At 39.7% G+C, this 288358-nt stretch overlaps 1 protein-coding gene and 1 long non-coding RNA gene across 5 annotated transcripts; one reads left to right on the top strand and one right to left on the bottom strand.

The window, feature by feature from the left end:
* Nucleotides 1-71139: 71139 nt before the first annotated feature.
* On the bottom strand, nt 71140-181176 carry PNPLA4 (patatin like domain 4, phospholipase and triacylglycerol lipase). 4 transcript variants are annotated; one of them, XR_015550386.1, is made up of 9 exons: nt 181036-181176; nt 179542-179734; nt 174663-174757; nt 174365-174500; nt 162640-162705; nt 152355-152507; nt 84346-84462; nt 79408-79716; nt 71140-72133 (listed from the first exon to the last, which is right to left on the bottom strand). XR_015550386.1 is itself a non-coding variant. In XM_087426627.1 (8 exons), exons 2-7 carry the CDS (start codon nt 179719-179721, stop codon nt 84349-84351), a joined length of 744 nt encoding a protein of 247 aa, XP_087282753.1. In that variant the 5' UTR covers nt 179722-179734; nt 181036-181176; the 3' UTR covers nt 75962-79716; nt 84346-84348. The 4 variants fall into 4 exon arrangements, 3 of the variants coding, with proteins under 3 accessions (XP_087282753.1, XP_087282754.1, XP_087282752.1); XM_087426627.1 differs by lacking the exon at nt 71140-72133 and having other exon boundaries at nt 75962-79716; XM_087426628.1 differs by lacking the exons at nt 71140-72133; nt 79408-79716; nt 84346-84462 and adding an exon at nt 98248-98324.
* A 116-nt stretch (nt 181177-181292) lies between these two features.
* Nucleotides 181293-279934, top strand: LOC147912026 (uncharacterized). Its single transcript, XR_015550387.1, has 4 exons — nt 181293-182618; nt 196040-196121; nt 253411-253608; nt 270697-279934. It is a non-coding gene; the product is annotated as an uncharacterized LOC147912026 (long non-coding RNA).
* The last annotated feature ends 8424 nt before the right edge of the window (nt 279935-288358 follow it).

Below are 288358 nucleotides of genomic sequence, written 5' to 3'. Positions count from 1 at the left end.
TATTTATCATCTCCATCACTGCGCCTTGCAGAGACAACCAAACCACTGAAGAGAATCTTGCAACACGTGTGCCAAAGACATGATTTTCCCTTTGGATTCTCCGTAGAGTTAATTTCCAAAGATAGAGCAGAATATAACAGAGTGATGAATCAGTGCCTGGCAGATCCATAAGTCTTAACACAGAGGCACGACTAGTCTGCCAGAGGACAGAGGAATTCCTCTTCAAATTATTGCCTTAATTCGGATTTACAAACAGATACTAAAAATACAGACGGGAGGTCCCAGATCACCAGCTTTCTAAGTTAACATCCAAAGAACTCATAATCATTAAAAATTATTTTCTAGCTAATACACCCTTTTCACTATGTATTAATTAAGCAGTTACTTGAGTCCCTCTTTGTCTTTGCTATCAACACATCGTGATTTTGGCACTTCCTAACCAATAAACTTAAATCTTGCTCACTTGAGTCAGCTAGATAACTGACCTGTTATACAAAAATATAAAAACACATTAAAACTGTGAATGAGCAGCAATGGCTTAATGAGATTTCTCCCACCACATTTCAGTGTTTCACTGAGGAAGCCCATGTTTTATTTCCAAGGTATGCTAGTTTCTAAATGCAGGTACATGAGTGAAAAAGAAATTTGGCCACTTCCCTGCTCAGAAATTACACGGCCTCAGTGGCTGGCTCCTCTATTTCTTTGTTGGGTTCACCCTAAAGGAAAGATTTTAGTGTGAGCGGAAGTCTGGACCTGGGCTCCGACAAAGTATGTGGAGGAAGAAGGTAAAAGATGTGTTCACAGTAGCACGAGCATCGTAGGTCATCAGCACTCGAGCTTCTGTCCTTTACGGATACAAAATCTCAAATGTATTCATGTTAGACCCTTTTTGGAGTTTTCAGTTCCTTTCTTTGCCCCACAATTTAAAAGTAATCATGATTAAATAGGGATATCTGGGAAACTCCCATCCCTTAGGTAAGGTGATTAGGATCTGTTACTGGGCAGCATTAGAACAGGTGGCGATGATTAATCTAGAAAAGACATGATCTTGCTGTTGAAGTATTTGAAAGCCACATGGTGGAGGGCACAAACTCACCCTGTTGGATTCCAGAGGGCAGATCTAAATCGCATGGATGAAAGTCACCAGGAGGCAGAGAAAAGAAAAGCATAAAAATATGCTAAATATGAGAATTCTAAATATAATACTATTTCAGAAATAATAGTGATTAATATAATTATAATTTATATTCAGGCAGTTTTCCAAAAATATTGGAGTTTTTTTCATAATTGTATTTCTAATGCCTTTCAAAGTGTCTACCACTTAGGAAATATTCAATAAATACTGTTATAATTATTTTTGATGTTATTACTATTATTTTGTTATTAATTCAGAGTTTTCCCAGATATTAATAAAGTTTTTGCAGACACAGATCATATATCACTTGCTCACTTCATTATCACCAGTACCAAGTATACTCCTGACATAGTAGAAACTCAATTAATGTTAGTTAATAAGTATCTAATTAACTAGTTAGGTAATAACTAGTTAAATAATAAGTTAAAAAGAAACAATGAAAGCAATGCGCTCATTATTGCCTGATGGTTAAAAAAAAATAAAAAGACATTGGAAAGCATGTAGAGAAAGCAGAATATAATTATATTAGGAGCCACTGTGAAACAGTCACTAGTATTGAGCAATATATTTAGTCATGACAGAGCTTTCTAATCAAAGGATGCATGTTGCCAACTTGCACTGTGTGCTGGAAAATGGAGGCATTGGCAAAGATGTCAGCTGGTCCCTCAAGAGAGGCTGAGGTGCTTCTACACAGATGATGGACACCAAGAAACACCCAAATGACTTGAGGAAGAACAGAGTCTTAGGGCCACGGATGTGTGTCATTTTAATCTATGGAAAGATTAGTTATGGAAATCCTTTCTTCCTTTAATAAAATTACTTATCATGTAGAAAGAGTTTCCTTAAATAACCGGATGCCCTAGACCAATGACTATTTGATAAACATTTGGGTAAACTAGTTTATAAACTATATCGGGTATGAGTAAGCTAGTTTTTATACTTTGCTAGGTATGAGTAAGCCAGTCCATAGACTCCACTGGGTGTGAGTAAACTAGTCTATAGATTTCACTGGATATGGATAAGCTAGTCTATAGACTCACTAGGTATGGGTAAGCTAGTTTACACACTGCTCCATATGAGTAAGCTAGTCTATAGATTTCATTGGATATGGACAAGCTAGTTTATAGACTCATTGGGCATGAGTAAGCTAGTTTATATACCTCACTGAGTATGAGTAAGCTAGTCTATAGATTTCACTGGATATGGATAAGCTCGTCTATAGACTCACTGGATATGGGTAAGCTACTTTATATACTTTGCTGGGTGTGAGAAAGCTAGTCTATAGATTTCACTGGATATGGATAAGCTAGTCTATAGACTCACTGGATATGGGTAAGCTAGTTTATATACTTTGCTGGGTGTGAGAAAGCTAGTCTATAGATTTCACTGGATATGGATAAGCTCGTCTATAGACTCACTGGATATGGGTAAGCTAGTTTATATACTTTGTGGGGTATGAGAAAGCTAGTGTACAGACTTCACTGGGCATGAGTAAGCTAGTGTATAGACTCCATTGGGTACAGGTCAGCTAGTTTATAGACCTCACTGGATATGGATAAGCTAGTCTATAGACTCCATTGAATTTGGGTAAGCTGATCTGTGGACTTCTTTCATGGAAATGGACCCATCCATGTGGGGAAAAGCACACAGGAACATGAGCAAGCGTCAGGATGAGTCAACATTGTTGGAGACAAGCACCTGAAGAGGAGGGTCATTAATGTCTGCTGAGAACGACCTTGAATCTGTTAAGCATTCTCATCCTCACCAGGCACAAAATAAAGCAAAACAGAACAACCTTATAACTGATGCTTGCTCATGGTTAGGTAATCAGAGCCACTAGCAATTTCCCAACTCTGCTTCTAGTTGCAAATAGTACTAATAACAACAATAGCATTAAGTCATTATAAGAAGTCCTTCAGCAGATGGAGTCTTGGATAAATTTTTCTCAATAACGGGTGACTGGGTGGAGAACGATTCTTAGGACTTGGAATGATGAATATTGTTGGAGGTTTAGGAAGATCTAAAGGATTCTGGCAAATCAAACTAGATGGTTCAAATTAAACGTACTGTTAATTCAAAGGTTTTAATAGAGGACAAAAGCAAATTTTAAAAATTGGCTACCTCTTTAAACGACCAATTTAGTTTTTATAATATATAGAATATCTTGATTAATACATTTATAATATTGGTCATTACAACTAAACAACAAGTAATGAAGTCAGACATTTAAAAGTCACAGATTTAAAAAATTTTCTTACATGGGTCAATAATGAAAAATTACAATAGGTTGGAATTAGCCTTTCATGATACATGTCAGTGATGCTTCTTAGCTGAGATTTTTTCTTTTTTTTTTTTTTGCTTTTCAATAGATAATTTTTTTCTCTGACCAACTGACTGAAGAATATTAGACACAGTAAATGTGAAGAAACTATATTTGGATCATTGTCAGGGTCTCAAGAAAAGTCAGGAAATTTATTTATTTCCTATCTTCGAAAATACTTCTTAGTAATTAGTGTGATCCTTGGCAAAGGCTCGTTGAAATGACAAGTTATTTACACCCTGGTTTAGATGGGTGTCATCAATGGCATTTTAGGCTCCCCAGTTTGTATGCTTTGAGATGCTCTAATTGTGTAAGAAACCAAGCCTGCCCAGTCTGTAACAATAGGCAGGGGTAATTCAGCTGGGAGAGAGTTTACAATGGAGCTGCATGAGTGCCTTGTTTTAAATAGTACTTCATACTGGACTCTTTACTAAACTAGAAATTATTATTCCATTTACCTGCTGCAGAAAGATGGAAGTTGTTTAAAATGCAGTATACCTATTACATGTTGCAATTAGGAGTATTTTATGGCATTAAAGTATCCCAGGGAGGAAGAGAGTCCAAATTACTAGACTCGTTTCATGGCTTCACTGAGCCCTGACAGATCAATTTAATATTTGAACATCATTAACGTGAATATTTCTCATGCAATTTAAGGCTCCCACTGTATAACACAGGGACACAGGATTTGGAAGTGGAAAGATAGTTAAGAAAAACCATTAAGGTTTAGGAATAGAAGAAATTACAGTGGTTACTCAAGTAAAATGGAATATTCTAGAACATTCTCCATTTTTAAGGCTACCAGATCCTGAAGACGGAGTGAAAGTGGCTACAAACGTGGTGGACAGGTTTAGATAATTGTTTCAGAGCTCATATTGGTATATTTTATCCAATATGTATACAGAAGCTAGAGACATAGTTCATTTCTTTTTCTGACCTTTCTCCCAACTTGTTTCTTGGGAAGAATAGAGGTTATCACAACAACATGGAAATCCACCAGAGATGGATTGACCCTAATACCTAAGTATTAGGTACTTAATCCTTAAATAATCTTCCCTTTTCTCTCTTTTCCTTTTAATTTGGAATAGGAACAAAACTTACAGCTATTTAGAACCATATAAGCTTTCTCAAATACAAAGACATGAAAGGCGTTCATTTTATGCAAATGATCATGACCATCGCCATAAAGTAAATAAATCTCATGATCATTTTGATCTCCAATATTTTCTACTGCAAAGAATAGATTTCTTAATCATGTTCCAGATCTTTGGTCTTGTACTAATAAGTCATTAAAAAAATCCGTTCACAAAGGATTTGACTCAAGGCTCTCTTGACCAATCCTATTAAAAAAAAAAAAAAAGTTCTGTACTACCCAGAGATGGGTGCATACAGCGTTGTTCTGGGTTCCCATCGTAACTTACAGGAAAACTCGCACAATGTCCGTAGCCCTTGATGTCCTGCAAATGAAGGAGGAGGATGTCCTCAAATTCCGTGCAGCAGGAACCCACTTTGGTGGGACCAATCTTGACTTCCAAATGGAATAGTACCTCTACAAAAGGAGATGTGATGGCATCTACGTCATAAATCTGAAGAGAACATGGGAGACGCTTCTGCTAGCAATTCGTCAGCTGTTTCAGATAAGCACCTGCTCTTACAGGTGTGAAATGGTGTCGGCTCATGGGCATTATCGAATAATGACTGAGGACTGAGCAATCGGGTTAGTTGCTTAAACCTTGTAGCAAGAGCCTTAGATGACATTTTATTGTGAAAAGGGCTGAAGATGCTCAGAGCAGATCCACGAACTGTTCTTCTCGTTGGTCTCATGTGTGATTATAACATCCTAAACTCTATTTAGACAACAAAGGATTCTTATAAAGCGCATTGTTTATCTAAAAGACTTATAAAGACAAGCAAAAAATGGAAAAATCCTCTAAATCATTGATACTATATTTAGCTAATTTGTATTGTGGTATAGAGAATAGAGGTGTGGTCTAAACCTTATAATATTTATGCCCAATGTGAAAAAAATGATCTACTCAGATTAAAAAGATAATTGTGCATTCAAGAAATTTACATCATCCATTTTCTATTTTTCCTTCCCCAAGTGCTAATAAAAGTTTAGGTGAATTTTTAGAATATAGATTTTTTTCCCATTATTATTATTATCATCTTTGGTAGCAGGGGTATTTCAAACCATTTTGAGATTTTTATTATACCTATGGGGGCTATGAAGGAAAAAAATAACAATGCTATTTTGTCTCTTTCTGAAAAATTCAACTGGTGGCTCGTGAAGGGGCCGTTTAGTTGTAATAACATTTTACTGTGGAACGTTATTCGTTGATGGCTGCAGGAGGAGTTCATTTCTGTCACAGTGAGGGAACTTGTCTCCTCGCTGTGCTCTCAATTTAACTTAAATCTCCTGATTTCATGTTTTGAACAAACACCTACTTAATTTCTGGCACTTACTCCCCCCCACTGGCGGCCGCTGCCTGGCGGCTGTGATTATTAATACCTCCAGTGATGGCCAGAGGAAGGTATTAAGTGAAATCTTGACTTGAGGATGGCGGAAATTACTGGCAGTACGCCAACATTCCCCCTTTACTCCTAAAATATTTATAAAATTAAATAAATAATGTCACAGAGCCAGATACTTTTTTTTTAAATCATAACAGCACAGGTTCTTTTTATTGCTTTCAGCGTATACACAAGAATCAATCCTTTGGGGAAGACTTAGCTTTTGACTTATTACTAAACTCATTAACAAAAGAGGAATTGAGGTGTGCAGTTACCTAACAACTCGTACCTGAAATGCTCATGAATCCTGAGAGCCCTTTGAGTTTTTCCTCCTGTGACGATGGGAAGAAATGGCCAAATTAGGTAACACATCTGGGTGAGTTGTTAGCAAAAAGGCTAATTTGTGCACAAATACATTCTTGGAACATGTGATCGAACTGATGGGGACAAAGGTAACAGATGCTGGTTCTGAAAGAGAAGAGAATGGGAGCATCTCATGGTAGCACATCCATACCAGGTGGTTCTCGTCAACAAGTTGGCAGATCCTTTGTTGTGAAGAAAGCCCGCTGCATTAAAGGTGTTGTTTACATCCACTTCCAATAAATGGCTTATGACAAGTTTGCTGATATATATTTAACGTCACATTTGTGTTGGAATCTGCTGTATATATGGTTCAGCTTTGAGCTTCACGAGAAAAAGCATGTTAAAAGAATGTTTTGTGCCCGTGCAGAGCTTGTGTCTACACTCAGAGTATGAACTGGCATTCTGGCTGGGATCTCCTGCATACGCTGCCCTTCCTGAACCCTCCTTCCACCACCACGGGCTTCTGTGAGGCTGGCTGAGGCTAACACCAAACATCACTTATCCATAAGGGTGAGAAGACTTTGGCTCTTGGGTCTTTGTGACTTGACCTCACTTATTCCCTTTTCTTCTTGGTGCATGTAATTTCCTCCATCTGTCAGCAAGTCAGGCATCCTCCGGTTCAGTCTCCGGGCTGCCTGAGACCTTGCCAGCACACACAGCTCTGCAGCCAGGCTCTCAGAATTGCTGCTCCTGCAGCGTTTCCCCTCGAAACACAGCTCCACTTGAAAACCAATATGTGGAGCTCTGCATCCACGAATGTTCTTCAGGCTGGACTTCAGCCCACATGCTCACATGTCCTCATGCAAGTAAGTTATCCAAATAGCCCGTGTTCATCTTTAAGCCGATGACCCTAAAGAGGGAGCACATCTTCACCGTAATACAGGAGATGAAACCCAACTCTACAGAGCTTGGGGATTCAAAGTTTAAAGGGCTAATGTTGGGCATGACATGAAGGACGCTTCTTTAGTCCTACAAAGATAATTGTCAATAAATAAAGGGATTGAAAGCTCATTGAAACATATGTGGGAAACAATTTTATTTAAAAGAATCTTTTTAAGCTAGAAACAACCTAAAAACAGAGTGCCCCAAATAAACACACACACATGCATGCATACACACACACACACACACTTTGTTAATGTAACATAAACGTGTACTATTAAATTAAACAATAATTAAGAAATTATTTGATAATTATGAGCAGAAAATAATTTCTAAAGTCACAGATGTCCAAAATGTGTGGCAGTGAGTAGCTTTTGCATTGTTAACATCTGAAAAGCATACATTGAAGTAACGGTGTCTACTGCAGTGGTGTGATGCACAGAGAGTTCTACAGGCCATCCGTTTACAGATGCTTTCTCACACGTGATTCTGCTGAGAAGTCATACGATAGCATGCGAGGAGGGTAGAATCACTGCTCAGCGTTACTGGGGGCTTGGCCAAGGCCGCAGAGCCAGGAACAGTCAGAGCCAGGCCCCAGTGGAGCTCCCTTTCTTCCTCCAGAACTCTTTCCTTCATCACCGAGCCTCACAAGGCCAATATTCTGGTCCTGTGTATGCATCACTCCAGCTCTCAACATATCTTTACACACTTGTTCAACGCTGGTGACACACCTCAGCAAGGACGCATTATTGAAAGGATATTAAAGCAGTGAATCATTCCCAAACCTAGCAGGGCATCCCAGTCAGCAGGGGATCTTTAGAAAAACTCTGATTCCATAGCTCTACTCCAGGGGTAATGCAGTCAGATCACCTAGCAGAATCACAGACCTAAACATGGGGACAAAGACCAGTGTCACATTTGGGAGCCGGCTTTGGTTTAACTCATCCTATTGTTTAACAACCTCCTCCATCCATAATAGCTGTTATTCCTTATCTAATCAATCTCCATAATCAATACATTGGTTGAAATTATTAGAAGACTATTCCAGGTTTCCAGTCACTTTGTGCATTAGAATGTGGTAGGGCAGCCATCTCCTGGAAAAGATCGAGGAATATCCCCGGTGACAGGAAAGAGCTGGACGTGTTGCAAGACCCTGGGCTTTGGGTTCAGACCTAAGTTCCAATCCTGACTGTGTGTCCTTCTGCAAGGACGTTAACTTCTCATTTTTTTCATCTAAAAATTACATCTGACCTCAGTGTGTTTCTGTGAAGATGAAATGTGCAATAAATGTAAAATGTTTCTCACAGAACCTGCTCAATAAATATTAGGGCCTCACAAATCTCCATCAGAGACCCGGGGAAAGTTAGCAGGTACCCTCTACTCATTTATTTTTACAAGAAAAAATCAAATTCTGCATATAATTTATTTCTTAAGCACAAAAAAAATAGGGGATACTTCAAAGTCTGTATTTGTTTTACACACAGACTATTTCTAGAAGTATTTAAATATGCTCACTTGGAGTCTGAGTCTCTGTAATGACCCGCCTAACACCTTTGAATATTTAGGAATCAGTGCTGATTATTGGTTGATCAATTCAACTACTGGGAATGATGGTCAAAAAGGCAGACATACTGTTCATGATACCCTCTCTCTTGAACTACTCTTAAAAGCATATTTGCATCAAAAATCCCACCCCAACCTCTGCATTTATAAGTCCGTCCTTCAAGGTATGTTTGTACACACACACACACACACACATATACACACATATCAAAAGTTGATGGTCACTGGTATATTCACACATTTTTTACTCATGTAGAGCTATGAGTAAACAGTTTGAATCAGCACTGAAGGGTCTTTTATAAAATTCTAAAAGATGACATTAATGAAGCTTCCTGATAATTACTAGTTTCCGGTCTTCTGATTTTAGCTCATATAGTTGTGGATGACAAATATGCTTTCCCTTCATTTGTTTTATACATTATTCTGGTTTCTGCGCGTCAGTAAAAATGCCAACTGAGTTTATTTTTTTTTTCCTTCTGTGAAGAATTTTTGCAGAGCTACGAAGGAAATATAGAAAATAAAAGATAAGCTACTGCATGGGGTAAAAATCATAAAAAGCCCTTTCCTAGTATTTCTCCAACTAACATCAGCTGCATGTTTCTGCAGAGTGTTAAGTTTATCTCTTTGGTGATCCAGTGGTACGAGCCACCCTCCAGTTTCATCCTGCAGATTTAGGGTAGTTTACTTTTCAAGTAGGTCATAAAACACGCCATTTATAAAGCACTTAGCTATACTGCACTACGCAAAGAATAACATGCTAAAACACAGAGAAGCCTTTCTTAAGGAGTTTGACATTTAAAGCATCACACTGCCATGATTCATTCTCGAAAATGTGCCTTGCAGAATTCATGGTTTAAATCAAACAACAGTCTCAAGGAGCAGTGCTCCACAGTTTGCCGAATTTGGGGGACTTCTGCTGTCACATTCAATCTGATAATAGAACTAAATGCAGAGTTGGCTATTTGCTATTCAATGTCGCAGTTAAACGAAGCCATTATCAACAGTGTGCTCAGCAAACGTGTTTCCACATCCATTAATATTGTATACGTCATTATATATTATGTAGTATTTTTACATACAATAATTACATAATAATTACTCATCAGTCAAGTATTGCACAGGGTATTTTATAATGTAACAGTAAACAGCAGATGTAGCAGGCATGATTTGGAGTAACAGCCTCCCTGAGGATTTCTCAGCTTTTTCCACTGACGTTTGGGGCTGAATACTGCTTTCTTGTGGGGCTGTTCTGTTTTACAAGATGTTGAGCAGCATCCCCGGCCTCTCCCTTTTCTATGCCTGTAACCTCTCACCCTTGCCTACATTGTAATAACCAAAAAGATCTCCAGACTTTGCCAAACATCCACCAGGGAACAAAATTGCCATCATTAAAAATCACCGTCAGCCTCAATTTGCTGATTTTTAAATTAATATGTGAAAGCATCCCAGGTGATTCCAATCTGCAGCCACGTTTGAGAATCAGTGGTCTATTCCTTTGCGGCTCAGAGTCTGGTCCACAAACCAGGAGCGTCGGCATCACCGGGAAGCTTGTTAGAAATGTAGACTCTCAGACCAACAGAATCAGAATGTGCATTTCACCAAGACCCCCAGGGATTCCTATGCACACCAAGTGTTAGAAGCGCCACCCTCTCTTCTCTGAGAAGTCTCCATAACTCCCAAGTCCTGCTGAAGGGGCAGCGCAAGCCAACTACCCTCACAGCAGGTGGGATTGGGAAGACACCTGGCCTGGGGGTGGGTGGTGGGGGAGAATCCAATTGCTAGATCAAGAGCAAGTCATATTTTGTCTAGAGTTTATGTTACTGTAAAGGACTCAAGAGGTTGTGTTGGTTCTTGTTGGAAGACAACAAGGAGAGGATACTCTGGGCAAAGCTGGGTGGATGACATGGCAGATGACAATGGAGGAGCCCCTTCTGCTCAGCCCTGGAGATCTCTCAGGCCCTCTCTCTTTTATTCCTAGCTCTCCTTTACAGACCTTCCTCTGCCTCCAGCTGTGGGTATACAATGAGTCAGCAGTTCTTGAGTTAGTCTGAGAGGGTTTCTCTCCTGGCAACCGGTTATACCCAAGAAAAGAATGAGAATCTGTTTTATTTTAATAAAGTTGGGTGGGAGGGATATAAAATAATGGTAATACACTATGCCATCAAGTTTATAATGAAAATTCTACCATCACACATTGTCTATTGGTTGAACTCTTCTGAAGGGCATTTGATAAAGACGACCAGAGAAGCATAAAAATGCACACCTACTTTATGCCCTAATGGTGTTTTTAAAGATATATATTTGGGAATAATCCAAAGGAAGGAAAAGGAGAATTCAAAATAACTCCAGTGTTAGTAGGTAAATGAGGAAAAAAAAAATGTTTCGTAAACTGATAGAAATACCAGCCATTAAAATGATAATTCCTAATTTGCATAACAACATTGAAAATGTGTGTGCCAATTAAATGACAAAGACAAAACCAAAATTGCACTCATGGGAAGATTGCAGCTGTAAAACCTGTGTGGTTGCACAAGGAGGAGATGCGAATGAAACACAAAGAGTAAGCTTCATTGATTTAAAAAGATTGTGTGCATTTTTAGATTTTTGTTTTCATAAACTTAGACTACAGATAAAAATGTACTTGTGTTTCTATCATTTCTATGTAGGTTGAAAAATCCAGGAGACCATCGATACACTGTCATGTTAAACACAGATTAGATGGCACAAATTTTAGCTGTTATATTCTCTTTAATTATTTTTTAGTCCATCCTAAAGAAAAATACAAAGAGTTGGTTTCAAGTGCACCCAGGTACAAGAAATATGAAACAATTACCTTGTCTATGGAATTAGAAGTGTTTGGGGGCTGTTTTTAAGCTTTTGTTTATTTATTTTTAATTAGTTTAATTAAAATTAATTAATTTTAGCTTATTAATTAGCAAAAGTATGGATGTGGATAACTTGGTTGTAGCTGCCTTCAGAACGTGGCTGCAGTGACTGTGACTTTTGTGAACTCCATAAACTCTCTAAGCGTCTACTTCTTTATCCATAAAATAGGAATGGCTATAATATTGTGGGCGTGAAGGTTTTTTTTTTAAATTAAAGGGGCCATTTATATACAAAGCTCAGTGCAGTGTCTGGCAAGTCATTACCACTAATGGATATCAGTTGTCATTTTTACTGTTGTTTCCATGTTATGTCAACAGCAGGTCCATGTGTGGGAAGATCATTATATGATCAATGCCTTGTATTTTATTATATTTTCAATTTAAGTATTTTATTATGATATATAATCATTAATATTTGACTATTATTTATGAATATATTAAGTGTCAGTGCATACTTAATAAACTTCAATTTATAAAGATGATTTAATGGAAATAATGGAAGAAAGTCCATGGATACTTGAATTTATATCTAAAATTCTGGCTTGATTGCACACACTCAGACAAAACTGATTGTTAAGAAGACCTAAGTGAAAAGTGCATCTGTACAACCCACTTTTCATTAATTTAGACTGAATGTTTTTCTCTGTGAATTTTTTTTTACTCTTATTACATTTTGATGATCTAAACTGCTGAAATTACTTATTAACTCCAGTGATCCATATCCTTCATAACTTTTGGATGCTATTTTTCTTTACCCTAGAAATGTGTTACTGGGAAGATAAAGCCACCACGCTAGTGCTCAAAATCACAGCACATCTTGGTCTCTGGTCAGCTAGAATTTTTCAATCAGCATTTTAGCAGTAACTTCGCCATCTCAGTCAAAATCTATTTTGAACATTGTTAATATATTGTTGATAAAGTTACTGAGAAAGTTACCTTTCTTTCTTTAAAGATTTGATTTTAAACAAAGCTTCTGTAAAAAGTGATTCAATCAGATAAAAGTGTTAACTTTTCTTGTATTTGAGTGTACCCCTGAGGTTTCTGCTGAAGTCAGCAAGGAAACCATGCTCAGCTAACTGAAATTTGAGTTAGCAGCACTCGGTGGAAATGCCATCACATTCGTTAACGAACAATTCTTGTGCTACTTTTTGGGCAACAGTTCCCACTGAGTCTGTCTCATTTTGGTGTGCCTTGTGGGTGAGGTGCTAACTAGTGTTTGTTCCAGACCATCTTTTCAAAGGTGTTTTTACAGTGGACACTTTTGGAAAGGCAGAGAATAATGTCTTCTTCCAGAGCAAAGGGCAAGAATGTCTATTGCCCATGATAAAAGATGGAGGTCCCTTCAGCTCAGGATTCCTCTTCCGAAACACAATCCATAGCACATGTAGGCACCCATCTGAGACTACCTGCTTCACTCCATGGGACGTGGGGCAAGTGGAATTGATGAAAATATAGTGATGCTCCTGCTCCTTGCTGTGTCATGAATAATAATCTGTCCTTCATCTCTGATCCAGGATATCATGTCTTCTGCCAACATCCATGACACTATTGCAAGCTAGCTTGTTGACTTGCAAGTAGGAAAAATCTCAGATTCTTCTGAGTTCTTAATGTGTACAGGTGTCAGCATCCTTAGATACTGAGTATGAGATGCTTGTGTGGCACTTGTGGGTAAAAATTCTTAGAATTTACAAGTTACACCTTGTCACAATAGTGTCTATGTTCTCTTTGCAAAGACTTTCAAATCCATTCAATCCATGTAGTTTCATGTTACAGTCATGCGTTGTTTAACAATGGGGACACGTTCTGAGAAATGTGTTGTTAGGCGATTTCATCATTGTGCGAACATCATAGATTGTACTTACAGAAACCTAGATGGTATAGCCTACTACATATCTACACTATATGGTACTAATCTTATGAGACCACTGTCATATATGCAGCCAGTTGTTGACTGAAACGTCATTATGTGATGCATGACTGTAGCTGAAGTTTTAGTTCTAATCATCCATGATCAGTTTGGTTCCCTGAAAAAAATTATGTGGGTGTGTAAATAAATATGTATGTGTGTGTACATATATACATACATATAAATTTTATAGTTTGTATTTTGCAAAGGCTAGGAATTTCTTTTATTTTCTTGTGCATACTAATTAAAACATTGGTTCTTAATCTTGGCTGTACATTAGCCTGGAAAAGGGAGACTTTTAAAAAATCCCATTGCCTCCCTAGACCAACTGCATCCAAATCTCTTATTAAATCTCCTAATGCAATTTTTAATGTGCAGCAAAATATGAGAAGCATTGGACTAAATTTGCAAAGTGGGATGTCCTTGCCATGCCTCAGTTCAGTGCTTCTCAAACTTTAAGACACATACAAATCACCTGGAGATCTTGTTAGAATTCAGACTTTTATTTGGTCGATTGGGATTGGGGGCTGGAAATCTCCATTTACAACAGGCTTACGGTGGCAGCCATTGCTTCTGCTCCAAGGTCAAAACTTTGAGAAGCAAAGTCACAGTGGTCATTCCTGCCAAAGAAAGCAAAACAAAACAAAACTTAACCCAAGCATCAAGTATTTCCCATATTGAAATGTAGAACATGCTCTTGAAAATGACCTTTTCTGATAAGAGTTGTGGGCTAAAAGACTGAGGTCTAAGAAAAGGAGAGATGGGGCCAAGCCAGGGAATCAGCAAACTCTGTTGCTCTGTTTCGAATGCACTGATTTTTGCACCTAAATCAGTGTCTGCTACGGACTAAATCCCACACCATTAGAAAGTTTTAACCAACTGATGCCCCCATGCCTTGCCTTGGCATTTATGTAGCTGAAGGGGGCCATCACTCTAGGAAAATGCTTTCTTTCTGCGGCGAGTTCTTCACTAGGACCACATTTTTGCTCCACTCATATTCCTTTAGTACAGCATCCTGGAGTGACAAACTCCAATGAATTGTACCATGACACTCTCACCATGTGAGTCATTACAAACTGCCTTATCATGGTTTAAAAGCAGAACAATTGAAACAGAAGAACAGTATGAGCTCTAGAAGTCCCTTCTCCATGGATTTTGACCCTCAACAGTGAGAAAAGTTACAAAGGCAATGAAAGCATTGAGCACAGAAATGAGACTACTGTATGTTGTGGCTTAAATCCTACACACACACACTCATGTTCACATCTGTTTCCCTTTCTGGCTAGGGGTGAAAATTGGGATGCTATTGTTAGATGAAGGTAACTGAGAAATCAGGCAAATACAGCCTCATTCTTTTTCCACGAGCTGACAGGGTGTGTGCAATATGAAACGAAGGATGAGACAGTATCTCTCCTGCAGAGCAGAGAGGTCATGGGGAACTGAGGGCAGTGGAGGAAAGACTCAATAGTTTTCAGACAAAAAACCCACAGGAAATAGAGACGGAAGCACAATTGTAGCCTTAGGTATGGATATGCCACAGCACAGGGAGTAAATAATAAAGTAAGCATATTAACACAAAGACATGCATGCATGTGTCCCCGGGGATGGGGATGTGACCCAAGCTTTGGATATAGCAGTGGCAGAGGATGTGCTGATCAAAAGATCGATAGATGTGATGTAAAATGTTGATGTACATTCAGAAGGCCTAAAAGTTATATAAATCTGTGAACCTGAGATGGAAAGTACAACGCAACCCATTATAACAGAAATAATTGGAGAACTGGGCAACTCGGTGTGATGGGAGCACATGTCCAGGGAGGAAATTTGGAAAACGTTTTCCACACAAAAAATCACAAGAGAACTTCACCACAATCATCAGCAATAGAAGGCTACTTCCTGTGACTGATGGAGCATAAGAAAGTTTGACTTGCTGAAAACTTGACAGAAGAAAATGAAATGAATTAATATTACTGGAATATGTATATATGTGTGTGTATGTATGTAAATATATGTATGCATATGTAAATATGTATGTATATGGATATATGTCTGTATATGCATTTATATGCATATATACACATATATATCTGTGTGTGTGTTTGTCTATCTGTCTATCTGTATAGATGTATCAGGTATATACATACCAGGTATGGTATGTATATATGCATCAGGAGTTTTTACACGTGCAACCTTTGAATTTTCACGAAACCCTGTGAAACACTCCTTTTATAGAGCTGAGACAATGGAGACTCTCAGAGCTTAAATAATTTATAAGGCGTCACCCAGCTAGTAAGTGACAGAGCTGGAAATCAATCCCAGAGTTGTTTTAAAAAGCATATTAAGTGAATTTACCCATAGATACTCACTACTTCATTAGACCAAGAATGGGTTCCTAACCGCCTAAATCGCCAGTTATATGCTACTAATTAATGTGCAAAAGAGAACTATATAGTTAAAAAAGGAAGAAGAAAAAGGAAACACCAGTCTCTGGAACTCACAGCAAATGAGCAGAGCTGCCCTTATGGATAAACTGCCTCTTGTCTGGAAGTGGATCTGTGATGAGGACGTGTCTCTACTCATACAGACAATGCTGAAAGTTAGGTATGACTGTTCTCAGTTTGCACATGAGGAAACTGAGGCTGGGAGAGGTTAAGTTGCCCCTGGTCACACAGCTAGCAAGTGGCAGAGCCACCTGCCCCACTGCCACCCAGAGGGTTTGTGTCCTGCCCTCTCTCGCGCTCTGCAGTTTGAGTGCCATGAAGTCACCCTCCTCCCTCTCCACCTGTGCACCTTTCCTCCAGAGAACACACCTCTCCCATCATCCATTGGCCTTGCCCCTGCCCTAGTTTATTCCTCGTCTCCATTCCATTTCCAGCTCTGCACGTGGATTCAGGTGTGAGTTTCTCTGTCTGCTACAGCTATCACTTTCCTTCCCCTTTAGTTGCCCTAACTAAGTTTGCAAGAAAACGATTGCTCTGGGACCATGCGGTCATCCATCCTCTCCGAAGGGCTGAGATCCAGAGCCTCAGCTGTAATCAGAGTGAAATGCCTGGGCTCAGCATCCTCTTTTTTGTCTGGCCACATGGTGCCGCTCACAGGGGTTATCCATAAGAAGGAAGATACGATGCCTGTGGCAGGTTGGAGCCTTTAAACCGTTTAGATGCTCTTAAGTGGACAATTCATCTGGCCGGGAGCCACACGCCTCGCTGTGCCACCCTCTGCTCGACAGACTCATAACGGAACCCTTACTTCCTATCGGGCAGCTTTATCTTTCATTTTTCTTTTTATCAGACTGTAATATTGGGCTGACTTGGAAAGTGGTCTATAATTCTGTTAGTGATCCTTCTGTGCTTCTAGACAAAACATCCATGCCCAGCAGCCTCTGCATTGAGATATTGTGGCTGATCAGAACAGAAGAATCCCCAGAGGCCTGAAAATGGAGCAGATAATCAGTTCCCAAGCTTGGTCCTATATCAGATACTCTGACCTTGTCAGGGAGGGGGAAATGCTCCCCTTCTATCCTTCTGGTGTTCTAATGGCTAGACTAATAATAAAATTGACACAAGACCAGATTAACAGGAGAAAAACACAGTGTAATACATACGTATTGGGGATCACAGACAAATGATGCTTGGAAAGTGAACAAAGCAGGCAGTATGTGTATCTTTTACACAAAGAAATAAATTTGTGAGGAATGACAGGACAAAGGAACTTAGGTTTAGGGTATGTAATTGGAGAGGAATTTAAGCAGAGTTTAGGCTTGAGGTAGTAAATTAGCAAGTAAATTGTTTATTTAGGCTTCTCGGCCCTGAATTCCCTGGCCCTGGTGATAAGGATGCAGGGAGAGCACCTTTCACAGGGGAGATTTATGTCCTGCTTCTAGGGGGAACAGAGACAGAGGGTCAGAATGCCCTGTTTGCTTCTCAAGTAACTTTAATGCACAATAATCAATATGCCATTGTGGAATATTTTGGGGTGGTCTGCCCTGGGTCCCAACAACCTCAACTAGCCTATAATGCAACCCTATTTGAGTGTTGTCATTAGAAATGTTTCTTCTGCAGGTGTGAGGAACAGCATGGAATAACATTTTACTGCCCCAGCTGGTATATATTGCTTAGACATGGCTCAGTTATTAAATATAAAAAGGAGTGGAGAGGGAATGAAGATGAAATTGGTTAGAAACTCTAGAAGTGTTCTTCTACCCAGTGATTTCTTTGCACTCTTGCTAAGTAAAATGTGAGTAACAAGGACATTATTTTTGTGTTCAACAATCTTCACTCCCCAGATGACTTGAATAAAAAATGACAATAGTAATGCCTGGCCAAATGGTGTGGTGAGGACTTTTTCCCTCTTCTTGGTCCCTTTGGGCTGCTGTAACAGAATACCATAGACTGGGTGGCTTATAAACAACAGAAATTCATTTCTCACAGTTCTGGAGGCAGGAAGACCAAGATCAAGACGCTGGCAGATTTGGTGTCTGGTGAGAGCCCACTTCCTGATACGTAGATGGTCATCTTCTGTTATACTCATGTGGGATGTACTCATGAAGGGGTGAGGGAGCTCTCTGAGGTCTCTTTTATAAGGGTACTAATCCCACTCTGAGGGTTCCCCTCTCATAACCTGATCACCTCCCAAAGGCCCCACCTCTAAATACCATCACATTGGAGAAAATATTTCAAAATAAGAATGTTGGGGGGGTCACAAACATTTAGTCTATATCAATACTTTAGGCTGAGTTAGCTTCCTGGCGCCATCTTGAAGGAGGATATGATGGAGTGTAAGTCAATGCCAGACAGGAAATGAAATGTAAAGCCAGCCCCTTCTGTCTTGATGGAGTGTGAGCAAGAGCAGGGGGACAGGAGAGAATATAGTGATCAGAAACCAGGATCCTCATTTCCTCCCAACTGTTTTAGGATGGAGCTACATAAACATTGAGATAGTATGGAAATGCCCTGGAACGTTAGAACCTGTCTCCTTGGTCTCTGCTGGGGACATGACAAGGCTCTCAAAGAAAGCCAATTCTTGCAATGGCTCATGGTCTCACATGGCTTGAGAAGGATAGGGAGATATTGTCTGAGGGATGTGTCTTGATATGCTGGGGGTTAGGCTTGTGGGTCACCTGAGCCTTTTGTCACATGCAGGGGATCTGGAATTTCACATACATATACTTTAATGAGGAGATATGGGGTGCTGAGAAGGCTTGGGAATCCACAGAGGCTGGGGAGAGGAGGGAAATGTTGCCATGTACACACTTGGAGACCAGGTCCACATGGCAGGGACCATGATCTCCAGGGTACACCCTCCCAGCAGGATAGATTGCACAGATCTAACTGAGTCCAGGAACTGGACCACACAGATCCTTCTACAGCAGGGAAGAGTGAGGATTCGGGGCACCCATGAGGATCTAAGTCTCCCTTCTCCCCAGCACCATGAGGTCATGGTAGTTTGCCTATACACATGGATGTCATCTTGGAGAGAAGCATGGGGCAGTGGAAATATGAAACCATTTACCCAGCAGACCAAGCCATTCATGAAACTAAACAGAAGAAACTGTCATACTCTGAATTGATGGGTTGAAAGTTTGTGATTTTCTCCCATCCTTAATGAGGTGAGAAAGATTAGATCTACTTTCCAACAAATAAAGAAAAAGACATAAAATTTCTTTGCATATCTGAGTATAGAAAGAGAATATTTTCAAGTGGAGAAGAGCAAAATGGGATGCAAGTTCCTAATCTCAGTCTCTGACATTATGCAAGTATGCAAAATATGAATCAACAAATTGCTTTTCAATATAGCCCACAAAGTAACATTGACGTTTAGGTCATTTTCAGTGACAGGTTGAAAAGAATTCAAAGTTTAGTCATACACTGCGGTTCCAGGGGAAGAAGCGGACCCTCAAGATGCCAACAGGAATATTTCTTTCTAGGCTGAGAAGTGAGTTGTAGGCTTCCGTTAGGGATGTTTACCAGTGCACTTATGTCTTCCAGCTAGCTCTGGGCAATGCGGCTCCCAGGAGTCTTTATGACAGAAACACCGCAGTGCTAAGTATCAGAGTGAACGCTTAGGGTTGCATTATTAAAAACATATTTTTGCTGGAGAGTTTTACCACAATAAAATGTCTTGCTCCCATTGGTTTTCGGCGAGATCTGGCTAGTTTAAAACATCACGATTACAGAACTTTGGAAACACAGTCCTTTATGTACGCAGATCAGTGGAGCTTGCACACAGATTTCTTTCCTAGGGTGTCCTTTAAAAATGCATACCTTGTAATCAAAAATAATCTTTTGCAAGACTTCTCCAAGTATTTGGCTTAATCATATGATGATTTGGAAGCTGTTTTTCATTTCCCTAATGGTTTAATTGCTAAGAGAATCTGTGTCATACCCCCCATCATAATTAGAAACACGGGCCCTTTGTCTTCTCAGAGCCGTGCTGGGGAAATATTCCATTTTAACCACATCCCATTGAGAGGGGGAGTCATAAAGGCCGTGGGCAATTTTAAGATTTAATAATTTTAGATGAACACAGGACTGATGCAAACGTCTTAATATTATTGTTCATTCATCAAAACCCAATTCTTTGGAGGAACTCAGGGTCAAGTTCACAAACTCAATTTACAAAATTGTTTAGCAGCACCCAGAGAGCATTTTCACTAAAATATAAATTTGTAAACCTGAAACTTGGAAATTTCAGAAGAATGAGTAAGGTATCCGCTCTTAATGGAAGATGCTTTCATGTGCAGAATGAGACTCTTTCAATCATATGCACACAGGAACTTATTAAAGCTAAAGGTAACCCAATAACCCAGTAAATACCACAGGCAGAACAATCTACCCATATAATATTTGGGGATTTTTTGAAGGACCAGGTCCAAAAGGCATGTGGCAAGTAGTTTTTGATGGGAATGGAGCAAAGAGGGGCTTACTATAAAGTTTTGAGTATTTTGAGTAAAGTTATATGTGGTCAGTCTATATTGACATAATAAATTGTTGATAGATATAATACGTAATTGATATAAACTAATAAATTATTGCAATAAGTGGTTGAATAAATAAATAAATGGGGGAGAAAATCAAATTCTGTGCAGAAAAATTCCAAATAATTTCTGTAGATACTATGCCCTCACTCCAAAAATAACTCCCCACTCCTTACATGTGACTTTCTTCCAAAGAATACAGCACGGAAAGCGAGGGGAGGGGAGGAGTAACATTACAGTGGTGAAACCTGACAAACACGACCTCAGCCGGGTGCTCAAGGTCAACACCAACAGTGATAAGTCATGTTGGTAGTATGTACCTTTGATGTGCTGTGACAAAAATGGCACTTCGCCCCTGTAGTCTTCCTCTCCAAAACCTGTAACCCTGACTAATCATGAGAAAAACATCAGACAAACCCAAATTATCAAACGTTCTTCAAAATACCTGCCTAGTGCTTCTCAAAATTGTCAAGTGTGAAAAACAAAAAGAGATGGAGAAAACTGTCACAGCCAAAGAGACACGACAACTAAATTTCATGTGGCATCCTGGATGGGGCATTAGGTAAAGACTAGGAAATCTGAATAAAGTATGGACTTGAGTTAATAATAATGTCTCTACGTTGGTTTATCGATTGTGACGAATGTACTAGACTAGTACAAGTTGTTAATAACAGGCGAAATTGATGAGGGGTTCATGGGAACTCTCTGTACTATCTTTGGAATTTTTCCGTAAATCTAAAACCATTCTAAAATAAAAAGTGTATTAAAAAGATAAAAAATATTTTAAAGTTGTGTGTTGTCATATGATAAAATAAAAATAAATGTTTCCTGCAAAGAGCAGCTCAGTTTGATGGCCTCCATTTCACAATGTTCTCCCTCTCTTCCAGAATAGATCACAAACATCCTGCACCATCTCTTGCATTACTGCCCGGAGCTTTGATTTATTTAACTGCTGTATTGTTAGCTGCTTGTTGTGGGTAGTTTCTGTCTCCTGCACCACATGAGATACTACTCTTGTGCATCTTTTATGAACACCTTCTTCGTTTGAGTTTCTTTAGCATTTTATCGGCACCTCTGTTTTGTACTCTAAGCTTTTGCCTTAAATCACACTCCGTATGTACATAAATCCCCCTCCCACCACTTTTGTAAGGATGGAGAGAGACGCAGTGATGCTCATCTTTCTTATTTCCACAGTGCATCGCATAATGTGTAACGCACAGCCCATAGTGGGCACTCTAAAAATATTTGATAAATGAATGTGCACAATTAACTTGAAGATCTTAAAAACTGCACCAAAAACATGGCAGTTCTGAACCCTCCAATATTGCTTAGTTTGTCTTTATTTTTCCAGGTTATACTTCTAGAGCTCTTTCAGGGAGCTAGATAACCGTTAACTCATTCTTAAATATTCCCAGGGAGGACAGTTCTACAAGATTCTGCAGGACTTCTTTTCAGAATACTAAAACCGAAACATATCCAAAGAAACTTTTCTTCCTCCCTAGTGCATTTCGGAGGCTTTTGATTCATGGGCCCATAGATACAGCAGCAGGAGATGGTAACGAGGAAAACCAAAGACCTGTTCTTGAGCGCACCTGAGCCAGCATCTGGGCACCTCACAGAACCAGCTGGGGGACTCTTGGAGAGAGGCTGATTTCTAGCAGCTGAGCTCGTGCAAAACTATCATGATCAAGGCATTAGAAATACAGTTAGCTTTGTTGTCACGGGCTAATGCTTCTTGTAGCACATTTATCAAGATGTATTCTTAGTCTTGCCATCTGTGGTACATTTATTAAGATGTCTTCTTGCCATCTTTTCAGCATTTCAATGATTTTTATTTTTGTATAATATTCAATATATATATATATACATGTGTGTTAAACACAAAGATAAAATGTGCCTATTTGATCCTACTAACCCGCCAACAAGAGAAATACCACTGCTACGTAGTGTTGCATCTCCCAGGCCAGTCCTTCACTAGACCATCCCTCTGCCTCTTCTACCCATCTCCAGAAATCAGCATGCACACTAAGTTCTGTATTTATCCTTTACTTAATTATCCTTAGTGGTTTCATCAGGATACATAGGTAAAACTAAACAAGCTATTGGTTTTCTTTCTCTTGAACTTTGTGAAAATGTCATATTGTATGCACTCTTCTATGATTTTCTTTTTGCACTTGGTGGTCTTCAGTTCCTCTATTTTGTTCATGCAGTGATAGTTCATTTATTTTCATTGCTGTAAAATATTCCATTGTATGCATATATAATAATTTGTTTTTCTTAGTCCTGTAGATGGCCATTTGGGTTTTTCCATATTTTTGATACTATAAATAATACTGATGTAAACATTCTTGCTCATGTCTCCTGGTGTGCATGTGCAAACAATTATATGAGGTGAGTTCCTCTTAGGAGGGGAATTGCTGAGTCACCAGTGTATGACTGTTAAGGAGCTCTTTATATGTCTCAGTTACTTACCTGGTATAAGTTATTTGAGCTGTGAATAACTTTCAGTTTGTGGCTTTCCTCTCCTCTGCACTTTCTTTATGGTGACTTTAATGACCAGAAGTTCTTAATTTTAATGTGGTTGAATTTATGAATCCTTTTATTTATAGTTTTTGCATCCTTAAAACATATTATCCCTACCCAGGGAAAGGTTATAGCATATTTTCTTATAAAAGTTTCTTACAGGTTTCTCTTGCACTCTCACATGCTTAATCTATCAGTAATGAATTTTATTTAAGGTGTAGGTCCAAGTTCTTTATTGTTTCTATTGATCACCAATCATTCCATTACATTAACTGATGAGTCCATCCATTAGCGAAGGATCTGTAATGCCACCTCTGTATTATACCAACTTTCTATACATATCTTGTTGTGTTTCTGGATCAATCTGTTCATTCTGTTCCAACGATGAATTTGTCCATTTTTGAACCAACAATTTTAATTGACCACAGAATGTATTTAATGTTTCTCCATACACATTTTGCATGTTTAACTTTATTTATTACTAGATAGCATATATTTCATGATAAATCATAATTTTTAAAAATATTTTTTTCTAAGTTGTTTCTAATAAGTCCAAAAGCAATATATTGACCTTGTGATAGACCAACTTGCTAAATTCTCATATTTGTTCAGTAACTAGTCTGTGGATTACTTTGGGTTTTCCATGTAGCAATCATTTCAACCACAAACCATGATATTTGTTTTTCTTTCCAATACCTATCCTTTTAACTTACGCATGCATTTATTTTTTATTACATAGGCTATGGCCTACAGTACAGTAGAAACGGTTCTTGTCTTGTACCTGCTATGAACTGTAAGTTTGTAGTAGTTTATTAGATAAAGATGTTTACTTCTATTCCTCTCTCACCAAGGGTCTGTATCATGAATAAGTGTTGAGTGAAATGTTTAATAAATTTTCTTTAAAGGACTTTGACTTTTTTCCTTAAAACCGTATCAAATTGGTAGCATCTTACCAATAATAAGATAGATGTGTAACATTGTGAGATCATTCCAGTCCTTGTGAAGACTAAAAAATTAGCCTGTTAGTAAGAAGATACCATCAAATAGATAGAAAAGCAATTTGGCAATAAATCCTTATAAAGTATGGTGCACTTCATACTTTATCAGGACATATTATTGATAACAATATTGAATCATGAGACATAATGTTTCCATTTTACAGTTCATAATACTGAAATAGATTGGCTCTTAGTGATAGGATTAAGATCACACTATATATAACAATTTATCTAATATCTTGAATGATATATATTTAATATCAGTTGGTAGAATCAAAACTTTTTGAAAAAGGGGTTTTTAATATAAATTTGCTAAAATATAATGTCACTGCAGTGTTCACACAAACAAGTTGGCTTTCCCAAGAGGCACCTGTTCCATAAAGTTGGTGAGCACCCCAAGACGTTACTCCAGAGGGACAGATTGGACAGGGCACACACCAGAATGTCTGCCTCCGGACTGAATCCTGAGCCATAGGATAAATAAGCTTGACCTTCAAGGCTGGGGACCAGACGTGGGCTCTGGTTGAGCCTGCTAGATGCTTTCTAGTTTACCTTGGGGCCAGTAGTCCATATTTATTCTCTAGCACTTACAGTCCTGCTGCAACATGCTTTGGTGGCTACTGTGAAAGGATATAATCATTTGTGTGTGAGAAGCCCTCAAGGCAACTTTCAAAAAAGAACACACACGAATTCAGATTAGATGGGCAGGCATCACTTCCCAGCATGCCCTCTGTTTCACGAGATGTATCACATTTAAGATGAATGGCACGAGTACCTTTTGATCTTCACAGTGAGAATGTGATCTCCAAATGGGTTTTCAGTAATCATGGTCTGCAATCCTCAGTAATGAAATGGTTAGCATGTCTCTCATCGGGGTACCCATTCAAGTATTATATTTACTGGACATTTTAATATCTTTGTGTTTTGTTCGACTCAAAAATAGCCAAGTCTTCTCCAGAATGACATGAGAACTTTGAATGAGAATCCATTTGTGCAATATCTTTCTCTCTACTAATTAGCAATGAGAACTCTCTGTTCATTTATAGTAGTAAATTATTTATTTCCAAGAATCGAGGTCATGTTCTTTCCAATTTGTGTCATCTTGTGACAGGGAATGGAAGTTTGGCATTTAGACAGGGGTAATGCACCCAGTCTTCTCATGCCTTTTTGCATCCTGAAAGATGTCACGGTAGTGTATATTTCAGGGAAAAGGTGTGTATAACCATTCCCTCAGGAAGAGAAATGTCCATTTATTTCATGCAAAAAGAGGCTGAAATATAGACTCCATAACTCTCCTTTGCCAATGTAAGGCCCTTGTTTTATAATAAAATAATGTATTCAAGAAAAGAAGAATTGAGTTAAAAACTAATTCTGCTCTGGATTTCCTGAGGTTCTGAATTTAAAATCTTCCAAAGAATAGCGGTGGGGTCAGGTCCTCATATTTTCCTTTAGATCGTATAGTTTAAAATGAGAACCTCCACTTCCCGTGAGAACGGATGCTTACCTCTCCTCACTCCTCATTTTCAAAGCCTTTCTTTATAAAATATTTTGGTTTCATGAATTTGTGTCCTGGAAATCCTGCACTGAAAATAACAGAAGCCATGGATGGAGAAACTATTCCTATTGATCATGGCGCAAATATTTTCTACAGTAAATTAGGGTTTAGGGGCTAAAACATCACATGTGGATAATTTCCTCCAAAGACTTTTCTAAGGAGAAACAGAAAAAAGACAGAAAACACCTTAGATTTATGTCCCAAGAGCTTTAAACGTGAGGAAGTTGGATTTACCTTAATTAGCAGCACCTCCTCTTCTTCGACCATGAACCCAAGCTTTGGGACCATTTGTATGTGTACAATTTCCTACTAAAGCTTCTTTCATTGGGCTTACCAGTAGGCACAGTTTTTTCTAATCCCATAAGTTATAAGAAGTGGTGATAGAAATCCACATAAGAAATCACTTTCAGATCTGAGAGAGAGAGAGAGAGAGAGACGGAGAGACAGACAGAGGGAGAGACAGACAGAGAGAGAGACAGAGAGAAAAAGTTTTCTCTTTTTTTCCCAGTGCACCAGGAGCTCAGTGCCAAGTTTTGTACGTAATTGTAGATTCCTTAGCTTCACTTTTTTAATTCTCCTCTCTTATTTTAACTCCTTGGCTTTTGTCTTCTCAGTCAATTCTTAGCAGTTTGGGATTTCCAAATCATTCCAAATCATAAATCAAATGATTTATCCAAATCATTTATTATTGAGCGTGGTCAAATATTTGTATCACAAAATATCAAAGAGTGAAATGAGATCATTTTACAGTTTTTTAAACTTAATCTAACCTTCAAGCATTCAAGAGCTCTAGACCAGGCACCAGCAAATATTTTCTGTAGAGGACCAGAGAGTAAATATTTTCGACTTTGGGGGCCTTATGGTACCTCTTGCAATGACTCAACTCGGCTGTTGTAAAGTGAAATTAGCCACAGGCAACATGTGAACAAACAGGCACGGCTGTGTTCAATGAAACTTGATGTATAGAAACTGAAATTGGAATTTCATATAATTGTCACATGCCATGATACGTTACTCTTCTTTTAATTTTTTTCCCCAACGACTTAAAAATGCAAAACCCATTCTTAGCTTGTGGGTGGTACAAAGACAGGCGGTGGGCAGGGAGCCGTGGTTGCCAACACCCATTCTAGATCAGACCCAGTACCCAACTCGAAGAGGTGCCCCCACAATCCTGCAGCAGCAACTGGAGTTTTGCAGGGTTCTAAACAAATCAGAGAGATACATCTACATTGTCCCGCGTATTTAGATTGATAGGCTATTTCTGTTTGTTTGTATGAGGTGGAGAGCATGGGGGTTATTTATACTAGTATTCAACAACAGGTTTGGGAAGGATAAATCACGTATGAAATAACACAGGCAGATGCGTTATATTGAGTATGAATTGCTAAACTTGTATTCAGGAACACCAAAGGGCAGCCTGGCGATTTATTAGGGTGATGAGTTTTCTTATAAAACCAACTAAGAAATCGTTTACGTTTACTTAATGAGAGGCTCATTCTGCCTTTTTTTGATTTTTAAATGTATAAGGTTTGTCACAAATACATTGATGTTGCGTAATTTTCTGGAAATTTTTCAACAGTCTTGGTATAAACGTTGAATTCCACCAGACTCCAAATGCTAAAGTTCCCAACTTAACATTTACTCTGCCGTCACCAGAAATCTACCTTCTTTTCCTAGCACTACCATGAAACTCTTAACAAAGACTTCCTAAAGACAAAATTCCACAGTATCTTCTCAATTCCTAACATATATGATGGAATAATCTAGGTGGACCCATGGTTGTAATGAGGAGTTGAGTTTAGGGATACTGTCACTCCAAGTCCTTATTGGAAAGGCTGGTACAACTTTCTCAAATAATTGCCTTTGATCATCAAATTCATTGTTGAAAGATTGCACTGAGCCTCATTTATCTACTTAATGAACATGTATTGATTAATCATTGCATGCTAGACATTGTGCCTGGCCCTATAGAAACAAATATTTCTCCTGTTCTCTCACACGTAAATAATTAATATGGAAAATACTCTCTCCATTTATTTGGATTTCACTTTAAAAAGTGTTGGGTAAGCTACTAACTCCCATTTTTCTATTATAATAAAATTGTTTAAATCAATAGGAATCCAGATCTGCCACATTCAGGTGCCACCGTGAACACCTGGATTTAAATGTCAAGGTTTTGGAAACTCTCCAAATTATATGTTCAACATTGCTTTAGCAAAAATGCATTTTAAAGTTCTGTCTTACCATACATATCCAAATTGTGAAATATGTTAACTGCACACGCTTTCAATTAACTTACCGCTTAAAAGTGTGACTATAAGATGAAATAAATGAAAGCTGATTATTTCAGTATGCATTTTTCAATGTGACTGTAACTCTGGGATTTAGACCCAGGTAACACACAATTAAATACCAAAACATCATGACTACCGCATGCATTTAAACCTTAAAATTAACTCACAGAGGATAGCTTCCAACGATGATTGCATCATCTGTAAATGACTGTAATCCAACTCCATAAATATTGATGAACTTCCCAAGTTTGAAATCATACTGCTGATTTTTACTACGTTCCATTTGCATTTCTAAAATTGCAATTCTTCTCTGGGACTTGGGAAAGTTCCATTATTAAAGGGCCCCAAACAGATCACATTCGATAATCTAGGTGATAGAAAGAGCAGACTTGTGAATAGAATTCTCTTCTGTGCATTCAGCTTGGGCTGTCACTCAAGTATGCCTGAAAAAGCTGTCTTTTGGCAGAGCCCACAGACATAGCCTGGTACAATTATTTCCCATGAGGACACACTCAGCAATCAGAATGAATGTTTGGTGATATTAAAATAGCAATCTACTTTTCACAGAATATCAGAACTGCTCCCAAGAAAGTTTATCTTGAGGGATGATTTGGCCACAAATTCCAGGAGCCTGTAGAGCAGGGACCATAATTAGCATGGCACCTAAGTCAAAACAAACAAGATGTGACTTTCATAGGCAGCAGAGCTATGTGAAGAAGATAATTTTCCTCTCCCGTGACTTGACTTGTAAAGTCACGCTTGGGGCTGTGAAGGGTTTTGGTTGGTTGGCTTGTGCGCATGGGATGGAACGTTTGATGGAGTCTGCACTTCATTTATAGATGTATTCCGAAGCTGAAGAGCTGTCACTCAGGTGTCGCTGAAATTTTTGGGGGGGACTTCTAAAGGTGGGCAAGTGTCACTTGCTTAACGACTTCAGTTCTGCAGATAATAGATAATTACCACGTATTGCCATTTTTCTCAGAAGAATTACTCCAGGAGCAGGGAAGTGTAACAGAATGCTTTTTTTTTTTTAAGTTGACAGAAGGGCTTGGGGGTTTTTAATATTGTTCTTAGATGGACCTCCCATGGGCATCCATTTATGTATATAGATGTGCCATGAATTTACATAGCCCTAAAAAAAAAAAAGAGCTTCAGATTCACATCTTTTCCCTTTGAGCCTTAAAGCTATTATGGATTTTGTAGAGACTTGAGCATAAACTAAACATTACAATCTAAGTTGGATGAATTCAGCCCAGTGGACGTCCATGGCCATTTGGTGCCCAATGTGGGGTCCTGCTCCCACCCAGCCATCTGAGCCAGACTTGCCCTGAAAAGAGGCAGCTCTCTGAGTGACTAGAAAGAATAATACCCATTGAAAGATGTAACAGAAGAAACTCAAGCCAGTTTAAGCCAAATGCTTAATTCTGGGAGAAAGAATGTGGTACCTGACACCCAGTAGCAACAAGCAGGAGGCCTGGGTCCATGAAGGTCCAGGCTAGGGAAGATACCATTTGATTGTGAAAGCTCCCCTAACAATTTTGGACAAAGTCTTGGATGGATCCTGGGAGGGGAAATTGGCAAGGCTGGACCACCTGCTGATCCAGATGTGGAGCTCCAATTGTACTTGGGACATCAGTGTGGAGCATAGCAGATGCTGCTGTCACCCAACCCATATATACCCCGGGAAGGAGCAGACTGGAAGCACTGGGCAATTACTTTGCCAGTGACCCTCATCCAGTGAGGGCTGCAGTTGGTGTAAAATATCCCAGCTTCTTGCTGGGAACTGTGAAGGCTACAAAGTTCGATAACTTTGAGGCATGTTCTACAGTCTCTTGAGGGGTATCCACTTGTTAACTCATCCTTTATTGGCTTTTCTCTTTCCTGTCTCACCTCTCCACATCCTCCTTGGGAAGAATCACCTCCCAAATAAATGATGCACATCCTACGCCTTGTCTCAGAGGAGAGAGTCTGCTATGAGTGGAGTCAAAACTAAGACAGCGCCCACGATGGAGCAGCAGGACCTTTTGGATTCACTGAACTTGGTGATCACATCTACCAGGTGCTAATTACGCCATCTGGTAACTTTCAAATTAACACCCAGCTGATAAATGCCTTTGATTAATTGAGTCCCAGGTTTTTGTCCATTAAACTGGTGATTCTACACAATACGTAGAATTATGCCCCTTTGGGCCCTGAATTTTATGAGTTTCGATTCAAACCTCTGCATTATCACTTAACATACACACATTATCCACTGCTTTGCTCCATTGAGTAGCAGCTGTGTTATCTAACTTCAGGTTCCAGGTGTCTGCTGCTGAAAGAATACATTGCACACTTCTGGTGGAAATATTTATTGTATCATGTTCTGATTCTGTGGACCAAACAAAGGAGATCAATAATTTTCTATCTGGGTTTCAAAGATACTACTTTGGACTATAGTCTCTAAAAGTCGACTGTGCTTATTTACTTATCAAGAAAACACTCAAAATCCTCTGCGATTCTGCCTTCCTGGGCGAATTTAAGTCTTGCCAGACCTGGGGGAAATGTTCACAATAGCTCTTAGGGTCTATGAGTCAGCTAGCTGGACTGGGGAAAGGCTCTGCCCATTGTTCTAATGCTGAACTGTGAAGGCTACACAGCCAAAGTCGAGGGGTCCCAAAGTTCCCTTGGGTCTTAAGCTAAAGTTCTTGGTAAAATGAGATTTAAAAATAAAAAACAAGTCAACAGCTACAATAATGATAAAGAAAATTACTTGGGCATTGAGAGAATAAGGGAAAATGCCTCTCAGACTCAATTTCACACAGAGCCTAGCAGGACAATGTTCTGGATCTGACATGACCCCAGAAGGAAATCGGGGAAAACCATTTCCTGGGTATAATTAGGGAACACACTCCGTGCAGCAGTCAGGGCTATCAAGAAACAGGTGACACACAAATTGGGGCCCTGTTTTACAAGTTTGGGTTTTAACATCACACTGAACTTTATCTGATTAAAAAAAAAAGACTTACATTATATTTTAATTGCCTCTTTGCTTGTAGCTGTCACTTGCAAAGCTCCTAGTACACTGGAGTCAGTCAATGAATAGATAGTTCTTGAATGAAAGAATACTGTGTGTGTGTGTTATATTCATTTGGTAACTTTTTGCTAATCCCTGATTCTTCCGTTGTACATACACTTCCTTTTACTTGGTTCTAGTGATAAAACACAAAAGAACTTATCCTCTTTGCCCAACAACAACACAACAATAGCACCACCACCACCAACAAAACACTAAAAGCAATGAACATGTGATTTGTGCTTTGTTGGAGGGGGAGTATTTAAGGATGCCTTGTCATGTAGAGATCTATATATAAAGAACACAATTTGGAAACTCATGGATTCATTTGGACACTTCCCAATACTGCCTCCAGGTTTCATCTAAACAAATGTCATAAAGAATAACACACGGTATCCCAAGCAATGCCCTCTTCAAGAGGTGAAACTGAACTTTTACTAAATAAAGTTAACAATTGACGGCTGTAAAGGTTTATGAGTGATAAAAAGGTTTATGAGTGATGAATCATTATCACTCATAAATATGGATACCCAGTGCTGTTATGGAAAGGAGTCTGATGACAATACACTGAAAAATCTGGATGCGTAAACTCAAGCATTTACATATTCTGTCATCACTGATACTTAACTGGTATGTGACACTACTTCATTTGTACTTTTCCTTTAGTTTTTCATCAAGAATTTCCCATATTTCTGATTCTCTAAAACTTCCATGGATGCTTTCATTTCTATAGTTTGTTGGAAGAAAACAAAAATGCCTTTCCAGTAAACTTCAATGACAGCTCTGATGACACTATATGTTGCCATTGGTGCTTGAAGTCAGCTAAAACACCAATATTCAGGGTCTTCTGATAAATACACAGTATTTGAATATGGCATATCTGACTTGAAATTCCTCCAAATGATTTTGATTACTCAGGGCACTTTATTAAAATGACATTCTTTTCTAGGGCAGCCCCATGACACAGAATCCGAGACATAAAGGGATAACCTTTAGTGAACTTCATTATTGTTCAAGTCTATCTATTAAAAAAATAGCTGACTTAAAAACTGATCTTATCAATTATTTGTCATTCTTTTGGTGCGCTGAGATTGCCTAATTCCCAAGCTCTCAAATATGATTGTAAAAATTGTTTGTTTCTTCTGGTAATTCTTTTTCCATCCCAAAGCCTTCTTATAACAATCAATTTTATATAAAAGAAATGATGACTTAAGTGATTTTTAAAATGAACTATTGGATCTCTTTTACTACCTTTTATGACCAAGAATCCTTGGTTAATGCTTAATAACTTTTACTGTCAAGACATTCTTTTTAATCTCTAACCTAACCTCCCCTTCTTGGCATTTAAAGTCCCTTATTCTTGCTCTGTGAAGATTAAGAAGAGTTGGCCTGAGTTCTCTCCATGGTGACCCCTCGGGTACTTGGTGACAATTACTGAGACACCCTTCGGAGTAGATGTCTCCAACCTTCTTTGCCTTTCCTCATTCCCACGTCTACTATTCCTCATATGTGTTATCCCAGATGCAGTAATGTTATAAAAGCAGGGGGCGAATTGGCTGTAACATCTCGTTAGAGGGCTCCCTGCCACTTCCCTGGACATGGCATCCTAGAGAGGTTAGCTCCAGTGGCCATGCCCAAATTGCATGAGCACTTGCTCCGTTGGTTGTAGACAGATCCAGGGGCACACAGCTAATTCAGGTTGGACCCTCATCAGATTCCTCAGGAGACTGAAATTGGGACTGAGATTCAGAGGCTGGGACTTTTGGAGCGTGAGCTGTGTTCGTGGCTACCCTGTAGGCCATGTGCAGTCTTCCTCAGCTGAGGTCTCTGGAGGAGATGTCCTTGTTCCTGGGCTTCTGGGTTTCTTTTCTTTTCTTTTTTCTGTTCAGCTCTTTCAGTTAGTGAGAAACCTAATAATCCTAATAAACTCCCATTTGAGATTTCAAGTAGCAGAAATGGATGTCTGCTTCTTGATCCTAATACATCTTTCAATGACCCACCTGTCATAGATAATCAATTCTGCCCAGGGTTCTCATGGAGGGATTAGGTGACCACACAAAATACTTCACATTACATGTCTTTCTGTTCTTCTGGATGAAGAGATGGGACTATTCACCTCACTTTGTTTGAATCAGAGGTGGCACAGATGACAAGTTATTTAAATGACTTGTTGCACACTGGTCTCCCATGTCCTGTGAGGTCTCTGAAGGAAAGACTAGGGGTTTATGTGGTTCTGTTTTCCATCACTCTCCACTGGGATGGGGTGACAGCAGGTTTCCAACACTTGTTTATTAAATAAAAGCTTTAAGAAGTAAAAGTAAATGAGCCCCTTTCTAGTGCCATCCAGGGGGACCTGTCCTTTACAAAGAAAAGAGAACTCTAGGCACTTTGACTGAAACCCTATAACCAAAAGAAGAAATAACCTACTGTGTGCAGTGTGAAAAATATTCTGAGTTCTCAATAACACATATTGAGAACCTACAATAAGGAATGAACTATGCTAGATGCATTTTATGCATTATCACTTTAGTAATGAGAAAAAAATACAAATATGACCCAAACAAATAATCCATCTGGATGTGTTTGTATGGGGGAAGGAGAGGAAAAGTTTTGGTCAAGAATCATCATGAAAGAGAGGAGAGCATGTGGTCTTTTTATTCCCCTCCTCATACTTCTTATCCCTCCTGCTTTATTATTATTATTATTATTTTTTAGCATGTATCACAAGCTAACACACCACGATTTGTACTCATTCATCTGGTTTATTTTCTGTCTCTCCACACCTCGGATGACTCAGGAGGCCTGGCATCTTGTCTATTTTGTTCCCTCTTGTATCCACGGAACCTGAATGGCACATGGTGGGACCTGATAGTACTTCTTGAGTTTTATGTTGAATGAAAGGGCACTGCAGAAGGCATAAGGATGCAGTCCTGGGAGCTTTGTCTACTCACAGACTCTTGCAAGAAAGGAGTGAGATTCATGTCGTGGATGAAGTCCCTGAACTGGGGGAATAGGCTTCTTAGTCTGTAATTTCTTGTGGTCTTTCAGCAGCTTCAGCAAAACCACCTTTTCCTCCCCTTGGCCAACTGGGAAGGAATAAGAGAAAAACTCCTTGGGTACCTTTGTCTTATTAACCCAATCCCCTTGGAAGAAGCAAAACAGGTTCACCTTCAGGGCCATTGCAAAGACCTAGAGAACTAGAAGGATCCCTCTAGCCCTCAGGACATTTTGCACCTGCTTTGGGGTATCTGATGTTCCCTTAACAAGGAGTTTTGCTTGCTAAGGTTTGGATAGAACTTCTCTTTTGCCATAGGACATAATAACCTTAAATAAAAATGTCTCCATGAGATAAGACCTGCATGTGTGTATTGTGATTAAGTTGTAATCAGGTCAGTCACGAATAATAAAAAGATATCAGAACATTCACCGCTTTGACTACATGCAGGAAATAAAGAAAGAAAGAAGGCCAGCTTCGGGAGCTGTGGGAGGGGACACCTCCAAGGTGGGGAATGCTGCAGAAACTCCACAAGTCTGGGAGTGAACCTTGCAGCTGTCGAATACACAGCCGTGAGTAGGATTGTGCAATCACAGGAGACAAACAATGGAGCAGTGCTGTTAGCCTAAGACTCATACAGGCATCTCCATTTCAGATCATTGGGGAGGATAATTTTTTTTTTTCAAATAACTGATTCCTATTGGGAACTTTATTCCCAAAGGATGGTTAATTGGAGCATCTTTGTACTCAAAGGGAATAATATTTAGGAGTTGACTTTATCACAGGAGTGTCACAATTCATAAGCTTTTGCTAATGAAGAGGTAACTCAGAAGATCAAGTTGGCAGAGAATGAGGTGGAATTGAAGGTACACTATCAAGGGTGACAGATATTTTAAAAATAAAATCGTTCAACTTAGCCATTTCTCTTCAGGCAAGATATGTTCACTGTAAAGAAAACAGAAAGTAGTATATGAATAAAAAATATTTTCAAAACATAAAAAGATGATGGATATTAGCTGGACCTATTGTGGTAAACATGTCACAATATATGGAAATCAAACCACCATCCTATATGCCTTAAACTTATACAGTGATGTATGTCAATTATTTCTCAATAAAACTGGAAAAAATTGAAAAAAAAATTTTTATTTCTGCATTTTGGACAGCTAAGCATGGGATAGGAAGACAAAAGAGTGAAAAGTAGGGAAAATGTGAGGGAAGAAAATAGTGATGGAACAAGTAGATGAATGAAGATGGGGAGAGGAAAACAGGACTAGACAGATGCAGGGTGGAGACCACTCAGATATAGCAATGACGGACAAGCAGACACACACAGCTACACCCACATCCCTAAGAGAGAGAGGTCCAGATGTCGGGAAAGAACAGTCGTGGACAGAGCAAGACCAGCCACACAGAGGCACGAATGTAGCTGAACCCACTCAGCGTTAGTCAGTATTTTGGCGGGAAGGCAAAGCAGCATAGAGGTTAAGAGTTTCAGCTGTGAGGGCAAATAGACCTAAGTTCAAATCCTGGCTGGGCCAACTGGGGTGACTTTGAGTGACATTCATCAGATCTCCTTAAGCTTTAGTTTTCCCGTGTATAAATGTTTATTTAAAAGGCATCTATTTATAGGACGTCATGGATTGAGTGCAATAATGAATGTGAAGCCCTCATTCTGATGGTGGACATATCCCAACACAAGAGACAGAATCTCAGATGCGTACAGGAATGACTTAAAATAGCAGAACTGAGGGAGCTTTTGGTGAACCAGAAAGTGAACGCTCCTTCAGGGAGGAGCTGCTGTCAGCTCCAATGGTTGACCCCCACACAGGAGATATCCAGGTATTGCCAAACCTTCAAATGATTTTCCAAGAGAGGCTGCAGCATATTCTGACTGTTATTTCAATGTTTAAATGCTTGCAACTGATGCAGTTTTTAAAAACACTGTGCAGGGCAGGTGAACACATCTAGGGAATGTGAACATCCATCTGGCCACCAGCTGAGGACCTCTGTATTACAAAATATTTTCTCCTATGATCCTTGTTACCCTGCCAGCCCACTACAATGATGAATATAGTTATGATTATTTTGCCTTTCTTTTGGGTGCAAGTCACTGTTTTTGATGCTACAAAAACTATGAAAGGAAATATAATATACGCTATCATAGAAACTTTAATCTAGAAAATAAGTTAATATGCACAAATATGTACAATTAAATACTCCACCAGAGACAAATATTTTAAAAATTACTGTGACTGAAGGTTATTTCCTTTTTATTTTAAACACAACTATGGTATGTGTTTTGTGAAGAGCTGTGCCTTCATGGCGGTCGCATCCGAAATGGATTTCAGACTGAATCAGGTAATGCCTCCAGAAAGTTTGATGTATGCTCTGATGTATCAATATCATTATCATCATCATTCTTTTACATGTAATCAGACAGCTACCCTAGCTGTGTGCATCCAGTCTTAAAACCTGCTTTAAATATTTCACATTTCCTTAAGGTTAATGAACTTGACACCAGATATGCAAATTAAAACTTGTCAGGCATTTGAACAAATGAACACAGATATAATGTCTCAGGAAGCTTGTTGCAAGGAGGGAACAAAGGAAAGATGCTAAATGTCCATCAATAGCGCAGCTGTTCAGTGACACCTATAAAATATGGCACTGTTGTTAAAAAGACTAACTTAATGACAGTTACCAGTTACATAGCATTGCGTGGTAACCCTCTTCCACTTTCTACATGGTTTAAGGCATACAATCCTTATGCTCACCTTATAAGGCCAGTGATATTGAGTGCTCATTTTACACAAAATGAACTGAGACATAGAGAAGTTACGGAATTTACCCAAAGCCTCAGAGATTACAAGTGGGAGGAGTTAGAATTTGAACCTAAGTAGTCAAGTCTCAGGGTCAATGCTATTAACCATGCTCATAAATTGGTTTTCTAGAGCTTTCCATACTGGTACGTCACCGACTCTTCAAGCATAGTAGTCAAAGTTGCAAGATGAAGAATGATATGCATAGCACAATTTACCTTATTTAAATCATATGGCAATTCCTCCTGCATATTTATGTGCATGTTATGTGTATCGAAGGATGCCCAGCAGACTCAACTGCAGGAACTATCTTCCACGTCTCTTACCTTCTCACTTTTGATTTTTATTTCCTTTTTTTCCTGTTAAGAAAATTTCTTTAGCATGGTTATTCAGTTCTCAGCAGTTCTCTTTCCGAGCCCACTTGTTTATTTCTATAGGAACTCATTATTTTAGACCTAGGCAGCCCAGGTCATTTTCTAATTATAATTTCTTTAAAAATATTATAACTCTTCTGAAATTTTTCTCCCGTATCTCCCATTATTTCAACTTGCCTCTGGCCATGGGGCTCAGCCTCATTCCTATGGATTACACCATCTCCCTAAAGGAAACGTACTTCGTTTTTGCCTGCCCATGAAAGGGGACATCTTGGCCCCTATTTGTGGTGGCCTGTTGGTAGCTCAGGTGGCTGCGAATGGCCAGGAAGGCTTTCATTTTCTTATGGCCTAGCTCTGAGCGAGGTGAAGACTGTGGTGTACCTCCTCCGCTTGTGTGCTGGGAGATGTTTCCTCTGCTTCTTTGGACATGAGAAGGTCAGGGGTCTATTCACATTCACAACTGGCCTGAGTGGCTCCTCATGGCTCCAGTACAGAAGGGAGACTATGCAGAAACGTCCTATCTGAGAAGAGAATCTGACGTCTTTGCCCCGAATTTCAAAGATGTATTATTTTCTTCTAATTCCCTGGTTACAGGCTTTTGCCCAGAAGCACAGATAATAAAACTCCAGCATCCACCAGTCCCAACCCTAGAGACCTCAGGACAATGAGAGTTCTAGGGCACATTCTGCATACTTCTCCAACATGCTCCACAGGCATGATGTTACTAAAGGGGAAAGATGGGGAAGGCTGCCTTCCTTCCTTAATCCTACGCACAACATTGTCAAGTAATAGTCCACCAGATTAATGTACCATGATTTGTTTATGCTGACAATTTTCACCACATGAACATCTTTACCCAACAGTTTCTATTATGTACCCAACAGTTTCTATTATGTTTTGGATATGCTTAGGATGAGTTCATACCAATATGAACACTGAATCAAAGGAAATAGGATTTTATACATTTGGATACATATTTCCAAATCGGTTTCAGAGGGCTGTACTAATTTACAGGGCCTCCAGCCATGCTCAATTTCTGCAGCCGTTAATCTCACCCATTATAGCTTACGATTCCTTGTAAGCCTCAATAAAAAAAAGAATTACAGCTGGGGCCTTTTTCCTCTTTTACTTTGTAAAATCCCCTACTGTTCCTCATAAAGTTTGATGGATGCTTATAATAAAATAAGGTTAAAGTGGGGAAAATGCACGAGCAATTCTCTTCAGGCAAAGACTTCTCTTTTGATCTCTTTCATTTGCCTCAAGATCTTTAAAGACTTCGCATCCCGCGGGCTTCTCTGGGTTCTGTTTTCGCCTGGAGATTTCTAGATTCCTTAGGGTACAGTTATTTCTCCAAGCACAGAGCCAATAGGCAATTGGTCTCTCCAGGGAACTGGCCCGATTCTCCAGTACCTTTCAGAAGTGTGAAGGCACTTCAAGTCTTGAGACCTGGTTTGGAAAAAAGTGGCCCCATTTTCATTTTTAGCACACTTTCAGAAGAAATTAGAAGAGTAGTGTTTTACTCTAGGAGGTTTCATTAGCAGCTGAGTTTACAGCTGAAAGTGATTACATATTGCCTGAAATTGAATGAAGTTTTGACACTGCATTTGACTGCTCTAATCATATTGACGATCCTTAGGATGTTGAAAAGGAAAACCTAATCAGGAGATCCATGCCAACAGGTGAAAATATGTTCCCTCTGGAAACATTGAACTATCTTTGTTTCTGATTTAAATTATATTTGTAGTTAGTCTTGTTCCCAGGCCGCTAAATTTCAATGACAAGAAGGAATTTGACGCTAATTTGAGCCCCGTGTAAATCTTCTGAGATTCCTCCGTGGCATGAAAAAGCACCAACCTCCCCCCTGCCCATATCCTCTGTGTATGTAAGATTCCTCTATCAGAGACCCAAACTTCTGTATAATCGCTTTCTTTTGTCTGTGGTATTTCCTCTCTCTATTGCTTCTCCTGAAATATTGTATGCCATGCATTTTTTTTCACAGTGGCAAAGAATAACACAAACACAGTATAGAGATGGAGACACTAACAGAATCACAGAATTATTGCAAAATGGTCATTTGTAATTTAATCAGTGACATAGGCATCCGTCTGTATTAGGATGTATAGGTTTTGCTTTGCTACTTCAAGAAATCCTAGACCCCTTTGCCTTCCCCCTGCAGGGTTTCTCTTGGCCTGGAATATAAATATTCCTGACTGTGCCCTGTCAAATTTCCCTACACAGTTGGCCTCACCCAAAGCCTAAGTAGAAAATGTAGATTTTACTTGCACAGTTCCAGATGGTTTCTTACCAGAAATGCGCATCTTCTGAGCCAATTCTCCAAATTGGTGTAAAAATAATATTTATGAGGGCCGGCCCGGTGCCTTAGCGGTTAAGTGCACGCGCTCCGCTGCTGGCGGCCCGGGTTCGGATCGCGGGCGTGCACCGACGCACCGCTTCTCCAGCCATGCTGAGGCTGCGTCCCACATACAGCAACTAGACGGATGTGCAGCTATGACATACAACTATCTGCTGGGGCTTTGGGGGAACAAATAAATAAATAAAATCTTTAAAAAAAAAATAATATTTATGATATTCTTAATCTTCAACCAAGCTGAATAGACTACTGTGGCACTACTCCCAGCATTAGCAGAACGATTAGTGCCCCTCAATCTGATGGGCATGCATCGGTAGATTTTATTTATATCCGTCATTTTATCATCTGTTGTCCACACTTTAAGGGAAAGGGTAAGTAAACATTCCATCTGAGGCGCTCGTTATATTCTTGCTAGATAGAATTCCAAACATCCCAAGAGGCAGACTTAATATATACGTTGGTTGAGCACAGCGGTTTCTTTCTCTTTTTCAGAAATCATGACAGCAAGTGAGGCTCTCAGCCCTGCTGCTCTCCATAACACAAGGAGAGGTTTGGAGAGGCTGAAACCCCAAGCTTCGGTTTCAGCTCGTCTACCTATAGGGCAGGGGTTCTCAGCCTTGACACTATTCACACTGGGGGCTGGATATGTCTTTGTGGGGGTTAGGGAGACAGCTGCCTTGTGCATTATATTGTGTTGACCAGCATCCATGGCTTCTACCCAATGAATGCTATTAGCACCTTAGCACCCTCTCCCACTTGTGACAAACCAACATGTCTTTAGACATTGCCAAATGTGCCCTGAGTGGGGGGCGGGGTGGAGTAAAGTTGCCCCTGTTGAGAAGTATATGCTTCTTCAAGAACCTCACTAGCCACCCATTGAGACTTTACAGGAGAGCCGTCTTTGTATACTTGTATTTAATCATTTTCTTCTTACGTACCTAGAACTATGGTATCCAGTATGGTGGCCACCAGCCATGTGTAGCTATACAAATTAATTAAAATTAATTACAATTAAAATTCCATTCCCCAGCCACATGTGGCTACTGGTTATCATATATTATGGAAGATTTCCTTTGTCACAGCAAGTTCTATTGGACAGTGCTCACCTAGAGCAAATATCTCAGTGGCAGATCTCACGTCCAAGGGAGAAAACAAGGATTCTTGGGGAGAAAGGAATCTCATTCTTTATTTATAAAGCACAGATAGACACACAACACATAAACATGTAGACGTTAAATGTACATACAGCACATCTGTGGTATTAAAACACACAAAAGGTGGGTGAGATTAGGAAAAAGGAAGTCTAAAAAGTCTCCATAGGTTAAGACAATATCCAAAAGAAAAGGGGGGGTGGGGTGAGAAACACTGATCTAGAGTGTTCTTTTTTCTCTTTTGAGGTACCATTTGGAATCTGAAGTGGTAGATTTGAGAATGCAGAAGAGCAGCTTTAAGGTAATTCCAGGATGAAGACTCTTCTCTTATTTGCTCTTGTACTTAACGGCTTTCAAATAATTCAAGGTAAGTGAACATACGGTTTTCACTTAAAAACAAGCAAAGAAGCCAGTGAAATTCTGCAGAAGAGAATTTGGCTAAGTTATTAGAATTCCTCTAACTGCACGGTTATTAAACAAAGGGACCCTATTTGAAAACTTCAGATGTATTTTATGTGACATTAATACAGTATTTTAACATTTTTAATTTAATTGGAAGAAAAGAATGTTATAAATGAAGTAATGTTTCAATAATGGATTAATTAATACATCTGATTTAAACAGAAAAGAAAGTACCCAGCTCTATCACCAGAGCAGGTTACTGTAATGGACACGTGTACTTATTTGCCCCCTTGACACCGGAAGCCCTTTGTGGGTTTGGGGAGACTATTAGTTGGGAGTCTTAAGGGGAGGCAGAGCTCTGCTATTTGCTACCAAGTAACAGGGTCATCTTCTGGCTCTCCCTGGCCTGACCAACCCCAGACCCATGACCTAATATTCGCCACTCAGATGTTCCCGCCCACAACTTTATATCTGGAGCAAGCAACACAAAGTGTATCAGGCAGTTTAGAATTTTGGTCAGCTACACCATTTCTTTTAATAAATCTCCTTGCTTCTTCTGTTCACCAGCATTGATACCTATATTTTGCATCCAAGATTCTTGTCTGAATGATAGAAGTATTTTCCATAAGACACATCTCCAGTAGGAGTTTTAGAGCTTTTACTATGGAGCTTCATGCTTTCTGGAACTCTGCCCTGCAACTTCTTGCCACCACAGCCTCTCTGAATTTTGCCTCTGTCTTCTCAATTCAGCAAGAGTGCCTTCCTCTGCTTTTACAGCCTGGAATGTTCTTCCTCTGGGCACAAAGTTAGGGTAACTGTCATACTGCCCTTATTTGTTTTCTTAGAGGTCACATTTCTATCCCCACCATTGTGCAATATCTGAATGCAATTGTTTCATCTATTTTGTCCTGTTTTCTGGTTGTTTACTGTTTATTTCTTTTTGACCTAAAGTATAAATCCACCAATTCTCACATACTTTCTGATGTAAAGATATACATACTCAATATCAGGATTGATGTGTCTGAGTGTCACCTCATTTTTTCCTATCGTACCTGAAGTTGCCACACCAATTTCTCTCTAACTAACTCTTCACTCTGTCCACTTTCTTCTTATAAAATTTCACAATATAAATAACGTCTTGCTTACTTATTGGTTCGCTTGTTTATTAGATGTCTTCCCCTTAGGGCACTTTACTTTGTACATAGTAGGTGCCCTAAAAATGTGGTAATTATCTACCTGAAATAATTTAATCTCACTAATTTGTGGAATAATCATTCCACAATTAAATTTGTAAATTTAACCCTATATTTTTTAAGAATATCATCTCTTTAAGGATTTTCCCAGCTGTAATTTTGACAAGAGGATAATTCCATATTATTTAGTTGAAAATAACAAAATACAAAAAGTTCACTGGATAGGGGCCGGCCCGGTGGCGCAGGCGGTTGAGTGTGCGCGCTCCGCTGCGGCGGCCCGGGGTTCGCTGGTTGGTAAGCCATGCTGTGGCGGCGTCCCATATAAAGTGGAGGAAGATAGGCACAGATGTTAGCCCAGGGCCGTCTTCCTCAGCAAAAAAAAAAAAAAAAAAAAAAAAAAAAGTTCACTGGATAAAGATTTGCCTCATAAAACATTTATCAGATTATATTACAGTTATTGCAATAATATCACAGATAGCCAATTGACTATTCAGCAAATGCTCTATGTTGTTTTTTTGCACATGCATAGTACCATAGGTGCTAAGCGGAAGTGGATAGGAAAGTACTGGTCCCATTCTTTGCTCACAATGAGCAAACAATCCAGAGGCATGGAATATTATACGGAGAGAATCCATGGAGATCGAGATTTTTTTCTCAAAACTGGGAATTATTTTAAATCATAATAATATAATAACATGTTGATTTTGAGTTAGGTAGAAAGAGATACCAGAAAAATAGGCTGAGTCCAGATGATCAAAGTCTTTAACTGTCTTGGTAATAAATGTTACAGTTATTTTAAAGGCAGAGAATCTACTGGTAGTGTTAAGTAGGAAAAGAGTAAAATGAGAAGAATCTCCTTTGGAACTGTAGCATGGAAAAGACTGTAAGGGGAAAATAAGTTAGGAGCGTGATGACAGATAACCATGGCTTAGTTTTGGTTGGTGTTGGTAGGATGGTGATTAACAGAGGGAAGGCTGAAAAATAGAATGAAAAGGAACAAGAAATGCACTTGGTTACAAGTCAGATATACAGAACCAGAGAAAGGATCTTTAGTTCAAGTTCCTAGTTCAAGACATTGAAAATTAATGACGTCATTAAAAGAAATAGAAAAGTCAGACCCAGGGACAGTTTGGGGAAAAGAGAGAAGTTCAGTATTCAACACACTAAGATGTCAATAATAGCAAGACATTCAAGTGTAACTAGCAGAAGACAGCTGGGGATACGTTTCTGGATCGCAAGGGAGTTTGGTTAGGACTAGAATCATAGATTTGAGAGCAATCTCATAGAGGTCACAAAGATCACGTATAAATTCTTCGTCTTCATAACATAGTAAGCCGATCCTCAGTGGGATGGAAGAGATAAGACACAGACGTTCAAGGCACAACACCTATATGAAAGTGAATTAAGATGTATATGTCTGGGCCGGCCCCGTGGCTTAGCGGTTAAGTGCGCGCGCTCAGCTGCTGGCAGCCCGGGGTTCGGATCCCGGGCGCGCACCGACGCACCGCTTCTCCGGCCATGCTGAGGCCCCGTCCGACATACAGCAACTAGAAGGATGTGCAGCTATGACATACAACTATCTACTGGGGCTTTGGGGTATAAATAAATAAATAAGTAAATAAAATTATAAAAAAAAAAAAGATGTATATGTCTGAAATTGTTGGCCTGCTGAATTATGTACCACCTTTCCGGCTTTATGATCAGGGTGTTATCATTAACTTACATGTACTCTCCTTGCTTATTCATTGCACTATAGCAGTGTTTACCTTGTCCTGAGACCCATCAATATGCTACATTTCCCAACACGGCATCTTAGAGCAATGACTGGACACTTTTACTTCTATCACGATTCTTGACATTTTTGCTTATTCTTATTCAGTAGCCACAGTTCAACCTCATAAAGTAGTAGGTTATCCCGGAGGGACGGACAGAGTGGGCTGTTCATCAACATTTGATCCCAAACATAACTGAAGTATATTCTTAAATGACTTTTAAAACCTACTTGGAGTTCAGGGCCACAAAACATATTTATTTTTGTTGCAGTTTGAAATAAGAAAGCCTATGGAAAATGAAAAGATTACTGCAGCTATTTCTCAAATCCTAAAACTTTAGATTATCCAATAAATTTTGCATTCAAGAAAAAGCTGCGAACTAGGTTACAAAAATAAGTCTCATGTCTAGAATTTCCTTTTGAAATACTGTGCTAAGAAAATATTATGGATGTCATTGTTATTTCTTTTGCATGGGCATGCTTATGTTTTAGATATATTCCTCTCTTGAAATGCATGGAAGTCTTCCTGAAATAGATACAGCACAGCAGAAAGAAAGATGCATCTAAAACTTATGGTTTTATGATTTGGGCACAGGATGGTGCCAGCTCAATTTCTTTTTGGCAAATTAGACTGAGGGTAAGGGATGCCCCCCACACTTGCTCCTCATTTGGGTCACACTAAGTTTTAGCAGGGAGGGGGCAACACGTTGCTCTTTCAGGATAACTGGCAGGAAAGCACTGGGAGTATAGACTACAAATCTTGGGAATAAGGATGGACGACAGAGGTGAACAAAGGCTTGGACGCCATTGAGTAGGAGATCTTGAGGATCTGATACCAAAAATTTATATGCTCCAGTGAGGACCCTTCTGGGAATTCTCCTGGGTATTGACAGTATCCACTTTGTACGGTCCCCTTTCACCAAGCAGACCCACCAACTTCCTGCATTGCGTAGGCTGGCTCTTCAGCTGGTAGACCCTCAGTCCTTCTTCCTCCAGGCACGTCTTGATATCAGAACTGGCACAGAACAGTAAGTTTCCATACTTGACCAGTCCCATCAGCTGTTCTCTGTAGGCATGGAAGACTGAGAAAATAATTTGAATGAAATGATTTTGTAACTCCATAGCTGGGACTAATTAGAGTTACTCAACTGAAGGTCCAGCCAAGAGAATTTACTGTATTTTAACAGAATTAATTTAGTTGTTTGATGAACTATCAGTGGTTTGTAAAAAGAAAGTTCTCGGTTAGACACTGGAATCAGACGTAAAGAGAACTTAAAAGGGGCAATCTGTGAAAATCTTTTTTAAGGACTGGCACACATTTTTCTTAGAGTATCAAGATGGACATGAGAGCAATGCTTCTCAGCTGGAGGCTGTTTTCCTTCCAGGTGACATTTGGCAGTGTAGGGAGACATTTCTGCCTGTGATAACTGGAGGCTTCCAGTGGGTAGAGGCCAGGGATGTGGGTAAACACCACACAATGCACTGGACAGCCCCACCACAAGGATTATCCAATTGACAAAATGTAAATAATGCCAAGTTTGGGAAAGCACTGCATTAGACAATTCAGTGGCAAAAAAATGAAACTATAAATTACCTCCATTCCCTTCTAGAAAACCATGGCTTATCATTATAGTTGCTCACTAAAGCATAATTAACATAGCAAAGCTGAGTTTAAATATTCCTAATATTTAATCGAGATTCTCCCTATACTCACTTCTCACTTTCTATAATTTATTAATTTAAGTGACTTTCATAGTCTCTAACTTCTCTGGACCAAGCTTTCTTGAAAAGCCTTTTCTTCTGAGAGAATCTTATTATATATTTTTAATCCTTGGCACCCTGCGTTAAAAAATATCCCATTGATTTCTAGTTGCAAGGTGAATATTTCCATTTGTATTCCTCTGAACATGCTATAGCTCACACCACGTGATCCTCAGAGAAATTCTGGCCCCTCTTCCACTTAGCCAAATGGCATCCAAGTCTGTCTCTTCTTGAGAATTCCATGAGACTTCAAGCCTTTCCCTCCCCCTGAACTCCCCAGGGTTTTTTCTACTCTATGTAATGGACATGTCTTGTGTGGCACCTTGGACTATCTAACTCATCAATTACATACCTCCCTAATTAGACTTGACGTACCTTCACCACCTTTCCTTCTAACCAACTGAGTTTCTGCCATGTGTGAGTCAAGGAGCTTTGAGAAAAGGGATCACAGATGGTCATCATTTGCTTCTCCCACAGAAACTAGCACAAGTTTAGGCACGCGGTAGGAGTCTCAGTCAAGGCACACTTGTGGGCAAGTAAGAGATACTGCTCCAAGCATTCTTTGGCCAAAGTTTTACTCTATGGTACATAATACACATATCATATACATATTATAGGTATATATATATCATAGATATAAAATATGTATGTTTAGTATCTATCTTTATACCATATGTATAGTATATATGTATATATATAAGATATATATGTATGCCATATATCTTTTTTTTTTACATTCTTCCTTTTTTTTCTTTTGTGAGGAAGATCAGCCCTGAGCTAACATCCATGCCAATCCTCCTCTTTTTGCTGAGGAAGACCGGCCTTGAGCTAACATCTATTGCCAATCCTCCTCCTTTTTTTTTTCTCCCCAAAGCCTCAGTAGATAGTTGTTTGTCATAGTTGCACATCCTTTCTAGTTGCTGTATGTGGGACGCCACCTCAGCATGGCCTAACAAGTGGTGCCTTGGTGCGCGTCTGGGATCTGAACCTGGGCCGCCAGTAGCAGAGCACGCGCACTTAACCGCTAAGCCACGGGGCAGTCCCCTGCCATATATTTTTATATATATACCTGGTAGTTATCATAGGTGTGTGTATGTATATATTCTATATATATGTGTATATATATAGAGAGAGACCTATGATATATAAGTGTATATATCTAGACAGATGACATACATATACCTATATATGTGTGTGTGTGTATATATATATATAAGATATATATGTATCTATGATATATAGGTATTTGAGGACAGAAATTGCAACAGAACCTCAGGGGAGGATGAAACCTTGAAACTGTACGCTCTCAGGAAGAGTGGAGCAGGTAGTTTTGTCCGTGATCCTGGTTTGCTTTAAGGGGCCTGTGAAGTTTTACCTTTCCTTTTCTCTTCACTTTGCCTCATTTTTCTCTCTCTGTGGATGTTCTCTGCTTCTCCATTGTTACAGTCCACATATGGCTGTCCAGATTCCACATATGTCCTGGCAGCTCTGACCCACCGAGTAGTGTCCCAGGCGAGCTAGCGTACCTGGTGTTGTCCATTTCTGTTGCTCAGCATTCACAAATGAGGAGCAGTAACTGTGGGCTGATGGCATGGTAAAAGAGTATATTGAAGAGCTACTGAGCACGTCACATAATCACCAGGAAAACTAGAGAACCATGCTTGGAATGTGGGTGGGAATATCGAGAATCCTTGGAAGATAGGTCCAGTGGATGTGGCCGCTGACGAAGTCACACCCGAGTCTGATGAGGATACCACTGTCTTCCACACTGGAGGCTGATGATGCAGCTGTACCTCCATCCGAGAAGCACGGACATGGTCCTCTGGCCCCTGGAAACTGGATGTTGTGGCCACCCCTTCTAGCAGGAATTCTCCAACATCTCTGACTTTTTGTATCACTATTGACAAACTCGACATCCTCATGGGAGGTGTCTGATCACAGACCCATACCTAACTATTTGAGAGGCTGAGACAAAAAACATGTGGTCTTTTGTTTTCTGCAGTAAGAGATGGACTCTGCTACCATGATGACAAGCATGATGGGTGTGTCCCATATGGGAAAGGGGTTTCATGACAAGTAATGCCATTTGTCCCACCCAGATAATTCAGAGTAATCTTCCTGTCTCAGAGTCATCTGGTTATTACCTTAACTCCATGTGCAATCTTAATTGTCCTATGCCAGGTAATGTAACATAGTCATAGGTGCTGGGGATTAGGATGTGGACATCTTTTGGGGGCATTCTTTTGCCCACCACAGTGACTTATCTAGCCAGTGTGGATATGAAATGACATTTTGTTTAAGGGTCCTAGATTTGGAGTCAGAAGAATGGTCTTGTATGCTGACTCCAATATTTATTAGGCATGATCCTGCGCAATGACTAACCTTCTCAATTTCTTCAATTATAAGATGAGAATTGCAGCACCTCCTCCAAAGTTGTCTTCTTAATCTTAATCGTAAACAAGGTAGTTTCTGCAGAAGGAATGCAAAGCTTGTGTGGAGGTTATACACGATGCTACAGGAACAAGATAGATCTTGCTTTGAATCGTGGCTCTCCCTCTCTCTAGTTCTTATCATCCTGCATTTTCTCATCTGAAAAAAAATGAGCACAACTTTATAGAAAAGTTGTGAGAATTAAATGAGGCAATTTAAATAAAGAGTCTATGTGTTGTGCCTGGTTCATAGTGAATACCTAACACCAGATGATATCTAAGTTTTTTTAGACCAGGATTTCTCAAACTTTGCACTATGGATATTTGAAGCTAGGTAATTATTTTTGTTGGGGGTTGAGGGGACAGTCCTATGCATTGTGGAATGTTTAGCAGCATCCCTGGTCTCTTCACATTAGATGCCAGTAGCCTCCTTCCCCATCAGGTGTGACAATCAAAATATCTCCAGATGTTGCCAAATGTCCCTTGGGGAGAATATCGCCCCTCTTTTGAGGATCAATTATCTAAACAAATATCTATTGGATGACTATATGTTCTTTACAATATTTAATTGTAAGTTATATCTTTAACTCATATATAAAAACAAAAGCACTCACGTAAATACCTGCTGTCTCATATAATATGCGGCAACCTCCTCTCCACCCTGGAGTAGGGAGAAAGAGTGAGTGTGCCTTTTTTTTTTAACTTTGTTGTTGGCAGCAGATAAATATCTGATTTATTCAACACAAAAGAGCCTATGTTTAACATCCCATTTAGTTTGAGATGTTCTTCCTTTTTTAACTCCTCTACATTTATTTTGAGGCAATTACCACAATACACTTATCAGTTTAACTTAATCAAATGTGTAGCTCCTATTTTGTTAGAACACAAATCCAAAATAACAAGTGAATGGGGAAAGCTTATCTTTTTCACTAAAACCTATTACTTCTGCTATTGGAAAGAAGCCCCAAGCAGTCCAAATGCAAAACACATGGGAAAGCTAGAGCAGGCTCAATATTTTAATTAGAGTTAAGCCCAGGGAATGTGGTGATAATGACCCCAGCTTTCCCCTTTGACCTGAAGGATGATGCAAATTAAGTGCTCCAGCAGGAGAGAAAGTGTCAGCATAGGGAGTGCCTGGATTAAATTTCACAAAATTATACGGATTATTGATTAGGTTCTCAGTATGAAATATTGCAGAAAATTCACCTTCTAGATGGGGAAATTTTTTCAACAGTGAGGCAGACACTGAAATCACCACTTTGCTGACTGTCCATTTACACTGATCAAGGAAGTCTTTCCCCGTAACCCAGAGTCCAATGGATTAAAAGGCAGAGAGACAATGTAGACCCCACTGAAACTTATGGCACAATCATCAGAGTTAAGAAATGGCCAGCTGCCTATACGATGTCCATACGTTGGCTGGGAGGCTGGGACACGTCCCACGTCAAAGTTGGGTGGGCCAATTAACTGCAGAAGTATGGAGAGCTTCCAGAAAATGCTAGAATCTTCAAGGTTTCTCCAGAAGCTTGTTTGATAACTAGGCCAGGGTCATAGGGCAATATGAAATGGATAAAGCTGAGCAGGGAGCTTCAAGGACGTCCAACCCAGAGTATAAAAGGTGACCCAACAGGTGGGTGGACTGTGGGCTCAGGGCACTGAGAGACAGGTCATAACTGATAGAGTAAGCTGAGAAACTTCTCCACTGGTAAAGGATCTCAACAACTGGGTCATGATCCAGGAAAATTACATCCGTTTCCGGGGAATGTGATCAGGAGGCTCTGAGAGGAAAGCCATATCCTAGGAGAAAAGAGATTGGACCCTGGGAAGGTTACCAAAAATGGATACAAGCCCAGGGGAACATGAAGGAGCCACCTATGAGAACAAGGGCACCGGGGGGTCAGCTGGACTCAGGAGTCAGAAGTCTAATTTTGAGACTTGGATCACAAGATCAGAGATGGAGTAGCATCCAGAATTCAGGGACTCTCTCAGTTTACCCTCAAGATGGCGCTCGGCCAACTTCCAGAATTTTGTCTTGGAGCTGTCCTGGGGTCTTAGTCACTGTATGGACAGCATGAACTGGCTGTGCGTTTTGATCACAACCCAGAGACCTGAAAATCAGCTAAAAACACCAGCCTGCTAATGGTTCCATATTTACTGAAAGGTCTGGTATTACCTTCAGAAGATGGAGCCATTGCTTTCCCACCTAATTTGTATGAGTATTTATTTTCCAAAACACACATAGCCTAGGGTAAGGTTCTATTTTTAGTATCATCTAGACTGAGGATAAAGCATCCCTCTGAGCAGGAATATAAAAATAGAGAAATCCATATCGGTGTGGGATTTTTTGTCACTTAAATTATTGGTATTATTTTCATCTCTCAAATACGGAAGTCAGGAACTGTAAATAGGCCAGAGTCACTGAACCACAAAATACGTGCTGAATGAAAATAACCTTTATTATCTTGCCAGAGGAAAGTAACAATAATTAGTATATGGGTATTTGTCTGAAAAGGATCTCTAGACCAGCCTAATAATAACAGTGCAGAAAATTAGAAATGAAGAGGTTAAAATGATAATCAACAGGGGAGGAAAACAGTGAAAAATCCATTAGCTTGGAACAAAGGAAGATAACTACATGTTGTCCCAAATACATTTACTTGGTGGGCTAACCCTGCATTTTATCCGCTGAAGATTATTTTGTGACCCAGCAGCTCCAATCTTTAGCAGTTGTGGGCTTCAAAGAGGAAAGAAAAATGCTCCAAATCTCCAGCTTCTCCTAGTGGCTAAATAAAAATGAGGGCTGCTGGCAGCCGACGGGAAAAGTTGAAAGGCAATGAAGAGAGGCGACTTTTGCAGGACAAATAAAATTAGGTCAGATTTGATATCTGCCTGACCCTTGACTAAGCCTGGGTGAGTGAATTTCTGAAGGATGAAGCTGGTGATGTAATCTTTATAGGGTCATTCTCACTCACTCCCGTGGTGGCAGGGAGGGTACTCACTGGAGTAGTTTCTCAAGGTCAAGGCAGTTTTTCCAGAAAGGCAACATTTTTAAACCTACGTTCATACGTTTATCAAGGCAACAGTTTTCTTGGGCAGTGGAAAACCATGCAAGATTTAAGTTGAATGCAGAGGGCAAGAGAGAGCAGTAAACGTTAGCTCGCCAACCCTGTGACATTCCAGGCTGCGTCAGGGGTTCCCAATCCTCTTCAGGTCATGGAGTCCTTAGTGTCTTGGCAATTTCTTCATGAGGCCTCTAGGGCAAAAGAAAGACCTAATGGTTTTGGTCCAAACAATTTAAGAAGAATATGTACAGTAACATTTTAATAAACACTCTTAAAAATAATACATATGAAATGGAAAGAAAAAAAGTATACTTTTATTTCATTCTTTAATGACCATGACTACTTACTAATGGGATGTGTATGCCCGTTGGGCACTGCATGACTTCACAAACCTGGAATCAGATTGCACTCACCCACTCTCATGTCCTGTTCCATGTTAACTTTTCACACAGAAAGATCCCAACACTCAGCTTTGCAAAGCTCTGACACAACTGAAAGCAAGTTAGCACGATTTAATGTTGAAACTCGGAACAACTGCCAGCAAGGAGTTTGCTGACGTCTATCAGAAGTCAAGTATTTCTGTGTTTCCCTCAAAAATATAAAATATCTTATGATGCCTCTGTGGATTATATAGTCTCTGTTGATGCAACACTTGACTCTGTTGCAGTGTGAAAGTGCTATAAACAATACATAAACCAGTAGACGTGGCTGTGTTCCAATAAAATGGTATTTGTAAATATGCCCACATTTTGTTAAAACAGGTGGTAAGTGTAATTAATTTGGCTCACAGGCCATAGTTTGCCAACCTTTGTGCAAACACTTTCTATACTATATTGTATATGACTATTTCGAAGGTGGACATAGCTATAAATCTGCATTGTTTCATTTAACTTCCATAATAATCCATGTGTTATAATATCTCTGTTCTAGATGAAGGATTTGGGCTCAGGGATGTAACTTGCTGAAGGTCAAATGGTTAGTCATGCAATGGGGCTGACTGGTTCAAACCAACTTCTACAAATCGACAAAGCCCCAGTGCTTTCCACATCACCATATTGAAATGGAGTCTGGACTCAGTTTCTCAACAATTTTCTCTTAAACTTTGTCATGTACATTAGCTTCCTTGGGATATGTTGAGTTAATAATTTAAGCAAAGCTATAATTATATCCTATAGGATATATTTATATATGCTATATCCTTCCAGGAACTATCCAGCTACAACAGGGTCACGGATGTGAAAGATTCTAGAAAACAAAAGGTTATCTAAATTTTAAGTTTCTTACTCTCAACAATGACACCGTCATTCCTTTTTGCTTACCCTTGCAGGTTTTTGCACAGTACTGTCCATGCCCAATACGTTTTGCAAACTCCTATTGAAGGAATACTCAGTTATTCATATTCACATCTCGATGTCTCTTCTTTCTCCACAGCACCAAAGTTTATTGATTCCTTGTTATGTCTAAATTCTTCATACCACAAATTCTTCTCCTGGGCCCTTTAACTTCTCTGATCATGGCTTGACACACAGAGATTGTGTAAGCGATTGCTTTTTGGATAGATAAAACAATTTTCTAGTTCAGAAAATATTCCTTTTGCTTTAGTCTGCTCTCAGAATCATTTTTTTTTAATTGCTCGGAATCCTAAAGGCATAGAACTGAAAGGAAATGCCAAAGATGGTCAATTCCAGGATAAGAAAGCCAAAAGAAACCACACAAAAATCCAATTAACATTTTGGTTTTATACCATAACAAAATGGTTGGAGAGACTACTATAATATTTTTTATTTATTATACTCTTTTCAACTTGGGATATATATATAAAATATATAAAATGAATATAGTTGTAAGCATATACCAGATACAATAAGAGAGGTTTCAATGTTTTGTTTTCAAATGTCTTGATTTCTGTCTACACTCATTAATGGCAACCGTTGAATTCACATCCTTGTCTAGTTTCCTTTCCAACTCCTGTCTAAGTATAAAAGAATGAATATCAGTGTTCTTAGCAGTGATACAAGCATTTAGAGCTCCTCCCCAAAGACAACAAGAATAAGAATACGGAGGAGGAGAGGAAGAGGAATAACAGAAAACAACCTCTGGAGAAAACAGGAACAAGGGGAATATAATGGTAAATTCACATCCACTTTGATCCAGTCTCATTTCTATTGGATACATTGCCCCCAATTTATTAAAAATGACTTGATTTCTTCAAAATATTGTGGGCATAGGCCAGAGCCAACGTTCATTGCTAAATTAAAATCTGACCTTGGTCACATTTCCACCACACAAGGCATGCTAAGAAACCCAGAGTTTGGTATAAGCGCTACAGGGGCGCTGGGCAACTTGGACACCATTGGTCCTCAGCAGTCTCACCCACAGCAGTCTTTGAAGACTGAACTTGTGTCAGTCAAAAGGATACTCAGAAATGAAACGCCCTTTGAAAGTATCTCCTTTTGTGGGGATGAAAAAACCTGGTATAGAGAAATGAACCTTCACGCTGATGCCACCCATCATTACATTTGGATTAAGAAATCTAAAAACAAATCAACTTTTCCTTAACGTTACTTGTCGGAGATCATGCCAATAGAAGAGGTAAGCATAAATGATAAATCTCAAAATTGGTTTGGGGTTTGAGAAGAAATTTATAAACGGCAGTGTAGGAGGTAAAGTTACTTCATCATAAAAGAACATTCGTTGACCAGCTTTTCTGGAAAATTTGAGGGATGGAAAAAAAGAGGAAATATACTTCTCCATTATGCAGACAAGTGAGTGATGTGACAGGTACGTTCCTTCTACAGACTTGTACTAAATGTGTACGGCGTGCCAGCCTCTGCACACAGACAGACGTGGAAGACCCACTTCTGGTCTTCAAAGAGCTCTGTCTGGTTAAGAAATAGACAAGAAAATAGGAAAACATAATAAATCCTGGGAAGAACTACGATAAATATTTTCACAGGGCTACTATGAGAACATGATGGAAGGGCACGAAGAGAGGTAGTCTGGAAATTTTCCAGGGGAGGGTCCATTGGACTGAGGCTTGAAAGAGCACAGTTTAGCCAGTAAAGCAGAATTAGAAGAGGATCACAGAGTAGTAAAAACAAATAGAAGAGGTCTTCTTTTTAGGGAAAAGAAGGGTTTGGATTCATGAAAATTTCCAAACATACAGAAAAAATTAGAGCATTGTATACTAAAGCCCCATTATTAAATAATAAACCCCCATGTAGTGGTGGCTCACAACGCCACCCCTCCCAGTGTCCATGCTCCTTACCATATGATTTTGTAGTTTTTTCCACTACAGTCAAAGTCTATTTCGCCATTCCACTGACCTTGAGCTTGGTCATGTAACCTGTCTTGGCCAATGGGATACAAGAGAGGCTTCTGATGTGTTTGTAGGATGAGGCGAGCCTGTTTCAGCTTCTGCCATAGTTGTGGGAAGAAAGTGGCCCAGCTGACTGTCCCATTCAAAGACTGTGTGACATATATAGAGTCATGGCAAGGGAGTGCAGTCTAGACCAGCTGACCACCAGATGACCCACAGGTGTCTGAGAATAAACAATTCGTCTCTCAAGTCACTCAGTGTTGGGGAGGTTTGTTACACAGCAAAAGCTGACTCATACAACCAGGTGTGCACCACCTAGATTTAACCAATGTTAGCACTTTTTACATATTGTGTTGGAGTTTCTAATTAATTTTTGAATTACAGACATCATGACATTTCCTTCCAAAAATATCTTTAAAAAATTATGGGTATCTTGACAAAAATCACTTACTATTTTCATATCTAATGGTGAAATAGTTTCCTGAATATCATCTAGTACACAGGCCATATTCAGATTTTCCCAATTGTCCTCCAAGTAGAGGGTTCAAACTAGGATCTATTCAAGGTCATCTCTTTAGTTCTACATCAGTACCCCCAACCTCACCATTTTTTTAAATGATACTGACTTGTTGGTGAAAAAACAAATCAGTTGTTTGCTAGAGTGTTTTGGATTTATCTGATTGTTTTCTTATGGTGTGTTAACTTGCTGTCTGTCTCCCATATCTCCTGTCACCTGGAAGTAGTTTTAAAGGCTTTATAGATTTAGTGTAAATATTTCTGTTATGAAACCTGTCTATTGTTGTGTCATTCATTACATTAAGTGGTCCATGGTCTTTGGGTGTCTCCCATAGAGATGCAGACCACTAAATTAAGATGGTGGGAGCCTGATGTCTCCATTATATGCTTATATTCCCCACACCTGAAACCAGCAATTTTAAATGGTGACATTTTGGCACCATGTGAATATCCAGTTCCCTTTAACCACTTTTTAAAAAATAAGCTTTCATATTTCAGAATACTTTTAAATTTACAGAAAAATTACAAAGATAGTACAGACAGTTCCCATATATGCTACATCCCATTTCCCATATTATTAACAACTTACATTAGTAGGGCACATTTCTCACAATTAATGAACCAACATCAATAAAGTCCACACATTATTCAGATTTCCTTAGTTTTTCCCTAATGTCCTTTTTCTGTTCCAGGATTCCGTCCAAATACTACATTACATTTAGTTGTCACGTCTCCTTAGGCTCCTTTTGGCTGTGACAGTTTTTCAGACTTTCCTTGTTTTTGATGGCCTTGACAGCTATGGGGAGTGCCAGCCAGGCATTTTGTAAAACGTGTGCCAATTTGAATTTGTCTGATGTCTTTCTCTTGTTTAGGCTGGGGTCATGGGTTTGGGGGATCTGTGTGCCATACCACCACATCATGTCAAGGGTACAGACATGACCTATCACTGTTGATGTTGACCCTGATCACTTGGCTGAGTTAATGTCTGCCAGGTTTCTCCACTGTAAAGTTACTTTTTTTTTTTTTTAAATGTGTACCCACACTGTATTCTCTGGAAGGAAGTCACACTTGGGAGTGGGGAGTTAGTCTTCACCTCCTTGAGGATGGAGTAAGACAAATTATTTGGAATTCTTCCTCATGGGATATTTGTCTGTTCTTATTTATTTATCAAACATTTCATTCATACTACATATGGACTCACGGATATTTATTTAATAATTTCGGTTATAATTCAATACTACTTTACTCAATCTGTCCATTAAATTTTTACATAATCGTTTACCATCCATTGATCTTTGCTTGATATATATCTTTTATTAGGAATGTACAAAATAGCTATCTGTTTTAACTCAATCATTGCTCATACATTTATTAGTTTGCACATGTTAGTAAAGAAGAGCTTTGCTTCCTTACCTAGGGTGACCCAGTACCCTGAAAAACACCGCCTCCTGGAAAGGCAGAAAGTGTCTTAACTGTAGCCCTTTAATCACTAATTTTCAGAGTAAGGAGTTGGTGTAGCAGTCTACGAATAACATATTGATAATTTATTTTTTCAAAGTTTAATTTTTTGAGCAATTATGACATGGAAGTCACTGGACCTTGTTTCAAATACTCTTCACAAGAGTCCTATGAAGAAACAGAGTGCCTGGAAGATTAAATTAATTTGCCTAAGATTACCAAGTTCAGAAGTCCTGGCGCCATGGTGGAAACAAGTCTGCTGGTTCCAGAACCTATGATCTTAGCAGCCATCTATCGTGCACCCAAACACACCTTCCTTTCTTTATGACCCCTTGTTCTTTCTCACTCTTCTGAAGCTAACGAACGACAGCCTTCAGAGTCCCTGCATGGCTCCCCTCCAAGGCTTTGTAATAGCACACTCTTTTTCTTCCTAAGTCCCCCAAATTTTCTATGCATTAGGCTCCACCTAGATCTGCCCCTGCTCACATCTTAAAACATCTGTAAAATGTTGTTCTTTTATTAAAGAAAATCAATATTCCCCCTCATCTTCTCTTCCAGCCTTTAGCAAATATCAAACCCTTATCCATCCTGCTCACTTCTCACCAGCACTTCTACTTTCCAGCACACACAGAAACAAGAATTTGCACAGAATTGTGTGTGCATCATCTTTTCTTTTATACAACTAGTTCTGCATGCTTAGTGGGGCTGGGAGAGGGTGATTACTCCCAGCTGCCTTAGCTGCAGATACACGATGTGTGCATATAATAAAATGCAGACTGCAGCAGACTCTTTGCCCCCAAATCTGTGTGTCTGTCCCACGTTTTGTTATGAAATAAAAGAACAACATAGTATTGGCTTGAAATAGTTGTCAACTGTCCTTGGCAAGTAGTTGCTTTGGGTGCACAGAGGGAAGTGATAATAATGCCTTTGAGAGCTTTAAGATGGAAGTAATGTTAACACAATTCCTTTCCACGGGAGAAAAGGGAATGACGGAAAGAATAAGAAAATTGCTATTCTGATTCTGTATAAATGTGCACAGATCCTGCAGCATCTAGTTTTGTACAAAGCTATTAGAAAGCAAAGGCAACCACAGGTGTGTTTACCAGACTGCAGTCTTGACCTGCTCTTTCTAATGCCCATTTTTTATAGGCAGACACATGTTCCCAAAATTGGCTTTTCCTGGAGATTTACCTATTTCTCAGTGTTTTGCAGTCTTTTGATAGCACATACATTTGTTAAAGCCTGACAAAGAAAAAATTCTCTCACATAGCTAGAAAAAATTAAAATTCCTTTCCTCTCTCTTGAAAAAGAGTTCCCCTGAGAAATGTTAACACTGTGTCTGGACCTTTCCAGAAGTCAAGGGGGAGATATTGAGCAGAGTGACTGGTAGTTAAGAGAAGGACTTAGTTCAGCTAAATTTAGGCTTTCTGAATCATATCCCTTGTAGATGACAAATTTATTGACTCATATCTTTTTCTCACTTTTATAGATATTGTCTCATATTTCTTCATTTTTGAAATGATATAGAAAACTCTTTATGATGCATAAATGTTAGTAGGGCGGTGAGTGCTGCATTAATGAGGGCTTAACAATCAGGTGCAACCAGATATTTCAGTTTCCTACACTTGCTATTCAAAGTGTGGCTTAGCAGCATCAGCGTCACCTGGGAGCCTGTTGGAAATGAAAAATCTTGGGTGGCACCCCAGACCTGTTGAATGACAGTCTGCAGTTTCACAAGATCTTCAAGTGATGTGCATGGACTTGAAAGATCCAGAGGAACTGATTTAGCCCAGCATTTCCCAAGCTGGCTGCATATTAGAATCACTTGGCAAACTTTCAAAAAATACTGATGCCTGCAGGATAAGTCCTGGAGATCTGATGTACAGCATGGTGACTATAGTCACTATAGTACACCAACACTGTAGTGCATACTTGATATGCACTAAGAGAACAGATCTTAATTGTTCTCACACACACACACACACACACAAAAGGTAACAATGTGAGGTGATGGATATATTAATTAGCTTGAGGTAAAAATTTCACAATGTATCATTGTGTATCAACGCAGTATAGTATAACATGAACTAGGTGTAGTGGACAGGGTGGAACCTAAGAAGGCCCATTTGATCAAAGTCCTCCCCGTGTCCCATTGTCTTTGGAAGGCATGGCAAACATTTGTTTACCAAACATTTGCTTTTCTGTCTCCATGTGAATTGCCTTCCTCCCCTTTGAGGTCCCGAACCACTACCCCCAACATCCTCCTTTGTCTTTAGCTGAAGATATTATTTAAAGTGGTGACTTCAGCTATTTTGGTGAGTTACTTAGTTTTCCTGTGTTTCTCCCACGTATACATGTTAATAAACTTGTTTTATTTCCTCCTGTTATTCTGTCTCATGTCAATTTAATTCTTAGACCAGCTAGCAGAACCTAGAGGGTAGAGGAATATTTCTTCTTCCCCTTCAGTTTCTTACCTCATCTGGAAAAATGAGCCTTGTGTTTCCTTAGTAGGTGCTTTGGTTGGATGGACTGGGAGCTTTAACCAATAACTGAGCTCCAGGGAACACCAGCTTGCTACAGCAGCACAGCAGGAGAGACCTGAATCCCCAGACAACATGATAATTCAGACAACTTTTTGGAATTTGGGATGCTTTAAGAACATGAATCAGTAAGACATTCTTCCCCAGCGATGTTGAGATAACAGATTAACATTGCAGCTGACTAACTGTCCTTGGTGGAGAAGAAAGTAAAGGAGAAAGTGCAACATCAACTTGCCCTTGCTTGGCTGCTTCCACTTACACGTCATACACTATTTCTCCTATAAAAATGTAGTAAAATGTGGATTTCCAATTTACAACAGAAAGGTAGACTCAGTAAAATTTAACGTGTTTCCCATTTCCTGATGGATTAGATAGGGAATGGAATAGGTTTAACTTATGAATGAACTAATATGCCCTTTTTATTTTTCCTGGTCATTGATTCCATCCTAAGAGTGCCTTGGGTTTATATGGTAATGGATTATTCCATTTAATGGAAACACGCAGAATTGGGCACACAAAACTATCTTGTTTAATATTTCCACTGCTCCTTTCCTTTCCCCCAAATTTATGCCCATCACCCACTCCAGCTGACCATTTAACTGAATTATTTATTGGGGTAGAAAGGGAACGTGCCCTCGGTTCTTGTGAACTTTCTTCCTACTGTGGTTTTCACAGGACAATGAAGTCCACCTACATACACTGTTAAGATGCAGTTTAGGATGGAATGTAGATTAAGTTGTCTCCTCGCCAATTGCTGCCATATTCATCTGGAAACACTTCATCAGACTGGAGATTGTCCCAGTGGTTGAGAAACCCAGGTACTTTAGAAACTCTGTATTTATCACCAGTGGATCTTTGAACTCAAAGAAGTCATCTGACCTCTTCCTGCATTGTCCATCCTACTACCAATACGTGGACCTCACAGTTTGTGAGAAGGCTGTTCATTCTAGGTACATCTGTGCATCTTCTTAGACACTCTCCTCCACTCCCTCTCAATATTAGAGCATCATAGACAATGATCCACATAGTAAATGTATATTTGAAAATGTGAGCCACCATTCTATGGTAGCTGAGCTAGTAAAACTGTCATTCAATTAATATAATTCAATATCAATGGAACTATGGATAGACGTCTTTTTCAGAAATGGAGGAGAAAATCTAGTACTTAAATATTCACTAATGAACTGATCACCCTGATGCAAAATCACAACTAGTTTGATTCAATGCCTAAAATAAAATTTTTCCACGGTATATTACAAATATTGGGATGCAAGATGTTGAAATCACTTCCCAGCATTATTTTAACACATCGTGTTTTTACTAGAAAAATTTAAAAATGTAAAATCTGTGATAATTCTCACTGGACATTATGTAATGCTCCTCACTATATATAATATTACTGTGGGAGGCTGGAGATGGGTCAGAAATGAGAAGGAAGATGGTATAAAGTAATTTTCCTAGGAACTGTCTTCAAAGAATACTCTGGTGGCTAAGGAGAGATAATGGAATATTTCCCATTAGACAAGCAAATACTTGCCCAGTTAGGAGCAAAATATCCTTTCATTGCTCATTTTCAGTGAAAACTCGTTAATTCTAATTTGCTAATCTAGATGCTTGATAGTGTTCATAACAAACCTGGGGGTTTTACCTAGGTTTCAACAGAGCTTCAATAGACCTTGAGTCTGAATTCACGTTTACAATAATCAGCAGTTTTTCAATGTATTCTACAGGAGAGTTTTTAGAACAGTATGAAACTTCAGTTTGAATGACTGGATAAAATGACATTCATAAAAAATAGATGAATCAAGAACAATATTACTGAACAAGAAGAGTTTGTGTTTGTTTCTTTTTCACAGAAATTGTCAATACTATAATACACAGGAGTTCTCTCATTTGCAGAACGTACTCATGGAATTGTTTATTTATTCTCCACTCAATTCATTGCCTAAGTCCATCTTGACTTTACATAATATATACCCACATACAGCATAATGTGGTATGGGTGGGGAATGTAGACAGTAAAGGAAGGTTTTATCATTTTGAACCCATATTTCAGGCTTCAACACAGTTTTCTTTTAATCTGAATTATTTGGCTTATTAAGTATATGTACCAGAGAATTTACTCCATGACACAGAATCTTTGCTAATATCATCAACTCTTTGCTGAGTGGATTGTCACAAAAGTGAGGAAGCCACATTCACAGCAATAATAGCAGTATTTGTCTTTGGTGATTGACTTATTTCACTTAGCCTAATGTCCTCAAGGTTCATCCATGTTGTAGCATGTGTCAGAATCTCCTTCCGTTTTAAGGCTGAATAATAGTCTTTGATGCTCTCCCTTAATTTTTTACAGAAGAGGCACATGCTGAGATCAGTACTTTAAAATGGAGAGATTTTGTCAGAATTCCACCTAATGTAAGGTTTTCCTTAATCAGCTACCCTTGATTTAACAAACCTCCAATCCACACCATGTAATTCTTTTGCATGTCGCTTTTCTCTATTCTCCCAGCTTTTGTCTAAATCAATTTCTGTAACCTAACATGTTCTTCCAATAACTTGACCATTTTACTTGATCACTTTTGGCTTGCCACGAATCTTGGGTAAATAAATCTCTGGTTCCTTTTATTTGCTGCTGGTTCCCATATCTATGATTTGCAGAATTCCTGGACTTCTGAACACACAGTGTTGTTACTCACTTTTGTTCCACTGTGGGAACCATATCTGGTAGAGAACACTGCAACATGATTTTCCCCTTGCTCACTTCATGTGAGTCCAGTACTGTGTGACACATATCCTGAAGCAGGATTGCAAATTCGGAGGATAACAGGTCAAGTACAAAAATAATCTCTGTTAGAATTAATTAACAGAAACTGAATTCTCAACACACTGCATCCACTCTATTGATGTTTTTACGCACAATTTTTATCCTTCCCTATGGTGACTAAACAAATGGATTCCAAGTAACTATTGATACATTCCTCTAAACTTCTGGTATATTTTACCTGTATGTACAATGTTATCTGTCACAGATGAAATAAATAGTCTGATAAGATCATAGAATGGTGGCAGAAATAATTTTAGATTTGTTCTGCACTCTTCATTTTCTCATCAGAGAAGGAAGAGACCAGAGAACGGAAACAACTGGCCAAGCCACCCAGGATCCTGTGATTCCCAATATTAAATCCTGTGCTCATGCCCCAATGACTATTTCCTTGGTGGCTGTTCCCAGGCACGTGTGTGCTGTAATATAATGAGTCTACTGAGTAAGTGGCTCACTAGGTGTGGGCAACAGTGGTGTCTTACTTGAAGAAGGACAATCCAAACACAAAAAAAATCACTAAAAAGGAATTCCATTCTTTGTCTCTCCAAGAATATTAAAAAGAATCCAATTCATGGTCTTTAGGAACACTTTTACTTCCTCAATTCTGCCTAATTCCATATTCTAGACCCTCTGTTTCACCAACCTTCTCCCCAAACCATTCCTTATTTCTCCCATAACACTTAAATACTACTCTCTTCTCCCAGTTCAAAAATCTACTGATGCAGAAGAGATGGACACATCTCTTGACCTTTTTATTGGAACCCTAATGGATCATTTTTGGCTTAGTTTTACTTGTGTTAGATCCCTGTGCTTTAGGATGGAGTTTAAAATCTGCTTCCCTGAAGTTACTGATCTGCCGCTGCTCTTCTATTGCAAATTGTCAGAGGCAAGATGAGAAGAGATGAGCTAAATTAAGCAAAGTAGTGGCTCTCTAAACAATTAGCCTAAAGGGTGTCTATGAATGGACCAACACACCGGTAGGGGAAGTCTTGGATTTCAGGGTCTCTAGTCTTGACATTATTAGCAATTTGTCAAATGCAAGGACATGAGGCATGATCAAGAGCTTTCACATGATCTGAGACTTAGAGGGGTCACAGATATCCTAGTGAATTGAATCAGGATTGCAAATAGCTTCCTACCAGCTGGAATCATTACCAGGTCATAAGGTCCATTAGGAAAGAGTCAAAGACAAATTCAAAACAAGTACAAGATGGCCTGAAACCCAGGAAGGAAACTTTGCAGTCCAATGAGAAGTGCCTTTTGATCACAGGGACCTCAGGGACAGAACACCGGAGGCCAAGCAGTGATGCTGGGCAGAGGTTGTCCTGGGGCTGCAGAGAAGAGAGGAAGCACATCTGGAAGGCACAGAGCTTGAACAAATATAGAAGCAGTGTCAAGTCAAGCTGACCTCAGAAAAGGTTATGCCTTTGTTTAGAGGCAAAACAAAAGCACCCAGGGCTAGATGCTTGCAAACGTCGCCGACCAAAGTACATTTTAGCTCAATGTCACTTGGAGTTAGGATCAGAAACAGGAACTATGTTACTCTGTCAACATTTTTTATTTCTAGCTCTCTGTGGAGAATTTCATGTTTACCCTTAGTTGTCTGATAAAAGCTCTGTTTGAACATTTCCAATCTCTTCTCCCATCAACTCGTCAAAATCCAAAAGATATTGACAGATAAACTATGAACCTACTCTTCCAAGATGAATGTTGAAGGCATGACCCACGTTGCTCAGGTGACCCAAAGAGAACTTTAAAAGAAAATAGATTGTGGATCCGTAGCACAGAATAAGGAAAAAAAAAAAAAAAAAACCCTCCAGTATCTTATTATTTCATAAGTTGAAGATATAAAGTGACTACAAAGATAGCTGAGATAGGCTCTCAGGCGTCATTCCTAGAGAAGTGTCTGGAATGAAGGAGGTAATGACCAGATTGCACTCTGTGCAGGCTGGAACACAACTGTGGGGCTGGAGTCAATCACTCAGACAAGGATTGAGACACACTTGAATGCACTCGAGAGACATTGACTCCACGGTATATTGGAGTAGCTAACTATGGTGATGTTGAAAGACCTGAGAGTCTTGATCTCAGAGAAGAAACAGCCTGTGGGAGATGTGATTCCACATCTGAAGACCCACTGTGTGGAAGAGAACTGTACAACCTGATGAGGTGGAAAAGATCTTCCCTACTAGGCTCTGAGGTAACAGAGCAGCTCTTAGACGGAAGAGGGATGTGTCCCCAAGACCATCCCTCGGTTCAGGGATTCACTAGAAGAACTCACAAGACTCAGAACTAGTTATATTCATGGTTACACTTTATCACAGTGAAAGGATGCAAAGCAAAATCAGTAGAGGAAAAGATGCATGGGGCAAAGTCCAGAGGAAACCAGCTTCCACAAGTCCTCTGTCAACAGAGTAGCACAGGATGCACTTAATTCCTCCAGCCATGAGTTGTAAAGATATGTGCAAAGTGTTATCTACCAGGAAGGCTCACTGGAGCCTTGGAACCCAGCGTTTTTATCAAGGGTCAGTCACATAGGCACATGGGAACACAATTTCTAAAGCCCAGACCCCTAGAGGGAGAGGAGATGTTCACCGGAAATCACATCACTTACACTACGTAGACGATCTTGTAAGTATCAAGGTTCCAAGTGTGAACAGCACTCTTATCAGTTGGAACTCTCCAAGAGCTTAATTCACAGGAGCCAGCCAAGGGCCAGCCACCAAAATGGGCATTTCTTGGGAACGCGCAAGGTTTGAACAGCCCAGGCCTGCTGAGTTAACTGTTTCCTGCACAGGGTGTCACGTTGGTGAGTCCACTGCAGGGTTTTCGTGTATAAAAACTGGCTCTCCTTGACTGCAGTCTCCTTTGGTCTGGCTCATTGTGGGACAGTCAGGGTAAATGCAGTGAGATTCACTTGGAGTTAAAAATCCTTGCTCTGTCCCTTATAAACTCTATTAATTTAAACAAATTATTCAACCTTAATTGGAGCAAATTTCTCAACCTAAGATATTTCAGTGAACCTTGAAAGAAATAACTTGCATGGTTTATAAAGTGTGCCCAGTAAACCAATGGCATAGAGTAGATGCTATGTGAATATGTGTTTCCTTCTCCCCTGGGTTGGGAAAGATGGGACTCCAGGTGAATGATTATGGTTAGGCCCTGTTCCTCTATTCCCCCAGCCCTTCTCAAACTTCACTGTACATATGAATCAACCAGGGATGTTGATAGCATGCAGATTAGGACTCACTAGGTTTGGAGATGGATCTGAAATTCTGCATTTTAAATGAGCTCCTGGGTGATGCTGGCGTGGCTGGTTCATGGACCACATCTTGGGTAAGGAGATGCCACACCACGCTCCATCCTCAGGTTGTGGACCTCATGTTGATGCCACACCACACTCCATCTCTCAGGTCCATGGACCACATATTTAGTAGAGAGGCCACAACACTCTCCATCCCTCCAGTGGTGGCAGTGTTAAATCATGGAGAAAAATGGATAATATATTTATTATAGACTCTTTATATTTCCACCCCTAAACATCCTCTTCCTTTCCAGCCACCTCACATCGATCTGGTAGAACCTAGAATGGTACGGAACAGTATTGTTCAAAGAACTACCTGGCTTTCCAATTAAAAGTGTGGATTCTGGGGCCCCACCCCAATGTGGTTTAGTTCTGAGAAGAAGCTCAGGAATTTGCTTTTTTGTTGTTTTTAAAGGAGAACTCTGTGTCATCTGATTTAGGGAGTGGAGACTCCAGGATTTCTATATGAAGGAGCTTAGGAGCGTCAATCTGACGGAAGTGAGGATGTGGAGGCTGTTTAGAAACTGGGTTTGTACAGGAAGCACCTAGCTTTGGATGGCTAAGAGTGTGTATTTGTTGGGGTGACACTGAGGGAAGTGATGGAGGTTTTTGGGTCTTGAAAACCCTTCCAAGCCACTCCGCAGTGCAGCCTTTGGAGGGACACAATTGTGAACCACACATGAAGAAGAAGTAAGGGCCCCTAGTCAAGTTCTTTAACTTCTGAAAGCCAGGTTTGTCTCATCAGTTGCAAGGAGATACCAATGCTTACCTCAAATGGAATTTTATAATCACAGAGCTCAGAGGACATGTCCAGGAAATTCTGTTTGTCCTTTCGATCGGTTCTCTTATAGCTGATTTGAGTAGGGACTTTCTCAGCACTCAGTTTCTTCTCTTTATCTCCTTCAAAAATGGCCCAGGGAGGGTTTAACAGTGAACCTGAGGAGAAAATGGAAGCTCTGGCCTCATGATTACATCGGACCTTCTCCTAGCAGCTCACACAGTGTAGCCATCAAAATGGACGAAAAGGAGACTGCACCAGAGCCATGCAGGGGCTGGAATGGCGCTGGAGTGGCTTCCATTCCATGCTGGGATGGAAAATTCCTGTCTAGACTTCTAGTTACAGGGCCCCCTGCCTCTCACACACTAAGAGGAGCACTTTGGCCCTGGATCCTGAAGTGGAAGGGATCTTGGAAGTCCCAATCCCAGCCCTTTGCTTGCACAGTCCAGGAGACTGAGATAAGGAAAGCTTTGACGGTTGCCCTGATGGCAGTATTAGGACTGCAAACTCTACCCCTTATCTCCCAGGCAATTGTTTTGGTCACCACACCATCTGCTTCCCTACAAATAGGAGCAAATTAGTGTCTTCCAAAACAGGACACCATATGGGAAATGGACCTGAGGGTCAATAATACGTATTTGTATTGACTTAAGGCATAGTCGAGCTGCCGAGAGGGACGATGCTAGTTTTCCACCCTTGACATATTTATTAATAATTTAGGCAATAGGGAAAACAGATGCTTTCTGGAATTGATATTAGTTGTAAAGTGTCATATATCAGCAAGAAAACTGAAATTAAGCCAGCAGAGCAAAATGCTAGATTGTGACATTAAAATAGTGCTAGATACAACTTAGATGGGCAAATAATGCAAGATGTGAGTATAATGAGATACCTGTATGGTTGATTTATGGTGGTTATGTTTTAATTGTTTTTAAAAAATGATACCAAAACTCCTCTATCCAAATGAACATTTCCTTTCAAAGCAGTCAACCTGTAAGGCCACATACTTATTCCAGTGAGGTTGACGCTACTTAAAAGGTTTTAAAAAATGCCTCCTTCGGAGTCTGAGGTGTTTTCTTTAAATATTCCTATTAACAGCAGATTTTCCCATGGAGCCTAGGTTGATGTTTGGGATGATGCAAAAAAATGTTTATTTAGGAAAAAAATGTGTGCTTTTATAAAGGATGTGGAAGGTTGAGAAAATCATTTGGAGTCCAAAGGAAAAAGGAGTGGATGCACCCAAATAGGGCTGATGTCTTCTAAATCGATCCGTGTGTTCTGAAGGTACAGTGGGATAATGAATGCGAAGGAAGGACTCGCCCTGCAGATGTGATCTATCCAGAGGACCTGACCTTAGTTTGAACGCAAAGCAGTTCTGAAGGTGCTCTGGGCTGCATTAGTCAAACATTTAGCCAGCATTCTCCAGGAAATGATATCTTTGTTTTCTGTCTCAGTCAAAGTTACTTCATTCCAGTGACTCAATAAATTTTTACGTATATATAAACTCAGGTAGGAGCTGAGTCATTCCAATGTTCTTGTGATGATCAATTCTGGAAAGCAGTGGTAGATGTGTTGGGCCAACATGAAGACAGGCAGAGGATGTCTGATGATCTGTCCATTACACATGGCACTCTCCTCTATAGTTGACGCAAAGAAGATGAAAAGAAGAGACTTTAGACCCAAAGTCAAGACAGAGAGACAGATAGAGGCTTCCTGCGTTTTCTTTGACTCAGGCTGATGTCACTGAGTCCTAACCCTGGTCTTCTATGATTCACTCAACACAAGAAACTACGGGGATGGGGAAGGGATTCATAGCAGCAGCTGTATGTTCAGAGTAAGCCCAGAAGAGAGCATTTTTGAAACATCTACTCCTTTCTGTATTTGAAAAACTCAACCCTTTGGTGCCTTTGGTGCTGAAAAGCATGTTCTGTCCCAAGGACTGAGGGGCTGCATCCTTTTCCAGGAAGCCATTGGCATCAGCCCCATCAAGAGACTCTGGGTCAAGACCAGGTTTAAAAAAAGCTTAGTTTGATGGTCTTCACGCAGGATAGAAAGAAAAGAGAAGCCTGAGCAAGTGTTGAGAGCAATAAGCATGTTGTTGTTCTTTGCATTCACCAGTGACTTATTCCTAAGGGGGTCACTCATTAAGGACGACAATTGACAAAGCAGAAATCTAAAAAATATATTGAGTCACTGGAACGAAGCATAGATTCCTAAGGTGGGAATAAATTTGAAAGGCAGTACTGATATACAACATACAATTCTTATTATTTTTGTAGGTGTGTTTCACATAGTTTTTAAAATGTAGGTGCATTTCATATAGTTTAAAAATACAAATGTGGGCAAAACACCAAAAAGAAAAATCCTATTTTACCCTGGTAGAAGGGCACGGGGTGTGAGATGGAGGAGCTGAGAAGTAGGAAGATGCAGCCTCATCCATTTCCATGGAGTCAGTGCTGTCTGTTGGCCAGGGTGTCTCAGTGTCTATCTTATATGGCCTCTCGTTCTCTAAGAGTCTGCACTTAGCTTCCTCAACATAAGATGGTCTCAGAGTTCCCTTCCCAGGATGTGAGAGTGGAAGCTGCAAGGTTTCTTGAGGTTTAGTCTCCAGACCTCACATGGCATCACACCTGCCACAGTCTACTGGTCAAAGCACATCACAAAGTTACCTCCGGTTCAAAGTGCATGGAAAGTGATGCTGCCTGTTTATGGTGGGAGTAGAAACATGACATGGGTGGGCACTGGGAGGCGGTGAAGCATCGGACGTCATTGTGGAAGCAACCTGTAGCATTTCTTTCTGAATCGACTCTGAAAGAGGACACGACCAGCATCTTGATTTCTGAAACTAGTATCTTCAACCCATGAGTGGCTCCTTTCATTACACAGTTTATAGCTACTGGAAAACTAAATCTGGAAGAAGGAGAATATAAAGGAAGATCTACAGAAAACATTTAGTCTTGACTATATTTTTTTTATAAAAACTACAGGTTTTGTTATCCTGCAGTTACATTTATTTATTTGATTGTTCACTTACATTAATTTACTTAGTTAACATATTTCAATACGTAATGCATGCATTTGGTACAAAATGGCACATAGTGAAAATTAAGCCCCCTTGCTGTATCATCTTCCTCTGTCACCCATTTCCACTCCCAGAAACAGCTATGTTGCTGTATTTGTGGAAAATTTACATTTACCTGATTTTATTCTATTCAGACGAAATATTCAAGACTAAATGAAAAGGAGACCCATAGAGTCAGGGAGGGGGATGTTATTTATTTGAAGTTAGCAACTGACTGTACCACTTTCTGCTGCTTCGCATATTAGAAGCATAAATGGCATGGGAGAGAGAAAAAACATGGAGATTAATACATACAAAAATCCAGGAACCCCACTACACCCCATCGTCCCGAGCTGCAAAACGCCCCACACGGCGACAGTGTGGAGGATGATAAATTGTCAGTCTGCTCTCCCAAAGCACTTGAAAAGGCAGTTTTTTAAGGACATATAAAATATTAATAAGGTCCATACATTTCTTTAGCCGACACATAATACTGATGCATCACGTCACCATTAGTACTACATCAACACTTGTCTGGGACGTTACAAAGTGACAAAAGAAGGTTCAGGAAATGGACTTGACCTTGTCGGGAGGCAGGAAGAATTACTGAGAAGTGTATAGTGTTCGTGATTCATTTCAGAAGCGTACTTGGGGCAGACGCCAGGCTGCAGTGGGTTGAGGAGTAATAGACAAAAGACAAGTCATGGACAACTCTGTTAGTAAATCTGCCTATGAAGCAGAAAGAAATATCTAGAGTAGGTTGTATGATCACAGGAGTGATTTTTTTTTTAACAGAAAAGACTTGAACATCAGCCTTATCTATTGCTACAAGCCAACTTATTGTTGGAGTAGAGCAAATTTTCTAGAGAGTCACACATACCCCATCCCATCTACAGTAGACACCCCACCTCCTACAACTATAGAGACACCTCAGCCCCCCCAAGATCTGGGGCAGGGATGACTGAGGAGGAGGTAATAACCACAGCCAGCATTGACTGGATACACTCTGTCCTGTCTAATTTATATAAGTTATGTCATTTCATCACCACAGCAATCCAATTGGGTACTTACTAGCTGTACAGCAGGTACAACAAGATGGGGAAACTGAGGTCTAGAGAGAGAAGCTAGTTTTCTTCAGGTCACCCAGCTAATAAGCAAGGCTGATGTATAATAGATAAATCTATTATCTTTGATACGAGCAGCCCGATTACAGAAACCACCATGCTGTCTCACCACCTCTGTCTGAGACACACACAAGAATGTCAGGAACTAGGTGAAAGCTTGCAAAGATATTTGATCATATAGATGGAGCTCGTTGTAACCACAAAATCCATGAATGCAGAGGTTGGGTCTAAGTGTTGTCTTTGTCTCTCCAGTTCCCTCTCATTTCCATATTTCATTGTAAACACAATTAACTTTCTTATCATCAGATGCAGCTCTAAAGATTCCAGTGACTAACCAGTGAGAGAGCTAACTCTGAAGATAACATAGACTTATCTAGTCTATGGTAACTGAAAAGACTCAACACAGATAAATCTATTATCTTTGATACGAGAGGCATGTCTGGAGCTGATGAGGGGAGGGGTTGGGTCAGTGTAATGACTGAATTTTATATGTCAACTTGGCCAAGCTATGGTGCCCAGATGTCCGGCCAAAACTAGTCTAGATGTTGCTATGAAAGTATTTTGTAGATGTGATTAACACTGGCCATCAGTTGACTTTAAGGAGGTTAACCTCGATAATATGGGTGGCCCTCATCCAATCCCCTGAAGACCTTGAGCGCAAACACTGAGATTTCCTTGAGTAAAAGAAATTCAGCCTCAAGACTGTAACATAGAAATCCTGAGTTTCTAGCCTGCTGGCCTGCCCTCCTGATTTCAGACTTGCCAGCCCCTACAATAATGCGAGCCAATTTCTCAAATGTAAATCTCTTAATATGTAGATAGATGGATAGATAGATAGAGACAGATAGAGATACCTATCAATAGGTAGGAAAGATAGAGATATCTATCTCTCTCTACCTATCTTATCTATCTATCCATCCATCCATCCATCCATCCATCCATCCAACCATCCATCCATCCATCCATCCATCCATCCATCCATCCATCCATCCATCCATCTATCTATCCTATTGGTTTTATTTCTCTGGAAAACCCTGCCTGATACAATCAGTGTGAAGAGACGACCAAGATCCTTGAGAGCTCACAGGTAAAACTCCTATTTGCCACACCAGCTTTCTTTCAAGTTGACTATGGCTAGATGACTCACGTCCAGGGCATCCATCTGGGTAAGTTCACAGTATTTCATCTTTTATTTCCAACTGCTCTTCTCTGTGTTCAGTGTTATCCATCTTCACCATCATATATTTCTTCTTCTCTCCTGGTCTGTTTGCTTTCTTCTGTAATATTTCATTGGCAATCTGACGTTCTTTTAATTATTTCAACAGGCTTCTCCAATATAACATCCCTACAAAGAATCACTATTTACAAGCCACCTTAATATGTCAATTAAGAAGCACGATTTCCTGTGACCCCAGGAGGTGAGCACATGCTTTGGCGATAATAGATTCAGGTGAAAATCATGTTCAGTGAAATTAATTAATTGTGCAATTAATATTTGAGCATGGTTTGTATGTCTATCAATCTACTACCTATCTCGCAACCCAGCTGGCCAGGCATCAATACTAATGGACTTGTCTTATTTACAACAGTAATGCTTAATCATTGTTTTATTCTAAATTTCACTTGAAACTCAACTGTTAACTCAAAAAAGTTATTGTTTACAAAGGCAACACAGCTCTATTATTTCGTTAAGGTCACTGAATAAAATTTAAGAGGTTTGGTGCCAGAAAATCTCCTTACACAAACATAGCTCTTGCAACTTATGCCGTGAAAGCAAAACCAATAAACTGTTTTAATCTCTACAAAAGTCTTACCTTATTTCTATGGGATATTCCATAGCTAAGAAAACCTTTACCTTTTTCCTGTTCAGTTTGTGTGTGCACTTTAAGTATTAAATGGAAGAAACAGATTCCTAGGAGAGAAAGAACATATACAAAAGATATGTGAATATTTAATAATAAAAGTAGAAAATATATTACAAAATAAAGTACGAAATTTTATTGCTTCCTAGAGTGTCCTGTTTCTTTTAAAATCTCTTTTGTAAATTATTTTTCTTGGTTCCTCGTGCTGCTTAAATTTTCTCTGATGTCTTTGCAATGATATTGCTCTAGATAGCTGAATTATGTCAGATCTACAGATCACATGAGTATGTAGCCATAGCAACGGACAGGCCAGGTAATGGTTCTGATTTTATATAGATTCATGAGCCCTTAAAATTAGACATTTTCTATTACAAGAAAAAAAAAAGAAACATCTCTACCTTTAAGAATTAGGTATACTGAATATTTTTATCTGTTACAATCATATGTACAAATGATTGCTTCAAAATTAATGTAAGAGTAAATGAGATACAGTGAATAAAATATAGATTCTATTTTGAAAATGTGAGAACTGTAAATTGTACACTGAAATAGAAAATCCATAAACCTCACTACTTCACATTAGTAGAAAGAATAGTCTAAATTACACTATGATTTGAAAGTATATACATGTTTACTACTTTAAGAACTTCCACAATATATGAAGGAGAGCTTTGCTTTGCAAAGATAACATTTGCTAGGTGATGTCTAAATATTCATGAATTCTCAATTAATGAATGCAGCTTAATCTGGTATTTGTAGAAGTGGCTTTTCATCAGGTGTAGAACCTGGATTAACAGCTGATTTTCCTCTACCTACACCATACTTTCTGACACTCAAGAAACTCTCCCAGTATGGTAGATGAAAATTATAAGGAGCTGATGTAAACTTTTGAGGTGATATATTATGGGGCACATTTTCCAAGGTAATAGTTAAAAATATTAACATCAATAAACTCTCTTCTTGCTGTGACCAACTCATTTTCCTCCTTAAAAATTGTCAATTAATCTTCATAATAAATGACATTTAATTTTGAAATCCTCCACCAGTTCATTCCAGCCTAAATTATTTTCATCACACCCTCCTCTTGATCATCCATTATTTTTAAGAATCAATATTCATGGAGGAAACTTAAGTGCATATTACTAAGTGAAAGAAGCCAATCTGAAAAGGCTACTACTGTATGATTCCAACTATATGATATTCTGGTAAAAGCAAAACTATGGAGACAGTAAAAAGATCAGTGTTTGCCAGGGATGGGGAGGGTGGATGAATAGGCGGAGCACAGAGGATTATAGGGGCAGCAAAAATACTTTGTATGATACTGTAACGGTGGACATATGTCATTATACATTTGCCCAAACCCATAGAATGTACAACACCCAGAGGGAACCATAAGGTAAACTGTAGACTTTGAGTGATGATGATAGGTCAATGTAGGTTCATTCTTGGTAACAAATGTACTGTTCTGGTGGGTGATGTTGATAATGGGGAGGATATGCATGCATGTGTGGGGGCAGGGAGTATATGGGAAATCTCTATACCTTCTTCTCAATTTTGTTGTAAACCTAAAATGGCTCTAAAAAAATTAAGTCAAAAAAAAAAATTTCAAATCTTCCTGCTGCCTCATTGTTCTGTATATTCCAAGGACACTTCCCAGTTCCTGTGCCCCTAGGTCTCCTCAAAGCACATGGACAGGAGAACTCTGTCAAATCTCTCAGCAGATAGTCCACCCACTTCTTTCCTTTCTCCTTTTCTGTCACTTACAATGTGAGATCTGTTAAGGATGATGTGACATATTGGTTGCAGCTCTTGTGTGGGAAGGTCTACGGTCTGTATGTGTTTCTTCCCCATGTAGCCCTTTCTGTAAATTCTCTAGGCAGTGTTCCGTACTGTATTCTGGCCTCTTGGATACAGTAAGAGTGACTGCACTCACTTGCTGAGTGTGTTCCATGGACCAGCCATGTCACTAGGTCTTTGAAAATGCATTTCATCTACGTGTCACAAACATACTGCAAGGGCAGTATTTCCATCTTCCCCATTTTAAAGATGATGGAGCTGAGGATTGTTGACGTTTGGTGGCCAGAGAAGGTCCTTCAGCAGGAATTTTAGAACTTTATTCTAAGTAATGTCTTAGGGTCCTTCCAGCTCTGAAGTTTGATATCCAAATTTGTCATGGAAGTAAAGTAAAACAATTCTCAATGAAAGACTCGGGGAACGGCTTTTCCTGGGTGAAGAAAGACATGTCTCTGTGTTCCCAGCTGACCTTACAGATGGAGGGATCCAAGATTTTCTAGGAAGGAAGTGAGGAATGTCTGAGGAAAGGCTCTGGATTCGCTCCTGAATTTCCTCCCCACAAGTGTGCGTTGGGGCCCAAGTTCTACTATTAAAGAGGAACCCCACTGTGTTAGCCTTTTCCCAGGGGATGAATCACGGAGTCTCATTTTCACAGGATGCTGATTTTGATGCTCTGGAAAATAATTGTTTAGTGAGTAAATAAATTTGGGAGTCTTGGGTTACATAAATTTAAAAGGGCTTTATTTTTTCTGTATTTGTTTTGCTGGTATGTTTTTAAAAGCATGACTTCCTAGAGTATTTGGCCTACTCAGTTCCATGTCTGAGAGAGTGGCATAATATGTGTCAATTCACAAATTTGTTGGACTGCAGAACCCTGCTTTGCTTGACTCACCCAACACCTATTAATAAATCTCAAGAGAGTGTTCTTCTAAGGAACTGCTGTGTTGTCATTATTTTTTTTTGAGTGCCCTGATATAAGTGTAAATATCCCCGAAATGCTAATAGAATGAGCCAATGGCCATCTCTTGGACCAGAGTTGTTGGCTGCTCAGGAAAATCACAGAGGAATTTAAATAACATTCTTGCCAGATTCAGATTTAATTGGTCTGGGGAGACACTGGAATTTTTGAAAGCTGCCCTGGTTATTCTAATGTGCAGCCAAGGCTGAGAACCAAGGGCTTAGGACTTAGTACAAAATCGGGTTATCCAATTGCTTTGCAATAGTGCTTCCGACTTGTGGGTAGGTTCTTGGGAGTGACACTTGGGTAAAGGCAAATAGTGATGGGTAAATGGGCGAAGGGTATATGCCCAGAGCATATACCCAGAGCATATACCCTCATCCATATACATCACGGATGAGAAGCAGCCAACAGGGAAAACTTAAAACCCTACATGGGTTTTAGGGTGATCTGATACTTCTAAGATTGGTGTGGGCAGTGACATATGAGAGAAACTAAAAAAATATAAGGGAATACACTTTTCTCCCTCATTTTATACTTTTTCTTTCTGCCAGTCCTGGCTACTTGGGGACATGTAGTGAGGTGGATATTTACCTTCAAGTGGGAAGAGCTGGTGAGCAGAGTGATGGATTCTTTTTGTGTGTGCCTTATATTGTGCCTATCACATGTCGGTATCAATAAATGCTCATCAAGGTAAACAGGAAGCCCTGATTTTTAAATTCTAAATTAACACTTGACATAAAACCCATTCATCAAGAATCAGCAGTGTGCTAGTCATGGTAATTGTTGAACCAATTCCAAATTATAGATTTTACTCCTATGATATTGCCTATCTCTAGCGGTGTGTGCAAGCTACAAATAATACGTTCTTTCTCTGCGTGTGCAGAGTTACATTCATTAAAATGCATTCAATTTCTCTTTAATTTGTAAACTGAAGCAAGCAGTCAATAAGTTTGTCTATTACCTGTTTATTCACTTGCCTTTGTAGCTGGTATGCAATGCCACCTCTCTACAGGAAGTGGATATTTCTTTTCCAATCTTAAATAATTAACCAGTGTGATTTTCCACCCTCTTCTAGCTGCCTGAGCACATCCCAACTGTGAGCATCCATTTTGTTCTCTATTATTTCACTTCCATCCCCTATTTCCTCATATGATGAAAATCCCAAGTGCAAATACATTTCAAAAGTATATGGTAAGATTTATTTTAAAACCCTGTCTACTTTCAGAGAAAAAGCTTCAGACTATAAATACATTTCAGGGAGGGAGAAAATGCAAAACCACTTTTTTTTTCTTTTGGCTTTTATGCTTCAAATCTCAAAGTCATTCATTTTTAATTTTCATCCTGAAAGCATTTTCTTTTCCATCTATACAATGCTCAAGCATATCAGGGAAGTTTAAACAATAAAGACAGAAAGTGTTTTGTTTCTTTTTTATTCTTTCAATAACACTGACTTGAAAATATCTGGTCAAAGAAAGGCTTTGGGAAATATCACATCGTGTACTGTGCTCATGGCTCTGCGTGCTATGTATTATTTAGCGTATGCTATATGGGAAAATGCACTCTGCACTTGGGCTTTTGAAAGAAAAGTTTTCAAAAGGATGTTTTGAGACCGAGTCCTGCTTTTACCAAATCAGATTTGCAACAACGCGTGTTCACAGGTCCGCCACACACAGCTTCCATCTGATGCTCACAACTGCTCTTGGTTTGATGATCCGAGCATGCCCCACTTGTTAGTGCCGAGTCCTGTAACTTCAGGGGGCTCTGCATCTCCCTAACCTCTCTGTCCTGCCAATCCCACAAAACGACCAGTGATAGAGAAGGAGAGCAGTGACTGGATCTGGGTACAGACAGCTTAGCAGAAAGGAGGGCAGAGGCGAGCTCCAAACAAAATGAGCAAGTAGCTGCCCTGCTTCTGGTATTCACCGTGTCTCCATTCATCTGCTCTCTCCCCTGCCCTGTTCCTGGCAAGCTCCTCAGGGTCCAGGGTGCTGGAGGCCAAGGCTGTACTACAGCTGTCCCAATCTGAGATGCCATGCCTGAGCTTCCTGCGTCCAGTGTACATTTCCCCCCCAAATCACTTCTGCTTCACTTCTCTCCCTTTCCCATCATAATGCTTCCATCGGGCTAAACTTGAACCAATTAAGATGACCGAAATAATGTAAAAGAGACTAGTCTCACAAATTAGAATAAAAGCACATAGCATAAAAATTGACTTAATGGTGTTACTTCAGACCATTTTCTTGCCATTTGACTATCTCTTCTTGCCAGGCTTGGCTCCAAGGCCACTCCACCAACATCCCCGCTGCCTTGCATCCCATCTTCATGGCCCACCCTTGTGGAATGAATCTCTTCTTATTTAGCATGATCACGGTTTGTGTGTGTGTGTGTACCTAAGTTTTCTTTTTTTTAATTTGGGTAACATTGGCTTATAACATTATATAAATTTCAGGTGTACATCATTATATTTCAATTTCTGTGTAGATTACATCATGTTCACCACCCAAAGACTAATTACAATCCATCACCACACACATGTGCCTAATCACCCCTGTCACCCTCCTTCCTCCCCACTTCCCCTCTGGTAACCACCAATCCAATCTCCGTCTCCTTGTGCTTGTTTGTTGTTTTTATCTTCTACTTATGAGTGAGATCATATGGTATTTGACTTTCTCCCTCTGACTTATTTCACTTAGTGTAATACTCTCAAGGCCCATCCATGTTGTATGGCCACATTTCATTGTCTTTTATGGCTGAGTCGTATTCCATTGTGTATATATACCACATATTCTTTATCCATTCAGCCCTTGATGGGCACCTAGGTTGCTTCCAAGTCTTGGCTATTGTGAATAATGCTGCAATAAACATAGAGGTGGATGTATCTTCATGCATTCATGTTTTCATGTTCTTTGGATAAATATCCAGCAGTGGAATAGCTGGATCGTATGGTAGTTCTATTCTTAATTTTTTGAGGCATCTCCATACTGCTTTCCATAATGGCTGCACCAGTTTGCACTCCCACCAGCAGCATATGATATTAAACTTCCATTGTGCATTTTATTCTGCCTAGTAGAGTTAGTTGTTTGCATGTCCTGATTTAAACAAGCTACTTGAGGTCAGGGGTACAGTTGCACATTATCTTATCATTTTCTGACAATTCTGGTAGAAACAACTCCCTTCTTTGGGCAGAGATTTCTATTTTAAAACTCATAATGTTCACCCACACCATACCTCAATCCTTCGCTCCCCCCACTGAGGTAAAAGACTGGATTTTGTTAATGTTTGCATCCCCAGATATATGGACCTGAATGAAAAATATGGTGATGTTGTGCATTTGTGTGTGCATTGACTTTCTTTAATGCACGTTTCTTTAATTAAACATTTGCAGTTTAAAGAAACTGTGAAGTCTGTAAAGTCATTTTCATCCATCTGGTGGCATATAATACTCAAAGCCAAAAACAAAAATGTCTACTTAAAACTCATGGTTATCTAAAAATTATATTTGGGGCCAATATATGATATAAATAGTCTGAAATAGGATAGCATACTTCTGCAAAAACAAGGATTTTTATTCTTTACAGCAACTGTAATAGATTTTTCTTAATCAGTTGACTTATTTACCCTGTTTTCTATTTTTTTGTTGTTGTTAACTGAGTCATATTTGGCTAATTTTAACTTCTTTTAAGTTTATCCAGAAACCCTAAAAATGGGAAAGAGAAGCATTATATTAGCTATGTCTATTTTCCCAGAATGAAGGGAAACTTTTGCTTGTAGAATTTTAATTTGCAAGGCACAATTTATAACACCATAAAGAGACATTTCTCTTGAAACCAAGAGCTCTATCATTTCTTTTCTCATCCGACATCTGCAGAGTGAGAGTAAATATTTCTTAATTTAGAGGAAGGTAAGGCTATTTTTCAAGTGAATCTCCTAAATTAATCCACTGGAGTAGGCGTTATTTCCTCCATCACATGTCTGCCTTAAATATAGTACCTGCACAGATGAAGCAAATGCAAAAATAGCTGTGCATTTAAATAGGTGATATTGTCTCATGTAGAAAAGATGAGTCTCGTAGATGACATAAAAGTTGTTGTTTTTTATACTTCTAGATTTTCAGTGGCTTCATTTTTTCATATAGTTCCTATATTTGGGATGTAATTTATGGAAAGGTTTAGCTTTGTCTCTCAAAAGCTTTTCATTTTTCTCGTAAGATTGAATCACTTGCTAATAAGGGCCTAGTGCTATATTTTTGGCTACCTATCCATCTATTTTCTACCTAAATCATTGATATCTCTACAGCCCGTCTTGCTCCAGAAGCTTCTAAGGTGATAACATGTATCAGGAAATCTTATCCTTATCATGTATTATCCTCAATTTGAAGATATTAGACCTCTGGCATATGAAGGTTAAAAGGTCAAGGAATGACTCCAGATTAGAAATCTGATTCTGGTAATATATGCAGCAAAATATCGAGCATCCAAAATATTTCAATTAAATTTACATGTTATCATGTGCACAATTGATACCAGGTCCTCAGATCCAGACTAAATTGGCTCACTCAGATGCAGTTACCTGGCCCATTTGGTAGACAGATCATGCCTCTTGTTGCTTTCTGTCTTAACAAAATACCATAGACTTGAACGATAGAAACTTGTTTTCTCACAGTGCTGGAGGCTGGAAGTCCGAGATCGGGGTGCCACCATGGTTGAAGTCTTAGTCCATTCAGGTTGTCACAACAAAATACTATAGATTGGGTGGCTGACAAACTACAGAAATTTATTCCTCATGATTCTAGAGGCTGGGAAGTCCAAGATCAAGGTGCTGGCAGATTCGGTGTTTGGTGAGAGTCTGCTTCCGGGTTCATAGAAGGCTGTCTTCTCCCTGTGTCCTCACATGGCAGAAAGGAAGAGGGAGGTCTGTGAGGTCTCTTTTATAAGGGCACTAATCCCAGCCATGAAGGCTCCACCCTCATGACCTAATCACCTCCCAAAGGCCACACCTCCAAATACAATCATATTGGGAATCAGGATTTAACATATAAACAGTCTATGGCAGTTGAGTTCTGGCGAGGGCTCTCTTCCTGGCTTGCAGACTGCCCCCTCCTTGCTATGTCCTCATGTGGTGGAGAGAGGAAGCTCGGGCACCTCTTCCTCTTCTAAGGACATTAATCCAGTCATGAAGACCCCGTCCTCATGACCTCCTCTAAACCTTATCATGCCCCAATGGCCCCACTTCCAAATACCATCACATTGGGAGTTAGAGCTGCAAACTGCGAATTTGGGGAGCACACAATTCAGTCCATAGCACCTCCCATTCTAGATGAAATTTTAAACTCACACTTTGAGGTCTCTTCTTTGCTTCTAACATGGACTGAGAGATAAAACATAAAAGGTAAAAATTGAAGAGTGATAGCCAAACTCTCAAACCAGGAAACCATCTCCTTGGAACAGAGACCAAACAGGAACTCCAAGCAGCAAGTGACCAGGGATCCTGCACTCTAGGTCCAGAAGCAGGGAGACACTAGGAGCTTAATTCCTGTGAAATAATGGAAGGTGTCCCCGTGACTGTGAAACAGAGCCTGTCCTTTCCTGAAACAAGAATATTTGTGTCCAATATTTCTAGTCTCAATTGTTTTGGAACTTCATCCTCTCCTTTAATATTTTATTGATATTCATCTGTGTACCAATTTATTTTACCTTTATTCAGGACAGCTTTTGATAATTAAACAAAAGAAGTTGTAGGAAAAATTTACACGACATCAACTATTCAAAACTATTTACCCCTTCAAAAGTAATTATCTACACAAGCAGAATTAAAGTGCGATTTCCCGCAATAATAAAATCTTCTTTTATTGGGAAGGAAGTCTATTGGGTCTTTTTTCCAGCTCTTACTGATGTTTGCAGATGAACGCTATCTAGCTTGCAGCCTCCCCTGATAATGTAGGCAAGTGAGACAGGGAAAGAACATAGACAAGCCTTCCTTTTAATCCTGGACTCTAAAGGCCTCTGCTGATAGAGATATTTTGTCTTGTATTCCATTCTGCTGTGTCTGGGAGCAATTTCTTTACTTGACCTCCTCTCCCAGTGACAGGAGTGGTTCTGGTTCCCAGCTGCAGCACGTGAAGTGTCTGTCCGCGTAACGGCCGCACTCCGACACGGGGGCGGCAGTTCAGGTCACTCACATTGTGTGCAATGCTCTTACTCAGATGCATCTGATTCTCTTATTTCTTTTTGTACTGTCGCTCTTGAGCTGAGTATTATAGCCCTATGTTAAAAATTTAACTGAGGACTCTAATGTTGAGATAAAATATTTAGAAATATACTATTCTAATTTTTCATAGAAAACACAACATCACACATTCAGTTAATAAACAAAACAACCAGACCATAGAAGGAAGGACTAGAGGAAGACTGGAAAGGGATGAAGTACATTCAATTCTCCAATCATGGGGCTCAAAACCAGCGAATGTTCTTTCATTATTTTGCCAGCATATCCTCTTTATGAACATAGCAATACATGAATTGAATAAGTGCAGTCATAAGAGAATGACAAGGATGAAATGCTTTAAAAAAAAAATAAACAAACTAAGGGCATTTCTTAGGGAAATCCATGCCCACCCTGCATGTTGAGAGCTTCTTCTAGCTGTCAGCCCAGCTGAATAACACATGAATTTGTAATTCATGATACTCAAAAAGGAAAATAAGCAAAATAATATTATTGTGCATGAACCTTGCCTTTCGGAGGGGCAAATGCACCTATGCTCGTTTTATCATTTGGACAGAGTAATAAAAATTACCACCACTGCACAAGATATCACTCAGTCAAAATGACTTAGAAGGGAGAATACCGGCATGTTTTGGGACCAGAGAAGCTGCATGACATTGCAAAGGAGAAAGATGCATATGTAATGAAAGGCACAGGTATAGGAGTTTGCATTAAAAACCACTAGCCCAACAGTTAGGACAGCCATTCACTGACACTCCCCTGAGAGTGCCTGTCAGTGCAGACTCATTTGAATTTGGAACTGAAGAAATGCTAGTGAATCTTGGCTTAACCAAGGGTATCCTTTTGCAGAATGACAGGTATGATTCCTAATCCAATTATCTGCCCTGTCCTTCAAATAAATGTTATTGCCCCATGTCACTGCCTTTGAAGCACCATACACAGTCAATGGCATTCATCAGAAAAGAGCAAAAACATTAACCATTATATTGCTTATTCATCTAACATAAATAAGGACACTGCCTCAAACGTCTCCATCTTGATTTAAAATCCACGGCAATGTCCATTTCTAGGAGAAATAAAGGGTGCTTATGCCACCAGCTCATGGTCCTGAGATGGGGTGAGAAGTTTATTCCTACTCCTTTTAGCCCAGTAGCATATGTCACCATACAGCACAGCACACCTCCAGGACAGCACATCAGGCACCTAACAGAGCAGAGAAAACCAGAGCTAGACCCCTCTCTCTGGCTCTCTCACTCCCTTCCTTTCCCACCTACCGAGGCCAGCTACGTGTTGAAATGCAAGAGCGTTAAGTTTCCACGTCAGACAGACTTGGTTTTATTCTTGGTTCCACCTCTTATAACTGTGGCGACGGACTCAACCTCTCGGGTTCGGTGTTCTCCTACGTAAAATGGATGTGTTAATGCCCACCTCAAAGGCTAACTCTGAAGATTCGCCAGTGGACATGCATAAATAGCTGAGCAGAATGTCTGGCATTTAAAAGGTCTGATACAATCAGAAGTGCTTTTTCTCTACGGATCTCCCACTGGGGCCTGGCCACCTTGTCAAGCCTTCCCCAATAAGCACCAGGTAAGTCAAACCTCCCAGACCCCAGATGGTCTGGAATCAGAACTGTGTTGGCAGAGCGTACAGCAGTGGCACTTGGCTCTGTTATCTGACTGCACAGAGGAGCTTGGAAACATAACTGCTTCAAACGAAGAGGACATATATTTTATTTTGACATTGCTCCAAAGCCCCCTCATTCCAACAAGCACCAAATCTTCAAATGCATGAGTTGCCCACAGGTATACAATTACTGGTCTCTTACCCCTTCTTCCCAAAAGCTTTCCTTCAAAGGAAAATCCTCCAGCAATGGATTGTCCCTCTGGAGGAAAAAAGCAAACCTGAGGCCTGCATCTGTATAGACCTGAGAAACGATGGCAGATCTCTGCTCAGCTGACCTCTGTCTCTGTGGCCGAGTGTCTTTGCAGTGTATTACGTGTGCGTTAGCTGTCTATTGTGTCAAAATCGTATGAAAACTGCAAGAGGAATAGGATGTGGGTTTGAGCCTGTCAGCAGGGGGCCTCGAAAAGAAAGTGCCCATTTTCACTGTCTGGTTTCTAGCCTGTCGTCAGGAGGTGATTTTATTCTCGCTAATCTAGTGACCAGGTGAGATCGTGATGGCTTCATTAGCATCTGCAGCCCCATATGCCACCCTAAGTGTGACAAGCATAAGCATGCTAATTTTCTTAAAGAAAGCAAGATTAAACTCTATTTCCTGTTGAAGGTGGGAAACAGGTGGTCTCACGAAACCTTATGGTTTCCAAATTTAAACCACCTTGTGAGGTTCGTGAAGGGCTGTGGAACGTGGACCCTGTTTAGTCAACACAGAATTCACTCTCTTATTTTGTCCCCAGTGATTAAAGCAAAAGTCAAGCTTTTCTGGGATTTTTGAGCCAAGGGTGAAAGAGAGGGACGGTGGAGGAGCACCTGTACTTTCTGGAAGGAATACCAGCCAGACTTCAGATGGCTCTTCTCTAAATCCAGCTCTTTCTTTTCTCCACAGGCAAATTTTATTCCTTGCCTGTTCCTGTCTCCTACCTCAAGATCCAGAACACTTTACGGTTCTTCTATGAGCTAGATTTATAAAGCTGCACACGTCTCTTAATCACATTTCCCCAACTGAAATTTCTGAATCGATACAATTGGAATGGTTTTATTTAGCAAACACTCATAGCCCTTTCTGACTGCTGGGCCCTGGGTTAAATGCTTAAAACGCATTAATTCTTTCCATCTGTATGACAACCACATGTTGTAGGCACTCATGTTGGCCATCTCTGTAAAAGAAGAAATGGAGCACAGGTTGGGTAAGTCACTTGTCAGGAATACTGCTTGGATGGTCATAGTCAGGTGTGTCTTCCCAAATCCAGATCCTGAACACTTACTCCCTTCTCACCCCCTGCATAAAAGTGTTAGGACCATTAAGCAAAACAATGGGTGCACAGTATCCAGCAATCACAAAATGGAAGTTACCGATTTTCCTGAAAATGTATTATTTCTGTGACCTAGTCTCTGTCTCCCACGATTCATTCCTTTCACTATAGGACTTGCATGTTTTTTAAATTCCGTTTAGAGAATCACATTACCATCTCCTACAGTGACCGGCAAGCCTTATTCCTCATCATTCCCTTCCTCAAGGCTTGTAAGCTGCTTGGAGGAAGGAGCTCACTACCCGAAGGGTTACACTGGGTGTATTGACCCAACATTGATTATGGATTGAGCGCTTACCGTTTATAAGGAAGATTCAGGTACCGAGAGGTGCTGAGCCTTCCACAGGCTTTGTGTAGATGTGATGCTGCCTTCAACCCAACCCTCTTCTTTCTCTTCTTCACAGCACGGGTTAATCTGGTAGGAGATACAAAACTATTTCAAGGCAGAGGCAAATATAGTCCTGCAAAATGTTTTTCTAATTTTGTATGAGTTATCTGTAGAAGTGTAAGTGGTTCATAGGAAGGAATTGCTTTTCAGAAAAGTACATATAAGATACAGAAATCTGTAGGTTTACCTGTACCCTAACTTTGAAAAACAGAAACATTTAAAAGGTAAGTGAATTGCTTCCTTAAGAGAAATTTTTATCATTTTATCACTTGTAAATCTTATCATTGTGGATAATGTTCTAGATCTTCCTGGTACACAATCAGCTTTTTAAGGAATTGGGATTATTTTGAAATTAGAATTTTAGGATTTATTTTATTCTTCAAGTATTGCAAAAACAAAGGTACTCATGGAGTATAAGAAGAAAACAGGATATGACGAATATAGACATGACTTTAAAAAGAAGAAAAAACCAGAAACCCAAAACTCAATGACTAAATTTGCATTGAAATTATTATAGAACTGACAGGAAAAAATAATCAATTTTCGGGCATGTAAAAACATGGGACACATTCCCAGAATGTAGAAAAATAGATTTAAATGGAAAGAGATTAAAATTATAAATGACAAAGAAAAGAATCAACTTATAATTAGTGTTCTTGAAGATGATTTGAAAGCAAGTGGAGCAGAAATCATAGCCAAGGTTTGTGACAAAAGAAAACTTTACTAAAGTGAGAAAACAACATGATTCCAGTTTGAATGGGTTCACTGGGGTTTCAGGCAAAGTTAATAAAAATAGAACCAAACTGAGACACGCTGTGCCATCATAATTTAAATAAAAGTGAAATAACATCTATAACTACCCAGGCAAACAAAGCAGGTGACACAAAAAGAAAGGAAGACTGGGCTGGTCCCAAGCTTCTCCGGAAAACCAAATGGTGAAAGATGAAGTGACAAGTATGCTATGTTGGGGGGTTAGTATTATTGACCCAAGAATTCTACCAAACGAGATTTTCCTCAACTATGAAGGCAACAGGAAGATATTCTCAGGCATGCAATGGTAGATGCACAGTATATACAATATAAGCAGCTTTTCCGAAAAAAAATTGCTTGAAAATATATTCCAGTTTACCAAGATATAGATTAAAATAATGAATAGAAAATTGTTTCTGATGATGAGGCTGACTGAATTATTGATTCAGCTTTTAGACAATTATTGAAAATGTGATTGTAATGGAAATAATGAAATCAATGTAATTTTTGAAAAGGATTAAGTGGGAAAAAGAATAATTATTGTAGTAACTACTGTTGATTATGCACCTTCTAGATGCTAGTCATTGTATCTTGCAATTCATATAAGTCATCTCTTTTCAGTCTTGTGATGATCATATGAGTTACATATTATACCCCAAATACATAGAGAAAGGAAAACAGAGTTAGATGACATTATGTACCCAAGATGATGTGGGAATCTTGTAAGAACTAGATTCAGGATTACAACCACAAATGTGATGGTTGTAATTAATTACAATATATTAGTCCTCCAATTTAGCAAAAATCTAGAGCATCAGTTTCCAAATGCGTCTGCACATTGGAATTACCTAGGGAACGCCAAAAATTAGTGATACCTATGTGTCACCCTCAGAGATTCTGATTTTATTTTCTGGGGTGTCCCATGGTCTTTGGAGTTTTTAAAATCATCAGATGATTCTAACATGCATACAAATTTGGGGACCACTAGTCTAGACAATAATATCTGATTTCCTTTACAAAGGCTTGGAAATCGTGTGACAGGCACAGAAAGAAGTTTAAATCTGTCATTGTTCCTCTGGAATAATCTACAGTTGTTGGTGTGTTTTTCATTTTGATAATTAAAGATTGATTGAAGAGCACTTAATTCAAGGAACTCAGCAGTAGGAAATATTGGAAGACTCTAAAGGGAGACATTCCCATGGAATGAGGTTGAGCTGGGCCAATGGTGCTCAACTGGGGGGTGACTGTGCCCCCAGCAGACACTTGGCAATGTCTGGAGGCATTTTTGGCTGTCATGACTGAGAGGTGAGGAGAGGAGTGGAGGGCGGCTATTGGCATCTAGTGAATAGAAGCCAGAGATGCTGATAAAAATTTGGGGGGAAGGCATGGGTTCCTGCTGGAGAGCATGTGATATAAACTCTAAAGATACCTAACATGGTTAATTTTACCTGTCAACTTGACTGGGCCATGGAGTCCCCAGATAGCTAGTTAAACATTATTTCTGGGTGTCTCTGTGTTTCCAGAAGAGATTAGCACTTGAATTGGTAAACTCAGTACAGCAGATGGCCCTCCCCAGTGTGGGTGGGCATCATCCAATCTGTTGAGGGCATGAAAAGAACAAAAAGGTGGAGGAAGGGAGAATTCACTCTCTTTGCCTGACTGCATGAGCTGACCATTGGTCTTCTCCTGCCCCTGGACTAGCACTCACACCATCAGCTTGGTTCTTAGGTCTCAGACTTGGGCTGGAACTACACCCCCTTTCCTGGTTCTCCAGCTTTCAGATGGCAGATTGTGGGACTTCTCGGCTTCCATAATCACGTGAGCCACTTCCTTATAATAAACCATACCTTCCTTATAATAAACACACCTTATAATAAACCAGATTGGTTGCTATCTTAAGGTGAGACACTTACCTTAAGCATGGTGACAACTGCACAACTGGCTTTAAAAGGACCTTTCTGCAAACCGTGTTTCACTCACAAGTAATTGAAGCCTAAAACACTACTCAAAAAAGTTACGCAAAAAGATACAACTAATGCTCATACAATTTAACAGTCAGTCAGTAACTGGTAAGAAATCCTTTATCTGGGAAACTTCTGTTGGAGCTGTGTTCTCTACCAAGCATTGTAAACACTCAGAAATGTTTGGTGGCAACTGTGCATAAGCATCCTATTGTAAAATTGTAAGATAATTTATTCTGATGAAAGAAATCCACAGGCATTATCCTTAGCATCGAGAAGCCAGCTGTTAGAGAAATTCTTCCCCGAAACTCTTTACCCAAACAATCATTTTCTATAAACCAGCAATGGCTCTCAAAGAAAATAGTATCAGAAATCTTTCAGAGAATGTATCAAAAGAAAAAAGATGTCAGTTGAAAGTACAAACTGATTTTCAGAATGAATTGTTAGCCAACTGCTACCTTTAATCAACAAAGTTTTAAGTCTACTTATTAATTTAGCATAATGTCTCCTTCAGGTCTATTCATGTTTCCTTTCTTTGAAGGCTAGGATTCCTTCCTTTTTCAGACTAAATAATATTCTATTATATGTATATACATTTTCTTTATCCATTCATCTGTTGATGGCCACTTGGGTTGTTTCCATATCTTGGCTACTGTGAATAATGCTGCAATGAACATAGGGGTACAGGTATCTCTTCAAGATCCTGCTTTCAATTTTTTAAGATACATGCCCAGAAGTGGGATTGCTGAATCACGTGGCAGTTCTATTTTTAATTTTCTGAGGAACCTCCATACTGTTTTCCATAGTGCTCCACCATTTTACATTCCCACCAACAGTGTGGAAGGGTTCCAATTTCTCCACATCCTCACCAACGCTTTTTGTCCATCGGGCATCGGGTTTCTTTTTGATAATTGCCGTCTTATCAAAAGGGTGTGAGGTAACAGATCACTGTAGTTTGGATTCACATTTCCATGACAATTATTGATCTTGAGCATCTTTTCATATACCTCTTAGCCATTTGTATGTCTTCTTTGGAGAAATGTCTCTTCAAGTGAAATACGTCAGTTACAGAAGGACAAATAGTGCATTATTCCACTTAAATGGGGTAAAAAAAAAGTCAAACTCATTGAAGCAGAGAAAAAAATAGTGGTTGCCAAGGGCTGGGGAGAGGGTGAGATGGGGAGTTCTTGTTCTACAGGTATAAAGTTTCAGTTATGGTGGGCGAATAAGTTCTAGAGATCTGTTGTACAAATAGTACCCATAGTTAACCATATGGAATTGTGTACTTTCAAATTAAGAAGATAAATCTCATATTCAGTTTTTTAACCACAAAGGGACACAAGGAAACTCTGGGAGGTGTTGGATATGTCTATTACCTTGATTGTGTGGGTGGTATCATGGTGTTTGCGTAATCTAAACTCATCAAATTGTACACATTAAAAAAGTGCAGTTCTTTGTATATCAGCTATATCTTAGTAAAGCCGAAAAAATTTTTTTAAAAATAAAGTCTACCCATTTAAAACATTTACGGTAGCAAAAGTAGAATTAGGAGAGAAATCGTGTTAAATTCAAGGCAAAGAAGATACCAAATACTTTGTTTGAAAATCAACAGTACAACTTATTTTTTTCATTTCTGGGAGCTATAATATGATATATCATGGGAAAATTGAGAAAAGCACTTTAATAAAAGAAGCTTGCCTATTTACCAAGTCACAACTAGATAATGGGAAATTTTTCCATTTAAAAATTGTTAATCTGTATTAAAGGAGTCCTGCCAAAAAGAACTGGGAATCTTTCACGAATTTATAGGCACTGCTTGCCAACCTGATCCAATTTTTCTCTTGTTGAAACTGCTTCATTAATTTAATGTGCAAGAAATAAATATTTGATGTGCAATTAGTTGGAGATTATTATGGCCATAATGGAACCTTTCCAGATAAACAGCTGCTCAAACACTTTAAATGCATGAAAAGCAAAGCACAAAATGGAAAATAAAATGACACCAGCTCGACAGAGGAAAAAAGTTAAAATATTGAATTAGTGAATAAGATGGCTGCTCATTTACAATTTGGTGACAATTTATCAAAGCATCACAGCGAAAAAGCTGTGGCACACTTAGCCCAGTATCCACCTACCTGAATCATCATGGAAACATCTGCCTGCAGATGTCATACATTCTCGCCCAAGAAGAAGATATTATGGAAACAGATATTGACTAATTCCACCAATTCTTTCAGATAATTCATTTTACATATGGATGCATATCAATGAATATTTGCTGAATTTTGATTATTCCATATTAGCATTTACATGCATGCTGTGTCTATTTCCATATCCACATATGAACTGTTATGATTCCACTTCAGGATAGAATGGTGTCTATCTGGAGAGTTCAACATTGACTAGGCTGTTTTAATTTTGAATAAGCCTTTGAGGTTTCTTAGCACATGCTCAGACCCTGTGAAGGAACTCACGTCACTCAAGCACTTAAACTCCCTTTTCCAAAATTGTACCTTCCTTTCGAGATAGACCATAAGAACTGGAGTTAGTTGTCTCTCTCCCCTACTGCACTGGGAACCACCCGAGGGCAGATTGTGACAAATATCTCAGTATCTCCAAATCCTGCTATAGTTCCTGACAGAGCAGTTCAGTCATGTTCATTGAAAGGATGCCTGAAGCTATTTGCAATACAGAAAGAGAGAGAGAGGAACATCAATGGATGAGCCTCATGAGCTCCACAGAAAATTGTTCACTACAAGTAAATAGATGAGGTCTTTTATTAAGAGGGGAGCAAGAGAAAGTATTCTCTTTGCCATTTTCCTCCTCTTGGGGAGACGACAGCAAAAGGGCAAAGTGAGCTCTTGGAAGTGGTAAAAATCTGGCTTGTGATTACAGATTTGAATATCAAAAGAGTCAGTGAGAACTGCGTACAATAACGGATGTTCTGGTATACTCTTCTAGAAAATTGACTTGGGGCAAATTTATTACTTATTGTGGCTCTGTTCCATTTTTAGATTAAATTCTATAATCCATTGCATTTTACCCTTACTCTTTGCTCTAACATCCCCTTGGTCCAAGGGAGGTGAGATTCTGTTATGTTTTTGTCTTGACTCCCCTGCTGCCTCCCTGAGCAACACACACAGACACAAATCACAAGGACTATGGAGAAACAAATGAAGGAGTAAAAGCATCAATTTAATACCATTTTGTCCTGATGGAAATGCACTGTCTAGTTACATATTGAGGCAGGTCCTCCCATGAACAGGGAGGGGAAATGTTCCCTCTCCTGGGATCAGGGTGGGTCTGTGATGTGACTAGGGCAGAGGAATGCTGTGTGCCTCCCAAGCTTAGGTGCTCAAAGGTAACACAGCTTCTTCCTAGGGCTTGTGCATTCTCCCCTTGGGACCAGCCACCATGCTTTGGGGGAGCCAGGGAGCCACACAGAGGAATAACATGCTACTGCCCTGCCAACAGCCCTGTTCAGGCCCCAGGCAGTGGCCAGCACCATCTCCAAACATGGGAGGGAGTCACCTCTCAGGTGATCCAGCCCCCGGCTCTCCTCCCAGCAAGCCAGCTGTTACCGCATGGAACAAAGACAAGCTGTGCCCATCAAGACAAGCCCAAATTGCAGATTTGTGGAAAATAAAAAATAAGTGATTGCTGTTGATTTCAGACAGTAAGTATTGGAGTCATTTGTTGGGAAGCAAAACACAACTGAAACACATATGCAGCAGAACTGGAGCCACTTATTCAATAAATGTATTTTTAGCCCCTAGTATACAAAACCTTTCCAAATGTATGGCATTGTTGCTACTCGTATCCCGCTAACCTCCATTACACAGTAGGGAAAGGAGATTTAGTATAAACATCCTCCTGTGAAACCAGAACCTAAGTCATTTCCGCTGGCCAGGAACTTACATTATTATGAGGAAAATAGGGAAAGACACACAGATTAGCACCATAAAAGAGTAAGCAGGATACTTTGCAAGTTATTCACGCAAGACTTGTGTATTGAGAACTCCTGTGTGCCAGGAACGTCGCTCTCTGCACTATAAATACAGCAGGGATGACAAGGATCCTGTTATCAGGGATCTTAGATTCATGTCGGTGTAGATAACCAACACACTAGCAAATGAAGAAAACCACTTCAGATAAAGAAAAGTGCAGAACACAGCCGGGTGGATGAGCTGAGGGAGCCACGACCTTAGATAGACTATCAGGGAAGTCTTTGATCAAATGGCATTTAAGCTGAGCCCTTGTGAAGAAAGGTGGCTGCCACGCCAACACATGAGGAAAGAGGAAAGCGAGTAGAGACCGAGGGAGACTTGGAGAAACAGGGAATCAGAACGTTAGGAGCAAAGGAGAGGCAGTGCAAAGAAAATCTTTTTGTTCCTTGCAGGACATGGAAAGGCGAGTTGAACTGTATTATTCTGATTGCAATGAGAAGCTGCTGGGTGGTGTTAAGCAGAAGACTCTAATAATTATTAACATACATTGCTTACAAATCTCTCTAACTGCCTCGTGGTGGCTGGGCTGGACTAGAAACTGGGAGACCAGTTAGGCGGCTGCGGTCCCTCCTCTTTGTTCGGGGATTCTGCATTTGCAAATTCATCTGCTCGCTACAATCTATCTGTAACCCTCAAATCCATACTCGCGGTACTTTCGAGGCAATTCACCGACATGCGCAGAGCATTGAAAAAATCAACATATTCCCAGCCAGGGCTGAACAAGGCAACGCCCTGTCTCCTCGTTACAGCTCTCAGGCATAAACAAGTGTCCTTCTTGTGGTCTATCCAGTGCCACGTTTTTCATATTTCTGTGTCTTTTGTTGATGTTGCTGTTGAAAATGACCGCTGTGGAGATCAAGATTTGGCGACCCTGGAATATGTCTCTTTACCTTGTTTGTTTTCTCTGACGGACATTTGACCTCCCCCACTAACTGCCTAAAGAATTTAACATAGAAGACCTATTCCAGGAAGGAGTTACTGTCATCTGATGGCCGTAATGTAATGTAAAATAGATGTTACAATAGGAAAGGCACCAACAAGCCTCTCTTATTGAAAATTCTGTCTCTTCCCAGCCACATTCTCTAGGTGGCCCTGCTAGGAGTTGCCAGACAAAGATTTACATTTATAAGGGGAATCTCTATTTGTAAAGGTATCTCCCTCTCTGTGCTCTGGGGAAGCGGGGATGGCCTCTCTAGAAACTTATCAGTGTGGAGGATAAGGCCTTAAATCTACACACCCTTGATTACTGTGATTTCTGTCTCCCTCCCCACCCCCAACATCTTCCTTTGTCTTTAGCTGAAGATGGTATTTAAGATGAGAATCTCTGCTATTGTGTTGAGAAACTCAGTTTCCCTGGTTTCTCCCATGTACACTCCCATGTTATTAAACTTGGTATTATTTTCTCCTGCTACCCTGCTTGTTAATTATTTGGCCAGCCATAAGAAACTTAAGGTAAAGGGCAGAGGGGGATTCTCCCTCTTCTCCCTCACCCCCAAGCATAGAGCTGAAGTGCTATGTGGTGTTCCTAAGCATAAGATGGCTGGGATGTGTCTTAGGGAGAAAACACATGAGTTAGATAAGCTTCTTGTAGACATGAGTTATAGTGCCAACTTTATAGAACATAACTACCGCGAATAACAGAATCGACTGTATTTCAGTAGGTCCAGGTGGGAGACAGAGGTTGTGGGGGTGAGCAGTGGCTGAGCTTGGTCAAGTGACAGGGTTTGAGAGGGATCTGGATGTCAGGCATAAGAAATCCAGCAACATTCCCGGGTTCTGACACTGAGTGTGGCGCTAGGAAAGGATTCTTCCAACGGAGAAGAAGAGAGGCACGTGAGGATTTATGAAGAAGGTGGCATTTGTGAAGAAGGCCGCATTTGAACTGCACCTTGAAAGAATGGGCTAACGTATGCAAAATGTATTTATTTATCACATATACACATCTTTATGTGGGAATTACATACAAGGCGCAGGAGAGTGCAGCTCAGAAAACTTATGAGCAAATTAGAGTCATTTCTTACAGTATGTTTTTTTGTTTTTTTTGGTGAGGAAGATCAGCCCTGAGCTAACATCCATGCCAATCCTCCTCTTTTTGCTGAGGAAGACTGGCCCTGGGCTAATATCTGTGCCCATCTTCCTCCACTTTATATGGGACGCCGTCACAGCATGGCTTGACAAGTGGTGCGTTGGTGCACGCCCAGGATCTGAACCCCGGGCCGCCAGCAGCGGAGCGCGCGCTCTTAACCGCTACGCCACGGGGCAGCCCCATCTTACAGTATTTTTAAGGGATACATTTTGTTTGTACATATCGGGAACCCCAACCCTTATCCACAGCAGACAGATATACTAACTCAAAATGAATCATAGATGCATGCAATAAAAAAGACCCTCAGATTAAAAAAACTATAGCAAAGGTAATAAATGCATTTCTGTTTGTGAAACAAAAAAAAAGAAACGAAGGTTTTGACATAGTAACAAAATCAGACTGCAGAAGTTAAGGTGATTTAAGCTGTCACTAGAGAAAATCTAGATAAGAGAGACCTATTACTTTACAAATGAAGAAAACACTTCCTTCCCTCCCTCCTTGCTTCTTTCTCTCTTTCCTTTCACAAAAGTTTTCAATACTCATTCAACTCTCCTGATGTTTCAGAGACTGCTCTAGAATCTACAAATATGGTAGAACTTACAGTCTATTGAGGTGAGGGGCAGAGAATTATCAAGCAAAAATACAGTTCACAAGGTAGTTGCTTTAAATGGGGTTAAATGGTATAAAGAAAAAAATAGTTACATATTACAGTTTGGAAGTGGGTAAGGGAGAGTGTGGGCAATTTTATACAAGGAGGTGAGAGAAGCAAACCCAGAATAATGCTATTTATCGCTAGAAAAATCAAATTAATGGAAGTATTGTTGTATACTAGATGGTAAATTTCTGTACAATCTCTACCTCTTAATATGCGGGCATAGACCACTTGTCCTTAACCAATATTTAGCTCTTATTTTAACAACGACTTTTTTTACTGGAGAATGGAGATTTAGTTGAAGCCAAGTGGTGGGAAACATCAGTTACGAAGCTGCGTCGGTGTTAGGAGGCACTCTGCATCACCCGCTACCTGATTCAGCGGTTTTCAACGTGGTGTCCTCAGGCCATATGCCTCAGAACCACTTGAGACCTTATTTATAGGGCAGGAGACCCCCCTCCAGGCAATCTTATCTTTAACAAGCACATGGGTGATTATTTGGCACCTTAAAGTGTGAGCATCACTGACTGTCTGGTTGCAAATTCCCAATTTCTGGCAGAAGGTTGAGGGGGACGTATTTTGGGTGGAAGAGACCTAGCCCATCTTTGTGATAATGAGCCACACTGGACTCTCTCACTTCATTTGGGAACTGGTTAGGCTTTCCAGACTCTCAAGTCTTCCCTTTCCAGGAGAACACAGAGATGTGAGTGATAGATCACGGGGCCAGAAGTTCCAGGCAAATTAAAGCTCCACTGATGCAGGAAAAGCCTCTTAACTTCCCAGAGTCCCAGTCTGCATACAGGAGTAGAGGGTCAAAGGGACGGTAATGGAAAACCACACTGCACTCTCCCAATGCCACTGGAGTCATACAACGAGACTTCGAGGGTCATACACACACGTCAAATGTTGATGCTGTGTTTCTGTGAAAGAAAAGGACCGAAGGTGATTGAGTGCCTACTATGTGCCAAGACTGCTTAAAATATTGTCTCAAATTAAAATAAACTGATGAAATTCTCCCCAAAGCAGTTTAGGGATAGCATTGCTTGCTACATTCTATAGGGAGAAATAACTTGCAGAACAGGAGAACACAAATGCAAACCCAAAGCTTGGCTTTGCCAGTTTCAGGTGAACTCTAAAAGCACAATTGATTATTTTTGATTGTTTTTATTATTATTTATTTGATTATTTTTTTCTAAATTCTCTTTTTTTTTAAAAAAAATTAAGAGCATTTCATGTACTCCTCATAGACATCAACCAAGAAAGATTTTAATTTGGCTTTCCTTAAACAATCCATCATCTGCTCCCACACTGTTTAATAACATGTTCTAATATTATGAAATCATGGCTGAGTTCTAAAAATGCATTTCATAACTTATACGGTGGCTTATCAGTGGCAGTAGGCTTAAAATAAATAAGAATTACAGATACTAGTCTCAGAGTTTATACATTTTTTATTACTGATAACCATAAAACTGGCAGACGTTTTGCCTAATCATATTTCAAGTATAGTGTTCAATGAAAAAAAAATATTTTTTTTTACCCGTGGAAACATTAGCAACACAGAAAAGTACATGTGAATAAAACTTTCAATTTTGGCAATCTAGGGGAGAAAACAGATATACTATTTCCTATTTGGTTTCTCTGCTCAAGACATGTTAAAAATCCTAAGCCAAAGATAATTCACGGTACTTAATCATATACTTTCTGATGTGCCTGTCATAGCACTGTTGTCACTCCTCCTATTGACTTATGTCTTGTGTGCTTATTATTAAAATATTTCTCCTGTGCCCGGGAGTAAGGAATCTGGCTGTAATTCTACTAACTCATTTTAATGCAAATTTTCAGAATCAACATATTTAATGTATGTGTATTGACTATTTACCAATTTGTAATAAAACCATATTTAAATAAATGTAACAAGCATTCTGCATATAGCATATGATTTAATGGTTCAAATGTCTCCATGTGCAGATGTGTGTGCATACACACATATATACACGTATATATGTGTACATACATATGTATATATAAAATATATGTATATATTAAAAAGACCTTATTTTTTTACTTAGAAGAATTCTTTTATTTATTTATTTTTTAAAATTATTTTATTGAGGTCATATTGGCTTATCACATTGTGTAAATTTCAGGTGTACATTATTATATATAATATGTATATATGATTTTTTAAAAAATTATGCTCCATCAGGAAGCTGTAACCAATATTTGTATGGGATCTAAAGGATTAAATTCATTTATGCTATATATACGATAATTCACTTAAAAATTTGCCATTTAAATCAATTAACAGTCAGCATATTGCAGTCACAGAATTTGAAAGTTTTCCATAATTCTAAATTTTAATTCCATTACTACACAGCAAGCATTCACTGGAGAAAGTCTAGTACTCCTGTGGTTAACTGTACAACGTTTTAAATCCACTAAAACTTAATAAAATAATATCCTACAAACAAGAGAATTAATTTCTATTAACTATTTATCTGTTTGTATAGTCCCTGGCTCATCATAAATCAAATAAAAGCCTGATACCCCAGAGCAGTGAAGGACACATAATATACCTGTCCTAACATGATTTTTATTACCTGCCCTTCCCTCCGGAGGAATACAGTGAGCGAATTAATGAAATTGGCTTCTATTATTGACTCATTGCATTTTTTTTGTGTGTGTGTGAGGAAGATCAGCCCTGAGCTAACATCTGCCAATCCTTCTCTTTTTGCTGAGGAAGACTGGCCCTGGGCTAACATCTGTGCCCATCTTCCTCTACTTTATAGGGGACGCTGCCATAGCATGGCTTGCCAAGCAGTGCATCGGTGCGCACCTGGGATCCGAACTGGTGAACCCCGGGCCGCCGCAGCAGAGCATGCACACTTAACCACTTGCACCACCGGGCCGGTCTGACTCATTGCATTTAAAGTGAAGAAGCAACACTGGATGTTCAAAGATTTAAACTGAAAGTACACTAGGAATTCTAAAGTCAGTTGTAGAGAAGGGACAGGTGAAGACAAAGCAAGGGCTGGTTCCTGATGGTGGTGATTTTCAAGGCGGGAGGGGCGTGCCTAGGCCAAGGGGACCGAGGGTGGTTTGTAACTAAAGCATAAAAACCTTCAGCCGGATATTTTTGGCAGGAAGTCCAGGACAGATGTGGGAAACCCAAGTCAAGTGCTAAACGCCGAGTTGTAAATTGAAGGTTGCTGTGGACACGAGTCTTGAGCCCCCAAGGGCATCGCACAAACAGGGAACTTGATGAGAGCATTAGAGAAACAGGTGACTCGGCAGGGCTAAGAAGAAAAGTCAGAAGAGCTGATGAAGAGGCTGTAAAATTTCACCCGTACCATTTTGTCCACGACCATTCCTGATGATAGTAAAGGTCATAAACGTTAATTAAATCTTCAAAAGAAGGTGCATGCACAGATGAAAAAGTGAACTTCCCAGGCCAATGTCTTCAAGGAGGTCCCCAGTTACGGAGGTAAGAGAAAGAAGAACTGTCACATGAAACCAAAGGATATTTAGAAGGATAAAAGATGATGCTGTAAAGGATGTGTCTCAGCAATGAAAATTAAAAACTCTAAAGGTGGAGCGATGGGTCAGACTGACTGAAAAGAGGCCAAGAAGTCAAGGAGGCTTAGGATGGCATGGACGTGCTTGAAATGATTTAAGACGAGTTTTTCTCCAGTGGCTAAAATGGATGTTTTCTAAGTGTTAGTTAATAAATGCAGAGGAAGTTTACAGAGGATATCATCATGATCTAAAGGGACTGCAGTGGAAATAAAGTTTCCACTATGTGTAGTGGCATGAGTGTATCTTTAGAGATGGCGATCAGAGAATTCTGGAACAGCCTGTCATATAAAAAGTAGCGCAAGTTTTATCATCTTAAAATAGCACCATCAGGTGCCTTCTCCATGAAAGTCATTACGATGACCTGAAGCTGAGATGTTCTTCAATTGTCATATTCATCCACAAACTCATACCAGTGAGCTACATGGAAATACCTCAAAGAGCCCAGACAACTGTCTATTGATGAAGTGCTTTCAATATCTCATGATAAGATAGCGCTTATAGTTTAAAATGCCTTTTCACATACATTTACTCATTTAAATCCCTCAATATTCTGTGTGGCAGGCGCCAATCTCATTTTACAATGAGAAAATTGAGAGTTAGAGAGGCTGGGAGACTTACATAATAAACGGCAGAGGACCTGTCTTTATGTCATATGTCAAGTGCCATTTATGTCTTTTGACTCCTTATGGAGCGCCCTTACTCCTTTTCTATAACTGTGGGAAGACAGCAGGTATACCCAAAATGTCAACTGTAAAATCAGTCCTGCAAGGTGCACTTACCTAGGTATCTGAGGAGTAAATGTGCAACACTGGAAACTTACTTTTCTGTTCTCCAACTGTCCCATCTACAAAACACTAATAAGAAGAAAAATATCTCAGCCATTGGGTGCTACGAGAATTAAGTAAATTAACACATGTAACCTTCCTAGAAGAGTGCTTGGCAAAAGCAAGCACATAGCAGATGTCTGCTATTATTACTGCTGTTGATATTGTTTTACTACCGTTGAGATGAATGTATACATTTCCTTTGGGGAAGCCAGTGGGTCACTTGAGAGGCCTCTCCAATCTGTAATGAAGCGTTTTGTTGGCTCTCATTGAAGCAGGCAAATATCTGAATGGGTGAGCAGGGATGAAAGTCCAGTTAACCTGCCTGCCCCTGACCTCACGCTCTCAGGCTCTCCTCCATCAGCAGCAAACACACACACACATACACACTCATACCCACACTCACACTCACACACCCTTTCCCCCAGACACGCACTCTCTCTCACACACATCCATTCACACACTTATATCCACACTCACACATTCACTCACACATACTCGCTACCATGTGCCAGGAGGGACACATACTACCAGCCAGGGACACCATCCTCCTGGTAACACTGAAAAGGAAGCATGAGGTCCTCTCAGCTGTGTCAGGACTATTCCTCCAGAGCCATACTTCAGCAGCCCAGTATCTCGCACGTCCACTTGGAGGGCATCAGGCCCTGAGAACCACTTTTCCTGCTGGCATCTCATCAACATGGTGGCAGTAATCCCTTAACAGGGAATTGGGTAAAGAATAATATTCAAATAAATGACCACTTACAGGCTCTCAGTGAGTGAGTAAATGTTGGTGTTAGCTTAGGATGACCAATAGGAACTGCTGGCAGATTGGCAGAGGCCAGGAGGAAGGATGTGGGGGAGTAGGCTGCTGGGCCATAGCAACCACTTCACAATAGCCTCTGACCTCACAGAGAAGGCAGTGTCAACAAGGGTAAAATTACACCATAGCAACTTTAGGACATCGGTCCACTGACTCTGCTTTGCTGCCTTCCTACTTGCCTGCCCCTTGAAGGCACCATGGAATGGATTCACACATTAACTCAACAAACACTTAAAGAATGCCTGTTGGTTGCTAAGCAGTCTTAGTTGCTGGAAAGAGAATAACGAGAAAGAGTCACCGGGTTCCTTGTCACCTGGAGCTGACATTTGAGTGGGTGTGGAACAGATACTACACAAACATAAAAACAAATAAGAGTAACGGTTGAAATTAGGGATAATGAAGGGGGCTATTGAAGTATACTGGAGAAGACCAGCTGCTGTGAAAAAAATGAATGAGAACAATGGACTAGGGGGTCACTTGGGGGCAGATGTGGCTTCTTCAGTTGGTGGATGCGACGCTGAACTGAGAATTCAATGGTTTGAAGGAACCAATCATGAAAAAGAAATGTGGGGCATGTATATTTCTGGCAGGAGGACCAGGAACTGCTAAGGTAAAGAGTTTGGGAGGTTCCAGAAAGGTCCAGAGTATCCACAGTATAATGAATGAGAGGAGAGAAAGTTGTAGGAGATACAGTCAGAGAGGTAGAGACGTGCCAAGGGGAGAAGATGGGTTTTATTCAAATCAGGATGGAGAGCCACTGGAGAGTCAGTAGCAGTCCCATAAAATAACCCAATTTATAATCTTATAGGATCATTCTGGCTGCTGAGTGGAAGGTGGACTCGGCGGGTAGGACACTGTGAGAGAAGCAGAAGGGCCTAAGGATCCAGTCCCGGTCACTCAGACAAGAGTGCTGTAAGTGGACATGACAAGAAGCCACCTGACTCATAATCCACTGACGAGATACAGATGAAAACTTGTTCTTGGACGGGATACAGGATGTGAGTAGATTATTTAGGGACATGCTCTTCCAAAAGAAGTATAAAATGAAGTACAGATAACTGAACACTTTATAAAACCCAATCTTAAGCTACTGCCAGCATCAGGGCTAACAATTCCAAGTGGAATCATCATCACCCCTCTCCCTGCCACGAAAGGTCATTCATGAAAGGCCATAAATCTGAAACATCCTACAGAATAGGATAAAGCGTGAGGGCTCTCCAAGGAGAAAACTTATCCTGGGAATATTTCATATCATGCTTTGCTAAATTGCTTCTTTGTTTAAATTTTTAAAGATCACAATGTTTAAGGATGGATGCAATTGAAAATCTATACTCAGAAATTTTTTGACATGGCAAAATAGGGTGATTTTTTTCTTCTTTGTCTGAACACAATCAGTCTACTCTGCCTTGAAAGGACCGCTTCGCAACACTGGCTTGCCACTGCCCTTTCTTTCCATATTGTAAAGATTATCTTTCCTACTCCACGCCCAAAGAATGGCTTACTGTTATTGTAAATTTTAAATTGTGTACCTCCCACCTTTGATTTTCTTGGAGTCATTATATAGCAGTATCATTTCAGTTCCTGGAGGGGCTTGAGTCTCAATTTCTATTTTGAATTTGTGATTCCCAGCTCCACATTTTATAGTGTTCTATTTTGTGCATTCAGCTACTGTAAAACGATTGCCTATTGCCTAGTTTGGGGGCATACATTTATAGCAATTTTGCCTTTTTCTTCAATCGGTTCTTCCCAGAAGGCAGTTTGCTGACGTTTATAGAGTTTGGTCTATGACGGAGAGTAAGATGTGCTTTGCATAAGGACATTTCTATCATTGTTCTTGAAGTGAATGCCGTGTAGGCTCCAGTGGCCATGCCGAAATGCAGCGTGAGGTATGATCATTTCCATTTTGATTTTTTTCAACGTAGCAAAAGAAGACAAGGAAGTCTTGCTGTGCTGCCAATGCAACCAGAAGGGTTTTTTTTCAGATGATGGTGATGAGAATGTCCTGATTATGTTCTGCATTCAGAGAGAGGGGACATTTTTGGGTGAATATCATTAATCCCCTGGCACTGACAGGGAATATCAAGTTGAATAAGGAAGGGCAGCATCCGAGGAAGGAAGCAAACCCTCCTGCAATCAAAGGCCGTTGTCAAGAATGAGTCACCCCCCTATCTCTTCATAGGGAGCCTCTCGGTAGGGGATATAAAAACAGAAAGAGACACTCAAAAGCTGTGCTGTCATTCTCGGTCCTCCCTGGCAAACTGCATCCCCAAATACCAGGTAGAGAAAGCTCTGAAAACAGCGGCAAGATCAAGGCCCGTTGCTGCAAAGGAAATGTTGTTCCTGGTTAGACAGAAATGTCTGCAGACTCTGAAGAAAAGGCAAAGTGCTTCACTAGAGATTGTTGATGCCTGAGAGAAACCTGCACAAAGTCTTTCTGGAGTCAACAGCGTTTATAGGGTATAACAGACACACACCTCCTACCATCACTCAGAAATATTGTGCCTACACAATGAAACATTCCTTGACTTTTAGTTTGGGAGGTGGCAAGAGGCAGAACAGATTAGTCCTTACAAATACATGTGCATGCTTTCTTTTATCAGCAAAAGAAAACATTAGACTAATGAATCTCTCTTTGGCTTCTCGCAACAAATGTCAATCTAAATTCACAACCCAAGCTTCTCAGACTACCCATAACGAGTATTTAGGAGCACCAAATTCCTCAGGGTTTTCTGATGGACTGTATCCTGATTTATACTTTATGTCCTTATTTTGTGCTGTGTCTTCATCTGGGAGTTGTGTCACAACCTTATGGTTGTCAGAAGATTCAGACATCAAATGAATGAACACGATTGTCTTTCGTTGAGGATGTTTATGCCTCATCTCCCTGAACATCTCAAGTTTCTTGGGATGTCCAGAAGTCCTTTTCTTGGTTATGCTGAGGACACGATTCTGAGGCATAAGGCAGCCTAACTGCCAAACCCATCTTTGGGAATCCTGCAATGGACTGTATTTCTTTTCTAGATGATACAGCCAAAGGGGAGACATCTACATAACACAGCATCGCATGGATAACTGACACATTATATCTACGAAGACAAATGACACAAAGTAAAAACATAAACAACTGCAAAAACTATATTCTGAACCATTTGGGTTGGTGGTGGCTGATAATTAAACGACGAGCTCACTTAATGAGTTGGAAAAAACAATATTGCTGAACAACTCATAGATAACTCAGAAATAGACTGCAGACAACAGACTTGCCAGGTCACGGAATCTGAATTTTTCATCTCCCCAACTTCTAATCAAGCCTGGCCACTTTCTCATGCACTAGGTCTTGCTCTCAATCATAGACAACACTCATGCGATTGCTGCCATCTATACTTGGTTGAGATGATGAGAGTTCTTCAAGGTTTTTTTTGAGACTAAATACTGCTTTAAAAATGATCATGCATTTCTGTTCAAAACACATATTTGAAGTTTGGCTACATAACCTATCTTATTTGGACTCCAATTAACGAAAAGGATCAAAGTACCCAATGTAGAAGTAGTTAAGAAAATCATAGCACCTGCAGGAAATGGAGTATTATGCAGCTTTTAAGAATCATGTTTGCAATGCATTTACGTTCATGAGTTAAGGTTTGAAAATAGAATATTATTCAACAAATACAGGCTATAACACTATCTATACAGAATTAATTAAATTTTGAAAGATATATACATATATACCTAGGAGGCCTATGTATACTCCTACTTACACCCTCTTATGTACATTCCCCACCACACTTAATAGAGAGAGAGACAGACAGAGACATAGACCCAGAGACAGAGAGAAACAGAGAGAGAGGAAGAAGGAGGAAGAAAAAGAATGGGAGGAGAAGGAAAGGAAAAATATTCAGAATCTTGAGAGATGTTAACAAATGACTATCTCTGGTACAGACATTATAGGTTACTTTTCCTTTCTTCTTTGCCTTTCAAGATTTCTGAAATACAATGAAACATCATCCCAGCTTGTTATTCTGTAAAATCAAAAGTATATGACAATGCTGAAACTCCACATTTCGTGAAAAGCATGTATTTCATGCTTTTGACCTGCTGGGGACAAAGGACTGGCCCAAGTCTGACACAATGAGATCGTTGGTGTCTTCTGATTGATGCTACACTGGAGACTCTGGGAATCGGATGTGAGCTTCTGCCCTTGCTTTCGGTAATAGAGGGCAGGATAATGCCCGCATCTAAGAACCCAGACTAGAGACGAAGAGGCCTCCTTTCAACAAGTCCATGGCCCCAGCATGGCCACGGCCTCCCCAGTAAGTTCGCTTTATTCCGCCTTGAGGCAAAGAAGTGTCACAACATAACTGAGCCGTGGAATCACATCAGCCTGCCTGACTGTAGAGCAGGAAATCCAGTGTCTTCAGAAGGAAGAGAGCATTGCTCTAAAGGTGATTACTCTGCAGACAGATACGTGATGTCTGGCTACGTCTTCCCCAGAAATGACTCTTGCCCTCTCGGTCAGGGGGAATAGCAATGTTCACTTTGGACACGTATGAGGAAAATACAAATCGTGAAATCTATGGCTTAAATGTGCACACAAAGAACTCTGCTTTTTTACAACTAATGCTAATAAATACAACTTTCTTACTCCAAGGTGATGTTTTAGTAGGAATCTTCAATGATCCTGATTACACTTCAGCAAATGCATCATCACCAGGCAGCTGCTGTTCTGACCTGTGATGTCCGACAGCTGGCTGAGCTGCCATCTGGCATTCATTTGAGATGGTCACCTGGGAAACCTAAATTATCAAAACATCCATGAATCAGGTAATCAGGTACCATCATTTATCAGGTAGCCACTTTGGGTTTGAACCAAACAAAGATGAACTTGAAAGGTGTAGAGACGGCAGCAGTGACACTTGAAGAAAGACCTTGCCCTGATCTATTTCTATCAGCTCAAGAAAATAAAGATAGACATTTCTTAACTTAGATCTCTCGTTGGACCAAATATTGGGGAAATTAAACTCCCCCTGCTGCATGATAAAGATTTTTTTTTCAGTTTTTCAAATAGCTGAGATTCCTTTCTTTGACACACACACAAACAAGTATACAAGATAGAGGCTTGCATATATTTTAATGTTATAATTTTGATTGCTATTAAGTTAAATCTGGGGAAATTTTTAAAAAGCATTTTAAATGCTTTAGCTGTGATTCTTGAGTTTTAATCTTTTTTTTCATTAAACCATTTCCATTGTAAACACATTTTCTTATCTCCGAAGATAGCGCACACTTACACAATTTTTCTCATCTTCCTTGCCATCTCTCCTGTTCAGCGTTTTTTTTCTTTTTTTGAGGAAGATTGGCCCCGAGCTAACATCTGTTGCCAATCTTTCTCCTTTTTTCCTTTTTTCCTCCCCAAAGTCCCAGTAGATAGTTGTATGTCATAGTTGTACATCCTTCTAGCTGCTCAACGTGGGACACCACCCCAGCATGGCTTGATGAGTTGTGCGTAGGTCCACGCCCAGATCCGAACCAGCGAACCCCAGGCCGCCAAAGTCGAACTCGGGAATTTAACCACTACGCCACCACTGGGCTGGCCACTGTTCAGCTTTTAAATAGTAGACTCTCCCAGGACTCCATCCTTGACCCCCCATGTTCCTCCAGCTGTTGTGTCTCCACAGTCAATGTTATCTATTCTCATGGTCACATAGGGCATTTATACCATAATGACTCCCAAATTCTTGTGTCCAGCTCTGACCTCTGCTCTCAAATCTTAAATCCAACTACCTAATTGATATCTGCAGTTGGATGCCAACAAGGCAACTCAAAATTAATCCATCGAAACTAAGGCCATTGATTCTAGATCCCACCCAAACTCAAACTCGGTCTTCCCATTTCTCCGTCCCAGGAAACAGCATGGCAACTTGGATTCACACACCTGATTCCTATCTTTCCTCTTCCCACATCCATTAATAGACTATATTAAGAAGTCTGTCAACTCTACTTTTAAGTTATATTCCAAATCTGTCCGATTTTCTTCATTTCTACTACTGACATCTTACTCCAGGATGCCATTGTCTTTCATCTTCGCTGTTGCAAGAGCTTCCTAGTGGTCTCTCAGCCACCACTCTTCCTCTTACACAGTCCAGTAACTATTAACCACAAATTCCACAGTTTTGGTTATAAATTACCACTCTTGCTCCAAACCCCCAGTGCTTCCAATCACACTTAAAATGGAGTGAAACTCCTAGCTTAGCCTAAAAGGCCTTCCATGACTCTCTTTTACTTACCACTCTGTGCTCATCCCCCATCGCTCACCCTCAACTACAATGTTTCATCTGCACTGGCTGATTCTTCAGTTCCTCAAACACGCTAAGCTAATTCCTGCCTACAGCCCCCTTCACTGGCTGCTTCCTCTGCATGGCATAATCTTCCCCAGTGTGTTCACATGTGCGAGTTCTTTTTAACTTTCAGGTTTCAGTTTATATGCCCACTCCAAAAGAGCCAGCCCTGACCCTACAATATGAAGTAATCTGTCACTCATTCTCCATAACATTTCCCTGACTTATTTTCTTCATAGCACTAATTACTTACTACTTATTTGATTTTGAACAAGTGATCTTTTTACATTTCATTTTCTTGGTCTTTAAAAAGGGCATAATAATATTCCATAAAGTTGTTTTCAGGATTAAAGGAGTTAATACTTGTCAAGTACTTAGGGCAATATTCACACAGGCAATCAATAAATCTATTTTGGCACACAGTATTCGATAAATACTAGCTGGCTAATATTAACTATCATATTATCTAGGATATTAACTAACTTGTTTTAAATCACAAGTAATAATTAGGCAATAATTCTGCCATGCAGTGCCCATATCCAATTTCCAGATCATCATTGCTGCTTCCAAACTCAAGCAGGTCAGATAGCAAAGGTCTTAATTTTATTCTCAAAAGTCCTTAGCTTAAAAATACTACACACTGGCACTATAACCATTCTTGCACATGTCTTTCATTGAACACATGTATACGTGTATGTTGGATATTTACCCAGGAGTGGAAATGGTGGGTCATAGAGCAAGCATGTATTCACCCTTGTAAGATACCAGCAAACAGTTTCCAAAGTTCTTTTTCCAAATTACACGTTTACACTATTTTTTAGGTCCAGTCAAGTGGTTTTAAAATGAGCTATGCTGAAACATAATTCTTCCAGAATATAATCCATATGACAAAATGTATTCCTATTAGCTCAAAAGATTATTATAATTAGGAAGAAATATATCAGCATAAAAATGATATAAGAATTACAAATTACATATCACTGTGCATTTGTATTGCATGTATCATTATTTGGAATATCTCATTATTTTAATTGTAACCAATTACTCCAGTTGGAATAGTCACAGCAAGCGGTATTATATATTTTAGGGATAAATTAAATATATCATCTAATAGCTCATCTTAACATCCTGCTTTTGCATTCATTAAAGGATCAAAGTTTCCATTAATGCTCAGAGAAATTTTGAATCCACATAAATATATCATTAGGCTGAAGGTGAACATCTTTAAGGTAGATTTAGCAGCAGGTTGGAATGTTAACATGATGGCTAATATGCATTTCTACTTTTAATTTATGACATGCAGTTATGATTCTGTTGCAATACTCATATCCATTGTACCATCTGTAAGGTTTAAAGATAACTAAACATGAAGATGATATTCTGTAATTGTTTTATTGGGTTTTTATTGTACGTGAATCCAATATTGTCCTCATTTGGCTTCATTATTGATTCCCTAGGTAAATAAATTATTTTCCAATTTCTTAAAGTAGACAAATACATTTATTCAATAAGAGAAATGAACATTTTGAAAACAATTCTGTCTTTAAGCCAGAATTTCAAAGATTGTAGTATGAAAGTTGAATCTAATAATATGCCTTTCTACTGGACTTTCCTCTATCTACCAAAATAAAATGCCTTAGAGTTGACCTTCCACGGTTTGGAGCTAGCGTTATCATAAATTTTGTTACTTTGTTTTATTTTTGATGCTTCTTCCCACCCTACCATCAAGACATACTTAATCTGAGTTGTATGCAATGTATTGTGTGGTTAATTCATTGCCCCAGTCAATGTGCAGGTTTGCTAATTAATTTTAATTTGGCATTTCACTTACACTGTTTCACCAGATTCTCACTACATAACCTGCCTACTTTTAGCTACATTCATTCTCTTCCTGTGTTTTCCAACGGCTTTTACATTGGTTTCCTCTTTTATTTGGCACATTTCTTGTGTATTTTTAATGGTTGTTGTTGTTAGTGTGGTGGAGTGGATTCTGACTCCTACTGCCCCTGTGGACAGCAAAGTGGAACCCTGCCAGGTCTCTTTGGGCCATCCTCTCACCTTCTGGTGCTCTATCAGACAATGCTCAACTGCTATTGCTGTTCATAGGGTTTTCATGGTCAATTTTTTTGGAAGTGGGTGGCCAGGTCTTTCTTCCTAGTCTGTCTTAGTTTGGAAGCTCTGCTGACACCAGTCCACCATGGGTGACCCTGCTGGTGTTTGAAATACTGGTGGCATAGCTTTCAGCATCACAGCAACATGCAGTCGCCACAGTACGACAACCGACAGACAGAGCTGTGGTTCCATGATCAGAAAATGAGCCTGGGCCCCTGGCAGTGAGAGTGACGAATCTTAACCACTAGACCACCAGGGCTGGCTATCTTTTAATTGGGGCTCATTAATTTACATTGATTAAGAAATAAGTCCCACAAAAATAAAAATACACTTAGTACAGCCTTAATATTGGGGGAACTAATCAATTTAGCTTAATTTTCCGGAATTTGTGCTTTTCTTTTTGAATAAGGATTTAGAAGTGGATAGAAAATAAATCAATTTGGAACATGTACCACTCCCAGTTGTTAGTCTAAACTTCTTCACAGGTTGTTTGTATCCCAATCCATCAAAAACACAAACGTACTGTCTCAGTTCACTCAGGCTGCCATGACAAAATATCGTAGACTAGGTGCTTAGAAACAATAGAAATTCATTTCTCACATTTCTGGAGGCAGTGAAGGCCAAGATCATGGTGTCAACAGATTCAGTGTTTGGTGAGATCCTGCTTCCTGGCTCATAGTCTTCTCACTGTGTCTTCTCTCTGGGGTCTCTTTCATAAGGGCACTAATCTCATTCATGAGGGCTCTACCCTCAGGACCTAATCACCTCCCAAAGGCCCCACCTCCTAACACCATCACATGGGGGTTAAGATTCAACATATGAATTTGGGGGAGACACAAGTACTTGGTCTATAGCACACGTTTTAATAACATAAAGCATTATTATGAAGGAATCAGAAGGCCATGGCTATATGCATTCCCCCATAACATTGTCATTTCTTCAAGGAATACAAACAATGACATTTTATAAAATTTTGATATAAAATAGCTATCTCTAAAATAGGTGTGAGTTCTAGCATCTAGTCGTTGCATTATAAGAAGGTCCCATTTTTATATAAGCAAAACTCAAGCACCATATCCTGTGTGATTTGTATTTACATCGTGGCTTTGGTGAGAGGGAGGTATCATAGAAAAACAAGGGCTTGGGAGCCTGGCAAATGTGAGTTCAAAACCGTGCTCTGACACCTGACTTTAAGTTGATCACCTTACCTCTCTAAGCTGCCATTCATCCTCTGTAGGAGAGAGATGACACCTTCAAGAAAATAGTTGTCAAGCTCTTAGCAGAGTGTAATGCAAACTGCCCTTCAAAATGGTTGTAGCAATTTACAAACTTCCAGTGCCATGTGAAAATTCCACTGAATTCTCTCCGTCATGGCCCAAACCAACCAGCTGCTAAGCTCCTACCATTTGATCTGGAAGAGAGTCAAGAATGGCTGTATGGCAGAAGCTTAGAGTGCCCAGGTGGGAAGGTGAGTGGTTGATGAGAGGTGATGCTGAGAGTGTGGCAGGGTCTAGTTCATGGAGAACCCAGGGGTTGATTTCAGTTAAAATTGGTCTTTATCCTAAAGGGCAAGACCTTTGAACACATTCTTCCCTTTGTCTAGACATCTCTGTCTGGTCTTCACCCCCTCCTCCCTATTCCTTCTGGATTGTCACATGTCTAATGCCAATTCCTATTTCAAATCTTAATTAAACGTCATCTTCCCCAAGATGGAACTTCTTTATTTTTTCCCTGACACACTTCGTCTAGTCCTTTTCAAATTCCTGGTTCATCTTAGATGCAACATTCTCCAGAAAGCTTGACTTGTATCTGTAATTGACTTGCGTGAACTCACATGTACTTAAATTCAGATATTCATCACACTACACTGCAATAGTTTTTTAAAAATGTGGGGGCCGGCCCCATGGCTTAGCGGTTAAGTGCGCACGCTCCGATACTGGCGGCCCGGGGTTCGGATCCCCGGCGCGCACCAACGCGTCGCTTGTCCAGCCATGCTGAGGCCACGTCCCACATACAGCAACTAGAAAGGATGTGCAACTATGACATACAACTATCTACTGGGGCTTTGGGGGAAAAAAAAAAGGAGGAGGATTGGCAATAGATGTTAGCTCAGAGCCGGTCTTCCTCAGCAAAAAGAGGAGGATTAGCACGGATGTTAGCTCGGGGCTGATCTTCCTCACAAAAAAAAAAAAAAAAAAAGTGTTCTTTCTCCCATACATATGGCATCCCAAAGAAGACAGGAATGCTTCGCCTGTGCTCACTATCCTTTTCCAACTCCTCCCTCACTCTCTCTGCTTAATCCTTCTCCTTCCTCTCCCTTCCAAGACCTCCATCCCACTAGCCTTGGACTTGCTCTTGACTAACTCACTCTCCTATCTGAGGACTCAAGTATCAGTCCTTACAGGAAGAAGTCCAACAAATACTGATTTAATGACATGAGAACGTGAGAAATATAAAGGATTCAGGGCTGTTCTTGCCATGCCTCCAACGAGCTGCACTTATAACTTAGTCTATTGTTGTTTCTGCCACTGTTGCTTAGAATTCACTTCGTTTTCCTTTCATTTCCTTTTTTAGCGAGTTTTCTAGTTTCCCCTAAAGACTTATTTAATCACAGATATTGTAGGACTTAATTAATTTCTATTGAGTATGGTCTCAAAATATCTAACACTTAAATGCAGGGTCTACTGTTTTCCATCAATGACTTCCCTAGCAAACACTGAGTTATTTACCCACAGAAGAGGAAATATACACAGTCTCATTAATCTCCACTCTGCCTAACCCAAAGTCCTCCTCCTCCCAGACCTAAATGTGAAACATATTGAGTATTAAAACTCATATATTATTTAGAGAGTACCATTGATTTATACAACTTTTCCTTGGTCAGAAGTCTGGTGATTCATTGGCCACATATTCAATTTGACTGCAGGAAGAGCTACTGTTTGCAAGAATACTATTTCCCAATGCATGAAAGTGTTGTAGTGGGTTTGTGGGTTAGCCAAGCAAGAACTCTCTGCTGGTATAAAAACCTGAGACATTAGGTGTACCGTTTGGGGAATAAATTTTCTAAATACAGGCAACAGCTGAAAAGAAATTACAGCAATTATTAAAGTGGAAAGGCTTACACAGCATCAGAAATTATCCCACTACCAACATGTAGATGAAGAAATTTGAAGGCAATATGGATCATACTTCCAGACCTTTCCACAATGTGATGAACAAAGAACTAAGATGTGTCCAGGAGTACCACCCATTTTTTTAAATCACTTTTGTATTGGACAAATGTCTATTCCTTGCTAAGAAGTCCACAGCAAACTTCTATCATTGCTTTCTTGTGCATGTCTTAAAATACTGACATTTGCTCATCTAACTTCCTAAAGTTATCTGAACACTCCAATCCCAGCTCATTCTCTGTATTTTTTGATGTTTGAAAAATTTTTTAAATAAATAAAATAAAAACCTAATGTCAAAATCCTAACACTCGGAAAAGAAAGGGTTAGAAGCAATTGAGAATCCTTTCTCTCCTTTTACTGGAATCAAGAAAAAGAAAGGGGACCCGGGCAATTCCCCCTGTGAGCTTGCCAATGTCAGACCTCTTGGCAAACACTGTAATGGTATTTCCTAATGCGAGAGTCCATATCTTATCATCCACTTTTAGCAGAATGTAACTGGCCTGGCAAGTATAATTTATGGTTTTAGGGACATGGCTCCCTGGAAAATGTTATATAAGCTGTGTAACTATCTGTGCAGTAGAAAAGGAGATGTATTACGAGAGAAGTAGCTCCCTTCTGTATAGAAGATGTTCCCACAAGCATCGCTCAGAGACCTCACATGTTAAACCAGGGCCAGAGAGTGTCCTAACGAAACAAGAAAGGATTTGAGAAGTGTTGACGATGCTAGACCTTCCTTTGATGGTGTGGAATTATTAATAAAGTTTGATACTGGGTAAGATTTCAGAGTGAGTCTCATTTTGATAATCCAATGTGTCTTATCTCTATGTTGATTTTATTTTAGTAGATACTCCTTACCTTTGTCCATAGACATAAATATATCATACTTTAATATTTTATACATAATGTTCACTTATCTCTGGCATATTTGCTTGTAAAAAAGAAAGGCTCAAAATTAATGCACAAAGCATCCAACTTTAGAGGACAAAAAAAGAAACAGTAGAGATATGTTTCTTTAAGGATAATTTTCCATTTCCTCTGATTTTCTTATGTATCTTCTTTTTGTTTGATTTGGTCTATATATCACGTTAAAATATAAGCTATTTGGTCATCGTGGACTGTGCAATCCATTTTGAGACTGACAAACTAAAATGCCAGCTGGTAGCTTTTGTTTCTCATTGGTGGATTTCACAATAGAATAACTCAGTAGAGACCATGGTCTTTTACTGGGGGACCACCGTTCATAGCATCTGAAGTTTTTTCTCTTGGGGTGGTCAATTTCTTGAAAGAGGAACTCTGGCTGTCAGCAGTTGGTGGACAGATGCAGAAAAGACTGGATAATTAATGAAGAATTTAGCCTATTTCACAGTTTTCAAGGTCAAGGAACTCTATCTTGACATAAAAATAATCAATAATCATGTTGGAACTTTGCAACAGAAATTCTTGAGACTAGAAGCCAATGCAGCAATGCCTTCAAAAACACACGGGAAAATTATTCCCCACCTAGAATCCTATACCAAGCAAAATTATAAGTCAAGGATGAGCGTAAAATACAAATATTTGCAGATATTCAAAATCTCAAAAGTTTATCTTTTTTTCTGAGGAAGGTACTAAAGAGTCTGCTTTACTGAATGAGAAAAAATTGAGGGGAAAGACCATAGGCATGCCAAGACAAGAAAGAAGTCAAAGAAATTCCAAGAGTGACGATGAAGAGAAATCTCAGTATGGAAGCTACATAGCATGTCTGGAGGCAACCAGTCCAAGATGACACAGATATGTCTGAATATTTTTGAGAACAGATGTATGCTTCTGTGGGAGAGGTCGATGAAAACTCGATAATAACCAAATAAAATTTGGGCAAGCAAATAAAAGGCAATTACTAATTCCAGGGAAAACCAAAGAGCTGTACAAAATGAGAATGTAATCATTGTGCATTACGTGGTTTAGCTGTGAATAATAAGTATACAGCTTTAACAATATAAACAAAGTAGACTAATTTAGCCAAAACTTGTATGAGGGTGGGGAGTAGGAGAATAAGAGTGTTTGAGTAGAAGTAGTAAGAGAAATAAATCAATAAACAATAGCTGGATAATCTCTAAAACCAAAAGATTCAAAAATAGCATATGCTTGCTATTTTCAAAAAAAGAAGTAAATATCTGAAGAAACAACTAAAGTAGTTAAAAATGCACACCTCCAGAGTTCCAAGTATGGGGAAAAATGGTGCAAAGGACTGCTGTTTTCCATTATAGCGCAAGCAAGACAATTTTATTAAAAACATATATAACTTTAATACCTGTTTGAATTAAACATTTTTACAAAATAAAAAGGTTGAGACATTCCTGCTGTCTAGAAACTGTCAATTTCCAACCCCTGGCTTTTCTGCCACAGTACTCAAACCATTTCCACTTTATGAAATGGCTCACAGATGGGTGTAATCACTTTTGGGCACCATCCAATGGTGTTTTTCTCTTACCGATTTTTTCTGTGAAGTAGGTACCAAACTCAGATTTTTTTCTACACTGCTAAAGGAATACATGCATTGCTCCACGTAAATGTAATAGTTTAATCTGCATAATCTTTTAAAATTTTGTACGTTCTAAATTTTGGTGCCATCAGGCAAAGCTGTGTCCCTTTGTTCTAGCTAAACTTCTCTATTGGGAAACAAAGTCTGTCAAAATCTGGCCTTACTCTTTCTCAGGTTTTATCTCTTCCATCCTCTCTCATTGTCTCCACCTTGGCCATGTTGAAACTGCCCCCAAGCTTTTCCACACTCTGCATCTTCTAACATTATATTCCTTTATGCACCCCAAGAGAATTAAAAAGTTACTTTTTTAAAGTTTTTAATTCTAAACCCTATTAAAACCAAGACTCCCTTCAGGTGAGTCTGGTCCATCCTATGCTCCCTTCTCTGCCCACAACGCTGTGATTCCATTCGCTCTCACTTCCTCTGAGGAGCTAATACTTTATTTACATGTTTTCCTTTCTGAAATGAGATCCTCAAAGGTAGAGACTGTGTCTTAATCATCTTTATATTCCCAAGGTCAGCCTAGCACAGTAGCAGACACTTAGGAGAAGTACAGTCAATGAATACATAGTGAATAAATTAGTGGACGAATGACCAGCCTACGTGTAGTGTAAGGAGAGAGGGGTCATTGTTCCTCTTCTATATGTAAATTTTCCCCTGGCACTACCATCTGCACAAAATATAAAAAACAAACCTACAATGACACAAACCATTATTCAAAGACTGTTTCTATAAACACAGAAATGACCTAGCTCCTTTATCAATTCTCAAAACATCCAATTTTATGCTGAAATATAATGCCATTTTAATGAGGGGGTTGTCATAGTTGAAGTAATTGTGTCTGTCAGCAGAATAAAATTGTTTCTGTAATGGAAATCAAACAAAATACCACAAGATGTGTGTGTGTTCACTCAGATTGAACTTCCTGAAATTCTTTTCTTGAGATAGCATTGATGTTTTACACTTTATCTGTCTTCGCCATACAATTACACATTATGCAGATGGAATATCAGTGACAGAAGTCGCTTCTGGATGTTACAGAGAAATTGTGTGCAAAGTTCTTTGAGTTAATCATGAGCTATTGTTAAACTTGTCTTGATTTTTTTGTCTCTCTCTTTTTTTTTTTTTTGGTGAGGAAGACTGGCCGTGAGCTAACATCTGTTGCCAATCTTCCTCTTTTTGCTTGAGGAAGATTGTCCCTGAGTGAACATCTGTGCCAATCTTCCTCTATTTTGTATGTGGGACGCTGCCGCAGCATGGCTTGATGAGTGGCGTACGTCCGCGCCTGGGATCTAAACCCACGAACCCAGGATCCGAAACTGTGGACCCCAGGCCACCAAAGCAGAGCGCACAAACCTAACCACGTGCCACTGGGCGAGCCCTTAATAATTTTTTTTTTTAACAAATCAACATAGGGAAGAGGAAAGTAACCTCTACAGAGGAAGAAAATATAAATACACCAGCATGTGACTGGTGATAAATTAGGAGTGGGGAGAACACAAGATGATTTCTTTTTCTTCTTTTCACTTTTCACTATTTCTCGGTATTTCTAAAGGCTAAAAAAAACAAATCCTCTAAGGACCCTCTATTCCAGGTGTAACCCACAGACCAGCAGCATCTTGGACGTCACCTGGGACCCCCTCAGAAATACAAAGACTTGGTCCTCTCTCCAGAGCTAGTGAATCTGAATTTGCATTTTAACAAGATCCCCAGGTGTTGCATATGCACATTTAGGTTTGAGAAGCACTATTCTAAAAGATTCTGTCTTAACATCTAGCAAAATGGATGTCTCTCCATTTTTTAGAAAATGTACTTGATATTGCCAATAATGCTTTCAGTTTTCTTAATATAAATTAAAGATATTGAGAAATATTTGGTGAAATATATCACTGCCTACTTTACTGGGCCATGGAAAAGGTCACATTTCAGACAACCTGGAAGGTGGTGAAGAAGCGAGCCATGTGGCTATCTGAGGAAGAGCATTCTGAGGAGAAGTGGGCATTGCCCTTGCCTTAGAAGGGTGACTGAGGTGTTCAAGGACCAGCAAGAGGCTGATGTGGCCCCTTGGAATGAGCTGAATGAGCAAGAGGAGAAGAATAGTAAGAAGTCATGGAAGGGAGTCATGTAGGGCCTTGCAGACCTTTGTAAGGACATTGATGTTTACTGGCAGGGAAATGATGAACTATTGGAAGGTTGGAGTAGAGGCTGGCATTATCTGTCCTATGTGTCTCTCTGCCTACTGTGTTAGCAGTAGTCCACAGGAAAGAAAGTGTGGAATCAGGAATCCAGTTAGAATGTGACTGCCATACCCCAGGAGAGCAATGATGGTGGCCCATAGTGGGTAGTAGAGGATTGGAAGCAGTGGTCAGATTCTACTTGTACTTGGAAGACAGACACTATAGGACTTCATGAAACAAGGGATGAAAGGCTACGAAGGAAAGAAAGAGCTCAATGATAATTCTTAAGGCTTCGTCTGAGTAGAGTTGACATTAACTAAGTTGGAGAAGACTGCAAGAGAAGCAGGGGTATTTTCTTTTTCCTTTTTTTGGTTATGGTATTGCAGGAGGAGTGATGAGTTGTTCAGATTTTGACATGTTAAGACTGAGATGAGTATTTCCTTCTTTCTCATGGTTGAATAAGCCATTTGTGACAACATGGATGGAACTTGAGGGCACTATGCTAAGTGAAATAAGTCAGACAGAGAAAGACAAACACTGTATGATCTCACTTATATGTGGTATCTAAAGAAGCCAAACTCTCAGAAACAGAGAACAGAAATGTGGTTACTAGGGGCTGAGGAGTTGAGGAAACGCAGAGATGCTTGTCAAAGGGTACAAACTTCAGTTATAAGATGAATAAGTTCTCGGGATCTAATGTACAGCATGGTGACTGTAATTAACCATGCCATATTATATACTTGAAAGTTGCAAAGAGAGTAGATCTTAAATGTTCTCACCACTAAAAAGAAATGATAATTATGTGAGGTGATGGAGGTGTTAACTAACCCTGCTGTGGTCATCATTTCACAACATACAAATATATCAGATCATCACACTGTGCACCGTAAACTTACATGATATTATATGTCATTTATATCTCAAGAAAGCTGGAAAAAAAGATTAAGATGAATATTAGGCATCCATGTAGAATTACTAAAGGAGAGTTGAATGCAGGAATGTAGCGTTCAGGGGAAAGATACAAACTGGAGATAGAAATGTTGTCATTATCAACAGAGAGGTTGGGTTTCAAGTCATTAGGCTACAAGAGATCCTGGAGGGAGGATGTGTAGATAAGAAAATAGAAACATGCAAAGACTAAGACTGGACCACTGCCATATTTAAAGGTTGTGTAGGTGAAGATAATGGGCAAAGGAGCCTGTGAAGAAACAGTCGTGAGGTAAGGAGGAAAAGAACAGGAGAGAGTGAGGTGTTCACATGAGGAAAGCTTCCCGAGAAAGGGAGAGTGATGACTGTGTCAAATGATGCTGGTAGGTCCAGTCGGCCGAGGGCTGAGTTTGGCATTGCATGCAGTGGCATGGAGGTCACTGGTGACCTCAAAATGGACCTTTTTCACTGGGAGAGGTATGTAGAAAGCCTTGTTAAAAGAAAAATGGAAGAGAGAAATTGGAAGATGTCAAAATAAATAATTTTTTTCCGAGGTGTTTTAATGTCAGGAGAGAGTTATGGGGCAGCTCCTGAAAAAGGAAATGGGGGTAAGAAGAGACGTATTTTTTCTTTTCCTTTTTCAATTTTTTTCGGGGGGCTTATAACGGGAGAGTCATAGACTGCTGCTGAATGGAGTGATCTAGTCCAGCAGGACTATCTGATAATAACCGAGAGAGAGGAAGAATTGTGGAAGTGAGAGAGAAGTCCTCTCTGGGGTACACGTGGGGGTGTTTTCATTAGATGGGAGCGTGGATGGACTGAGGTCACAAGAGGGAAGGGTGGAACGTGTGGGCATTAAGGTGGGTAGGTGGGTAGATTGGAAAGCAGAGCTGGTGGAATCTCCCTACTGATGGTTTGGATTTTCCCAGTGAAATGGGAAGAAGGTCATGAACTAAGAGCAAGGATGAAGAGAAGGTATTGGACTATATCACACTGGAGGAGAGGGGAGAAGGTAGGATCCTCTGGATCCCTGCCATTCTGAGTGTGGTCTGCAGACCAGCAGCATCGGCATGACCTGGGAGTGAGTGAGTTATTATCAACCTCTCCTGCACTGAACAAAGCAGAATCTGCACTTTACCAAGATCTCTAGGTGATTTCTAAGCCAGTTCTCAAATTTGCACACTGGAATCGACCAGGAAGATTTAAAAAATCTGGATGCCCAGGTCACACTCAAGACTAATTCCATCAGAATGTTTTGCTGGTGGGACCCTAGCTTCAGTATTCTTTAAAACTACCCAGAGGATTCTAGTAAGAAACCCATTTTGATGACTGAGTGTTCTGGGTAGTAGGCAAGTGAATGAACTCGGGAAAGCCCCCTGGAGGTCAACAATCCTGTGTTTAAAGAGACCATTCTGCTGGGTTGTGAGTTTTTCTCCTGCTATGTACTGCTGCACCAGTGCAGACGCAGGATAGACAATGAGGCAGATTTAACAAAGGCTAGGGGGTTGCCAAGCACTTGAGAACAGGAGATGTTCTGCTTGCTTTCCTGCCTTCTGTCTCCCACTTTTCTCCCTCTCACCCTTTCCAACCTGATCAGCTCGATTTGTAGCAGTTCTACATTTTAGCTTTCTGCAAAAGATTTAAAAGCAAGTTTTTAAGAGTTGAATGCACTGCTGTGTACTGTGCTTTTCCCCCCTGTATTCACGAGATCTTCCTGTCAGAGTTATGCAAACATCTAATACAATGGATTCTCATCTTGTGTGTGTATGTGTACGTGTATATAGGATTGGTTTTACCTTATTGCTCGGGGTTGAATAAACTCCTCAGTGAATCTATGGACCCCAGAGTCTTCACTATTATTTCCTTTATTTTTGCTTTCTTTCCCTCTTTTTCTTTTACTGATTTATACGGATTTCCAACTTCCTGTAGAATTATTTAATTTTGGTAACTTACATTTTCCAAGGATACTCTCCACTTCTTTAAAATTTTCCAATTTCTCTGCAGGGATTTGTACCTAGCGTTGCCTTATAAAACTTTAATCTCTTCTCTGTGTCTGCCATATTCAGTTTCTCACACCTAATTTTGTTGATTTCCGTTTCTGCCTTTTCATTAGACTTTACAGAGTTTCATCCGTTTTATTAATTGATTCAGAGACAAATTTTCTGAGCTTATTTATAATCATTCAGTTTTTTCTTTTTTATGAAATTAAAATATATATATATAAAACTCACATGTTTATAGTAGACAAATTAGAATGTACATGTAGGAAATGGGAGGGAGAAATGGTCATCAGAGAAAACGCATGTGACATTTGACAGGTCTCTGCAAAGATGTTTCCCATGCATTTATGCGCAGATGCCGTCTGCCTATGTGTATTTCATTTAGCCTGAAAGTATAGTCTGAATCATCTGCTCTGTTCGCTTATGCTCAGTTTGATAGTAGAGAAAGTGATGAAGCTGGAGATGGAGTTATGGAGCCCAGAATTCAAATTCTCAGCCTGTCTCTTTGCTTTGTAACAAGAAGTACATTTCTTCTCCACTCTGCAAGGCTTCCTCCTCAAGTATTCTCTGTGGAGACAGAGGTCCTCATACCTACCCCACAGGGATGATGAGGCGATGGTGATTATGAGTGGTTTCCACCTCAGTAAGCATCCATCAGTATCAATGGCTGTTTCACAAGCATCTCTTGTATACATTAGCTTGCTTCAATCTTGATTATTGTAAATAAATTATTTTTAAATCCCTCAATATGCATTTTGTATATTTATCTGATAATGTCTACATTTTTTGGAAGTACAATTGGTGGATAAGTGGACTGAAAGGGTTTTAAGTAAATAACCCTTCTGAAAATTCAATAGTTGATATGATAAATAATACTTGATATTATAATACGTAGCCCTATCTAACCCAGATTCTGAGAGAATTAGGCCCGAAGGTATGACTTTTCTTCTGTGCACCTATGTTACTACTAGTCCTAAGAAAATGGTCACTAAAATCATTCTTTATATTTTGTGGTTCAGATAAACAACGCTGGTTGAGAAAGAATTAATAGGAAAAATTAATTCAAATCCATTTACTACATTTAAGATGAATTTTCCTCAAAAAGGACTTTGGCAAATTGAGTATATTCAAGAGCAATAAACGCCTTAGCAGAACTGGTTTTTAAAAATTTGGCATTAGATGAATTAAACTGTGAAAAATCGGTTATTTAATAAATATACCTGGAGCCACACAGCTTCAGATATAGTGACTAATTCAATCATTATTTAATTATTCACATTTTCCTTGTTTATTTTTGTCTTTTAATCTGTCAAGAGCAGAAAATTAGGTTACATCTTCAACTGTCGTGTTTCTGTTACTTTGCCAATTATTTTTCTCTTTTGTAGACTCACAGATTTCCTAACTCATTAATCTCTACTTTCATCTATACTTAGTTTGCTGTGCTTTTTCAGTTTTGTTCACTCTTCTTTTCCTTTTTGTAACTAAGTTGAAAGATTAGTGAATATATTTTTGGTTTTCTGTTTGTTTGTTTAATGTGGAAAACTTCCATGAGTATGAACTTGCCTCTAAAGTATTCCTTTGACCAACTCCCATATGCTTCCATATTTAGCCATTTCTGATCACCAACACCACTAACTGCCACTCTCCTGCTTGTCCAACATGTTCCAGTCACATTGAGCTTCCAAATGAGACGAATGAATGAATGTAATTGATATTTTGTTTTCCTCTTTAACTCAACTCAATGAATCTATTTATTTACAAATATTTATTTATTGATACATTGTTAACAAAACAGATAAAGACTGGAGAAACAGCCAATATATAAGTAAGCACATGAATAAAAAGATACTTCCTCCTCAAGACAATGTGGTATTGCTAAAAGAATACACAAATGGATGAATGCAACAGAACAGAGAGCTGAGACATAGATCCACAGAAATATAGTCAACTGATCTTTGACAAAGAAAATACAATGGGAAAAAGACAGTCTTTTCAACAAATGGTGCTGGAACATCCACATGTGAACAAATGAATCTAGACACAGACCTTACACTCCTTACAAAATTAACTCAAAGGCACCATAGACCTAAATGTAAAATGCAAGACTATAAACTTCCTAGATGATAATAAAGAATAAAATGTAGATGGCCTGGGATTTGGTGATGACATTTTAGATACAACACCTATCCATGAAAGAAATAATTGATAAGCCAGACTTCATTAAAATTAAAAACTTCTGCAAGAGAATGAGAAGACAAGCCAGAGGCTGGAAGGAATATTTGCAAAAGATATATCTGATAAAGGACTGTTATCCAAAATATATACAGAACTCTTAAAACTCAGCAACAAGAAAACAAACAACCCAATTAAAAAATGGGCAAAGTGTCTGAACAGATGACTCACTGAAGAAGATATACAGATGGCAAATAAGTGTAGGAGAAGATGCTCCACATCATATGTCATTAGAGAACTGCAAATTAAAACAACAATGAGATACCACTAAACAGCTATTAGAATGGTGAAAATCCAAAACACTGACAACACCAAATGCCGGCAAGGATATGCAGCAACAGGAAGTCTCATTCATTGCTGGTGGGAATGCAAAATAGTACAGTCAATTTGGAAGACAGTTTGGCAGCTTCTTACAAAACTAAACATACTTTTACCATATGATCCAACAATCATGCTCCTTGGCATCTACCCAAGGGAGTTGAAGACTTATGTCCACACAAAAACCTGCACGTGATGTTTATAGCAGCTTTACTCATAATTGCCAAAACTTGGAAGCAACCAGGATGTCCTTCAGTAGGTGAATGGACAAATAAACTGAGGTACATCCAGACAATGGAATATTATTCAGCACTAAATGAAATGAGCTATCAAGCCATGGAAAGACACAGAGGAAACTGAAATGCATATTACTAAATGAAAGAAGCCAATCTAAAAAGGCTACATATTGTATGATTCCAATTCTATGACATTCTGGAAAAGACAAAACTATGGAGAGAGTAAAAAGATCAGTGGTTGCTGATCTTTCCATCTATTCATCAGGAAGGATGAATAGGCAGAGCACAGAGGATTTTTTGGGCAGTGAAACTACTCTGTTTGATACTATAATGGTGGATACACACCATTATGTAGTTGTCAAAACCCAGAGACCGTACAACACCAAGAGTGAACCCTAATGTAAAGTATGGACTTTAGGTAGTAATGATGTGCCAATATAGGTTTGTGGGTTGTAACAATGTGCCACTCTTGAGTGAGACGTCAATAGTGGGGTAGGCTATGCACGAGGGGGAGCAGAGGGTATGTGGCAAACCTGTATTTTCTGTTCAGCTTTACTGTGAACCTAAAACTGCTCTAAAGAATAAAGTCTGTTAAAAAAAACAAACAAACAGATACTTCAGGTAAGTGTTTTTGAAGAAAATGCCTGAAGCTAATATGATAGGGAGTAGGTAGAGGGGGCAAATTTTGATGGGCTATGGGCGGCCTCTCAGTGGGAATTTAAACTCCTCTTCTTTGGGTGAGGGAGGCTATCTCATTTCCCAGGGTTTGCTGCTGCTGTTGGGGTGAGGAGAGTATTGTTATTACTATATTGTTATCAAAGTGTGTGTGTGTGTGTGTGTGTGTGTGTGTGTGTGTGTGTGTTCAGGTCAAAGAATATTTTCTGCATTATTTCTTTTTTTAGAATTTAGTATAATATTCTTCATCATCTAACATATGATCCTTTTGGTACACTTGCAAAAACAGAAAGGGCATTCCCTGCTTCTAGGACTCACAGTTTATCTATTAACCAACATTATTGATCACATTGTACATATTCTCTACATTTATTTTTCTGTTGACTTATTCTATCAAAGACAGAAAGGTGTGTCAAAGCTTCCCCCAAACGATGTTGTATCTTTGCATTTCAAAATACATTTTGTTAGTACATTTCAAATATATCTGGATGCTTTGTCACTCAACTCATAAATATTCATGACTATAATACCGCCATTGACATTTTATCTTAATTGATGAGTGCTTTCACGTTTTGTCCTTGACATATTTTAGTATCAAATGTTTGAGCAAGTCAAACTTTGCTCCATCCTAGAGTTGTTGTTGTTTTAAATTTCTTTTTGTGCAGATGAATCGGATAAACATTCATTTTTTTATATGGATTTTGAAAAAGATAGAACTACACAGAATTCTTTAAAATCAATTCCAGCTGATTAAAAATAGAGAAAATCGAAAAGTAGAGAAAGATACTTCACAATAACCTAGGCTGATTAAAACAAGTAAAACAACAACCAAAACACTAAATGTTGTCATCATTCAATGTATACTAATTTTGAAAGGAAGTGAATGAGAAAGTCTAGCCCAAATTAAAAAAAAAAAAAAAAAGAACTAAACAGTAAAACATATTGACATACACAATCCTTGGTTAAGACATTGATACTTAATTTTTATTCAAAGTGCTTTCAAGTACCTGATCAAATCACGGTTTCCATTTTACTATCTGATGTAATTCAACCTTAGAGATGGTGTCACCATGACAAGCCTTGTTTCGTTGCACTTATGTATTTCACTTGGCAAATTGGTAAGTGTTAATATTTATATTCTTAGAGCTTTAAAATAAATGCATGAGATTTCAATGTTTTAAAGTTTAGAATGTTTGTGCAAAAGGCACACAGAAGATTTCATTTCATAACCATTATCATACTGGAAATGTATATCAAAACTATATAGACATATACAGAAGACAAGGGCATAGTTTTACAATAATCAGTATCACATGGATTCAGGAGTAAATTCTAAATTTTATCCCTTAAACATCAATTACATAAACTTTACGTACTTCAGTTTCAAAACTGGGAAATAAAAAGAATCAGATGATTGCTACTGTAGGCAAAGTAATGCTGCTTCCCACAAAGATGTCCTAATTCCATGTCCTAATTCCAGAACCTGTGAATATGTTACCTTAGATAGCAAAGTTGCAGGTGGAATTAAGCCTGCTAATTAGCAGACCTTGAAATAAGGGGATTATACAGGCTTATCCAGGTGGACCAATGTAATAGTAAGGGTCCTTAAAGGGGAAGTGGGAGGCAGAGTCAGGGTTGAGTGAGGTGACATCAGGAGACTCATGGGTCATTGCTGGCTTTGAAGATGGAAGGGGCCACAGGCCAAAGAATGTGGTCAACCTCTAGAAGCTGGAAAAGGCAAGAAAACATGTCCTCCCCTACAGCCTCCAGAAAGGAGCGCAGCCTTGCTGCCATCTTGATTTTTAGCCCTGGGAAACCCATTACCCACTTCTGAACTCCAGAACTGTAAGATCATCTGTAAGTTCATAACGTTTCTATTGTTCACTAATTTGCATTTAGTAGATTCACTCACTTACAATCCAAATATTCGCCTAAACGCCAAAAGACCTCCTGGTTGTCAAGAGTTGATAAACTTCTGTCCACACAGCAACATAGCGATGACTCAAAAAATGGTTCACTGGGAGGGGGTCGTCATTTGTACAACGAAGCTTTATCAGAACTTCTTTCAAACTCACCATGCTGAGCTCTGATAATCCGTTTTTTAAAGGGTAACATTATTCCAGTTTTGCAAGCTCAAGGTTTTAGAGCTTAACTGGGAATGGTTTGAATTCTACTCATTGTTTATTGCCATTTCCTGCTCACATCCATGCCATGGCTAGATTGAAACAGAAGGATAAGAGCTTAATTATTTTGCTTTCTATTTTATTATTTTCTATTAGTTAGTATTAATGAAATGAAGTGCTCCTCTGAAGTTAGCAGAAAGACTCCTTGATAATGACTTTCTTTAGGCATCATTGAATTTTCTCATTTAATCAATAATTTCATTATTTTATGTGGGGCTTTGTAAAGCTCCTCCATGTCTGTGTGAGTGTGTATGTGTGTGTGTGTGTATACACAACCAGTCTTGTTGCTTTAAAACATTAGTTCCTGTCAAAACTATTTATATAACTTTAAAATATTATAACTCTCCATGTTTATTTCCTACCAGCATGCTGTCTTGATTATATTAGGGAATATCATTATTTGGATCTGAAATTTTGAGAAATGACCACAACAAATCTATTGATTCATTCCATTACATTATAGGAGAAGTCTTTATTGGTAACAATGCTGCTGACCTCAGAACGGTTCTCTCTTATTTTCTGTCAGAGAATAGATGTGGTTAACGGGCAACTCATGTCACCCGACTGTTCACAGGAATTCACAGACAAACCACTGAAACATCTCTCTTCATCCAGGAAAACCAGAGAGGATGGAGTTAAATAGACAAAAATAGCATAGTCATTTCAGAAATCGAGATTTAAGAGAGGAATACACACACGAGGCAAGATGATGTTTGATTACGATACATAATGGATTCCTGAAACACTTAAATGTAATTAAAGATATAAAAAGGATAGAAGGAAACGTAAAAATGTCATGAATATACAGCACTGTAATTAGTTGCTTTTTTGAGACATAGCACTAGTGGCAGGCTCTTGTCCGTTAAAAAAAGAGAGAGAAGGCAGTTTAGGAAGAGAAAGATGATCTAAACGTACAAGGAGGCAGGTGACAACTGAGGGGGCCAGGGAAAGAGAAAGGAGAATAGAGACATAAATAAAGTTGGGGCAGCCTGAAAGAATATCCTCTAAATGATAAAAGCATTGTCTAGAGCGCTACATAAAGTTCACGATTTCATTGGCAATTTAATAAAATGTAATACAATTCAAGTGCAGTCTATATCGTCGAGATTTGGTATATTTAATTCTATCTTGCAGAGAGTAATGAATCTGGAACTTAGGTTTGGCAGTCTCCTCAAGAAAGCAACATTTCTCTTGATCCATCTGCTCTGATAACTTGTTCATTTGACTACACAAACGAGACTGCAAGTGATAGGAGATTCCAGTTATGTTGGATTAAAGATTCGAACACACCAGAGAGCCTAGAACCTTCCAAGACTTTCTCCCACTTGCAAAGGTCACAAATACAGACTCATAAGGGCATTTCTGAAAAAAGAGTGTCCTGGCATTGGTCAATCTTCAGTTAAATGGTCAGTACCGTGTGGTTTTGAAAGTCACAGTCCTTCCTCAAGAAGACATTTCGTGAAAGGACACCAAATTATTGTATATGGTAAGAAAAAAAATTCTTAAAGGTATACTCCTTTTGAGGAAAAAAATTGCAATTTTTAGTCTTAAAAACACTACTGGAATTCTAAAGCAGTGACAACGTCTTTTACGTATGTCTATCAGTGAGAACAAATAAGTATAAAGGGATATTATACACCTATTGTGATTCTAGTGTTAGAGCAGGGTTTCTTGACCTCAGCACTGCCGACATCTGTGTCTGGACACTTCTCTGTGGTGGGGGCCGTCCTGTGCACTGTAGGATGATGAGCAGAATCCCTGGCCTCTACCCACCAGATTCAGTAGTAGCCTGCCTCCGCTTGTCACACCAAAAACGACTCCAGACGTTCTCAACGTCCCCTAGGAAGCAACGCTGTCTCAGTTGAGAACCACTGTTAGAGGGATGAGCTGTTTCTTAGAATGCTGCTGTTGGGGAGATTTGTTTTCCTTTTTTCACATTTTTATTTTCTGAAATCTTCCTACCCTCAGCTCCCAGAAAATGTAACCTCTGTGAAAATAGAGATCTTGTCTGTCTTCTTTAGCATACTCAGAGCCTAGCAGTTTTAATAAATACTCCTTGAATAAATGAATATAACCATAATCAAAATAAATCTGCTCATGCATTACTGAGTGGATAAAAGAAGATGTGATTTCGTTAATAATATATTTAAATCTATGTGAGCTCTTCTTAAGTTTTGTATTAAATGGAATTTTATTGACCTCGGAATAGTGAATTTTTACAGGTAATATAAATCTTTCACTTTCGCCCAGTTTCCTCTCTCCTAATTGGGTTAGAAACTCAACTAATAACCATTGTATTCAAGGCTGTGGAGAAATAAGCCAGAAACACATGAGATAGTGACTGCTTTGTAATTTGTAAACTGGGGAAAACTCTATAAAACGTTAAGACATCTTGTCGATTGAAAAGGAAAGAGCGATGCGCATAGTTAGGCTGGTTGTTTGGCCTTGCTTACTTCTCATGGGATGTCCTGGGGAAGGAAATGATGTGTTCAAACTTGCAGGAAGAAATTAATGGTGAACAAGCTCACAGACCTCAGGAAGAAATTAAGTAATTAGGGAAGCTGCAGGACGGGCTACGCAAGAAAGCTGGAGAGTGGACAATGGAAGCAAAATAAGGGCTCTACTATTACTACAGCAGGTACAGCAGGCTGTGAGGATGTGAGTTCTAAGCTCAGTCTGACGCTAGACATGGGCAGGACTCAAAGGCCAGAGCAGAAATTCCAACAATATCTGAAATCTAATGTGTTTATTCAAGAAAGGGTGGATTGTGAGCTGGCAGATTTGGAAACACCAGACTAGAGAAAAATCGTAGAAAGTAGGCAGCTGTTATCGGGGATTCCCACGAGCAGAGAGAGAGACTCCTCCATCACTGGGGCACAGGGGTTGGGCCAGGAATTCAGCCTTCTTAGGTGTCAGAGCTTAACTGTACATGAGGATGTGGGGGCTAAGAGTCCAGCTGAATTAGAGGGCTGTGAGGGGCTGATGGTAAGGTGTTCTGAGACTCTCAGGTATCTTGTTTGGGGGGTATGCTTATTTCCTCTGAAGACTTCGCCAACTGAACTTGTAGAAGAGCCACAGGGTGAGAAATGCCTTGGGCTGCAGTGGCCAGTAGGCACACTCCAGCCCCTCCGTGTACACTGGGCCATCTCCCTTCCATCTCATTGTGGGGTCAGAGACGACATGGGCCTTCTGCTGCTGTTGGCGGACTAAAGGGTAACCTGTCCTGTTGTACTGGAAGGAAGGAGGCAGGAAGGAACGGGGGCAGATGGGAAGCAGGGAGACAGGAAAGAGAAAAATGGGAAGAATGGAAAGATGGAAGGAAGGGAGAGAGGAAAGGAGGGAGGGAGGAAAGAAAGGATAGAAGGAAAGAATATAATTTATATAACAATCTTAGATGATTATTCATGGATTTCATGCTTAAATTAAAAGCACAGATGACACAGTTGCAAATCCAAAACGTGTGCGAAGTCATTTCCTCTAATTCTTTTGCAGATCCCATAACGTTCTGAGTGCAAAGAGCCTTCCCGGAATTTTCAGACAGAATTCCCTAGAAGAGAGCATGCTTCATCTGCCTGTTGTCGTCAATACTCTAGTTCCCGGAACAGACAAAACATGATGAGCTGCAGCTCTTCTGGAATGCCAGTGAATAAGAATTATTTCCAGGCAGAATGTGCTGTTAGAGAGGCTTTCCACAAATGTAAGCTACCGTCAGTCTTCTTTGAGTACCAACATACTCAGGTGCACTTTGTGGAGAATGATTCTTCCCCAAGTATACCCTCAAGACAGAACTTTTCTGCCACCATAGTTCACTGCTAAACAGTTCAACTGGGCATTTCCCCTTACTGTATCTATTTAATTCTTACCTTTTCATTTTCCTCCCTTTAAAACCCGCTTCTTTCTCCCAGGGCTTTCCTGAAACTACTCTCTTTGGGGTAACACGAATTTCTGCTCCTCACGTCATTCTCACCTACTTGACCTCACTGAGAAATTGGCTGCCGCTCTTGCCTCCACGTTGGGATCACAGGAGCCTGCGTGATTTTCCTGCTGCCTCTCTTGTTATGTAGCTGACATTGCTGATCTCCTTGGATCCCTTGATCCCTGGCTTTATGCCTGTACCCCAGCTGCTGCAGGCGTCCCTGTCTGCCCCCACTAGCAGATACCAGAGTCACCTGGTTCCTTTCCTTCCCTGTTTCCCTCTGTCCCTTAATGGTTTCTCTCAAGGACACCTTCTTAATACATCCCTCGCATGTGAATCCTTGGCTTGGGGCTGGTTCTGGGAGAATGTGATACACTCCGTCTCCTTCTCCTTCATCTTTGCACCCATTATCACATCTTCAGGTCTGTTCCTCTCCTCCTGAGCACCTCCCACCACTCCTTTGGAAATCTCACCCATTCCCATGGTTCCATCACCTCCATGGCAACACATGCTAAAGAGTAATCCTCAAATCCAACCTTTCTCCCAAAGCTCCCAACTGGGTTATCTACAGGATGTCTACAGTGCCACATTTAATATGTACCAAAGCCAATCCATCCCATCTAGACCACACTTTCTCAAAGATGGACTTTTTCTTGTTGTTGTTCATCATTTTCTTCCCTTTCTCCTCTGCTCAGGGCCAAGACAGCCTTCTTTCCAGTGCTGAGGTTGGGGTGGGATTTGGCTGGTTATTTCTGGTTTACATTTACGTGAGGCTGCACCTTAAAGATGGAAGTATCTCCTGTGAGACTACAGACCTTGGGGAGCCCTGCCCCCAGATGTCTGTCCCCTTTACAGGGCAAGGGCTCCACCCAAATCCAAACCCAAATTTGTGGAATTAGCCAATTGTCTCTGAGCCAAAGCAGCTTGAAAGGTCCAATATTCACCTGATTTCTCTGGGTTTAGGCTCTTCCCCAAAACTACTGGTCTGGCAACTCCATAGAGTCTTTGCAGTATCTTCAATGCTTTTAAGAAGTCTTTAAAAGCTTATTTTATCCAGATTTTTAGAAAATTATTTTCAGTCAAGGTGGATTGATTTGAATGACCCAATTAGCATTATTGGAAAAGGAAATTCAATGATTTCTCTTTTCTCCATCATGACTTTAATTCAGACCCCTCTAATCCCATCACAGAAGTGTAATCATCTCTAAAACTGGTTACTTAAGTGTTTTCTCATTCCCACTCAGTGATGTCAGCCTTATCTTCCTGAAATTTAACAATGATCCCTTCCTCCTTCCACACTCAGAAGTCGGCAATGTCTTTCGACTGTGCAAGGAGTCATTACACATCCCTCAGGCAGCCCAACAAAAGTTTGTTTCCAGGATATGACCTAGTCTTATCTCCCACTATTCGCCATCCTGCATTTAGAAGATGCCTCAAATAAACGAATTACACATTAGGATGCTTCCTGCCCAAATATCTTGTACACGCTCTTTCTTCAGCCCAGAGAGATCTTCCTACTTCTTCACCAGCCAGGCTGTGCCACAAAGCATTCCTTGACCACCCCCAGCCCCCCACTCCCACAGCAGGAAAGCTCTCCTTGCTCTCTTTATCCAGCCTTTTTTCAATCTTCCGTGATACTTCTACCTGCCAACTTATATTCTCAGATTATTTTTAATGTAGATATCATCTCCTTGAGTATTGGAGGTGTGTATCACCATTTGGGTACCCCTCTTCTCACTTGACAACATGTTGCACAGTGCATATTACACACAGAGTAATCCATCCTTAATTTTAAGATTTCCGTTTTGTTTGTTGTTTACCATTCTGGTACATATGGATTAATGTACGCATGTCTTTTTAGCAATGAGGAGAATTTCAATGCAGGTGGATGTGACTCTTACCAGGGTTAATTAGAAATTAACCTAATTAAGAGGCAACCAAACCATGTGTTTAAAAATCATAAGGAGAGGTGTAAGGGATAACAGAGCAGTCTGAACAGAAGCGGCCTTTTACAATAAACCTTAGGAGAGGTGTCAGATGCTGAGAGAAAGTAAATCCAGGTCTTAGAACTGTCCTCCTCCATCTGTTAGAGGAAGAATGCTCAGATCCAAATAAGAGGACTGAGAATGTGTGTGCTCAGCACAAAATTAGCGTGGGCAGAGCTGAGACTATGATGCAAATTGAGGTTGCAAGCTGAGTAGGTTAAAAAGTTTGCACTTGGCTGTTTGTCCATTTTAAGCATCCACAGAACTCTGTTCTTCTGGGACAGTAGTGGGAACTGGCAGACAATGCTTAATAATTGCAAGTCATAAACTCAGAAAGACAAGGGACTTGTGGCTCAAGGAAAAACAGAAAAGATTATGTCCCTCAAAATGAGCATCATTCACCATAAAGGATGCTAACTTCTAAGCATTAACTTAAAGCGACGGGGAAGGAAAATCCTAAAACAGATCTTGTGAGCAAGAGATGGCAAACGGTAATCAATTGTGGAATTCGCCTTATTTCTAAGTTAATATCCTTAAAATGCTCTGAAGGCAGTAAGTTGTTTTGTTGTTTTATTTTAATGAAAAATTGGAATTATCTGAGATTTCAATGATTTACTTGTCATCTTGGTCCCTCTAACTGTTTTCCTATAAGGTCTTAAATTTTGCTTCCAAGAAGTATTCCACTTGTTTCTATGTTGCACTTGAGGATGCACTGCTATGCTGGCATTTAATCAATGGACAGTGAATGAATGAATGACTAATAGAATGTAATAGAATGTTATATGAACATCTCTCATTTGCATTTCTTCCTCTCCAGATCCTACCCACACTTAGAAGATTTAAATTAGCAGAGAAACTGATTTATTATCTTCTTGGATATAACACGGCTTTCCAAATCTCTTCGTAATTTTCTCAGTGAGTAGTTAATTTTTAGAAGAACTCTAAACAAATATCTCATTGTTAGACTGATTATTTATAATGTTGATTAATATTTAAATACATATTGATAGAGTTTGTGTGTTATTGGATAGAGTTTATTTGGATAGATGTGAACGAAGGAATAAAAAAGAGGTAGTGTGAGTCTTTTCCAAATACTCGTCCCTTGTTAACTAACCATGGAGCAGAGGTTTTCTTCTCGATGGAAATATGAAAAAGAATAAGACACAACCCAGCCACCACCACCACCATCTCCACTACTACCAAGAAGCAAAGAAACATACTAATAAGAAATTCAAATAGTAAATATAGCTTAAGGCATGAGTTTCTGAATATGGATAAAATTGATCCTCACCATGATAAAACCAACCCAATGGAAGATTAATATGTTCTCCAAATTAAAACAAGGTACACTTCCCATTTGTTTATTTTTGTCTACCTGATCACCAAAATTTGAAAAGACTGATACTGTCCATTGTTAATGAAGGTGGGGAGAAAAATGTTCTCAGAAACTATTGAGAGAGTGTATCTTGGTACAACTTTTTTAAAGGGCAATTTGCCTAGAACCTTTCAGAATTTTAATTGCATGTGCTCTTTGAGCCAGCAATTCTACCTGTAGGGGTTTGTCCTATGGAAATATTTGTAGCGTGCAAAGACAGATGCACAGAGATCAGATGGAATGTAAAAAGTGACCAAAAGTAGGAAATGATCATGTGAGTTTTAGTCTACTCAGACAAGGGCAGCTTAAAAGTAATAAGTTAGTGCAAGAGAATGATTTCTGTGACATGCTACTGGATGGGGAAAAAAATAAAAGGAAGTTGCAGAAGACTGTATACTCTATAGAAAGTATGAACCAAGTCTATTTTTATACTAAAAAAAATGTACTTTTGTGTCTGTATATCTAAACACAAGGAAACAAATGTATACCAAACAGATAATAATTAATATTCCTAATGTATAGATACAGGGGATGATTTGACGACATTTTTCCTTTGTTTTTTAACGTGTATACGCTTTCCCCTCAATGTGCATATACCATTTTGAATTAAAACAGACACACAATTTTCAAGCAAGGTTTGCTGCCAGATGCGAAGTTTCTAAAAACACTCAGAGTCCATGTGGTAGAAGGCAGCTGGGCATTTGGCTGCTGCTCATTGAAAAGTTGTGGCTTGACAGCCTCAGAGTTTTTCTGCATTTTGTTTTAATCTTCTGACTTGTGTGGAGGAAGTAAACGCACCTGACACTAACATGTTGCATGTTGTCAGGCTCAGAAACTTCTCCATCTTCAAAATAACCCTGAGGGGAAAATACTTCAGCCCAAACAATAACATATTGGGAATGCTTTGCACATAGAAAGTGATAGTAAAAATAAGTGACTTTTTCCTCTACAAAATTTCAGGAATATAATATTTCTGTGACTATTGTTGCAGATTATCTGGTGTCATGAAAGGTGAAAGAATAAGACTCCTGATCATAAAAATCTGCAGAATGTAGGCAGAGTTTTAAATAAGAGTATTCCTCGAGAGTATGAAGACATGCCATTTGTACAAACGCCGTCACAATCAGAAAACATTAGCAAGTGAAAAACAAAGGGGAATATAAATGTTAACAACTGTGTATAGTAACTCAGTACTTTCCATTAGCTCTGCTTTGTGTCATTGTACATTCATCGATTTCCTACATTTCGTTATACACTGTAAATAGAAATTTGTTTCTTTCCCTTTTTCATGCTTGTTCTCCCATAAATAACTTTCTATTGATAGTCGTAGATTATTCAGGAAGAGCAAGATAATGGGAACTAAAATAAGTAGGTAAGGAGTATTTTTCTTTATTTTAAACATTCCATCTGTCTAACTAAATTTGTGGTATGTAAAACACCTGTTTTTATTTCCAAGGGACCAATCTGGTTCTGAAGTCACAGCTGGTGCTCGTCTGTGAGGGTGTTCAGATACTATTTCTTGAGCAAGGCAGATGGCTATCAAAAGCAACTTCATCATTTTGTTTTCTGACCAACATCCCCAAATTTGGACAAACTCATGGGGACAGAACTGATAACCCTTCCACGTGAACAGTGCAGGACACATGTTCAGTGTGTATGCATGAATGACAACCATAAGCATGTAAGAGCTGAAGGGATCAAACACCAACAATGATAATCTCATAATAATGATGGTAATAGAAACCAATACCTAGGACCAAATGGGTGATGAGCAACAAGAACAGGGCTTTCCAAGAGCCACGTTGACCTAAACTTTCAGAGGTAATTGGTCTTGACCGGTCCCCTTCAGAACAAGCACTGGCAGAGAAAGCTCAACCCAGTCTGTATAATGAAGGTGAAGTTGCACAAAAAATAGCTTATAATGAATGTAGGAAGAAGGTGAGGGGTCCAGATTAAGTGAGATTTGGGAATTAAAGGTAGGGTTACCAAAAAATAAAATTGACACATTGTCAGAAGCAGTGATTTGGACAATTTCCTATGTAAGGGACAAAAGTTAACCATAAAAGCTGGACTTCTCCTGTTGAGGAATCAATTCTGGTAAAATCAACTTGGAAGGTGCAAAAAATTCTCATGACCTAGACCAGGAATACATTGGTTGATAAACCAGATCCTTCAATGGTGGGACGTCTGCACTGTTCTTTCTTTATCTTTAGGGTGTGTGAGATTATTGAAATACTGGACATGGCGCACAATTGGTAAAACTGAAATGCAAGAAACACAACTCTAAAAATGCATGAGAGAATAAGAATATAGATAATAAAGAAACACCATTAAATTTAAGTTATTAGCACTTTTGACCTGATTAGCCTAAGTGAAGCAATCCAATTTTCAACACGTTCAATATTGTATGCTTAGTGCATCTGCTTTCTATAGTGCTTCAAGCATTTCAGAAAATCAAATACATCAGACTGTGATTTGAATTCAATGATTAGAAAAATTTCATTAGGTGTGCGATGTTTAAATGTCTATGGAAATCCAATTTGTTAAATTAATAAGCTTTAACTTTATTGGTTATATAAATAAAATACAGATATTTAGAAGAATGCTATATAAATATAAGTAAATTAGACATTAAAGTAAAATAGTGGTACTCTTCATGCACTTAAACTTTTTGGATATTAAAGACTCTATCAACATTAAAAAGGGCAGATGCAGCAATATCTCACATCGTTTATGGCTAGTAGAAATGGGTAAGACTGAAATTAAACTCTAGAAATACCTGGTGGTAAAGGAGAGATGAAACTAAAGATACAATGTCCTCCGGAATATGGTAAATAAGATCCTGTAAATATGGAGGATATATTCCTAATTAAGAATATGTGATTTTTAAATATTTAAATCAAGTAATAGGAAGCAAAGAAGATCACTCCATGGAGGTATTTGTTGGCTATTTATAGAATTAATTCTTAATAGAGATGTTCACCATTGAAAGGAAAGTATGTGAGAGAATTCAGCAGTTAAAAGAATAAGATGAAAGAATTAAAAGCTAAAGGATAATAAGTAAAACTGAAAGCTATATATACTTAATCCTACATCTGGATGGGAGATTGGGACCTCCTGAGAAAGAAGACCATAACTGAGGGTTTCAGAGTGAGGGTGGGGATGAGTTGAGAGTTGAGTTAAAGATATGTCAAGTGTGAATGTACCTCAGAGACCACCAAATTGAGGCATTCAGTAGGCAGTTGGATAAATGGATCTGCGGACCACATGGTGAGATCAGGGCTAGATCATGGGAGTCATCAGCTGATGGACTGCATTAGATCAGGGCTAGATCTTGGGAGTCATCAGCTGATGGACTGCATTTGAAGACCCATTAACCCGCTGAGAAGAATGAGTGGGAAAGGTTGAGGGCTCGCAAGGTGATCTGAGGATCATCCAGATGGGGTTCACCCATCTTGATGAACCCCAATGTTGAGAAGGTTGTGTGGAAGGACGAAACTGACATAGGATGCTAAGAAGAGCAGACAGGGACCCAGGTGAAAAATTGCGGGAAAGCATGAATGTTTGGGGCAACATGTTGAACTCTGCCAGGACGTGAAGGAAGACAAGCCATGAGAAACGCCCTTGTATTTGTCTACTTACACCTCCCTGGGAGCTTAGCAGGGGCAGTCTGGATGGAGGGGTGGAGGCAAAAGCCAGACCAGGATGGAAGAGGGTTTACAGGAAGTGGGTGATGGAGGTGGCAGTGGTACAACTCTGGAAAAGTTTGGCTCTGAAGGTGAGTGGAGAGATATAATGGTGTCTCAAAGGGGAAGTGGGGCCCAGGGGAACTTTCAATTTTTAATATGGGAGACAATGAAACCTGTTGGTGATGGAAAGTATGAAAAAGGGAGAGGTTGACGATGTAGGAGAGAGTAGATAAATGATGAAAAGAGCTCTGTGAAAAGATAAGAGGTGACAGGCTAGAAAGTAAATGCACACATTTTGGGCTATGAGAGGGGGAGACACATTCTCTTCATTTTAGCAAGAGGGAAGGAAGAGAAGATGGGAGTGAGTACAGGAAGATTTAATAAACTGATTATGAGAAGTAGATAGAATTCCATTAGATGCATTTTATTCCCTCCATGGTGCAGAAGGTGAGGTAAATAGGCTGATCTGAGAACTGAGGAAGCATGATACTTCAGTAGAACAGAAAAGGAACAAAAGTGTGGGGTAAAGAGGAGTGAATTTCGTAGATAGCAGAGGAGTGAAGTGACTAGCAAACATTTGCTACCAGCTCTTTTTAAACATTAAAATTAATTTAATAGAACTTGAAAACTAAGATTTTCACAAACTCTGGGTATAATAAAAATATAACAAACTATTTTATAAAGTCTTAAACTTTAAATTATTAAGTGAACTCCTAAAGTGATTCTATCATGGAGGTAGAAAGACAAATATTATCCTTATTAATCATTAAAATAAGTTACTGTAGAACATCCTCTCACTTATTAATAGACTTCTTTTTCTCAAATGGTAATGGAATTTGGATATTCATTTTCTACTAATGTCAAAGGTAATGCAATTTTCTCTAATGAGTTTAGAAACCTGCTCACCAACACCACAGTTCTATGTACAGAATTTTTTACGCAGTTTTGCATCAGAAATAAAATACCTTGCAATTGCGGTATTTCCACGTTTGTCTCTCAGACTCGCACACCTCATTTCTTCCAAGCCCCCAACTAAAAATAATATCTATCTATATATCTCACTTTCAAGATTACTGTCCCCTTTACATCCCTTTAATATCAAACATCTTGGAAAAAAATCTGTCTATAAAATATGGCAATATTGACTATATAATCTGCCACTTATTATCCTTCTAGAACAATTTCTTATTCCCACCACTATGGAAAGCACCATCTAAGAAGCACTGCTCAAAACTTAATGGATCACTTGGGAATGTAGTTAAATGCAGCTTCTGTTCGTTAGGTTGGGGACGAAGCGGGAGATTCTGCATTTCTAACAAGTGCCCCAGCGATGCCCCAGTATTGATTTATGGACCACAATTAGAAATGCAAGGACCTAAATCATCATCACTCAAGGACTTATTGATTCTTTTGCAAGGTGTCATGTGAAAACTAAAGACTAGAATCTTGTCTACATATTTTCACTCTTCAACTCAACGTTTGTTTCCTAGGCCCCTCGTTCCACCAGACGGGCTCTCACTGATGGTCTCTGGTCACATCAGGTGGCTTTTCCATCCTTATCTTACTGGCTTTCTCCGCCGAATTCAACACAGTAGACGACTCACACGATGAAAGTGAACTACTCTGGCTTCCCTGGAGGAAGAGATTCTTTTAACAGCATTACTGTGCAAACATCAATTTTATTCTTTAGATAAAGCCAGTAATAAAAATATTTCTTTATTTACCTTTTTCTATATTGTTTGAGGCCAAGGAGGTAACAGGGGCTCTGAGTCTGAACCGTCAGAATATCCAACCCCCAAGCCCACAGGAGGTCGGAGATGGCATATGACTCTTCAAGCCCAATCAGAATTTTCTCTCGGACTTTTCTGTTAGGCCTATTTTAAAAAAATAAAAATTCCTCCCTATGCCCAGTGGCTGCTTAGATGGTAAAATATGAGGTTTGCTCAGAAAGCAGCCACCTTCCTCACCATCTGGAGAGAACCTGTTCTAGAGATAGATGATATCTGATGACTTCATTTGAGCAGCTGTGTCCTGGTGTGCCCGATATACCCTGGATTGTACAGCCAAATGCACCAGTCTTTCCTTCCTCTTTCTTGTATCCCACTTCGCCTTAAGGTAATTTGAATTGGGTTTCCTTCACATGCAACAAACATTTCTGTAATTAACTACTCTAAAATTGATCCTTTCTTCGGCTTCCCTTAAATAAGAAACATCTCTAATGCCTCCTTATAAAAATACGTAAAAGACACTAAGAGAAAATTCACCACAGAAATTAAGAAAGTTAAGGTTAAGAAATTACTTAACCTTTCTTGGCTGCCATTGAACATTTATTCTGCTAGATGAACTTTAACAACTATTTGTCACATTTTGAAAACAAAAATACTGAGAGTGTGATTGAAATTTGTAAAATTTGTGGTTTAATAGGAGAACACTAGATGCCACACAACATTTAGTCTTCCTAATCTGGAACATCATATGTCATTATCACATATGCAGGTAAATGTGTAGAGTTTTCATGTGTCTCTTGCACATTTTTTAGTCGTAATGCATCTTTTTTGCTATTGTGAATGCAGTGTTCCACTTTTTAAATTCTGCAAGTATGAAAGTACTATTAATTTTCATATACTACTACAGACATTTTAATGAATTCTTTAACTTCTCATAATACTTTTTCAGTTGATTATCTTGTCCTGAGTCATTCATTTATTCCTCAACTATCGAGGACCGGTGGTGTGCTAGGTTATATTCATGGTGCTAGACACAACTTACAAATGATAATGGTTTTGCTATTTTTCTGTTTTCTTGTTTTGTTTTTATTTTTTGTTTTTGTGAGGAAGATCGGCCCTGAGCTAACATCTGCCAATCCTCCTCTTTTTGCTGAGGAAGACTGGCTGTGGGCTAACATCCATGCCCATCTTCCTCTACTTTATATGGGACACAGCCACAGCATGGCTTGACAGGCGGTGCATTGGTGCACGCCCAGTATCTGAACCAGCAAACCCCGGGCCGCCGCAGCGAAGCGCGCACACTTAACCGCCTGCGCCACTGGGCCGGCCCTATTTTTCTGTTTTTTAGGCTTTTATTTATTTATCTTTGTTCCTGTACTTTCTAGAGCTTCCAGAACCATTTGCATAAGAACAGAGATGTCAGGCATACTTGTCTTATTCCTGATTTAATGGGAGTGTCTTTCATGCTATATTACTAGGCATAAGGCTTGTCATTTGACTGTGAATAATTTTTTTGAATATTTTTAATTGAAACTTCTTTTTATTATTAACTGAGTGTTGCTATTTTATCAATCTAGCATGTACTTGAAAGTTATCAACTTACTTTAATGCACGTGACGACAATTTCTTTTTCCTTTAGGCAATTCGCATAGTGACTTAATTTAGAATTTTATTGTTGAGCTATCAGAACCAATTACTGAACGCTGGACAGACAGATAGATATCACAACCAAGTAGGCAACCAAGGAGAGAATAGATATGTATGTCCTATCAATGTATAATCTATATTAGCAGAATAAGAAAGCTATCGCTATATGTAGAAAATACAAAGTATATCATTCATCAATGATAAATCAACAAAATCCCCTAAATAAACTCAAAAAAGGATAACTTCATTAAATTGATTAGGATATTTAAGTTAAAGTAAATATTAAATTTAAAGATGAAGCTTTGGAACTGGTTCCTTTAAAACAGGAAAAGACAAGAACGACTTGATTGCTGCTTCAGTACAACACTGAGATAGAGGATATAGGAGAGAAAAGAGTTAAGTGGTATAATTATTAAAAAGGAGGGCGGGCTCCATGGCTTAGCGGTTAAGTGGGTGGGCTCCGCTACTGGCGGCCCGGGGTTCTGATCCCGGGCGCGCACCGACGCACCGCTTCTCCGGCCACGCTGAGGCCGCGTCCCACATACAGCAACTAGAAGGATGTGCAACTATGACATACAACTATCTACTGGGGCTTTGGGGGACAAAAAGGAGGAGGATTGGCAATAGATGTTGGCTCAGAGCCGGTCTTCCTCAGCAAAAAGAGGAGGATTAGCACGGATGTTAGCTCAGGGCTGATCTTCCTCACAAAAAAAAAAAAAAAAAGGAACAAAGATAGCTCTCATAACTCATAGTCAATGAGTGTGTATGTGGACTACCCAAGAGAATCTATTAATTACAACTAAAGTTGGCTTTAGTAAGTGTGATCATTATACAACTACTACCGGCATTTCTATGCACTAGCCAAAACTATAAAATGTATTTTAGGAAATTAATTTAATTCAAAATAAGCACAAGAATAAATCTAATACAAGATATAATGCAAAAGCAGGACATAGAAAATATAAAGAACTCCTACAGGTTAAGAAGAACAAGACAGCTCAATACAGAAATCACCAAAAGATACCAAAGCTAATTCATGTAAGAGGAAACATGAATGGTCAATAAACTTTTTTCAAAGAATACTCACCAAGGATGGTGAGTCAACCTAGAATGGGGAGTCAGACTAGAGCTGAGAGAGCATGTCATCCTCTGGGGATGAGAGTGGCGGTGGAGGTGGGAGATTGGTTATATCAGGGGATTGATCAAAGAATAACTATATTAAGTATAATTGAAGACAGGCAGAAAGCGATCTGGAATTGGATATGTCTGTGTGAACTCACGGATTGTCACAGATGATAGCTGATAGACAGATGGATGATGAATGGATGGATAGATAGATAAATATAGATGTAATGTTGGTACATGCATGTACACACACACACACGTAGACAAATTCACTAGCTCTATCCACGGAGAGGATCTGGGAGCAGCATCACACCAACAACACTGTTACTGGACTAATAAATTTGGTTTATACATATCGTAAATATAAATACCATTTTCTACTATAAAGAACTACCAATCCTTGGAGAAATGGCAGATTCCAGAGCTGGGGCAGAGAAAGTACAAGATAAGCCTGGAGTATCTTGTTCCAGAAAGCAAGGAATTACTCAGAAAATGATGAAGATCCATCAAAAGGACACAGGAGTCAGCCAAAATAGGTTCCCGTTGACCAAAGTGAGGACAACTAACATCAAAATAAATGATGATAGTAGCAGATTATAGTTCACTGAGGAAAATAAGAAACGATGAATCCATACAGACATAAAAAAACAACCGAAAGTTTGACGAGGAACAAGATATTTATATAATTTTGAAAATACTTCCTCACAAGATACTTGCTTACCAAGGGGAATAGAGTAACTTGATGGGGAAGAAGCCTGCCAGACATCATTTTAACTAAGATTAAATCATGTGCCATCTGATAAGATGCAAGGAGAAGAAGGAGGCAGCACTACACCTGTGATTTCCGTGCCAATCTCGAGAAAACATCATATCAACCTAAATTGAGGGAAATGCTATAAAATAACTGTAGTGGGTTGAATAGTATCCTTCCAAAATTCATGTCCACCTAAAATCTCAGAATTTGACTTTATTTGGAAATAGGTGTCTAAGGATATAATTTGTTAAGGATCTCAAGATGAGATCATCTTGGATTTGGGGTGGGCCCTAAATCCAACAACTTGTGTCCTTATAAGAACTTAAGAGGACACAAACACACACAAGGAAGAAGCCCACGTGAAGACAGAAGCAGATATTGGCGTGATGCTGCCACAAGCCAAGAAACACCAAGGACTGCCTACAACCACCAGCAGCTGGGAGAAAGGCATGGAGCAGGTTTTTCTTCAGAGTCTCCAGAAGGAACCAACCCTTCCAACACCTTGATTTTTGGACTTCTGGCCTATGGAGCTGTGAAAGAATAATTTTCTGCTGTTTTAAGCCATGTAGTTGGTGGTACTTGTTACAGTAGCCCTAGGAAACTAATACAAAAACAGACCCATAATCTTCCAAACTCCCAGTGCCATGAAGAAATGGTCCAGACTGAAGGAGAGTGAAGAGACATGAAGACAGAGTGGAACATGTGATTCTCACCTGGATTCTTTTGTCACAAAAGACATTCTTGGGACAACAGGCAAAACTTGAATGGGGTCTGCAGATTCAATCAATGTATTAATGTTAATTCCCTGATTTTTATTATAATTTTATTTTATTGTGTTTTTTATATTTTATTGTGTTTATGTAGGAGAATTTCCTCATTTATCAGAAATACACACAAAAGTAGTTCAGGGTCAATAGGACGGACATCAGTTCGGGAACTGACTCAAAGTGATTCAGGAAAACTCTTTTTACTGAAATCTAATATTTACAATTGCTAAAAAAAGTTATTGTTTAAAAAATGTCCACCTTTCTAGTAATCAGGGAAATTTAAATTAAAACAAAAATAAGATTAGGAAGAGTTAATAAATCTGAGGAGACCAAGCGTAGGTAAAAATGAGGGACAGGAACCCTCGCTCAATGCTACGTGTGTGAAACACGTGCCTCTTCTTTGGAGAGGAGTTCACAGGATCTACTCAACATGAAGATACATGTAACCTGTGATGACCCCCCAATTCCACCTGTGCATAGATACCCTGGAGTTTTGCCCAAAAATTGTACAAGGAAATGAAACTGGCAAACAGTTAGCCGTTGATGATTAAGTAGCTAGGAACTAAAGTTTTTTTTCCTTTTTGCAATCACTGATTATAGCTCTTAGTTGTTGCTCCGGCCATTGTTAACTGTGCTACTTAGGCAATATGCTATCGGACTCCCACTAGGTTCCTATACATAACATCTCCTTGGAGCCTGGGTCACCATGGTAATGGATATTTGAGCTGTTTTTCAGGAATTAGGACCCCCTTGTCCACTTCAGGCCGGTTGAGACCACCAACACATCAACTGGGCCCGTGCAGATGTCCAATAAGCGACCTTTTGATGTCAAGAGGCTAAAGACTCCATCCTCGGGTCATGCTAATGCCGCCATTTTGTGAACATGCATCCTATGAAGAGGCATGAAATCTGACTATGCTTGTGCAGATCATCAATTGCCTCACCTCTCCTTACCTCTAACCATCTATCTCCACATTTCAGACCACCTTGCTCCCTACCCCATAAACATCCCTGAGTCCCCATTATCGGGGAGTCCTCATTCTCCCGTTTCGTCACTTGGCTGCCTTGTGATTAAAAAACTCTCTCTCTGCTGCAATCTCGTCGTCTCGGTGTTTAGCCTTCTGGGCAGTGAGCAAAATGAAATTGTTTCCGTAACAGAAACATATTTGAGATGGGAATAACAACCAACGTTATTTCTAAGGGTAGAAAACTTGAAACGACTTAAATGTCCAACGACAGAAATGTGGATAAAGAAATTTTGATACATTGATATACTAATTGAAATGACTGAGTCTGCCCTCCAAGTATTAGCAAGGATCAATCTTGAAAACATAAGGTCGAGTGAGAAAAATGAGTTACAGAAGGATACCCACTGAATGATGACATTATGTAAATTTTGAAAGGCACACAAAAACACTTTATTTTGTTATATATGTATGTGTGTGTATATGTACAGATATGTGTTTATTTATTACAGGCCAATTTCAGTATAATTGTTACCTTTGGGAAAAGGGAAAGGGAGGAAATAAGTGAAGAGGAGCTTTATCTTTAAAATGTAATATTTTTGTTATTTTTTAAATGTCTTAAGAAAATACGCTAATTTTCAACAGTTAAATTAAGGTATGGAATATGAGATGACTCTTTTAATATTTTATCTATTTTTCTTTTTTCAAGTATTTAAAAATATTGTATAATTAAACAGAACTTTTCAAAATGAAAGTCCATTTTGATAAAATAAAACCAAAAACAAAGCTGAGGTTGTGCTATAAAAGGAGAGATGTATGGATATGAATGCATTTCTCTCTGACAAAGCACTCAGAACATTCCAAACCACCCCCACAACAGAAAGAGAATATTTTTCATTATTCATGATTTTGCATTATCTGTGCCAAAGCTTATTAAGCTAATCCAAGAAGAAAAGCATCAAAAGAGGATCCATCACAACAGCATCACTGCCAACAAATAAAACAAAACCAACAAAAAATTGGTGTCTCTAAAGATGTCTTCAAAATGGCAGCCGTATGTAGTCAGTCAGGTGTTATTCATATCAAAGACTTTGAAGATCGGCATTACAGTGACAAAAATACAATAATTTCCCACCAAATGGCAATACAACATCTTAAGGAAATGGAACCGCTTTTTGAACTCATAGGAAGGTGCCAGCAGGAGTAACCGTGGTGCTGATCTTGAGACACTTTATGTGAGGCCACTCTCGTTACTCTATAGCACAATATTCTATTTAATTTTGTAATTTAATACAGTCTGCATTTTTTAAACCTTTTTTATTATTATTATTATTTTTTTGGTGAGGAAGATTGGCCCTGAGCTAACACTGGTTGCCAATCTTCCTCAAGCAAAAGGAGGAAGATTGGCCCTGAGCTAACATCTGTGCCCACCTCCCTCTATTTTGTATGTGGGTCGCTGCCTCAGCATGGCTTGATGAGTGGTGTACGTCCGCGCCTGGGATCTAAACCCACGAACCCAGGCCGCCGATGCAGAGAGTGCCAAACTTAACCACTATGCCACTGGGCGGGCCCCTAAACCTCGTTTATTTACTCATTTACTTGTTACTATCTACTCACCCAGTGAAACAAATATTCCGTGAAGTCAGGGAACAACTAACTCTATTTGTTCATTTCTACATCTCAAGCATTTACCACAGATTCTAGCACATACTAAATTCTCAATAAATATTGATGGGATAGACAAGAAAGCAACAGATGAAACATCTTCTATCCAGTCCTTCTAATGCATGTAAACATTTTGTAAATCACTGGTATTTTGAAATGTGCATTAAAACTACATCAGCGCCATTTTGATCTTCCTGGTAACAGCCACTACTTAAATGACACTCTTAAAATGATATACGGATGCCAACCAAAGATTCACTGCCTCTAAGCAAATGTGATAGGTCAGTATAAGACTTGAATTATAGAAAGAGCCTTAAGGAAGTGTTTTACAGTACTGCATACACAGTTGATTCTGACTCCATATGCATTCATTTTTAATAGCAAGTTGATTATATTTTACTGACAAGGAGAGTGCAGGCATTGCAAAACATAACAAGCAAACAAATTATATATTGTACACTGTTCATATATAAAATAACAACAAATAAGAATGAAATCAGTTGTACTTTTTCATACTATTAGCCTAGAATAATAAATTATTCAAGAGAGAATCTAGCCAACTGATTATATAATCACTGTTGAAAAGTGACAGTGACCTATATCAGATATGATGTATTTACATATTTAAAGCTATATTCACTGCACTATTTGAAAATCTATAATATAGCTGAAAAATAAAAAATGTTCCAGTTTATATAATTGATTAATGATTTATAATCTGGAATTACTATCACCATTTTAGTAGATTTATATAGATAAAATACATATAAACAAAGAAATTTTTATTTATAGCTCTGTTACAGCAGGTAGTAAAATACTATATTAATAGAAAACAATTGGGTTTTGGGGTAGAAATTATTTCTGTGAGATACTCTATACCCATAAAATTAGATAAAATATATCTAAGACTTATGCTGAGTGGACAAGTAAAAAGGAAGTTATTTCAAATACACTACTGATTTTTTTTTTTCCTTTATTTTTCCCCCAAAGCCCCAGTAGATAGTTGTATGTCATAGCTGCACATCCTTCTAGTTGCTGTATGTGGGACGCGGCCTCAGCATGGCCAGAGAAGCAGTGCGACGGCGCACGCCCGGGATCTGAACCCGGGCCGCCAGCAGCGGAGCACGCGCACTTAACCGCTAAGCCACGGGGCCGGGCCGAAATACACTACTGATTATTCTACCAAGCCATATTTGAAAAGTTTTGTTTTTTTTAAATAAAGGCATTTTTAACACAAATTGAGAACTTCAGTGTCTGTGATGTTCTAAAACTGGGTTAGAATAGTGTTTTCAAACTGTAAATCATGACCCATTATCAGTTCTGAAATCATTTACATGTTTCACGACAATATTTTTAATAAAACGGGATAAAAATATCAAAAGCACTACATATAATGGGTGTGAGTATTGTTTCATGAAAAATTATTTTTATTTATATATATGTAAAATACATGCCTTTATGTATTGGGCCACCATATAAAGTAGGTCATATTCAAGAAAATTTGGAAGTCACGCAAGAAAATGGCGTACCAAACATCAAAATATATAACCGGCTATAATTTGCAATCAAATAAACTAACTTTGTTAGGAGAAAACTTTTCAGATGATGAGACCAGGAAACCAGTTCAAATTCATTCATGTCTTCAGTTCTGTGTTCAAGGAAAGGATTTGCAAGCTAGTAAGCTAACAACAATATTATCATGAAATATGAGGCATGATTACCGAGCAACTCATACAACCTTCAGGACCTTCCTTCAGTTTTGGAGTGTTAAAACTACCATACTCAAAGGATGATTCTCCTACTGTTTCATACTGCCCATAAATTCCAGGGATGCACCAAGCTCCTCATTTGGAGACAAATGGTGAGACTCCAACTCCGTAAGTGACAACCTAATTGAAACTCTTTTGTGTTTACCAACCTTTTCGCGCTTTAGGAAGAAAGAGAGCGGAACTCTAAAACACGCGGAACAGGGCTGTCCTTCAAGAGGATTTTTAAATGTGAGAAATTCGTAGAAAAATAATTTTTAAGGCCTTGTCTACTTTTTCCCTAGTTGGTGGGCAGGTATTTATGTATTTTAACTATATCAATGGGGGATCCTTCGGGAGCAAGGAACAGACACTGGCTCTGGCTGTCTTTTTTTTTTTTTTTTTTTGTGAGGAAGATCACCCCTGAGCTAACATTCATCCTAATCCTCCTCTTTTTGCTGAGGAAGACCAGCTCTGAGCTAATATCTATTGCCAATCATCCTCCTTTTTTTCCCCCAAAGCCCCAGTAGATAGTTGTATGTCGTAGTTGCACATCCTTCCAGTTGCTGTATGTGGGATGCGGCCTCAGCATGGCCAGAGAAGTGGTGCGTCTCTGGGTTCGTGATCCGAACCCGGGCCGCCAGTAGCGGAGCGCGAACACTTAACCGCTAAGCCATGGGGCTGGACCCTGGCTGCCTTCAAGTCACAGAGAGCACGCACTCTGAGGATATGATGCGGTGGGCTCCCACAATTGGCAGCAGCTGGAGGACCACGTTTCTAAATAGTGTGAAGGTATCAGGTTGGCCATCCCAGAGCACTACTCCTGTCCTGTGGTGACAGGACACCCGGCCGGTGGCTGTCACTGCTCCTGAGCTGATACTGACTTTTCTCCTTCATTCTCCCTTGCACACTCCCTTTGCTTTCAGCCACACGTCAAGAGATCAGAGCCCATTCTCCAGTGGAATGACCCACATCTTCAGTCCTGACTGATCTGTATCCTTGCTTCTGCCACTTGAGGTCACAGTAGTCTTCCATTAACTAGTTCACTAGTGATGGTAGTAAAGAGGACAACCAAGGGAATTATAAGGTCACAGTAGTTTTCCACTAACTAGTCCACTAGTGATTGTAGTAGAGGGGATAACCAGGGGAATTACTTGTATTTCACGCACATTCCTCCCTCCCCTCGTTGTATAGCAGCAAATCTATCTCCCTTTGTGCTACAGACTGAATGTCTTTGTCCCCCCAAAATTCACAGTTGAAATTCTAACCCAATATGATGGTATCAGGAGGTGTGGCCTTCGGGAGGTGACTGGATCATGAGTGGATCATGAGGGTGGAACCCTCATGAATGTGATTCATGCCCTTAAAGAAGTCACCCCACAGAGCTCCTTTGCCCCTTCCACCATGTGAGGAGGCAACGAAAAGTGGCCGTCTATGAACCAGGAAACTGGTTCTCAGCAGACTGTGAATCTGCCAGCACCTTGATCTTGGACTTTCCAGCCTTTAGAACTGTGAGAAATAAGTTTCTGTAGTTTATAAGCCACCCAGTCCGTGGTATTTTGTTATAGCAGCCTGACTGCTATACAGCGGACTACGACACCTTGGTATCATGCGCTGCCATGATTCTGTTCGGCCAGTGGAAGGAGCAATCAGAAATGGCAAAGCGAAATAGATTCCTTCCCTCTATCAGGGGGATTGACGCTTGTAACTCCATTGGATGTGCAATTTCTGTCAGGTACTTCTGCTTCAGGCTGGTCAGGACAGTTTCACTTCCCAGTTCTTCATCCTTGCCAGGAACTAAGTTAGGGGGGCACTGTGAAGTGTGCCCAATGTCAAAGTGTTTCTCATGTCAGTCAGCCCAGCGATCGGTCACTCCTTTGGCAAATTTTGTCCTTTCCTGAAGCAACTTCTGGACTTGAATAGGCGTCATCCTGAGCCTCTGGGCCAGCAGCTCTTCTTCCCAGCCCCGGTGAGTGATGGTTTGGGGGTGATGGTGGAGCTCTGGACTTGGCTGGCAATGGACTGAAAGAGAGACAGCCACCTGCACCTCTCTCAAGCTTTCTGGCCCTTTAGCTGCTCAGGTGAGCTCCATGAGGGCAGGACCCTACACGTGTGTCCTATTGAATCTTTGTGTGGCTCACTTCCAATCTCAAGGCCAAACGAGGGAGAGCATGTCATTTGGCCTGAACCTTCTAGCCCGGGATTGGGCACAGTTCTAAATCCATGAAGCCTCTCAGCCTACAGATCACAGCGTAGGAACCAGGGACCCATCTGTAGGGCCATGAGCTTGCCCATAGTCGTCAAGTCACATGGCAACACTGCTGAACCTACCAGGAGAGGGCTTATGTTCTTGGACTGGCTGGAACTGTGCGGCTTTCTAGAAGCTGGTAGTATACCGATTCGCAGTTTACTTGGTCTGCCCACAAAAGTGAATTTGAATACATACGGTTTAAAGAACATTTGTAAACACGATGAAATTGAGCATTAAGTAAACACTTCATCTCTGCACAGCTAAAATGTCCATGCCATGACCTGTTGCACTTTAGCTATATGCATATGTGCATACATATGTATGTTTAAGTATGTGTATCTGTATTCCTGTTTTCGACAAAGTAACTTTACCTTATTTCAAGATTAAGTTGGACATGCTATTATGAGTTGTGCAGGACTGCGCATTCAGAAATGCTTTCTATAGCATGGAAAAGATTAAATCATATTTTTGCCCCTCTTTAAGTCGGTCAAGGGGAGGAAAAATTATCCTGAGGGGACATATGTGAAGAATACATAAATATATGTATTAGCCTTGAGAAGGCAAAGCTTTGAGTTAGCGAAGCTTTGAGTTGTGTCACCAGAGGCAAATTAAGTGCAGAGTGAACAATTACATGGTGAATTCACCCCACCTAAATTGTCAATCTGCAAATAATAATAATAATAATAACTGTTATTATTATTGTTTAAAAATGTGTCCACTTTTCTTGACCTGAAAAAACTGCTTTACCTTGTGCTTAAAGTTATGTGGATAATTACTTCAATTTCAATTTTATTTTGCAATAGTGTAGACATTGCTTAGGCAAAAAAACCCCAAAACCCTGAGCTTCCCTGATTATTGGTTCCCCAATTGTAAAAATAACGGACTGGATCCAAAAACTTGCATGATTAACATTTATGAATGTAAAAACAGAAGTAATAATATGTATCTGTTTTAAACATCAGAAAAAATTAAAAGCAGGACACTGACAATTTATCCATTTCGTGCTTCTGTACATTTAAACTCATAATTCAGGGCCCAGAGCCCTACGACTGTTTCTCTGCAAGCTTCTGGTGTGCACGTGATATGTCTGATATTGTGAATGCAGAATGAAACCGAGTTTTGTTTTTTTTAATATACTGCTTGCTCCTTTAGAGCATTATTTAACTTCAGAAGCAAATCTATTTTCTCTAATTGTCAATGGAAGCCGTGGGTTACCATAGTTACAAAGTAAAGAGTGTTATTGAAAAGAAGAAAAGAAAGACTAATGAAATTTTAAATGACAGATTCCAAGATATCAGGAAATTGCCTCAACAGGGAACTGGGAACTTATCAAGCCGCCAATCACAGTAATTCCCTGCAAATGTATCAGTACCTGGGTCTCTTCAGGTTTTCCATATATCGGTTCTACTGCACTTCGAAATGCTGATCCCAGTAATACGGCCAAGCCTGTTGTTAATGCCTGTCTGCCATTAGTCTAGCTGCATGAGGACACACTTTACCCACCACAGAGCATGTTCTGTGACTTGCTCACACGAGAATTTGGTAGGGCACCCCTGGAGAAGGAATGTCGGGTGCATTTAAATTATGTACTTCTTTACACTGCCCTATTTTCTCATGTTAGCGAGTTGCTGCACTGGAGACCCACCTGTCAATGGTCTTACAATGTGTTTCAAGGATGGTGCCAGCCACCAACATAGTCAAAGACATATGTGGTAGGTAAAAAACACTTTTAAAAAGTCTAATATATTAAGATTTGTTTTTGCTTGAGAGAGGCATCAATAAAGAATTTATTGAAATGTCATACAAATAGAATATTCACATAAAATGATAAAAAGTAAGGAGAAAAATCTAGTGAATAAACAGACATTAGAATGAATTGGGAATCCATCTGCTTTGTGTCACTTATTAAAATACCATAATAAGATTTAACTGCATGCTTGCTAGACTAGGAAAAAATACATACCCCCAGGACCATCACCACTCTACAGTGAGTCTCTGCATAACTTGTCAGAAAAGAGGCAATAGTTAGTGTTTATGTGCTAAAAATTGCATACTTGGGGCTTTTAAGAACCACAAAATTGGGGCCGTCCGGTGGCGCAGCAGTTAAGTGTGCGCGCTCCGCTGCGTCGGCCCGGGGTTTGCAGGTTCGGATCCCGGGCGCGCACCGACACACCACTTGTTAAGCCATGCTGTGGCGGCGTCCCTTATAAAGTAGAGGAAGATGGGCACGGATGTTAGCCCAGGGCCAGTCTTCCTCAAGAAAAAAGGGGAAGAATGGCATCGGATGTTAGCTCAGGGCTAGTCCTCCTCACAAAAAAAAAAAAAAAAAGAACCACAAAATTGATTTAAAGAATGGTTTCAAATGGTAAAAAGAGAAATATATAACAAAGACATGCCATTAAACTGGTGTGTTTCTAACTGCTTCTTAGTAATTAAGAGTTCATGCTTGGCAAAGCCCCACAAAAACAGATTTAAGACGGTGTACATGAATTAGAATAAACCCACACCCAAGTCCTCAAAGCGACAGGAAAACTACTTAAAAAATGGAAGACTTAGGATCAGTATAACATGATCTAAAAATAATAAATGAATGATTATTCTGGATTTGATTCTTATTTACTAAGCTACTTGGTTGACTTGGTTCTTCGTGTTTAGTAGTATTTTATCTATTTAAGTTCCTACAGTAGATACATCCGGTATATAGACCAATAGCTGAACATCCGGTGAAGTACAGTCTTGTAGGAACAGAGAGTCAGAGAGACAGAGAAACTGACACAGAGAGAGAGAGGGAATATGAAGGACAGGCTAGGTTTTAGAACAAGGAAGCATCAAAACAGCCTGATCATCGCCTCAGTTGGGGGGCGAGGTTTGGAGGGAGGAAGGTGGGGAGGGGGTAAACTTCTACTGAAGAATGAGGAAAACATACCCAGTTTCAAAATCTCTGGGGCTTCTGGTCTACCCTCCTCTGGCCACCCTGCTACCTCCTTACCAGCAGGAATTGCATGCACCTATGAAAAGCAGACTTCTGTTCCTACACCGTTCTCAAAGACCTTTAAGGATGCTGACTATTTCTCCAATCCTTCCTCTCCCATCAGTGCCCTGGACAGGAGGGTTCAGGACCGAGGGTTCTCGGTTCGGCCTGAGAACGTGGTTCCTTCTGTTCTGGAACACTGGTATCTCATGCAAACACCCAAGCTTCATGTCAAAAGGGTGCTGCCACATTCTCTGTAGAGAGAATGCACACATGGAAGCCCTCCATTTTCAATGGTCTATGGTTCACCCAAAGAGCCTACCCTCCTACGTTTTAAACAGGCTTTTCAAAGGACACGATTGTTCTCTGAAAAGGATTCCTTATCACCTGAGTGTATCCTTCTTAAAGATGTTGCCAAATTCTAATACAATGCCTCTTATTTCCCTGTACTAAGTAATAATTTAAATATTAAAAATAATTGCAAATATCACAAAAACAATAAAATTGACAGAGTTCTGATAGGTTTTTTTAAAAAACGGATTTAATTCGAAAGCTCCATAAAGCACTGTCTGAAATGTGTTTTGCACTGTTATAAACTTTTAAGCATTCTACTCAAACCAATTTTCTTTAAGTAAAAACTGAATGGCGTCATCAAAGCCATGTTGAAACAGTGATTCCATTTTCCTCTTGCTTGGTGGGAAAAGGGCGTGGTTAAGCCTCACCAAGTTTGCCATGGACAACTAGGACAGAAAGACAAATTGAAGCTATAGGATGTTACGGTACAGGGAATGTACATTATTTCTGTAACCTAAGCTTTCTTATCACAGATGCAATCAGCGATTAAAATAAAAAATCAGCAGGAAAAATTAAACTTAAAAAGCTAACTTCGGGGCCAGCCTGGTGGCATAGCAGTTAAGTGCGCGCACTCTGCTTTGGCAGCCCTGGGTTCGCAGGTTCGGATCCTGGGCGCGCACCAATGCACTGCTTGTCAAGCCACGCTGTGGCGGCGTCCCATATAGAGTAGAGGAAGATGTTAGCCTAGGGCCAATCTTCCTCAGCAAAAAGACGAGGACTGGCAACAGATGTTAGCTCAGGGCTGATCTTCCTCATTAAAAAAAAAAAAACCTAACTTCACCCATACACTAGATGAGAGTTTCTCAGCCTCGGTACTATTGACATTTTGGGCCAGATACTTCTTTGTGGCGTGGGCTGTCCTGTGCATTGTAGGATGTTGAGCAGCATCCCTGGCCTCCACCCACTAGATGCCAGTAGCACCTCCCAGATGTGACAACCAAAAAGGTGTCCAGACACTGCCCAATGTCTCCTGCATATAATATCACCCCCTGTTGAGAACTAATAGACTAGATTAAGGGAACCAATACCTTTATGTAAATTATTCAGTTAAGTCCCTAAGTTCTTCTCCAATATTTTTACATACTTAATTACTGCCATCTTTTTAAACAGATAAACGATCTAATTTAAAATTGTACTGAAATCGTGCCAGTTTACTGACCTGAAAAAGAAGTGAAGAAACAGAATATATTTCACAAATAGGCAGTTAATAAATAATAAAAGGACTGTACACTCACTCATAGTCTATAGGTCCCCAGATCCATATGCATGATAATGTTGTAAAGTACTAAAACACATACTACTGAGAAGATGCAATTTGTACATAAAATTATCGATGAGCTTCCAAGGTTTTGGAAGCATGTGCAAAATTTTAGGAGATTAGGACTCTTCAAACCTCAGTAAACATAATTACTCACCATTATGTCCTGATTGGCAATGTTAACATACAGATCTAGCTGCCCTTTGTCCTGCGGGGAGATGTCCAGTCGTCCACTGAAGGGAGAGATGGTCACTGTCCGGCCTACCGGCAGGATGGGAAGGCTATTGGTGAGGCCTCCGTCCACCCACCTCTGTGGAAAGAAACACCCCTTGTCGGCACATGTCAACAATACATCTCCCACGTGAAGAAAATGAGCACAGATTTCTCAACAGGACTGTTTCCTCCTAACACCTCCATGCCTTGGATATGCTCTTAAATGACTATTGATGAGGACTAATTCGATTGGGGATTTGTTTTGCTTGCAAAACATACACATATCATGACAGGATCAGGAAACTCTCCAATTGTTTAAAAGCTTTAACCAGATTATTTTACATAAGATGTACCTAAATTTTTACTGATGACAGTGTGTTCCTAAGAAGACGTGTAACTAGGTTGGGATTCATTATTTAATCAAAGTGGAAAGCCAAGTTTACTGTTGACACTGAACAAACCATCCACCACTATAGGACATTCCATTTTTCTTATAAGAACTGGAAATCGGCATTTTCAGCAGCAAACTTAGAAATAAATAGAACAGCCAGAAATCCCGCTGATTCCAAAGTGGCTCCTGAGCTCATGAGGTCTTAAAGCCACAAAGGATGAGAGGTGCTGCATAAAAAATGAACATTACTCAGAAGAGAGTCTGTGCTTCAGACCCATGCCCAAAGGAGAGGGATGGACAGAGCAAGATGGAGAAGCTTCTAGAAGAACTGTACACTGCGGAAGGACTGAAGAAACACAAAGACAATATTCATTATGCCATCTCAAGGCAAAAGAGTCTCAATTCATCTTTAAACTGACGTATTAACATAATCAGCTTTAGCAATAAATAAACACACACACAAAACTGAAGTTCAAATTCTCTAAGATATATCTGTCATGGGAAATATCCTTCATTTGATATGCAAAAAAAAAAAGAAGAAAAAAAGTCTGGCAATGACTTTTGAGTACCCCTCACAAAGGAACCTCGAGTGGGGAAGTTTGTACACTGAGTTTCGCTTGAACATTTATTTAAAATGTAATGTAGAAAAAACAAAGCTGGGCTGTTGAGCACAAAGGTGGAGAGAAGAGGAGGAATGGGTTAATATAAAATGTCCTTAACTCAGTTACAACAATTCATTCATTTTTTTCCAAGGTGTCTTTTTTTTTTTGCAAGGAAGATTGGCCCTGAGCTAACATCTGTGCCAATCTTCCTCTATTTTGTATGTGGGATGCCGCCACAGCATGGCTTGATGAGCAATGCGGTGTGTAGGTCCATGCCTGGGATCCAAACCTGTGAACCCCGGGCCACCAAAGCAGAGAACATGGACTTAACCACTATACCCCCCCCCCTTTTTAAAAATATATATCTAGTTGTTTTTATTTGTCAAGCTGGTGACTAAATGATCCATACTGTACTGTTTACAAAGCCCTTGGCCAGCCACCAACTCCTCCAAAGCAAATAAAATAAATAAATGAAAAGTGAAAATTTCTTTTGAGGGAATTGCATTTTGGTGGAGAAGAAAACATAAGTAGATTGGATTAAAATGAAACCAACCTAGATAATTTGCATATTGTCATTATTTTTAAAAGAACAAACACACATTATTATACAATGATACTATGCGTATTACATAGACATACATATTGATACGTGTTTGTGTATATGACGTGTATGTGTTGTATGCTTACATATATGCATATATGGCTATACAGACACAGTTTAAAAAAGGAAGGTTTACAGTAAGAAGGCCCAAAATACGTGGTTCTGTGCCTTATTGTCTCAGGGCTTTTTTTTTTCTTTTTCTGATGCTCTGGGTGTGGATATCAATTTCTGCAACAAGTTAATATCTAGAGAGAAAAAAAAGACACCTTCCAAAATTATCTTTCATATTCTCCATAGAATAACTCACCAATGATGTAAAAATTCATAGAGGTTTCATCAAGGGAAATTAAAAATATGTACTATGTGTCATATAACTTTAAGTAAGATCTCATCTGACTTATTCAACTTAAGGAAGAGATCTGGCTCATTAAATTAATCTGGCTCATTAAATTAATCTGGCTCATTAAATTGCAAAGTGTTCTCTTTTACCATGGGGTTAATGACTGCTGTTTCAGGGAAGTGAAAATCCTTTTTCCAAATTTTGTTCACTCTTGTTAGCTTACTCTGGATAAATGACTACGGAAAACATACAGCTTATCAAATGACTTGATTAAATCTGCAATGTTACTAGTTCCTCTGTAACTATAACCCCACCCGCTCAGATATTCTAAATGCAGTGCATCTTACTCCTAATTTATGCTCTCATGAGCTGTATTGCTCCCAACAACCACACGTGCATTCAGGTACGCTGATTCTAGCAAAATTTCTAGAAACCACGATAACAGCAGCAAGTATTCCTCAACCTCCACAGTATAATGGAAACGTTTTATATCTTGTATGTTACTGAGAGTTTAAAATTCTGTATCTTAAATACTGTCCATGAATTCTCTGGTTGTTTGCTCCACATTCCTGTGAGTCATTCCCACCTCGTGGGCAGCATTCCATCAGCTGGTAGCTACTGCCATGAGCCTCTATGATTCCAAACTCTTCCTCAAGGAAAATAACTCTGCTGGTTCTTCCCAGGATGGTTTTGCCCTGTGTTTGTTAATTTTCAGCACATGTCACCATCATCCTCAAAGGAAAAAGAAGGCCACAAGCAAAACAAATTCCCCAGGCAAAATGTGTTGCAAAATCAAACTTGCTGCTGGCTGTACAGTTGCTGTCACTTGTCCAAAGACCCTTTCTTCCAACCTCTGAGCATATTCCAAACGTGCTCCACATTCAAGTGAACTGCTTGCATCCAAAGAGTTGTGAATAAACAACTGCTCAATAGAAAAGAAAATCTCATGCCTGATGGAGGAGTGGGGGTCTACTGTGATTGTTCTCTAAGGGTTACAGCACTGAAAACTGAATTAACAGAATCACTTTTAAAAGGCCAGCGGTACCTTCACACCCAAAGGGGCCAGGTTATCATCTGCCTGTACTTGTCAAATTTTCCCCTACACACTGATGTGTTATGGGCACATATGAAGAACATGTGTCAAGGTTTATGAATTGAAGCAACTCTTGTTATATAATTTAAGGGGAAACTTAAAGAAAAACCTGAGGAGGTAGTCTCTCCTGAAAGGGCCTATTTATTCCTTAGGCAAGTACTTCCACAGCATCTAGTACACGCCTGGATATGTGTCAGAGACTGGCATGTTTGTGATAGAACACCATACAGGGCTGAATTTTCTTCAGGTGTATTGTGCTCAAAAAACAAGTACCTAGAAAATACTTTGTTGGAAGAATGAATGAGATGTTGATATCTACAATTATTATAAATATCATGGCACAGGGCCTAATGGTTTATAAAACTTCTCACATGTCATTTAATTTGATCTTTATAAGGACCCTAGCAAGCAGGAAGGTCGTGCTAGGATACTGTTTCCTCATTTTACAGAAAAGGCCATTGAGGCTTGCAGGGTTACTTGCTCTAGGTCAGGGGTTGGCAAACTATGGCCCACCATCTGCTTCTATAAATAAAGTTTTATTGGCACACAGCCATACCCTTTCACTAACGTACGGCCTGTGGCTGCCTTCCCACTGCAACAGCAAAGTTGAGTAGTGTGTCGATAGAGACCGTACGTCGCACACTGCCGAAAGCGTTTACCATCTGATACTTGACAGAAAGTATCTGCCAACCCCTGCTGTGGAGTCTGCTGGCAAAAGGGGTGGAGCTGGTCTGTTTACTTCAGCTCACTGTTCCTTCTCACACGTCGTAACACACAGCAACGCGTGATGGAGGCAGGGCAGAGCAGAACTGTTTTCTTCAGGGTTGGGGAGGAGCGGACCAGGGAAAGTAGGTGTGGTTTGAAAAATAATTTTGTAGTTGCAAAGAAATCTTCTTTGCTTTCATGCTATAGAGAACAGTCACGTCTGACAGAATGTTCTTCGTCAGTGATTCTCAAAATAGAGGAAAGAGAGAGAAGGAGATACCCACCCCCGAGGACATAGTGGGGAATCCCCCCGTTCCAGAATCTCCCATTTGGGGTGAGAAAACACAGGAGGGGAGGAGAGACACATGAGATTTTTTAATCAAAGGGAGACAGGTTAAAATAAAACTTTAAAAAAGAGGTTGAGAAACCCTGCCATACCGACCTCTACTAACTAATGATTTTTGGTACATTGCTGTCTTCCTTAATTTTTGGATTTCTGAAGGTTGCTCAAAAATGGTGACTCTTGATAGCCAATTTTGAGAAACCTCTAAAGGGTTATTTAGCAGTTGATATTCTGTAAATGCTATGTAGGAAATATCACCTGAGAGAGTCACCTATTTTTTCAAAAATCAAAAAGACGATACCAAAAAAAATGTTTTAAAAGCTGCTGAAAAACAAGAGCTTCTATTTCAGAGTAACGTAAATTGATGACCAGATTTCCATCAAGCTAAATCTAGCCAGTAGCCAGGTCAGCCACCACTGTTTGCTATGACAGTGAGCCACACAGCCATGTAAAATGTCTAATCCATGAAGAAACAGAAGCCTAAGGACTACAGTAATAACTTCATATAAATACATAGTAATGAAGAGTACTCTACAATTTTCTTTCCCACAGATATGTCCATGATGACAGGATTAATAACCCATAACCCACGTAAAAGGCTCCATGAACTAGAAGAATACAATGATACATTTTCTCTATATAATACACAGTCAAAATATTACTTGAATTCTAACTCAGACCAAAAAAAAACTACACCTTTTCCTGTGATCTGCATATATCAGTTCTAGAGAATATCTTATTCTGTTATTCTGATATTTTATTCACTTGCCAATGCTAATGCTATCTCTTAAAAAAAACCTTATTCGTTAAGGACTCCTCTTACAATTCCTCATTCTTGTTCCAAACTGGTGACAAGTACCTGTGAAAATGTGGCCTGATAGTATGCTTAACTTATTGGATCACTGGAAAGAGGCCACAGGCACTGAAAGAAAATTCATTAGTAAACATACAAGACTGTGGGGCCGGCCCGGTGGCGCAAGCAGTTAAGTGCACGCGCTCCGCTGCAGCGGCCTGGGTTTCGCTGGTTTGGATCCCGGGCGCGCACCGACGCACTGCTTGTCAAGCTATGTCGTGGCAGCGTCCCATGTAAAGTGGAGGAAGATGGGCATGATGTTAGCTCAGGGCCAGTCTTCCTCAGCAAAAAAAGAGGAGGATTGGCATGAGATGTTAGCACAGGGCTGATCTTCCTCACCAAAAAAAAAAATATATATATGACTGAAGTTCTATAAATTTCTGTTCATTCATTTATTTAATTGTTAATGAATATTTTCTATTAGTAGGGTGCTAAAAATGATCTTGTAGACGAAGCCAGAGAAAGCTACAAAAACTTGTAGAAAATTTTAGGAAAATCAATCAGTTTTCAAAGATGTCATACTACTTCAAACAATAGTTTAGAAAGGAATCATACTGTTATTTGCTATTGTTTAAGTTAATTTTAAGTCTTAGGAAAGTATGAAACTTTTAAGTGATTAATAATAAAAGATATTTTGGGGCCGGCCCAGTGGCACAGCAGTTAAGTTCACGTGCTCCACTTTGGGGGTCTGGGGTTCGCTGGTTCGGATCCGGGGCGCGGACCGATGCACTGCTCATCAAGCCATGCTGAGGCGGCGTCCCACATAGAGCAAGTAGAAGAATGTACAACTATGACATACAACTATCTACTGGGGCTTTGGGGAGAAAAAAGGAAAAAAGAGGAAGATTGGCAATAGATGTTTAGCTCAGGGCCAATCTTCCTCAAAAAAAAAAATAATAATAAAAGATATTTTAAAAATGAAAATATTAGGTTCACAAATAACTATGAGTACAATCCAGTATGCTCACTAGATAGGTCACAGCAGATGTGGACTCACGGAGGTCTGTGTACTGACTAAGAGTCGCAGGGGCAGAGCATGGACTCGGGCCCCGTCTTGGCCACGGCCACACGGCGTTCCTCTGCCTCCCGTGGCTCCACAGTGCAAACGCAAGTCATGCCAGTTCCCTCTGCCGCTCCTGCTGCCCAACCTCCGTCACTTCAGAAAAACAACCAAAGCCAACAGACAAATCAAAACCTGAGCTCCACGAAAACAAGAAAACCTAGTAGAGGTGTTTTCAGCAGGACGGCAAGTTTTGTGTAATTTAAATCGTATGAAAAGCTCACACCCACAGTAAAACACTGCATTTACAGCAAAGTTCGCATTTCCCTGAAAATGGAAAGATTCTAGAAAATAATTGGCCTAGAAACCCTATTAAAGTGTGGGAGGGGACCAGGCTGATTGAGAGTCAGTAATAAGCAGAGAACGACACTGGCAAATGGTCGTTTTGTGGCTGTATAAATGAAGCCAGGGCCCCGAGCGCTCTGTCAATCACTCTGTGCACAGGGGCTCCTCTTCTCGGCCTTCGTTCAACCACCAAGGAAAAGTGAATGCTTTCAGGAGACTTTAGGTTCGATTCAACAAGTAATTATGATGTGTCTACTATGCACAGATACGAGTAATCAGCAAGACACCTTGTCCTCCTGCTCAGGGTCGAGGGCCTCAGGGTGACGGTCTCTGTCTTTCTCCCAGCTCTGGGTGCTGCATTTCGTGCGGTTTAATTGTGGCTGTCCTATGCTCATGTCCAAGTAGTCAGTCATATAACGGGAAATTCAACTGAGGGCATCTGGCCCTTTTAACCATTCCTAGTCTGCAGGTCACACACCGAAGAAGTGGGGGTGGGGATGGATGGAAATGAGGGAGATACATTTGAACGGAACGAACAAGGCAAAGTAGGGCAAGAGGCATAGCAGAGATATAAACATTACAGAGCATCCTGGGAAAGTTGCCTCCTTACTAGCTAGGTGACCTCAGTGAAATAGATGAACATCTCTGCATCTTAATTTCCTCATCTATAAAATATGGGTAATAATCCTTACAACAGATAGGAGAAGATTCTGATAGAAAACAATAACAACAGAAGTTTTACTTCTTTTTCTGGAAAAGAGAATATGGAGAGTAGACTGGTAAGGGTCCCCCCACCCCCCAAATCATTCAGGGCCCATGTCTTTCCAGCTCATTACTTGGCCATCTTTAGGGTGTGACTTGTGACCTTATGATCCACAACGGCTGCTAGAGCTCCAGTCATCACATCTAAGTTCTGGGCAGCAGGAAGGAAAAAAAGGTATACAACCTCCCTTGCTATAAGTCCCACAGTAATTCAGCTTATATTTCATTGGCCAGCACTTAAATGGGTGGCCACACCTAGCTACAAGGGAAGCTGGGAAATGTGGCCTTTTAGCTACACAGCACTAGGTCCAGTTAAAAATTGGGATTCTGTTAATAGTCTTAGAGCATGCAGGGCTTCAGAGACTCAGCTCTGTTCTAATCTTGACTGCATCCTCCCTTTCCCCTAATCCCACCTGCTTACTATCACTTCATACTGTCTACATGCCACCTTCTCAGTCACTACCTCTTAATTATCCATCACATCAGTCATTCTGATGACTCGACTTCTGAACCCCCTTTTCATGATAATATATAATCTCATGAAATTAGCATTTTTTTTTTTTTTTACCATTTAGCCATTTATGTCATTATGGTATATTATAAAGCAACAGTTTGAAGTAAAATCATCACATTTCAGATCATTATAAAATTAAAGTTCATAAAGTTGATTTGATGGCATCTCTATTCAAAATTAATATGTAAAAATAAATGTTGAGTTTTACTCATATAATAAGAGGGAAAATGCTACTTAACTTACTTTACAGTAATTAGGCAAAATGCAATACTTCTCAAATAAATTTTTAAATGACAACAGAGATCATGCTTGCTGGGAACTGAATATCTGTTAGCTCTGAGGGACAGTACCAAAAATAGGAAAAAAACCTGCTTTCCACGAGCTGATGTTTAAATTATGCTGCTCTTAAAAAAAAGAAATCAATGTATATGTCATTTCTACCTGGTCACAAAGAGGGTTTTAGCCTACTGCCCATAAGCACATCACTGCAAATAATGTATCATATGCACATGGCTAATAAACAGAGTCCAAACTGGACACAACAGTCACTCTCAGACTCTCCATGTTCACGTCCTCATTGCCTCTCCAGCTGCTTAACCTGTCTGTACCTCACCCTCCTCATCTGTCCCTTTTAGACGACCATCCCAGGGCAGACCAGTTTGGGCCCAGAATCGTATGGGAAGCACAGAAGAAGACTGCAAAGACTAGGAAAGCTCAAAGAAGGAAAATCACGAGGACTGACAAGATCAGAACGCAGACGGTTCCCCCATCATACAAACCAATTCCTCAGTTGTGAGACCATCGGGTCCTTGAGCACAGGCACTGTGCTGGACCCCTAAAGTGAATGAATGAATGAATGACAGATATTAAACCCTTTTCATGTACTCATTTCTGAATAAATACGTATTACATATATATAAAACAAATGGCATTTATTCATCCATGAATATGTGTCTGATCTTGGGTACGTGTTAAATTGATACTGTATTTGATTATAACGTGCACATCTCTGATATGTGTTAAATAGAGACTGTATTTGATTATAGAGACTGTATTTGATTATAAAGTGCACATCTCTGGTATGTATTAAATAAAGACTGTATTTGATTATAAAGTGCATATCTGTGGTATGTGTTAGATACTGTATTTGATTATAACGTGCACATCTCTGGTATGTATTAAATAGATACTGTATTTGATTATAAAGGGCATATTTGTGTTATGTGTTAGTGTATTTGATTGTAAAATGCACATCTCTGGTATGTATTAAAAAGAGACTGCATTTGATTATAAAGTGCATATCTGTAGTATGTGTTAAATAGATACTGTATTTGATTATAAAGTGCATATCTGTGGTATGTGTTAAATAGATACTGTATTTGATTATAACGTGCACATCTCTGGTATGTATTAAATACTGTATTTGATTATAATGTGCTCATCTGTAGTGTGTGTTCAATAGAGACTGTATTTGATTATAAAGTACATATCTGTGGTATGTGTTAAGTAGATACTGTATTTGATCATAGAATGCATATCTGTGGTATGTGTTTTATAGAGACTGTATTTGATTATCAAGTGCATATCTGTAGTATGTGTTAGATATTGCATTTGATTATAAAGTGCATATCTGTGTATGTGTTAGATACTGTATTTGATTATAAAATGCATATCTCTGGTATGTATTAAACAGAGACTGTCTTTGACTATAAAGTGCGTGCAGGTGTAGAGGAGCGGCTAGGGTAGGGTGGTGAACGTTTTGTACACACGTAGTGCAGCATGGAGAAGGGATGTGGCTGAAATGTCCCTGGGCAGTGCTGAGAGCAGACTGCAGGTGGATGCTTGCCTCTAAAGGTCTCTAAAAGAGCTGGCCTCCTGCCTTGAGTGCCAGCCCCAGGTGAAGAGAGCTCTCCTGGAAGGAAAGCTGTTTCTTCCCCTCCTTGACAAACATCCCAGTAAGCGGAGGCCCTGGGAGAAGAGGGGCTTGTTGCCCAGCAGGGGGTCCCTGGGGGTGGCACGGAATGAAGTGGTCTGGCTTTGTTTGGGGGGGCAGGGGTGCAGCACCCCAATGCCTTCTCCCACCCTGACAGTGCACTTCTGCTGCTAGCTGTTTACAGAGGGGCTGTGAAGAAGACTTTATTAGGGAAAAAAAAAAGTCTTTACTCCTTTAAAAAAAAAAAGATAAAGGAGCCGGCCCGGTGGAGCAAACGGCTGAGTGCCTGCGCTCCGCTGCGGTGGCCCCGGGGTCCGTTGGTTCAGATCCTGGGCGCGCACCGACGCACCGCTTGTCAAGCCACGCTGTGGTGGCGTCCCATATAACGTAGAGGAAGATGGGCACAGATGTTAGCCCAGGGCCAGTCTTCCTCAGCAAAAAGAGGAGGATTGGCAGATGTTAGCTCAGGGCTACTCTTCGTCACAAAAAAAAAAAAACAAAAAAGATAGTTTTTTAGGCAGATGAAAAAAGGAGCATCCCAGTCAATCATTCTCAACTGTGAGATCTTGACAATGACGTACCACAGCTCCCGTACTTGATTTTTTCTAAGCGGAAACAAAACCATTTATGAAAAGAAAACGATATAAACTGATTGGGAGCCACCAGAATAATTATAAAAGTGGATCTTGCAAAGGAAATGTATGACAATAGGAATTACTGGTAATTCCTCAGTGAGAGCAACGTTACCTGCCCTTTGTACTCCACTGGTTTCAGTCCTGCGTAAATGGGCACGAAGCTGCTGGCTAAGAGAACCTAGATGGGTAAAAGAAAGACACAGCTCAGGAACACAGGAATTAATGCTTGTACAACAGGTTTGATATGCTATTTACTATAAAATATTAAATTTTTCTAGAAAATAAGAAAATGTATTATGAAAAATTAAGTTCCATATATTTCAAGTGCACCATGGGACACACTTAAATAGAAGATAACATTTTTAATATCTGAAAAGACCCTAAAGAGATATGTACAATGCAATGTTCTCTGTCTCAGTGGACTTCACCTGAGTAAAATCAGCATTTTAATCATAGACAGCAAGTCATTATGAAATTAAAGCCCAGGTAAGTCTAAATTCTGGAGTATGTACAGTGTGCAAATAAATTATTTACAATGTTCTATCATACACTGTAAAAACCATTTTAAAGTTGCACTCGTATTTTCCAGAAGAACAAACCCCTCTGGTTGTTACAGAGGAGATTAGCCTGCAGCTCGGGGATGTTCTAATTTATGTCACCAGGATGTCACTAAGGGAGCAACACATTTTATGTGCTAGCAACATGGTCTGGATATATAATGAGACAGTGGCAGGTAGAGACACCAATTATACTTTATCTTCCATTTAAAGAGTTGAAAAAGATTGCCATTTAAAATATGACCATTTCTTCCAACAGAAGAAGTTGGGTTCTGGGAGCTTTTCCGACATGTACATGTTTTATTTTGCAGTGTAGTTTCTGACTTGCTAGTCTTTATTTGGAAAGATACAGCATTAGATACTGAATATTTAAGCTACAATCTTTCAACCGATAAGCGAAGACTCTATGGCTGTTTGTTGTCAAAGATTTCATGAAATTTCCTTTTTTGGCATATATTATTCAGAAATGGATTTTGGCCCAAAAACTGGTTTGTAAATCATCCATTTAGAATTATTTAGAACTCAGAGGGCATTTTCCCCGAAGAAACTATACCACAGGTAGAATTTCTAAGGTTAGCTCTCAAAGGCCAATTTATTCTGAACTGCGACTAAATGATAGACCCAGTCAACAGCAAAACACGATTTCAGAGGAAGAATCCTCTCGAGTTGCAACTGGATGTGGCTGGAAGCCATGGAAGCAGGATGTACCTGGGACCGGCAAAGGCTTTCCTATGCAGTGGTTCCTACTCTAACACACGTCTCCTGGCTCCTCACTGCCAAAAAGCCCGCTGCAGGGAAGGCGTCTGCATCTTCGTCACAGAGTTGAGACCCAGCAAATACCTGCTGGTGTCTCTCCCTTCTCCGAGGTAGGAATGAAGGTGTCCTACGCTTCTCCCCACTCTCAATTGTGGGAGAAACAAGGATTCTCCCATGTTGGTGGTGGCATGTTGGGTGCAAGGGAGAGGTCCTGACTGTAACAGCTCCCACAGCAATGGGCTCCTGACAGCTGGCCCAGAAGTATCTGGGGCATCAGATTTGGGTAGCGGCGAATTCATTGGTGTAAGAGCACCACACAGGGACTCCAGAGGGAAAGAAGGAAGGAAGTGACATGTGTTATGTGTCTCTGTTGTGCCAGGCTGGTGCTTAGTGCCAGAACCAGGTACATAATTTGCGGGCCCACACTGAAATGAAAATGCAGGTATTAAGAACTGCAAGAGGTCGACAGTGGAGCATTAAACCAGGGTACAATGACAATCTTGCACAAGATCTTTCAGAAGAAGAGGCAAAGCAGACATACCCCTACTAAGGCATTCACCTCAAAATCTCTGCTTTCAAATGTGCGGCATGACAGAACGGCGTGCCATTATGTTAACCACACCCATTCCATGAGGCAAAGCAAGAGCATCATCTAGGGTGATTTGGGGAAGATCACTTCAATCAGTAGGCAGACAGGAGAGAAACCAAGCCTACTCAAGCCCAGCCTTCTGGGCTCCCGGTAGCGGTGACAACATCGGCAGACGGGTGTTGGTCAGAGAAGGGCTGTTTACAGTTATGGTCACTGCATTCACCCTCACTAAATTTGGCCCCACCATCAATTGGCTACTCCTTTAAAAAAAACAATTACAGACCCTAGGTATGTTTTGCCAGCACAATGTAGCTATTTAATGAAGTTATTTGGCAAAATGCAACATTGCACCACGGTAGCAATAACTGCAACAATTTGTGGATAGTGCACATATTGGGAAATTACAGTACTTAGAGGTCTTTAAAGAACCAAAGGCACTCTATAAATACAACGATTTATTTCACTATGCTGGATAGACATATGGGCCCTGCAAAAAAAAATCACTACCCTTAGAGCCAGAATTATGTTTTTTTTTTTTTTTCGCCTGTGTCAAAGTATAATGTAAAGTTCATGAGTTAATGCCTGGATCTCTTTTGAGGTGTTTGGATGAAAAATGCTATCCAATTACTTTGCTACAGATAATAACAGTAAGAATCCTCCTAAATGATATGAGGAGTGCAGTGAACTGGAAAATACCTGTCACTCCTCCAAATCAATGTATTTGTTCTGTCATAGCCGACTCTCCCTTTCTACGGGCTGGTGATTTGTACATCAAACTAAATTTAGTGGGAAAATTAGCTTTTGATAGTTAAGAACTAAGCAGCTTTTCTTATTTGTAGGCAGCTTATTGCCATTTTATTGCAAGCAAATAGGATTTTCTAAGGAAGGAGACAAAGACTGACATTCCAAGGCTACAAAATAAAATATTATGCCTAAATTTGTGCTTTTACTGTATCTGACCTCATTGTTTTCCCAGTGAAACATTTCTCACCAATAAATCTCAATAAGTCTGGAGCAGAGGTTCTCAATGTTCCCAGGGGTGTCTTAGTCCCCTGGGGACATTTAGCAATGTCTGGAGACGGTTTTGATTGTCACACTGTGTCTGGGGGGATGGTCCTACTGGCATCTATTGAGTAGAGCCCAGGGATGCTTCTAAACACCCTATAATGCCCAGGATGGCCCCCACCACAAACAAATATCGGATGCCCAGTGTCAACAGCAGCCCAGTGGTGAGCACTAAGGCAGAAATCAGGGACCTTCTGTTCACGCTCCATTACTTGGCCCAGCACCTTAAGCGTTACACGTAGGTTAAACCACTGATTTGGTTTTTGTTTCATTCTTACTAAATACACAATGATAAAAATAAAAGTCAGTGACTTCTTGTAGCAACCCGTATAAAACATTGCCAAGTGCATATTCAATACACGTTCTGACTAGCTCTTTTCATTTTACATTTTATAGAAAATTTAGAAAATTATGTGGCCTGGGTTCCTTAGAGAATAAATTCTCAACAAGTTTCATTTATGTCTAAAGTTTACTGTGGAGTGTAATGAGAATCTGGCTGTTTATTCAGAACCTGCTGGTGCAGTTGAAATTCAAAGACAGATTCAAATTTATCTTCCTCCGTCTTCCCAAGATAATGACCACTCTTAAATTCAGTCCTTATGTCACCTTCCCACGGCTAAACGTGAGCTCTTGCTGTAAGAGCATTCTGGCTGTGTGCAAGGCAATTTAGGACATCGTGGCAATGGAGACAAGGTGGTTCTCCCCAAGAGGGACAAGGTTCCGCATGAAAGCCTTTCTAGGCACATATATTAAAGAGCATTCATGTACATCAAAACACTGTTTCAGACCACATATGTGCGTCAGTTTTAAACACGAAGAATTCAATGAATTGTACTAATTCAGACAAGTGGTGGAACACCACCACTCCGTGGCACGGTTAATTTCAAAATCAGTTCTGCTCATCTGTGGAGGTTACATATGACTTTCTTTTACACAAAGGATTTACCTCCCTAATTACGCTTTGCTGAAGGTTACTATTAAAATGTGCTTAGATTTCCTGATTGCAGGTTTCCTTCTGAAGAAAAATAGCCCAGAATAAACTCTGGCACTCGAAGGAGTTGATCTGCAAAATGTATACACTTGGTCGTTCAGGGGATAATGTGTAGAGAGGCCCAAAAGTAAAGGAATCGTGAAGTACCCATGATAAACATGAAGGGTGTGAACAGATGAGAGTCAGGAGAGCAAGGAGCCCTGAAGGTCAGCAGGTATACTTGGTAAGTGCTCAAGAGCTGATGAAGCACTTCCATACATATTATTTCACTTGATCTTCGTAGCAATGTGTGGGGTAGTGGGGACAGTGTGGATTCTATCCTATGGATGAAGAAACTAAGGCAATGAAAAGTTGAGACTTGCCAAGGATCCCAGAGTCCATCAAAGACAAGGGCTAGGCTTTTCCATCCCCAAAGTACCATATCCCTTTGCACAAACTGACCTCTCATTGGTGTTGATCTGCTGAAAAAAATGGGCCTGCAGACACAAATGATCGATGGATTTGATCCTGTGTGGAAGTATTTTTATACATCCCCCCAACCCCCAAAAAGGGTGTGGCATCCAAAATGAATCTCTCTGGTTGATGGGAAATAAAGGTGCGATATTTGGAGGAGGGAGTCTCCTGGGGCTCTGGTTCAACTATATAAAGGGATCTCCCCTCTGTAGGTCATCTCATTGTGTGGCAGCAGACACCACCATGCGTTTCCCTATCTCAGCGCAGTCACTACTGGGGAGGAGGGGAGTGGTCGGCACAAATACATTCTGGGCAAAGTAATACCTGAAGACCACATGTCTGTCTTATAACGGTATATAGAGAATGGAAAAAACTGAGGGTCTTAATCAATTCACGTGGCTATAACAAAATACCATAAACTGGGTGACTTAACAACAGATTTATTTCTCACTGTTCTGGAGACTGGGAAGTCCAAGATCAAGGTGCCAGCATACCCCGTGTTTGGTAAGAGTCTGATTCCTGGTTGACAGACAGTGGTCTTCTCACTGTGTCGTCACATGGTGGAAGGGGTAAGGGAGCTTGCTGGGGTCTCTTTTATAAGGGCACAAATCCCATTCATGAGGATTCTGCCCTCATGACCTAACCAACTCCCAAAGACCCCACCTCCAAATACCATCATAATGGTGTTTAGGATTTCAACACGAATTTTGGGGGGACACAAACATTCAGACCATAGCATTCTGCCCCTGGCTCTGTTACCGCACAAATGGGGTTCTCCTACCCAATGCACATAACCAAGCTAATTAATTACAGCATCAGCTTTTGGGGAAAGAAATCAGCTTTATTCTGTGAGAACAATCTGCAGGCAGACAGCGGGTGTGTGCCCTCAGATCTGTCTCCCCAATCCACGGCTTGGGGCACAATTTATGGGATGAAAAGTAGGGCGGTCTGAAGTGTAGAGACAGATGATTGGAGGCAAGTAGGATGAGGTAATTGATGATCTGTGCAAGCGCAGTCAAGCTTCATGCCTCTTCTTAGGGTGCATGTTCCCAAAACGGCAGTGTTACCATGATCTGATGGTGGAGTTTTTAGCTGCTTGACGTCAAAAGACACTTATCAAGCATTTTCACAGGCCCAGTTGATGGGTTGGTGGTCTCAACCAGCCTGAACTGGAGAAGGGGTCTCAGCTCCTGAAAAACCACTTTTAGTTACTCTGCTGATAAGATGGGGTCAGTTAAACTGGTCCCGGAGAGCCCGTGGTTACAGTTCCCCCAAATTCACGTCCTTCTCGCATATGAAATACATTCATTCTATTCCAGTAGCCAAAAATGTCTTAACTTGTTCCAGCATCAACTCAAAATTCTAAAGTCCAAAGTCGCATCTAATATCATCTCAATCATATAGGGGTGAGACTCAAGGTACCATTCATCCTGAGGCAAATTGTTCTCCAGCCGTGAACCTGTGAAATCAATCACGTTATGTGCTTCTAAAATACAATTGTGGGACAGGCACAGGATGGTCATTCCAACTCCAAAAGAGAGAAACAGGAAAGAAGAAAGGGTAACAGGTCCTCAGCAAGTCTGCAAACCAATGGGGCAAATTCCATTAGACCCTAAGATTTGAGAACAATCCTCCTTGGCTTGATGCTCTGCCCTCCAGGCCCCTGGGGCAGGGGTCCTGCCCCTGCAGCTTTGCTGGCCAGCCCTGCCCCTACAGCAGCTCTGTGCCTGGTCCCCACCCCATGGCAGTTCTCTGCAGTGGCCCCAGCTCTGCACAGCTCTGTGACTGAGTCTCATGCCAGAAGCTCCCCAGGACTGGAACCATCTCACGCTGGTTGCTCTACAGTTTGGGGTCTCAGTGGTAGCCCCACCCCTGTGGCTCTGCTGGGATTGACCTAGTGGGGGTTCTCTGCAGTGGCTCAGTGCTCGCTGGGGCCCTTGCATTCTGGGCATGGGAAGGGAGGGGCCTCCCTGATGGTCTCTGAATTACCTTTAGGTCTTTCTTCCATTATCTTGGACAATAGTCCTGCTCCTGTTTAGAAGGCTGATTAATCTTATTGGATGGTTGTTTGGCCCTCCCTTTTCCGTTCTGTTCTGAAGAAGCTCTCTTATTGTTTTCGATAAGGACAGGCTGAGAACGTTCCAAATCTTCAGTTCTGCTTTGCTTTTGATGAACGATGCCATCTTTAAGTCATTTCTCTCCTCTTGCATTTTACTATAAGCAGTCAAGAGAAACCAGGCCGCTCCTTCAATACTTTGCTTAGAAATTGCCTCATCAGATATCCAGGATCATCCCTCCCAAGTTGTACCTTCCACGGAAGAGTAGGGCATGAACACAATTCAGCCAGTTCTTTGCCATTTTATCACAAGGATGGCCTTTCCTCCATCATCCAATAACATTTCCTCATTTTTGTTTGAGACCTTATCAGAATGGCCTTTACCATCCATATTTCTACCTGTATTCTATTCACAACCACTTAGTATTCTCCAGGAAGATGGAGGCTCTCTCTCCAGCTTGCCTCTTTTCTTTCTGAGCGCTCACCAGAATCGCCTTTCCGTTCACAGCAACGCAGGCTTTCTCTAGAATGTATCTCAAAACTTCCAGCCTCTGCCCACCACTAAGTTCCAAAGCCACTTCCACACTTTTAGGTATTTGTGACAGCAGCACCCCCACTTCTCAGTACCAACTTCCTGTCTTACTCCTTTGGGCTATAACAAAATATTATAAACTGCGTGGCTTATAAACAACAGACATTTATTTCTCACATTTCTGGAGGCTCAGATTTCCAAGATTAAGGCACTGGTAGATTCAGTGTCTGGTGAGAACCCCCTTCTGGCAGTGTCCTCACATGGTGGAAGGAGTGAGAGAGGTCCCCTGGGTCCCTTTTATAAGGACACCAATCCCAATGATGAGGGCTCCACCCTCGTGACCTGATCACCTCCCAAAGGGCCCAACTCCAAATACCATCACAACAGTGATTAGGATTTCCATATATGAATCTTGAGGGGGACACAAACACTCAACCCATAGCACTGAGTTAAATCACCATGGACACAAGATTCAGAATTCTTTGGAAATCCAATCCTAAATAAAATGAATCTTTGGACCAGATAATTGGTCAATGGAGGTTCTCAGAAAATAATCAACCATCATTGCAGTTATCAAATGAAAGAATAATTTTTTCATGCCACTAAATATAATTTAAGTATGAATCATTACACAAAAGCAAATTTTTTATAGCTTTTTATTAAATACTGAAATGTCTTATTTTTTATTTTATTTTTTTTGTAAGGAAGATCAGCCCTGAGCTAACATCCATGCTAATCCTCCTCTTTTTGCTGAGGAAGACCAGCTCTGAGCTAACATCTATTGCCAATCCTCCTCCTTTGTTTCCCCAAAGCCCCAGTAGATAGTTGTATGTCATAGCTGCACATCCTTCTCGTTGCTGTATGTGGGACGCGGTCTCAGCATGGCCGGAGAAGCGGTGCGTCGGTGTGCGCCCGGGATCCGAACCTGGGCCGCCAGTAGCGGAGTGCGCGCACTTAACTGCTAAGCCACGGGGCCGGCCCCAAACGCAAATTTTTAAAAAGAGAAGGCCAGTGGGGAAGAGATGTAAAACCAAATGCCTTAAGGTGACAAAACTTGGTAGTAATCCATTTCTTGAGATGTTATAGATGTAGGTTAGCACATTGTTCATGAACAAAGACAGGAAGTAAAGGGTTTAATGAAGAAAATTTGTAAGAAAGGGTGAACCCTACTCAGTCTGCAGAAAAGGAAGTTGTGATTGAACACAAAATTTCATGACAGACTCATACGGGGTGCTGATCAGTAATGTGTGTGGCTTATTATCTTATTCTCTCATTATTTACTAAATATTGGGTGCATTCGACATGCACTTAGGGCTTTCCTGTTTAAAACACTTTTACATGCTTACAGTTGAGAAAACTGGGGCTCAAACATAAGTACAGTCATGCACTGCATAACGACGATTCAGTCAACAACGGACCGCATATATGACGGTGGTTTCATAAGATTAGTACCTTATAGCCTAGGTGTGTAGTAGGCTATACCATCTAGGTTTGTGTAAGTACACTCTATGATGTTTGCACAATGATGAAATTGCCTAACCATGCATTTCTCAGAACGTATCCCTGTTGTTAAGCGACACAAGACTAGTCCATAAGGATACTATCTGGAAATGAGTGACCTAGAGATGAACACTGGGAGATGCACAAAAAACAAGTAATAATCCAAGGGAATATTAAAAACAACTTAAAGTACACACACACACACCTAAGCTACAGGTTTCTAGTTGGATCTTCAGGTTCATAGTAAATATGATACCTATAATAAAAGGTAGCAGTCAGCTGATGGATAACGAAAAGCTTGGCATTTAAAAAAAATCTAATTAGTAAGAGAATAAATGAGTTAATGATGAAAATCACCAATATTTAGTACTCTCCCACATTCCTTGACTGGCTACCAATTGCTGCTTGGCATACTCTACCTCTGGTTTCAATCTCTTTCTCTCATCTACAGAATCTCCAGATAGCTGAAAGTAAACCCATGGCTGTGTGATCAGAGCCCGGTATGTAAAGCTTCCGGAGACTTGAGTGACACGTTGTGGAGCTGCTTCTACTCTTGGCTTTGGGAACCCCCTGTCTCCACCGGAAGTAAGCGGAAGGACCGGTAGGCGGCCTTCTTCTCTCCCTCCTCACTGACCTAGACAGTCAGAAGGACCACCCCACATGGTACCACCCCAGACAATGTTCTCCCACTGGCCTCTTCTTTCATCAGAACACACAAGCTTGATAATGTCACTACATACGGGGGGGTTTCTTTGATTTTCCCTCCATGCTTTTTCTTTTTCCCTTGTCTAGTTTTCACCCAGTCTTACTCTTTTGAACTAAATGCTCCATGAGTATTCCAGGCACATATTTCATACATTTTTATAGCCGCCATCTGCTACCAAGGAACTATCCATCCTTCCTCTTTTTGGTTCTGAAAAAGGTTAGAGCTTTCTACGAAACATTTGAAATGCTTTCTGTATAATCTAGGATAGATGTTAATTATTCAACTATTCTCCTTACTAGGTATTACACATTTGTGTCAACTATTTCTCTTCTGTTCACTGAACTCAAGTAATTACACCAATTGCTGAATAGTTACTATCCAAAACAAAGCAAATCAGAAAAAATCACGTTTACTTACTGCAATAGTTTGCTATTGCTGCCATAACAAATCACCACAAACTTAGAGCCTTAAAACAACACAAATTTATGATCATGCGGTCTACAGGTCAGAATCTGGCATGGGTCTCACCAAGGCAAAACCAAGGAATTCGTTTCCTGCTCATCCAGATGTCGACAGAATTCAGTTCCATCTGGCTATAGGACTGAGTCCCCTCTGCTTTGCTAGCTGTCGGAGGGGAGCAGCCCTTAGCCTCCAGAAGACTCTGTGCTCTCCTCGCATGAGGGGCTCCTACATCTTAGAACCAACAACGGTGCATGGAATCCAGGAAAGATCTCTATTTTTAAGGACTTATGCTTAGTGTCGGTCCACCCAGATAATCCAGGATCATCTCTCCATCTCAAGACTCTTACCTAAATCTCATCTATAAAATCCTTTTTACCAAGTAAGGGAACATCTTCACAGGTGCTGGGGATTAGAGTGTGGACATCTTTGGGGGCCGTTATTCAGCCGACCACATTCATTCCCACATAAAAGGAAGTGAGAGGAGGTAATGTTATCCACCGTGTGGTGTAATCAAGCATAATGTTTGAGACCTGGACTGTAGTCCCAGCTGGGCCACTAACCAGCTGAATTATTTTGTCCAGGTCATTGAATGTGTAGGATCCAGATTCTTTGTTCTTTTCTTTTGTTTTAATAGATGCCACCTGACTTCATTTATTTATTCTTTGTATTCATTCACTGAATACATATTGATGGAGCTGGCACTGTACCAGGTGCTAGGAAAACAGCAGTAGACAAAACAGAGCAATCCCTGTCCCCTTGGAGCTGATGTTCTAGTGAAGGAGGGCAGATAACAAAAACTAAATAAATAAAGCAGTAAAATATGGAGAATGCCGAACAGTGATAAATAAATCAGGATGGGATAGAGGAAACATCAGGGGCTCTGCCAGTGTAGATGGAATAGTTAAGGGCAGACTCAATGAGAAGGTAATGCTGTGGGGAGAATTCTCCTCTTGTTTAATGACACACAGTCTTGTTCCTATACAAACCAAAAGGGGGATACCATCCTATCACAAGCCTTATGTATCTGAATGGGGCATTGACAATTTGTGACAATTCAGGCATAGATTGACCAACTTCTCCCTTATATTTTGCAAGTCTATATAAGGTTATAGAAAAATGCCTTTTTCTAAGACAGAGAGACATTAATTTATAAGTGAGAGACTGGCGTAATCGGTACACTGAGTAAAAATATTCTAATCTCTTAAGTCATAAAGTAATTTTACTTGTCAGTTCAACATTTCATTAGGTATTTCAAATTATATCATTCAAATGTGAAATTTGAACAGTAAGATTCAATAGTAAAAATCAATGCATTTATCATCTAATTCAGGCGGAACTTTTACCACTCATTTTCAACCCACCACCATCTGCTGTATCCAAACACACGTTCTCCACATTACCTGAAGCTTCCTATGATTTCCACAAAAGGAAAAAGAAAGAAAAAATTGCCCAGCTTTTCTAAGAAAGGCACAGCACACCCTTCCCAATTTACAAATATGTCTGGTATTATGTTAAAAAGTGCATTGCTATTTGCAAATCAGTCAGCTCAAGTATTTCCCAGCGATCATGAATTCTCAACCAACTGACTTTCAAACGCATTTGGATAGAAAGGCCTCAAAACAAAATGGAAGAAACGAAACGGAACATGAGATTGAAAAGTTAAGAGACCTGGAGTCCAGAGTCGTTTCCCACTGGCAATCAGCACAACCTTGGGTATGTCACATGAAATCTTTCTATCCATTGCTTCTGTTAAAAACACAATAAAAGGGCAGTACTCACACCTGTCTTGATTGACAGAAGGACTGCGGAAGGATTGAATCAGACAGTATGTGTACAAAGTCTTACATAAACTGCAGCGTATTAGCTCCATAAATTTAAGGAATTGTTATTTCCACTAAACTGCATCAGCGACCTGCTTCACAGAACAGCAAGAACATCATGAGAAAAACACTGAAGAGCATGGGGGCCTCTGGAGTCGCATGTCTTGAGGTGGCCTCGGAGGGATACTGGTTGGTCCATCCATCAAACACACAATTTACTGAGCACTTATCATCTATCAGGCACGAAATGAGATGCTAGACCTAAGGAACGTGGCGATGCTCAGCGCTTGTGAGAACTATTTAAATCAGCACTTGCTGATTTCCTCCAACGTGAAATGCGGCCCTGTTACCTTAATGAGGTCTTCCCTGGAGGGAAAACTTGAGACTAAGTAATTTTCTCCAGTCTTGGTGTTGGTGATAGACACGTACAGTCGGTCGTGGGCCAGCTCGTGAGCGTTGGAGGGGAGAATCGACTCCGTTCCACCTCTAAAGAAGAAAAAGCGACCCGCGTGATTCACCTTTAATTATTGAACGCCTTGTAAATATTTTAGAAGAGAGAATACTAAGCTGAGTTTGCCACAGTTTATACAGAGTGTCCTCAGCATGCTGTCTTCACACACTGTGGGGGGTAATGGACTATATATATACCTCAATCGGGCCATGAAGTCATAGCCGGGTGTCACTGCCCCGAAAGGCTGCCCTCGGACTTCTTCGGCAAACTTGTAGGTAAATTCGTTACATTCCTGGAAAAGAAAATGAATAGGTGACTCTATGTTTTGTCAAGAAAATTCATTCTAGTTCCAGAACTCTTCACCAATCACACAACGCACCTGGACTCTATAAATGCAAGGCCAGACTTGGGATGCCACACTCCACAGGTGTGAGAATCCCCACCTGGCCTGGTCTTCACCCATCATTCCTGGTACCCAGGCAAGCTGTGTGTTCTTACAATGCCACTCTCTTGTTTTCGCTTTTAAAATCACTTCAAATGGCACTGCCCATCTTTGGAAAATCCTTGAAGGCTCAATTCCAATTCTAATGTAGCACATTCTTCTACAGATTTCTCCAACACAATTAACCTCCTCTCCCACCCCAATTCTGAGGCCTCAGAAACATTTCCATCTCGGCTCTGCAACAGGGCTGGTTATTAATGACAACACCAACATCAGAGAAAGGGGTCGTGATGACTACCGTTTGCATGCACTGCATCAGAGTCTTTGGAGACCAGTCTTGGGCACTGATATTTTGTAAAAGTCCCTCAGGGGGCTCTAAGAGACAGCCAGGGATGGAATCCACTGATGAGGCCCCTGCCAGCTCATCTTCACATAACCCTGCAAGATGGGTGTAATCATTGCACTCGACAGGTAGAGAGCTGAGGCTGGGAGAGATCAAGAATCTTCCCAATATCTCATCAAAAATCACTACCAGAGGCAGGATTTGAACCCAGGTCTGTCTTTCATTTATTAATGAATTCATGCCTGCCTGGCATCAGGCCCTGGGCTAGGCACTGGGACTCAGCCAAGAATGAGACATAAAGAGCCCCTGCCCTCCTGGGGCTTAGGAGTGCCTCAATGAGAGATCACAGAATGCTGTGGGAGCACCCACGTGGGAGGCAGAATGAGGCTCCTCCTTCCCCCAGATGTCCACAATCCAGTCCCTGGAACCTGTGAATATGTTCCCTACACGGCAAAAGGGACTTTGCGGGAGTGATTAAGGATTTTGAAATGGGGAGATGACCCTGGATTATCCAGGTGGGCCCAATGTCATCAAAAAGGTTCCTATAAGTGAAAGAGGGAGGCAGGAGCGTGAGAGAGACAGAGAGATGTGAAGATGCTGTGGGGGATCAGAATTGGCCACCCCAAAATGTGTCTCTTTGGCTTGACTATTTTTAAGGGCCAAAGACTCAGAAAGAAACTTTGACCTCCCCGCTAACTGCCTAAAAGAATTTAAGATAGAAGGCCTGTTCCAGGAAGGAGCTAATACCAAGTATAATATAAACTAGGTGTGGCAGACAAGGGGGAACCTAACGAGGGCTTTTTAATCAAAGTCATCTCCATTTCTCATTCTTTTCAAGGCACAGTCAACATTTGTTTACCAAACATTTGCTTTTCCATCTCCAAGTGAATTGCCTTCCTCCCCTTTGAAGTCCCAAACCACTACCCCCAACATCCTCCTTTGTCTTTAGCTGAAGATGGTATTTAAGGTGGTGGCTTCTGCCATTTTGTGAGTTACTCAGTTTTCCTGGGTTTTTGCGATATATACATGTTATTAAACTTTGATCTTCTCCTATTATTCTGTCTCATGTCAATTTAATTTTTAGATCAGCCATAAGGACCCAGAGGGTAGAGGAATTGTCTTCCTCTCCTACAATGCTATAGTTAGGGCTTTAAAGATGGAGGAAGGAGCCATGAGCCAGGGAATGCAGGTGGCCTCTAGAATCTGGAAAAGGCAAGGAAACAGATTCTCCTCGAGAGCCTCCAGAGGGACCACGGAAGTCCTAACACTTGGATTTTAGGCAGTGAGACCCTTTCAGACTTATGACCTCCAGAATTGTAAGAGAATAAATGTGTGTTGTGTTAAGCACTAAGTTTATGGTCATTTATTGGAGCAGCAACAGGAAATAATACAGTGAGCGTCAACTTCCAACTTCAGAGGTCACCAAAGATTCACTCCAACATGACATCTAGGCTGAGACCTACAACATGAAGACGAGTCGGACAGGAGACAGAGGTGGAAGAGGACAACAGGCAAAGACAACAGTGAGCACCCAGAGAGCAGCAGAGACCTGAAAGGCACCCTCGTAGTCACGAGAGCACACAGGGCCTGTGAGGCAGGCTGGGAAATCCCGACCCCACCCCAAGTTGACAAGGAGCCCTGGAGTGTGGGAGGGGGACGTAGGGGAGTGAGATCATTAGACGTGTGTTGGGTAAACTCAGTCTAAGTGCTGTCAGGTGGGCGGTTCGTAGGCCGAGGGGGTAGATGCAGGAAGGAAGCTACTGTAAGCTTCTAGGTGACAGAAAGGGGTGGCCCCCCAAGTGCTTGCTCTTTCTCCGAAGCTAGACTGCCCACTTAGCTGCTTTTCCTGTATTAATTTTAGTTACACACACACATCTCTGGCCAGACTGGAAACTTACTAAGGAACGGCTTTACTCATCTTTGAGCTCCCCACTGTGCCTAGCCATGCCTTGCAAATTGTGAGGGCTGAGCTCTTAACATGTCAACGTCTCAATTTGCCCACCGCCTAAAATACGCCTGGCGTCAGGTGCTCCTCTTAATTATACAAGCGTAAACTCGGAACTAGATTAATTACTCCCATATTTGTCCCAACACCGCAAAGCTCAAGGAACTTACACCATCAGCAAGAATTGAACTGACAGAGATTTGAGTAGGTGGTTTGCTAAAAAGATTCAAAGTGATCCTACGAGTGGTATATTTCAAATGCTACAAACAAAAGAAATAAAATAACCTCAAATCAAATGGCTGAAGATTTATTTTGAAAAAGGAGAAATGAGGATGCCCTAGGTGAATAGAGAGAATCTTTTTCCATCTTCCAATGTGAGCACCCAGTAAAGACTTACCCTCTATGTTGGACCAACATAATTAGATAATACAACTGGGTCTTCAGTTTATTGAAAAAATAAACAAGAATGGGTAACCCGACTTGAAAATATGGTGATATCAAGTCTCAAATTCAGGTAAACCATTCAATGTCTGAACATCACAGAATTTCAGTTAAGTGGCTGTATTATCTCAGTATTTCCAAATCACGTTAATTTGAAATCACACTTGATACATTTCCACAGCTGCTGAGGATTCAAAACCAAGTCTACCCAACTCCAAAGCTCAGGATTCGCTCCCACCTAAAGGAAAGACCACACTAAACAGGAGGCAACGACCCCTTACCAGCCCCCTGCTTCTGAACGGAAACAAACTTCTGCAAAGGAACTAGCTTGCAACCCAAACACACGATTCTGCTAGTTTTGGGAGAGTTTTCATACTTTATTACACTTTCTCTGATTTCAGGTTCTCATGCTGTACAGTCTCTAAAGTTTTTTATTTTTTTTTAAATTTTTTTTTTGTGAGGAAGATCAGCCCTGAGCTAACATCCATGCTAATCCTCCTCTTTTTGCTGAGAAAGACCGGCCCTGAGCTAACATCTATTGCCAATCCTCCTCCTTTTTTTTTTTTTTTTTTTTCCCCAAAGCCCCAGTAGATAGTTGTATGTCATAGCTGCACATCCTTCTAGTTGCTGTACGTGGGACGCAGCCTCAGCATGGCCGGAGAAGTGGTGCATCAGTGCGCGCCTGGGATCCGAACCCGGGCCGCCAGCAGCGGAGCATGTGCACTTAACCTCTAAGCCACAGGGCCGGCCCTCTAAAGTTTTTAATCACTCTTCTAGTTCCTTATAAAGCAACCACATAAAGACTGGAAGAAAAGATTTCTGAATCACTGGGCTCAGTGATTCAAATCCAGTTTGTCTTCCAGAAGCAGCTCACTACAGAATTGAGAACAAGATTTTGGATGTTTAAAATTTTGTAGTTTTGAAAATTTTTTTGTGTGTGTGAGGAAAATTAGCCCTGAGCTAACACTTGTTACCAACCTCCTCTTTTTTGCTGAGGAAGACTGGCCCTGGGCTAACATCCGTGCCCATCTTCCTCTACCTTATATGGGAACGCCTGCCACAGAGCAGCTTGATAAGTGGTGTGTAGGTCCATGCCCGGGATCCGAACCTGCGAACCCCAGGCTGCCAGAAGTGGAGCACATGAACTTAACCACTATCCCATCAGGCCGGCCCCGGTTTTGAAATTTTAAATGTGACTTAAATTCATTCTTGGGAATGAATGTGTTGATCATTATTGGATTATTGTTCAAAGGCACTAGAGTAATTAACGAACATAATATTTTCCATGTACAGAAGCCAGCTCTCACAGTCAGCAAACGCATGATCACTGTCTAGAAGGAGAAAACAGATTTTTAAAACATAGATTGCATTAAATAAAATACTTAATGAAGGCTTGTTTTTATTATATCTGGATAAATTACTTAGAATTCAGGGCTTCTTACCGTGAGAATGAAAAACAAATTAAATTCCAATGTCATTCTACTTAATGGAAATTATAGGCCCACATATTAATTTATATACCTGTTTGTAAACAGGAACAAGCAAAGAGTTATTGGCCACACATCAAGGCCTTGAAAATAGGCCCTGTGCTCTTGTCATGATCAGATAAGGAAGAAATATGCTTTGCTTGAAAGAAACAGAGCTGGAATCATAAGACTAAATAAAACACTCAAAAGTAAAGTAAGGCATTTTATATCTTTGTCTCCTGTCACCCAAAATAATCTTCTTTTCCAAATCCAGAGCACAGATCCTTAATGATTACATTTTAAAAGAAAAGTCTTCACCTTTTCTGTTTCCCAGGCAAAGGATTATTTCTCTGCAGTTAACTTAGTAGAGTTAACATTCATCTTTGTTGTTTGGTCTTAATTTCTTGATGAGAACACAGCCTACTTACTACTTAATTACCTCTATTTTTTCTGGAGCTGTTAGCAGGACAGAAGCAACCAAGGATCCCGCAGAGGCCCCGGCAAAGGCCTTGACATCCTTCAGGAGCTGTTTGCCATGTCTGCAAAGAGCAGATGCTGCCCCCAAGTGGTAAATGCCCAGAAACCCACACGCTGCAAATGACAGGTTGATGTGCTTCATTCTAGCTGAGAAACTGGCAGTACGAAAAACCAAAAATGCTGTAAGTTGGTACAATTCACCCACATGCTGTGGAGTCTTATGCTAATCATCATTCCACGCCTGTCTTTTAATCTAGAATTCTCTGCTCTAAGCACAGTATTTTCAATTAAAGTCTAATTAAACACCCCAATCTTTCAAGGAAACTTTTTCCCCCCTCTCTTGCCTTGACCCAATAGTTTTATTAATTAAAAAAAAAAAAGCTACATTCCATAGATACATAGATTATGCAGTCTACTGTTTAATTACTTGGCAAAAAGAAAAGATGGATAAATTCCAATTGGCAAAGCATTTGGTCTTTTTTCTCGTCCTTTTGAAACTTTTGGGGGGTAGGCTACCATTGTGGAAGGGTGAAATCATTACAGACTAGTGAATTCCACATGAAGGACACACTTGTTCCTTGAAAGTGCATCAGTACATGTCAAATAGAAGTGCTCCCCTCCACCCCACATTTCCATTGCGAGCATCTGTATTTTTTTAAAAGAAAACTCATGCCCAAAATTATTCAATAATGCTATGAGCAATTATTCAACAATGCAATATATCTCATAGCCAAGTTTCTCAAGACCAACTGAGGTCATGACTGGCAAGGGCAATTGAAGGCTTAAGGAAACTTGCTATTTGCAACAAATCTGACTATAAAGCTCTGTTTGCTGAAGCCTCAGTGGGCAGGATTTCACCACGTGGATGGATTCGTGCCCCCACAACGCTGCTCACTTGGAGAGCCTCAGGGTTTCTCCGAGGCCCCGGGACCCCGATTCCAGGACCTTCAGATTAGACATAGGCCCGGGCCTCGAATTTAGGAACCTAACACCGTTATTTGATGCACGAGGCCGGGCACTGTATGGGAGCCAGCTCAGCCACTGCAGCACAGCCCCGGTTTGGGTTTAATTTCTGCAGATCTGAGGCAGGGGCGAGGTCGGACGCTCAGCCTCCAGGTAGCCACCCTGCCCGCGCAGGCCCAGTATCCGCCCCCGGCCTGGGGGAGGCGGGGCGGGGGTCACCATCGCGCCAGCCCCGGGGAGTCCTGCCCTGACCCTCCCGCCCCCAGGGCGGCCTCGAGGGGCTGAAGCCCGCCCCCCGACCGCCCCTCGCCCGCCCCTCGCCAGCCCTGCGCTCCGCCCTACCAATACAGGCCTGCGGCACTTCCGTGTTGAACGGCCTCCTTAAGAGGAAGGCGGGCCCCAGCCGTCACTCAACGTGGCCCCACCTATCAGGGCCAGACCACGCCGTGCCCCCGCCCAGGAAGGTCCCCCGGAAGGGGTTGGGCCGGCCTACCCGCGCAGGTGTGTGACGTCAGCAAGACGACGCGGGCCTCCGCTGGGCCCCGCCTGCTCTATTTAAACCGCTGGACTCAAGATGGCGGCGCGCACTCGGCCGCTTGACCCGCGTGTCCCGAACGCGGGTAAGGGACAAGACTTTCTTCTTTCGAGTCTTGCTGTCTTCCGATACCTAGGGATGCGTTTTCGTCCCTTTGAGCCTTTTAGCACTACCTGCGGGCCGGCCCTCACTTGCTATTCCGCTGACCCTGAACGACTTTCATTTGCTGCACGCCGGAAGTGCTTGCCCCTCTTCAAGTCTGTTTTCCGGAAGTGGTTCCTCTTCTTTCCCCACCCTCAGGGCGGGTCCAGGGGCTAGGTTCGGGCCCGATGCTCCGCGGCTTATCAAGGCCCACCTCTGATCTTTTCGTTAAGCATTATTGGAAAGGCGGGGCTATAGCTTTGGGTCGCGTTCACCTCCTCACTCGGCCTTAGGCTGTGTGATCTTGGGCAGGTTGCATAACCTTTCTGAGCTTCCCTGGTGACTTACCTGCAAAATGGGATGGTAAAATCCGACTTGGTGCTGAATCGTAAAGCGCGTGTTGCATAGCGGGCCCTGAACAGACAGCCGCTGTTTCGTCTGGTCACCGCTGGCCCTGGACAGACCTGAGAAGCAGCTTTAAATGGAGTTCCCCACCCACTTCAAAGGACTCTGATGAGTCTTTCTCTCCTAAACAGTGTCTTCCCTAATAGTAATAACAGGTGTTGGAGGAACCTCAGAGTTCCTGGTGGAAGGTTCTCTGGGTTCCCATGTTGAAGGACAGATTTACTGTCTCTGAATCTACAGAAGGGGATCTGAAAAGTGCACGAGTGTCTCTGCCTTAAGCAAAGCAGGGAGAAAGGGGGAGCTTCTCAAATGGCTTTCACCTTGGGCTTTTCCTTTCCCTCCCATTTGGGCTGTCAGTCACCTGGGCTCTGGCCCACAACACTGAAAGTGGGAGTTCTGGATGTGATGACTAAGGAAGACATATTTTTCGTTCTCATAACCAGCCTTCTGAGACAGCTGATCCTGAAGATACCCTGATGCCTGAGCACAGCCCAACTCCATTACTCTATGAATTCTTTTCTACCATTAGGATTTAGTGAAGGGGAGGCGAAGTGCACGTCAAGCAAATGGAGAAGGATGAGCTCTTCATTCTTTCATCCTTCCGCTGTCCTCTGACTCCGTGGTAGGTGTGGTCTCCCCATGGCAGCATCCCCCAGGAAACTTATAAAGAAAGAACAATCCCAGGCCTCATATCAGGTCTCCTGAGGCAGAATCTACATTTTATCAGACTCCCCAGGGATCGCTATGTGTACTAAAGTTTGTGAAGCTCTAGTCTAACTCGCCATGGGGTGGTCTGGTTTAAAGTCGTGGGGTGACATCGAAAGTTTAAGGAGAGACAAGGTCCATGAGGCCAGAATCTGGGATGGTGGTGGCAGAACAACTGTTTCCTGCATTTGGACACTGCAAGCAGGTTGATTCAGAAGACGGATGAAAAATTTGTCACTGGGTAGCCTGGATGAGGACCAAGACCGTGGGATCCTTTGCTTAAAGGAAAGGTAAGATCACCCGTTGTTGACATACCTGCTGGTGAGTGAGATCTCACCAAATTTAGTCTCATGGGCAAGTGTTGAAAAAGCACCATAATTTAATTCTTAACATTTTAAGCTCTCTCCTCCTTTCTGCCTTCTACCCCATATCATATTTATGTGCAACTAATTAAAAAGTTCGGCTCCCTAAGGTGAGGAAGAATATCAGATTCATTCACATTTGTCTTTGTCATCTCAGCACTTACTTGGTGCATAGTATATGATCAATGAATATTTGTTTTGGGTGTTGGATTTAAGTAAATTATTCTTGTCATGTGAGTATGTAGTTATTTAATTGCCCTTTAAGAGCATTTTTCAGTAATTCCTTTGCGTGTTTTTGCTTCTCTGTTTTCGTTAGTAATTTAGTTTTGAACTGATTTATTTATTTAGGAATTTATTTATTTATTTAATTTAATTTAGGATTTATTTATTTATTTAGGAATTTATCAAACATTTAAGCATCCATTGTATAGCAAACGCTGAGCTGGTACAGGGCATACAAAGTTGACAAGGATTCAGTCCCTGGTCATGGGGCTTGTGGAAGCTAGTGGGCAGGGAGACACCTGATGTGTAATTACAGAGGAGTGTTCATGTGCTAGTACAAAGCCCCCCGCAGGTGCTCTGGGTGTACACCCTGAGCTAGAGGCTGGGAAACTCTTGGCTCTGGGAGGCACCTACAAGAGCACCTGGCACAAAAGGAGAATCTCCAAGCCTGGCTGCCCCTTTCCCTGTCCCCAGCTTCCTCCCACAAGGTTTTATAGTGCATCCCATCAAGACCAACGGTGCAGAAGGGATGCTTGCCACACCTGTGCCCAGAGGACAGGGGCTCCTCTCAGAATCTCTGTGTCTAATCTCGCTTGCAGTCTCCTCTCTACTTAGTGTTGTTTTGTTGTCCAATCTTGGCATCTTAACACATGTTAATTCCTCTGTGGGGTATGCCGTCATTGCCCCTGCCATACCCTCATCCTCCCTCCCGTGTGCTGACTCCTCATCCTCGTCACCTCCTCCCAGAGTCTTGCCTGCTGATTGTGAACTGTGAATATTAGACGCACACACTTTAATTTCAGGGGAATGTGGCCCACTGTTGGAGCACACCGCAGCGCCCTTTCCCCAGGGGCATCGAGGTAATAACTCCTTTTGGCCTGCCCTCTGTGCCTCGTTGAAGCATCCCCTTGTTTTGAGGCCACCATAGAATTCTGAGAATTCTTTTGCCATCATGGAGCAGAACATCCCATCTGAACCCACAGAGAAAGAGGCGGCATCCTTTGCCATGGATCACTGTCTCTAAGGACAAAGCACAAGCAGTCAACAATGAATGCCACCACATGGAGGGTGAGGGAGCCAGCCTGAATATAAAGCAGTTTAGAGGGCGTCAGGGCTGAGAGAGAGCGAACCAGGCCTAGGTGCGATGGCATTTCTGGAGCCTGCTCGTGCAGCTGTGACCATCCCTGGCTCACTCCCCCACTGCATTCACCCTTTTCTACTTGTTGTGCTTAAACTAGTTAGAGCTGAGTTTCTAAATCTTGCAAGCAAAACAGTTCTCACTAAGAAAGTGCTTTTTCTATTGCACCTGATTTCTCTCTACGGTCATGCATTAACGACGGGGACACGTTCTGAGAAATGCATTAGGCGATTTCATTGTGCGAACATCATAGAGTGAACTTACACAAACCTAGATGGTATAGCCTGCTACACACCTAGGCTCTGTGGTACTAATCTTATGGGACCACCGTGGTCCCTCGTTGACCGAAACACTGTATGTGGCGTGTGACTGTATTGGAAATCTGCTAAAAGAACCAACTACTTAAAGGAACACTTGGCAAATCCTTTCTAAATGGAAGAATATTTCTTTAAAAAAATACATGTGTTATATATGTAATATATATACATTACAAAAGACTTTGATAACATCTGAAAACAATTCAAAATAGACATCCTTAAGAAGTGTATTTATTTTTGATTGGATACATCTGAGAATACATAGTAATCTATAGGTCTTAACATGGCATAGAAACTAAATATCAAGTTATTTCTATTAAAGAGAAACCATTTTAAAATGTAACATTTATTTATAAGCTTCATTTTAATTTAACGTGTGAAAGGTACCAAATATAATGTTATGCATGGAGCTGAAACATAGAGACGGTAAAGATTTTCTGAGTCTTTCTATTATTGTATTAGAATTACTGAATTACAGTGCTTGCAATTGATATTCTATGTAAGTGTAAGCTTTCAAAATTTTCATATTAAAAAATATCTTTTATAGAAAAGGGGTTCATATCTTTGGTAGCCAGGTGGTGGTGTTGTGGGGTGGTGATGGGAGAGGGGCACCAAATGCATAATGGAGTCCTAAATATTTTAGAAAGCCCAATAAAAGAAAATCTGTGTTCTCCACCCTGTATACTTTGTTGCAAAACAACTGTGCCCTTGGCCTGGCCATTCATGGTCCACAATGTGTATAAATGGATGGAAATAGTCCTTCTTGTTATCTTTCAAATAATTTTCTTACAGTGGAGGGGATTATTGGGGAAATAATGCCAGTGTCAAATAAATGATATTGTTCAATGATAAACAGAATGTCACCTTCGGTGCCTTATCCTTCATCAAATTCACCAAAATACTCACTTTTAATTTACAATACAGGATTTAATCAATACTCATACTGTTATCTAAAGAAACACCCTATTTGCTAAAACATCCAATTATCTAATCACCTCATTGCAAAGAGACAAAATAAGGATTTCAGTCTATTTTGGTTTTGCATCGCTCCTATTTACTGGAATCTTATTATTAATAATTATGACACTTATTCACTGTCCGTTGCATGCCAGTCCTTTATACACGTTGTCTTGTGAAGCTTTTATAACAATGATGAGTGGTAGGGAGATGCATTAGATGAGAATTTAAAGTTATAATAATTTGCCCACATCCACATGGAGGCGGAGATTATCAGCCCAGGTCTCCCTAGTTCCAACCTGCACACAGACTTTCCTTCCCTACGCTAGTTCAAAAATGAATTAATGAAATAGTAAGCTCTTATTATCTGCCAAGCGTTATGCCATTCACCTGCTATGAATCTCAGAACCTTGTTATTCCTTCTGTTCTTTCCTTGGTCAGAGTTTGGAATTGGTGTTCCTATTTAGATATTTATAATTTACTAAAAAAATGGTAAAACTTCTTAATAAATGTGACGTATGAATTTACTTATTTATAGTATTTAGGGAACTTGTTCACATCTGGAAAAGAAAAAGAAGTCAGTCTAGCAATTAATTAAAGCTGTCCTTTCTCCGTTCATCAATTACAGCAGTAACTCTTTTTGATTACTCCTTTTCCTGGAAGCTATGTCATAAAGTAAGTTCTTGTAAAGAGAATGTAATTTCCATTAGGAGCAATGTTATAAAAGGAGATCACGTCATTGACCAAGGTCTTAACTCCAAGTAAATCATCTGTCTAATGATTTGTCTTCATGCATTTGCTCACTCTTTAAATAAACTTTATTTAGCATCTAATATATGAAAAGGACTGGACTAGGCATCAGAAAATTTAAAAAAATCTTAAACTGTCCATTTTTAGTTCACTATTTTTTCTTGCTGGAATGTGGCTTCACATTTTTCTCTTCTGTTAATCCCTACTTATTCTTCAAGGCCTAAAGCAACCTCTACTGCCTCAATATAGCCTTTGAGATTGCATTCATCCACCTTCTGTCAATGTTAAGTGCATCCTCCTCTTGGTTACCATGCGTGAGGCATTGCCATAGCATTTATCGCCTTTTATTTCAGTTGAGATGTAGTTGTCTCCACTTTCTGTGTTCAGGGTTCATTTGGAGCAGGAACTGTCTTGTACTTCTTGGTTTTCACCAGCATCTAGAAGGTGACTCAAGTAGAGTAAATATTTATGAGTTCGGATCTTTAGTGTGCTGGTTTCAGATATCTAACTGGCTTAAGCAAAAAGAAAATTGCTAGTTCAAGTAATTAAGATGTTTAGAGGTAGGGCTGACTGCAGGTATGGCTGGATCAGGCAGGAGGTGGGTGCTGTCAGGCTACCCTTGTGCCATTTCCTATGTATTTTTCTCTTCTTAGTTTCATTCTGCGGGCAGGAAATCCCCAGGAGGCTGCTGGCAGCCCCACATCCTCTTAGCATATCAGTAGAAAAGTTCTTTCACTGCCCACCTCCCAAACTTAGAAAAAGACTCCTTCTGGTTATGTTTTTATCACATGCATGTTCCTGGAAGAGTCAGTGTGAACAGCAAATTGTGACACAATGATGTGACCCCGTGATGGGATGAGCGTATGCCATGCAGGCATGGACAGAAATGAATGGAAGCATTGCCAAGTCCAGATGGAGTCCATTGGGCGAGCCTCCCTAGGAAGAGATCTGGCCGTCTAAATCAACATATCCACTACGTAGCCAATAAATATTTGTTGAATTAAACACAAGCAGAAATGCAGCTATAATCTCTATATAAAGCAGGAAAGTTTTATTTAGTCCTTTAGCTGTATAAAACTGCATAATACATATGCATCTGGCTAGTATTCCCCCAAACAAATAAACACAACTGTGATGTTTGGTATGTTGAAAAGTTAGTTGCAATATTAGGTATGTTGAGATGAACAGTAAATACTATTTGGCATAAACATTGTTCAGCATTGAATTCACAATAGTTTTGTTTGGCTTCTTTGCATTATATGGGCTATTTGGGATGTTGGAGATGGTACAAGATTCTCGCTCACCAAGTCAGTGTAAAGGGGTGGAAAGGTTTCCCTGTGATAAATTTCCGTGTAGGAAGCTCTGGTACTCAGAGTCACAGCAAGGATCTCATCTTACACATAGGGTCAGGGAAGTACATGCTAGTAGATGTTTGTTTTTGGCAGCAGTGGGAATAATGACAATGCCCTTCTACCAAAAACATTTTGTAGAGTAGGAAGTGATCCCAAATGTCTTTCCATCATCTGTCACTTCAAAGCATTTTGGGAAAGAGTATAGTCACAATTTAGTGAGTGTCCACTAAAGTATCTCATATTTTATTTTAAAACCATGAATAAAGACACCGTTAATGCAAACTTTTAAAAGCATTCTGTACAACATCTTCACTAAATTTCTAAGACAAAAATGACATAATATCCCAAACTGTATAGATGTGTTCCCTATTTGGAAAACTACAAATGAACAGATAAAATGGATCAGAAGTCTGAAATGGAGTCCAAGTGAAATTTTGAAAGGACCCAGGCTTACACGTAAAAGAAAGCTGTAATTTCAAGATCTCCTATTGTGGCTTGAATTCTCAGAAAACTGGCAGCAACGTCGGAGCTGTTAGAATGTGATCGTACTAAGAGGCAATATTTGTTGAACTGCATGTACTGATTCAATAATTCCTGGGGAAAAAAATTCCCAAGTTCTGATGAACTGTCCTAGATCCCTATAGGCAGGTATATTTACAATAATGAAAACTTAGAATTCATTCTCTGTGAGTGAAGGAGATGGCAAGTTCAAAATCATTCCAACTGCATCCATTGCTTGGGGAAGCCTGTCTCCAGGTGCACCCACCTACTGTTAGTTTTGTATTCTCAATTCCCGCATGGAAGCCAGCTAGCCCTATTTATGTTGTCATTTTAAGCACCAAGCTTTCTTTCCAATACTGTATTTTATTCTCTCTGTCCTCACCTTGGGGGAGCATGATCCCACTCTTAGCATGCTTTTGAAGTGCCGTCTTCAGAAAGTAAACTTTTCACAATATAGTTCTTTGAGTGGCTGCGTATTCACATTTCACTTAAAAAGCAACTATAGGGCAGGCCCTGTGGCTTGGTGGTTAAGTGCGCGCGCTGCGATGCTGGCGGCCCGGGTTCGGATCCCGGGTGCGCATCGAGGCACCACTTCTCCGTTCATCCTGAGGCCGAGTCCCACATACAGCAACTAGAAGGATGTGCAGCTACGACACACAACTATCCACTGGGGCTTTGGGGGGAAAAAATAAAATAAATAAAATCTTTAAAAAAAAAAAAAAAAAAAGCAACTATAAAGGTAGAACACACTCTAAATGTACTGTAAGTTTAACAGTCTCCAAAAGGCTCTTTTTAATTCTGAAATTTAATATTCCTATATCTTCGTGTACACATACTCCGAATTTTAGAAAATTAGCTTGACACCAAAGATGACCACATTTTTCTAGTTTCATCATAGAAAAAATTCTGATTCTGCAGGGTATAGAAGCATTCGTAAGATAACATTTAAAATGTAATTAAGCTTAATTTCACCATTCCATGAACATAGGCAAATGTTAAAGGTCATTTTCCTTCTGTTAGAAAAGAAACTAAAATATGAGTTTGCTTTGTGTTAAAAGAGAATACCTTCATAACAACGTAGACGAGCACTTCGGTTCAATGACCCCATTTTTTCTTATGCTTAACATCCACCCAAGCTGTATTTTTGTTAGAGGTTGACATGTAATTGTTGAAATCATGGGTCGTTTCCATCATTTACACATTTTTCCTGACATTTGGTTCCTACCTCATTTTTTTTTTTTTTACCTTCTATGCCAGAATGTCAAATCATTGTGATACCTTATGCAACATAAAAATTCTCTATATGTGCTTTTTATTAGCTGTATATTTTACGTTGTTAGAGGAAAGAAATGAAATCAAATTTGTGTTTATTTTTATTTAACGTACACTTGCATGATCTTTACTATTTGCCTCTTCTAACTACCTTATGAGTATCAGTGCGTTTAACCTTCCTAAGAACCCTGTGAGGTCGGTACCTCCAGCAGCACTCACATTTTAAGGATGGCTACATGAGGCTCAAGGAGGCTAAGTGACTTTCTTGAAATGGCGCAGCTGGTCATTAGCAGAGCCGGGATTCATTTCCTGACCACTTTGCTCTGCTGCTTCTCCAGGGTCAGAGTCGAAAGTAGGTGAACACTCACGGGACGTTTCATTTTCATGAAGATGTTGATAAGTGAAGTGAGAAATGGTGCTGTCCAGGTTTAACTTTCCAGGATCTTTAGAGGCTCGTCCTCCACCAAGCCATTAAACATTGAATGCCCAAGACTTACCGTTGGGATCTCTTCCCTTCTCTCTCTACGTGTACAGACTAAGGTGGCACCGTTCATGCCCAAAGCTTTGGTGCAGCCTCTAGGCCTATGGACTCCACATCAGCTGATGTCATGGCGTGAGGACTACTAATTTGGATTGGCTACCTATGGGTGGAGGGAAATCAGGATATAATTTAGGGGAAGTCCCCACCTAAGCAAGGGGAAAACCCATCCTGCCCACTAGCACAGTTGAGGAGTGGGAGAAGGATGGAGGGACATTGAGAGAGAAAACCAGCATGCTCATTCTGCCACTTCTCATGGTTGTTGGGAGGGGGCTTGTAGACACACAGAGAGAGAGAATGGCATGGCTACTTTCCCAGATATAGCTTTGGGAAGCTTGGATACTCTAGTAGAGTGGTTCTTTTTGTTTTGGTGAGGAAGATTGGCCCTGAGCTAACATCTGTTGCCAATCTTCCTCTTTTTGCTCGAGGAAGATTGTCCCTGAGCTAACATCCGTGCCAGTTTTCCTCTATTTTTTGTGTATGGGATGCCGCCACAGCATGGCTTGATGAGGTGGTGTAGGTCCACGCCCAGGATCTGAACCTGTGAACCCCAGGCCGCCAAAGCAGGGCACACAAAATTAACCAGTCTGCCACTGGGCTGGCCCCTACAGTGGTTCTTAATTCTGCTGCTTTTGATTAGTGTAGGCTGGAACTCAGCCATCGATATTATTATCAGGAAACAAACAAAAAAAACTCCCAGGTGAATCTAATGTGTTGAGAACCACCATTCTTGGAGAAGTTTTCAATTTGGCGAACATGGCACCAGAGCCAAAATGCAGGTTTGGGAGAGGTAGGTGCCTACATGGAGAGCCTATGCTAAAATAAGGCTCAGGCTGGTGATCAGGGGATCTAGAAGATTCTGCACAGCCTGACAAGCTGTCAGAGAGAGGCTGAGAGAAACAGGACCAGCCTGAGATTGGGATACAGAATCTGCAGTCCCAGTGGAATTTGAGAACCAAGGCAAGAGACCAGGACCATGGACTTTCACTAGCAAACCTGGCACTCCACAATGCCAGATGATGCCTCAGTGAATTCCAGTCCAGGAACCAAGGCAGAGCCCAGTGCAGAGCCCGTCTGCTACTTGATCAGAAGTCCCATCTCCACCTGAGCCACAAAGTCCCAGGAACAGTGCTGGATACACAATTTGCAGGGTCCAATGGAAAAGGGAAATGCAAGGACCTTTGTTCAAAAGAAAGTGCCACTAAAATCTTTGTTTTTATTTGCATGGTCTCTCTCTCTCAACTTGTCATAGTTTATTATTTTCTACTTCATGTCTTTCAAAGTAAAGAAAAATTAAAATTTTATTTATTTATTTTTTGTGAGGAGGATCAGCCCTGAGCTAACATCCGTGCTAATCCTCCTCTTTTTGCTGAGGAAGACCAGCTCTGAGCTAACGTCTATTGCCAATCCTCCTCCTTTTTTTTCCCCCAAAGCCCCAGTAGATAGTTGTATGTCATAGTTGCACATCCTTCTAGTTGCTGTATGTGGGACGCCGCCTCAGCATGGCCAGAGAAGCGGTGCGTCGGTGCACGCCTGGGATCCAAACCCGGGCCGCCAGTAGCAAAGTGTGCACACTTAACCGCTAAGCCATGGGGCTGGCCCTAAAATTTGAAATTATTGGCATGAATTTTACCATGCATGTTGACACTGCACAGTGCCCATTTTAGAGACACATATCAGACCCTTTAACTAGGATGTGGAATCCCCCAAATCACACAGTTCATAATTTATATCTCGTGAATGCATATATATTTCGTTTTTGCCAGAACAGTGAGGATGCTGTGCAAAACCAACCCAACTGTGTTGATTTCACTCCTTGATAACACACATTTCACCAACACTCTCTACTGGATGAATGTGCTAGAGCTGAAGGGAAAAGGGACTATGAGTTACTGTATCTTTTGCTTTTCTTCTGTGTCGTCACTTTCAGCTTAAGTGGTTGGCCGGTACAGGGAAGTGACATGAGGAAGAAAGGGTGTAATAGGGTTCTAGATTGGTCATTTTGTGTTTCTTACTACACCTGTGCCTTCTTTCTGCATTTGAAGAAAGTTATGGTCGGGCGAGATAACATGTCCCCTTGAGGCTGGCAGCACCCCTGCTGACTCAGTCCTCGATGTAACTTGCTTGCTTTGAGACTCGCTGATCTCCCACACATGGTGGGTCTACCCTAATTCTGCACTCATGGGGCATTGCAGACTCTATACACGAAGGGGGTGGCAAGGAAAAGCAGATATATTCATTGCGTGAATCTGCTCTGTTCATTCATATGCATACTTTACTGTCCCTTTGGACTTCACTTATAAAACACAAGTTCAAAGACAAAATTATTATGAATTTCAAGATGGCGACAGCAGAGTATTAAACCAGGTGTGGGGGCCTTCTGCGCCTGGGGCCCTGCTCAGAAATATTCTCCCGTATACCCAGATATTATCTTGGAGGAAAAGGGGAGAGAAGAAAGTTTCTGCTATGCCTGAAATGAGACTCTTGGTTATTGGGTTCTACTTATAAAATGAAAAATAAAATAACTTAAAAAAAAAAAACAAAAAAAAACCACCTCTCTTCCTGAGATTCATTGCCTTAGTTAAGAGTCCCTTGGTTGCTGAGAGAAAAAGCAAAAGTCATCGTATGTGGATAAAGAAAATGGTTAGAATGTAGAACCCAGGGAAGGATGGAAGTCTGGAGGATTGGCCTAGGAGGTGGAAAGTCTTCAGAAACTATGGTTCCACCTTGGATTTCCTGGGTCTTGTGGATTCTCATCCAGCATCTCTTATTTCCCCTCCTCTCAGGAGATCTGCTTTCTCTGCTTCTCCAGGTGCATGTGACCAAACATGTGAGCCCCTCGGTTCTGAAGCTTACATAGCCTCAGTTCAGCCAAATGGCACAAAGAATAGCATCTCTTTCCCCCAGGCCGTATTTTTGGTAGAGAGATGTCATTGGCCAGATGTGTATCAGGATCCATCCCTGGTCCAACTGATAATGAATGACGAGGGGCGGGCGCCAAGGCCTAAAAGCTCGTGGGCTGGACAAATACTCCTGAAGTTTTCTGCTGCACCTTTTGTACTTGACTCAATGTCCTGTGCATAAAGAAGAATCATAATTAATAATAATCAGGTCACAGTTCCTCAGCCCATACTGTGCCAGAGTCTTTGCTAGTCATGTTCTATTCCTCATCTCAGTCTCCACCATAAATTCTCTGAAGTAGGTAAAGAAAGTGGCCTCACACACATTAAGACACTTTCCCCAGATGACCTGGACAATAAGGGAGCAAAGGAAGGAAATCCAGCTCAGTGCTGTACCCTTAACCGTGTTATTGGGAGAAATAGACAAAGGCTGGTTTTAGTATATGCTCTGTTGAGAGCCTGTGATCATTATCCATTTTCCCATGGTTGTGTGGTGGCTGTTCTCAGAGTTGAGAAAACTGATCCTTCATTTTGTTCAGGGAACCCAATTAAATTGATAGCAGCAATTAAGCACAGTAGATTCTCAGAAATGTTTGCCCTTCGTTAATGACTGTCTGTCAGAAGAGTGGTCACACATCCTCCGAGATGATGTGTGTGATCCTACAAAAATTGATGCCAGGTGGATCTGACCTGCCTGCGCAAATAGGTTTCCTCCGTCTTTAAGATATTTGTTTTCTATAACTGTTTCCAGCGTGCCCCCTGCTGGCTGATGGGCATTGTCCATCGCAAATCGCAGAAGGATGCTGCCAGCCAGTGAGAAGCCACAATTCCCAGGGTTGAGAGAACCCAGGGGGTCTCAATTTCACGCAGCCTTAGCCCAGTTAGAAACCAGATGACCCTCTCACTGTCCAAATTTTACTTTTCCCATATCACCTCTAGAGAGAAGCAGAAAGTTTTCAAATCAGATTTTTATCATCTGCTTGAATCTACACGTGCTGCATTGAAAAGGCTGCTTTGTGTTCCTTACTTAAGTTGTGACTGAAATCTCGCTGTATAATTAAATATGTAAACATCTAAAAGAGGATAACTTAGATAATGGTGGTCATTTTTGGCTCTTTCATCTCTTTCCTCCTTCACCTTTACTCTGTAAAATGCTTATTGATTTCAAAGATAGATGAATTATATTCTGTCCTGAATAAAAGTCAAATGGTTATGGAGTAGAGGTACTTGTTTAGACTGTTTTTAATGTTTTTTTTTTTTAAATGTTCACTGAGGTACCAAATAGCCATTACTTTACTAAGTCCACTTTATGAACTCATTTTTTTTAGTGAAGAAAGCTAAATTTTAAAAATATGCATAATTTCTATATTCACTAGTATAATCATCTATTCATTAGCGCCCATAATTAGAGGTACTGCTAATGTAACCTCTAGGACATGAAAGTAGGCTTTAAAACTGTGTTTGTGTGTGGATACATGCATGCACTTAAGGGGGAATAATTATTTCACAAAAGAAGTGTAAGTTCTTTCTGTTGAAATTTAGTTTTTTAAGAAATAAAATATTCTTATATACAAAGAAACATATCATAGAAAATCTAGAAAATACAAATACAAATTTAGAAAAACAAAATATTGACTACCAATGTAAAACTAATGTGTATGATATATATAACACACATATTGGTAATTTACTTTTAGAGATTTCTATCTCAAATTTTAATTCAAAGCATTGTATAAAAAGTCATATGAGAGAATTTAACCAGATAACTTCTAATAACGGAATTGATTGTATAGTCAATGACCTAATATTGTTAAATGTACATAAGACTCCTTTTTGCGTATCTTGTGTCCAGACATCTTATCGATAACCCAGACTCGTGAGTATCATTTTAGCACATAACAGTACCCACTTGTGAGTAATTAGAGAACAAAGATTATGTTAGATATTGATGTTTTATTATTTACTAGGCTTTTTCACCACCTAAGTGATGTCTTCACACCAGTTTTAACAACCAAGCTGTTTGATTTTGTGTCTTAATAAATGTATAAATTATGATATGCCATGGGCCTTAATGCTAGAAGTATTTAATGCATGAAGAGTGAAGGGGAGAAAGACTATACTCTACCCACTCTGCGTCCTTTCTGGCTAGGCTACAAATTAAATTGACATGAGACCGAATAGCAGGAGAGAATCAAACAAAGCTTTAATAACATGTATACGTGGGAGAAACCAGGGAAACTGAGTTCCTCAACAAATGGTGGAGGTTTTCACCTTAAATAGATTTAGGTGAAGACAAAGAAGGGTGTTGGGGGTGGGGGAGTCAGCCATGGGAGACCACTAGAAAGCACAACAATCAAGAATATGCAGATTTAAGTCCTCGCCTTCCGGACTGATAAGAGTTTCTAGAGATAAGGTCATCCCCCCCTCTTTCCAGTACAGAGAGGGAGATACCTTTACAAATGGAAATTTCCCTTACAAATGTAAATGTTTGTTCTTAGCAAGGACCCTCCCAGTCTATCGATAAAATAACCAAGGTAAAAAAAAGACATATTTTGAGGTGGCCAATTTTGATCTCCCACAAGAGCAAGGATGCCTGTAAAGTAATATGGTAGTTTTTATTAACACACCAATCAGAGCTCATACTTTCAAGTATTTTATTGAACATGGTCGTGAACATGAATTGTCTCCATAATCTATGACTGTATTTCTATGAGTGTATTCATTCAGCAGTGTTGATGGCAAGTGCTCTGTTTGCTGGCATTTTCACAGGCCCTGTGATGTCATAATGCATGAGCAGGTAGGCTGCCATCTCCTGGGGGAGAAAGATGACACCAGCTGTTGTAAGACAGGAGCTTAAACCTTAACAGGAAGGTGGCACAGAGTGATATGGGATCCTACCCAACCGAGTCCCTGGGTTGACTTCTTATGTAAAAACAACATGACTTCTAAGCTGAATGCTGGCCAATGGAATTAGGGGGTCTGGGTGAAGAATTGAGTAAGCTCGTTAATTGAGACCATATCATAGTCAGGAAAAGGAGAGAGCTCTTTTGGAATTGTCTTCAAAAGTTTAGGGTATTATATTGACTAACCCATAGAGAGGCAAATGATGAACATTTGATGTAAATTGGATTCTTTTTCTCTAGGCTACAGTGAAGACTGAATACCTGCTAGTTCAGTAAAGTAGCAGAGTCATACTTACCTTTAAAAAGCCCCAGGATTTAGCAGAGGGAATGGCATGCAGTAGGTGCTCAATGAATGCTTCCTGTTAATCGACTACAAGAGGTCTGACAAAATGGTTAATGCACAACTGGAAAATTCTAGTTCTGGTTTAAAACCAGGTAAGTCTGAGTGCTGAGACTGACTTTTTTTGTGTAGCTTGCTAATTTATTCTGTTGCTTCCAGGAGCTCTTCAGTGATATGCGACTCATTTGAACAAGAGAAGCCAGTCTGCTGAGTCATATGGAACATGCCTCTAATATTCAAGGTGAGTACTTTGATAAGGACCGTAAGTATTTAGATTTTAAAATTCACATATATTTGTTTTAAGTCAAATCAGTTTGATTTAAAATGCTTTATTTTAAAATGACGATTTAAAATGATTTATCAATGCATGTGCATTGATACATTTACATACATACACGCTCTCACAGACTAGAAGTTCAATTGACCTGGCTTAGGATAAGTCAGCATTTGTTTTACCATGCAGACTGTCTAGTTCAAATCCAGGCTTTACCACTTATAGCTGTGTGACCTTGGGAAGGTTATTTAACCTCTCATTCCTCAATTCCTTAATTGATACATTATGGATAATGACTACACCTAAATTATAGAATGTGTATGAGGCTAAATGAGTTAATATATGTATGGAGCATAGAATACTGTTTGTCACATAGTAAGAACTGTTTAACTATTGTATGGTTATCCTAAACCATAACACTAGTATCATTAAAAACATGTAATTTACCAGATCAAAATAATCTATAAGATGTTTGTTAATATATACAAGAAGATAAGATTATACTTAAAATTTAAAATGTTTCTGAAGTCAAATGAGTTAAATGCAAAGAGCATAGAATACTATTTATCACATTATTATCCTTAACCCTAATAATATTAATATTAAAAACATTTAGATTACTCAAACTAATATTTTAAAATAGTTTACCATTTAGCATGAAGGTTTTGATTATTTTTAATGTTTTAAATATGTGGAAAATATGAATTACTAAAATGAGAATGAAATTATATGGTTAAAATGAAAAAGCAGTAATTTAGAATATCTTTTCTCTCTTTAGATGAAAAATATACCCTCAAGAAATCCAATTCCTTGGAACTGAATACATTTTAAAATTCTAATTCATTTTTCTTGCAATTTATAGATCTGGCATTATTAAAATATTCATATCTTTGAGCTAATGTGGCATAACAAATTTAATTTGCAAAACAAAGCTGACATGACTAGAACATGATCCATAATCACTTTTTTTCCTTAAGCCTCGTGTTGCAGGCGCTCCATTAGAAAGATAGACAAGTCGGTCTTATTTTATAACTCCACAGAACTTTACAGATAAATAAACTCATAGGAAATCATAAAATAATAGAATTTTGGAACAAAACGTTTCCTCAGAATTTATGTGTGTCATTGTTTCTCAGTTGAGTAGGGTACAACCCCACTGCCCTTGGCAAGGTTGTTTGAAATGTATGGGGGGGCTTTGGGCTGTTAGTTTTCACCAGGAAGTCTTCATGGCACCATGAAACCTGATGCCTGTGAAAGAGTGGGGGAATGGAGGAGGACTGGGTAGAAACAGCCACAGATTGCATTGCTGGTCAACGGGGAGCTCCAATGCAAAGATTGCCCTGTAAAGTAGCAATGCGTTGGGCAGAAATGTCCAGACCCTAGACTGATAACCATACTCCACCATTGGCTGGCAGCTGCCCAAGGAGAGTGTGGCCTTGATTTAAACATGACAGCAGATCCCGAGGGGCTGCGGTTGGAGGCTGCCCGCCCACTGCACTCCTTGCAGCTGACCAACAACTTCTTTCTGGAAGGCAGATCTGAGCAGCCCATCTCCAGGGCTGCTAGTCACCTAGGTTTCTAAATCAAGGTAAGCATCTACCCAGAGTCTGATTGTTTACTGTATAGACCAAGGAGTACCAGAGGTCAATGGTGGTACATTTCTGGGGTATCTGATTGCATATAGTGTCTTATTTGAAGATTATTCATGTTTCATTTTGGTTTTTTTGGGAGATGGTGTGGGAAGAGGGTAAAGATTAGCACAAAGGGTTTTATTGTAATTAAGCTTGTCTATTTGAAGGGCCATTTACTCTGCATATAGCAGGGATTATTATTATTAGTTCTAGTAGTAGGAGTAATTATGGTAGTAAAAGGAGGGGAGCGAGGAGGAGAAGCAGTAATAGTAGTAATAATTAATAATTAATAATAATGTTAATATTTGTTGGGCATCATGCTAAGGCCCGCCATGTAAAATCTCATGCAGTATTTACAACACTACAAAGCAAGTATCAGTATTGTTCTGATTTTGGAGGTAATATAGAGAGAGGTTAAATAACTTGTCCCAGCTTATCGAGCTGATAAGTGATAGAAATGGAGTTCAGACCTATGTAGTAGGAATCCCATGTACCTGCTGCTGTCTTCTACCATTTACAATCAAGACATGGGCTGGATTATTCTATATGCTCATTGTATAATGTAACTTGTAACTATAGATTTAATCTTTCATGCCTCAATTTCCTCACCTATAGAAAGTCAGTAATAATAATAACCAACCCGACTTTCTCATGGGATTAAGGTGAGAAAAAAAAAAGAGATGATGTTGAGAAAGTGTTTTGTAAACCATAAACTCTTTATAAATGTTGGTTGTTATCTTACTGGCATTAAATATTTTGTGTTCTAGATATATGCAGTTATAAAACTTTGACAATAGCGAGTGCCGTAAATTCATCTCAGGAATTGGGATCCCAGAATTGGAGAGCTGGAAAAGGCTTTGGAGATGATGCAGTTCAGTGGTTCTCAACCCAGCTGCACATTTATATCACTTGGGGAACTTTAAAAAACTTTTATGCCCCAGATTCACCCCACTTTCAGAAATCTTATTTAATTGGTCTGGAGTCGGGCCTAGGCATCTAAGTATATGTATATGGATAAGCGTATGTATTTATCCATGAAAATATGTGTATGTGTATATAGGTATATATATATATGCTTTTGTGTGTCTATGTTCTCCCAAGATGATTCTAATGTGTAGTTGGGGCAAAAATGACTGAATTGGACCAAGAAGCTTCTTTCTCAAAATTGGGGTAACCGTATGTCTACGTAGGACAGTTCCAGTTGACGCCTGTTGCCCAGTATCCATCTGGTTAGCCCACCCCCTTCCTCTCTCAGGTGTGGTGGTTTGGATGATAAATTATATCGTCTGCCAGCTGATAAGGAACTGATGCCTTGGGAGGCTATTTTCCTTCTACAAAGGAAGTGAATATAATGTCCACCCTGGGCTTTTAGGGATTACCTGAGACTCATGTTGAACACCATGGGAGTGAGGAGGATGCTTCTTGAGATTCTTTTTTTTTTTTTAAAGATTTTATTTATTTATTTTTCCCCCAAAGCCCCAGTACATAGTTGTCTGTCATAGCTGCACATCCTTCTAGTTGCTGTATGTGGGACGCGGCCTCAGCATGGCTGGAGGAGTGGTGCCTCGGTGCGCACCCGGGATCCGAACCCGGGCCGCCGGCAGCGAAGCGCACGCACTTAACCGCTAAAGCCACGGGGCCGGCCCTTGAGATTCTTAAGCTGAGAGAATTTCTTAATTTTTCTATGATGAAAAGAACTCTTTAAAATAGAAATATGCTCTGTTTCCATGTAACCCAACTAAGTTTTGCAATACTGAAGTCTCTCTTCCCACCTGATTCATTTTTGCACAGAACATTTGATCATTGTTTATAATTGCTGAAAGCATCTTCTCTTGAATGCTATCGGTTGTTATTTAGGAAATTAAATTTAGAAAACAAATCAACAGCTTTATCAACTGTCTGAATACTAGTTTTCCGAATGTCACACATGGCAATGTGGATCCCGCTGGATATGACATGCCTAATGACATTTATGAAACCTCTGACCAAAAGGAAATTTGACATTGAGCATGAGATTTGACCTTCAGTTTCTCTGACAGGTGATGATGCAGTCTTTGTGGTTGAGACTTTCTCAGCCAATGTCAAATTCGATTTGGCATTAAGGTCAGGATAACCCAGAATATACATGCCCCAGAATAATTAAGATACTCTTCAGCAAGTGGTCGGGCTTTTAAAGGATACACAAGAGGTATGTATTCAGTACACATAGAAATCCATGGATGTGGGCATATTGCTATGGTACTAGTAAGAATTTCTTCTCGTCATTGGGCAGATCGTTCCAGGATGACCCAATCAGAAGTGCAGATCTAGGAAAACAAAGACTGGCCTTCAGAGACGTTGCAATTGAACTCTGAGTGAAACCAAGGGTAGTAGCAGTTCACATCACTCAGCATTACTAACTTTACTTGGTTGTGGAATCCAGAGATTGTATGGTATCCCGAAGAGCCAATGCAGTATCCCGGAGGAAACTGGAGTATTCACAGTTTTGCTCGTATACGATCATGTGTGAAAGTCAGAGATTGATTTTGACCGGTCAGAGATTCCTTCTTTTACAAGTCTCAAAAAACCCTTCGCAAAATATGCTGACACTTTCCTTGATTTCAGAAGTCCGATGGTAACAGTGTTGATGTTGGGAACTGTGTTATGAAAGTGCAAAACGGCTCCTCAACCATCAGGGCTCTCTTGTTATTCACAAAAGAAAGGTATAACTCATATTATTAGGATTTAGAGTCCAGAAAATTCATACTCTTATATTACCTAATTTAAAAAGGAAAGGTCAACAGATTTCCCCAGACATTGTCTGTGGAAAGGAGACAATTAAAAGAGACATTTAATGCTATTCCGAATGTATTTCCTGATTCTTACAAGACCTGCTGGGTGCCCTTCCCCTGGATTCTTAGTGCCCCGTGCACATTCTTTTATCATGATTCACAGCACATTGCACTGTAAGTATGTGTTTGCAAGTCTTTGTCTAGCACTAGACTGGAGAGCAGAAACCATGTCAGACTTATATTTGCATCCCCAGCACCTAGCAAAGAAATTAACACATAGTGGATATACAAAAAACCTTGAGTTTTTAATAATTGTTTTAAATAACTGATCATAAAATGAACAGGAGCTTAAGTATCCAATCAAGAATTATGTCGTTAGAGATGACACATACTCAGTGAGCTATGATATTTAGGCTGAAACAAAAATATAAAATGAAACATCGTGGAAACTAGACATTTCCTATGAATAAGGCACTTAAACTCATTCAGTCTTTGGAGAGAATCAACTCCTTACTATACCTGCTTGGGATGGCTTAACAAAATCTGGTTTCACTCAAACTGATCAATATATTTTAATGACTCCACTGCAGATGCTGAAACAGTCATACTCATCAAAGTTCATTTTGAGTTAATCCGATCAGTGTGGAATGTCTTTCAACATGGTAATGGCCAAAGCTTCATGGATACACTTTCTGGAATAATGTGATCATGAGCTCAAACAAGGATGACCTAATGCAAAGATTTTAAGAAGTCCTAGGAAATTCTGGCTCATTATCCGGGTGACAATCACAGCATACACAAAAAATGAAAGTGGATCACTACCACCACTGTCACCTTCTTAGAATGCCTCACCAGTGACAGCCCGTTTCAAAGAGTCCATTCAGTTGTCAACTCCAAAATGTAAGAACTCTGAGCCTTCCTGAGTCTGTTAGACTTTCAACGTGTTTTTCTCACACGAAGGGATCCATTTCTGAGCCATTGTGTCACATTCGTTGTAAAGAAAAAGAGAAGTATATATAGACAGTTGGACTCCTGAACAGGAAAGTGCCTTTTGTAATATCAAGCAGTTACTGATTTCCCTGTGTGTGTTCAAAACAGTGTGAACCACCTGGCTGGGTTCAGTTGTGCCTGAACCATAAAACGCCAGATGGCCCCCAGACACCAGCCTTGCTTACTCATCAAAAGCAGCGTTGTCTCTATACCAGCATAGTGCACACATTGATGAAGTTATGCTGTTATCGGGGGACGTTTTATAACCACTCCAGCTTCTACGCCGTTACCATTCGTAATGTTTGCAGACCACTTTGGGGTTTTTTTCTCCAAGGATAAATCAATCCATTTAATCTTGTTATCAGCTATACATCACTGAGGTATTTTGCTCTGTGGTTTTATCGGTTTACAAGATGAATGAAACGCTTCCTTTTGGATCTCCAGCCAGCATATGACGCAAGAACCACTTGGCAACCTCAGGCTCCTGGGAGCCCCGTCACACACCTGGCTCTCTGACCTCTAGGCCATCAACATTGTTTTTTTTAATTAATAGGGATTTGGAACTATGTTGCTGTTCAAAAACCAGATTTTAGAGAAAAATTTTCCTGAAATTAGCCCTGGGCAAGGAGGCAGAGTTGACTAACCCGCCTCGCGTTTCTTCAGAGGTCTTTTCTTTGCCTTTCTGCTTGAAGAAGAGGAGTGATATCCACTGCTCTCCACCATCCTCCATGAAGAAAATCTTGCAAATAATTCACTTTACAATTTACCAATAGCAGTACTTTATTTTATACGACATGAATAAAGGTGATTATATTTCTGTTTTTCAAAATAAATTTCATCTGAATAATATTTGTTCTGTTATTTCTTCATTTCAGTCCTTCATATTTTTTCATCTCAAAAATATAATGCATTTTAGAAGCAAGAGGCTTTGCCATTGTCCAGTTCTAATTTTCCAAACATACATTTCTAAGATGATTTAAAAAGTCACACATTTTGGCTTTTGCACAAGCAATTGAGTTACATTTCCCAGGAATAAAACTTTTTTTCAGCAAAATCTATACTATAATAGCCATGATACGATCAATTTCAGATTTCAAAATGATGAGGAAATCAGTTATTAAATTAATTTTGAGAAGTGTTACTTGAGAGCTGCCTGCTGCTCTAGCAATAGTGATAGTGTATACCTTTCTTCAGTGGAGAACTTATTAGAATAGGTGTTTATTATTTATTTATTTATTTTTTGTGAGGAAGATCAGCCCTGAGCTAACATCCATGCCAATCCTCCTCTTTTTGCTGAGGAAGACTGGCCCTGAGCTAACATCTATTGCCAATCCTCCTCCTTTTTTTACCTTTTTCTCCCCAAAGCCCCAGTAGATAATTGTATGTCATAGTTGCATTTCCTTCTAGTTGCTGTATCTGGGACGCCGCCTCGGCATAGCCTGACAAGCGGTGCGTCGGTGCGCGCCTGGGATCTGAATCAGGGCCGCCAGTAGCGGAGCGTGCACACTTAACCGCTAAGCCATGGGGCCGGCCCCTAGAATCAGTTTTTTAAATGGCTTGATATGCGGTCTATGGTGAGTGCAAGACCTGAGAATTCATTTGTTTCTTCAGCCTTTTAATCAGATTCTAGTAGAGATGTGGCTTCCTATTCCTAGAAAACTGGTTTCGCACAATAATTGTGAATATTTTTTTTTATTTCACAGACCTGTATGCTCTGGTAAGTTCAAGATTTCACATAGAGCTTAATAAAATTTGTTGCAGTGTTTGGTGACTCTCCAGGGCTACATCGGTTCGTCCTTGTCCAAACTGTCAAGAAACCATCATAGCCTCTTGAAATCAGGGTGCTGTCCACACTCCACACAGGTTGTGGTAGCTCCTCTCTGGCATGGCGTCTGATTTTATTGCTGCCCTTCTCTGGGCAGAAGGTCCACCTGCTCTCGAATCCCATTAAACTCAAAGTCATAAGGAGAGCAAAATTTTGTGACTGTAAACACAGTTTCTTATCTTTCATATCTATCCAGATATCTGTTACACTGCAAGGAATCTCCATCAGTTAAAACTAGTAGAGTACAGATGGCAAGCAAATATATGAAAAGAGGCTCCACACCCTATGTCATCAGGGAAATGCAAATTAAAACAACAGTGAGACACCACTACAGAACTGTTAGCATAGTAGGAATCCAAAACACTAACAGTGCCATACAGTGGCCAGGATGTGGAACAAGAGGAGCTCTCATTCATTACTGATGGGAACGCAAAATGGTACAGCTGCTTTGGAAGAGAGTTTGGTGGTTTCTCACTAAACTAAACGTATTCTCACCATACGCTCCAGCAATCGTGCTCCTTGGTATTTATCCAAAGAAGTTAAAGGCTTATGTCTACACAAAATCTGCACATGGATATTTATAGCGGCTTCATTCATAATTGCCAAAACTTGGAAGCAACCAAGATGTCCTTCAGTAGGTGAATGGATAAATAAACTGTGGTACATCCAGACAGTAGAGTATTATTCAGTGCTAAAAATTAACAAACTATCAAGCCGTGGAAAACATAGGGGGACCTGAAATGTGTATTACTAAGTGGAAGAAGCTAATCTGAAAAGACTACATACTGTATGATTTCAACTCTCTGATATTCTGGAAAAGGCAAAACTGTGGAGACAGTAAAAAGATCAGTGGTTGCCAGGGGTTGGAGGGAGGGATCGATGAATAGGCAGAGCACAGAGGATTTTTAGGGCAGTGAAACTACTCTATATGATACCCTAATGATGGATACATGTGATTATACATTTATCTGATCCCATAGAATGTACACCACCAAGAGTGAACCCTAATGTAAACTATGGACTCTGGGTGATAAAGATGTGTCGATGTAGATTCATCGATTGTAAATGATGTACCACTCTGGTTGGTAATGGGGAAAGCTGTGCATGTGTGGGGGCGGAGCGTCCATGGGAACTCTCTGTACCTTCCTCTCAATTTTATGGTGAACCTAAAACTGCTCTAAAAAATTTAGTCTTGGGGCCGGCCCGGTGGTGCAAGCGGTTAAGTGCGCGCGCTCCGCTGCGGTGGCCCGGGGTTCGCCGGTTTGGATCCGGGCGTGCACTGACACACTGCTTGGCAGGCCATGCTGTGGCGGCGTCCCATATAAAGTGGAGGAAGATGGACATGGATGTTAGCCCAGGGCCAGTCTTCCTCAGCAAAAAAAAAGGAGGATTGGCAGATGTTAGCACAGGGCTGATCTCCTCACACATACAAAAAAATTTAGTCTTAATAAAAACAAAAACAAAAAACCTCGTGGAATAATCACATTTTGGTGTAGCATGACTGATGATTTTTAGAGATTGGAGCCTTAATTTATTGTATTTAAATGTAATTTAACCCTCTGGTTGTTTTAAAATTACAAATACTCTGTGTTCTCTATCTTGGTTGTCTGCATAGTTTCTTTGTAGACATTCTAGCTGTATGCTCTTGTTTGGCTTATTTTGTGAGTCCATGTATATATCCTGGATACAGAAACGTGTTTTCTGCCTGTGCCTTCCAGACTGCATTCCCAGCCTTTGCCTGTGTTGCCTTTAAACTGTATGAGCCTGCCCCTTGCTACGTACCGGCACAGGTCAGTCACCTACTCGGCTGCTACACCTTACCAGGTGCCTCTAATTTGAACTTATGCTCTAAGATCCATGGGAACCCATATTTCCCTCTTTTGTCCAAATATGTGGAGTTTTAATAATTTCAGGAATGATTTGCTGTGTCCACTTTGAGCCAGGTTTTCCACTAAACACTAAACATGACAATATCATTTACTCTGCCTAACAGCTTAGGCAAGAGCTGGGCAGTCATTTTATCCCTTTTTTGAGATCAGGAACCTGAAGTTTGCTGAAGTTAAGTAACTTTCCCAAGGTTATGCAGCTAGTAATTGGAAAGAGCTATGTAGTCCTAAAACCCATACTTTTAATCACCGTGATGCCTCCTGGTTGAGAACTTTGCTTTCAGCACTTGATGTCCTCCAGTCCTAATGAAGTCTAATGAGGCTTGGCCCCTGGCCACGTTTTCAGCAGCAGCATTGAGTGTTTCTGTATCTGTGTACTGAATTTCAGTCAAAGTTGTTTCTTCTTCCTCCATGACCTTGTTCTTTTATGGATTCCTTATTTGCACATGTGGTTCCCTTGGTTTTGCTACCAACTTCCCCTCCCCTGTCCATTTTGTTAACTCCTTACCCTATGGCCCCCACTTCAAACATGACGTCTCCTGCCACGCTTCCTTGTTCTAAGCTCTGTGATGTCACTCCAGGCATGGAATGTGGTTGCTTTCCAGTATGAATCTGTGTTATACTATGAATTCCTTAAAGACAGGCTCAGGTTTCATTCATCTTTGTATCTCCAACATCTCATGCAGTGGTAAGACCTTGATAACGATGTAATAGATATTTGCTGAAGTTATTCGAATTAACGTTTCCTGCCACTTTGCTCCCACAGCCCTGTTTGACTCTAATTCTTACTGTCACATCATCACAAGGTCATAGCATCTAAGAGCATCCTTCCACTACATCTTCTCCCCTGTCTTAAAATTGATCAACTCCACATCTCGTCTCTTCTGGTGTGGGTTGTGGGCACCTTATGTGCAGGTTGTCCTCAGGGCTTTTGCTCATCTGATTTGCCCTGTCTAGAAACCCTTATCCCCCACCCCAGCTTACCCTCCATCAGATTCCATGTGTCTTCCTTTTCTGTCAGTGTCTGCCTGGGCTCCTCTCTTTGCCTGGTGCTTCCCTGGGCTCTTTCTTGGTGATGCTTGTACCCTGTGGAATGATGTCACTGGTATGGCCAGGAGACCAGATTGTGTTTGGTTGCCTGTATTCCCAGAGAGATAGATCAGAAACACCTGTCTGTCTTTCATCTCTTGGTGTAGTCTTCATCAGTAATGGCAAGGTACCCCATGTTACTCTGTCAGTAATCCCCAGTAACCTCGTATTCAGCATCTGGTGATCTTATTAGAAGATCGCTGTCATTCTTTCCCTCTCTCTCCCCCACTTTCTCCATCCCTCCTTCTTCCTTTCTCTCTCTCTCTTTAAATGTTGGTCTTTGATCTTCAAATTAAAAGATAAAAATAAATTAAAAATAAATAAGTAGAAATTAAAAATGAAATAGAAATAGTTAAAAGATAGTAATAATAATATAATAATAAAAGGATCGCCATTGGTGGGCCCTTATAAGAAGACCCCCCTTTTTTTGTCCATCCTTGACTCTCCATCACCATCTTTCTTCACCTTCCACCATCCCATATGTCAAGCACCTAATGAACTTATATTATCAATTTTCAAGGATCACGGGTTTTCTTTTGCCTCTCTGCTTTTGTACAAACTGTTTGCTTCACTGAACATGCCCTTCATCCTCCCTTGTCTTATTTGTGTGCCTGGAATTTCCCCGCCGGTGCTTTGAGTCCCTTCCTTTGAGTCCCTTTGAGCTACAGAGTCCCTTCCTTTGCCTTGGCATCTCAAATTGTGTTCTTACTAGTTGAGGCAGACATAGATGCTCCTTCCTTCCTGTCTTCTTGATCCCCTATTATAACATGTATCAACTGGTTCATGACTGCTTATTTACATAAATATATTTATGTATATCACTGCTTATTTACATACAGATTTTGGATTTTATCCTGTTCCTCTTTGTATCCTAATACCATGCAATGTGCCTACTACATCCCGGCCAGGAAATAGTTACTGAAAGGTCTTTCCAGCTGCAGACAGACTGTAAAGACATGACTCCTTATTCAGCCTTGGGCTACCTTTTGATGGAAAAGAAGTGACTTTCCTTCATGAACAATAAGTACAAACATCAACATCTATAATTTTTGCTTCAACATTGAATTGCTTATTTTTAAAAAAAATCTTCCCATTTTTATGAGTTTGCAAGAGCATGTAAATAAGTTAGTGACTTTCACCCAAACTATAATGAGAAAGCTGGTAATTTCCTTTAGGTATGTGTTGGTAGAGTTTCATTAGGATGGGGTTATATGTTTCTTTAAAAAAGCAAGTGTTTTAAAGTGCTGTAGAGGGTTCTGATTTGAGCAGTTCCTGAGTGCCGTGATTTAGTGGAAACACACTAGGCTGGCTTTTCTGAGATGAAGTTGATGTCTCAGTTTTGCCTTCCATCAGATGTGTGACCTGGACATGTCCCTTAAATATACAGCTCCCTCACTTGTAAATTATAGTATCTCATGTCATAATTTTACGAGAGATCATTTGAAGATGCTTTATAAACATAAAGTAGCAGGGCTGGCCCTCTGGCATAGTGGTTAAGTTCACATGCTCTGCTTCGGTGGCCTGGGGTTTGCGGGTTCGGATCCCAGGCACAGACCTACACACTGCTCATGAAGCCGTGCTGTGGAGGTGTCCTACGTGCAAAATAGAGGAAGATGGGCATGGATGTTAGCTCAGGGACGATCTTCCTCAAGCAAAAAGAGGAAGATTGGCAACAGATGGTAGCTCAGGGTCAAACTTCTTCACCAAACAAGCCAAAAAACGTAAAGTAGCATAAAAACATAAGGGTTTAATAATGTCTAGTTACTTATATTTATTTCACTGCATTTTCCAATATGTATACTTCAGCTGCTTCTTAATGATCTTACTGTATTTTTATCTTCTTCCTTCGTCTCCTTTCTTCCTCTTCCCCCATCCCCTCCCCCCTCCTCATCTTCCTCCTCCTCCTCCTCCTCCTCCCCCTAGTCCTTCTCCTTCTTGTCTTTTCCAAACGATGCCTTCTAGTGACCTGTGCTCACCTGGGTATGAGGTCTTTGTTCTACAGCTCATTGAGATGCTCCCTACAATAGGAAACTTGAGTAATTTTTGTTTGAAGAGATTTTTCTCTAGAAAGGAACAACAATAGATAAAATGAAAGGCAAATAACATTGATGGGGCAGTTCTACCTCTCAGCAGGCAGCATTCCTGCTGCTTTCTGCCCAGTGATTCACTGGCTCCTCTCAGCGGCCCTCAGGGTTGAACAACCAGCTTCCCTTTACAGGGCGGAACATAGCCAGCCTGACACCCTGTGCCTGTCAGACCCAAAGCCTGCGCAAGAGACTTTAATGCCTGCCTTCAAGACGCTTAACCATATAGTGGTACTTGGAGAGTAGTCTGGGGACCTGGGTCAAAAAAATAAAAGCAAAACCCACTCTTCACAGATGGACATCTTACCCTGAATCTTTACTTGGGATTCATACCAATATGTGACCCTGCTACACCCCAGGCTCTGTTCTGGACTTTTGGGTCCAAGTAGTTTATTCTGGCGCCCCATCTTGTTGCTCTTGACAAGCTTAGTACTTAATACAAATAATAAAAAATTCTTCACAGAGGCAGGTATTGCTGACAGTGGGCACACTCATTCATATTCTCTCCTTTTTAATATCTCTGTTTGTTTTGGCACTGACATTTTCCTGTGAAACATTCCTCTGTCTGAAGTAAAGTAGCTCTATTTAATTTCCTTCAGGATAATGAATTCTTTACAAGGAAATGCTGTCTTCTGTGGGGCCTTATGTCTATTCTGTTACCTTGCCGCTACGTTCTAATTTATTTACAGTTCTATTCTATGTTTGAGAACAGCACTTTGCCATATGTTTTCAACTTTGTTTTTCTGCAGATGGCTTTTCCCCCTTTTGTTTAATTTCTCTGTGACAACTGTGCTCCATGCATTTTCATGTGCATCTCATGGTTATTCTATGACAGTTCATAAACCATGATTTGTGTCACACTGAATACGGTCATTCGATGAACATGCTAAATCTGCTTCTTGTATCACATGTGTGTATACCCACATGGGAATTCTGCGGAATGCCTGACACTGGTAAGGTTCATCGACTCCTCAACATTGGTTTCCAGTTTTTTCCTAAGTGTTTCCAAAAACTCATAAAAAACAATCATGCATACCATCATCTATTTTTATTTTTCTTCTTAAAAACATTTTCTTGTCTATTTGATAGGACACATGTCCTTGTGAGTCAGTTTCTTGTGTTTAGGTCTTTTGTACCATTTGTTTCAAAAATAAATTTGACAGGCTTTTATAGATGTTTGGTTGGAAAATAAAGCCCTTTAACGGAGATATTGCAAAAATATGAGCATTTGAAATAATGATAGTTGGCTGCAAAGAGCAGTTCTTCTAAATTTTACCAGTTCACTGATGACATTATTTTCTCTGATTTCAAACTATGTCTGCTTATCTAATCCTCCTCTAAGGGCAGTCAATAAAGTAGACAACTTTGAAAAATTATTTCCCCAGCAAGGAAGTGGGAAATATATACATGTGTATACACATGTACATATGTACATATGTGTATGCATGTGTATGCACATGTACACATGTGCATATGTACATATGTGCACACACGTGTATGCGCATGTACATGTGTGTGCACATGTACACATGTGCATATGAGTATACACGTATGTACATATGTACATGCGCGTATGCATATACACATGTACATGTGTGCATACGTGTGTGCGCGTGCATACACATATGTACATATGTATATACACACGTACACACATATCCATACTTATGTATATGGATATGTATATACATACATGCATATGTATATACCTATACATGTATGTGTATATGTATATATATGATAGTAATGCATAGGTAGGCTGCAGCTTAACTAATTTAGTTGACAGTAGGATTTGTATAGAGGTGAGGAATATCTGAAGGGCAGTGGGCCAGAGAAGTCCCTGTCATCATATGCATTTCTAGTTAATTCTAGGACAGGACAGAGTATAAACCTAGAATATGTGGCAGTAGGTAACCAGGGCTTTTTGGTAGCTTCAGTGGTAGAAGTTGCCATTGAAGATTAGGGAAATCCATAAAGGTTCAGGCAAGAGAAAGTAAGAATTGAGTCCATCTGGGAGATGGAGAGAAATGCCAGCAGGAGGAGTCCCTATGGGTCATTGTCCAAACCAACCAGCCTGGAATTTGGTTTACTCCCTATTCCTAATAAGGAACTGAGTTAGGAAGAAGAAATCAGAACAGAAGTCAACAGGAAGGCTCAGTTGCAAGTGGGCCCATACCTCGGCAGTTTCCAAACTTTCTTGTTATCAAAAAAATGCATATTCACTGAGAAGAATACTTTGTGAAAATGCAGTTAACAAAAAAGAAAATAAGTAACCCCCAAGTAATTACCGAGATTCACGCTGAAGTTTTATTTCCTGTTAATTGGGGTTGAACTGGCATTTCTCTGTGAGATCATTGCTGACGTGCTGTATCACAAAATCAGGGTTGTGCACCATGGAGGGAGAGCTCATCAGTCTGCAGGATGTGGGATGAAATGAGACCCCCAGGGCCAACAGAAGATCAGGTTAAAGCATTTGGACTGTGCTTGTGGGCAGTGGGGAGACATGTGACATGGGCGAGGAAGGTGGGAACAGGGAGAGGTGAACTGAAAAATGTTAATTATGTTGAGGCATCAAGGATTCTGTGAAGGTGGAAATGAAAGGACACTTAGCTGACATGTTGGCAGATGGTTCTGGGCTGGGGCTTGCTAAGAGCAACTGAAGTAGGGTGATGAAGGTAGAAATGAAGAGTAAAGAAAGGTTTGATGCTCTCAGGATGGAGAATGGACATAACATGGCATTTGATGAGAGCTAGTGGGTGAAGAAGCGCCGAGATTGAGAGAAGTGGTTCTGTGCCCCAACTAGTAGAAGCTGACACTCTTCACATGGAGTTGGCTGAGAGGCAATCGTGGATCTTGGTGTCTGGAATTCAGGGGCAAAGGGGAGAAATAGGAACAAACTGGGCCAGGCTATGGACTAACTTCATTTTGGAAACGGCCTCATGGAGGGTAACCTGCAACCTAAATTCCTATTGTTTATACAGGTACACTGCTTCATTTCTAAATATTCTTTATGATCAAAGAAGACCAGGGCTCGCATCAAAGTCATGATCTGATGCATGAAGGAAATCTATATTTTCATGGAGTCCTTTGCCATGTTTCTTGGGTTCAGAATTCTTAGTGCGTTGTCCAAAAGTCCAATGTGGGTATTCCCGTTCACCAGTGGAAGCTGGCGTTATAGCTACTCTCCAGTCACATAGAAAGATGAGCTGGCTGAAAGCTCTTATAAGACAGAGCCAGAAAATGTCAAGCAGAGCAGATCAATGTGCTTAAATACAACATTAAGGTACATTCTGCATGATGCTTCAGAAGAAGCACTCAGAAGTAACAGATGGCTTGAGTGAGGGAATAGTACAAGAGAAGTACCGAAGTCATTTTCAGCATTGGTGTGCAGGGATTTTTGAGTCACTGGTCATAAATCCTATTACATTATGACAGATCATAATCTCTAACATCAAGTGTGATGCTAGAATGGAATTTAAAAGAAACTCCTCTCTTCCAATCCTTTGCCTTTAGACCCTGACCATACCTTTGAGACAGGACTTCAAAGTAACCTCTGAATCCAACCTGCTATCTTACTCAAGCCGCGTGAAAACATGATCCATCTTCCAATCCCACTGGGGCAATATAGAAAATGTGGCAGATCTTGAAAAAGCAAAATAGCAGTGCTCCATTAGTTGGGTGTTCTATGCTTAGATGACACATAACACTTCCCTGACAACCCACCCACCTCAACTTTCTCTCTCTTGCGTTACACATGTATCTTTAGTTACGCGGACGTGGCAATATCATCCTAGATTTCTGAAGACCCGGAGGATAGCAGGGACAGAAAAGTTGGCAGCTGGTTGTAAAGTACATTGCAAATACAATCAAATACAAAATCATTACATCAAATCATTGTACTTCTAGCATGAGAATATAAGTGAACTGGCCATCGTGTTTTATAGTTAATTCAAATAAACATTTTATGAACCTGAAAATTATAAAACCATTTACAATGACAAGAGATAATTTAGTCTTACATATTTCCACAAGAGAAATTCTTTGCAAAAAATTTTAAAATTCTCTGCAAAACGGCATAAGATTTTGAATTAGAAGTCTAGGGTTTGGGTTATGTGTTGACCATTTTAACTCTTCATCCTCAGCAAGTTCATTTTTGTGCAGGACCTTCAGCCAAATGTCTGAAAGGAAGGACTTCTGCTAGCAGCTCTTCCATTGGGTTGCTTCTGTAAGAGCCTCACCAATAGCTAATGTGTGTGAGAGAAAGTGGTCAGCTGCAGAGTTCAATGCAAATTTAGAGGTGTCGTAAAAGTATATATAGTCCTTGCTTGAAATAGCAATATATATACATTTTTCTTTTAGAACTTTATGCATAAGAAATTAAGTACTCCTCGAATAGTAATTCTAATTCCTTGAGTATTAAAACTAGGGTAATTTCTTTTCCTGTAATACTCCATTTGATAGCAAGACAATAATGTTTAAGGCTTTCATAGGTTTAGTGGATAATAGAGATTAGAACTCTTTTTAAAAATGATGAAATTTGTCCTTGAATAAAAAGGTATTGCAGTCAAATTAGTATTCATTTGGCCTGTTTTATTCCAACTTTCTGAGCTATTTCCTAAAGAATCACTGACTATTTGCACCTCTTTTGAAATTCAGAAAATGATATTTAGGGAAGAATTCTGTTTTAGAAAAATACAAGGTAAGCCACATTGAATGAGTTCCTATGGTAGGCAGAATATCTAGAAAATATTGTATAGCTGGAGTTCTGATGAGGCTCAAAATGTGAACACCATGGAACTTTCTGGTGAAGCTCACTAAAGCTTTCCCCTCTCCACCCACCTTGATTTCACTTGTATGAGCTGATTTATTTGGGGACCTGAGAACACCGGGTCAGGACAGGAAGCCTCAAACAGTGTCGACATTACAACAGGTAGACACGTGTCTGGTGAACTGCAGCGTGAGGATGGGAAGGAACGATTGAGATGCCTTCAAGCGCCAGATCCCAAAGTGTGTGGTGTGGCCCTGAGGTTACACTCATAATAAATGGAGGAAGCATTCAGCGACTTGGTGGGAGTGTTGGAAGGGAGAACATTTTCCAGGTTCACCCACCGTCCTGGTGACATGTGAGGGTTTTTGGAAGAAAAGCTCAGTAAGAGATAAAATGGCTATTTCTGGGAAATAGACCTTCTAGAAAGCAATAGTCCCTCTTCTCCTGGATATGAGCTGGTCTGCATATGGTGTATGGAGCTATAGTAGCTTCTCTTATGCCGTGAAGGACAAAGGATGTCTTTGAGCTGCTGCGGTTCCATTTCCTGTTAGAAGAAATAATAATTTCCCTCATGATAAAAGCCCTTTGGAGTTAAGACTTCTTTGACCTACAGCTGAAATGGTCCTGAATTATAAAACTCTTTTTTCCTGGAAAAAGAATGGGTTATTAGAAGATGCAGGGAGAAACGACCAGGGTAATTTGCACATACATGGCTTGTCTCCTGTCCACCACTTTAAGTATTTTACGAGACACTAAGGAGAGGAGAGAGAGGAATTAGGACATTGCTTCTCCTTGCTCTTCTTTGGTCAGCCCCTATTTGTTCATTCTGCATCATATCCCCATTCTAAAGGTAAGCAGAATGGATGACTTGATGATAGTTCGTCCCAAAACAAACCTTGGGTAATTAATAATACATATGTGGAGAGGATCTGTTCCATGTGGTGTAAAGCTCTGGGTTGCTGGGGAACCATAAATCAGTGGGTAGATGTGGAGTCTTCAACCAAAAAGCTTAAAGGAAAAATAAAGCAGAAATGTCATCTAAATGAGGCTGTTCTTCCTAAACCATTTGTATTCTCAAAGGATTTTCGAAAAAGGGTGCATAAGAAAAACATGTCGGGCATGTTGTTGGTACGCGCTCAGAGACGTGGGAGGAGAATTAGAAATCCTGGGAGGACTGGGTTACTGCAACTTCATACTGGTTCTGCTGGCCAGGAGTTTACGCACTTCATGTTAAAAATAAGGAGTCTGTCTTACACACATTGTAAAGCATCACCAAGTGTCCTGGGCCACCTTAGAACTTGGACTTCCTGGAAATGATTCTTTGAGTTTCCATCCAATGCTGTGACTCTACTCGCTCTAATTTTGGCAGAACTTTTACCTAAGCCTGTGGCGTCGGAATTAAGCTCAGAGCTGGGATGTTTGCCTTCCAGTAAGTCACTGGCAAACACCCACTCTTGGTTTGTTTTCCGAGTTGTTGCTCGGCTGATCCCCAAGCTTGTCAATCAGCCAGAAAGTGTGAACCCTACAAACCACAACTGGAGTCCATCGCTGGAACAAAGCTGAGCTGCCAGTTTCAGAAGATAAAGCGTGTGCCACTCAGGAATCACTTTTAATTATGCAGAATTTCTGTGTTTTATGTTTTGTAATCTTCAGTGTTAGACCATAAATGTGAGCTAATGAGAGATAAACTGGGTTTGGTGGATAGTAGACACATAAAATAAACTCCTTTCTCTTGCTCTTGTACTTCTCTCCCTTTACAAGTAGAGAAGTAGCTTGTTAGAGGTGGTTAGCTAGTATAAGCTTCCGAAAAGGTTACCAATACAAAGTGGTGCACATATGAAGATAGATAGTAGGGTAAGATTAGAATATCTAATGATACATTTCGTAATGGCCAAGGGTAAGCTACACGGAATAATAAGAGCAGCCTAATTCTAAGAATGTAATATGTTTAGTTAATTGAAGTATAACTCGCTGCTCACAGTAATGCTACAGTGAAATCTGATAACTACTCTGTTTCAAATATAATTTAATAAATATCTTAGGAACATCCAAAGTGCGTGAGGAACAAATATGGAAACTAGGAAGATGCAATGAACATCTCCGCGACTCCACAACCATCAGTCAATAGGTTTTGGAATTCAACTAACAACTCCACCAGTGCTTTAATCTTTCTCCCATTGGAGATTTTGCCCTGATCTTATTTGGAATGTAGAAACTGCTCTTATTGTTAGTATTGAGGAAAAAAAATAGATAAATAAATAATATAAGCTAAATACAATGTATGACATAAATGTGTAGAGGTGACACTACATATGTGATGCATTTATATAATTTTAGCCATATTTGTATTTACTTGAACTTTTTTTCAATTGCTAATTTGATAAATGAGACAAGGAGGTCTTTAAGGAGAACATACTGGGATGTAGGACATGTGTGTGCTATACTCCCAGTGTACTATGATATTTCTGGATCCAAAATCATTCATCTTGCGATACACAGTAAATTAGAACTGTCCTTTCTGTGGTGCGTGGCAGAAGTTAAAAGGAGCAGAGGCAAAGTTCAATGGAATGTCATTAATTTCTGAAAGAGGTTAAAAGTATAAATTTAATAATTCCATCATCAGTTAACCTGCTGGCTGAAGAACATTGCTAGATCTTTAACAAGTGGGATTCAGAGGAAAGTGGGTTATTCGTCCATGATTGGAATTGCTTGTCAAGCTAGTCTTAAGAATTTTGAGATTTTGCCCAGTGACCACCAAGAAAGATGCAATGTTCAATCAAAGAAGGCATGTGTTAAATAGAATGAAATACATTGTCTGCAAATCAGTGAGACCAAGTTAGAATAGCACAGTGTAGCCTTACTTGGATTTGATTTAAAAGCTTTGTGATTCAAGTGAAGTGAAAGAGAGCGATTGGGAGACAGACATTGCAAATGCTAGAGAATGGTTTTCGTGGAGATTACTGGAGAGCTGTACTAATACAAGACGTGATTGTTTAAACACATTTCCATAAAATGTATGGAAGTAAAAATATTGGGAATAAATTTCTTAGTGATGCTTTCTACATGGCTTTGCGTGACACTCTTCATTACAACAGATTACTAGACATATTATAAACTAGAAATGACAGAATTGTCTAGACAAAAGCTGAAGAAAGCATTTAAAGTGTATAATTCACTTAAATTAGGTCAAGACCTAGGGACATTGTTTAGAGAATTTAACAGCATTTTCTCATCACGGATTGGATCAGTGGATTGTTACCCAATGATGAAGAACATTGAAGCTTCCAGAGGCTAGGACTGCTCTTTCAATCTTTCTACCCTTTCCTCTTGGAACCCAGCCAGCATGACTTGGCACGTTTTGCACATAGTGACCATTCAACAAATTGGATTAAATCTTTAAGAATCAGATGGAATAATTTCATAGACTCTAAAACTAAAAGATATTTTAGCTATCATCCTCTTCAAACTCTCTACTCAACAGACCAAGTACCATGTAGAGGAAGAAACCTATCTTTTTCCTCTACCCTTCTAAGTTCTCGGCTGGGACCCCTGTAACAAAAGGCAGATTAACAAGAGGAAAGCACACAGGTTTATTTAGTATAAATTTTACCTGACACAGGAGCCTTCATAAGGAAAGAAGACCTGAAGAAATGGTTGAACCTGAGTGTTTTTATGCTGGGTTTGATGAAGAGTGGGAAGCCATGGAAAGATATGATGGGACAAAGGTGAGCTAATCGTACTAAACTGGGGGAAAATTAGCAAGACCCGTTCATTCAGATTCCCCTGTGTCCCTTCGTCTTCGGAGTTAAAGATGCCCCTTTCCTCCCGGTGTAAGGAGGGCAGCTTGCACACGAGGGTTTTCTGACCTCCTTCAGGTGAAGGTCAGTAAGTCCTTCCTGCACATGCAATTTCTCAAATTCCATCAGCTAGAAATATTCAATATACCAAGATGTGTGTGTCCTGAACCCCAAACAGGTCAGTGATTAGAATCCCATTCTTAGTGTCAGCGTAGTGCTCTTGACTATACGATACCATCCCCCGTAGTACGTTATTTACATTCTATGACTTGATTTGACTATTATCCATGTTTAATTAGAAAAATCAAAATCTTGTGTTTAAATATTTAATATGAAAAAAAGTTGATACTGGCTCAACATGAGGTTGACATAAGGGAAGCCATATTGTAGAAAAGAACCTGTATTGAACTTTGAATGACCTCTGATTAACTAACCGAGACACGCTCTGTGGGTTTTATGGCCCCTCCTGGCTGCTATAAATTGATAACTTTGTTCTCTTGAGTTCCTTAGGAATGTTATGACCCCCGGCAGAAAGTCTATGCTGATAGCCATCATCAATGACAACTGAAAGATCAGGGTATAGGACGTTGTGCTGGTCTCTGATGCATATCCAGTAAAACCAAAGACTATCAGGAACTAAGAACAGATGGATGTCCCCACCCTGAGATCAAATGCCTCCCTCACCCAGAGATCAGCCCGCTATAAAATTGGCCTGTAGTCTTTGTTCTGTAAGATGGTTCTTTGAGACATTAGTCAGCCATCTTCCCCCTTGCTAGCAAGCTGTAATAAACTACCCTTTCTCTGCCACCATCTTGCCTCTTGATGACTGGCTTTTGTCTCGTGGTGAGCAGATCATGTCTTTTGTGTGGTAACAAAGTGATATTTTCTTAAATCCTGGTTTTTTTTGTTGTTGTTATGGTGCTCAAATATATTCTAGTAGAGTCTGCATTTATTTCTATAAAGGAATTTGGCCAAGGCATGTTATATCACTTAACATATTATTTTAGCTCAGTAGCTCGGGAACACATCTGTTCTATAAATTAAGGTAAACTATACTCACTATGGTTTCGTATTTTATTTGGTCACATGACAATTGTGACCAATTTATGGACTTATTTTTAATTCTTTTGACATTTCTTATAAGGAATTGCATATTTCAGAATGTTAATTTTGGTGACATTTATTGAATACTTAATATTATTAGGCAGGTATTAGAAGGGGCTGCCAAAATAAACAAGACTGTTACAGATACAAAGAATCACAGAGCATTTAACTTGGAAAGAGCAAAATATAAACCACGTGGGGAAAATGAAATAGGAAGACGCTGTATGAAATGCCCTGATTCCCCTTTTCCTGAGCTCTGTATTCATTGTCCTTCTTCTTTACCTTTTTCTTTGTTTTCAGGAGACAGGGTATAATTAGTTTGACTTTGTTTTCTTGGTTTCACTCACATTCTGCCTCCAGGAAATTACATCTGGGCATCTCAGTTGCAAGATGCATTACAGCCCCTTTAGTCACACATTGACAGAATGTATCTTGATTCATTGCAACACTGGTTAATCTACTTCGGAACATGTGCGGACTGCGATCATTTAACTTTCGATGGGTTGCTGTGTTTCCTCGTTTCCAGTGTCTCATTGTCTCCAAATACCAGGCTCATAGTATAACTGCCTGAGCGCCCGGGTTTTGACGCTTTTGTTCCCATTATTTTCTTTGTCACCTTCCCTCCTATCTCTGTTCACCAACATCCTCCTCATCCCTAAAAGTCTCATTCACATCCTCAGTTATTCCCATCTCTCTTCTTATTCCCCACATCCCTTCATCTATTTATGATGGTGTCACTCCCTACCCTCATTGATGTCATTTGTATTTGTACTGAAGGTGATATTTTTTGAAAAATATTCCTCTGCTCTTGCTTGCCCTTGAGCATAGCTTCTCCCCCAGTGAAGTGGAATCATCCATTATCTAAAATGCCAATAAGGTTTTCTAAAGCAGGAAAGAGGAGAAGAAATAATGAGGTCATCGTTCACCTCTGCTCCCAATGCCCATTGTTTTTTGAGAACCTGAGGTGAAGCAGCCCATCTTGAAAGTCAGGCTTTATCAGGGAGAAAGGAGATTTATAGCCAGCTTTACATGTGGAAAGGAAAGCCGGGCAGCCTGAAGGTCAGGTCTTACTTAAGTCCTAGAATCCAGCAAGTAGAGTGTAAGACTTTAGGCAGGGATCAGCAAACTTGATCTAACGCTTCTAATAGTAGATGTCTTAGGCTTCCTAACTATTCAGCTATGCCACTGGGGTGCAAAAGCATCCATAGACAAGACTTAAATGAGTGTGGCTGTGTTCCAATATGATGTTATATAGGATACTGAATTTGAATTTAAATAATTTTCATGTGTCACAAAATGTTCTCCTTTGATTTTTTTTCAACCATTAAAAAAGATTAAAAAAAAAATCATTCTTGGAGCCGGCCCGGTGGCACAAGCAGTTAAGTGGGCGCGCTCCGCTTCAGCGGCCTGGGGTTTGCAGGTTCGGATCCCGGGCGTGCACCAACACACCACTTGGTAAGCCATGCTGTGGCGGCATCCCATATAAAGTAGAGGAAGAAGGGCACGGATGTTAGTCCAGGGCCAGTCTTCCTCAAGAAGAAAGGGGAGGATTGGCATTGGATGTTAGCTCAGGGCTAGTCCTCCTTACAAAAAAAAAAAAAAAAAAATCATCTTTTGGGCTGTGAAAAAACAGACAGGAGGGGCTGGCCCAGTGGCATAGCAGTTAAGTTTGCAAGTTCCGCTTCGGCGGCCCGGGGTTCGCAGGTTCGGATCCCGGTCAAGGACCTACGCACTGCTTATCAAGCCATGCTGTGGTGGCGTCCAGTATAAAGTAGAGGACGATGGGCACAGATGTTAGCCCAGGGCCAATCTTCCTCAGCAAAGAGGAGGAGGATTGGCAACAGATGTAAGCTCAGGTCTAATCTTCCTCAAAAAAAAAAAAAAAAAACTAAAACACAAGACAGGAGTTGGATTTGTTCTTCCTTGGGCTGTAGCTTGCAAACTCCTGATTTAAAGGAGGATCTTCTCTCTGCAAAACACTTTATCTGGGTACAGCAGGCAAGAAAGGAAATACTGTAGTTATTTGAATGGTGCCACAGCAAATCTTGATCCTCCTTTGGAGTTACCTGCAATGAGAAAGGGCAACACAGAGATTGATAGGAAGGGAAGCCAAACACAGAGGGGCATTTGCCCTGCTTCTGGTTTGAAATTCTGGAAGAGAACTGCTTTAGAGATTGCCTCACCCTAACATGGGGAGAGGCAATCTTCAGTTTGTAGAAATGCATGCATTGTGGGTGAAGAAGAGGGCTGAACTTCCCACTTATGAGCCTGCCTCTGCTCTGTGCGGGCAAGGAGGGGACCCAGTTGGTCATAGAGACTCCCTGTGGGGGGCACAGGAAGTGACTACTGGTGGTAAGTTTTAGGGTTTGTGTCAAGGGGCGACGTGACCTCAAAGCAGAGGCAGTGGGTGGAGAGTAGATGACGGTTGGAGCAGGAGGAATAGAAGGAGACAAAATAGTCTCCACAGAAGTTGAGCTGTAGAAATAGGAATATATTTCATGCATTTTCTCCTAAACTACCTCAATGTCAATATTTATTATCTCCCCTTGACACAGGGAGTTCCTTGAAAATATAGTCCATTTCTTAACTCCCTTTATTGCTACAAAATCTAACCACACTGCCTTGGAAATAACAGGTGCTTGATGATTATTTGTTGAATTAAGATGTTATGCTAGTTATATACACCTCTAATATTTTATAAAGAAAGGAAAGAGCCAAACTCAATTCCATTGAGCCTCTACTATGGAATTATTTTATAATTATGTCTGATCTTCATTGTCATTAATGCTCATAAATTCCTTCACAAGAATATTTGATAATGTGTATTGATAAAATTTGCATTCTAACAAACCTTGACAAAATTAATATTTATCTTCCTCTTTTTTCTAACTTTTCTACGAATCTTTTGATGTTAGTGTTCTTTGGCAAAGTGCTATGTATAAACTGACACTTTCTCTTTTCTCACTTTCTTTATCTTTTTTTTTCCTCTCATTCTTTAAGTGAGCTGACACTTATAGCTTGAGTGGTAAATTGGTTTGTCCAGAACAGGGTTTGTGGCAAGAGCTTTATGAAACTTTCGTAGTAAAATGTCTTGAAAGACAGCATTTACCTAGATTTCATTTGTCCAAAGACATCCTATTTGGGACAGGATTTCATGTTGTTGAAGTTTTGGCACGTTGGAAAATGTGTAAGAGAAATATGAGTATTTTTCTCAAATCTGCATTGAATTGAAGGATAAGAAGTCTGACAGATTTCAATGTTCCATTCAATGAAACATGTGAATGCACATTAGGAATATTCTGTACTCTGATTATAATATGGGGGTGAGCTTTGTTAATTTCCTTATGGAAAATAAAGTGACTGTACCACTGCAAATAATGATTATAATCTGTTGAAATATAATTGTTTTTTCTGAAGTTGTTAAGGCCTAAATTCTGTCCCCTCTCAAAATTCATATGTTGAAGCGCTAACCCCTGGTACCTCAGAATGTGACTGTATTTGGTGATGGGGTCTTTAAAGAGGTAATTAAGGTAAAATGAAGTCATTGGGGTAGACTCTAATCAATCTGACTGTGTCCTGATAAGAAGAGATTAGGACACAGACACACATAGAGGAAAGACCATGTGAGGACACAGGGAGGAGACAGCTGTCTACGGGCCTCAGAGAGAGGCCTCAGGAGAAACCCAACCCTGCCCACACCTTGATCTCAGACTTCAAGCTTCCAGAACTGTGAGAAATACATCTCTACTGTTTAAGCCCCCCAGTTTGTGGTGCTTTATTATGGCGGCCAGAGCAAGCTAATGCAGAGGCATTTGGGGATTTCTAGGTCCCAGGAGAGTTGGATGATTAAACTGGACATTATTATAATATCCTTTCTCTTGCTCGGTATCTTTTAGCTCATGACCTACCTTTATTAAAATAGGCATACAACTAGCAACAATTCAAGCATGCAGAACAGCAGGCCTGAGTTGGGCTCATTTGGACAATGTTTTGTTGTTGAGGTGTCACCAGGGGATGGCCAGCTGGTTGGTCCCCAAAGGCTCATAGGTTCAATTGACTTTACTTTAGTGAGTTCTAGAAGTCCAGGGTTTTCGTGGTTAGCTTTGAAGGTTCAGAAACTTGATTCAATTGGAATCCAGCAGGGGGTGGACTTAGGTTAGTTTTGATAACAGTCAAGATCAGTCGATCAATCAGATTTCTGTCCTCTCATCTGCCTCTTTAAAGGGCCTTTGAACATCATTATTCTAAGCATGATGTGTTCGTTTTGTTCAACATCCAGAGGGGTGTATTCATTCAAGTGCTTTAACAGCCCTTGCAAAGCTCTCTGCCAGGAAGACCCCTCTGCATGCATGTTAGTTGATTACTTGTTATTATTTGGGTGCTGTTCTTGGTGGTGGTATGGAGACAAATAGCCCAAATTACTGAATATCTCCTAAAGGCCATTCAGCACAACAATTGATGAATTATGGGGGAGGGAATGCAGGAGAAATACTGCAAATATTTGGGAAGTATATATCAAAGATAGTTAATAAAAACTAGCTTACAGGGAGGCTGGATCCCAACGGTCTCCTTAGAAATTAATTTGTAATTTTGTTGCTCTTTTGGATACAAGTTATAAATGGAAGTTATGTTCCTGGTCAGTTTGCAAAAATCTGTTTAAACACATGGAAGTAGTAAGTAATTCAACTGCATTTGCTTGATTTAAATATATCTGTATTTGGAAGTCGAGCTACCATTTGTAGCTGAGCATACTTTTTATGCCATGAAATAAAAGTGTTATGTTCTGCACATTGACCAAGGAACAAGGCAGCACGGAAATGACCCTTTTTCACTCTCTTAGTATCACCAACATAGACGTTTTCTCTGGCTTCTATGCTTGGCCCACGAGAATCAGATGATAGCTGATTGTTTAGTTGTGGAAAGCAGGGCTAGTTGGCCATACCCACGTGTCTTTAACACTTAGCTCTTCTGGAAACATTTTGAAAGTTGGGGTAAACAATTTTATTACTCAAAAGAAAACCTCTCTGTTTCACCTTTACACATTCACAGCAACCAAAACCAGAGGACAGAGCAAGTCAGTTCTTTACTTTTCCTAGGTTACTTATCAGTCCATGCAGGATCCAAGAGACTTCTTTCTTCTTTAATATCCTTCCTTCAGCTCAGCATCCCCAATGACCCTTTTACCGCTCAGAACCAGAAACCCCTCCATAAATTGGGCAAGAGCATGAGGAAAAACTCCTTCTGCCTTGTGCCTTTGTTCATCTTGGCCATAGAGCTGATTCCCCAAAGCCCTGGGGCCTGGGTGGGAAGGGTATGTGAGAACTCGTGTGATTCTCTTACTCTTAGCCCTACCTATTAGCATTCACCAGGGAGACTACTGAGGGACAAGGATATGGAGAAATAGAATCACTCAGGGAGCTGCTGATGCCCAGAGGCCAAGCAGAGAGAGTGAGAAGAGCCGTGATAGTAAAGGCCCAGAGTCAGGGCAGCACTGCACAGGGAGCTGGGGAAGGTTCATGGTGGGAGAGGAGGGGGAGTAAAATCTATCCACCATTTCAAAGCGTGCAAATGCACTGGTAGCAAAGGGATTCATACAAATTCATGCCAGTGTGATTGGGTAAAGTTAATTTTCTCAAACTACAAAGTAAGCGCATGAAGATATCCATGGCTACACTTTAACAGAGATATCGTACGGGCACTGTGACAAGTTCAATATTTCATGTATTGCAAACATATTGAGGATTATTATTAAGGGTGTGCGATGGCTTCAACAGTGACAAGTTGGGAGAGGAGAATGATAATCGATTTTATTTGGATTCCAATTTCAATGATATTGCCAATAACTAAAATGATAAAAGAGATTTGCGTAGATTGCGCTCATGGTAAAATCTCTAGCATGCTGTTCAGATATAAGCATGAGAGACATTTTTGACCCTGTCCTTCCATCAGGGCTCACCAAGAGCTCACACTCTCTCCGAGCATGTGTGCAGGAGAAGTCTGGAGTGAAGACAAGTGGGCCAGCACAAGAAAGGATTGCAATCGGCCTTCTCTTGATTCTCTGTCAGATACCTTTACATCCTCCAAATGAAGAAGCTCTTGCCAAGAGGGAGAAAGTCTCCCGTTGGTCTTTCAGGGAGAGACAGCTGTCAGACCCAAGACGTATTAAAAACTTACTCTGGATTAGCTGAGTTTTCCTATGTGAGCGGGCCGTCTCTGGGGAACTTTTAGGAGGTGTGTAAGTCTAGTATCTAGGGAGAACACAAAGGGGTGGGGGGGGGACTTATTCTTAACAGTTTCTTCACTCCCAAACAGCTCCCAAACTTGTAGCAACCCCCTATCCTGCCAGGTGTTTGCCATAGACACCTCTAAAGCATTCTTAGTTGGGAGGTAGTGATAGAGGATTGTCAACACCTGGCCGCTTTCCTGTTCTCAGTTATTTGGGTACCCAGGTGCAAAAGGCTTAAACTTGCCCAGTGAATGAGAAAGAAGGATAGAGAGAGAGGCTCTTACTGCCATCTGGCTGAGCCAGCTGAAGAGTGAGATAGAAGGTCTTGTACAGCGTTGAACATCTGGCATAGCCTGTGGGCTCATCTGGAGACAGAAAACTCTGCAACAGGACATGCATCAAAACCGCTCCAATGCTGGCCCGGTGGCGCAAGCGGTTAAGTGCGCGCACTCCGCTGCGGCGGCCCGGGGTTCGCAAGTTCGGATCCCGGGCGCGCACCGACACACCGCTTGGCAAGCCATGCTGTGGCGGCGTCCCGTATAAAGTGGAGGAAGATGGGCACGGATGTTAGCCCAGGGCCAGTCTTCCTCAGCAAAAAGAGGAGGATTGGCAGATGTTGGCACAGGGCTGATCTTCCTCACAAATAAATAAATAAATAAAAACCGCTCCAATTGTTCTCATTAGTTTTCTCTGGCTCAGCTCAAGCTGGACGTCCATATGGACAAGACGTCCTGGGTTGGGTGCTCTCAAGTTGGGAAGCTCCTGCCGTGATTATGTTCTTGTGTCAATAGTGATGATAGAATATGTTGAGTGTGTCCTAGAATAATGACTTATATGTGTTTAAGATGCAAATGAAATCCACACACGTGAGATGGAGGTCAATGCCAAGGGTGTCCTCTTGGGGCCTCCACCATAAGACATATGACCCTCAGGGCTTCCTTGTGCCTGACACTTGAGGGTCATCAAATCATCTCAAATAATAAAGGTCTTAGGGGCCAGCTCGGTGGCGTAGTGGTTAAATGCGCGTGCTCTGCTTAGGCGGCCCGGGGTTCTCAGGTTCCGGTGTCCGGGCGCCTAGAGACGCACTGCTTGTGAAGCTATGCTGTGGCAGCATGCCATATAAAGTAGAAGAAGATGGGCATGGACATTAGCCCAGGGCCAGTCTTCCTCAGCAAAAAGAGGAAGGTTGGCATCGGATGAAAAAATGAAAGGTCTTCTTGGATTTTAACCTTATTTAGCTACTTGTAGATGTTATTATTAACATTATTATTATTATTTATTAATCCATTTTCCTTTTGTGTATTATTTTAATTATTTTCAGTATTAATTTAATTCCATTGCTATATATTTCATCTTCAAGAAGTGAAACCGTTGTTGAGCCATTGCATAACCCTAATATAGTCTTCAAGGAATAAAACACATGCCAATAGAATGGAACAGTACTAATAATTGTAACTCAAGAATATTTTCTTGAAATAAAAGATGCTTTGAATCTCCATACATTGAAAAGTCATACTCAATAGCTAGGAAAATTACCCCAAAATGATAAACAGCAAGATATATTCTAACAAAATTATCAGACTTTAAAGAAATTGGAAAAATTAAAAATCCGCTCCAAGAGCTTCCATAAAGGAATGCAGCCCTTTTTGATTTTAGGACCATAAAATCTTTTTGGACTTCTGATCCCCAGAACTGTAAGATAATAAACTTGTGTTGTTTCAAGCTGCTAAATTCATGGTTGGTTGGTACAGCAGCAATGGGAAACCAATACAGTGTCCATTTTATTTTCAGTTGCTCTATTTTCGCAAAAGAGTTTATGGGGATTTAAGAAACCCCACTACTGCCATCTTGCCTTTGAGATGCCATTTTCTAAACGATGATCTATTTAAGCTTTAGGGCATAGGATTAAGTTGAATGCAAATTATTAAATAATACTTTCCTCCCCAAAACCATGATTGGAAGCAATATTTAATGGATAAGAACGTGGTATTCATGATACTGCCTCTTAAATAAAATGTCTGTTTTTATAGAAAATATTCTAGGCTCACTCATTGTTTACAGCAAGGGAAAAGGAAATTGGTGTTCGATTTTTCACTCCTTTTTACCAACACACTTGTTATGGATATTGAAATCATTCCTGGAGGTCTTCTCTGTAAGTAACACATTCGTAGTTTTCAAAAGCCATTCTAGAGATATCAAAGCTATGAGCTAGTGAAAACCATCTGTTTGTAACTGAGAAGGAATGAACCACGGTTGCCTCAATCTGCGGGGGCTGCAATATATGAACCGTCGATTAGAACCTGTGTTAAGAGATGAATAAATACAAGGACTTTTTGAAAACATCCTTTAAAATTTAGTGACTGTAGATGCTCGATTGGTGATGTGGCAAAGAGACTCACGTTATAATCACATGAGATAATTAAATAGGTGAAATTGACTGTGACATAGACTTAATAGACAAAATGTTCCTTTCTAAATTCTTCTTAACCTCTTTTATTTTGTTCAAGCCTTTTTGCTTGAGACTAAAAAAAGAAATCCCAAACCCTGTAACCCATCTTCTTGTTTGCCATCATCAGACACTGTCTCCATTACACCCTCTTAAAGGTCTGATGCCCTAGAGAATTTTCATGAAAGGATGGTCTGCTATCCCTGACGTTCGTTTGTGACTCTCCCTGAAAGCAGTGGTTGACGGTGTTCCATAACTTACAGTAATAGTCATCTGGAACTTGGAACTCCTTTGTACAACATAGGTCACTTTTCTTATTATGATGGAAATCTCGTATGTGCATCACAGGAATAACTTTAGGACGTGATCCTTTAGGGATTCTGAGCCTCGATTCTAAAATCGTATGTCAAATCAAATCAAATGCAGCTTTGGGACTGTGTGCCGATTAACTTGCTCAGTAGAGCAAGCTTTGGCAAGCAAGTTAATGGTGAAGTCAATAACTCCTGAAGTGCTTTCTCCTCAGTCCAGTGGCCAAAGCACTCTCAGATCTAGGACGTTAATGTGAAACATCGCTCTATCTCTTTTTTATACTGCACGTATTTTTGCAAAGATCTGCAAACTCCTCTAAATACTATTTCATTAATCTTCTTTCCATCAGTCCAATGGCCTAGGCTTGCCAGGCATCTTATTTCCGTAGAGACTGAAGAAAGAGTCCAGAAAAGGGTCAGTTACGTTGTAGTAAATTAGTGATGACGTGATCAAAGACACATGGGGCTGATTTACCTCAGTCCTCTGCAGAATCATACAGCCTTTCTCACTAACAAAATCATAACTTTTTTTTTCTGCCATAAGTTTAGTGCCATGTTAGTAATTATAAAGCAGTAAAATAGACAATTATCCAAGAGGCACTCCCTTTGCCCCACCTTTCTGTCATTCTTTCTCCATCCCTCATCCCATCCTCTAAGCCAGAAATGACCCAGCTCCTTCCAACTCATCTTCCTGTGTCCAGCCCCAACCTCTGTCCCAACTACCAGTTGAAGCTTCCTCTGGGCATGCCACAGTGTGTGTGTGTGTGTGTGTGTGTGTGTGTGAGTGTGTGTGTGTGTGTTGGAGGGGAACACTCTGACTGCTTCAGGCATCCTCTAGCACAACTCATTGATCCCCATCCCACATGTTGTTAATTGTGATTTAGTGTGCATAGGCCACCTCCAGAAAGAAGCTTGTCGTAAAATATTTCAGGGCTGGTCTGTGTCTCAAACTTCAGTGCACTGGCATAGCTTATCCATATGATACCTTGAACCTAGTAGAAGTTTAAAGAATATGTGTTAGTTAATAGGTTCATCGAATTAACATAACTAAGCTGTGGATATCAGAGGAGACTTCATCATTTCATCAGATATCGGCATCTCTATCCTACCAGAGACTCTTCAGTTGCGGAGATCTTGGGTTTTCATCTGCAACTTTGGCCTTTTTACAGTTCATACCTGCATACCTTTAGGTGCAGGTGCCTAAATACAATGTGGATATTATTAGGATTTTTATAACCAAATTTAATGAGGGAAAAAAATCTTAAAGGCAAACACTTCACTTATTTCATGAGAAAGGTGTAACTGTTTTGAGACTTGATTGGTCTGGTCAATAAGCATAAAAGAGATTGGAGACATGCAACTATTTATAGAAAATCATAGTGATAAGTAGAAGGTGAGCAGAATTAATTATTATTAATCCGACTGTTAGAGAAGGTAAGCACCTAGCTTTGGGCAGAGGTTTCCCTGTTTGTCTTGTCATGTGATGCCCATAAACACTACGTAGGATATAATTATACAATATTATTATATTCATGCTACAGCTGACAGAATGCCAGGCAGAGAGTTGCCTTGCATGAGGCCATGCCATTAATAAATGGTAGAACCAGGATCGTCCCCAAGCCTTTTGAATCCAAATCCAGGGTATGTCCTATTTCACTCTGGCTACCAAATTCTAAAACCCATGGAATCTCCCAAAATCTGTGGATGAGGTTTAGGGGGGTCATAAACAGCTGAAAACTATATATGCATGTCCATAATTACATTTTTCTCAGGGAAAGCTCCTCAATATTTCAAGTTTCTCAAAAGGTTTTATGACCCTTACAAACCATCAGAGAGAAAAAGCGTAGGAAATGGAAACTATAAAACTTAAAGAGAGGCAGTTTCCCATCTTTTCTGTTTAAAAAAATGTGCTCATCACTCCCACAGAATGGACCTTCAGAAAAACTCTTTTTTTCGCACTAATGGCATATTGACTTTTTATGATGGCAATGGAGATAATGATAATTAAAGATGATGGGGTTTCTTCACTTATAGACAAATATAATACATAAATTGTGTAGCATTTCCAGCATTCAAATATTAGATAACCATTTGTTCCAATAAAAATCACTAACATTCATTTCTTTCTCTCCAGACACCAGCCTCTCGATATAAAAAGGCATCTCTGAGACATTGTTATAGACTTAGAGATATTCTTATTTGATAGGGATAGCTTTGTGCTGTCCCTAACTGCCGCTCCAAAGGGAACTCTTCTCATAGAGAAATCCTTTATAAAGTGCACCCCCTGGTGTTGGGCAGTGCAGAATTGCACAACTTCCTGCAGTGGCCCTGATTCTATGAGCAAAAATGGAAAACAGTGTCGGGGCAGGAATCTGAGAATAGGCGAGCTCAGGAATAAGAAGCTAAACCCTGACTACATGTCAGGTAGAAACTGGACAATACACAGATGTCAAAGGACAATATGAATTAATGACTGACGAATTAGGCAGCAGTCAGGCTGCCTGTGAAGACGGCATGCTATCCTTCAGTCTTTGACTGAATGTGGTACCAGTCTCCAGTGGGAAGATTACGTAGATCCTGAAACCAGGAGGTAAAAGTAGGAAGGTCCCCTCTCACCATCACTCCTACTGACCCACAGCAGGACTTGATGCTTCCTGTCCCTGCAACTCACAGCTTTGCAGGATTAGAGGTGCTGGTCCACAAAGGCAGTACACATTTGCCAGGGCACAAGAAAGAATCCCATGAAATGATAAGCTGCAGTGGCTGCCTGGGCACTTCAGGCTCTTTCTTTCCAATAGGCATGAAAAAGGGCGTCACCATTTTGACCTTCATCATCAGCAGAGATAGGGATGCAGTTACATGATGTGGGCAGGGAGGAAGAAGTGTGTCACCCAAGTGACTTATTTTCACCAAAACGAACAGGTGCAACAATCCTGCATTTAGAAGAGCATTGTGTCTGGGTTCAGACCCCTCAGAGATGAGGATTTGTCTCATACCCTCCATCAGGGAAGCCAACAAGTCGGCAGAGATGGGAGTGAGGGTGGGAGTATCTAGAATGAGATGCAGCACTGGGGCTGTAGTTTGTCCTGTTAACTTCTCTGTAGTCATCTTCCTCAGGAGGAGAAGCCAGGATCCTAGAAGAGACACAATCTGTGAACGGGGATGGATAACAGAGGTGGCCGGTGGTGGCCTCATGACATGCTACCCAGACCCCCTTTCCAGGAAGATCTTGCAGCCCGGCTAGGGGAGGGTGGTTAGGAGGCAGCTCCTTCAGAGTTGCTTCAGCTGCAGAGTCCCTTTGCCCAAGGGCGTATCTTCCCCAGGGTGGACCACGTCTGAAGAATGCTTGAGGTGGAGATAGTCTTTCTCATCCAACTCAGGACAACTCTACCAGGAATATTTGCTCCTGAGCTCCTGAGAGGTTGGCCAGAGCTTTGTCAGGGCTGCATTGCCCTTCAGCTTTTCCCCTCCAAGTCCTCTTCCTCCTCCTTTCCACGTGTAATGATCCGTAATAAGTTCCCTCCTCCAGCACCCATCTCAGTGTCTGCTTCCAGAGAACCCATCCTGCGGCACATACATTCTCTAACAGTAATTTTTTTAATAAGAAATATTTCGGATGATTATCTACTTCTTGTCAATTTGTTTTCTTAAATCCCTCCTTTTCAGAATTTAACTACACTTACCAAGAATAGACTAGATTTGTGGAATTACTTTATCTACAATAAATAGAATGTATGGATAGTTCATTGATAAACATATACCTAGATAAAGTGTTATTTTAAAGCAAGAACAAATATGCGAAAATGCTCTGTGATATATTTTAATTAGTTCTCTGACTGTGGGATTCGTTTCCTCATTGCATAATGAGGAGAAATGGCGGACATTGGTGAACTTTAGCTTGTATTTTTTATTGCTTTAAAGGAGATTTGTGTATATGTATTTATACATGGGTGGTAAATTTTTACCTTTGTGGAAATTTTTATAACATTTTAATTTTTCTTTAATAATTTAGTATTTTATTTTAATGTTTAATATTTCCTTCTTGAGAAGAATCTAAAGATTTATTTTTCCACATTGTATGTCACCTGAATTACTGCTACTAACACACTATGATTTCAATATGAAATAGCCTAACAGACTTCTCACCTGTCTGTTTCTTTACTAAATAATCAAATCTAAGACAAGAAAATTAAAGATTGCTAAAAACCTTTACTCTGACATGAAGAACATTAGTTGTTCCTGCAGGGGGCACTGTTCTACAATAAAAAAAAAGACCAGTCTATGCACTGGTCCTCTTGATTTTGCTCTGCCCTCTTGTTATAAGTTTAATATTAGGCTTCTTTGATTTTATGTTTAAAAAATATATTTTCCATAGTGTGACAACAACCATGTTTGTTTGTGGTAATATTTACTAGCAACTGATCTTGGTCCTTTATTTTAAAAAAATATATGGTTTTTGCTGTTGAACCTCAGATTCTTATTTTTAGTACATTTTTTTAAAAGGTGTCCAAATAGTAATGCCTTAGCTTTCTGGAGTTGTTGTTATTATTATTATTAGTTTTACAAAACCAACAAGCCACAAGTTTTGTTGAATCATGCTGAATGTAGCTACATTGTTCGTCTCTAGGTAAAGAACCAGTGAGGGATGCCTGAAAACACAGCCTCAACCCTCTGGGGCTCTGACAGAATCACACCAGTGCTGTTTTGAAAGCGTTAGGACTTGTCCTGGGTCAGCTAAAAGAGGCAATGCCTTGGCAAACGTTCTCTCTGTAGCACCTCACAGGATTTAACAACTTAATCCAGCGCCTGAAACCTGGGAGTCTGTCCCTTGGAAAGACCCAAAGTTGGAGTATTGTTGCCAACTTGAATTTCCACTTGAAGTGCAAAAGAATGCTTGCCGTTTTCCGTCTCCTCTGCTGGGATTCAGTTGCAAATAGGACTTGACCTGAGCTACCAAAGTAGAGGGAATGAGCTCTTAGAATCCTGAGGTTCCAAGACCTGGGTGGAGGCCTTCTTTTTACTGACTCTCTTTTCAGCCCTTCTTCACATATAAGTCACTCTGTCTGTACAAGGATGATTGATGTACACCCTCAGCAAACCAGCCCGAGAATCAGGCGTCTAGTGATTTTGCTCTGCACTCTTCTTGGCTTTTTACATCTGTGTCAACCGGAGGCTTCATCCAGGCCCCTCCCTCCCCATCTCAATGCCCACCCTGAGCACCTAAGCCACTGTGTTGGGTTGCTTGCTCTTTTTTGGAAGTCTCCTTAGCGGTAACCTCAGTCAGGATCCACCACCCACATTCTTCATGTGTCTAGGCTGTTTTTGCATTTCCTTTACCTCCTAGCCCTCTTCTGCAATTTCGTTTGACGATACGGACTCTATGAATTTAATATATAGCATACTCACATGAGCCTTGTGAAGATTCAGTCTTTAAGGGGTGCTTCTAACTTAGTTTGCTCTTCTTTTTTTTTTTCTCAGCTTTTTTGAGGTACAATTGATAAATAAAATTGTAAGATATTTAAAGGGTACAACGTGATCATTTGATATACATTGTAAAAGAATTCCACGTAGTTAATTAACACATGCATTACTTCACATGTTTACCTTTTTTTTTTTTTTTGGTGAGACCATTTAAGTTCTACTCTGTTCGCAAATTTCAATTATCAATACAGTGTTATCAACTATAGTCACCATGTTATACATTGGATCCCCAGACATTATTCATGTTATAACTGAAAGTTTGTAACTTTTTACCTTTCTCTCTAGTTCCCTGACCCCCCAACCCGTGCCAACCAGTTTTCTACAATCTGTTAATCTGAGGTCAACCCTCTTTTAGATTCCACCTATAAGTGATACTGTGTAGTATTTGTCTTTCCTTGTCTGGCTTATTTCATCTAGTGTAATGCACTCAGGGTCCATCCATGTTGTTGCAAATGACAGAATTTCCTTCTTTAAGGCTGAATAATATTTCTATTTCTACATGATTTAGTCTTGGTAGGTTGTGTATTTCTAGGAATTTATCCATTTCTTCTAAGTTGTCTAATTTGTTGGCATATAATTGTTCTTGGTTTGTTCTTATGAGTATTAGAATCTTGCTTCCAATTGTTAGGGAATTTCTTTTCTTTTTTTTCAGGTAATTCTGTATATAACAATTTAAAGAGGATTTTTTTTTTAAATCCAGGTTTACAAGAACAGTGGAAAAATATTCTGAGGATAACAAAACCTACATTCTGTAATAAAACTCTATAGCTGTTAAGTAAATATTCAAACATTTATGTATATATTATCTATATATGTAATGGATTCTATAAGTTATACAGGGAGTTTATATAAGTCTCCAGGGTACACTTAGTGTAGAGATGGAGATGATCTGTGCCAAGCAAGCTTGCTGTTTGGGTGTGAGTTAATATTGGAGCTCCTGTTCGCACTGCATCAAAACTTCTTGCAAAATACCTTTAAAATTCCTCTAGCGGGCCGGCCCCGTGGCTTAGCGGTTAAGTGCGCACGCTCTGCTACTGGCGGCCCGGGTTCGGATCCGGGCGCGCACTGACGCACCGCTTCTCCAGCCATGCTGAGGCCGCGTCCCACATACAGCAACTAGCAGGATGTGTAACTACGATATACAACTATCTACTGGGGCTTTGGGGGCAAAAAAGGAGGAGGATTGGCAATAGATGTTAGCTCAGAGCCGGTCTTCCTCAGCAAAAAGAGGAGGATTAGCACGGATGTTAGCTCAGGGCTGATCTTCCTCACATACACACACACAAAAAAAATTCCTCTAGCAATAGTAGCTCTATTTTTATTAATTTTTGCTTTTTCATTTTGCTCATTATCCTCTAGGTTATAGAGGTAAACACTCAATATCCATACCTATCACATTCTAGACAATTTCCATGCAGAGACTTTGGATAGGACCCACTCACCCTCATTTGTAACATACAAGAGGGAAATGTACCTCGTCTGCCTTCTCGACCACTTCCTGATGGAACTACAAAGTGGCTTTCATTCACCCAAAAATGAAAAAGTTCAAAATAATAGCCATATATGGGGTGCCTCAATCCAGACTCTTATAGAACCATGTATAGCATGTGGTGGGAGGGAGCCTATGTTCAGGGTTAGAAAGGAAATGGAATCTCACAAATAAGACACTTACATAATTATTTTCCTCCATGATAGGAGATGGAAAAAGTCACACTGTTAGGGAATGCAAAAGGTCAGAAATTGTATAATAGTCTGGGAAGACACTTCTTCAAGTGTGGTATGTAGACACTTGAGGTACAATGAGCTGAACTTTCAACATGGCCGTAACTGCTCTCTGGGTTGCACGGACAGTGGGCATTTTGGGATCAAGGGGCTTCTTCTCTGTGTTGCATGCAATCTCAGCTCCTCACGATAGGAGGGGCTGTAAGTACGCAATGGGTTCCAAAGCGCCCAGGCTCCCAGCAGCTATAATTGGCTGGTGCCCAGTTCCGACTACCGAGCAGCCAAGAAGTCTGTGTGTCACTTCATGGGTAAGGTTGTTCTTGCATTTGTCCTGCAAACAGAGGAGAGCAATCAGGTGACAGCATGTGTAGTCTTGACCCACGCTGTGTCCAGCCATGCTGACCCTTGCGTACCTCTCTGTAGGAGGATGAGTGGATGGAATCAATGGCTTCTCTTCTCTCACTGTCCTTGGCTTTGGAATTTTCCTCATTCTCCAGTGAATCCTGTTTCCTAACCCACGCTGTGATATTGTAGGATTTCCCATAAATTCTGATACATCAGAGAGAGTGACCATAAAGTTGCTCACAGTGCCCCCAGTGACCTAAGTTAGAAGCACCTGGAGCTCTTCTAAAAACTTAAGATTTCTGGAGCCCAGACACAACCCATTGAATCAGGATAGAGCCTGCATTTTAAACTAGTTCCCAGGTGATTTCTACACACACTTGACTTTGAGAACTAATGATCTGAGACATTGTTTCTCAAACCTTAGAGTTCATCAGATGACCTGGAGGGCTTATGAAAACAGATTGCTCAGCCCCACGTGCCAAGAGTTTTTGATTCAGTTGATCTGGGGTGGAGCTCAATGATTTGCATTTCTATCGAGCTTCAGGGTGAGGCTGTCGATGCTGATCTGAACACTAGATTTAGAGAACCGCTAGTTTAAATCTTAGACTTTAAGAGAAAAATGACAATAACTTGGTCATAGGAGCCTTTGAGGAAGCTAAAACAAATTTCTCTGGAGGCTACATTCCTAAAATAAGAGAAGAAAAAAAAAGAAAAAACAAATTCCAAAGAAACGTACTTCTGGTATCCTCATTAGTGTATCTGAAAAAAATGAGGGAAAATAGACAAAGAAGGAGAGAGTGAGAGAAAGAATGACATAGACAACACTTTTTGGGAGAATGTGACACTTTGATACCATAATCACTACAATTGAATATTTTTGTCTACATGTAGCATAAAACAAGAGCAAAGTGATATTTAGTAGATTTCCAGATTTTCACACCCCAGAAATGTGTAAATATTGTAAAACCACAATTTAAAGGCACATGTTGTTTAACTGAACACACTAAGCTGTCCCTCTTCAATAAATAAAGATCTAAATGTGAATGTGAATTCAGAGATTGTGAGCATGATCCATATATGTAATTCCCCTTTCATTTGCTCAGTCACATTAATGAACTGTGGTGTGCATAACTTTTAAACATATCAGTAATGACATAGGAAGGAATATTCGGTAGCCAATTTGCCATGTCTGTTCTTACGTTTGAGTTCATCAACATTCAGTGGCAAGATATTTGCTGAATAAATGAAGAAATGAGTAAATAGAGTACATTATGTACTTTACAAAATTTTTAGGAATAAGAGGGAAGAAAAATAGTACCTGACTCTTTTTAAAAATAACTTGACTGAGATATTTCACATACCATAAAACTCACCCACTTAAAGCATACAATTCAGTGGTTTCTGATATATTCACAGGTGTGTGCAACCATCACCACAGTCAATCTTAGAATATTTTCATCACCTCAAAAAAAAATCTTGTATGCTTTACCTATCACCCGCAGAACCCCCAGCTCCCTCCCAGCCTTAGGCAACCACTAATGTACTTTCTGTTTCTATTGATTTTCCTATTCTCAACATTTCATATGAATGGAATCATATATGTGGCCTTTTTGTTTCTTTCACTTAGCATAATGTTTTGAAGCTTCATCCATGTTATAGCATGTATCAGAAGTCCATTCCTTTTTATGGCTGAAAAATACTGATTGTATGGATATATCCCATTTTATTATTCCATGCATCAGTTGATGGGCAGTTGGGTTGTTTTTACCTTCTGGCTGTTATGAAGTATCTGCCTCATTCAATGATAAGGAAGATATTCTTATGAGAGTAATTTCAAATGAACACAGTTCATACCAGTTCTAAACTTTATGGTGTGGATAATTTAAACATTGTTTTCTTGAGTACTGTGGTTTCACTGGTGTTGAGTTGGTACCAACTTAAAAATATATATACAAAATTTCAAAACAATGATTTGTAAATTTATATAATTTTGAGATGAAATATTACATATATATTGTTTTGAAACAATCACCAAGTTATAGAAAAGTTGCAGGTAGAGTACAAAGACCTTTCTTTTTTCCCCAAAACGTTTGAAGGTACGTTACCAATCTGATGCCTCAGACTCAACCCCGACTAGTTTAGTGTGCATGTCTGTATGTAGACACAGTACACAAACATCAAAATGAGGAAGTTACCAGTGATATATAACTACCTTCTAATGATCAGACCCCACTGAAGTTTCACCAGTTGTCCTATGATGTTCTTTCTAGACAAAGGAGGCAGTTATTATGCACTGCCGTGGGTAGTCATGTCTCTGTAGTCTCCTCAAGTCTGGTTCCTCATCTTTCTTTGACTTTCCTGATCTTGGCACAATGGAAATTTACAGGCCAGTTATTTCATAGAATTCCCCTCAATTTGGGGTATCTGATATTTCCTCATGGTTATATTTGGACAGCACATCTTTGCCAGGAGTAGCACAGAAGAGATGTTCTGTTCTTTTCATCGCATTCTATCAGAGGGCACAGTACTTTGATTAGTCTCATTACTGATGATGATTTGATTAAGGTGGTCCCCAATTTTAACTCTCTTATTTTAAATAAGGTGATATCTTTACTTGATGCTAGCTCAATAAGCAACCAAGATTAGTGTCTATAAAAAATGATTCTGTCAAAATTTTAGAGTTGAGAAACATCAATTCCTCTTTTAATATTTGATAAATACCCCTAATATCAAGAATGTAGAATGACTACTTATATGTCATGTAGATTTCTCCTTTAATTTTGAAATCCATGTGGCATTTAGAAGTTGAGCAAAAGTTGAATGTTTCTGATTAAATTTCACTTAAATCTTCAATCTTTTTTCTGGAAAACCCATCAAACTGAGATGCCTTTGGAATAAGAACTTCCTTAAGTGTTTCTTTGGGAAAACAACAAGCCACATTTTGTAAAAAGATACAAAGAATTTTACTTTCCAGAAGACTATTTCCCATTCTATATCTAGTTTATTCATATTTATGTAAAAAAATCTCAGAATAAGTAATATTTAATTAAAAAATATATTCTGTAAGGTATTTTCTTGTGTTTCAAACTTGTTTTATCAAGAGAAGATACATGCTCAGAGTAAACCATGATTTCTCGCTATTATCATTTGGGCTGGATAGCTGTTCATTGTGGGGACTGTCCCGTGCATTGTAGGACATTTAGTCGTCCACCCACTAGATGCCAGTGGCATCTCCCAGTCCTGACAACCAAAAATGTTTCCAAACGTTATAAATGTCCCTTTCTGGGGAACCAAAGGGTAGAGAAACAAAGCTGCCCCTGGTTGAGAACTACTGAAGCAAATTATAGAATTTTTATTTAATTTTAAAAACTTTCCCTTGAGAGACTATGGGAGTAATTATAGATTATAATTGGGATTTCTATTTGAGTAGAATTTTCAACATTTACATTATTAAATGTATTGGATTTTCAGTATAAATTTCAAGAGAAAAGAAGACCAGATAGGATTAAAATTTAAGTATTTCTGGAGATAATTGTTTGCAGTGCAATACATGTTAAAAGAGATGCTATAGGAAAGACACTTATTTTTTGTTAAATTTCATCAGAAGTTGGACAAAGAAGCACCCTTTTTCATGTCAGTTAAGCAAGTTGGCTTATTTGTGAATACACATTTATGGAATTTCTTGTCAAGTACAAGGATGAATTCTAGGGAACTGCAGTCGTCAAAATGATGCTGTGGTGGTTCTAACTGGTGAACAGAGCACCCATTCTGATAAGAATTTAGGTGGGAATATTTTTCCCGAGGCAGTTTACAGTCAAATCAAGACCTGCTCTAATGCTTTTCAGTAGTGCCAACTTTCTACTTTTTTCAATCCTTTTCTATCAGATTATCACTGTGAGTATTGAGTTGGAAGGAACTGCAAACAATTTGAAATGGGTGTGTATTAACTACATCTCTTTTTCTCAAAGGAAATACTTTTACTAAATTTACTGTGTGTGGTAGGGAGGAGCTGGGGAACAAATAATTTCACTCGATATCTACTGAGTTCTTGGATAGGTCAGAAATGAAGCGTGAGCAACCACAGGTGCTCAGAAAGGAATGCAAAAATTTTTCTGATGTGCTGTTTGCCCAGAATGCAAGTATTTGTTTTATTGCAGCTTTGAAATACCTTTACAAATATTTTCTGGCAAAGCAAGCATTTATTTTGGAAACATTTACTTGGCTTTTAAAGTCGCTATTATTCAATTATTTGCTCAATACAGGGAAAAAAGTTTGGGAAATGCTTTTCAAGTTAGTTGTCACCTAATGGCTCTTTTATTCCCTTCAGGAAGAAATCTTTGGGGTTATGTGAGTGTTAAAATGGTCCAGGAATCAAAGAAATACCCGAGGAAGTCAGAATAAGCCAATCTGATTGTTACACAAAGATGACAACCCTTGGCAGAGGGTTAAGCATTTTAAAAAAGAAAACATAAGAAACCTGAAGATAAAAACTGGAGAAACACCACAGGCAGATATGAGACCAATAGAAATTAGCAACAGAAGGAGCTTCCAGAGAACAAGAAATTTCACTTTGTTCTGAGTTTCTTTTTTCCACATTCCCCATCTTGCTATCAGAAGCTGTCACGGGAAGTTACTAAGTAAGAGTATGATGCAGGCTTTAGTTGGGCATGCATATAAGTTTCTGCTAAACTAGATTATGAACAAAGGAGACTGTGTCCTAAAGCCAAGAACACAATAATTTAATAATGAGATTCCTTAGGATGCCTTGGGTAAGGAAAAAGAAAAGATGACTCAGCAATTGATATCAGTCGAGACGTGGGGAGCTGAGGTCAGGAGCAGCGGCCTGACACCCATCTGTGAGATAAAGGTGTTGGCAGTCCCCAATGGACATGCAGGGTGGAGTGATGAATTCTGAGTGACAAAGACTGGGAGAGTTTGCCAGTTGTAGTTGCATTTTTATTTCCGCTGCTATATAAGGCATATGGAGTGACAGAACTCAGTACAACAAAGACCGTGAGAGAAATATTTCATCTGGAGATAGATTGCAGAGACGTGAAGAAAAATAAAAATACTTTTATTAATAGTTTACATTTCTAATACAATTGCCTCACAAAAGTTGCCAGATCACCTCCTACCCACAGTATCTCAGCATCAGTTTTTGATGATGAGTTTTTGAGCGTGAGAAAGATACCCCTGTTTTATCCAAGTTGGGAGTCTGATACTCATATATTTTATTAGCTTGATTCAGAAAGCTAACAAATAACGCTTCCACTTCTAGAAGCTTCCCTCCTATGAGCCGGAGAGACATAAATATAATCAGTCATTTTTGTTTCCAAAGCAAAGTTGGATGTACTGCTTTTACCCCTTCTACAAGGGCCATCTGCTTACCCCCACTCTCCTCTCCTCTGTGCCACTTTCAACTTGCCTCTTCTTCTCTGGATGTCTCTGACCCCGAGCTCATCCTTCTTCTCTTCTGATTGGGCTGGATGCGCCATTTCAGGTCTCTGCTTCATGGCCTCCTTATGGTTCTGACTTTGTTTATAGCCCTCAACTAACTGCAGGTGGCCCTCCCTGCCTGTGCTCAGGATATATATATACACACACACACACACACACACACACTCTTTTCCTGGTCAGTTACCATTTCCTCAACCTTTTTCTCTTTGGCCACCTCAGATGCATGGCTGCGTACAAGAGGAGCTGCTCGAGAGAGAAGAGGTGAACCTATCATGTTCCATTCATTGTGGGAAAAGTAATGTTGACGGGAAGGTTAGATCGGGTGATATTTGAGACCCTAATGCTCCACATTGGCACAAATTGGATCGTTGACGTTGGTTCAAGCTCATTCTTGTTTCCAATCCCATAACCACTGCTCCTTGGTTTAGCTAAAGGCAGTGTTGCTAGGCTACAGAAGGTGTTTGAACAGCCACATGCTTGAACCTCAGCTGAAGTAATTAACTTGCTTTTCACTGGCTGATAAAACATGTACTCTGGAAATACAGAGAGAAGGCTCTTCTTTCCTCCTTTTCTTCCTTTAATCTCTTAATCAAGCTGCCTCCTTTGTGGCACCAGAAGAACTTTTATTTTACAGTCATTGTCAATGCCTTTTTTTTTTCCAGATGTTTCATTATATGCCTAGGGAGAGGTGCCAGTCAAAGGTGGCTTGACCATAAGTAGAGAGAAGTCATTCCTTCTGTTCTTTCTTAATGCAACTCAGCAGAGGTACTACCAGCTTCCATTTGAAGATGCTCTCATTTCTTTCTGCCAGAGGAGTGGAAATACTTCGATGAGTAATAACCAGAGTGGCTTCTCATGCATAGCAATGTGCATGATCATTTTATGTCCATTTTTATATTTCCAGAGCCTTTGTGCAATGCCTTGCACATACATTGTGCTCAATAAATATTTACTGAAACAAGTTAAACTAAGATCAGATTGTTCTCCACGAAGCTCATGGTATAGCCAAAATTCGGAGTATGAGAGAATGGGCAGCATCTGTCATCATATAGATAAGTATTTCTAATAAAGTTTAAACTCTTGAGGAATTTATCTCCATTCCGAGCCTCCTATTAGACTCATTCATAGGTGGGGAAAAGTTGAGAAGTCTTGTCAACACTGCATCAGTGGAACCTAGATGAATTCTTTCTACCCTGAAATGTTATACATGGCCACAGCAGTAATACATGGCTAGAGCTCTCTAGGAGCATTTGAACCCCACGGTTAGAGCTATCCAATACAGCACTGATACCATCAGAATTTTATTACAGAGTTTCCATCCTGGCAATTCTATCACCCCAAGCAAATACTGCAACAGCAGCCTATTTCTTGGATGAATAAGAACAAGTTCATTCATAGGAATAGCTAAATGCTTTATGCGAGTAGAACACAAATAGCTAATGCTTTAAGTTTAATATTTCTAACTTGATGATTGAATATTCTGGCAATTCTAATATCTAAAAGGATTAAATAATATATTATGGCACTTAAGGTTTTTTTTAAAATATCTTTATTGCTGTCATTTCATATTAAATAAATAAATAAAATATGTGACGTTAACATTTTGCATTTCTTAAGTTTTCAGCGGTTGAATTTCCTTTAAGTCTTTCCACCAAAATAATCCTTCAAACTAAATTCATATTAACTTGGCTAATAAAAATATCACCTGTGTTTCTTGCTTAAGAAATGTAGCTACGTGTGTTACAAAAAATGGAGTTCATTTGCAAATACTACTCCATACAAAGGTAAACACAGGTGCTGATGAAGGACTTATGTGGGGGGGAGGCTGAGAATGTGAACAAATTGTGTTTCAAAATGAGAAAGAAAGATAAGAGCAAATAGCAAAATTCTGAAATAGTGTTCAAACCTGATGCTAAGAGAGAGACCTGGAAAAGGGTGGAAGGAGAATCACTGATTTTCAAATAGGGTGTCCCTCCTTCCTATGGGGTATTTTTGAAATTTGGAGGGGGCAATTTTTAGTTGTCACAATTATAGGGGGCATTCCACAGGCACTGTACTGCATGGGAGGGTTCTGCTCAATAGAAAAGCACTGCATGTCATATGCATCTTTGGAATGACCCACAGAAGAAATTTATATATTATTCTCCAAAGTTAAAAACTAACTTCATTACACATAGCAATCCAAGGCATTCTCTTTACGGTTTTGATATATACTGAGTATTTTAGGGATGCAACCAGCAGATAGCTTGAAGAAATAATTTTACTTTGTTTTGTTCAGAGTATCACTAAGAATTGTTCACAGCTTAAAAAGAAACCACATCACTTTTGACAATGTCCCTTGCTAAGTTGATGGTAGATACTCATGGATTGGGCTGTATGTGACGTTTCTGTATTTATGATAGATTTAAAACTATGCACAGATGTACTTATCTGTTTTCAAAATATCAGTTTTTTTAAAAAAAGTATTACTATTTAGTTGATCAATGTCTTCTCTTGTATCTAAGGTTGTTGTTTATAAATAGGAGCAAGCATATAACAGCCTCATTCTGCATTCTGTTGTCACTGTGTCCAAGCATTTCCATATTTAAAGAGATAATTTATTATAAATTAGATTGTCTTTATTTCTGCTTTATGTTGCAATAGGCATTGTTTCCTATAATGTTTATAATAATATAGGTGGGTAGACCATGGTACCTATGAAATTGATTTCAGGAGATTTAAAAAAGTACAATGATGAACTATTTCTGGGAAAGAGGGGGCCTGGTAAAGAGAAAAGAATCACTGATGGGAAAGCATGCAGGACTTGGGAGGAAGTGTAGGAGGGGGAAAGTGAAAGATTTTTAGTGAAGCTTTAGAAAAAGCAGTGCAGTTTAGGCTTTAAAAAAAAAAAAAATCCATAAATAAGTGTGGAAAGGAGGTTCTACTTATTAAGGCCAAGCAGATTCCAAGAAAGCATAGGAATGGAGTCACTCTGAGATGGACTGTTAGCAAGATGTTGAACATAAATTAAAAATAAATATGTACGGATTTTTCTAAACCTGAATAAAAATTGCCTGTTCGTTACAAAGCTGTGTCCTGTGGAGTAGACAAAGGTGAGTATAACAGTTCCCACATAGGAGGAGTTTACATCCTAGTTTGAATGAAAATACATAAACATTGACATAGGAAAAGACAATTGGTTCAAAAGTTTAAGAATGGAATTCAAGTTTGTAAGAAACATGACTAGTAATGTTGCTAAAGGTGCTAATTCTTGAAGGATTAAGATAACCTTTGTAAGGTTCTAAAAGACTTATAATTACATTTATATAATACATAACTATATATATTCAGAATTATTATATATATCATTAATAATAGGAAATGAGTCTTTTCCTCCACTACTTAAAAGTTTAAAAATTATTCACCTTGAGAAGATCAGACACTCATCTATGTTTTCTTCTTGCAGTTTCATAGTTTTAATTAAATTCTCTAAATCTTTCAGGATTAAAATTAGTATTTGATATGATGTAGAACTCTAGATCTTTTTATTTTACCCAAATTGCTTACCAATAGTCCTGGTACCATTTCTTGCACAATTCTTTCTTTCTCTCTTGAGTAGGGTAGTTCTGGGTTATTAATCCCCCTCCTCAGCCTCCTCCCATGGAGTTATGTTTAATCTCTACTGCTGGTTTCAACTCAGGAACGTTATACTAACAAAAGCCTAACTAAAGTCCTAACAATAGAACATGCATGGCTTTATTTCCATGATCCCTCACACACACTGGTTATTTCCTATTTTATTAACGCTTACTGAATTTGATAGATGAGAAATATCTCATTATTTTAATAATATTGATAGTAAATTATTTTAAATATATATCAGTACCTTTTTTGGAGTACAAAACGTGGGAAATCATGTTTTCCTAGTGATTTTTGAATATTCTTTACTTCTCTAAAGATATTTTAACATCTGTCTTAGTCAGCTTGGCTGCCATAACAAAACTCCACAGACTGGGTGGTTTCAACAACAGAAATTTATTTCTCGCAGTTCTGGAGGCTGGAAGTCCTGGATCAAGGTGCCAGCGTGGTGAGTTCTTAGTGAGGGCTCTTCCTGGCTTTCAGATGGCCACCTTCTCGCTGTGTCATCACACGGTGGAGAGAGAGAGAGCACTGGTGTCTCGTCTTGAAAGGAGACTAATCCCCTCATCAGGGCTCTACTCTCATGACCTTATCTAAACCTAATTACCCCAGGGGCTGTCCCGGTGGCGCAAGCGGTTAAGTGCGCGTGCTCTGCTTCAGAGGCCCGGGGTTCGCCGGTTCGGATTCCGGGCGCACACCGACGCACCGCTTGGCAAGCCATGCTGTGGCGGCGTCCCATATAAAGTAGAGGAAGATGGGCATGGATGTTAGCCCAGGGCCAATCTTCCTCATAAAAAAAAAAAAAAAAGGGTCAACATTTCATAAAGGGCTGGCCCCGTGGCTTGACGGTTAAGTGAGCACGCTCTGCTGCTGGTGGCCCGGGTTCGGATCCTGGGCACGCGCCAATGCACCACTTCTCTGGCCATGCTGAGGCCGCATCCCACATACAGCAACTAGAAGGATGTGCAGCTATGACGTACAACTATCTACTGGGGCTTTGGGGGGGAAATAAATAAATAAATAAAATCTTTAAAAAAATAAATAAATAAACCTAATTACCCCAAAGGCCCCACCTCCCAGCATCATCACATTGGATGTTAGGACTTCAACCTATGGATGTGGGGGGACACAAACATTCAGTCCATAACAACATCCTTTCCACTCCATAGATTGCAATTATTCTCCCAAACATTTAATGAGTAATTCTCCTTTTTCCATGTTTTTGTTAAAATGCAAAACAATTAAATTTATATATGGTCAAAATTTTAAATTATTTTGTTTCTTTTCTGTAAAGATCATTGTGTATTGCAATATCAGATAAATATTCGCTCATATTTTCATCTAGTTCTCCAAAATCTTTTATATTTAATTTCTCAACCATCTCAAAAGGAATTTGTTGTATCTATGAGCTAAAAATTTTATTTTTCAAGAAATATCAATGAATAATCTAGTCTTCCTTAGCTCATTATCTTGAATGGAATGTTTAAATTTGGATCCTCCACAACAAGATTATTTATCTATTGATACTATTGATAACATTGAAACTATTCATATGAATTGGCGTAAATAAATACGTTGTTATAATTATTGCATCTTTATAGTATCCTTAATATATGATGGTACATATGTTACCTTTCTGTGAAAAATTTCAAATGTATTTTCAAATATTTATTTTTTCCAATTTTTTTGTTACAATTTACAGTTCTTTTTTTGTGTTCATCACATTCCTGAGACTTTATTCATTGTAACTTATTTATTCTATTATTATTATTAGTTTTACCTTGATTTGCCTGTTAGGTAAGATAGGAAATTCTCAATATCTATATATTTATTTTAGAGTCACCTTTTTTATTTGTGACTCCTAAATAGTATGGATTAGGAGCTTTTAAGCCTAATCTGATAGCCTACATGTGCAATCTTAATTCTATTGTCTTTTTTGCATATACCGTTTTGATTATTATAGTTCTTTGTTGTGTATGTGTGTCTTTATGTCCCCGTTCCCCAACATGTGCTGTATTTTCTGTTTTTCATAGAAAACAGAAATTCTATGAATTTCTATGAAACATTCTATGAAACATTTTCTATGTTTCATAGAATTCTAGAAGTGTGATTCTTGTGGTCTTTCTACTGAAGGTTATCTTTGTATTTTAAAGAATACACTTTAATCCACTTGTCTTCGATCATCATCATAATTAAAAAATTTTATTTTTTCAGCATCCTTATATTTTCTCATTCTTCCCAATTCTTAGTTATCATTTGCATTCTGTAGAATATTGCATCTGAATTCTTATTAAATTATATTTTACATTGATTTTCAAGAGTTATTTGTACATTTTTATTGTTTTATAACCACGTATGAGTTTTTTCTGTTACAGATTTTTCTACTTGCCACAACTCTTTTCATCTTCAACTTTTATGTTCTTGACTTCAGGTTTTTTACTACTAGGGTGGTTAGTGTAATGTTTTCACGGATGATATACTCCCTGATCCCTTGCGTGTCCTCAAATCGTCTTTCAATTGTTCCCATTCCCTCTATGACAAGTTAGATAGGCGGAAAATTCTTGGATCATGAGCTTTTTTCCTCAGAACTTATTAACTTGGCTCCAGTGTCTCTGGTACTTAACATAGTGGGGGAGTTTTGAACCAGTCTGACTTTGTTCTTTCAATGCACTTAATTTTGTTGACTAGTTCTGACTGGAGGTTTTTTCTATTTTTAATGGAATTGAGGTCTGTCGTCTTTAGAACACACACGTTTTTTCAGGATAGGTGGAGGTGTGGGTCTCATGATCGTTTTGTTCTGCATGAAGTGAGCCTTACAATCTCCGTACCATTCTGAATTCCAACTCAGGAAAATCCACCATTCCCACCTCAGCCCTGTCTTCTCTGCCCCTTCCTTCTTTTTGGAGAGGTTTTATATACTTGTCATATCCCCACTATTCTGAGAGGGTGTCTAAAGTTTGTCCTCTCCCTCAATCATTCACTTCTTTGCACTGTGAGTTCTACTTTGTATTCGGGTGTCACAAGCCCCATGGATGTAGAAGGACTGGGGGAGGGGGAGGGATTGGATCAGCACAGGGCACTTCACAGCCTGCTTCCTCCCGGTACTTCTACCTGGCTCAATAATTGGAGTTGACTCCAGGAACTACAGATAATGCAGGGGGTCAGCAAGGTCCTTTGTTTATGGCTCATGTACAAGAATTCCCAGAATTGAATTAAGCTGAAGACCAACCAGCTAACTCTCCAGAATACCAGCCACGAAGCAAAAAAACACCAATGGATTAAATTAGTTAATTCCTGTTTTTACACATAACCTCTCAAGTGACTGGAGAAATGTAGTTGGTTACTTCTATCAAGTAGATACAGTGTCTTCAAGTGGAAACACAAAAAACAGAAACACTCCTTCTATTAAAAAAAGACTCCTTCCATTAAACAGAGACTTCTGGCTGACCCTCAAACTCTGAGGCAGTTGACAGTCAACTGAAATATTCTGTTTCAATCATCTGAAATTCTGCAAATTAATAATGCATGGGACAGTGCAATAAACTAGAAACGGACTTTGTAATTCTATCCACAGAGGCTAAACTCTATCCTTAATGAGGATGAGTGGTTGACTTCACCTAATATGACTCTACCAAGTGAGTTAGGATGTTATGTTGCATGCCCAAAATACATTTCCTACATCAAACACAGAATAATACACATACGGTTATTTGTATTAAAAATATTTATCCTCCTCCTCCATTTAATAAATAGGGCACAGATATGGATATTTAGAGAATGTATTTGATAAATATAACAAATTATTAGATTACACGTGGTAGCCACCTACTTTGATTTGGCTTTAGGTAACTCCTTACTATTTTTTCTTACTTACCTCCATCATCCTTATTGTGAGTGGAGATCCTTCTTGCCTATTCTGAGAACCGGGGTGGTCAGGTAGTGAGACAGATTTTGTCCTTCTTTTTCTCAAAAGTGTTTCAGGGGCCAGCCGTGTGACATAGTGGTTAAGTTCAGCGCATTCTGCTTTGGTGGCCAGGATTCACTGGCTCAGATCCCAGGTGCACGACCTACACCACTTGTCAGCCATGCTGTGGTAGTGACGCACATATAAAGTAGAGGAAGATTGGCACAGATGTTAGCTCAGGGCTAATCTTGCTCAGCAAAAAAAAAAAAAAAAAAAGTATTTCAGTGGGAAGTTAGAAATCATAGGTATCACATTTGCAAGCCTGGCTACATTCTCTGTGACATTGGGTATGTTACTTTCTCAACCTTATTTCCATGTATGTTAATAGGAAGTAGTAATATCTGCATCCTGTGGTTGTTACCACACTCTCTAGCACTTGTAAGCATTCAGTGACTTGTAGCTGCTATTAGTATTTGCAAAGTAGGAAAAAAGTGCATCAGAGACTAAGAGCCAGCTGTTCTTTTCTACAAGAACTCTCCCACAGGGGCTTCAATAAATAACTATTAAATGAATGATAAATGGACGAATGAGTGGGCACCCTAATAAACAAACACAGGTACCACATGGCGAGGCATTGTCCTGGTTAGACTAGAACTGCCCACTTTCCCTGGGCCATCTGACTTTTCTAAGTGTCTTGCAACTTACCCATAAGGTGAATTTCAAATGTGCAGTCTTCTTAAAGTCAGTTTTCCTGGGTGATTCTTCCTCCCTACCACTTCTTTTCCTTTAACCCCTTATCAACCAGGTCTTGAATCTCTGGTCCCAAATCTCCTCGAACCTGCGTTGGGTCTTTGAGTTTGGAGTTTTTACATGCTGGTGTCTATATCCCAATCTTGATTTTCCCCTAAGGTCCTCCACTGGGTGTAACCCCTGTGGTTCTCCATGATCTGAAATACAATAAATCATTCAACTGAAACATCTGAGATCAAATTTGCTTCAGGGGAACAATATTTCCAAGTTAGAGACCTTGAATATTGATATATAGGTTATGATATTTAATGCAGGAATGATAGTATTATAAGAAATAAATGAAATTTTAAAGTAGCTATGCATTAAAAACTTATTTCATACAAATTTAAGATAGAAATCAAAGGCAGCATAATTCATTATTTTGGATAAAGTGAACAGAGCTGGGGTTGCCTAAAAATGGGAAAATTAATACATTACCATAAAATCTGATTTATTGACAAATAAATAATGAATTCATTTTACTGATTATCCTCCCCCCTAAATCAGAATTTGCAGCACGTACGCTCTTCTTAAAAACTGTCAAAAGGGAACCACCTTACAATAATAACAACATCCAAGAAATTATTTACGCGTAAATCTTAGCTGATGTGTAGACAGGAATGAAGCCATGTCTCCTGTCCTCAGGATTTGTTGTCACAGCTTACACCTCCATAGCCCTTTGCAAAATGCCCATCGGTATCTTCTGCCTAATTGCACTGTCTTCTTTTCAAATTTCTCCCTCTTCTTCTACATCACAGTAACTTTTGCTCAGTAGCACATGACCTCTGGTTCATGAAATGTGTGATATTTTCACAACTTGAGAAACTTTTTGTTAACTTCCCTTGAGATCTGCATCACCCTGTAGATTGAAGATTGTGAGGCTGCGGCATCATTTGCACTCAGTGTCCAATAGATCATGTTGTCAATTACTGTGTGCACTCTAGAAAATTAATTTCCATTAATTATTAAAACATGATTTTTGAAAGTATTGTAAAAAATAATATCCTTTTAGAATATGTCGGCAGTATTCCGATTTCTTCAAATCATTCCCAATTCCCCTTTGAGTCTCTTGGAATCTACTATTGATCCGGTCACTTTGTGAGTATCCCAGTGGGACCAAACCATACTAAGTCCCTTCTCTCAAAGGGAGGGGTTTGCATGAGAACCTGGGTCAATGGTTCTTAGCTTCTGCACTATTGACATTCAGAGCTGGATAATTCTCTGTAATGGGGGCTGTCCTCTGCACTGTAGGATGTTTAGCAGCATCCCTGGTCTCTACCTGCAAGATGCCAGTGGCACTCACTCCCCAGTGTGAGAACCAAAAATGCTTCCAGATATTTCCTAATGTCCCCTGGGGGACAAAATCACCTCCAGTTGAGAACCACTGAGCTGGATTAATGTCCTCCTTGTACTGAGGCTTGTCACTAAGCCGCTTAGTGTGGGAGACTTGGCAGATTGTATCAGAACAATGTATAGAAGCTATGGGTAGACCAATCAGTCTAACATAACTTTTGCTGCTCAGTTAAAAATCCCTCCAGGTGTTACTACAGATAGCTATCTGGACTGTTTGAACTCTACCTGACTAGGCACTCAAAATTAATGTGCCTCAGGATTTTGTGGTCAAACCAAAGTGTGCAACAATCATTAATGTAAAACTATGTGGACTGGAATAATACGTGTTCCATACATACACACATGAATTTGAAAAATCAGCTCAATCAAATAAAACAGCCTAGCCCTGAAAAATTTTTTTTTTTTTTTTTGTGAGGAAGATCAGCCCTGAGCTAACAACATCCATGCTAACCCTCCTCTTTTTGCTGAGGAAGACCGGCTCTGAGCTAACATCTATTGCCAATCCTCGTCCTTTTTTTTCCCCAAAGCCCCAGTAGATAGTTGTACGTCATAGCTGCACATCCTTCTAGTTGCTGTATGTGGGACGCGGCCTCAGCATGGCCGGAGAAGTGGTGCGCAGGGGCCGGCCCCATGGCTTAGCGGTTAAGTGCGTGCGCTCCGCTACTGGCGGCCCGGGTTTGGATCCCGGGCGCGCACCGACGCACCGCTTCTCCGGCCATGCTGAGGCCGCGTCCCACATACAGCAACTAGAAGGATGTGCAGCTATGACGTACAACTATCTACTGGGGCTTTGGGGGGAAAAATAAATAAAATTAAAAAAAAAAAAAAGAAGATAATGGTATCTGCGATATAGCTATCCTTGGCTTTTTAAAAAAATTAAAGTAAAAAGAAAATCAAGGGTATTTTTCCTTCAAGGCAATATTTCTTCATTCATATTCCTTAACAAATCCAGTGTCTTTGAATACTAAGTATTTTTATTCTGCAGAAGTAAAGGCTTGCTTATTTCCCAAGTTATTCCCAGTGACTGAGAATGTGTATTCTCACCAGTGCATTAGCAAAATATTTCTAACTTTTGTGTCCTTGATATTTTTGAAGGTTACATGCCAGTCATTTTGTCTACCAGGCCTCCATGGGAATTTGTCTGGTGTTTCCTTATGATTAAATTTGGGTTATGCATTTTTAGCGGGAAAATCACCAATGTGATGCTCTACTCCTTGTATCTTCTGGAGGTAGATTTGTCTCATGACTTAGGATTTTTAATCTGGTGATTAAGGACGAGACTTCCAGGTTTTTCCACTGTAATCAGTAAGTATTTTGTGCAGAGGTACTTTGAGATAACGTAAATATTCTGTTCCTCATTAGATTTGCACCCACCAGTTTTATTATCTATTGATATTTCTTGAATGAATCAATTATTACCATGATGGTTGCCAAATAGTAATGTCCTAATTCCACCATTTCTTCTAATTTCCCCAGTTGGCATTACACTGTAAGGAAGAGCTTTCCCCTCTCCCTATTTATTTATTTATCTCAACATGGACTCAGATTCCTATTTTATTTAATAGATCATTAGCTATTTGTGTCATTATTTATTTGATGCTTATTTCCCATGGAATCTAACAATGTATTCATTCATTCTTTCATGCATTAATTCTTTTTTAGGCAGTGCTTTTCTTAGATTTTTTTCTCTTTTTAGACTGTACTTGTCTTTTCTACATTTTATCTCGCAAGGTTAATGCAATGAATCTCTTCAAATTCCATCAGTCTTTGTTTTCATGTGAGTGAATAAATGATCCGCCCTCCACTGGGTTCTCCTGGAGCAATCTGGTGCCATGTTCAGAACTGTCTCATGACTTTGTGATCCACAGCTTCAGCATCTCAGGAAAGTCCCAAGACAGACGTGCCAGTTCTCACTTTGCCATATTCTGATTTCTCCTGGCCTTTGGCCCTCAGACCACTCAAGCAACAGGACTGTCACTGCCAAGGGGAATCCAGCATTCTCTGCAATTGCACACTCACCCTACCCAGGCTGACCTAGGGTTCTGTTCATTGTTACTTCAACGATGAACTTGGCGATGGCTGCCATTCTCCTAACTTAGGAAATTAATGTTGATATGTGACAACCACAGATCCCATTCTTCTTCCTTCTCCCTTGTACCCAGAGTGTTCCTGCAATCCTAAGAGGATTCGTTTCAACTTTCCTCTTTGTCTCCCCACTCATTCCCTCAGGACCATATCCCTCTCAGTCTCCTCACATCATCCTTTCCTTTCCACTCCACATGTCACTGCAGATATAGGGCCAAAGGGCTTATGGGAGGTCTGTGGATTTAGTTATTGTTCATTAAAGTGCTGTTGATCACTATCTTTTGCAGTGACTGCTCAACAAAAAATGAAAACAAATGCACATGTGTATAAGAGTAAACTCTAATGGATAAACTTACTTCTTAATATTTTGTTTGACTTGAGAGATAGTTTAACTGCCACTGGAATATTTGTCAGTGGTCCTAAACCTACCCCAAGGGGGCGTGCTGATGGCATCTAGTCGAGGCCAAGGATGCTGCTAAACAGTTCCTCGTAGCAAAAAATTATCCTAGATGTTAATAGTTTCAAGTTTCAGAAACCCTCTTTAATATAAATTGTATTGTCTTGAGATAATTTTACATTTCATTCTTCTTTTTATGGTCCCCAAACCTTTCAAAACTGACTGTCTTACTTGATTACTTACGATGCTTTCAAGATTCAGATTGTTCCAGACTTAATTCAACCTTCTCTATCTCATTGTTTATTTTCTCTTCTCTGATATTCACGATTTTCCCCCATGTTCAAGTTGGGGAAAGTGCAGTAGTGTCTAAAAGTTATTTTGGGTCACTGACCGTTAAGATGGAGTCCTGAGCCTAATTATTATCAACTTAGGTTGTAGAAATAGCTGTTGTATTGACACAAGCTATATTTATTTTATTTAGTTATTTTGGAATGTATAAATATTATGTATCATAGGACTATTTTGTTTCACTTTAAAAAGAAAATAGAACTAGAAGTTATGTTTCAGCTTTCCATATTCTCCACTTCATGGACATAATAAAATATGAAGAGCTGTCCTCAGAAGAGAAGAATAGCTACATCCAAACTAGGAGAGAAAGAAAATCTCCTAGTGGAATACTCGCATACTGCTTTTACAAGTCATATCAGTGCGTTCGTTATGCGTAGAGATGTATTATCCTACCGTGAATGCACTTTATGATTTCTTTTGTTATTCTAAGAGCACATTATCACTTTATTGTTTTCTACTTAATTGTGAAGACATTGTATGCCTTTGGGCAGTGTTTTACCCACCATGTGGGCTGGATTGTTGTCCAAAATATTCATATGGTCATTGCTAGTTATAAGAACGCAGGCACTTTTTAAAACAAACATAGACACCTGAATTTAAGAAAAAATAAAAAGCTGATTAGAAAGAGAACCACATTGAGATCTTAGTATAGTTGTCAAAATCTGTGGGTTTGGGCTGATTTCTATAGCACAACATTACAGAATGGCAATTTCCTATTTTCTGGCTTCCCACAGTGCACCAATTAATAATTTGTAATTTATCCCCAGGCAGCAAAGATCCTTACCTAAACTATTAGCTTCAGCAATTTTTTCTCCTGTTCTTCTGTAAACAGGTGCCATGAATTGGTCTTGAAGATGTAAAGTCTAGAATTCCTTCCTTCAGATATTTAAAACAAAAATCAGTATAAAATAATTTGTCAGTTGGATCTGACTTTTGAGCAACTCAACAACTCTCAGGTGAGAGTCCTGGCTCATATCTGAAGATGTTTGAAACGATTCCAGTAATAGATTATGAAAGATCAAGATGCCAGGTAACTCTTAGTTTTTCCTAATGCATATATAATACCTTGCATTTGTATGTATAGTTTACATTTTATTTAATATGCTGCATCATCTCATTTGATTCTTCAAACATACACAGCGCATTATGATTATAATTTGAACATGGATGAAATATAGTGCAGACAAGTTAAATGAAATAATTGGGAGGTGGTCGTGTGAGTCCAAGAACTCATATTCTCCAAACCAACTCCAACGCACTTTCTCTGTATCTCACCTCCTTCATCCCTGAATATTGTCTATGATATGGGACACACTTAGTAACTGTTTTTTGAATGAATACATGTTTGTGCTTGGAAGCAAGGAATATTGTGTTTTTGTTGTTGTTTTAATAACATTTGGTTTTGTTTGTAACATAGACAAGTAGACAAGAAGTATTAAACTAGGTTTCAAAACAGATTTATATCCCAGTTCTCTTGAAATTGTGCCCACCATAAATTCTCTTAACTTCTTTGGTATGCACTTTTCTTATATTTGGAAAAACAATCTGGAGGAGGGAATTTGAATAGATACTATGTAGGATCATTTTCTTGTATAAATGTCTAGGGTTTTAAATTTAACTGAACAGAATGAAGCTTTAATTCAAAAGGTTTCTATAAAGTCATCGAAAGGTAATACAATTTTTAATTGGGTTTTTAAAGCTTGTTCTTGTTTACAATAACTAAAATATTTACTTAAAAATGTCACATGGCTGTGGAACAGTTATTCTTAGTAAAATTAGAAATAGTTCTTCTTTACCTGAAGCTCCCGGGATTAACAATGTGTAGTTAATGGTCTATCTGGTATATGAAGTGTCAGATAATATTGCAACTTTCTTGGGAGCACCTGTTTATGTATTTTTGGTAGTTCTGTTCAATTGGCTTTATATTTAAAGTGCAACATATTCACTTAGGTCTCACTGAAGGATTTGATTATGGCAGAGCAAATGTACACCTTATCATTTAACTCACAATTATGCAAAATTTATACTATGTGTTCAGACATCTCTTGAGTGTCTGCTAAGGGCCTGACACTGCACATGCTAGGTGTGGCCTCTGACCTCCAGAGGTTGCAAAGAATGGAGAGGTCACTTCTACGTGGTGCCCGAGAAGATGCTTAGGAAAAGCTTCCCAGCAGAGATATTTGAACTGTGTCTTAACAGGTGACATGTCAGGCAGGTAAGGATATTCTAGGTAGCAAGGAAAAAGGTAGTTTGGGTACAAATAGCAATAGGAACAATGGCATGGATACATGACACAATTGTGACTTTGGGCAAATGGAAGTCATCAGTTTGTCACCAGCATCAGTGAGTAAGGGTCCATTGCAGGAAAGGAGGCTGTGGACACTGGTAGGGACAGACAGTAGAGGGCTCTGAAGGCCATGTTTCGTATGCTATCAAGTAGACCCTGGGGAGCTATGAAAGAGTTTAAGTTGGGGAGTTCCACGGTCAGCATTGTGACTTGGAAAACCCCTCTATTGGCAGTGTGGAAAAATGTAGCATGTGAGAGGAGGGAGATAAGATGTTTAGAACTCTACTGCCACCATCCAGGAAGGAGATTTTGAAAACCAGAGCTAACTTAACAGTAGGATTGGAACCGATGAATGATGAAGGCACATTTTAAAGAAAGTATATGGGCCTGTTTACCAGTTGGAGGTGAGGTTTTAGGAAAGGGAAGAGAGATATCCAAGGTTTTGATTTGAGTCGCTAGGAACAGAGGGGGAGAAGGATATTGCACGGGCAAGTTAATGATTTTAGTTTAGGGATATCCTCAGTTTGGGGCATGGCAGGACATTTCTTTGGAAAAATCTGGTGGGTAGTTGAATACATAAGACAAGAGCTTAGATAAATCTAGTGGGTAGTTGAATACACAGTTGAGCAGGACATACAGACTTCCAATTCTTCAGCACATTGATAGAGCCAGGGTGACACCACCAAGCCTTACCAATGAAGATTTAAGAAGGCACTAGGGACAGAGCGTTGGAGCGTTGGGGGCAGTATTGGAAGAGCTTGCAGAGGAGATTGTGTTACTATTTAGAACCTACATTATGTTTTGTGAGCATATAGGTGGAAGGGACTCTCAAGTTACTAGGGTTACCCTGTGAGGTAACAGTGTCTAGGCTAAAATGCCTGCTCTCCAGCTAACTCAGTATACATGTATGTTAGAGTAGGAGATGGTGGAGAGGTCAACAGGGATGTGGTGAGAAAGTGGGGATGGAACCCAGATCTGCTTTGAGTTCACACCTCTGATCCAGAACTGGGCTGTGCTTGCCACCAGCCACCAAGTCACCACTTTTTGTCCATGTCTCTGTCCTAGTAGCATCTTCATTCCTGAGGGGGTAAGGACTTGCCTTATCCCAGTCCTGAACTCTGACCCCATAAAAAACCCAGTTATACAAGGAAAACTGCTGCACACTGTCATGAAGCCATGCCCTGTCGTCTCGAAGCTGGTCATCAATTAGACCACCAGCTGACATCCCTGATGTTGCACGGCTTCCTAGCTACTCACTTCCACCACAAGTGGAAATAGACTGTGTTGTGTCCTATCTCTCTATTTTCGCCCTCCTTGGGATGGTTTGTCCTACTACCAGTCAAGCCTTTGTTTCTGACACTATGCCCCTAGCTCTGAATTCTTTAGTCCTACAACACTCATAATCTGCGTAGCTTCTTAGTATTTATCATCTACCCCTTTATTATGTCATACATTTTTTAAAGAATGCTCTTGTATTTAATCTCAAAGACCTATGAAGTCAGAGACTGTGAGCTGTGAATACTGTATGTATGTGGTATTTGCCAAATGCAGGTTAATGTGGGGCTGATCCAGGAGCTGATCACAGGATGAATTATTTTTGATCCTATGTAAAAACAGAGGTAGGAACAAGATTCACTTCTGTACCAATTAATGAAGAACTTTTGAGCTCCTACTATATGTATAGGAGAGTGCTGGGCACTGTGGAAGATTCAAAACTCAATCACACGTGAGCCCTGCTTTAAAGAAACTTACTGGCCAGAACTAGTGACTGTTAGGGTTAGGAGTGATCTTAAAACATTATAAGCCCCACATTGTTCTCTTTTTTATTTTTTAAAATTTATCTTAAAATTAAAAGCAAATTTAAATCCATCCTTGGTTTAAACTTGTAACCAAAGCAGTAGCTATGGGCTTTAAGCCGCAGTTATTAGACAACCCTGAAAAGAAAATGGAATATGTGTACGCTCGTGCTCTGAGATGCTAACTTATGTTTTGTCAGACCAACCTGGTGAAGATCAATAAATAGTTACACTAGTGTTATTAAAAATTAAAGATAAATCTATGCTCATTCTGAATTTTATCATCACAAAGTTGCAAGTCTGACTAAAAGAACAGAGAGCTTCTCTGTAACATTACAAATTTTTTTCAGTAGTTCCAAGGATCATTGACTTGTAACCTGGAGTCTAGAGTGTGTTTATTATCAATACATATTTGCTTCAGAAAACTTTTTTTGTTCACTTAAGATTTCAAAACATGTTTCCCATAGGAGGTTGAGGTGACCACTAGCCTTGGAGATAATCGATTTTTGATGATGTCACTGATAGAGTTAAATTCAAGCTAGGCAACTTTTTGTTGAAAAAATATATTTTTAATAAAATTAAGTGGGTTTAAAAAGTAACTTGCAAATAAAATACAGAATCTCAATTTTTCATGTGAAGTCCGAACAACAAATGAAGAAAATGAAATAAAAAAAGAAATTTCCTGGCCAGAACCAGTCAGCCAGGTCTTCATTGGTTGATCCATCCATCCATCCATCCACCCATCCATCCATCCATCCATCCATTATTTCTTCCTTTTGTTAATTAAAACTTTCAGTGGAGAGAGCACATATTGATTACAGCAGGTACCAGGAATTGTGTCAGGTCCTGAAATAGAAAAGCAAGACATACTATTTTTAGATCAATTGTTTTAAAGATGGTCCCTCAGAGGAGTTTCCATGTATTATAAAGATTTCCTCAGTAGAATTTTGAGACTCACCATATAATTCCACAAAGAGGCATTTACGAAATCTTCCTAAAATATGAGGATTGCAAGGGTTAATCCACTCACTTGCTTAAGGTAGAACTGACCGGATGGTAACTGGAAAAGGCATAAAATGAGTCTTTCTTATGTCTTTCTCTGACAACTTTCACTGCTAGGCAGAGCACCTCAGAGGTGTCTGACCCAGGGAAGCTGGAGGCCTGTAAGTAACTGTTGGAGTGATGTGTTAATAGTCCATAGCTGACAAGTGGGGACCCACAGAAAGACCAGGCTGAGGTTTCAGTGCGTTCCAAACACGTGACAGGAGTAATGAGGTGTTTAGCATTTGAAGGGGACTGATACAGCCCTCTCCACAGGCAAGTGGGAAGAGAAGCTTGTTTTTATAAAGCTGAGATGGCAAAGTAGCATGTAGGAGAGGGAAAGCATGGAATGGCGAGGTATGGGGAAAAAATGCTGAGAGCTGCAGAGAAATTGTAGGGAGAACAAAGACAATTCCATACTTGTAGTGAGTCATAGCTCTCATAAAATGATTGAAATTCATTATTCATTACACTGATGGTTCATTAATTTAACAGATTCAGATGTTAACTGAAAATTATCTTTTTAAGATTAAAAATATATGCCTATAATATGTTTCCGTTCCTTTTAGAGCCTTTAGAAAAGATACAAGACTGCCTATATCTTCCAAATATAATAGCAAATAAATCCTAATCTAGTCATTAAATAAGTTAATGCATTTTAGAAAATTAGGTTTTAAGAGTGAAGCATTTATGGATTTGTAAAAATTTCTTGTTCAGCAGCATTTGTTCTCAGACTAGTGGTTAGGAAACACTGTTTCCTGATTTTGATAAGTATTTGCAGGGGTCTTGGGGTGAGTTTATGAACTTATTTAAATCGTGATTTGGGAAACTATCTTCTGATTGCTTTCAGTGTTATTTCAAGAAAATGTTTCATGATTTCTTTTTATATTGAAAATTGAATTAACTGTCACCTTAGTTCACCATATCTACCAGCCTTTCTTTGCCCAGCATGATTGTTTGCTGCATCATCAAGTCAAAACCAACATAGAAGATTAAAGATGCGCCACTGCTAATGTTCTAAAAAATGTAGTTCAGATATTAGGACACTGTAAAAGGAGAGAATCCAAAAATGATTGAGGGAAGGGCAGCATTATTAAGTAAAGCCTTCACAGTGACTGCTTGGAAGGATGTGGATGAATTTGGTGCGTAAATTCAGTGTGTTTGCAGAAAACAATCCCCATCTCTGTGTAGAGACACACCCTACAATGGTTTAATGTCATCGATTGCTGCCATGTAATCCTGAGGACATAAGGAATAGCTCATTTAAAGGCAACAATGCTGCTGCCCATTTACCTAGATTATAATCTCCCCCTCTCCCATTTCTTGGATGTCCACTCAACTATCTCAAATACCACCCATTTGGCTCCATACTGTCCTATGTCATTATCAGGTGGGAAGATCTTCAATTAATGCCTAAAGGAAAAATACAAAAATTTGCCAGATTGGATAAATGTCCATTTAAATATTTTTTGAAGTAAGTTAATTTTGGAATGTTGTAAATATCCAATGCTGACATTTCTTACCTCAACATTACAAAAATAAAAATCATGGTGTGTTCAATATGGTGCCTTTTTGTCAGGTGTTTAGTATTGCATTTGGCTTCATGAAATTTGGAATTTTTATGGCCGTTGTTACAGTAGGAAATTTCAAGGGAATCATTTTATGGTGTATATTTTACTTCTTACTCATAGCTTGGCTCCTGAGTGTATAATGTCCACTTTCCTTTAACTTTGTGAATTAAGTTCAAATATTTCAAAACCCTCTTTGTGTTCTAATTGTTCTTGGCTTCAATAGGTCACAGCAGAGCCAAGTCGAATAGAAAAGTAAGTCAAATAAAAATCAGAAAATATTGGATTTGCCAAATGCTTTCCCCTTTGTTTAGTTGGGAAAGACTCTTGTATTTTGACAAAATTTGAAACAAAATTCTATTGTCCTTTACTACATCTCTTTTTCATCACTTGATTAAATGTCCAACATTGTTCACATGCATTGGAAGAGAGGGAGATGTTTGCATTATAAAACTAGAGATACATACTATAGTTTCTACACTTTCAAAGAGCTATAGCGACAAGTTATGGAATTTCATGAATAGGAAAGTCATGGATTCTCCGCTCCATTAAGCCATGATATTCGTTTTGCACAGACTACAGTGGGAGGGTGGGTGGAAGGGGGAAGGAGAGCAACACAAAAATTTAATTTTTGGAAATTTGGATCTCATAGGAGTAAGGATTATAGAATGTTATATTGGAAAAAGAGTTTTTCCAATTCAGCTGCCTTCTTAATTCGTAGATACTCTCACCAAAAACCCTACACAGACCTTCATTAAAGAATGAGGAACTCACTACCTTCTGAGACAACCATCTTTGAAGAGATTTAAAAGTCGTACTTGTTCTGAAACAAAAGATCTCTCTGGAATCCCTCTGCCTGTTTCTCTGGCTGTCCTTCCCAGCAATGCTGAATAGTTTTTAAAGTTTTCTAAATGAAACAACTTCTGGTATTTGAGGATTGTTGTCTCAAATATTGTGTCTCCACTCCAGGTCTTTGCTCCATTTTCCCAGCTCTCTTTCCCAAAGGAGAGTTCCGTGCTTTCTCTGTTAGGTTCACCTTTTGAAACATCTCTCCAGACTGCCAATACTCATGTCAAATTGCTCAGTACTGAGAACAAACACTCTTAGGGTTCTCTAAAGAGGTGAAGTGGATTACAGCTATTATTTATTTTTCTTGATGTTCATAGTTCCATTAATGAAGTCAGAATTGCATTAGCTTTTGAGACAGTAATTACACTCTTGATTTATATTGAACTTATAGTAAAGCAACTTTTTAAAGTAGTTTTATATACTATTCTCCCATATTTAATATTTATGGATTTGTTTAATTATAAATTCAAGATTTTATGTATTTCACCATTATGTTAAAATAATATCTCTGAGTAATTTATGAAAATCAAGTCAAAAAAATATTACTAGGTTGCAGGATTGGGGGTAGACTTCTTTATCCTTTTCATTGTTCTTTTTGAGTTCCTATTAATGTTGATATAATATTTGTGCCCTCACGTTAAAAATAAATCATGTTGGTCTTAATTGCAATTCCAGTTTATTTCAAACTGTCGAGATGTGGATTCTCTTTTCTAACTCGTTGACTGTTCTTTCCAAATCGTGTCCTTGGGAACGTCCATATCATCATCCAGGTGACCAAAAATACTGTTGAAAGGACTAAGTCAAGGGAGGAATCCAATGCCCACCCATCTACCTTTTCTCACAAGTCAACATCAACTATAACATTGGTCTGTTAATCAGCAGTTCCTTTTTGGAGTCAGTTAAATAGCTATCAGAAGAAATTAACAATATTTCATAACCATGAGTTCGAGGACTGATATTGCTTAGGAACAGATTTTTACATATCCATAAAATGATTACTCTGAAAAACATTATTTCTTAAAACGTATAAACTAAAAAATGCTTGCAAGACCATTTCAGCCCAACTCAGCTGGGGAAAAAAAAAATCAGACCTCTGCTAAGGGTGTGAGGAGCAGGGAAAGTGGTTTGCAAGGCTGTACTGTTGTTGAAGGGGGGCTTTCCCATCATCTCCATCCGCAGATCCCATGCCCTGAATATTCTGGCTAAGATCAGCGTGTCAGCAGGGCTGTTCCTTCTGGAGGCTCCAGAGGTGAATCTCTTTTCTTGTCTTTTGCAGCTTCTAGAGGCTACCTGCGTTCCCTGGCTTGTGGTCCTGCATCATTCTGACCTCTGTTTCCTTTCTCTCATCTCTTCCTCTGACTCTGACCCTCCTGCCTCCCTCTTACAAGGACCCTTGTGATTACACTGGGCCCACCTGGATAATCCCAGATAATCTCCCTAACTCAGGATAGCTTGAGCCTCTCCCTGGGGTTGTAGGATCCCAAGGAATTAGAGAATCAGACTAACTAGTTTCTGACTAGTCTGCAGGTTGCCTTGTTTTATTTATTTTCTTATTCTTCATTCCGATCAAGTGCTTACTCGAGCTTCCTCTTTCCCTTCTCCATGTGGAGATTGTCGGTACAGACAATCTATACTAATCTCCTGAAACAGTAAGAATTCTGTACTTTTCCCCTTTAATCCTTCCTCAGATATTTTCTCCCAGGCTTACATTCTTGAATTTCTAGATTTGAATTGTTGCTTCTCATTTACAGCCATTGTATCCAATTTGCCAGCTCTCCCTATACTTCTAACCCATTCTCTGTCTTTGCTCTTTTCTCTCATGACATCCCTAAGTCACTGCCAACTTAACAAAAGTCAAACACATATCCTCTACCTCGTAGCTTCTCTTCTGACTCAGCTCACTCTTTCTGAAGATGATGGCATCTATGTCATTGGGTGGTTGTGAGGATTAAATTAGTAGACAGTTGTAAGCGAGTAGAACTGTGTCCACCCATGCACATATTCAATAAGTTCTAGCTATTATTATCATTCTTCTCTCAGCCAAGCTTCTAGAAAGAGGGTTAAGCATCCACTACCTCTATTTTTCATTTCCTACAAAAGACAGTGTGTGCTGGTATTTAAACACACGGTCTTTGGTGTCAGACAGACCTATGGGCTTTTATACCTATTGGGTGTATGGTTTGGCAAGAACAGCTCTGCTCCAGCTTCTTTGTTTACTAAAATAGGGATGATGGTATCTCTTAGTTAAATGATTTGATCTATGTGAAGCACTTACCATAGAGTTTGGCCTCGATGAATATTAGCCTGTAATCATATACGCCTCAACCCATTGCAAAGCCACTTCTATCTGCAACCTGAGAATATTCCAAGTGGCTCCTTATGTCATATCCTTGTTAGTCTTGATCTTATCTCACCTCCTTCTGGTCCTCACCACCCTCTTCTGTTCCCGCTTCTTGGTCTGTTTCCTAAATTTCCTAAATTGGCTACTTCAGTCAGATTAGGAACTTCTCAGTCAGTTCCTAATTTGACTCCTTTGAGTCTCCTGTTCTCACACCAGATACTCTCTGCCAATAATCTCATCTACTCCCACGAGTGACTTCAGCCACCTCCCACCCGTATGCTGATGGGACCTGTGTCTCAGGCAGATCTCCTGGGGAAAAACTTCAAAATAAAATGTGGTCTAGTTCACATTGCTTCTGTTTGTTCTTTCCCTGTGAATTAGTAACCTCATTTTCTAGTCACTACCCCTTCCTGTGTTCCCTTTCTCAGTAAACTAAAATCTTTTTAGGAGATTTCCAAGTCAGAAACACAGCAGTTGAGGTATACCCCTTCCTTTATACTTGTCGTGTTACCTCACACAAATTGTCAACCCTTACCAGTCTTCAGTCCTTCCAGTTTCCTTCAGTATCTGGCTACAGGCCTCTAAACTAACATTTCCATTTGTTTTCTCCCCTCTGCCTGACTTTGAGTCACAGAGAACTAAAACTTGACTGCCAAGGTCTTTATTGGGACTCTATATTGCATTGTAGCTGACCTTTTCTCCCAGGATCTGGAGAAGTTCTGTGAGCTAAAGCCAGAAACTTGATAGAAATTTTGGAGGATTCATCCCTGCAGCGGACCGTGCACAGGCTTGGATTTTTCCTGGACAAGCCATTCTCTGGCCACTAAGGTGGGCTCATAAATGCTCAGGTCATGCATGCCCTTAACCAAGACTGTGGACAACATCACCAAGAGCTTTGACATCTTGGCTTTCAAGAATTATGCAGTGGTGCTGCTTTATTGAAAACTTTTCATCAGTTGGTCTCTTGGAATCCTCTGGACTAGATACCCTCAGAGTTCAACTCTTGGTTTGTGTTCTGGACCATGGCTTAGCGCAGAGAACCAGCCTTCCCCATATGACGTAGATGAGACTCACTGTCCAGGCTTTCTCATGACACCCCTAAGACTTGCAGATGACTCCCATGTTTGCCTGTGACAAGAACACACACTGACCTTTCCATTGTGGCCTGAACCTGTTGACAAGCACAGACACAGACCCTCAGCTTTCCATTCTTTATCTCATGAGTGATTAGCTGAGATTAGAACAATTTGTCCCCTGGAACTAGCTAACCACAGAGAAGTGTTTCCAGTTCAGCTAACTGATTGAGACTTGTGCTTGCAAAACAACCCCAGCTGTTAATCAGCCCCTCTGGAACTTGTTTATCCCGCTCTATAAGAGCCTCGAGGAGATACTCTGATCTTCACATCTGGGGTGCTCTCTCTTTTGCAACAGCCTGAATACAAACATCTTAACTGTCTGGTGCATTTTGTCTCTGACAGCATTTTTCTCCACCTTCTATTTCCAATTTGCAGCACTTACACTTTTCCACCAAATACATTTTTCAGTCTTCGTGGGATTCCTTCAGTCCCTAAACAAACAAAAGCCCTTATTCTCAGTCACCTCCTAGAAAACTAGCCATTGTCTTTTTTATTTCTTCCTTCCTTTTTTCCAATTTCCAAAGTAATGAGAAGAAAAGGTAAAGCTGCCTCTCTATCTCCAAGGATCTGACTTCTGTGCTCTCTATAGAATTTTCTACTCTCCCCTGGGCATGTTACTTTTAATTCTTATCTACTAATTCAGGCTTCTATCTGTTGATCATTGTGGGTCTTGTAGGGGAAACACACACACACATTGATAATGAGGGAATCATTCTCTCTATAATCATCAGAACTTTAAGTCATATATTCTACTAAAAATCTTAGCTAACAAAGAAATCTTTATTCTCAGATTCTCAAGATCTGCATTGTCATATCCCTTTTGTGTTCTGAAGGAAATCCCCTTCTTTTCAAATGCATATATTACCTTCATTGAAGTTACTTCCTTCTTGAGTTTGTGATCCCCCAGAAGCTAGCCCTGAGATAAGGATTCCTGTGCAAGTAGTTCAGGACGGGGCCCAGGGGGACAGTGGTAGGGGAGTGGAGCTGAGACAAGGGAAGGAGGGCAGCCGATAGCGTTATTTGTTATCACCCAGGTTACCCCTGTGGGTGACTGGAACTTAAAATCCCCTGGAAATTCTGGAAGGGAGAGTGGAACATACCACAGAGTTATCCCCTCTGAGCGCAAAGGAAGCGGGAGCGTTTATACGCAGACTCAACTCTGTCACTCACTGATGGAGAGCTGCTTCTGGAGGTGTCCACTCCTCAGCAGTTCAGGCAGGTAAAGTGGGCTCTGACTTCAAGAGCGAGCCCTCAGGCAAAGGAATTCGGGTACTAGCATCTGGCTGTCTAGTTTTGAAGCAGTAAAGAAGAATGGATGGATGCTCACAGCATTACCTCCTCTCGCTTATTTAAATCTGTTTCCAAATGAAATATGTTTACTTTTTAGATCTAGCACTTGTCTCTTCTATGGATCCCAAAGAAATATCTGGAAAGTTTTGTAGCTTGGGGGTGTGAATAGGTTCCCAAAGAAATTTCTGAAAAGTTCTATTACTTGGGGTGTGAGTGTTGTGTATTCACATGTATTTTTTTTAAAAACTGGAAATTTTGGTGTGCTAAGGAAGTGGATGTAGGATTTCCAGCCCCTGAATGGTGAGCACTTTCCGTCTTCCTTCTTTGCTTTTAAATTTTGAGTCCATTCTCTCTCCCCCACGCCCCCAATATGAGCACATGCAATACTTCTCACATTCTTGAAAACCTTCCTTCCTCCTCCTACCCCTCCTTCTCTGTCTCTTCCTGTGCTTTTTTCTCTCTCCTCTTTGCCTCCTTTCCATTTCAGTGTCCCTTCTTTATAATTTATGTTCTTCGATACATCCTGGGATTAATAGAAATGAGAATCCGTGGACCATTGAGCCGGGGGAGGGGGGTGGTTGAGTAATTGCAAGATAGTGAGAGGCCTGGACCCTGAAGAAGGGACGATATGTGTAGGACAACAGCTTCTCTGAAAACTGGTCAGAACCAGCAGGTAAACAGCCTGGTGGTGAAATCATGACTGTTTGCTGTGAGTGAGTCAATTGTACTATCTGGACTTAGCTAACCATGAACCTCAGCTAATCTACCAAGCCCGCTCCAAGTGCTGACCTCGGTCACATTTTGGCTTTAACAAATCTCTTTGGGCCCTCCTCTGAAGCCTGCCCTACAGAGCCTCCGACCCCATTCCTCTTTCCTTACCATCATGCTTTCCTTCGTCTTCCAAACTCTGATTTCAATCCTTGTGACTCAATTTGAATTGTGTTGGGGGGTTAACTAGAACTTCTACATAAAGGAATTTAAATCTTTCCTTTCTAAGCCATATATATATGGTGAGTAGACTCGGTATAAGTAACCAGAGTTAAATAGTTTGTTGAAAAAGAACAAGCTGTGATATTATCTCCTTCACAGTATACATTAGCATTATATTCTGATATTTGCCCTGATTGATACATTACCACCACGTATGTAAAGTTTAATGGAAAAACTGGGGGGACATCACAATAAGTATAACAAATATATATGAGCTAAACAGAGTACATTAATTGTCTTTCAGTACCCAAATTCTTGTTACCTAAATTCCTACTGTCTTACTTGCCTTTACATTCAGTAGCCCCATTCTCATGAACAGAATGGATTCAGATAATTTTTGAGATAGGATTACTTGGAGGAAACGTCAAATATATTTTTCCCTCAGAGAAATACACACTGAATATCTGAACCCAGGAACAGAGCAGATTTGGAAAAAAGAATGCCTATTTTTCACCATCCTTTAGAGACGTACCTTGGACATAAGCAGTCATTTCAGAATATAAGTTTTTAACACTGTCTAAGTTTATTGAAGGCATCAGCACACAGGTAATTTACTATATAACATTGAGGTGAGCTAAAGGATTTGGTGTAAAATGATAAGGAATGCAACTTCTTCCCATGGACAAATCTCTAATAACACACTAGAAGAATTCAGTTTAGCAAATGTAACTTGAGCACCAAGGGCCCCAAGTGTCTGTAATATAAACCAGCCTCTGTCTAATAAGGCAGCAGAGTCACACTCAATAAAAGGCGTTTCTGAAATTTAAGAATCTTGAAAAGTGTTACTATTCATTTTTATGGGCACTAGCAAAAGAGATTCTGCCAGAAAATGTTTCAATTCAGCGTGTGATTGGTGTTGGTTTTGGCTCCAGCCTTTGTAGGTCATCAGAAGTGTCTTTTATGGATGGTCCCTCTTTCTTTGTTCTGTTTTCAAATCTGTCTTTGGTTTGGGGTGAGTAATAAAGAATTGTATTAATTAGATTATAACAATCGCAGTCGAGACCATCAACTTTAAAAGCATCCCTTAGATGCCAATGAAACTTTAGGGGAAATTTTTTATTCATATTCCTGACCGTACATCTTGTATTTCTGACAATTTTTACACTTTCTGGTGCTTTGGTTTCACCAACAACAACCAGAACAGCAAAAGCATATGTGGTAAGGTTTTACTCGACTAAGAATGCAATAGGTAGAGATCATTTTGATCTGATGAAATTATGGAAATTTAATTTCCTAAAATAAGAAGTACATAGAAGCACTGCTGAGCCAGGGGCTATTTGAGTGAAAACAAAACGATGTTGTCTGTGACTTTGGAGTCAGATGGAGAGGAGTCTACAAGTCAGGTCTGTTGCTGTTTAAATGTGTGGGTAACATAGGAAGCCTTGTACCAGCTCTAAAAACGTTAAACAGATGCTGTTCTTGGGGAGGGCAAACTGATAGAAGTTGAGTGCTTCATCATATATGAATTCATGATTAATACACTGTGTTTTAGAACTAGCTCGAGCATCCCTCTTCTTTCTGAGCTACAGCTCAAAAACATTTCTGTTTCATTTCACTGAGGTAAATGGCTAGATTTTTTTTCCACGTAAAATTACTTCAAGTTTTTAAAATATGTCAGAAAATACCAATGGAGACATGTAAATACATGTAAGTACTATATTTTTATTTTTCTTGTAATTAAATTAGGCACCTGGCAAAGCATATTAATACTTTAGGTCATTAGAAGACTATTTATGCTACAAGGAAAAAAAAACAAAAAAACAAAAAATAAGGTAGACATCTTTGGCCATCCTAGTTTATTCAGCATCATAGAATGACTGAGGCTTTCCATATGTGTCAACTTTATTGAAAACAGAAGCCTTTTAAACCATGTGTATTTTTAAGGCATGTTCATCCATTTTTACAGGAAAAAAAACCTTACAAAATATATTGCCCATCCCTTTGCCCTGCAATAGAACCTAGAGACTTTAATTTTTGTGGTCAACAATCCAACATCACCACCATGAACCTTTAGTTCTGTTTAAGCCTATAATACAGAGGTCATCCTCAAGGTAGATTGGGCTACATAAGACTGTTTGCCTTTACACTCAATAGCCCCCAGACGCCTTGTTTGTGGGGTTACTGGTCTTATTTTATAGTTTTCCTGCTTCCTGCTTCACTTTTATTTCAGCAACTGCTATGTTTTGGCAGCTGATGGAAGCTGGAAGCCCATGTGACATACCAACGTTTTTTTTTCAGTGTTTATCTGAAATTCAGATTTAACTGGGAATCCTATAATTTACCTGCAACCTTACCACACCCCTTTTCAGGAAATCCTAAAGATAGGAACCATGCTTCCTCGATAAATCCCAAGGGAGATAGCAGGTCTCATAGGAACTTAGAGAATCCCACAGAAGATTCCTATACCCAGCACAGAAAAGGCATGGGGTTCTGTGTTCTTCAAGCTATGAACACCAGGAGGATTGATACCTCCACGCCTGAAGGGCTCATGAGAACAGGGCTAGATTTTTCTGAGAAACCTCCTGGGTTGAGCCGTGTTTGAATCGCAAGGCTTCTGTATTATTTAGCATTACGTAATAGTTAGACACAAGTAGTTGCAGCTTGAAAAAATAAAAGTTCATCTTAACTCACATAAATTCTGGAGGGATGATATCCTTGCCTAACAAAGTCATCAAAGACCTGGGCTTCCTCCCACCAGCCAGTCCACCATGCCTCATGCACTAATATGGCTGCTGGAGCTCTAAGCTTCACATACACATTCTAGAAAGCAGAATGGAAGACGATAAAGAAGAAGGATGCCATTCCTCCTAATCCTCAAAAGCTACTATCCAGAAGTAACCCTTTGCTTCTGCTCGTTGGCCAGAACTTAACCACACAGCCACATCCATTTGCAAGGGAGGCCAGGAAATGCAGTGTCTTTGATGGAAAGTTGTATGGGCATCTAGAGATTCTGTTACTAAAATTTGGGGCAAAATTTAAATACATCTCAGATTAAGGATTGTGTCTTAGAACTGGAGACCTTGAAAAGCCCTTGTAATAGTTATTCCCAGAAGTCTTTGCTCCTCCTGCCGTTGCCCAGGTTAAATGTCATTTTATACAAGTATACTTTTGAAAGAAATAATGGGATTTCTAATATTTTAAAATTCTATTTCATGCAGGAAAAAAAGTGAATTAGAGGTACATTAGTGGCCAGTTTTAAAACATGAAAATTTATGCTTAATGCAAAATAATGGAATGGGAAAAAGTAAAATATCTTGATTATTTGGAAGATTAAGACTAAATTGATGAAACTTTGGCAATTATGGGAAACTACATCAAGTTTTTCAAGATTTCCATGAAGTTTTGAAAATGATGCTTATGAGATCAAGCTTGAAATAGAAAAGAGAATCCAGAGAGAACATTGTGCAGTATGTACTGAAATGTCTGTATTTCATAAATGAATTACCTCTAAGGCAGTTAAGGAGGAAGATGGGATGTAAATAATATCCCTTTCTGCCTCCCCGTCTCCTTCATCCTCTTCCTTCCTTCTCCAGGTTGTATACATCCTCGACGAGAAGGCTTTTCAACTGCTGAAATACTTGTGAAATCAGATGTTCTGTCTTCTGAAGTTTGGGGTTTTCTTTTAATTTGCTTTCTATATATAACTCAATCCAAATGCTGGAGTAGGAGGTCTTATATCAAACTTTCATGATTTCCTGTCTTCCCTCAATATCGAGGTATGACTATCGTTAACATTTACAAAGATGTCTGTTTGACAAGGAAGTTGACCACCCAGAGTATGGCAGTCAGAAAATACTTAGAGAAGAACAATAGAATCACTGGAAACCAAATTTGAGTTAAATAAGGTGGACTGATGTAGCTAACATAGTCCGAGAGAAGACAGAATGTATAGACTCCATATTTATTTATATAAGTTTTGTAAATATACTCAATTTTTAAAAATGACCTAGACTTTATACATGGTATGTGCGTAGTAGGGGAAGTTTGTGATTTAATATTTGAATATCTACTATGAAAATGGCTATTGGACATTAGCCCCGTAAGCACTCTAGAAGTCCCTTGTTAAAGCTGAAAACCTGAGTCTCAGCCAGGTTTAGACATGACCAAAGACGAACGAGGATGCATTGTGAAAACATGAAAGGTCTTCTGTTCATCTTAGTTTCAGTGCCTTACATTTTAAGAACAAAGCAAACTGTGGCTCAGATGTTCCCAAGTAGGAGCTCTCCATGAGAGGAAAAAAGGAATCTCCCTGCTCGTCTTTGGAATTTATCTCTGCCATGCACAGCACACCTGTGCACCGTAAGATTTGTTACAGCCCATTGGAGCACTGGGGAGTTGTGGGGCTACTAAATCATTTGTCAGGATAATGAGTAATAGCTGATTAATTACTACCTAGTTAATTAATCCAGGATTAATTAGGAGCTCTACATTTTTGTTATTTTTATTTTCCATTTATAGTTGTGAGTGATAACTTGGGTTTTAGGTTTTCACCCCTCTTTCTGCAAATAGAACCTGATGGTTTGAACAGATATCTTTCTTCATTTTTTACATTATTATCCTGAACAGTTTTAATCAAGTTTAACATTATTTGAAAAAAATAAATATATACAATGCAATTGAAGTTATTTAAATTGCATAGGCTCTGTGGCTAATTCTAACTGTATCTTTTAAAGCTAAGTTGATGGTATTCGGAGGCAGAGACCAGAATGTTTCTCATTGGTGTGTGTGTGTGTGTGTGTGTGTGTGTGAGTTTCTCTTGACTTCAGAGTCCAGTAGGTGAATGCATGACCTTATTCTCTCGTTTGTCGGCTTTCTCCTAGTGAGCCTAAGAAGTTGCCTGGATGGTTATGAAGCCATTGACTGAGGCCTGACATGGGCTGCTGCCCCCGTTGAGCCGGCCGCCCACTGCTTAACAGGTACCATCCTAGCAGAGACTCCTGGTGACAGGTGTGTGGCCAGGCCATGCTTCCTCATAAGGTCCTGCGTGAACAGTGCTCTTTTCTCCATGCCGCTTATCACAGAGGCATCACTAAACAGGGCAGATTCCATGGCCCGAGCTGGATGGATTAAAGGTTCCATTTAAAGAGGACTGATGGACACTCACCCTCAAAGAGCTCTCCTTGGAAAGATGACAAAGGGATTATGTTTCAGGGTTTGAAGCCCTACAGGGATGTCTTTCATCCCTCCCAAGCATTCCTCTCTGTTACGTTCAGCGATTCCTGACCGTTGAGAGGAAACCATTACACTGGATAAGAGCAAAGAGCCCTGAGGCCCTCCTTCTGTTCCATCCTGACTTTCCTGATGGGACCTTCCTGAAAGTCTCTGTCACTATCTCATTTGCTGTGACATTCTCCTTAGGAAGCTGCATTGAGGAGAAGAAAGGGGTTATGTCACGGCCCATCTAGGAAACAACAAACCCATCCACAAACAACTAGATTGAACCCTGCGCCTAGTATGATACCTGCTGTAACTTGACACCCAGTGAGCATGGTTCCCCGTCCAAAGATAGAGTAAGAGAGGGCACAGAACCATGTTCTACAGTAAAAAACATAATGCAAGGTGGATTGAAATGAATAAGCTTAACTGTATTGCCAAAAATATACAGAATGTTTAAGCTTCAGTGTTTGATAATGATATATAATGGTTAATTTGACTATTTGTCCACATAGTATGGCCAAACATTGCCATTTCTATAGTTAGGTTAAGGGAGGTGCTTAATTTAATGACACTCACTATTCATAGAAGTCATTCATTAGCTTCTGAACTCTGAGATGTTGGAGAACTAACACAAATAGAAAGACAAGCTCAAGAGCTGATGAAAGTTGAGTCTAAGGAAAATAGCCAATTGAGTCTAAAAAGATAATATTTATTTAGGTTTTTTTTACTTTTGATATGTTCTTATAATATAGTTGGGGATATGGTATATAAAATGCATGAACACACAATTGGTAACAATGCACAGTTGTTTTGCAGCACCAGAATGTGTAGTTTGCCAGCTGTGAGTAACAGCAAAACGATGCAGTAGTGATGTAAAGGAGTAAATTCATTTATTTTTTTCTCACACAACAAGAACTCGGGATGTAGGTAGCCCAGGACTGCTTTGCAGATCAATCACTTGAGGACTTAGACTCTGGGAATTTTTTTGCTCTGAATTGGGAATTCCTGCATGATGGCTCTTGCAGCTCCAAGCTTAGGTCTAAGGTGTTGGTGGGAAGAAATGGAAAAAATTAAGAGCAAAAGCATGCACTTGCAAGTCTGCCTTCTTTTTCCCATGGCTACCCCTAGTTGCAAGGGAATCTAGGATGGTGAATATTTTCACTGAGTACACTGTCATCCTCAACAGTATGTTCTGATACTAAGGAAGAAGGAGAGGGTGGATGTTGGGGAGGCGAGCAGTGTGATGGGGAGAGCTATAGGAATGCAGTAGCAGCAGAGGAGGTCCTTCCTAAGCCACAAAGACTCCCCTATGATGCTAGAACTTAAAAGGGGGCTTTGCAATATTCACATAACTTCTGGACGCAGAGAGATTTTTTTAATGGCAGGTGTTATAGGGACAAGCATGTTAGACAGGAATTCACTTTATACCCAAGACCAACTTGGTAACAAAGAATATATCAATGAACTCCCGCCCTCCTTAAGGGGGGCTCTCTGCCTTCAGAAGTTTTGTGAAAAATGAAGGATTTAGTTATTATTGGGAGAAAGCTGTAACTAGAATGGAGGGCGCATCAAGGGAATCACGGGGAAATTATTAAAGGACTTGAAAGACAGGCAGGGGTATGGGGCTTCATGTAAGAAGAAACGAAGCAAGTGCTGTGTAAAGCTTTCTGTGAGTGGATGGGGTGGAGCAACAACATATAGACTAAGGAAAAAAGCATTGGCTGTTTAGATAAATAGAGGAAGGAATACACCAAAAGAGTATTACAAAGAATCTTGCATGTTGCTTTATATTAATAGGTATGCAGCAAACTTGTGCTAACAGAAGCTAAAGGAAATAGAACCATCAAAGATAGCCACACATTCTGAGTCTTCTAGCAACATAGCAGAATTGTGGTGTGACCGGCAAGAAAGTTGGAAAGAAGAAACAATAGGGGAAAGCATGGTTCAGTTTGATAGATAATCAATGTGCTCAAGTTGATAAAAAAATAATCAAGCAGGCTATTGGCACCGAGGATATAAGAGGAGAACACAGATGAGGGATGATATCTGCAGATATTTAGATGGGATTTAATATCAAGAGGTTGCAATGGAAGAAGAAGGGATTTATTTTCCAAAAGGATGAATATAGAGAACACCAAACGAGAACCTTGGATAAGCTCAGAACTAAGGAATAGGTTGCTGAAAACGAAAGACAGCGAGGGGGTAGGGCATGATATAGGATCGGCAATGGTGTGATATGATCACTTGGTGCCAGGAGAGAGCAAAGGTGCAGGAGTGAATGCCAGCAGAGTTCAATGTAGACGAGAGGTCCGGAGTGACAGGCAATAACAGGCACCTAGATTTCAGCAAAGGAGGCAATTCCTAACTCCAGGAACTCACAGTCGGTAGATAAGAGAGAGAAATCATATTGCAGGTGTTTGAAGAGGGGAGGTGTGGATAGAGAGGCAATAGGCACAGAACAAAAATGCAGAAAACATGCATCACAGCTTGAAGAAACAGTGAGGTGTTGCTCTTTTGTGTTTTGCTTTTCCCTTAAAGGGGGGTGATCTGAGCAGACGTGAAGACAGAGAACAAGGCCTACATACAGAAACTGGGTAGACTTCTAGAGAAATAGAGTTTCTCTCTGTTTTCTAATCACGTGGCAGAGGGTGATATACACATATACGAACCTAGAGCCAGCCCTATGGAATGTTCTGTTCTTATGGCATTATTTGTTAAAAAGGAAGATGAAGTTTTTTCCTAAAGACAGGAAATTATAATTTTTGCAGAAATATGTTTTTGCTTAAAAAAAAGGACCCTTCTCCTGGGAACTTGCATGGTGTTCCCCATGCACAGAACTTAACATTCTTCACCAGTAATACCTGCATGAGCTAAAAAAAAATGGCACCATTTAAAAATGTATGCAATTTGTGAGTGTATACTTAAAGTAGCCAGAACTCATTCAATGAATGCAGGGGCCCTATTTTTTCACAATAGCATGCATAAGTGTTGCAATGCAATTAGTTTTGCTACTGACAGGAGCAATTCTTAATAGACACTGTCAAATGCTGTGGAGTTAGGTTAGGAATGGGCAGGATTTGAGGATGTTCTGGAGCATCATCCTGTCCAGCAGGGTGTATTTCTGTGAAACGTTCCTCCATTTAGAGGACAAAGCAAGTACTTCATCATTTTCAGAAACTTTATGAAGAGGGCAAATGTACAAAAGATGAGCTAAGCCCATGTTTTAAAATATTTTTAGCTCTTAAGTATCATGCTTCAACAACACTAGGTAAATGGAAAAGAATCACCGAATCACTTATTTGTTTTATTTAGTTGAGGCCAAATCACATTTTTGGCTTGTTTTTGTTACATAGCATCCTTCATGTTGACTTTGCAAATACTGTATTTATTTCACAGATCTGTAACACATAAAGTTTACTGTCAACCTGCTTCAAACCCGAGTGGTAATATAATAAGTATACAAGTCTAGAGTACAAAATTTAAAAACCCATGAATTTAACTCAAATGAAAACAAATAAAAGCTGAAGGTGATCCAAAATTTAGCAGAAAAAGAATCAGGTCCCTGAAGACACACTTGCTTTAGTTTTTGCTTCACCACTAAAGGAATATAAAACTTAGGATTTCATTTATTTTCTGGGTCCTCAGTCTTTTCATGTATAAAATAATAAGCTTGAGAATATGATCCACAACATCACTTTTACTTTTATAGTTTTCATTATAAAATTATATGGTGCTGTGAAAGTAAAGCCATCATTTGATGAATGCTGTCTTCACTAAGCTTTAGAGACAGAAGAAAATGATATTGATAAGACTGATCAAAATGTCAGCTGGAAGGTGTGTGGCCTGGGTCTTCATAAAATGTAGTAATACAGGTAAACAGCTAAGAACACCGTTCCTTGGTTACCTCTTATAATCAGCGCACAACTGACTGGACACAGAACATTTGAGAATCTAAATCACTGCTCCTTTTCCAACAGCCTTCATAAGTTGTTATAATTGGACCTTTAAATTGTTTTGATTTGGTCACAATCTTAACAATTCAAACTAGGTATGCATATACCTAAATATTTAATTCATCCACATTTCTTATTTGTCGACCGTCTCTTCTGTCCCAAAAGCTTGTGTTATTTGATAGTAGAAACTTAGAAAAGGGACTTGTCCAGTAGCAAGGCAAGTTGTTGTAAATCTAGAAAAAGGAAAGTTACCCAGTGAGCATGGTGACAGACATGGGGAGACAAATATCCTCTTTTTGCTTCTTGAGAGGCTTACTTCACATTTGCTCCTTCAAAGAGACATAAAGTTTGGTAGGCACCTCCTTTAAGTTACCTTCCTGCCATCTGCGTCTCAGCAGCAGCTGTCAGCTGGATCCTCCTGGTGTGGAATTTCTCTTTAGTGATCTCAGGAGTTATTCTTATCCTTAGGACTGTAAAATAGTAGGTTAGCACAGTAAACTGGACATAATTGCTAGTGAGCATATTTGTGCTTGTCTGCACACTGCTTATGTACGGCAAACACAGTGTGATTCTCCTGTTCACGTTTGAGAATTTACTTTTATTGAGGAGTTTACAAAGGTCTTGGCAAGGTTTGAGTTGGGGACTGTTCTGCTTGTGCAGCATCATACACTGAGCTGCGTGAGGGCTGGTTTGCTCACTGTTGTATTTCAGTTCTTAATCCAGTGCCCAGCACAGAGCAGGCCTTTGGTAAATATCTGTGGAAGGAAAAGGTGTGTGAGGGGAGGAACACCACCATCCTCTTTTATCTCTCTAGCCCTCTGTGCTGTCAAACCCTTTTCTGGGATCTATATTGGTCCAAGTCCCATCAGGATCATTGTATGTGTCTCTTTGTTATTTCAGGCCAATATAATCATTTCTGAGAAGTATCAGTCTCCACTGCTGTTCAGACCCTGAAGTTCAGACGTTTCCCTCATTGCATTTCTGTAGCTATGTTATGTTCCCTTTAGCATTTGTACAGACATACGCAATGCAGAACTTAAGGAGGCCTTCTATGTGTGTGTGCAAAATTATGGATTCTGGCTACTTGCTGCCACGAGGGGATAGTTTCTTCTCTCTATGCCCTGCTGGAAGATGGAAGAAGAGGTCTAGATTAGGAAGATGGAGGGTTTATAGAGCACCTGTCTTTTCAGATTAGAGGAAACAGCTTGTAGATTGAATGTATTTTCCCATCATTCCAAGAAATATGTTGCAGGGTATTCGTGGTGTCATCCCGTTGCAAGTCTGTCCTCTCTTGCTGCCTCCAGGTCTTCCTGTCTCTCCTACTGGATGGGTTTTATGAGCAGCAGCAAGAGAAAACCTTAGTTGTTATATGTGAAGAAAAAGTTTAGGGAATGGATTCACAGTGCTCTGATGATGCGTGTTTTGCATTCTTAGGGGATATTAGAGCTTTTAACATCAAAACATACTAAAGAATGGAGGCAAAGACCTTGCCAGAAGATATATATGTCTGTATGCTTTTGAACACGACAAGTTTTTTACCATGGAGAGAAAAAAATAGATTCATTTCTTAAACAGTATAATAAGTGCCATGTGGTTAGTTTCCTTCATAGCGTTCAGATCTCCAATAACGTTGGACAGCTAGTTTATTGGAAAACATCAGTTTAATGTGACCCAGACATTTGACCCTAAGGGATGACCTCTGCACCTTTATGAAGAATATGCATTTCTATGGGACTGGGAGACTAATAATAATAACAGTAACCATAATAAGGCTTAGAATGTCTTAGGAGAGTTGCCCTTTGGCCAAGGAATTGCTTTCTCTTGTATTAGGAACTGACATGAAATTTAGGGCTAATTGCAAATGCTCAAAACCACATCTCCCTAAATGAAAGGCTGATTGAAAGGACAAATTAGGTTACCTTTTAAAGTAGCGGCTAAAGCTGGTTGATCAGAGCGATGTATGTAGACTGTGCAAACACAGAGGAGAGTGTATTGTATTTATTCTGACTGTACTTGTTGACCACCAAATGCGTATGCAGAAGTACTGCTAACTCCTTGAAAAGTCTGGGAAAGTAGCCAAAGAACATTCCTATCTTGGCACAGAAAGGTGATTGCTTGAGAAAACATGAGAAAAAGTCACCTCCATCACATGCCCATGGTCAGGGCTTTCAAGTGGAGTGACAAGTTGAAGAGGCCCATCCAGATGAGGAGGGACATGAATGGATGGACATTTGGGCAAGGTCATGAGGCTCCTCCCAATCTGGGAATCACCTAACTTAAATGCATCAGGGATAAAGTGCGGCAAGTGCCCGAGTACCCAGAATACCAAACTAGTCACTTTCTATTCCTTTCCTACACAATGTTTGCACATTAGGGCTTCTTTTGAGCCTATCCTGAAAATATAAATTCTAAATAAATGTATATTTATTTTCTAAAAATTCTAAAATGTCATTCTACAGCCTATTAAAATTTTGGAAGAGGGTTCTTTCTGTGCTAGTCCATGTAAAGACCCTTTCTTTTCCTAATCAATCTTGAATTTTGAGAGTGTCTGACATTAACTTTATGTGGAATGAAGGAAGTTTGTGCAAAAAAAAAAATCTATATATTTACTTTATTCCTATATATATATACACACACATACATATGATATATATGATACTCACACATGTATATATCATTGTTCTCATTATATGCACCTCCTGCTGTTTATCATACATGTATATGTGTGTTATCATGGTAGCAATTTTAATATAGAAGGAATCCACAGTCCTAAACTATCTCGGCTAAGTATATCCTAAGAATGCCACTCTTGTAGGAAACAGAAGAAGAAAACAGTTATAGGAGTCAAGCAGAGTCAAGGATTAGGGGCATGACTCACTTCTTGTCTGTATGATCCCATTTTAACTTCCATGAGCTTCAATTTCTTCCTCTGGACAACTGAAAAAGAGATTATACATGGAGGCTTTGAGATTTAGCAAAGTTCAATAAATGAATGCTCATTTACTTTATTCCTATCTGTCTATCAATCATCTATGTATGTATGTATGGATGTATGTATGTATCTATCATGTATCAATTTATTTATGTATCTATGTATGTATGTATCTATCTATGGCATTTCTGAAGATGCAGTATGTGGTTAAGACATACCCTCAGTAACAGAGGCACAGTCATGTATTAATGTCAGCAGGAAAGTTATTCATGGATTCAGCAGTTATTTAGTGAGTGTTAACTTTGTGCAAAGTTCATTGCAGAGGTTACTAAAATATTATCCACGATTATTAAAGAATTATAGTGCAAATTTCCTAAATTTATGCATCCAGAAAGCAGTCCAGATTTTGTCATTGTTTTCCTTGGTTTTTCTTTACATAAATATATTTTCTTTGTTAAGGAGTAATTGGCAAAACTAACCTGAGTGGTGGCAAGCATAAGAGTTATGTAAAAGATGGTATCACACTGTTTTTATAGGAAAATGCATGCCCCAAACCCAGCCTTAAACATGAATGAAATCGCTGTGGTTTCAGAAATGATTTTTCTCAATCAATACGACCTTTGTTTGTCTTGTGGTGGTGTTATGTTTCACATTTGTTGAGCAGCGCATCATGTTTTTCCTCATGTGCCTGATACCCCTGCTGTTTGTAAAGGTATCCAGGAGAGCAACATAACCTTAAGAGTTTCTGTCTCTAGAGGGGCTCAAGGTTTCTGCTAAATTAATTTCTTCAAGGCTGATTTGGAGAGGTTGGGGATGCTCTTTTAATCTTTATGCCCTGAACTCGGAGTTAAGGCCTTCCGAACAGCTTCTTTGTGACACGAGGGAATATACCTTTTATTCCTCATTGGAGTAAGCAGCTAATGGGGAAAAAGGGGTCAGAGACCCGAGGAGGCTTGTTACAGGCGCTGGAAGGCAGAGGTCCACTGCGTCTGCTTCACAAGCTGCTGCCACATTTCCAACAGGGCTCGTCAATGCAGAGTCTAATCAGAGCTGTTTGCCTCTTAGGAATGCCCCCTAGGCTTACAAAACCCTGGTATTGAAGGGACATGACATTCCCCAGGTAGCTTAGAATTCAAGCCAGTTTGATCCATGAGATCATTGTGCGTTCTTTAATGGAGTCTGTGAGGTATAACACGGGGGAAAGAGATGATAAAAATCAGAGCTGGCCTTCCTCAAGTGTAGAGTGCATGACTACTTTCAAAAAAAAAAAAATGTCCTGGTCTGATATTTCTTTTGGTTGAATGTGTTGTGTTCCAGAAAGGACCGTGGAGGGATAAAATATTAATTCATTGTCATGCAGTCATTTTCTCCTATTAGCAGAAAAGCATTCTAAGGAAATGTGAAACCATTGTTCTCATTATATGCTCCTCCCTCTATACCAGCGGTTGGCAAACTATAGCCTCTGGGCCAAATATATTGGACGACAGCTACAGCCGCTCACGGGCAGCAGTCTATGGCTGCATTTGTAGTACAACGGCAGACTTGAGTTGTTAGAAAGAGATTCTTTCGCCCACAGAGCCTAAAATATTTATTATCTGGTTCTTTACAGAAAAGTTTGCAAAGAAGTCTGGGAATCTCTGGTCACACTGTGATATGCCTTTTCTAAATTTTTTCTTGTGAAACATAACATACACACACAATATGCAGAAGCATAATGATACCATTTCTGCTTAATGTGTATCGGATTATGCAGGATCTCAATTTCTTTTTGAATTTGTCTTAATATTTTGCAAGGAATGTGTATAATTTAAATTTTTAAATTTTTGGCATAATGTAGTTATCTTCCCCAGTTTGTTTCTAGCATCAATTGTATGTGCTTCATTTCTTTGTTTCTTGCTAGGTCAGCTTTCCAGATGGTTATCAATCTTACCTTTCCTTTAAGAGATTCAGTATTTAGCTCTCTTCTACTCTTTTATTTCTTTGTTTTCTATTTTATTAGTTTGTGCTGTCTTTATTATTACCATCCTCATACATTTTTGAGTAATTTCCTTGAGTTTATTCTATTTCTTTAACTGCTTGGTTTGAGTTCTTAGCACAAGAATCTTTAACAATTTTTTTCCTAATATATTCATTTTAGACTTAAAATTTCTGTCTCGTTGTCTTTGATATTATCAATTTGACTAGTCATGTGATATGACTTTCTTGTTAATTATCCTGCTTGAGATTGGCTGATCTTTCTGCTTATGAAAATTTATCTCTTATCAAATCTTGAAAGTTCTCAACTATTTTCTTTTAATATTGCCTCTTCGGCATTTAAAACAGATCTCCTTGTATTCCATTTAAATATATTTTGGACCTTGTCATTTAATCAGTTAAATCTAAAACTTCTTTTTAATTTTTCTACTTCTTCACCTCTCTGTTGTCCATTCTGCATTATTTCTACACATCTATATTATAATTCACCTCAGCTATCTTAATCTGCTTGTAATTCTTCCATTGGTTTTTAAAATTTCAACTGTCTTTTTTTTTTTTTTTCCCCCATTTAAAAAATTCTGCTTGGCAGTCTCTCAAAAATCTGCCTGGCCATTTTTATGGTATCATATTCCTTACTCATGTTGTTAATTTCTTTTATTTTTATTTTTTAGATATTTAATATATATTTATTTTGTATTTTACATTGACAATTTTAGTGTCTGCTATCTTTTGGGGTTGTATCCTACTGTTTGATTCTAATGAGTATCACACATGGTGGATGAAAATCATACATTTATGATATTTTGATTGTACTTTTTTTTTCATTTGGATCTATCTCTGTGGAATTTCTATGAGGCTGGCATTGAGGGTACTTTACCTGGGAGAATTTGTGTTTACTGCTGATGCCTTGGATCATTTCAGAACCAAGACTTCTTTCAACAAAATTTCTCCTTGGTGCTTCTCTGGACACTCAGAGAGTTTTTTGGCTATTCCTGCTTGGGGTCAGCTTAGTTTTCATACACGAAATCTCAGGGGAGATTTTTTTTTGGTGGTTTGTTTATTTGTTTGGTTTTTTGTTTGTTTGTTTTTCTTGTTATTATTGTTATTGAACTTCATGCAGAGCCCAGAGGGCAATGATGCGATAGATCAGGAAGAGGCAGCAGAAAGGAGGTGGGTGAGCTGTGATGGTAACTATCCTGTACAGAACTCAGTGCACTTCTCCTGCAAGGTGAAAGACAGATGTGTAAGAGAGTTGTGCTAAAGACCAAAAAGTCTGCCCTCTCAAACACACACACACATACACACACACACGCACACACACACTTTTATAATTACCTGGCATGTGTGAGCCCAGCAAATGTTGCCGAATCCATGCATGAGCAATTCAATCAATTCACCCAAAATGGATGCGCTACTGTGTCCTGAATAAATGGCTCATGGTGAAATTGTTCTCGGGCTTCTCCATAAGTGTTCCAGTATTTGGAAAGGACAAAATAGTGTGTGAGCAGTTTACTGGGTGGGGTACTTTTCATAAAGGTGGCTTTGGACCTTCCAATTGAGAAATCTGTTTATCAGCTATACCTGGTTGGTGTGAAGGATCAGACATGGAGACTGCAGGAAAAGCTTGTGCTCGTTCTAGAGACATGATTTAGAGTATCACCTAATATCAGACTGCTTGAAATGTTGATAATGTCAGTCTGGCACACATTCAACATCTTCTACCCCGACAATTTTTCTCTAATCAAATTGGGTTTGTAGAATAAAGAGGGTAACTTTGCTTGTCTGTACAAAAGCAAGTTTTTTTAGAGGTGAGTCTTGGGAAGTTGAAACTTACCATCCTCCAGCTTAGAAAGGCATCACATACTTTTTTTGGCTGGCACACTTCAAGCCAGGATATGGATGGACATACGAAATTTTACAAAATGGCCTATATGCCTGGGAGATTTTTTTCTCCTATGAAGCACTAAAGTCAAGTTACAGAATTAATGAATTTGGTCCTTGGAAGTTTGCTAAATTGCAAGTGCAAACGTGGATGGACAAATGTCTGTTTCCATCTTCTCTTTGTGGTTTTGGTAAAAGCTAACTTAGGGACCACAGACTAATCTGACAATAGTTTTTTGTGTGTTTCTGTCTCTGCTCGTCCTGAAGTAACACTGATTAGTTGACTGATACACTAAGCAAGGCTGGGAACTAATTCCCTTTATACTTGACTTTAGTGTTCTCTGAGTTGATACCTAAGAATCAGTACTTTTAACAAGTTCCCCAAGTGCCTCTTATCATCAGGCAAGTCATGAAAACACTAATTTAGGGAATTCACTCTCCATTAACCACACGTTCCATTTACAAAATTACCTAAGTGCTTGTGGAAATAATTTTATTCCCATTAAGCACCAAAGTCAAGATACAAGACAAATATATTTGGCCCTTGGAAATTTGCAAAATTCTCATATAAAATAAGTTCGTAAATAATCTTCTCATTTGTGTGTATAATGTTGAAACTTTTAATTTGTTTTTCATTGATTCCCAGTCATTTGTTCTTAAGCTCTTACCCACATGGGACAAGAAAAGCACTTTAGTAATTAGAATTTTGTTGTCCTTTAAAGTGTGTTATTTATTGGTTTAACAATCTTTGTATACTTGCTGTGTCCAAGACACAGATATCGTGGGTACACGGGGGAGGAAGTGATAGCTCAGGTCCAGAGCTGTAGCTTCTTTGGCTCATTGTGACCTGAGTCACTTACTGGGTGAGTCACTTGGGGCAACCTGTATAAGCTCTTGGAGTATCATTTCCCTCTTGTGTAAAATGAAGGAAATGAGTCCTCTGATCATAATATGGTGACATTAAAGTAAGACAATTTACATATAATGCTTTCATGGTGTTAAGTATTCAAGAAACGATTCTATCTCTTAGTATAATGGTGAGTATTGGTATAATTTTTATGTTGATGATTATTACTATTATCATTAGAAGACGTGGCAGTTGTCTATGAAGAAAACAGATGAGGAGTCATATATAAAAAAATAAATAAAGTTTAAGAACATATTAAATGAAAGTTTTGCAAAATGTATTAGGGTAGGCAGCAGAGGGACAAATTTATAACATTGGGACCCTTTAAATATCTTATTTCTTCCCAGTAGAAAGATTTTGTTCTAACTCAGTTTTGATGTGTGTCAAATCTTAACAGCAATCAAATAATTTAGTAAACTTTGTTTGGTCAATTTATTTAACTAACTTTTTATTTAAAAGACAGATAAAAAGTTAATGACATAATAACATGGAAAATGAAAAGGTCTATTGATAGAATGGTTATATATGTAAAATTCTTATCTAAAAATGCATGAGAAAATACCACAATCCTAATTTTGTGTGTACCAGATAATGTAGCATTGAAGTGACTAAACTGATTTAAAAAAGTCAAAGGTAAATGAACGACAAAAGTAGTTTGTATATGCACACATATAAAAAGCAAATATGGGGCCAGCCCGGTGGCACAAATAGTTAAGTGCGTGCGCTCTGCTGCGGCAGCCCGGGGTTCGCCGGTTTGGATCCCGGGCGCGCACCGATGCACTGCTTGGCAAGCCAGGCTGTGGCGGCATCCCATATAAAGTGGAGGAAGATGGGCACGGATGTTAGCCTGGGGCCAGTCTTCCTCAGCAAAAAAAGAGGAGGATTGGCAGACGTTATTAGCACAGGGCTGATCTTCCTCACAAAAAAATAAAATAAAATAAAATAAAATAATAAAAGTCAAACACACACATCATTACATTTTCTTTGACAAAAATTGGAATATTTAATTGAACTCAAAGACATTTGTACAAGGAAGTTCACTGTCTAACTTTTCACTTTTTTGTAGGGAAAAATGCAGGAAAAACTCAAATATCTGTTAATAGACAAATAGTAAAATTGAGATATATCTATAGTATGTGATACAATAATATAACGTTTGAAAGGAATTCACTCTATATGTGGCAAGATATCAAAAGCATTATGTAAAGAGATAAAAAGCAAGTTGTAGGAGAATATATATATATATATTCTCTACCATTTAGGTACATTGCAGATGCATATAATTGTGTTGTTTATAAAGATAGTTGTTTAAGAGAACTTTACTTAAAAAAAGAGACTGGTTATACATTAAATTATTCATGGTGGTAACAACTGTAAAAAAGGTAGTGGAACATGGGATGTTGTTGCCATGGATGACTTCATCTTTATGTGAAATGTTTTATGCTCTTTTTAAGAGTCTAAAACAAAAGTGACTGTGCTTTTGTTAATTCTGGGTGACCTATACAGGGACATTTGTTTTAATATGTTTTATACTTCTGTGTTTCCTTTTATTAGAAGCCTTCAATAAATTAAAAGTAGACTCCCAGAAGATGATGTTATTTAGAGGAAGACACCATTGTGTTACGAGAGGAAATATATGTTTTCTCGTTCCCATGCTGTGTAAATATAATCAAATCACAGCTAATTAAATCCTATAGGTGATTTTTTTTTTCTTTAAAGGAATCGAACCATCAGAAATTTCATAGCTTATCGGTTACCAGCATGAAGTACTGAGATCCATTCTTGACTCTGGCAGCTTCCAGCAGCTGCAGGCAGCCTGTCGGCATCTGTTCAATGTACTTTGTACATTATGGCGCACCATGATTTGGGTGCAATTAGAAAATAATGGAGCATCTGGGAATAAAACTTTCCATCACTGTTTATAATTAATATTCACTTGGGGTTTTCACAGAGAAGTAGGCAGTGTTATTCTAATACAAAATATCTCTTTCCCCAAATTATTTAGAGCAAGTAGGCCTTGCATATTAAGAAAGGAGAAGCGGGACTTTAACAAAACTAGTATAATGAGAAATTTAAGCAGAAAAAGTACTTTATAGTTAGCTTTGTTTTGAGATACTGCAAATTGTCATATGGTTGCATTGTGTCCAGGATAATTCTTTGGTTTTCTTAGATCTCTTTTTATTAGGTAAAATTATCATTGTCAATACATAAAGTATGAAATAAACTATATTTCCCTGGTCACTTAAAACTTTTATTCAATTGTAGTTGATATTTAATGTACAAGGCTATTTCATTTCTTGGGTTCCTCCTCCTGAATCTCCATCCTGAATGATTTAACCAGATGTTCACTTACTCAGCTCCTCTCTGCTGAGTTCTGATGCCCAACTCCACCCCCAGTTACCATGGACCACATACTCCTATCATTAGCTACGAGCAAAGCACACTGATGCTTGGTCACACATACATGCCTACTGTATACACACCTGCATGCTTGTGGGCACTTGCTCAACCATTAGCTGTTTGAGGGCAGGAGTCATGTTGAATTAGTTATTCTAGACACAGTACTTAGGACAGTAACTAACCCATGATAGATAATCAGTGTGCCATGTGAAATGATTGGACAACACTTTGTTTTATACAGAGCTCAAAAGTGGAAATGGAAATCATCACACAAGACAAGTTCAAATAGGCTGACTCAAGACATGAAGACATGAGTGAATTTGGGTCTAGGAGCTACAAAGGCTAGTAAAAAGCATGTTTTAAAATTTTTAAAATTTTATTGTGAAAAATTTTGAACAAATAACAAAAGTTAAGAACATAGTATAATAGCATAGTAAACTTCCCATCACTCAGCTTCAAAACGTATCCACTCATGGCTAGTCTTGTTTCATCTATACCCCTCCCCCACCCTTTTGGATTATTTTGAAGCCAACTCCACACTCACATTATTTCTTCCATGGAAGTTTCAGTGTTTATCTCTAGAATGTAGGAATCCTTTATAAAGAGTCGGGTAAATGTGTGACTTTGGAGAGCAAGCTAGGGCCTTTGAGCCTGTTTTGTGAAGGACACAGCTTGGCGTGATTAACAGACAATGGATCTGGCCCAGACAAAGCGTGCCTTGAGTGAAAACATTAATCAGACAACAGCAGTATGTTGCATTAATTAGAGGAACAGAGAACATTGCCTACTCTGCATTCCCTTTGAAAGCTCATCTCTTCCATGAGACACCTTTCTTAATGACTCCAGCCTTAGCTTACTGCCATAGCCTCTTTATCAAGACAGTATTTCCCACACAGCACAATTAACTTAGACAAAACTTTGTTTTATCATTTTCTGTTTGTGGCAAGCAGAGGTCTTGAGTAGATCGGAAAGGGTAAGAGATAAGGTAGCCAAGTGTTTGTCCAGGACGGTCTCAGGTTTTGCCCTTTGTTCCAGAGCAATGCCTGAGAATAAACCCTTTCTGCTCAAAAAACGTCCGGACTTGAATCATCTAGTATATGGTAACCCTAGATACAACTATCTTAAACTAGGTTGGAGACTGACAGTGATGGAGGGCCATTGTCCCAGTTCGAAATGCATAGGCCAGTCACCATGAGGCGACCGGATTTGCCAAGAAGCCATTGGTCAAAATTAACTATTTCAGGAGCTCAGGTGAATGGACAGACGAGTCCACAGATATTTTCAGTTTCAGATCCTCTGATTCCAGTGTTGAAGACACATGATCTCTTCCCTTCGTTTGTGCATCCTGCTCAGGGAGGCAGAAAGAAGCTATCACTACATCCTGGGGACCTCAGTGAGTCTTCCACGGGGGCCAAGATTGCTGATTTCAATGGAGGGATGGCTGGGTCTTTCTGGAATTCTTTCAGTTTTAGCACATTGGTGCTCACGTGAGCAGAACTTATTTTACAAAGGAAATGGTAATCTTGAGAGCAGAGAGCTTTAGAGACTGGTGCTGGTTTCATGAGTGTATGCATATATAGGTTTCTACACATGCAAACTCATCAAGTTGTGTACGTTAAATGTGTGCAGTTTTTTGTATAGCAGTTACACTTCAATAAAGCTGTTAGACAACAACAGCAGCAAAAAAGAGAAGTAACAACAGCAAAAGAAGCCAAAAAGGAGTAGTGTTTCATAATGGAATACTCAGCTATACAGTTACATTTATGTACAATATTGTAGGGGCAGAGACAAGAAGGAAAGACTGGAGATGTTGGTCATTGTTAGAAATGATAAAGGCAAAAAGTAGGATAGCATGTCTGGTAATGAAACCATGAATTGGAAAAATGTTATAGAGGTAGAATTGGTAGGCACTGTTGGTAAATTTCCTTCAAGGGACAAGAAAAATTGCAAAGGACAAGATGAACCAGGTCTGTCAAACCGTAATGATGGAGAAGGTAAGAAAAAGGAAACATATGGGGAGGAAGATTTTCCTGTGACCTTTAGCAACACGTGGTCAATATTGAAGGAGATTTTCAGTGAAGATTGCTTTGGATAGACTAGAACAAATAATGCCCCAAAGAAACAAGACTAAAGTGGGTTAATCAGAGAGGGACTTTTTTTTCCTCATGTAACAAATGGACCAGCTTTAACAAAATTTTGAAGCCTATCTAAATTGTAATTGCTTGTTTAATTGTTTTCAGCAGCTCTTTTAAGAGTGTGGTAATTTCATGGAGAGACAATTTGAACTAAAGCGGAAAGAGCTTTTCTTTTTCTATTCCTTCATCTACTGCTGCCTAACTTTAAGAGACAGGTATTTAATAGAAGCTCAATGAACATTTCTAGAAGAAAGGCTCACTTAACCTTACCAGGGACTCATAATTGTTAAGTATTTTCATTTTCTTCTGGTACCCATCATGGTGAGTTAAGGGTTTATCACAGCATTTTATGATTTAGTGCAGAAGATCATATATTTATATATTCAGATCTATATATTGTGTATATATATATTCAGATATGTATAGTTCATGTATATACATAGATACATATATATAATTTTAGATATACACAAACTCATACAAAGGGTCTAAGGATGTACATTCCAGGAACATGCATAGAAAGAAAAAGTACCAGCCTCCTAAGTATGGGTGCTGAAAAGAGGAAAACATATTTTAATGTGGAACTTTATCTTGTGAATTTTTTAACCAGAAGCCAAATATTTTCTGCCACTATCTCTCTACCAACACTCATGCAAAAAAATAAAATAATGAAAATAAAGTTCTACTTATATGGGAAATATAGTGAAAATCCTCTGTAACCTAATAAAGCTATATTTTTCCTCTTCTGTGCCATGCACATTCTAAGAACTTGCTTTGCCTTCATGGTGTCCTGTGCCTAGATTCTTATTTTTTATTTTATTGAGGTAACATGGGTTTATAACGTTATATAAATTTCAGGTGTACATCATATTTCGATTTCTGTGTAGAGTACATCATATTCACTGCCCGAATTGTAGTTGCCATCTGTCACTGTACACATGTTCCCAGTCACCGCTTTCTCCCTCCTCCCTCCCCCCTTCCCCTCTGTAACCACCAATCTAATCTCTGTGTCTATGTGTTTGTTTGTTGTTGTTGTTGTTTTGTATCTTCCACATATGAGTGAAATCATAGGGTATTTGGCTTTCTCCCTCTGACTCATTTTGTTTAGCATAATGTCCTCAGGGTCTATCCATGTTGTTACAA

This window comes from Ceratotherium simum, chromosome X (genome assembly GCF_057802395.1).
Source record: "Ceratotherium simum simum isolate JZ-2026a chromosome X, ASM5780239v1, whole genome shotgun sequence".
NCBI lineage: Eukaryota > Metazoa > Chordata > Mammalia > Perissodactyla > Rhinocerotidae > Ceratotherium > Ceratotherium simum.
The sequence above is the reverse complement of the archived record's forward strand: the minus strand, read 5'-3'. Positions and strand labels throughout refer to the sequence as shown.

Bases quoted from the DNA above. Each gene is read 5' to 3' on its own strand.
- PNPLA4 (XM_087426626.1), bottom strand. From the start codon at position 179,721: ATGAAGCACATCAACCTGTCATTTGCAGCGTGTGGGTTTCTGGGCATT. The intron at 174,501-174,662 runs GTATATATATAG...TTTCTTCTTTAG, and splicing joins GACTTCATGGCCCGATTGAG to AGGTGGAACGGAGTCGATTC. The intron at 151,326-152,354 runs GTGAGTAATTAT...TTTCTGTCCTAG, and splicing joins TTGCCAATCAGGACATAATG to TTGTCCATGGCAAACTTGGT.